Source organism: Xenopus laevis, chromosome 5L (genome assembly GCF_017654675.1).
Source record: "Xenopus laevis strain J_2021 chromosome 5L, Xenopus_laevis_v10.1, whole genome shotgun sequence".
Lineage (NCBI taxonomy): Eukaryota > Metazoa > Chordata > Amphibia > Anura > Pipidae > Xenopus > Xenopus laevis.
Genome location: NC_054379.1, coordinates 66348638 through 66609995, shown reverse-complemented (window position 1 = coordinate 66609995; position 261358 = coordinate 66348638). Strand labels below are relative to the sequence as shown.

The 261358-nt window shown below is 39.8% G+C and overlaps 4 protein-coding genes across 6 annotated transcripts in view; 3 read left to right on the top strand and 1 right to left on the bottom strand.

Annotated features, from left to right (window-relative positions):
- Positions 1-31297, top strand: part of pex3.L (peroxisomal biogenesis factor 3 L homeolog) — a gene marked incomplete at both ends in the record, with an annotated part of 35763 nt that extends 4466 nt beyond the window's left edge. The window contains 12 exon segments of the mRNA NM_001092172.1: positions 338-409; positions 900-1031; positions 1531-1612; positions 1712-1755; positions 4004-4128; positions 5335-5401; positions 5501-5555; positions 13105-13273; positions 16165-16235; positions 19005-19127; positions 20937-21033; positions 30057-31297. Of these exon segments, the coding sequence (NP_001085641.1) occupies positions 340-409; positions 900-1031; positions 1531-1612; positions 1712-1755; positions 4004-4128; positions 5335-5401; positions 5501-5555; positions 13105-13273; positions 16165-16235; positions 19005-19127; positions 20937-21033; positions 30057-30140 (1119 nt within the window).
- A 1985-nt stretch (positions 31298-33282) lies between these two features.
- On the bottom strand, positions 33283-60199 carry fuca2.L (alpha-L-fucosidase 2 L homeolog). Its single transcript, NM_001089737.1, is given in 7 exon segments — positions 33283-34004; positions 36956-37064; positions 38804-38994; positions 45144-45354; positions 48037-48376; positions 57557-57744; positions 59940-60199. Coding segments are annotated over 7 exon segments (1413 nt in total). The 5' UTR covers positions 60149-60199; the 3' UTR covers positions 33283-33839.
- Positions 60200-108551: 48352 nt separating this feature from the next.
- On the top strand, positions 108552-109447 carry LOC108716778 (serine/arginine-rich splicing factor 9-like). Its single transcript, XM_041562845.1, has one exon. It carries the CDS (start codon positions 108589-108591, stop codon positions 109279-109281), a length of 693 nt encoding a protein of 230 aa, XP_041418779.1. The 5' UTR covers positions 108552-108588; the 3' UTR covers positions 109282-109447.
- A 24970-nt stretch (positions 109448-134417) lies between these two features.
- LOC108716779 (phosphatase and actin regulator 2) lies at positions 134418-261078 on the top strand. Of its 3 annotated transcripts, none has more exons than XM_041562844.1 (14): positions 134418-134604; positions 215878-216045; positions 236797-236877; positions 238208-238357; positions 239459-239668; positions 239833-240021; positions 241486-241993; positions 242887-243077; positions 251930-252086; positions 252705-252760; positions 253397-253458; positions 254184-254321; positions 255363-255439; positions 257170-261078. In XM_041562844.1, the coding sequence occupies exons 1-14, from the start codon at positions 134592-134594 to the stop codon at positions 257183-257185; spliced, it is 2016 nt and encodes a 671-aa protein (XP_041418778.1). In that variant the 5' UTR covers positions 134418-134591; the 3' UTR covers positions 257186-261078. The 3 variants fall into 3 exon arrangements, with proteins under 3 accessions (XP_041418778.1, XP_018118715.1, XP_018118714.1); XM_018263225.2 differs by lacking the exon at positions 134418-134604 and adding an exon at positions 181075-181543; XM_018263226.2 differs by lacking the exons at positions 134418-134604; positions 239459-239668 and adding an exon at positions 181073-181543.
- The last annotated feature ends 280 nt before the right edge of the window (positions 261079-261358 follow it).

Here is a 261358-nt window from a genome sequence, read left to right as displayed (position 1 = left end):
AGTTTTACAGAGATGCCTTTATACTGCCAAAGTCAGTAATAACGAAAAACATAATTTTTTCATGATTTAAAAAAGTAGGGAAAAGTATGTTCAGCACTGCTCCTTTTAACAGGGTCAAACATTTGCCTTCTAACACTTTGTAGCCATTAGACAAGATTGAGACTGATAGGCAGTTCTTCTAACACCATTCTAAATGTATACCTTGAGGGGGTATGTCAACACCTGTGATTAAATGAAAGTTTTATTTGTTGCAGAAATAATTTTGATCAGGGGATATCTGTCTATGCTTCCAATATCTTTGTTTTTTTACATAGAAGGGTTATGTATTTATTTGCAGACATGTTATCCATGTGGAATTTTTTAAAGCGACATAAGAAGAAATTCATCTTTGTTGGCGCATTTGCAGGCAGTAAGTGACAATTGTATTTCATTGGGTCTAAAGCATTTCACTGTAACTGGAAATAGAGCATCAGTCCAGCTGATAAACTTCTGTTATTCTGGGCATCCCTTTTAATAACTTTAGGTAATAGTGTGAGAGGAGCCTCTGAACCTGTGAAAAATGTTATCTGCAAACTGCATTTGAAGAGCACCAAGCACCACATGTGATATGCAGTGCTGACTAAATATAACTGCTACACTAATTAGTAACTGCACTCAAAAATCCAAATTATCGTCCCAGCCTGGGTGCTGGTTAAACATATAATACAGAACTTCAAGTTGAATAATAGCCAGAAGCCCTCGGCTCCAATGGCCGTCAGTGAGAGACACCCAGCTGCCCCCAAAAAATGTGTCATGCCATGCAGCAGTTTGAAAAGCCATTCAGTAGCAGAACAGTATAACTGTGCAGAATAGAACATTCTAGTTCATTTTTGTACTAATGCACTGTGTTTCCTTTCTAGGTGTTTATCTACTAGGAAAGTATGCACAAAGAAAAATCAGGGAAATCCAAGAGAGGGAGGCTGCTGAATATATTGCTCAAGCACGTCGGCAGTATCATTTTGAGAGTAATCAAAGGACTTGCAATATGACAGGTTAATATGAGATGTTACATAGTTAAGCTCGGTTAAAAAAAGACCAAATGCCTTCAAGTTCAAACCTTCCAAATGAACCCAAGTACACTCACATGTATGAAATATATATATATATATATATATATATATATATATATATATATATATATTTTGATACTAACCAAATAGCTTTATTTAAAATGGAATCTTTGCGAATATTCAGCACTGCTCGCAGTGTAAAAGCATTTGCTGGAGAATATTACATTGCACATTATTTCTAAGCCTGCAAAAGGAACATTACTATACATTCAACTTTTAATGTATGCATTATCAGATACATTATCAGACACATCAATTAAATACTTGAATAACATGTCAGATTTTTAAAATAAATTGCAAAATGTTCATGTATTTTACAAATGTAGATCTTATTACTAGTAGTTGCTATAAGGCAATGGTGATTGGTCATTGTCAGATCATCTTGTACCAATACACTAACATGTTCTTTTTATGTTCTTAGTGTTGTCAATGCTTCCAGCCCTGAGAGAAGCTTTAATGCAACAGCTCAACTCCGAGAGCTTAACAAGCCTTTTAAAAAACAAGTAAGGCATGGCAGCATGTCATCCTGCATATTTTCTCCTATATGTAGAGTAATCTTTATTTTTGTTACCTTAACATATATTTTTGTATTATAATTGCAGACCCTCAAATAAGTTAGACATATGGGAAGACTTAAAAATTATAAGTAAGTATTAACTTGATTTGTGTTTGTCTGTGGGTTGATTTTGTAGCTTTATTAATGAACGTATATGTTACAATTGAAAAGAAAATATATAATAAATAATACGACACTAAGAATCATTAACACTGAGTTGTTCAGAGTTTTTAAATCATGATTTAGAGTTTCATATTTGTTTTGCACATAATCCAGAATTTTTTCAGAATTCGGTGCATCCCATTATAAGTGGTTCTAAAACTTCAGACTAGTAAAAACTAGTACACCTAAACTGATATTAAATATAGTATAGAGAATGTTGATGTTACTGCTAAGCATTCGAATTATACACAATATTAGTAGAAGAACTGAACATATATGAGAGAATAGTGTCACACAGAAAATTTTCCAGGGGGGAGGGCAAATAATACTTTTTTCCAATATTTTGATGGCAAAGACACAAAGCTGTAATATAATGGATTGCTAAACTTGGCTATATAGGCTGACTTAAAGCTAATATCAGACATAGCAGATTTGCAACTGGGGTAAAAACACCCCTAATTATCGCTCTACTACTACTGACTTCAATGAGAGTGAAGTACTGGAATCATGGTATCTCTGCCACTGCCCTTAGTTGGTAGTGTAGCCATACGCATTTTTAAGTGATAGGGTAGTGCAATGGCAGGGATACAGCAAATATTTGAAGGTACTTTGTAGTGCACAAATAAGGACATAACATATCAATGGATGCTGGTACGCACTACTGACAAGCAATATGTTCTTGTAATGCTTACTATCCTACAGCTAATGTACCATGAAATAAATGGGTAGTGGCACCACATTCATGGACTACAACTGTCCCCCTTGCACACTATGTAAATTGAAAGGCTGTGGGTACTGACCCCTAAGAACATTATAGAAATGTTCTTAGGGGGGTCAGAAAGTGGGTATTGGTACCCCAAGTAATGTACATTCTGTTAAAGGCAGGAATTGTACCCCATGCATACTTATGCCCACATAATAAATATCAGGATGATCAGAGTTGTATTCAGAGTTTACTCTTATCACATCTGTATCTTTAGTGGTGGCACACTTTGCAATTTCTACCAATTACCTCATTAAACCATGTAGTGTTTTCCATCATCTCAACAGGAAGGAATTTTGTGCTCCATAATTTTACTCTGCTGTATCTATTGTACTCTTTTGCATCCTGTAAGGGTAGAATTACATGGGCGAATGCAATACCGTCCGTTTCAACACGCTAAGACTAATTGCAGGCGTTATGTCAGATGCGCCAAATCAAAGGTAAGTAATAGGAATGTCGGATGTTGTCGCTGCATACATTCAATATTCCTATTACTTACCTTTGATTTGGCGCAAACGACATGATGCCTGTGATTAGTGGTGGAGTGGGGAAGAAGGCAGATAAAGCAGCATTTTTAGTAATATGGAGACAAGCAAGGGGTTGGACGGTAATTACCTCTGTATGCATAAAAGTTAAGTCTATGTTACAACTGAAACAAAATCACATTTAGGGAGCAGATTTAGGGGTCGAATTTGAAGTTATGTGAATCTTTTTTTAATAAATTCGAATGTACTCACAACTCGAATAGGAGGTTATTTATGAGTATATTATTTATCAATAATGATTGAATACAAACAATTTGAAAATTTCGAATCAAATTCATATTGAGTTTTCCTCTGAAAAAAAAACTCGAACGTCAGGAAGGCAATTAACATCTTCAAATGATTCAATGGATCTCTGCCATTGACTTGTAAATGAACTTGGCAGGTTTCAGGTGGCAAATATTCGAATTCAAACTGTTTCCAGGGTCAAAGTGTGTGAAATCTCACATTCAAATTTAAATTTGAGTTGGTGATTTAAAATTCGAATTTGTGAGTTTGACCAAAAAAAAAAAATGAAAAATTCAAACCTTAATAAATCTGCCCCTTACAGTTAGCCATGTTCCCCTGTGGTGCATCTGAGCATATGCTTGATAAATAATCTCAGTTGTATAACTGAGAAGATCTCAAAGAAATGAAGTGCTTTTTACAAATACACTATGTACCAATATTTAGAAATAGTCTGTTTACTGAGCATAATCATGAACAATGAAGTTTGTTACAACTGACAGTACACTTGAAAAATAAGGTCAATGAAACTTTTATATATTGTAAATTAAATCGGCAATAGAAATATAGAACACCTCTTGCTCTTTATGTATTATGATTTTCCATTATGTTTTATATTGTTTTGTAATATTCTGTTATTTTTTAGGTTTCAGTAGAAGCATTGTAGCCATATACAGTACATGCATGCTTGTCGTTCTTCTTCGTGTTCAATTAAACATTATTGGAGGATATATCTATCTTGACAATTCATCTGTGACAAAAAATGGCACTGTAAGTGACATTTTTTTAGAATTTTAAAAGTCAGATCTCACCAGTTAACTTATATGGATGATTTTCTGTTTTGTTGGACGGAGCTATTCTCTCCTGAGACAAGAAGGAGGAAAAAGAGATAATGTAAAATCCTGAATCTGATACTGTAAAACATTATTTTGATAACAGTAACTGGTATTCAATCTACTGCTGTTTTTAATGGCTATTACAGTGAGTGCAAGTAATCTGCATGTTATACACTAGATGGTTTTGTGACTGTTACTTGGTTCTTTAACTTCAGGACTGGACAAAGGAATATTGACAATTATAAAAAATCTTTCAGTGTTGCTGGGAGCTGCAGTTTGAGTTGCAGATTGAAAACATCTGGATTATTAATAGTTGTCTAACCTGCACCAGAATCCAGCTAAATATGCATTTTGGTAGGTTTAGATTATTGCACAAGAATTGCAGCACTCCCATTCTGTAGTAAAACCGTCACATATATTTCACATATGGCATAGTGAAGTTTCAGACCCAGGTGGTCCTTTCTCAAGCTAACTTTGTTCATTGGACATTCTGCTATTTATTATATAATTTTGTATTTATGTTTTTCTATATCAGCATCGAGGAAACAATATAACAATAGATACCACCATACTGTGGTATCCTTACCTAAGTGTGTTTGTCATGACCGGACTTTAGTTCTGATTTACAATGTGCTGTCACTCCTTCAGGCACTGTGCTTATTAGATTGTCTCTCTTATAACTTAACCTTTATTTAACCTTCTTAAAGGGGTAGTTTACCTTAAAACAAACCATTAAAACCATGTAGACTATGATATTGTAAAGCTGGTCTTAACTTTTATTTGTGGTTAGAGAGAACAAAATATGGGAGAAGCCATGAATAAACAGCAAAAAAAGATAATGAATAAACAGCAAAAAAAGATAAGAATAAAAATAATATTAATATGTCACTAGACAGAATTTAGCTGGACAGAGTTTTCGAATGGAACAGTTACTCTTCCAGGCTGGAGCATATTATTACACTGTAGTTTTGTCTTTCTATTGTACTGAAGCATCCTGAAGTACTGTATCTTATACATGTGCTTCGACTGCTTCTAGCCACGTACATTTTTGTCAGTTATTGTGAAAGCAAGAGAAGCAGTGCTGAATCTTCATCTTTAGAAGCTTAACTCTCATTTAATAGGTTTTCATTTGTCTTTTAAGGCTCTTCAAGCATCCCCAGAGGTGCAACAACAATATCTATCCAGCATTCAGCACCTTCTAGGAGATGGTATGATTAGGTTTTACTCGAAAAGCTATTAGTCAGCACAAAGATAACTGTGCCTTAGAAAAGAGAGTGATATGACCTTTGTTATTTCTCTCACCTCAGGTCTTACAGAGCTGATAACTGTTGTTAAGCAAGCAGTCCAGGAGGTGCTAGGCAGGTAAAGCCATACTATGTTGTTTGTTATTACTTACTTACTTAATGCTATTATTAAGGGCCTGAGTGCTTTAAAATGATTGGTACTTTATGCCACCTGTATTTATGCACTGGTAAGTTTGGCAGTATGTAAGCAAGCTAGGTGACAGCACAAATGGATTGCTGGAGTTTATACCAATTGTAATAAGTGCTCAGTTAGTAACATATACATTTTTATATGACTGTTGTGCATAATGAATAAAATTAAAAGGGGTTGTTCATCTTCAAATTAACTTTTAGTATGATGTTGACAGTCATATTGCAAGACAATTTGGAATAGGCTTTAATTTTTTATCATTTGTTGTTTTTGATTTAAACTTTTTATTCAGCAGCTCTCCAGTTTGCAATTTTAGCATTCTGGTTGCTAGGATCCAAATTACCCTAGCAACCATGCAATGATTTGAATACAAGCTTGCAATATGAATAGGAGAGAGCCTGAATAGAAAAATTAATAATAAAAAGCAGTAACAGTACCTTTGTAGCCGAACAGAGCATTTGTTTTAGATGGGGTCAGTGAAAGCAGGAAAGATTCAGAAGAAAAAAAAACAATGTAATATTCTGCATTGTTTCTCAAATAACCAAGTTTCGCTATCCCTCTCTCAGCATCTGTTTTTCTTCATTCTGTCTTCATGCAGCAGTTAGGTGTCAGATATTCTTGACAGATCCAATATATCTTATAGGGCGGCTTCTTTTCCTAGCAGATGAATTAGAGTTCACTCAAATAAAAAGTTTAAACAAAATATAACAAAAGAACTTCCTTTTGCAAAAATGTAGAGAGACATGATGTCTGGTGATTTTAATAGAGTGAGCTCTAATACATCTTCTAGGCAGAATGAGCCCCCTATAAGAAATATTGGATCTAACCACACCTTTAAATTCTAAGAATCTTTCCAAGGTACATTCATGAATTTTTTTTTTTATCTTCCTTCTTGTCCCCCCCCTTACACACCAGCCCCCCCCATGATAAAATGTAGCAGTCAGTCCTTTAGGTCTTTTAATCAGCTGGTTGAATTTTAACAGCTAGACAGATACTTCTTATTATGCAAAACCACTGAATATTTTGCATATATTTCCTGTATGCAAAAAAAAAAAAAGTTTTCTGTGGTTTTCCCTTTTAAAATCATCCCATTTTAGTAGAGTTAATTAAATTTTAGAGAGTGCAAGATCAGCACACACAAACCTCTTAAAAAGGCAAAGTAATACTTACCTGCAGCCCCAGAAATAATATTGCTATTATCTATGTGTAATGGAAGATGGTGAACTTACCCCACGAGACGTCCAAGATGGCGACCTCCTGCTCCACCATGCGGTTCTTCCTGGTCGCAATGTGACTGCATCTGAAACGTGTCGCCCCCGGATTGGTCGCCGGCGACGGAATGGACACCGGCGTCAGAATGTGCGTCGGCGTCAGGACGCTAACGTGAGGACGCCGGCGTCGGCGTCATGACGTCATCGCGTCAAGTTTTGGCGCCAACTTTGGACTATTTATTCCTGACTGCCCTTTACCTCCTTGCCCAATTATAGGTCTATCTTGCATAGTTCCTGGGTGTGATTTACTGCTTTCTGATTATCTGTGTACCGACTTCTTGCCTGTTTTACGACTCTGATCCTTGCTGCCTGTATTTGACCATTTGCCTGTTTACGACCATCCTCTTGATAAATCCTTTTGTACCGCGGACTTGGTATTATTGCCTCCTCCTTGGTCCACACTACAACGGAGCCTTCGGGCCCTGACAGTATAATTGGGCCATGGACCCCTCGGAGGAGCCTCAAGTTCCAACTGATGTCGGCAGAGCCGTTCGTGGATTGGTTTCTCGTATGCACTCTTATGAAGCCCAGCAAACCCACTTCGGCCAGGCACTAGAAGCAATCTTGGAGAAATTGTCTGCTTTGTCTCCTGTGACTCCAGTTCCTATACCAGTTCCTGCAACCCCGCTCCAGGTTTCCGAGCCTCGCATTCCTGCACCTCCTCTCTACAGCGGTGATCTGGAATCATGCCGTGGGTCTTCATCCGGGACCTTTGCACTGTATTCGATGCTCCTGGTCGGGCTACTTCTGCCTCTGCCCGTTTATTCCAGCTGCAGCAAGGGACTCGTTCAGTTCCTGAATATGCCATTGAGTTCCGAACTCTCGTGGCGGAAACCTCATGGAATAATGATGGGTACCATGCTGCCTTTTACAACGGTCTGGCGATGCGCATTAAGAACGATCTCGTATCCCGTGAGATTCCTCCTCGTTGGGAGGACCTTGTTGCATTGGCTGTAAAGGTTGACACCCGACAGAGGGAGTTCCAAGTCGAACTTGAAAGGGATCGTGCTAGGAAGTTTTCCAGGTTCCAACCCACCCTGGCTCCACGCTTCCAAAGACCCCTACTCCCCAGTCCGGCTTCTAGTCCTCTTCCTCCTCCTCCTCCTGTGGCACCTGCTACTTCTTCTTTGCCATCTGAAGAACCAATGCAGATCGGTCGGGCACGCCTTTCCGAACAGGAGAAGTTACGAAGAAGGGCTGCTGGGTTATGCCTCTACTGCGGGGGAAAAGCTCACTTCGCCCAAGAATGCCCAGTGAAGCCGGGAAACTCCAAAACCTAGGTAAGCTTGGGGAGACTTACCTGGGTGGAATTTGTTCTTCTCCCCATTCATCTTCTCAACGTTTTCTCCTTCCTGTTCAAATCCAGTTCGGCTCCAAGAAGATTTCTTCTCAGGCATTCCTTGATTCTGGTGCTGCAGGCAACTTCATGGATCGTGCCTTTGCTGATAACCATGTCATTCCGCTTCAACCTTTGGCAACCCCTCTTCGTGTCCTGGCGATTGATGATCGTCCCCTTTCTTCTGCCATCATCTCGCAGTCTACTCAGGAACTTTCCTTCAAGGTGGGCACTATGCATTTGGAAAGACTGTCTTTTCTTCTTATTGATTGCCCTTCAACTCCTGTGGTCTTGGGACTGCCTTGGTTGTGTGTTCATAATCCAGTTATCGACTGGTCCATCTCACAAATATCCCGTTGGAGCCCATTTTGTGTACACAACTGTTTGCCTGCTGCCCCTGTCATCAAAGTTTCTTCAGTGTCTTCGAATTCTTCTCTTCCTCCTGTGTACCTAGCCTTTTCCGATGTCTTTGATAAAAAGTCCGCTGAGACCCTCCCACCTCATCGCCCCTATGATTGTCCTATCGAACTTTTACCCGGCTCAATGCCTCCTCGAGGCCGCACTTATCCGCTTTCTCCCTCCGAAACTTCTGCTATGAAGTCCTACATCCAGGAGAATCTTCAAAGAGGTTTTATTCGTCCTTCTACCTCCCCTGCCGGAGCAGGATTCTTCTTTGTTGAAAAGAAAGACGGAAGTTTGCGGCCCTGCATTGACTACAGGGGGTTAAATAAAATCACCGTAAAGAACAGATATCCCCTTCCTCTCATCTCTGAACTTTTTGATCAGCTCAAGGGGGCTAGTTTCTTTACCAAGTTGGATCTACGTGGGGCCTACAATCTCATTCGGATTCGCGAGGGAGATGAATGGAAGACCGCTTTCAATACTCGTGATGGCCATTACGAGTATCTCGTCATGCCTTTCGGCCTTTGCAATGCTCCTGCGGTCTTCCAAGAATTAGTTAATGATATTTTTCGTGATCTTTTGGGACAGTGTGTGGTCGTGTACCTAGACGACATTCTTATTTTTTCCAAAACCCTCTTCGATCATCGTTGTCAAGTACGTGAAGTTCTTTCCAGATTGAGGAAAAACAATCTCTTCGCCAAGCTGGAAAAATGCACCTTTGAAGTTTCTTCTATTCCTTTTCTTGGCTACATCATTTCTCCTCAAGGTTTTAAGATGGATCCCGCCAAAGTTTCTGCAATTTTGGATTGGCCCCTTCCCACGAGCGTTAAGGCAGTCCAGAGGTTTATCGGCTTCGCCAACTATTATAGACAATTTATCAAAAACTTCTCTTCCAAGATCCATCCAATTCTGGCCTTGATCCGTAAAGGGAGTAAACCGCAACTCTGGCCTCCTCTAGCTCTCGAAGCCTTCAAGTCCCTCAAGGAAGCCTTTTCTTCTGCTCCTATTCTTCGACACCCTGAACCCTTACAACCCTTCTTCATTGAAGTCGATGCCTCCGATGTGGGAGCCGGTGCAGTCCTGTCCCAAAGATCTTCCTCTGACGGGAAACTCCACCCGTGTGCTTTTTTCTCTAAAAAATTTTCCTCCCCTGAGCAGAACTACGATGTGGGCAATCGGGAGTTACTTGCCGTTAAGTTGGCCTTGGAAGAATGGAGACATTTGCTTGAGGGTTCTTCTATTCCGGTGACAATCTTTACCGACCACAAGAACCTTGAATTTATTCAATCCCTCAAGCGCCTCAATCCCCGGCAAGCCAGGTGGGCACTTTTCTTCTCTCGTTTTAATTTTATTATTACTTTTCGTCCTGGCTCCAGAAACAGGAAGGCTGACGCTCTGTCCAGAAGCTTTTCCCCTGAAGATTCCTGTCCTGAAGATCCTGTACCCGTTGTACCCTCTACCAAGATTATCGCCGCCATATTTCCCTCCTGTGCCTCTCAGTTACTTTCTGCTCAGTCTTCGGCTCCTGCAGAGACCCCTCCTGGTGTTGCCTTTGTCCCTCCGGAATTTCGTCTTGACATTTTATCCCAAGCTCACAGTTCCAAACAGGCTGGCCATCCTGGGATTAAGAAGACAACAGAACTCTTGTCCCGTTTGCTCTGGTGGCCGTCCCTAAGGAAAGATGTCAAAGACTTTGTTTCGTCCTGTTCCACCTGTGCTGTTTCCAAGTCCGGACATTCTCCTCCCAAGGGTTTACTCTTGCCACTTCCCATTCCATCTCGACCCTGGACTCACTTGGCGATGGATTTCATTGTTGATCTCCCTGTTTCTTCTGGCCACACTGTCATCTGGGTGGTGATCGACAGATTCAGCAAAATGGCTCACTTCATACCCCTCCGGAAACTGCCTTCTGCTCTTGAACTTTTCATCAAACATATATTCCGTCTTCATGGTTTTCCTACCGAGATTGTGTCCGATCGGGGGTCCCAGTTTATTTCCAAGTTTTGGAGGTCTCTTTGTAAAGCCCTTAACATTTCTCTTCAATTTTCTTCCGCCTACCACCCACAGTCGAATGGAGCCGCTGAAAGGGTCAATCAGGCCTTGGAACAGTTTCTTCGCTGTCATGTGTCCTTGTGCAAGGATGATTGGTCGGATCTTCTTCCCTGGGCTGAATTTGCCCACAACAACGCCCTGCATTCTTCTTCCCAGACTTCTCCTTTTTTCTGTGTTTATGGTCTCAATCCTTTGGCATTTTCTCAGGATCTTCTTCTTACCAATGTACCTGCGGCCAATGATCAAACTGCTCACATGTTGGCTATTTGGCATGCTACCGCGGCTAACTTGGAGAAGAGTTCCCTGGTGCAGAAAAAGTTTGCTGACAAGAGAAGGATTTCTTCCCCTCCATACATTCCTGGTGATAAAGTTTTTCTTTCCACACGCAACATTCGTCTCAAGATTCCTACACCCAAGCTTGGTCCTAAATTCATCGGGCCCTTCCCTATCATCGAAATCATCAACCCTGTGGCTGTTCGTCTTCAACTCCCTCCTGAACTGCGGATACCCAATGTTTTTCATGTTTCCCTGCTTAAACCTGCTATGTCTTGTCCTTCTTCTTCTTCTTCCCCAGCTCCTGTTTTGGTTGACGATCATATGGAATTTGAAGTCAAAAGAATCCTGGACTCTCGTATTTCCCGGGGCATTCTTCAATATCTCATCGAATGGAAGGGGTTCGGTCCTGAGGAGTGTTCTTGGGTGAGAAGTTCCGACGTACATGCACCTGTCCTGGTTCGTAAGTTCCACAGACTCTTTCCTTCCTCCCCTAGCCTCGGTGGTGCTGAGGCCCCCCCTAAGGAGGGGGGTACTGTAATGGAAGATGGTGAACTTACCCCACGAGACGTCCAAGATGGCGACCTCCTGCTCCACCATGCGGTTCTTCCTGGTCGCAATGTGACTGCATCTGAAACGAGTCGCCCCCGGATTGGTCGCCGGCGACGGAATGGACGCCGGCGTCAGAATGTGCGTCGGCGTCAGGACGCTAACGTGAGGACGTCGGCGTCATGACGTCATCGCGTCAAGTTTTGGCGCCAACTTTGGACTATTTATTTCTGACTGCCCTTTACCTCCTTGCCCAATTATAGGTCTATCTTGCATAGTTCCTGGGTGTGATTTACTGCTTTCTGATTATCTGTGTACCGACTTCTTGCCTGTTTTACGACTCTGATCCTTGCTGCCTGTATTTGACCATTTGCCTGTTTACGACCATCCTCTTGATAAATCCTTTTGTACCGCGAACTTGGTATTATTGCCTCCTCCTTGGTCCACACTACAACGGAGCCTTCGGACCCTGACACTATGATACCAGGACCCATTAAGAACGCAAAAAAAGGCTTTATAAGATTTGCACTAAAGGCAGCAAGGGTAGTCATACCCAGGCAATGGAAATAGAGACACCCCTCCCTCCCTCAGTGGTAGAATGGATAAAGGAAATAGAAACAATGATGAGAATGGAGGAAGTGATTTCTTTAGCAAATGGAACGCAGGAGTAGTACATAGCTACATGGACAGCATAGACAATGCATAAAGAAACCACAGAATACAAAAAGGCCATAGCACCAGAAGTGCCGTAGATAATAGACAACAGCACTGAAGGGCTATCCCCCCCCCTGCATAGATCAAAAGACAACATGTAGTACTTGTACCAACAGAAATAAAAGTGAGACGCTCAACCTGAACAAAACTAAAATAAGGTGGTCTACAATTCTTCCTCTCCTCTTCCTACTCTCTCCTTCTTTCACCCAATTTCTCTCTGTTTCTTCTTTACCTACACCAACAAGTTGCTAATGCAGTAATGTTGTTGAAATTCTGTATGTAATTCAATATGGTGTCAGTCAATTCTATTTGTTGTACACTTTTGAAAGTAAAAATGGAAAAATAAAGAATAAATAAAAAAAGGCAAAGTAATGTCTTCAATTACTTTATCATTTTAATGGCTGAACTGAAGCACAATAATAAATAGTGTACCTCACGCATACAATCCTAGAAGTGTAGCAGCCATGTAACAGTAAAAATCAGCCAGAAAATAGCAGACACTTCAGAAATCATTTTAGTTGAGTAGCTGTGATTCATGGTGTCCCCATTTGACAGTAGACAATATTTAATTATTGGATGAAAAAGTTTGGTTGCATTAAGTCTTTACATAGACTTATGATACACATTCTCACTTGCTCTGGAGGACCTTGATCCTCACTTGCTGTAATAATTGCATGCAATAGTTACAGATTTCGCTTATTTAGATCCAACCAAAGATGTTTAGCTGTTATCAGCAGCTGTAAATAAGATGATTGCCAGGCAGAGTTGAAAATGTTGGTTCAATAACAGTAGGATGGGCCGCATGTTAGATATGCCTAGTAGAAGACAGAAAAGTACTTAGTCTATGTTTTTTTACAGTTTTAAAATTATTTTTTACAAGCTTTTCTCTGAAGCATTCCTTCTCACTCATTGAGCTGGAACAAAAGATTAAAGAAATCCGCAGCCTGGTGGAGAAGAAAAGAGGCAGCCTAAATGGGGAGGAATCAGATGGCAAAGTAAGGCTATGTCAGTATTTAATGTCTGATGAAGAAAATCCACTGACCACTCAGGTATATTTTGCCATTCTATATGTGTAGCTAGGCTGCTTGTAAAGTTTATTGTATGAACCTTTTCTGCTTTGGTCAGCCTTTTTTCATAACTGAGCCATTCATATCACAGTAAAACGGCCATACATCGGCCGATTGTGAATGCTTCCCAACCAACCAGCCCATAGTCCAAATGGACAAAAAACATACAAGGGACCACCTATACCTTTTTATTGTCCTGATTGTTTGCACTCTTTGCAGCAGGTGAAGAGGTGTTGTGTATTGTCTTCATTTCCTCATCTTCTGATACACTATACAGCGTGGGTGCTTACCAGAGCTTTGTAAGAAGGAAGAAAACCCTCCACTACCTTGATTCTATACCCATTTTTATACAGAACAACACATTGCTGGCCCTTTCTACTTTTGAGTATCCTCAATAAAGGGGTTGTTCACCTTTGAGTTAAATTTAAGTATAATGTAGAGAATGTTATTCCGAGACAATTTGCAATTGGTTTTCCTTTTTTATTATTTAAGGTTTTGGAGTTATTTCCCTATTTATTCAGCAGCTCTCCAGTTTGCAGTTTCAGCAGTCTGGTTGTTAGGGTCCAAATTACCCTAGCAACCATGCATTGATTTGAATAAGAGACTGGAATATGAATATGATAGGACCTTACTAGAAATACGAGAAATAAAAATTAGCAATAACAATGAAGTTGTAGACTTACAGAGTATTTGCTTTTTTGAAAGCTGGAAAGAGTCATTATAAATGAAAACCAATTGGAAACTTGTTTAGAATTTGCCATTTTATTACATACTTAAAGTTTACTTTACCCCTTTAAATGTATTATTCACATAACCTTAAGTCCTTCTCAATCAATGATTTGCCTGACTTCAATTAGAGGTGTAAGTGACCTGCATAACCTAACATTTATTTAGCACTGAATCATTGGCAAACACACATACATTGGTTATAATGCCCAAGTCCTAAATTAATAATAAAAGTGAACCCAATACAGAATCATGCTCCAAGCAGAGAAAGCATCATTGACAGCTGCACCGTAGGAAGTCTTCTAGCTATATATAAATAAAATCAATAAGACCAACAGACCTAAGTTAGGCCTTAGTTTAGAAAAGCAAAAATGCAGCACTGTATGCAGATTCCAAGTAGATGACATCTACTACAGTTCCACTCTCCCAAGATCCTACATACTTCAGCATAAAATGCAATTGATTTGTTTTGCTTGATTTCTACTTTATAAAGCCATGCTGATTACTATAGCACAATCTTGAATGTGATCCCTTAAAACCCTTAAAGGAGAAGGAAAGGTTAAAATTAAAGGGATACTGTCATGGGAAAAAAATATTTTTTCAAAATGAGTCAGTTAATAGTGCTGCTCCAGCTGAATTCTGCACTGAAATCCATTTCTCAAAAGAGCAAACAGATGTTTTTATATTCAATTTTGAAATCTGACATGGTGCTAGACATTTTGTCAATTTCCCAGCTGCCCCAAGTCATGTGACTTGTGCTCTGATAAACTTCAGTCACTCTTTACTGCTGTACTGCAAGTTGGAGTGATATCACCCCCTCCCTTTTCCCCCCCAACAGCCAAACAAAAGAACAATGGGAAGGTAACCAGATAGCAGCTCCCTAACACAAGATAACAGCTGCCTGGTAGATCTAAGAACAACACTCAATAGTAAAAACCCATGTCCCACTGAGACACATTCAGTTACATTGAGAAGGAAAAACAGCAGCCTGCCAGAAAGCATTTCTCTCCTTAAGTGCAGACATAAGTCACATGACCAGGGGCAGCTGGGAAATTGACAAAATGTCTAGCCCCATGTCAGTAGTAGTTCAAAGAATGTCAGGCTAAATGGTCGACCCCCACTCATTTTCACCTCACCAAATCTGGCCCTCATTGCAAAAAGTTTGGACACCCCTGTCCTTACCACATCTGAGCTCAGCTTAATCAAAATAGTGCCCAATCCAAGCAGAACTTTTTATCAAAGCAAATTCTGCCTGTGTATGGCTGCATTCTTTATTGCATGAACTCTACAGTACACGTGTTCTTTACAGATGTTAATGTCACTGATGATGCGTCAGAGGGAAAATGGCTACCAAGTGAAAACTGCTGTTTGTTTTTGGAAAGTGTAATGGTGCTGGCAAACAGAGGGGTTAAATGCAGTACAAATTATGCCATTTGCATGTGAAAGATGTGCCCAACTTATAGTTTCAAATATGGAGAATTAAAAAGAAAAGGCACAGGTTACATAGCAGATAAAACAACATTGTATTGGACAGGGCTTATCTGCTATGTAACCTGTGCCTTTTCTCTTTTTTTTCCAGCTTGAATGACTGCCCCCCATGGCTATACAGCAGCATTTTTATATAAACTGTAGTTGTCTTTCTAAAGAAAACACACACCAGTTTTACCAGTGCATACTAATAGTATATTATATTAATTACTTTAAAATGCTTTCATTTTTGGTGTTGCTGTTCCTTTAACTTAATGCCGTCAGTTTATATATGAATTCATTGGATTGTAATTCCTTAGGTAATCAGCCTTGGGTCTGATCCAACTGATATGAGAGGCCCCAGGAAGTGGACAGAACAATCTTATATGATCAGTTCAAATCCAAACTCTTAGGGGGTTATTTATCAAAGGTTGAGTTGTTCCCCCCCCCCCCTAAAATTCTAGGTTAAAAAATATGTGCATACAATATTTATGTAGTTTGAGGCTCAACTACATAAATTTGCATTAGTGCAGGAAGCCCATAGCAATCATCTAGGTCTGCTGCAGATTATTTATTGCAATAGGTTTCTTCACCATTGCAAGTGTTAGTATATAAGGCTTTCTGTGATTAAAATTGTGCAAAATTGTTAGAAATAACATTGACCCTTGAATTATCACCAGGCCTACGGACTAACGGAAAAAGATGTTAAAACAATCAGGCTGCTTAATGAAACCAGGGATATGCTTGAAAGGTAAGGAATATCAGATCATTTCATGGATTGCTTTTATTGAATAATATAATATATAGTGGATAATGTACCCCCTACTGTAATATGACAGGGTGTGGGAGGGGCAGAGGGAGGAGGAGCAGAAGAGGAAGCCCGAGGCAGACGAAGCAAGATCAGTAATGGAGGGGGAACAGAAGAGGAAGAGAGACAGAGGGAGCAAGCATCAGAGGGTGGGAGACAAATGGAGAACGGAGAGGTAGGAAAGGCAGCACGACCTTAATAGGAGGCGCGAGAGAGCACGCAGCGTGAAGGCGGAAGTGAGGCAGACAAAGCAGGAGGAAAGCTGTAGGGAGAGTGCAGCACTGATAGCTGCTGACACATTAAGCTATAATCGGCGCGTTCCGACGTCAGAACGCGCCGTTTATAAGGATATAATCTACAGACCAGCCAATTCCCTATGGGCCAGACTGTAAATTATATCCTTATAAACGGCGCGTTCTGGCGTCAGAACGCGCCGTTTATATTCTTAAAGAGACAGCAATTGCAGCTGCTGCTCTGTCCTCTACCGTTGCTTCACATCAGTTTAGCTTTCAATCACCACATAATCATTTTCTTACTTCCCACACACGAAACACGCTCCGCCTGTTCCAGTCCCTCCCACATATTTGCTTATCTTTCGCTCGCGTCTCACATCTCGTGCAGCTGCCTCCCTGTCACAGGATTCCTCTTTGCTCGCTCCCCCTCCCATCCACCATCGCATTTGCAAGTCTCGCTCCCTCCTCCCATCCACCATCTCAAATCTCGCTCATTCCTCTCAGCCACCATCTCAAATCTCGCTCCCCCCTCCCATCCACCAGCTCAAGTTTCACACTCCCCTCCTTCCCTTGCCTCCGCTTGTTCATCTCAGATGAATGACGTTACATAGAGCAGGCTCCTAAAGAACGCAAAAGTAATAAAGGTACTGGTATAAAGGGCTGCAGGGGAAAAAAATCAACAAGGAGTGACAACAGTAAAGAAAAAAGTATTGCATTTTGTAAAAAGCAAAGACAGGAATTAAAAAGTAAACTCATAAACTGTAGATTATAATCAATAATGTACCCCCTACTTAAAATTTATAAAGATATTATTAGCACCTCGGAGTTATGTGACCTGTATAAAAGCACTCGGCCTTCGGCCTCGTGCTTTTATATGGTCACATAACGCCTCGGTGACTGATAATATCTTTATAAATTACAGTAGGGGGTACATTATTCACTATATAATTTACAGTCTGGTCCCATAGGGAAATGACCAGACTGTAGATTATAATTTGATATAACCCCAATTCTATATTTTCATGCATGTGTCCCATATTTTTTGCTTTCAATTCCAGTGCATTTCAATGGGTGCATTTCACACCATTATATTTACGCATAAACAAAGAAAAGAATACCTTCTTAAAATACCATTTAAGGGGGGGGGGGCTGTCATCCTAATTACACTATTTTATAATTATACTTTCTATTGTGTTAGCCAAGATAAATAAACTGACACTATATTATTTAAATCTTATTTCCTTCAGTTTTGGAATTCACAATCAAACCAAGTAGGCAGGTGCCATTTTGTGAACACTGTTATTAAGGCGAGTTTTGCATCATATCAAAAGCTTGTTTATGAACCAGGATAGGGGATCTGATGCAGATGCACCAAGCTACACAGTTATAAATAGTGAGTAAAAAGAGGAAATAAGAGAATTGCAGTGAAATTTAGGAAGTACTAAGTGAAAAGTGAATGTTATTGCTGTATAGTAGCAAGGAGGCCAATATAAGACTGACAGCTAAGCAACAGGATTTGGGCTTCATGTTTAATTTGGAAAGGACTTTTGTCTTTTTGTGTGTGGGTGATGGGTCCCCTTTAAGCAAATGTTATGATTGGCGTTAAGGGGACATTTCATCTTTACATTCATTGGTTTTTTTTTTTCACCACTGCTGCAATCAGCTAGAAAACAGCAGTGGAAGAAATGTCCCTATCTGCCTTTCAACAAAGTACCTTAAAGGAAAACTATACCCCCCAAACAATGTAGCTCTCTATAAAAAGATATTGCATAAAACAGCTCATATGTAAAACCCTGCTTCATGTAAATGAACCATTTTCATAATAATATACTTTTCTAGTAGTATGTGCCATTGGGTAATCATAAATAGAAAACAGCCATTTTAAAAAATAAGGGCCGCCCCCTGGGATCGTAGGATTCACTGTACTGTATGTTAGGTCACATGAGCCAATTAACAGACAGAGTTCTGTCTTTTGCTTCCACACTTCTTCCTGTTACAGTTAGAGTTGAAGTATTTCTGGTCAGGTGATCTCTGAGGCAGCACAGAGACCATCATGAAATGGTGGCTCAAGGCAAGAGATGTAAAAGGTCAATATTTACTTAAATATATATTCCAGTTTGGTAAGATTCTTTAATATGCCACTTAATATGATATGAACTATCTGTTGCTTAAGTGTTCATTTTGGGGGTATAGTTTTCCTTTAAAGGACCAGTAACATCAAAAAAAATTTGTTAGTATACAGCGAAAAAAAAAACACCAAGACAAATTAAACTTTAAAATAGCAAAGCTTTTATTAAGAAATAACTTAAAGAAACTCTGCACCCCCAGGATAAAGTCTATAATGTGCCTCCAGGGGTGGTTGCCCCCTCCTAGGAGTCAGTGTTACAACCAAGAAACCATTCTCCTCTAAATTACAGCAGGATCTGTTTTTTTTACTGTATTGTTTTTCTGAGCTATAGGCTATTTTTGTATTTTACAGTGAAGATTTTAATACAGTTCTGAATTCATGTCTGAGTCGTGGTTTTGGACGTCTTCTAGACAGCACTGCAGAATTTTTCCGACCGGCTGACCAGGAACTAAAACAACATAATACAATGCACAGGTAAAGCAGTTAGAGCAGATTTACTAGGTATCAAACTGGGGATACCAGAGGGATTTCTAGCAGATTAGCAGGCTTTTGGAGTTAAAGGAGAAGGAAACCCCCTGGGCGCAAAACCCCTCCCCCCCCCCCGGCCTACCTGGCCATCTTCTCTCACGCGGTCTTCTTCCTGCTTTGACCGGCGTCTTCTGGCGCATGCGCAGTAGGAGCATTTACAGGTATGGATCTACTGCGCATGCGCCGAATGTGAAATCGGAAAACTTTGTGACATTTGGCGCATGCGCAGTAGATTCGTACCTGTAAATGCTTCTACTGCGCATGCGCCAGAAGACGCCGGTCAAAGCAGGAAGAAGACCGCGTGGGAGAAGATGGAGCCTGTGAACTCCATGGACAGGACCTGCGCAGAGGGGTGAGTAACAAGTTAGGGGCATTTGCCGGGGGGACAAGTAGGCCAGGGGGGAGGAGGGGGGTGCAACACAGGGGAGGGGGGAGGGGTTTTGCACCCAGGGGGTTTCCTTCTTCTTTAACAGTCAGAAAATAATTGTTAGAGCAAGGAAAACAGTGTTGTCAATTTAAATACATATGAATACATGTATTGGATCTGTTATCCAGAATGCTAGGGACCTGGCATTATCCAGATAAGAGATCTTTATGTAATTTGGATCTCCATACATTTAGGGGTTATTTATTAAAGGTCGAATTGTGTTTTTCCCGAAAAAATTTAGTTTTTCGATGGTAGTTTCAGTAAAAACTCAAATTTTTCGGGATAAAAATTTTTTTTTTGAAACATTTTTTTTGAAAAAAAATTTTTTTTGAAACATTTTTTTTGAAAAAATTTTTTTTTGAAACATTTATTATGCCCTGAAGCTGCAAAAAGCTTGGAATCCAAAAATACTCCAGCTAAAACCTGTCGAGGTCATGTAGAAGTCTATACCAGAGGACCCTTGAACCATTTGAAGATGTTTTTAGCCTTCATGATTTTCAGGGTGTTTTTTTCAATCAATTTGAGCTATTCTAGTTTTTTTTTTTGCTGATAACTCAATCAGAGTTTTTTCATAAATAAGCAAACATTCAAGTTTGTTTATTCGAGGTAGAAAAAAACGTATAAACCTCACCTCGACCATTGATTAATAACACCCCTAGTCTACTTAAAATTAATTAAAACATTAAATGATTGTTTTGCCTCTAATAAAGAAAAATAGTGTCTTAGTTTTGTTCAGTTACAAGCAGGCACGTTTCAGCTTGTAATGCCGATGTTCAAAATGCTGCCCCCCCTGCCAGTCGTACTTAACCTAAGATCACCGAAGGTGGTCTGGGCGGCCGCTTCGCTAGCTCATAAAGCGAAATTGTGCTCTCTGCACTAGAAAAGCTGAATTTCCAGTTTACTAAACGGTAATTCGACTCTTAAAGTTACCAGGATTGGCTTTTGCTGTCCCTGGTAACGTCTGGGGAGCTACAGCCTGAGGCAAGGTCCTCACCTTGCCTCATGGCAGAAAAGCCCCTGGTTACATGGTTCAGTTTTATTATTACAGAGAAAAAAATCTGAATTATTTAATTAATATGGAGTCTATGGATGACTGCATTCCCTTTATTCAGAGCTTTTCTGGATAATGGGGTTCCAGGTAACAGATCTCATACCTGTATTAAAAAAAAATACAGAAAAAACATATCAGAGGAGACTAAAAGTAAATCGACGATTAGAGGGTGTCTGCATTTTGAGTGATAAATATCCAGAAAAAATATAGCTAGGGTTAGAAGTGTATTATAATTGATAGAACACTTCTCCCTTAATTCCTTCTTTTCTGCCTCTAGTCTTTCCAGCATCAGCCTTCCACTGGCCAAAATTATTCCCATTATAAATGGACAGATCCACTCCATATGCAGTGAATTGCCCAATCACTTTGTTCAGGTAAAAATGTTTTTTATTTATATATAGATAAATATGTATTTTTTATATTATTATTATTAGTTATTAGGACTTTACTTCAATAAATAATGTGTGTACACTGTAGTGTTTTGACCATGGAAGTTAAAATGTTTGCCTGGCTGTCTTCAGCCTCTTTCCATTTAGTTGAATCAGAAACCAGCTACTTATTGGAAGTAGCTGCAGGTGGGGGCAAAGGCATTTCAACTCTGGACTTTTTCCTGAAAGGAACTGTTCCCAAAAAGCAGCTGTGACAAAAATACATTCTACATATAACCTGTACAATGTAAGCTAATACAAATATTTGAGAAGAAAGCAGATCAGTAGCGTTAAAGCAGTAAGTCAAACCAAACTAAGTAGATTAGCTATGATGAAATGTATGAGAAAAGAAGAAAATATCTCATTTCAGTAGGGTAATAAGGACATATAGATGCATAAACTATTTTATGTCCAGACGGTAATGAAGAATAAATTAACATAGCTGTTGCAAAGAGCTGATCTTCCTACAAGTATTTTTTTACCACTCTAGACCTGGTAAAACCAATTGAAGCTGATGGGTCATATATGTGTCTGGCATGAAAAATGCTGTAAAATGCTGAGAAAAAAGCAGCATCGCCTCTTTTTACACTAGCATTACACTCATGATGCATATCTATATATATCTTTCATCTGTCTACCCAACTGATGACCAGCTACTGAAGGCTTCCTTTTTAGACCCAATACTAATATAACTAATGATGTATGGGTGGTTCATGAAGAAATGTATGGGACGAGAGCATGTGATGGTAAACAAAGGTCCTGGATTGCATGGTATTCATCTGACCTAGCACTGTGACTACCAAACCTCTTTACAAAATTGATTGCATTCTTTTAAGGTCTGGCATGGAAGAGAGACAGGTGAATTGTTAATGTGGTGCACTTTTCAAAAAGGGATCCCTGTCTCAGCCTGAAAACCAGACCTGTTAGTTAGACATCAGTGGTAAGAAAGCTTTCGGATGACCAAACCAGTTAATAAGTCTACTTGAATATATTGCAGATCACAATACTATTAATTTGTGCCAGCATGGTTTCATGTGTAATAAATCTTTCCAGAGTAAATAAGGAATATTGGCCCGGAACATAATAGTTGTACTTGGAGAGTTGGCTGAAGGATAGCTCACAATGATTGGTGGCTTGTTTATTAAAGAACTTGCGGTGGGCATTGAAAGTACTACTAGTGAAAGTAGTGTTTTTGCTGATACTAAAACGTTCAAATCTATTAATTCCATGCATTTGCAGGGCAAATTAACGAAATTTGGAAAACTAGGCAGCAAAGTGGGTTTTAAAGTTGATAAGTGCGAGTTTTGGGCTCCAGTCCTTAAGAAAGATTTAACTAGAATCAGAATCAAGGCTAGGGTTGTTTTCTCTGGAGAGAAGGCACTTGCGAGGAGACCTGATTATTCTTTCCAAGAACATTAGAGGACATTATAGACAAAACGAGAGGCTGCCCTTTAGACTTAAGGACATTTCATTTGCAGTAGCAGATTCTGTTAATGCCTTTAATGGGATGCTTCACCTTTAAGTTAACTTTTCAATTGGTTTTAATTTTTTTTCGATAGTTTTTGAATTATTAACCTTCTTCTTTCCAGCTTTCAAATGGGGGTCACTAACCCCGTCTTAAAAATAAACGCTCTGTAAGGCTCAAAATGTATTGTTATTGCTACTTTTTATTATTAATCTTTTTATTCAGGCCTTCTCATATTCATATCCCAGTCTCTTAATCCAATGCATGGTAATTTGGACCATTGCAACCAGATTGCTGAAACTGCAAACTGGAGACTTGCTAAATAAAATAACTAAATAACTTAAAACTGCAAATAATCAAAAATTAGAACTAACTGCAAATTGCCTCAGAATATCACTCTCTGCTTCATACTAAAAGTTAATTTAAAGGAAAACTATACCCCCAAAATGAATACTTAAGCAACAGTTTATATCAAATTGAATGACATATTAAAGAATCTTACCAAACTGGAATATATATTTACATAAATATTGCCCTTTTACATCTCTTGCCTTGAACCACCATTTTGTGACTCTATCTGTGCTGCCTCAGAGATCACCTGACCAGAAATACTACAACACTAACTGTAACAGGAAGAAGTGAGGAAGCAAAAGACACAACTCTGTCTGTTAATTGGCTCATGTGACCTTACATGCAGGCCTGGATTTGTGGAAAGGCCACCTAGGCCCGGGCCTAGGGTGGTAGGATTTTAGGGGGGCGGCATGCTGCTCAACCACACCCACATTGGTGCAAAAACAATCATTTTTTAAATTTCCCATGCATCAATCCCCATTGCTGTGGTCCAGATTATGAAAATTTGCACGAATTAAGGGGAGGGGACAGGGGCGACAAACGGCAGTGGGCCTAGGGGCGCCCACTTTGTAAATCCAGCACTGCTTACATGTGGTTTGTATGTGTGCACAGTGAATCTTACGATCTCAGGGGGCGGCCCTTATTTTTTAAAATGGCAATTTTCTATTTATGATTACCCAATGGCACATACTACTAAAAAAAGTATATTATTATGATAATGGTTCATTTACATGAAGCAGGGTTTTACACATTAGCTGTTTTACTCAGTATCTTTTAATAGAGACCTACATTGTTTGGGGGGTATAGTTTTCCTTTAAAGGCGAACAACCCCTTTAAGAGTGGCTTGGATGATTTAATGAACAAGCATAATATCATATGTTATAGTGATCTTAAGATCTACAGTTAGTTTAGTATATATGTCAGTATGTGCAGTGTGTGTTTATGTATGTATATGCACTAGTGGTCAATAGGAATTGAACTTGAAATACTTTTGTCTTTTCTTCCAACCTAAATTAACTATTGTCTGTTGTTGGAGTGGTAGAGCTCCAACTCTTGTTTTTATTGTGTGCTGCTGTTTGTTATGACTACAGCCAGAAGCTAGACCCTCACTGCTGCTAAGTGGAGCCCAGGTCGGTACTTTGTCTCTGCCACAGTTGAAATTTAAAACAAGGTGGCACTGCACAGTATTTTCTAAAATGCCAATATATCTACAGGTAACTCTAGAAAGGCTCGACAGACTTGCCTACCTGTTCAGCACTTAGCATGCATATTGTTCAGCAACTAGGGATATATTGATTTTGGCACTTTTTGCAGGATTTTGTCAAATCCATATTGTTCAGCCAAAATTAATCTGAATTATTACTTGACATCATTTCCCGACATCCAAAGCGGACATTTTTGTCTATACAGATAATGCTTTAATGTGCAAATTTAGTATGGTATTTAACAGTATCTTTTGTGGGGCATTTGGTGCATTACTTTCAGCAAGCGGAAAGTCTTTTAAAGGAAAACTATACCCCCAAAATGAATACTTAAGCAACAGATAGTTTATATCAAATTGAATGACGTATTAAAGAATCTTACCAAACTGGAATATATATGTAAGAAATGTACCTGGGTCGCGGCGGCGTGGACGACCGCCGCGCTCCTTCTCCGTCGGCTTCCGGGTCCTAGTGCGCGCATGCGCATTATTTAAAGGCGCAGGCGCGCTGGCGTAATTACGTCAGCGCGCAATGGCGCGAATTTCAAACTGTATTTAAGCCCATTCATTGGTACTGCTGGTTGCCCGTGATAGGATTTATCCTGTGGTTTTGCCTGAAGCCTTGTGCTGTTTGTCCGTGTTTATTCTGCTAGTTATCCGGTTTTTGACCTCAGCCTGTTTCCTGACGACGCTCCCATCTGAATCCTGACCTGTACCTGTTACCCGACTACTCTATTGCTTGTACCCCTTCTGCTTGATACCCGGTTTTGACCCTTGCCTGCCTGACGATCCTTGCTATCTGCCTGCCTCGACCCAGCCTGTCTGACTATCCTCTCTGCCTCATCGTTGCCTATAACCGTGATCCTCGGCCCAAAAGACTCTAGATACTTGCCGTGCCCCATTGCCTGCCAGAACTCTAGCCTTGCCCACTCATAAGTCCAGGTGGCACCCCAGTAGGCGGAGGGCCTTCCTGAAGCCCAAAAGTGGTCACACATACTGGTGAAGAGAGCTCTGACCACAGTGCTTGGCTCTAGTTCTGGTATTGGGTGCCGGCCGTGACATTATCACGGGCCATGGAGGACGACGATCACATTGAAGCTGCTGCTGCTGCTGCTCCTCTCCCAACATCCACTGATCTGTTGCTTACTACTTTGCTGCAACGAATGGAGGTCCAGGAGCGAAAGCAAAATTATCTGCTCCAGGGGTTCCATAATCTAACCCGCCAGCTGGGACCCTCGCAGCAGTTAGCTAGTTCTGTTCCTACATTCTCTGTGGGTTCCCGGCCAGATAGGGGTTCTACATCCAGACCCCAGGAACCCAAGATCGCATTGTTTTTCAAGAAGCCTGTAAGCTGTACCTCAGCTTTTTCCCCCATTCTTTTCCCTCTGATGAGGAAAAGGTCAGATTTGTTATGACCCTATTAGTGGGTGACCCCCAAATCTGGGCACTTAGACTGCCAGCCACCGATCCTGCCCGTTTTTCTTTAGACCATTTCTTCCGTTCTATGGCTATTCTATACGATGACCCGGATCGCGCCTCTTCGGCCGACTCCGCGATTCGTAAATTACGCCAAGGTAAACGGGAGGTGGAAACTTATTGTACTGAGTTTCGTAGGTGGGCGGTGGAAACTGGGTGGAATGATACGGCTCTACGGAGTCAGTTTCGCATTGGTCTGGCCAAATCTGTCAAAGACAGCCTTGTTAACTATCCCCTATCTTCCAGTCTGGATGACCTTATGTCTTTGGCCATCCAGATAGATAGGAGACAAAGGGAGAATAGGAATGAACAGGATACTTCTGTTGGGTATAAACATGTTCATAGTGCTAAGTTGTCAAACCCCTCTGTGTCTCAACCTCAGGAGGAGCCTATGCAGCTAGGCATCTCACACCTTACTCCTGAGGAAAAGGCACGCAGGCGGTCCCTTGGGCTGTGTATTTATTGTATTTATTGTGGGGAGAAGGGTCACTTTCTCAATCAATGCACCAAGAGGCCGGGAAACGCCCAAGCCTAAATGGAGAAGGGGAGCTCCATTTGGGTGCAGGCGTTTCCTCTCCCCAATCTGCCTCCAAGGTTCTATTACCAGTTAAACTGACCTGGCCTACGGGCACTATCAAAGTGTCGGCTTTCATTGATTCTGGGGCAGAGGGTAATTTCTTGGACACGGCTTTTGCTGCAAAATTCAAAATTCCACTGGTTGCCCTTAATCCGCCCATGAGAATCCTTGCTGTAGACAAAAGACCCTTGGGGTCTGGGGTGGTTTCCCAAAAGACCATCAACCTGTCCTTGTGTATAAGTAATCTGCATTCTGAAGAAATAGCTCTGTACCTCATTGAGGAGCTTCCTGTCCTCTCATTCTGGGTTTACCCTGGCTCCAGAGGCATAACCCTCTGATAGATTGGGTTTCTAGGGAGGTTATTCAGTGGGGTTCTGGTTGTAGTGGGGTGTGTACTCCATCTGTAGTGGGTAATACCATCCTTGAGGGGTTACCATCTGCCTACACTGCCTATTCTGATGTATTTTCCAAAAAGGCAGCTGAGACACTACCCCCACATCGGCAGTATGACTGCCCTATTGATCTGCTTCCGGGATCATCTCCCCCTCGAGGCAGAACCTTTCCCCCTTTCATTGCCTGAGGCCCAGGCAATGAGAGAGTATATTCAAGAGAACCTTGCTAGAGGGTTTATTAGGCCTTCCAGTTCCCTGCGGGGGCAGGGTTTTTCTTTGTAGGCAAGAAAGACGGTGGTTTACGCCCCTGTATTGATTATAGGGGCTTGAACAAGATCACTGTGAAAAACCGCTATCCCTTACCCCTTATCTCTGAATTGTTTGACCAGGTCAAGGATGCTAAAATCTTCTCCAAATTAGACCTGAGGGGAGCTTACAATCTCATACGGATCAGGGAGGGGGACGAGTGGAAAACTGCTTTCAATACCAGGGATGGCCATTATGAGTACCTCGTAATGCCCTTTGGTCTATGTAACGCCCCAGCAGTGTTTCAGGAATTTGTCAATGACATCTTCCGGGACCTGTTGGGGGTATATGTCGTGGTTTACCTTGACGACATACTAATTTTTTCTGCAAACCTTTGCGAACATCGCATTCATGTCTGTGAGGTATTACGTAGGTTAAGGGTGAATTGTCTGTATGCTAAGTTAGAGAAATGCACATTCGAGGTAACCTCTGTCCAATTTCTGGGGTTCAACATTTCTTTTAAGGGTCTTGAAATGGATCCGGGCAAGGTGAGAGCTGTCCTGGATTGGACTCAACCCCTTTCACTGCGTGCAACCCAGAGATTCTTGGGGTTCGCAAATTATTACAGGCAATTCATCAAAAACGTTTCTGTCATAGTGGCGCCCATCACTAATTTAACCAAAAAAGGTGCTGATCCCAGCATGTGGCCCCCTGAAGCTATTCAAGCTTTTGAAACCCTCAAGAGGGAATTCAGTTCCGCCCCAATTCTACGCCATCCTGATACTGCTTTACCTTTCATTGTGGAGGTAGATGCTTCTGAGGTAGGAGCAGGGGCGGTTCTTTCCCAAAGGCACCCGACTACCAACAAGTTGCATCCCTGTGCGTTCTTCTCTAGAAAGTTCCTGCCCGCTGAGGTAAACTATGATATAGGGAATCGTGAATTGTTGGCAGTCAAGTGGGCCTTTGAGGAATGGCGGCACCTACTGGAGGGGGGTAAACACCAGATTACGGTCTATACTGACCATAAGAATTTGCTCTATATTGAGTCAGTTAAGAGATTAAACCCTAGACAGGCTAGGTGGGCTCTGTTCTTCACCAGGTTTGATTTTTCTTTAACCTTTAGACCTGGTACAAAGAACATCAAGGCAGATGCTCTCTCTAGGAGCTTCGACTCAATCTGTTCTGACTCAGATGATAATCCTTCTATTATCCCAAGTGAATGTATTGTAGCCACATTGGAATCTGACCTCTCTTCCTTATTGTCCTCTGTTCCATCTGCCAACTCCTCTGTCGAACAGTTTTCTAAAGTCTGGTCACAAGTTCACAACTCTCTTAAGACGGCTACATCCTCTCAGAAGAGGGCTGCCGATAGGAAACACAGGGAGGCACCCCAATATAAGGTGGGAGACTTGGTGTGGCTCTCCACCAAGAACATTAAATTGAAAGTTCCTTCCCTAAAATTGGGTCCCCGTTTCATTGGTCCATATCCCATCACTTCTATTATCAACCCTTCTTCTGTTCGTTTTAAGTTACCTGTTAATTTCAAAATTTCTGATTCCTTTCATGTCTCGCTACTAAAACCTGCTTCTAACACCCGCCTTGTTTCTGTTCCTCCTCCAGTGCAAGTTGACGGTCAGCCTGAATTTGAGATCCAGGAGTTCCTTGATTCCCGTTTGGTACGTAACAAACTCCAGTACCTCACTAGATGGAAGGGATTCGGTCCTGAGGAGAACTCCTGGGTCTCAGTTGATGACATCAAGGCTGACCGCCTCAGGAGGCAATTTCACATTAAGTTTTCTGGGAAGCCTGGGGGTCCAGTGGGCCCCCCCTAGAGAGGGGGGTAATGTAAGAAATGTACCTGGGCACGCCGCCGCGCTCCTTCTCCGTCGGCTTCCGGGTCCTAGTGCGCGCGTGGCGCGCATGCGCATTATTTAAAGGCGCAGGCGCGCTGGCGTAATTACGTCAGCGCGCAATGGCGCGAATTTCAAACTGTATTTAAGCCCATTCATTGGTACTGCTGGTTGCCCGTGATAGGATTTATCCTGTGGTTTTGCCTGAAGCCTTGTGCTGTTTGTCCGTGTTTATTCTGCTAGTTATCCGATTTTTGACCTCAGCCTGTTTCCTGACGACGCTCCCATCTGAATCCTGACCTGTGCCTGTTACCCGACTACTCTATTGCTTGTACCCCTTCTGCTTGATACACGGTTTTGACCCTTGCCTGCCTGACGATCCTTGCTATCTGCCTGCCTCGACCCAGCCTGTCTGACTATCCTCTCTGCCTCATCCTTGCCTGTAACCGTGATCCTCGGCCCAAAAGACTCTAGATACTTGCCGTGCCCCATTGCCTGCCAGAACTCTAGCCTTGCCCACTCATAAGTCCAGGTGGCACCCCAGTAGGCGGAGGGCCTTCCCGAAGCCCAAAAGTGGTCCCACATACTGGTGAAGAGAGCTCTGACCACGGTGCTTGGCTCTAGTTCTGGTATTGGGTGCCGGCCGTGACAATATATTTACATAAATATTGCCCTTTTACATCTCTTGCCTTGAACCACCATTTTGTGACTCTATCTGTGCTGCCTCAGAGATCACCTGACCAGAAATACTACAAAACTAACTGTAACAGGAAGAAGTGAGGAAGCAAAAGGCAGAACTCTGTCTGTTAATTGGCTCATGTGACCTTACATGTGGTTTGTATGTGTGCACTGTGAATCTTACGATCTCAGGGGGCGGTCCTTATTTTTTAAAATGGAGATTTTCTATTTATGATTACCCAATGGCACATACTACTAAAAAAGTATATTATGATAATGGTTCATTTACATGAAGCAGGGTTTTACACATGAGCTGTTTTACTCAGTTTCTTTTAATAGAGACCTACATTGTTTGGGGGGTATAGTTTTCCTTTAAATGCTACAATGGCTTGTTATTGCTGTAAGTTATCTCTTTGAGAAAGCTTATAAGAATCCACCCTGGCATAATGTGACCATATGTGACTGTGGGCATCCAGCACATCACAGTGGCCAATACGTGGTAAAATAAAGAAACCCCCACTAGTATTGGGTTAGCTAGGATACATTTTTTGGAGTGTACATTTGTGCTACTTCCCACTATTGTGGTTAATAAAAGTGAGAAACAAAAACATATCAGGTACTCTACAAAAACATAAATGTACTCTATATTACATTTATTGTTTACTTAGTTTAGTTGATATCAAGGGTTCAAAAGCTCATTTCAATTGTTAATATGCATTTTTTTCATTTGTAGGACCTTCTTCTAATGGAACAGGTTAAAGATTTCGCTGCCAATGTGTATGAAGCTTTCAGCACACCACAACAGCTGGAGAAATAGCAGCTCCATATACAGCTACAGAACTTAACAGAAATCTCTCCAAACTTCAATGGAGCATCAATGTTTACAGACTGTGTGTCACATTCCACTTAATTCTATCAATTAATATAAATTTAGGCTAACTAGATGGAAGATTCATTAACCTTCTATGAAAGCAGCAGTAAGGTTTATTGTAGAAGACTTGTACTTGACTCCAATGCTGATGGCGAAGTAGTACAGCCCATCTCATACAGTTTATTTGATAATACATATATGCATTGATTGCTCTGCAGATTCGTATGAGGCTGCAACATCAGTTTTTTTCTATAAACAGCAAACATGAGTGTATGCATGCATGAAACGGAATCACATAACAGTGCAGTTAGACGGAGATAAGCTGTTCTGGTTCTCCTAACCAATTTTTGTTTTGACCCAAAATGTACAGCTTTTATCATTTTAGGATTATGCTTTTAAAACAATAACCAAAAGAAATGGATACAGTTTATTAAAATGGAAGATACGCCATTTATCTGCATTTTCCGTTATGCACGGTGCAATGTATAAATGCTATCAAAGGAAGGGTCTCTTATCACTACAAACACATGTCCATTCAAATACAGGCATGGGGCCTGAGGTTTTCTGGATAATGGATCTTTCTGTAATTTGAATCTTCATGTCTTAAGTCTACTAGAGAATCTTTTAAACATTAATTAAACCCAATAGGCTGGTTATGCTTCCAGTAAGGATTAATTATATGTTTGGATCAATACAAAGTACTGTTTTACAATTAGAGAAATAGAAAATCGTTTTTTTTTGGGGTTTTTTTAAATTTGGATACAATTATGTCTATGGGAGATGGCCTTTCCATAATTCGAAGCTTGATGGATAATGGATCCTATATATGCTCATTCTGGTTGTGCAGATATTACTTGGGACAATTTTTAATTAAATATGGATTTATATATTAAAATATATACACATTTTCCTTTATCATTTGACTCTGAGCCACTACAAAAGAGCTGCTTTTAAACATAAATGTAAGCCATAAAAGAACAGAATGAACTTTAATAAGGAAAATTGCACTAGAATATTAAAACAATAATAATTGTGTGTGTGCAAAAGTGTAATTTGTATTGAGCCAATTGGTTGTTGTCCTAAATAAATTCATTACTGGCAAACTATTTCCATTGGATAGAATTTGCAAAAAAAAATGTTTGTTTATAGCACATCAAAATAAGATGAACTGATCCAAATCATTATGTGCTGTGTCATATTTTCCTAACTGGTATTTAAGTGCCCACAAGTACTGAAATATGCAACTTGGAAATCCAGCCCTTTGCGCAAATTTTGTATATTGGCATCACTACTCTGACACATGGATACATATTTGAGTCCACCTTGTTACCAACCTTTAAACTATGCTTTACTGTACAGGAGTGGTCTCAAATGATAGTGGTTGTTCACCTTTTAGGTACAGTTATCATGATGTTAATTTTGTCTTCTAAAACAATTTGTGATTTGCCTTAGTTTTTTTTGCGGTTTTTGGATTATTTTGTTTTTCGTTCTCTGGTTTGGCATTAGGGTTCAATTTACTATAGCTCAGGTGGTGATTTAAATGAGACTGGAATATGAATTGGAGAAAGCCTTATTAGAAAGATAAGTAATAAAAAGTTACAATAGCTATACAATTGTAGCCTCAAGGAGGAATATGTTTTTGGTTGCCGGAGCGAGTGAACCTATTTGAAAGCTAGAAAACAGAAAAAGAAGACCAGTTGAAAAGAAGAATAGGGCATTGACTTAAAGGTGAACTACCCCTCCGAGGAATAACCACACTCGGTAGCCATGTACTTTCAATCTTTAAAGGGGCTGTAAAGCAAAATATAATGGTCTCCATAATTAGGAAGTATTGAGCGGGAAAGGAGATGAAGATAAATTGAGCTGCAGAAGATTTTTATAAAAATGGTACTGATTTTGTAATGAGTTATTGCAAAAAGGATCAATTTTAGGTGGAGCAATTGAGCTATTATTTCTTGTCTTTATAACCCCTTTAAGATTGTATTGGGCATTAAGTTACACTTCCACATTTGTAATTTTATTCAAAGCTCAAACAGATCTCATCAATGCACTTATATTTTATATTCTTTAGAAAATAATTTATTTTCTCTTGGCTACTTGCAAATCACTAATGGTTAATACATTACATTTTAATTTCTTCCATTGTTTTCTAGCAAAGTTACTATAAGTTTAATAGTGTCGGTTTTTAAGTTTATTTTCAAGCTTTACTCTGTGCATCTCTCTGTAGATATATTTTATCAATAAGTGGCAAGTTGGCCACCAAAACCTCTGTATTTCAATAAACTGTTTTTCAAGTATTATACTGACTTTGCATTAAACAGACAATCTTCAGTAAGTATTTCCCTTTTGCATTGAGCTACCATTTTATGGTCTGTGCTGCCTCAGATCACATGACCAGAGATAATGAAGCCCTAACTGTAACAGGAAGAAGTGTGAGAGTAAAAGACAGAACTTAGTCCATTTATTGTCTGATGTGACCTAACATATATGTGTGCCCTTGCTTTTTTTGTGTGAACAGTGAATCATGATCCCAGGGGTGGGCCTTAGTACATAAAATGGCAATTTTCTATTTAGGATTACCCAATGGCATGTACAACTAAAAAAGTAAATTTTTATAAAATATGCCTACATTTTTGTGATTGAATCATTCAGCAAATCATTGCAGGACAGGAAATGGATGGCTGAGAAAAAGCTAATAGTACCTGGCATAACTATAGAAGAAACAGACCCCATGGTTGCCTGGGGTTTTGTCTTGGGGGACATGGGCTACCGGACTGTAGGGTCTTCTATATTGAAACCCCCCCAGACACCCTCCCTCAAGTGGGAAAGAGGGCATGCAGGTGGGTAGCAGGTCCTGGGCAGGGGTTGCTGTACATGCCTGCCCCCTTTCCAAATTTCTTTTGCGGTGGGGGCTTCATCTCGTGTTGTGTAGGTAAGCCAATGGTATAGCGCAAAATGCTGTTCTTTAAGAATCTGATTTATGCATCCCTTGTCTCTACCAAGCTATTAAGTGGGAAGGCTACTTTGCACGCTACAGTGGTTTGTACATCAAGTACCCAATTCCCCTACCTTTAGCACAACTCACAAAAAGCATGAAGAATGTTTATTTTAAAATGTTACAGACACCCCAGAATACATAAACAATTTTTAATTCTATTACAGTGCATTGCATACCTGCATCCCACCACCAGGGCATTCCCACATTTTGTTATTTTACAATCTGGAATTCAAGATTTTTTTTTTTATTGGAATTTTACTATTTGATTAACATGACAAGACCCTTTGAGGAAGCAAAATATATTTTAAAAACAGAATTTTGGAAGTGGCTCAAGACTTAGGGGTCTATTTATAAAAAGTATAGTGAAACATTACGGTGATGTTGCTCATAATAACCATTCAGCTCTTTGCTTTTGTTTTCTAACTGTTGAAATCTAATTGCTGATTGGTTTCTCTTGGCAACATCACCATCTCAAACCAACTGACACTTATCAACTGATCAGAATGTGCCAAAATCACTTCTGAACAGTAAAGTGTAAAAGCTGTACATACTTACTATAAAAGACTTGCATCTGTAATAGCAGCCACTTGGAAAAAAAAGCAGAATGACTTTTCAGTAAAAAAAAAATAGACATTTGACAGCCAAAATTATCCTTTATATTGCTTTACTACTTCATTTAAGCCAACTATCTTAAGGGCCCAGCCCCAAGGAGCAGCCATCTGTGAATAGCCGATTACTGGCAAATGCACCACAATTCCCTTTTCTCCTAATGAGGACCAGTTCAATTTTTGTCCGAAACCAAAAAGATGAACCTGTAAAAGAGAGAAAACATATATTTAGGAAGCTGAAATATCTTTAGCATCTTATGAATAAAAAGATGAATAATAAGTAGCAATAAAATTGCATTTGTAGCTTAACAGACCATTTGTTTTTAGTTGCAGTCAGTGACCCCATTTGAAAGAAGAAAAAGGCAAATAATTAAAAAAACTATAAAAAATAAATAATGAAGACTAATTAAAAACTTGGCAATTCTATAACATACTAAAGGATAACTGATAAAGGTAGAAAAACTAAGATAACAATGTGTATGGTGGATCTTAGTTATAAAGAAAGGCATAGTTATGAAGAAAGGCTGGGATTGTTTAAAATGGAGAAGAGGTGCTTAAAGGGGAAGGAAACCTAGTCGGCGCAAACCCCCCACCCCCCCTCGCGTTTGTTGCCCACCCTCCTTCCTCCCCCCTGGCCTACCCGTCCCGCTTGTTACTTACCCTTCTGCGCAGGTCCAGTCCAGGGAGTTCACCGACGACATCTTCTTCCACGCGATCTTCTTCCTGCTGTGAACGGCGTTTTGGCGCATGCGCAGTAGGATCATTTCGCCGGTACGGATCTACTGCGCATGCGCCAAAAGTCACGCGCATGCGCAGTAGATCGTACCGGCGAAATGATCCTACTGTGCATGCGCCGTTCAAAGCAGGAAGAAGATCGCGTGGAAGAAGATGTCGTCGGTGAACTCCCTGGACTGGACCTGCGCAGAAGGGTAAGTAACAAGTTAGGGGCATTTGCCCAGCGGGACGGGTAGGCCAGGGGGGAGGAGGGAGGGTGGGCAACACACGGGAGGGGGGGAGGGTTTTTGCGCCACCTAGGTTTCCTTCCCCTTTAAGGGAAATATGTTCACTCTATAAATATATAATGATAGCATAGAATAAACTCTATAATGTTTTAGTCAACAGTAGATCCCTTGACAGATGAAGTGATGCCAATTTTAAGGTGTAAAATGGTACTTAACAATTAAAGCTTAGTTATGACGAAAGGCTGGAATTGTTTATAATGGAGAAGAGGGGAATAAGGGGAATATGTTTACTCTATAAATATACAATGACAGCATAGAATAATATAATATATAATGTCAGCAGGCATTAGATGAGGGTGGGCCAATATTAAGATGTAAAATGATATTTAACAATTAAAGATGTGTTTAAAGGAGAAGGAAAGGTAAAAACTAAGTAAGCCTTATCAGAAAGGTCCATGTAAATATACCAGTAAACCCCCAAAGTAGTGCTGCTCTGAGTCTCCTGTCAAAAGAAACACTGCATTTCTTTCCTTCTATTGTGTACACATGCGCTTCTGTATCAGACTTCCTGCCTTCAGTTTAAACCTCATTGCCCTGGGCAAGAGCATGCTCAGTTTTCTCCTCTTCCTCCCCCCTCCCTTCTCTACTGTAATCTGAGCCCAATGCAGGGAGAGACTCAGGCAGGAAGTGATGTCACACCACAATAATACTGCAGCTCCTATCCTAAACAAACAGAGAGTTTCTAGAGCTATTTACTCAGGTATGGTAAAACATTCTACAGAATAAATATAGCATTCTAGCTTGCACTATTGCAGCTAATCTATTGGCAATAAAATGCCTCCGTAGCTTTCCTTCTCCTTTAAGTAATTCTCTTGCTGAAGTGATTGTTCTTATAGATACATTAGATACAGTAATTTTGAACCAGGTTCAATATGTATCTGCAGTGCTGCAATACATTGTTGGAATTCACAGAAAAGTAGCTATTTTACTTAGTAGCGCATAGAAGTCAGTTAGAAATGGGCTCTGATTGGTCAATGCAGTATCTTTAAATGCAGACAAAAAAGATAATTTAAATTGCTAGATGCTTAGAAAAGCAATGAGCAATTTTACAGTAATTTGTTTGAGGATTTATTTTGCCTCTAAAGGGCGATCTCCACCCAAAAACTGTTTTACATAATGGAAAAAAACTTTTATTTTAATAATTTTATAGTTACTGTATTTGTACTTGTTTTAGATAGGGATCATCTCTAGCTGTTCATAGTCAATATACCACTAGTTCTGACTCCAGAAGCAACGAAGCAGAAGCCTACTGAATTAACAGACACCTGCTACATAGTTTATATACAGGACTACTTTCATCTGCTACATAATTAACATACTACAGGTATAGGATCTGTTAACTGGAAATCCATTATGCAGAACGCTCAGAATTACGGAAAGGCCGTCTCCCATAGACTCCGCTGTAATCAAATAATCCAAATTTTTTTCTATGTTTTAATAAAACAGTAGCTTGTACTTGATACCAACTAAGATATAATTAATCCTTATTGGAGACAAACCCAACCTATTGGGTATATTTAATGTTTACATGATTTTTCTAGTAGAATTAAGGTATGAAGATCCAAATTACATAAAGATCCGTTATCCAAAAAACTCAAGGTCCCGAGCATTGTGGATAACAGATCCCATACCTGCACTTTCATTTGCAATCACATTTACAAAAATTGTTCCCTTTAATTAGCATACACAAGACAATCCACACTCTCAAATAAATAATGTTAAAAATTAATTTTAATGTAAACTTCCCCTAAATGGGGAACATACAACTGCATTTCGTATGAGTCTCATAAACTGAGCGTGTATCTGATACTATTAGAAGTAAGAGAACACTGCTCCAGTCATGTTTTCATATATCAGTAAATTTTACGTGAGCTAAGGAGGGGTTAGTACACAGATTTACATATTCAGTCAAAACTAACACATTCTCAATTAGTCATACAGTCACAAACATGCACAATGATAAACACACAAATGTTTATTTAATTAACAATAATAAACAATTAAACAATCAATAATTTAAAAAGATTACAAGCTATAAATTAATTAACCTAAAACAAATATTGCCTTGATTATTACAACTCCACACTCCCAATATATTTTCACATTTGGTATATTAGGTCAGGCTGATCTTACCTCTGTTTTTCCAGTTAAAGCTTTAGGCTCTCCAAGGACTAACTCCCACTTAGAGGGCCAAGTCAGGAATATGGCATACAGGGCTTTTTCTTTAGGTCTGCATGTGTACCTGGTGGAAATAGCTTATCTCCATTAATGGATATTAAAACAACATATAAAGGTGTAGCAAGTCAAAAAGTGTATTTTATGAGTAATAATTATACTGCAAGAAGTAATCGTAGATCATGAATCAAGACATAACAAAGACCTATAACCTATCAGAGCAGAAAAAATACTAAGCTAAAATGTTGTTTATTAATCTATTACCTCAAAATTTAAATTACATTTAATGGATGGGCTGCTTTTGGAGCAGTGAAGCAAAAAGTCGTCTTTATGACCATGTTAACTTAGGTGTCATTCTCTGTAAGTTTAGTGTCATGCTCTGAAATGACTGTACGTTGTGCTAAGGTATGGCAAGCAAAAGTGTTCTCATTATGCACAAGATCATGTGAAAAAACATGTCAGTCACTTTAGGCCTTTAGAGTTGCTGCTCAGATCACTATGGGAGTATGTACCAATACATTCCTGTCTGGACCTTTGAAATGGAAAGGGAGTGTTTGAATTCACACCATGTCCTTTGCATACCAGAGGATATACCAAAGGGCAGATTTATTAAGGTTCGAATGGTAAATTGAATTTTCACATTTTTTTTGGGGTCAAAACTCACAAATTCAAATTCTAAATTACCAACTCGAATTTTAATTTGAATGTGTGATTTATCACACCTCGACCCTAGAAAAAGTTCTAATTCGAATATTCAACACCTAAAAGCTGCCGAGTTCAAGTCAATGGCAGAGGTCCGTTGAACCATTTGAAGATGTTATTGCCTTCCTGACATTCAAGTTTTTTTTCTGAGGAAAACTCAATTCGGATTCCATTCCAGTTTGATTTGAATTTTTGGGTTCTTCGTATTCAATCGAATATTAGACATTTAAATTTTTTTCTTAAATAACCTCCCATTCGAGTTGTGAGTACATTCAAATTTATTAGAGTTAAAAAAAATTTACATAACTTTGAAATTTGACTTTTGATAAATCTGCCCTAAGTGTTTAACCACAACCTCAAAGCTTGCCAAGAAGTTTGACTGAGGAATAAGCTTTGGCTAGGCCTATTCCAATAACTTTATTTAGCATCTAACATTTTTGGTGCTTCCTATCACATCACTCCTACAACACTGGCTTATGGCCAACCAAATAGTTTGGGAGACCATTTTTTCTGTAGGGACAGTATAGTCTACAATGCTTTCAAGAAAGTGTTCTTACGCTCTGCCTCTATCGAATCCACACAAGAAAAGAGTATTTTGCTTGATGCAGAGACTAAGGACACACCTGAAATAATTAACCTCCTTTTGGAATCGAGTTGGGGGAAGGGATGGGTGTGTTAAAAATGCTTACACATTCTGTCTTGTATCACACTTGAGAAAGGGCATGCAAGGCCAAAATCATGTTGTGTGATTGTGAATTATATCACAGCATATTTGCTTGGAAGTGCTGTCCTTAAGATTGAATTAGAAATATAGTCTACAATGTTTACTAGCAGGTGTCACAGCAACCATTTGGTTTACTGAACGTAAAATATACTGGACCTAAAATTTTCTGGACCTATAAAATAATGCTAATAATTCTTCTGTGCAAAAAGTGAGAAGTGCCCCTGCAGAATTATTCAAGCTTTGTTCTAAAATGGCAAATCAGTTTTATTGTTATTAAAAATAATGGCATACCACCTAGCCATAAGATTGTGTGGGAAAAAAGCTAATATCCATTAACACATAATTTAAAAGATGTAATCCACCACAAGCAATATTCTTACCAAATTCCAGCAGTGACAGTATCGTTCTGTGCTCTCCAAGGGGTTGTGCTATAAATGGCTTCTCCATTAATTTTAAGCCATTGCCCAATCTGCTTCAGACGCTGTTCAAATATGACAGGGATTCGACCATCAGAAGTTGGGCCAATATTCATCAACAAATTCCCTCCACACGAAACGGTTTCTACTAACACCTGTGTAGTGGAAGTAGCAAGAGGGACACAAATAGCAATTATTATAGCGCTGTAGTCATGCAGTGTCCTCTGATGCATATTACATGATAGATTAGGGTTGTATCTACAGAGGAAGCAGACTCTGCAGTTGCAGCGGTGCCCAGGATATAGAGGACCCAGTAAGGCTCTAATTAAAAATTTCCATATATATATATATTTATATATATATTGGTAGAATGGCTCAATTTACCAAAATAATCGGGCCCTAAACTGAATTTGCTGTGGGGCCCAGTAACATATAGTTAAGCCACTATATTAGCAAATATGTAGATTGTGGAATTGCTGCTTAGAAAACATGTAGAACTTTATTTCTTAAAAGCTTTTTATTTTTTAATCGTTTTTATTTGCTTTGTAAATAATAATAAATAATAAAATAACTTTGTAAATACAATAGCTTTGTCATGTTTACCGTACAAATAACAAACTGGCATACATTGCTCATGACACAGTTCTGCAGTTTACTCCCTGTTATAGATAAGAAATAGTGGCGTATCAAAAAATTTTGGTACTGGCATTTGATAGGGTTTGGTTAGGGATGAACACATTATTCGGGATAATTTTATAAAAATTATTCTGCCACCACCAAGAAAGATTGCCTGTAGGGAATTCTGGGTTATCCAGCAGGACTAATGCTGGTCGATGGAGAGAAATCAAGGGTATTTGTCCCGGTTGATCTGCCCAGGGCCGCCATTAAAAATCACAAAAAATTACATTTTGGGGCCCCCTAGGCCACTCCCCCCCAGCCCTCAAGCCCCACCCCAGATCCCGTTCACACCACAGTTAAAAGACCACAAAGACATCAGCGCTAAAAAAGGTAACCCCCCCACACGCACACAAGTTTTAAAAAGCTATTGATGGTCAGAGCCCCCTTATAAGTGGTGTCAGGGCCCCCCATAAAAGTTTTTTTTAAAAAAATTGGTGGTCTGGGCCCCTCTACAAGTTAAGAAAAATAATTGGTAACCAGGGCCCGCCTACAAGTTTAAAAAAATAATTGGTGAACAGGGCCCCCCTATAAGTTAAAAAAAAAAACATTGGCGCCAGGGCCCCCCATAAAAGTTTTTATTAAAAAAAAAACATTGGCGCCAGGGACCCCCTTGCAGACATGCAGGCACATTGCAGGGTCGGACTGGGGGGCTTGGGGTCTGCCGGTGCTACTGCCCCAGGGCCCCCCTCCGGCCCCCCCTACCGATCTGGCGTGCTGCATTTGTGAGTATGCGTGCAGTGCTGGGTCTATGCACACGCACGCTGTGCTGGGTTTGTGCGCACGCGTGTCATATTGTTTGTGTGCACGCACAAAATTAATTTTTTTACTGCGACCTCCTGACAAAGGGAGGTCGCCCACATTAAGAAGCGGAGCTGGGCTCACAAGAGCACTGGGCCCATCGGGTTATTTACCGGTGTCCCGCCGGCCCAGTCCGACGCTGAACGGAGGAATCCAAGATGGCTGAGGCAAACCCCATTTCTTCTGCGCAGTCAGATAACGGGCCAGCAGACAGTCCTGTAAGCATGCATTCGGACAAAACACATGACTCACCGCATTTAAGCGACACATCTCTATTACAAAAATGTAAGACTTTGCTCCACAAAGAGCTGAGAGAAATGTCAGTCACTATTACATCACAGCTTACCTGCGAAATACGCGATTTGGGGTGCCGCACTGATGAAGTTGAAAACTAACTAGATGGGGCTATTATACGCTTCAAATGATACTTCAATAACACACCTCTTAGCACAACATGAGGAGACCATGGAACGTCAGGAACACTTTGAAAATAGGTCCAGACTAAACAATATCTGTATCAGGGGCCTAACTGAAAAAATCAAGCACTTACATACTGAAATACCTAAACTATTGGCTAACCTGGTCACAGATATACCCACAGCTCGTCTAGAGTTGGACATAGGGCACTGGGGACTAGGGGGGGGATAATGGGACAGCTCGAGATGTTATCCTCAGATTTCACTACTACGCTACAGAGGCAGTATGGGGAGCCACAGACGAACTACAACTCACATACATTTCAAGTTTTCTCAGATTTAGCAGGCATCACAATATAGCGAAGAAGAGCATTACGCCCTATCACGCAGCTACTAAGGCAACAAAACATTTTATATCAGTGGGGCTTTCCGTTTAAACTTTTATTCAGCTACAACAACAAACAACATATGATTAAATCACTGGAAGACGGACAAGCACTACTTCATACTTTGCGGAGTGCTTTGGACAAAGGCTCAACTACAAGCTCAGGCTACTCCGACTCATGCATCTCCAAGAAGCCCACTGACCACACTCTGGGAAACGTCACCATCGAGACACCCATGAGAACACAGCAATAAATGGTTAAACCGTTTTATATGTACATATCTTTAATCACCAGTTGGGAACTTGTTAAACTAATTGAGTAGAACTTAATTCAACATGAAACCATTCCTCGGACGGGAGGACGTCCCTCCCCTTTGTTTAAAAAACAATGTGCTTGCATTGCCCTCAAATGAAAGGATCGCTTAGTTATCTATATAGTCAATGTACCAATACCCAATCTATAACAACCTTGCAATATGTAAAAAAACTGGACCACAGAATTGTCACTGACTTTGGGTGAGCAAAATTGGCAAAGTATTTTTTCATATACAATGCATAATTCTATCAATATACTAGCACAAGAAACATCATATAAAGTTTTGAGCAGATGGTATTTGGTACCCACTCCTATAACCAAATGGAAGCGGGGAGCTAATCCTAACTGTTTTAGAGGATGTGACGCATATATTTAAGCAATGTGATAAGGTACAATGCTTATGGATCAGAGTCTAACAACTAGTATATACTGTATTACTAACAAGTAAACATACCCAAACGCCCAAAAGAAGCTTTACTAATTAAAACAATTGGTGGCATGGCTTTTGCCCCCAGTCGTCTGGGAGATGATCTTTAATAGTTCTTTGCCAAATAACCAGGATCCTTTAAAGGGAAACAAGGTCAGTGACTTTTCAGAGCTGAGGTCTGCAGACCAGTTCTTGAGCCATTGGGTTCTATGTGCCACTACCGATAATGGTAATAACCTGAGTGGCATCTAGTATTGCATCACAGAGATAGGTGGATGGCTTGGTGATAGATTGTGTGGATGAGAGAAGATCGGATCTGAGAACACCTTCCTCAATGTCCTTCAGGAGTGATTCTGACCAGGCCTGGATGGCTCTGGCAACCCATGCCGAGGCCAGAGCCGGTCGGAGGGCCGAGCCGGAAGACGAGTAGACCCCTCTTAGAAAGCCTTATAGTCGATAGTCAGATGGGTCCTTAAAAGCTGCAGCATCTGTGACTGGTAGTGTCATGGACTTAGACAATCTGGATACTGGTGCATCCACTTGGGGGGGTTGCTCCATTTGTCCGCCAATTCCTTGGGAAATGGATATGATTTTGAGAACTTACGGGTAGCTTGGAATTTTCTTTCCGGAGTGTTCCACTCGTCTTGTATTATGCTAAGGCATTGGTCATGGGAAGGGAAGGCGACGGATGATTTGTGTTGTCTGTTAAACAATCCCGCTGACTCTGATAGTTGGTCTGAAGTCTGGAAAATGTTGAGTACATCTGTCACCCATTTGATGATCCCACTGATGTTGTGATGCCTATCGTGGTCTTTGCTCTCCTCCACTTCTCCTTCCTCTCTGCAAGAATCCCTGGACGGTGGGAGTTCTAAATTGGGAAATTTTCGGTTCGGCCGAGGAAGCATCAGATGGAATGTGGGGGCTGGCGTCACCCCTGTTCCTGTCAGGGCGTTTGCGCTTGCCACTAGTGTGGTGGCCAAGCTTGGCTATTGCCTTGCCCAGAGAATCTGCAAGAGCCGGGAGCCCCTGTAGGGAGGCTAAGGACTTGGACAGCTGTAATGCCTACTGTGGAATCAGGGGATCAGGAGGCAAGTCTCAGGAAGAGCCCTCCAGAGAAGGACCCCGGGCTGGAGTAGGGATAGGATTACCCCCTGAGGCAGGTGAAGTCCCTTGGGTGTTAGAGCAGGCTCTGCAGTGAGGCTCACCAAATCCCCCTGGCATCTTTGTTTGGCACCTAGTGCAGGCGAAGTCGGTCAACTGTGCTGCCACTGGCGCCTTACCCCCTGCCCTGGGGAATAGTCCCCCCAACTTACCTTCTGCCATGTGCGGATGGTCGCAATCTGGTTAGAAGGGAAGGTAGAAGAGGTGCCACCTCACTGTGCCCTTTGAAAAAGAAGTGACTCTCCCTACTGAAGGCGTGCAGCAAGATTATAAGCAGGCTGCTTGAGGTAGTAGTGTGGGAGTACAGAGACTGGCTAGTTTAGAAGAGGCTGCTGAGGAGGAAGCTTGCGGCCATGATTTTGACCCCGGTGGGTTTTTCCAGCATAGGGGGCTAACTCAAAAGGAACAAGAAGCCCTGTTCCCAGCATCACCTCTGGTGTCAATGGTAGAGCTGACCGTAGAAGAGTCATTCCTGGGGATGAGCTATCCTCCTTCCTGGATGCAGGACACTTAAAAACTGAATGGAACAGGAGTGAAGCCACACCTGGCATGCCCCTTAACTCCTTTTATTGAAAAATACTAAGTGTCCTGCCTCCTGTAGGGTGGAGCTTATACCCCATAGGGTAACAGAGAATATAATTTAAGGTTCATGTATACAAAAAAAGTTTTAAATTGTTTTAATATACACTATTTTTAAATAGTGCCTTAAGTGCAGTTTTAAAGAAAACCACCTAAAACATTTTAGGTGCGGATATATGAGCTGCTAAATTGTGTATATTGTAAATTATGTGGCAGGGCCGGAACTAGGCAGAAGAGGCACCTGCCTAGGGCGCAACGAAAGGGGGGCGCTGGGCAGGTACCTGACTTTTGCCTACCCCTAGTCCATGTTCGCTGCTCCTCCCACTCCTCCAGCGCTCCTCCCCTCAGGCGCTTTACCCCATCTCCCCAGTCACTTTCCCCGCCTCCCTCCCCTCCCCTCAGTCACTTTCCCCGCCTCTCACCACACCCCTCGGTCGCTTTGCTCTGCCTCCCTGCCTCCAGCGATGTAACACTCTCCCCTCCGGCGTTGTGCACATGTGTGCGCACAATGGTTTCAGGAGCGCACACGTCCACGCGAGCGATCGCGGAGGAGAGCGTGGAGGGGATCGTGGAGGGGAGCGTGGTGGCCATCCGGGCCGCCTAGGGCGCCCGGTTGGCTTGGCCCGCCACTGTTATGTGGCCTAATAAACTGGAAAGTCATAGAAGTAGCAAATGCCACCCAGCAACATAGGAAAAGGCAGCAAGAAGCTCTAGAAAAAGGGCATTTGTAATTACAGGTATGGAATCCTTTATCCATAAACCTGTTATTCAGAAATCTCTGAAGCATTCTGGATAACAGATCCCATACCTGTTACATAACTAACAGATAAATCTTTTTCTCGTAGTCCAAGACAAAAAATAGTTGAAACTACATACAGGTACCATGAGGTTGAAACTTGGAACTTTCACTGCAAAATAATATGAGTACAACATCTAAAATATATAGATTTTATTCTTAAAGGCATCATACAAATTGGTTAAAAACATATTTTGGATGATGCAACCCTTTCATAAGGAATTAAAAGTAGCTGGATGCACTGTTCCCTAAGCTGGGTGCTCGTGCGTGCACACACATAAAATTAGCCCAGGAGTAGTAATCCATAGCAACCTATGAGATGTTTGCTTTTAAACAGGTGACTAGTAAATGCTACCTCCTGATTGGTTGCTATGGGTTACTGCTCCTGGTCAAACTTAGTGCCTTTAATTACATAACTCCCAAAGTATTTTGTGTGGAAAACACAAAATGTTGTGACCTTAACACACAGTTTTTATAAACTGCACACACAAGTTTAAAATGTGTGCACAAAATAATTTTTTGCACACACACCCGGGAAGGAATTAGAGCGAACATTGGGTGGATGCAGTTCCCTTTTGAATCTGATTCTATATGTTAAATATAGTAAATGTTCCAGCTACATTCACATATAAGTTCCTAGGTTTACACTCCCACTCATATGAAAGTAAAAGAAAATGTATTTGTAAATGTATTTTGTATTTTTTCTAACTTCCACCACCTTTTTCTAGAGAAGCACCCAAATACGTACCCGTACAATCTCTTCAATAGTGAGCATTTCTGATATCAAAGCATTCCTCCGATATCCCCAAGAGTACCTATCAATTGTCATGCAGTTCTCCCATTTATGCTTTAGCAGGTGCCCAGGGTTGTAACGATCACTGCATGTGTAGTAGCCTCCATGCTTGCATATGCAGCCATTGCCCCAACGATCATTTGTCACAACTGTATCTCGAACAGGGCTATTCAAAATTGCAGTACAAAATTAACAAAACATTGTACAGACATATCACATTACAACATAATTTTTTTTGTCTGCTTGATTCATATTAGCTGCCTTTACTGTGGATATAATGCAATTTGCACCTGTCTGCTCAAATTTCTTCTTATATTTCTTCTTATATTTCTTCTGCTAAATAAATACATCTTTTTCCCTTGAAAGAAATGGCAATTCTTCAATTGATTATTATTAATAATAATAAGTAATTTCACAAAAAGTGTTTGTTTAGGTTAAGAATTTTGTAATCATACTTCTTATCAGTTTTAGCAAATAAAAATATTTCCCATAAGGCTGCAAAATCTAATTTTATGCAGCAGGCAACACATTGATATTATAAAATAGAAAAATGTATGAATGAGGCATCGTCCTGATATAGCAGAGCCCTCTGGATCTACAGTTAGGCCCATAAAATCTTTGGACAGAGACAACTTTTTTCTAGTTTTGTTTCTGTACATTACCACAATGAATTTTAAATGAAACAACTCAGATACAGCTGAACTGCAGACTTTCAGCTTTAATTCAATGGGTTGAACAAAAAGATTGCATAAAAATGTGAGGAACTAAAGTCTTTTTTTAACACAATCACTTCATTTCAGGGGCTCAAAAGCAATTGGACAATTGACTCAAAGGCTATTTAATGGGCAGGTGTGGGCAATTCATTCATTATGTCATTATCAATTAAGCAGATAAAAGTCCTAGAGTTGATTTGAGGGGGGGGTGCTTCTATGTGGAAGATTTTGCTGTGAACAGAAAACATGGAGTCCAATAAGCTCTCCAAGCCATCCTTAAGCTGCAAAAACAGGGAAAAAAACCATCCGAGAAATTGCTACAGTATTAGGAGTGGCAAAATCTACAGTTTGGTAAATCATGAGAAAGAAAGCACTGGTCAACTCAGCAATGCTAAAAGACCTGGATGTCCATGGAAGACAACAGTGGTGGATGATCGCAGAATCATTTCCATGGTGAAGAGAAACCGCTTCACAACAGCCAAACAAGTGAACAACACTCTCCAGGAGGTAGACATATCGATCGCCAAGTCTACCATAAAGAGAAGACTGCATGACAGTAAATACAGAGGGTGCACTGCAAGGTGCAAGCCACTCATAAGCATTAAGAAAAGAAAGGCTAGATTGGGCTTTGCTAAAAAAAAAAACATCTAAAAGAGCCAGCACAGTTCTGGAAAAACATTCTTTGGACAGATGAAACCAAAATCGACCTCTACCAGAATGATAGGCAAGAAAAAAGTATGGAGGTGGTGTGGAACAGCTCATGATTCAAAGCATACCACATCTCTATAAAACATGGCGGAAACAGTGTGATGGCTTGGGTGTGCATGGCTACTAGTGGCACTGGGACACTAGTGTTTATTGATGATGTGACACAGGACAGAAGCAGCCGAATGAATTCTGAGGTGTTCAGAGACATACTGTCTGCTCAAATCCAGCTAAATGCAGTCAAATTGATTGGGAGGCGTTTCATAATGACCCAAAACATACAGCCAAAGCAAACCATGAGTTTATTGAAGCAAAGAATTGGAATATTCCTGAATGGCCAAGTCTGTCACCTGATCTGTACCCAATTGAGCATGCATTTCACTTGTTGAAGATTAAACTTCGAACAGAAAGGCCCACAAACAAACAGCAACTGAAAGCTTCTGCAGTAAAGGCCTGGCAGAGCATTAAAAATGAGAAACCCCAGAATTTGGTGATGTTCATGAGTTCAAGACTTCAGGCTGTCATTGCCAATAAAGGGTTTTCAACCAAGTATTAGAAATTAACATTTTATTTTCAGTTATTTAATTTGTACAATTGCTTTTGAGCCTCTGAAATGAAGTGATTGTGTTAAAATAAGGCTTTAGTTCCTCACATTTTTATGCAATCTTTTTGTTCAACCCACTGAATTAAAGCTGAAAGTCTGCAGTTCAACTGCAGTTGTGTTTATTTAAAAGTCATTGTGGTAATGTACAGAACCAAATTTAGGAAAAAGTTGTCTAACTGTGGCCCAACTGTATATCAGAGCCTTCTGTGGGACATAAGAGCTCACAAGACAGAAAGAAGAAAATTAAAACCATTCAAATACTTGTATGTAGTGTAATGCAAGTTTAGTGAATATCACACTTTTAAATCATCCCTAAGGGTCCTACAATGCAATTATTATTACAACTATTTTAACACATTGCTCGAAAATATTTCTTTGTTTATATACAAGCAAATCATGTCTTTGTATTTTCTTGAATATGCCTATGGCAATGTGCTGGACATCTGTGTTTTTGATGAAAAAAAAACTGCATTCAAACACAGGCCTGGATATTCAAAATATGAAGGCCAAGGTCAGAACCCCCATCACCACTCATTTACAGTCTTAGAAACCCACCCCCCACACACGTGCACTAGGAAATTGCTGTATGGGAGATTTAAACAAATGTAAAATCTGCATGCCCATTCCCCAGTATTGCAGAAAAGTGAATGCAGCTGGGTGGCACGGTGTGCTATTGTTGTGAATAAAGGACTCTTGATTTACACGTCAAATAAAATTTCACATTATTAAAAGTGTAACAGAAACATAGTAACATAGTAACATGGTTACCCACCTTAAACAGTGTCTGACATAAAGATTAAGAATCTATGGGAACATGAAAGCATACCTTTCATTATAGAGCCAGGCTAGGAAGCCAGTGCTGTTCCAGTAAGTATATGGGGCATCACCATCTCCATCAGACCAAAGGATTTCAGGCTGATATTTTGTCACAAGTTCATACAGCTCAGGCAAAGTCTTGGTGTCTACAAACTGACGAGTTGCAAAAGAGGCACTTTTATCAGAAAGAAATAGGGGATTAAACCACTCAAAAAGAGAGTGGTATAGCCCAAAGCGCAGTTTAGTGGTATTCTTAATGGCCAAAGCCAGTTCACCAACAAGGTCCCTTTTGGGACCCACATCCACAGAATTCCAGTTCCATGAGACTTTGGACCCCCACAATGTGAAACCTAGAAACAGAAAACATGTAATTTATTAAATGTAATTTTAATAAAATAATAACCAAGATCTATGGTTACCTATATACAAATAATGATGTACTTTTATAGTATGCAAGGGTATTTAGCACCAAGAAGATTTGTGTATAGTATGGGTTTGTTGACAGCTCAAAAGGACAAGACAGAAAATGTTGTGTACAGCACAACTGATGCTCAGGATTCTGGCAATTAACATAAACATTGAACATAGGGAGTGACTAAATAATGACTTAATGTGGAGCAATAAGAGGAATTTTAGAAGGTAAGAAGAGGCAAGGTTTTTCGAATTTAGATTTACTGTCATCAAATTTACTTTTGATTTACTGTATCAGCATCAAAGACATAATAAATATGAGGTGAGAAACAAAAGCAGAAAAAAACTGAGAGCAGAAAGTTGCATTAGTCTGATGATTGTGTCAAAACTAGATTAGACTTGTGTCTACTCTAAAGGTGGCCACAGCATCAAATGTGGTGTCTGGGGCCTACTGGGTGTGACCTTAAAGTTATACTGACCCTAAAAAACAACTTTTCATAATATAAAGTAAATGTACATTACCTATAGGTCATGTTGACTGTTTGTTATTTGAAGTTCCTAAACCTGACTGTCCCGTCTCAACCTGTTAGTTAAAGGGGTTGTTCACCTTTGAGATAACTTTTAGTATGATGTAGAGAGTGATATTCTGAGACAATTATCAATTTGTTTTCATTTTTTTACTATTGAAGGTTTTTGAGTTATTTAGCTTTTTATTCAGCAGCTCTTCAATTTGCATATTAACCAATCTGGTAACTAGGGTTCAAATTAACCTAGCAATCGTACATTGATTTGAATAAGAGACTGGAATATGAATATGAATATAAGAGGGTCTGAATAGAAAGATAAATAATAAAAAGTAACAATAACCTTTGTAGCCTTACAGAGCATTTGTTTCTTAGAAGCTAGTCAGCGACACCCATTTGAAAGCTGCAAAGAGTCAGAAGAAAAAAGCAAATAACTATAAAACTATAAAAAAAAAAATAATGAAAACCAATTGAAAAGTTGCTTAGAATTGGCATTTCTATAACATATTTAAGTTACCTTAAAGGTGGACCACCCCTTTAAGAGTTTCTAATGTTAACAGGCTACTGGTGCTTAAATATGGCAGCCCCCTCATAGAGGAAAAAGGGGGATCATAGAAGTAATGTATAAGCATTAGGCAAATACTTTTATGGCAAAAATATAAAAAGAATCTGTTTGCCAGTGTAATGGAGTCCGAAATCGGTTTTCAAAATGGTGGCCAAGATGGCGTCCAAGATGGCGGCTTCCTGGTTCCTCACGGACGCAGCCGGATGATGACGACCTCTTCCCGCACTCTGATTGGTCGCCGGCGACGGAATGGACGTCGGCGTCAATAATTGGCGCCGGCGTCAGTCGCACACGTCAGCGCGTCGGTCGCTGACGCCAGCGCGTCCGCGCACACGTTATGACGCCGATGCGTCCAAATTGGCGCCAAACCTGGCACTATATTAAGGAGCTCTGGGAATTCACCTGTGCCCAATTATAGGTTTTAGCTTGCTACTCCTGGGTGTGATCTTGTGAAATCCTTGTTATCCGTGTACCGACCTTTGCCTGAATTCCTCGACCTTGAACCTCTTCTGCCTGGACTGATCTTGTTGCCTGTTTGACCATTCTTTCGTCTCATCCTTATCTGTACCGCGAACTTGGACATTGTTATCTCCTCCCTTGGTCCTCACTACCTCTGAGGCCTTTGGGCCTTACATTATAATTGGGCCATGGACCCTTCGGAGGAAAACCCAGTGCCACCTGATGTCGGTGGAGCGCTTTGTGGTCTGGCTTCTCGGATGCAGTCCTATGAGGTACAGCAGTCTCATTTTTGTCAGGCCCTGGAAACTGTACTGGCAAAGTTGTCGGCCCTAACACCTGCTGATCCTGTTCCTGTATCTGTACCCGTGGCTCCACTCCAGGTCTCCGAGCCCCGCATTCTGGCTCCCCCACTCTACAGTGGTGACCCCGAAGCTTGCCGCGGGTTTATCAACCAGTGCGAGGTCCACTTTGCACTCGCACCCAGCCAATTCGTCTCCGAACGTGCCAAGGTGGGCTTCATATTCTCCCGCCTGCAAGGGAAGGCATTGGAGTGGGCTTCACCGCTATGGGAGAAGGAAGATCCTATTATTGACAATGCCAGGTCCTTTGTTCGCGAACTTCGTGTTCTGTTTGATGCTCCGGGTCGTGCCACAGCTGCTTCCGCACGCCTGTTCCATCTTCAACAGGTAAATCGCCCTGTCTCGGAGTACGCCATCGAATTTCGCACCTTGGTTGCTGAAACTTCATGGAATAATGACGGGTATCACGCTGCCTTTTACAACGGCCTGGCGATACGTATAAAGAATGATCTGGTGTCCAGGGAAATTCCATCCCGCTGGGAAGATCTAGTCGCCTTGGCCATAAAGGTCGATACTCGGCAGAGGGAGTTTCAAGCTGAGCTCGACAGAGAGCGCTCCCCAACCAAGAGATTCCACAGGTTCCAACCTACTCTGGCTCCTCGTTTTCAAAGACCCTTCCTTCCCAATCCGGCTTCCACTTTGCCTTCTCCAACTCCTGCGGCTTCTGCTTCTTCTTCCCTGCCTACGGAAGAACCTATGCAGATCGGACGGGCCCGTCTTACCGAACAGGAGAAGCTTCGGAGAAGGGCTGCCGGACTTTGCCTCTACTGTGGTGGAAAATCCCACTTCGCCTATGAGTGCCCAGTGAAGCCGGGAAACGCCAACACCTAGGTAAGACTGGGGAGACTTACCTGGGTGGAATTGGTCCTTCTCCCCATTCTTCTGCTCAACGCTTCCTCCTTCCTGTGCAGATTCGTTTTGGAACCCAGACGATTTCTTCCGAAGCCTTCCTTGATTCCGGCGCAGCTGGGAATTTCATGGATAAAGTCACTCCATTCCCCTGCAATCTCTGGCTGTTCCCCTCCGTGCATTGGCAATTGATGATCGACCGTTGTCTTCTGCTATTATTTCTCACTCCACCGATGAACTTTCTGTTATTGTGGGAACCATGCATCTTGAAAGATTGTCTTTTTTTTTGATTGACTGTCCTTCCACTCCCATTGTGCTTGGTTTGCCCTGGTTGAATACCCACAACCCAGTAATAGACTGGGCTTCATCTCAAATCTCCCGTTGGAGTCCTTTCTGCCAACAAAATTGTTTACCCACCAAATCCATCATTAAAGTTTCATCTGTGTCTCCAAATTCTTCTCTGCCCTCTGTTTATCAAGCCTTCTCTGATGTCTTCAATAAAAAGTCGGCCGAAGTTCTGCCTCCCCATCGCCCCTATGATTGCCCCGTCGAACTTCTTCCTGGGACCATGCCTCCCAGGGGCCGCACCTATCCGCTTTCCCCTTCTGAAACCCGTGCCATGAAGGAATACATCCAAGAGAATCTGCAAAGAGGTTTTATTCGTCCTTCTTCTTCCCCGGCTGGAGCCGGCTTCTTCTTTGTAGAAAAAAAAGATGGAGGTTTGCGGCCCTGCATTGACTATAGGGGTTTAAACAAAATTACAATTAAAAACCGTTATCCCCTTCCCCTCATCTCTGAACTGTTTGACCAACTGAAGGGGGCTTGTCTTTTCACCAAGTTAGATCTTCGTGGGGCTTACAATTTAATCCGGGTCAGAGAAGGAGACGAGTGGAAGACCGCATTTAACACTCGAGAGGGGCATTACGAGTATCTTGTGATGCCATTTGGTCTCTGTAACGCCCCCGCGGTCTTTCAAGAATTTGTAAATGACATTTTCAGAGATTTGTTGGGCCAATACGTGGTGGTGTACTTGGACGATATTCTTATTTTTTCCAAGAACCTTGCTGAGCACCGTCTTCAAGTCCAAGAAGTCCTTTCCCGTCTACGGAGAAATAATTTATTCGCCAAGTTGGAGAAGTGTTCCTTTGAGGTTTCGTCCATCTCCTTCCTTGGTTACATCATTTCTCAACAAGGCTTCAGAATGGATCCTGCTAAAATTTCCGCTATCCAGGACTGGACTCTCCCCACCAGTGTTAAAGCTATCCAAAGATTCATTGGCTTCGCCAACTATTATAGACAATTCATTAAGGGGTTTTCATCCAAGGTTGCTCCCATTCTTTCCCTCATCCGAAAAGGGGGTAAGCCTCAGCATTGGCCACCTTTAGCTTTGGAGGCATTCAAGACTCTTAAAACTTCTTTTTCTTCCGCTCCCATTCTCAGACACCCAGAACCTCTCCAACCATTCTTCATTGAAGTGGATGCTTCAGACGTCGGTGCTGGAGCAATTTTGTCTCAAAGAGCGTCTTCTGATGGAAAACTACATCCCTGTGCCTTCTTTTCGAAAAAATTCACCTCTTCTGAACAAAATTATGATGTGGGAAATCGTGAGTTACTGGCCGTCAAGCTTGCTTTAGAAGAATGGAGACATTTGCTGGAAGGTTCTTCTGTTCCTGTGACCATCTATACAGACCATAAAAATCTAGAGTATATTCAGACACTCAAACGCCTCAATCCTCGTCAAGCTAGGTGGGCACTATTCTTCTCTCGCTTTAATTTCATTTTAACCTTTCGGCCTGGTGCTAGGAACAAGAAGGCGGACGCTCTTTCCAGAAGCTTTCTTCTCGAAGATCTCAATTCTGCAGAACCGGAATCCGTTGTGCCTCCTACAAAGATCATCGCTGCTCTATTTCCCTCTTTGGCCTCTCAATTATTGTCTGTTCAATCTTCTGCTCCTGTTGGAACTCCTGTTGGTGTTGCCTTTGTCCCTCCTGAACTTCGTCATTCCATTTTGGTTCAGTCCCACAGCTCCAAGCAGGGCCGGTCATCCGGGAATCAGAAAGACCACTGAACTCCTGTCTCGTCTTGTATGGTGGCCTTCTCTAAGAAAAGATGTCAAAGACTTTGTTTCTTCTTGCTCTGTGTGTGCTGTATCCAAGTCTGGACATTCCCCTCCTAAGGGGTTACTCCTACCACTACCTATTCCTTCCCGCCCATGGACTCATCTATCTATGGACTTCATTGTGGATCTCCCTAATTCCTCTGGTTACACAGTTATTTGGGTGGTAATTGATAGATTCAGCAAAGTGGCACATTTTACTCCTCTTCGGAAACTCCCCTCTGCTCCTGAACTTTCCTCACTGTTTATTAAACACATTTTTCGCCTCCACGGTTTCCCTGCCGAAATTGTCTCTGACCGTGGATCGCAATTCGTTTCCAAGTTTTGGAGGTCCCTGTGTAAAGCCCTTGGTGTTTCCCTTCAGTTTTCCTCTTCTTACCACCCACAGTCTAATGGAGTGGCAGAGAGGGTTAATCAGGCCCTTGAACAATTCCTCCGATGCCATGTATCTTTGTGCCAGGACGATTGGGCTGATCTGCTTCCGTGGGCTGAATTCGCACATAATAATGCCTTACATGTTTCTTCTGGAAAATCTCAGTTTTTCTGTATGTATGGTCTTAATCCTTTGGCTTTTCCTCAGGACTTATTACTCACCAATGTCCCTGCCGCCAATGACCAAGCTGCCCACATGTCGGCCATCTGGCACGCCACTGTCGTTAATCTGGAGAAAAGTTCCTTGGTCCAGAAGAAATTCGCCGATCAGAGAAGAATTCCTTCCCCTCCGTATGCACCCGGTGACAAGGTTTGGCTGTCTACACGGAACATTCGTCTCAAAGTCCCCTCTCCTAAACTTGGTCCCAAGTTTATTGGTCCCTTCTCCATCTCTGAGATCATCAATCCGGTGGCGGTCCGTTTACAACTCCCCCCGGAAATGCGGATTCCGAACGCCTTCCATGTCTCCTTGCTCAAACCTGCAGGTACTTCTTCTTCTTCTTCCTCCTCAGCTCCTGTCATGGTGGACGGTCATCAGGAATTTGAGGTGAAAAGAATCCTGGACTCCCGGGTTTCGAGGGGTACCCTACAATACCTCATTGAGTGGAAGGGGTTCGGCCCTGAGGAGTGCTCCTGGGTAAGAAGTTCGGATGTCCATGCTCCTCTCCTGGTCCGAAAATTTCATCGGCAGTTTCCTTCTAACCCAGGTGGTCCTGAGGCCCCCCTAGGGAGGGGGGTACTGTAATGGAGTCCGAAATCGGTTTTCAAAATGGTGGCCAAGATGGCGTCCAAGATGGCAGCTTCCTGGTTCCTCACGGACGCAGCCGGATGATGACGACCTCTTCCCGCACTCTGATTGGTCGCCGGCAACGGAATGGACGTTGGCGTCAATAATTGGCGCCGGCGTCAGTCGCACACGTCAGCGCGTCGGTCGCTGACGCCAGCGCGTCCGCGCACACGTTATGACGCCGATGCGTCCAAATTGGCACCAAACCTGGGACTATATTAAGGAGCTCTGGGAATTCACCTGTGCCCAATTATAGGTTTTAGCTTGCTACTCCTGGGTGTGATCTTGTGAAATCCTTGTTATCCGTGTACCGACCTTTGCCTGAATTCCTCGACCTTGAACCTCTTCTGCCTGGACTGATCTTGTTGCCTGTTTGACCATTCTTTCGTCTCATCCTTATCTGTACCGCGAACTTGGACATTGTTATCTCCTCCCTTGGTCCTCACTACCTCTGAGGCCTTTGGGCCTTACAGCCAGTAGTCATAAAGTTAGGTGAACATTTCTATGCTGCTTAGCAACAGACGCAGGGTTCACATGTGCACTCTTCATATGTGCGCAATTGCAATTACAATCTTGAAGTGTCCTGTACAATAGACAACTCTCCCTGCCATATGTTATGCGCACATGTGCAGTAAGCGGTACTGGTGGCACACTTAACTTTCCTTGGCATCCGTCCGAGGGGTTTAAATATTCGTTTTTATATTTATTACAATATGCCCCTGAGGAAGTTGGCACTCTGACCAAACGCATTGGGCTACTGTATCTGCTTTTATGATTATATGCTGGAAATTTTTTGCGACTTGATGTAAGTGCATTACTTAGGGGCACATTTACTTAGCTCGAGTGAAGGAATAGAATAAAAAATACTTCGAATTTCGAAGTATTTTTTTGGCTACTTCGACCATCAAATAGGCTACTTCGACCATCGAATAGGCTACTTCGACCTTCGAATCGAACGATTTGAACTAAAAATCGTTCGACTATACGACCAGTCGATAGTCAAAGTACTGTCTCTTTAAAAAAAACTTCGACCACCTACTTCGCCACCTAAAACCTACCGAGCATCAATGTTAGCCTATGGGGAAGGTCTCCATAGGCTTTCCTAGCTTTTTTTGATCGAAGGAAAATCGTTCGATCGGTGGATTAAAATCCTTCAAATCGTTCGATTCGAAGGATTTAATCGTTCGATCGAATCGATCGTACGAACGAAGGAAATGCAGTAAATCCTTTGACTTCGATATCCGAAGTCGAAGGATTTTACTTTGACGTTTGAATATCGAGGGTTAATGAACCTCGACCCTAAGTAAATGTGCCCCTAATTATACTTATAAATAAAACATCTCACTGATTTTATGCTTCAGGAGCACGCCCCTCTTTTTATGTTTAAAATGATAAAAAAACGCAAATAAAATGTTATGACAGATGTGAGAAAGGTTTTATTTTTGGTGCAGTCGGACTGGCCCACAGGGATACCAGGAAAACTCCCGGTGGGCCCAGGTGTCAGTGGGCCCTCTTGCTTCTAACCATTTAGCATATTTCATGGTCCTTACCTATTCCTTTATGGGGAAAAATGATTGAAAGAGGAGAGGTGGAATAATAGTTTGGAAAGTGGGCCCACTGTCTAAGGTTTTCTGGTGGGCCCCTGGCATCCCAGTCCGATACTGTTCTGGTGTCAGTATCTCTTTAGGGGCCCTCCTCCTGATGCCCACCCCCAATGCCCGTCCATGTATTGTGTCCCTTTTACTTCCTTCCTCCATTGGGGGGAGCATTCCTAGTTTTCAGGGGGAGCTGGCTTACGCCGGCGGGGCCTATGAGGTCTGGGGCCCAGCAGGTTTTTTACCTGATGTCCCACCAGCCCATCCACGACCTGGGTGGTCATACATGCTCAATCTTCGTTGTGTTTCTGACCAATATTCTCACAGGTGGAATGATATACAAGGGGCCATACACTTTTTATTGTTCCAGTTACTTGGGAAGCGAGGCCAAATGATCGAAACTTCCTCATCTGACGGTGCACCATACACGGGCAAATATGGTGCCTTGTGGATAAGATTTTCCAGAATGTCAATCCCCATACAAACCAATATCCATAGTTCATGGATATCCATGTACTATGAGCCACCACAAATATACCGCTTAAGTGGTGGATACACAGAAATGAGAATATGTAAGGCCTTTGAGACAAAAGCAGTAAAAGATAGGGGATTTGTTAAAAAGGAATGGAATATGACACCCAAGCAGCATCCTTTTTAAAATGATGCCATGATTGTTATATTTCTGTATTATTATACCTTCGAGACCAGATTGGATAGTAAATATATAAAGTTAGGTTGGTGATTAATAGTGAAAGAATTCCTTACCTCCTTTGCTACATATATTTGGTTTGCATATGTTAACTACTTTGTATGTCATGCACAGATAAATAGTAAGCATTCCTTGGTTTAACCCTTGGGAAACCTCAATTATTACCCATTTCCTGTTGGCCATGCAGGAATAATCACTGGAATCATTACTGAACAGTTCTCTTCATTCCAGGCCAAACAGGAATCTAATTAACTTTGTCCAATGGGTTTTTGCTATATTTTTAATGGCTAATGCACCAAGCTGCCATAAGGGCTGGTTATGCTTGATCTATTCAATTTATACCTTGATCTCTTGTTATTATACAAACACCATAATTATGCTCCACAAATGTTGTCAGATCTGGATCAACTAAGTTTTCTGGCAGAATTATACATTATTTATTCAACCCAGTTGAAGGGACATTCAGCCAAGAAACAGTTTATTCCCCTTAATAATTTTGTTTGCCGAGTTAAAATACATAATCAAACACCAACAAAAATGAAACAGTGAACTTATATTAGAATTGTGGAATGGGAAACAAATTTAATGTAGAGAAATAGTCCCAGTGGAGTAAGAATATTGACTGCTCCTGGTGTTGTATATGTATATGGTTAACAGAGGGTCAAGGGATAACTTCTAATACATAGAGCTGATGTGTTCATGTGCATTACTGCCAATCATTTACCTTCATGATGCTTTGAGGTTAGGACTACATACTTCGCCCCAGATTCTGCCAGTGTGACTGCCCATTCCAATGGATTATAGAACTCTGCTGTAAACTGTGGTCCAAAATCTTCATACTGAAAGTCAGGAGGGTAATTCTTTTTCATAAAATTCACATATGATGCTACCTTGCTTCCCTGCCAATACCACCTGCAATGAAAGATAAGTAATTATGAAGCGATTATACAACAGTCAGTGCATTAGAATGCAGTTACATTGTTCAATGTTTTTTCATGCTTTCATTCTCTACTGTCTACTGAAGGTAATTAAGGGTAGCTTTGGAAAAAAATCTGAGCTGCAGCAATTCAGTGCAAGAAGAAGGCAGTGTAAGAAAAAAAATGCATAACTGTGGCAGTTTATTTTCATTTTGCACACTGCCTTCTGTAAATGACTTACAGAAGGCAGTTGAATAAAATGTAATAAGGGTTCTGTGCTCAGCTGTATCTATAGGCACTGCAACTGCAACGATGATCCTTTTAATACACACTCTATCAGGTTGCATGTATTTAAGTATTAAAAGTCCCTGTGGCACAATGTGAATGTACCAGAGCAGGTTTTCAGCTGTTTTTGATGAATTTTAATGTGACTTTATAGAACTAATACATTTCTATTGTGGAGTATGGATGATTTTATCCTTATATTACATACGCATTTAAACAGTATGAAGGGTGGAATACCTAAAAACATTTTGGCCATTTATAAGGCTGATAATAGTAATTGTAAGGAATTGTGTGTTATTGAATTCTCTCCTCTCAACTTCCACATTACAGATTACAGTTTGCCACTTTCTTTATAATTCCTTTCAAATGTATCCCCTTATTACATTGTTGCAGCCCTGCAGGGAGATTCATTTCCCTGAACAAAATCATATGCTGCTCTGTATAAATATATTTTTTCATTTTACTGAAATTCCTGATGTTTGTCCAGACATTATTTTAGGTGTGACTTCAGTTATGGTTTGGAAAACATTTTGAATACTTTTCCACATGCATGAAGTTACCCCTCTGAAATTGCAGACCCCTCATTTTAATCCATTTGTACAACGTCATCGTTATTATATCATTTTCATCTTTAGTTTTCTATTGGAACACCTATTGCTATATTCAATGGATGTTTTCTTTGTCTGGATTTTTTGTTTACCTGCTCCAACAACTGTTGGATTAGGGTGGTGCTTAGATATTGCATCTACTTCAGTAAACACAGACCTGCCTTAAAAAGTAACATAAGAAAAAACTTTTAACACCAAGACAGTTTTAACTTTTAATTTTCAAAGCTTTTATCAAGAAATTACTTACCTATTCTCTGCTTGCGCTCCTCTTCAGAAACGGCGACAGGGCGACGATCCATCATGCGGCGCTCGATTTCTCCTCCCTGGCTATTTCCTATAGAAGGCAGGGAGGAGAAATATGCACTGCACAATGGATCATCGGCCTGTCGCTGTTTCTGAAGAGGACTAAAGGTTGGGGCAGACGGGCAGATTCAGGGAGATTTAGTCGCCTGGTGACTAATCGCCTCTTCTGCGGTGCGACAATCTCCCCGAACTGCCTTCCGTCAGCTTTCCGCCTGCTTGAATGAAGGATCGCCTGCGCTAATGCACTTGTGGCGCTTCAATTTCCGAAGTTTCTATCTCGTAACCTTCCCATTGTTCTGTTGTTAGGCTGCTGGGGATGGGGAGGCGCTGACATAACTCCAACTTGCAGTACAGCAGTAAAGAGTGATTTAAGTTTATCAGAGCACAAGTCACATGACTGGGGCAGCTGGGAAATTGACAATATGTCTAGCCCCATGTCAGATTTCAAAATTGAATATAACAAAATCTGTTTGTTCTTTTGAAAAATGTATTTCAGTGCAAAATTTTGCTGGAGCAGCACTATTAACTGATGCGTTTTGAAAAAAAACATGTTTTCCCATGACAGTATCCCTTTAACATATGTATTTCTTTTTAGTTAAAAAAGAGATAATACAGGTCACGCTCTGGCTGTATTATATGTTGCAAGGGAATGTTGTAACAGGCCAGACCAGAGGGATTAGGTACCATGCAGAATTGAGGAATCAAGATGGAAGTAATTGGCCAGAGAAAGCAGGACGAAGAGAGGCGGGCCGAGGGTGTTGGCATTTAGGAGCACAACAGATAAAATATACTAGACTGTAGCACGGAACAATCACCGACAAAGGGATTATTCAAATTTTAAATGGGGACGCGTAATAAAGAATTTTCCACTGGAGAGAGCACTGTAATTTTAATACCACAAATATCCTAAAACGGACACTGTATAAGCTACACTCCTGACAGCCTTGGACTGTTACATTTACCATAGGATATCTCGTTGTGGCCAGAACCTTACCAAAACCATTCGCTGCCATAGCTCGGCACCGAGAACACTCCCCAGTGGATAAAGATTCCAAACTTGACGTCATCAAACCAATCAGGAAGAGGCCTGGAATCCAGCGACTCCCAGGTGGGCTCATACGTGGTCCGGGAGACCCCAGGCTGCGTCGCTTGTAGGAGAAGCAGCAAGACCAACAGGGGGAGCGCATCATCTCTCCCCGCCATAAAGACCGTAGCAGTGATTTACCAGGGGCTGTTTCCTGGACTGTGACTGTCTATGCACAGTAGGCGGCACATCTCTCACATGACTTTTCGTGTTCTTTTCACTGCCGGGGGAGGAACAAAGCGAGTTTACACCAATAGTCTTCCTGTTTTGAACACCTTCCTTTTATATTTGTACTGTTTAGGTTTAATGTCTAATGATGCTTGTTTGCGCGGAAACATTTCGGTGCAATAAATAATCCGACTACATATTTTTATATACATTTTTGTGCTTATTAACATACAGTCCACATACAGAGTTAAGTGTCTTTGCGCTGGCAACTTTACCTTCCTTTACTGCATGGTGGTGGTCAGTGTTGGACTGGGATGCCAGGGGCCCACTGGAAAACCTTAGACTGTGGCACCACTTTTCAAACTATTATTCCTCCTCTCCTTTCTCAAACTCTTTATTCTCTTAGTCTTGTATTACTTACTTCTGCTTCTACTTACTATATTCTTCCATTATTAAGCATTTTTCCCCAATAAAGAAATAGGGAATGACCATGAAATAGGCTAAATGGTTAGAAGCAAGAGGGCCCACTAACACCTGGGCCCACCGGGAGTTTTCCTGTTATCCTGGTGGGCCAGTCCGACACTGGTGGTGCCACCCAGGGCAGCCATTGGGGTACTCCTGTACCGGGCATTTTTCGAAAGAGCTAGGCCCCCTTGACACCGACAAAGCCGTGGCACCTCTTCCGAAGTCCCGAAGCGGTGAAAAGACCCAAAGCCACAAAAATAAGCAAAGTTGAAGTCCTGAAGCTGCGAAAAGACCAGAAGCCATGAAAATAGACGAAGTTGAAGTCCTGAAGCTCCTGTACTGAAAAGACCCCAGGTCACAAAAATAGATGAAGGTGAAGTCCTGAAGCGGCGAAAAGACCCGAAGTCACAAAAATGGACGAAGTTGAAGTCCTGAAGCAGCGAAAAGACACAAAGTCGTGAAAATAAACGAAGATGAAGTCCTGAAGTGGCAAAAAGACCCAAAGCCACGAAAATTTACAAAGTTGAAGCCCTGAAGCCAGGGCCGGAACTAGGGGTAGGCAGGGTAGGCACCTGCTAGGGCGCAATCTTTGGGGGGCGCACTTAGGAGAAAAAAAATTGTATCTTTTTTTTTTTTACTGTGTGGTGCTTTTTTTTGGCCATTATTAACGCATGTGTATGTGTTTAATAACCGCCCGCTTCAACCACCTTAGTGCTGTCAGTTTAGTATTTTTGCGCTCCCTCTTCACCCCTCCTGCTGGACTGTACCTTTCTTCCTGACGGCGCATGCGCAGTGGACGACGGTGGCTGCGCGTCACTGTATCGGTTGACGGTATTTGCGCTGGTGTGGCTCTTGCTGGCTTACCTCACAAGAGAAGAAACTTTGGAAACTGGATATTGGAGACAGTTTTGGCAATTTTATTTGGCACACTGGCTGGCACAAGTACACAGGGGGAAGGTTGTGGGGGCTAATTTAATATGGCTGCAGTGATTCAGGGGATCATGGTGTGGCTCTGGTTCTCTCACACTGGAGCAAGGTTGGAGAAGGGTTAGAGAAAAGTTTGGAGACAGTTGTTGGACTAATTTTATGTGGCACTGGCTGGCTGCTGGCACAGATATATGGGGCAAGTATTGGGGGCTAAGTAAAAATTTAATATGTCTGCACTAGTGCACTGATTTACTGTTGGCACTGTTCAAGGGGACCTGGTGTGGCTCTTGCTCACTTGCATTGGAGAAGGATTTTAGACACAGTTGTTGGACCAATTTTATGAGGCGTTGGCTGGCGCTGGCACATGTAAAGATGAGCAGGTAGTGGGGGCTAAATAAAATATAAATATTTTATGTGGCTGCACTCATTTTTATGGGCTGGCTGCTGGCACAGGTACACAGGCTTTATATGGGGGGCTAAATAAATGGTAAGGAATATTTTATGTGGCTGCACTCATTTTTATGGGGGGCCCTGGCCTGGTAAAATATTCTATGTGTCCACACTCATGCTGCATGCTAGCACATGTTTGGGGTGCAATGCAATACGTTGTGGTACTTTACAGTCTTTCCTGGGAACGGTTGGTCTCTGGCCTACTATCTATGATAAATCTACAGTTTTGGAATTTTGAGGTATCATGGATCTTGGAATGCTTAATGATTAGTCCTATTTCGATTCCTTCTTATGCTTTTGAAATATCAAGTATACAATCTCTTGAACTATACCTGAATCAAACATTATAGATTGATTGAGTTCGGCCCTCACCATCCTGGACAACATTATGGATAACACATTGGATGACCAAAGAAACTATTATCTCTGTAATATGACAGTTCTTTTATCTCGCATGGGACACAACAGATGCACTGTAGTTTAGATTAGGATAGATAAAAAAGCTTACAGTTTAAGAAAAAACAATAGTTAAACTTTAGTTTTATTGGAATTAAAACTGATATTTGAAACTGATATTTGAAGGGGTTCTCACTCACAGTAAATTAATAGTTATTATGTAGATTAACTATGAGATTAAAGATGTATATCTGGAAAATATAGTGGTATAGTAGAAATATTAGCTTCACTCTCTAGATTCTAAATCCCCCATTTCCCAAGTTGAGAAATACCCGATACAACTATTGTTTTGGAATGCCACAAGATAATTCTTTAACAATTTGGTAATTTTAGGGTATACAGATTATTTTTACTAACATATTATAAATGAAGTTAAAACTTCTAAGATATAACAGCTCTTTAAGGTTTTGTTATTAAACTTATATTCATATGTCAAAACCTATTTTTTGACCCTCATATTGTTTAATTAGTTATTATAAATACAGTAGGTGGTATTAATCATTGTTTACCTTTTCTCTTTATTACCTACTTGTTTGATGGGCTTACTTGTGTGCTGGCATACGGGTACGCCTACATCATATCTTATTTGCGCATTTACACGATGAAGTGTGTGTGGTTACGCATTTATACTGTTACACATACACATGTTAATAGGGGATATAATGTATAATTACGCATATGCTTACGCGTGTGTTCACACATGCACTTACGCAAACTATACATAGAATATGCGTTTCAATTCGATCACTGACAGAGTATTGTTACTAAAACTGTAACAGAATATAAAACATATTGTGATATAAATTGCTCAATACTTATGTATGTAATTCACTTACAATTAATAACTCACCATTCAAATTTCAATTTTCAACATTTACATAATCTATGGATTGTGGATGTATGGTTATTACACTCTTTATTTTGTTTTGAAGATCTATACTGTTAACGTACATTTTGTATTTGATTTTAATGCCTTTACCACCAAATACATTATTGTATATGTTATATAATCTAAAAATTCCAATAAAAAACTATTGAAATTGTTTGGGGTGCAATCTGGAAGAGGGCGCTGGCTAAATATTTTATTTGGCTCCATTTTCTGGTACGCTGACTGATTTGGGTGGTTATGCTACATTATGCAGAGAATACAACCTATGTGGCATTATCCTAAAAGTTAAATTAAAGGTGAACTACGCTTTTTTTCCTGCCTTCGCATTGTACTGTATAGAAGTGTGTCCTATTTGGCATTCAGTGCTTGCTCTATTTTGTTGTATTGTGTTTTTATTGCCATTATAATCATACATTTTACCTAATCACATATTTTGTGATTGCTTGGTATTTCTGATAAAGCCCTTGTGTGTTAATACCCAATATCTGATTATGCTATGATAAAGGGTCAGGCAGAGCATTAAAACATGATTCAAATTCTTTCCACAAAAAAATTGTGATTTCTGGATTTTCATTGTATTTATCACTCTTCGTTTTCCAATCATAGTTTTCTCTTTATTAGTAGTTGTTCATAAATTACTTTTTTTTCCCGAAGTGAGTTTTTTAAAAACCATGAAAATCACTAAATATGACCATTACTAAATGGGCCTCTATGACACTGTCAAGTCTGATTGGGTACACTGCTGCCCATATTTTTTATAATTTACATAGTAGATTTCTTTATTAAAAATTGAAATGGTAAAAATGGAAAGGTGAAAATGGTAATGTGGGGGGCACCAACTGAAGCACTTGCCTATGGTGCCAAAATACCTTGGACCGGCCCTGCGTGAAGCTCCTGTACCGAAAACATCCAAGGTCACAAAAATAGACGAAGGTGAAGTCCTGAAGCCCGAGAAAACCCAAAGCCATGGAAATAGCTGAAGTTGATGTCCTGAAGCCACGAGTTCAGTTCTACTCAACACCAATGGGGCACATTTACTAAGCTTGAGTGAAGGATTCGAATATAAAAAACTTAGAATTTCGAAGTTCGAAGTTTTTTTTGGGTAGTTCAACCTTCGACTACGACTTTGATTCGAAGTAAAAATCGTTCAACTATTCAACCATTCGATAGTCGAAGTACTGTCTCTTTAAAAAAAACTTCAAATACCTACTACGAAAAATCGTTCGATAGATGGATTAAAATCCTTTGAATCGTTCGATTCGAAGGATTTAATCCTCTTTTACTTCGATCGATCGAAGTATTTACGATATTCGAAGTCGAAGGATTTTACTTCGATGGTCGCATATAAAGGGTTAATTAACCCTCGATATTCGACCCTTAGTAAATGTGCCCCCAATGTGTGTTTTTTTATTTTTTTAAACTCCTGGCCATTAATTTATTATTTTAATACCCTATTAGGCCCCTGCCACCAATGTTTTTTTTAAACTTGTAGGGGGCCCTGACCACCAATGTTATTGTAAAAACTTTTATGGGGGGCCTGGTGCAATTTTTTATTTATAGGGGAGCCCTGACCACCAATAATAACTTGTAGGGGGACCTGACCACCAATGCTTTTATGGGGGCCCTGGCTCCAATAGTTTTTTTTTTAACTTATAGGGGGGGCCTGACCACCAATGTTTTTTTAAATACTTTTATGGAGGCCCTGGCGCCAATAGTTTTTTTTTAACTTATAGGGGGGTCCTGACCACCAATGTTTTTTTTAAATACTTTTATGGAGGCCCTGGCGCCAAAAGTTTTTTTTTTACTTATAGGGGGGCTGATTTTAGTGCTGGTGTGCACTTTTTACTGTGGTGTGGGGTTGGCGATAACTTGGGTGGGGCTTGGGGGTCAGGATCTGGGCTGGGGGGGGCACGGGGCCCAGAAAATTTTGTTGCACTGGGCCCTGTGAATTCTAATGGCGGCCCTGATGCCGCCCCCTAAAATCCTGCCGCACTAGGCCTGGGCCTTGGTGGCCTTTTCCACAAATCCAGACCTGCCTGTTATCTAGGCTGCATGGATCTCTATTCTTTCCAAAGTCAGATTTATCAGCGCTGGTCCATAGTGGGAGGCAGGTGGAGCATGGTAGAGGAAGGAACCCATAGAAATGGGGCATTATACCCCCTTTTTCAAAATTAGTTCATTAAATAGGACTTATGCTGAACAGATATTTTTTTAATCACAAAAAATATGTTTTATATTATCACTTTAGCAAAAAAAAAAAAGATACTAATAAAATGACATAGTTTAAGGGCAATGGCATGTGGAATGTTTTGTTGCCTGCAAAAAATCTTGGATAGAAAAATCTTGAAAGTATATTTCGGGATACTTTAGAAAGTAACTGTGCGCAGAAACGCACAAAACGTCTTGTGTGCTAAAGCAGAACAGGGATTATTTGTTTTTATATTTTGTTATGTATATTTCTTACACTCCTTTTACTACCAGTGCAAACCTATGTAATATTATCCTACCCACACAAAGTTTTGCCAAAAACAAATGAAACAGGACTTTTACCCCCCCCCCCTTATGTATGACTTTCCTTCGTGGAAGGGAAACACAGTTTGGTTACATTTGCAGATGTATTAATTCTGTACAACATTTACAGATGATGTCATTGCTTTGGGGAGGGCAGAGGCAATAACTAAAATGTGGTTCAAATAACAAGGCTTAGTGAAAATTAGAGCATACTCTTTAGGGCAAAGCCAGACCTTGCAGAGGGTCTGTTTTGTAGGTAGATAAAGAGAAGTGGATCCGCTCTCATCAGCAGCTCCGTGTAGCTGCACTGACAGGTACAGCTTCAGCCTGTGTGTAGTTACACAGAGTAGAGGTCGGCCCAAAAATGAGCTGCACGCAGGCCAAAACTGTGCCTGTAAGTGCAGCTACACAGAACTGCTTCTCTCCCCCTACCTTCAAAATGCAGGGGGAGAAAAGCAGACCATATGCCAGGTCTGACTTTGCCCCTAAACTCCATGCACCTTTCAGGCTTAAATTTTGGCTGAAAGGTTGAGAATTATTGGTGAATAGTGAAGTAAATACTTTTATGGCATGTAGCAAATGATGCGTTATGACAAGACATATGGGTGTTGGGATCCTGTGTTGGCATGCACAGATATGGGATCTAATATTAGATATTAGGTAAATACAATGCTCAATTTCCACATCTGTCACCTCCTGACTCCCAATCATGCCCATACCTTGTATTTCAATCCCTTCTCCTTTTATACTGAAAGCTCTTTTTGGCAGTGCCCTTTTTACCTCTTGTATTGGTTGTTGGCTGCTTTGTATGTAAATCTATATGTTCAATGTTAATACCCACTTATTGTAAAGCTGTGCAAAATACGTTGACTCTTTATAGTCAAGTGATAATAATGATAATGATGATTAAGTTTGGTGGAACATTTGTCCATGTCCAAGCTGCATATAAGTAAGACATTTGCTCTTGTGATTGTGAGTACCTGGTAAATACATTAATTTTTCTGTAGTCTTCTGTACTTATTTAACTTTGATGTTTCAGTTACTCAAGAGGCTCAGTGAAGAATGATATTAAAGGGGAACTATCGCAAAAATGAAATTTTATATAAGCTTCAGCATACTGAATAATCAAGATTATCTTCACTATCCCTGTCTCAGCATCCGTTTCTCTTCATTCTCTCTTCATGCAGGAGTTGGGTGTCAGATAGTCATTGACAGTTAGATCCAATATCCAATATAGGAGGGCTCCTTTTGCCTAGAAGATAGTAAAATCACCAGACATCATGTCTCTCTACATGCAGGATTTGTGCAATATGCAGTTATTTTGTTTGTACTGGAATCAGTTATTTGATTGAGCTCTAAATCATCTGCTAGCAAAGGACACCCCCCCTATAAGATATATTGGATCTGTCAACGAATATCTGACACCCAACTACTGCAAGAAGACAGAATGTAGAGAAACAGATGCTGAGAGAGGGATAGTGAAGATAAACTTGATTATTTCAGAAACAATTCAGAATATTTAATTGATTATATTTAGAAAACAGCTTATTCTGTAAAATTTTCAATTTCATTATAGTTCCCCTTTAAGAATTTTGAGGAAGTCATAATGATTTTTATTACCTTCACATGTAAAGGCAGCTGTATCCAATGTATTAACTTTATTGTGAAGTAATGTGACCACGGTGAATAAAGGGCCCTGAAATTATTTCTATTACTGGAGCTGCTGGGCTGGTCCTAACTGCTGGTGCGGGCAGCAATGTTTGGGCAGAGGCATGCACAAAATCAGAAGGTGCCTCACAATCAAGATACACACACATCAACATAACCTGAAATGGCATAAAACATATCCTGAGTACATGCACCCATAAATTATAATTTGAAACCTTAAGGCAGACTCAGGCAAAGCCCTAAGGGGGCTTCTTTGACTATGAAGAGAATTATTTCTCCAAAATGTCCAGTGGGCTGTGAATATATGCTTGTAAATTCAAAAATCCTTAGGTGGGCACAACTCTATGACCACCTTAATAAATGGGCAAAAGGGGCATTTGACCCTAATATCGTGTCTTTCATCCTCAAGAATTAGAAGGAAAACTATACCCCCCAAACAATGTAGGTCTCTATAAAAATATATTGCATAAAACAGCTCATATGTAAAATCCTGCTTCATGTAAATAAACCATTTTCATAATAATATACTTTTCTAGTAGTATGTGCCATTGGGTATTTATAAATAGAAAATTGCCATTTTAAAAAATAAGGGCTGCCCCCTGGGATCGTAGGATTCACTGTACTCACAAACATACCAACAAACCATACATGTTAGGTCACATGAGCCAATTAACAGACAGAGTTGTGTCTTTTGCTTCCACACTTCTTCCTGTTACAGTTAGAGTTGAAGTATTTCTGGTCAGGTGATCTCTGAGGCAGCACACAGACCATCACGAAATGGTGGCTCAAGGCAAGAGATGTAAAAGGGCAAGATTTACTTAAATATATATTCCAGTTTGGTAAGATTCTTTAATATGCCACTTAATATGATATGAACTTTCTGTTGTTTAAGTGTTCATTTTGGGGGTATCGTTTTCCTTTAATCAATGGGAAGCATTCTGCTTGCTTGTTTTCCAGCACAATGTAAGTCAATATGTAGATTCCTTATTCCTTGAAAAAAAGAAATGTATAGTTCTATTTACAGAACTGCAATGTAAAGCAGCCCTACATGGTGCAAGCTATAAAGAGGATACCCTGATTGAGGCACCTTGACTACACTGTGCCTGCATGTCAAGTATAAAAGACAAATTGTTAGTCCTAGAAAGAAAGACACAAGATACATTTTGAATGGATCAAATAAAATCTGTTTTCTTATTGTAGTGATTTCTTATCATGCCTCCTTTTTAGCAGACCATTTAATATACTGAATACAGCATTGCAAATGTGTGTATTAATAGAATTATAAGAGGAGGAGGGCCTGTCATGGGGTCTTTGCCTTATGCCCACCAATGCCTTAAAGCTGCCAAAACCTTCAATGGGGAAATATTAATTTAAGAAATTACTCTAGGAAAACATTACTGTTGGTATAGAAATACACTCCCCATCTTCCGTTGTTGGAATATTGTGGTGATGGTGGTGGGGGGGGGGGGTTGTTCTACTGTTTCATGTATTTGGACAATTTATTTTAGTAGAAGATATTTTGCACCTTACAATTTTTGAAGAGCATGCTTACATTAGGTCTGTGTCCAAATGTTATTCTGCACTTTTTAAAAAAATATTTCTGTCCATCCATGTTCTGGAAGTTTTAAATGCTTGAGACCTCTACATTTAGCTAGTCGTAGAGAAAGATTACAAAATGTTAGATGGCCTACTGTATGGTAAACCATGCATTGCATGCATTAAAGTGATACTGACACTTAAAATTTTCTTTTGAAAATATTAATCTACATTAAAAGTTACCTATAGGTCATGTTGATCGTGATAGTTCTGCTTTTGTAAGTAATTGTTATTTGAAGTTCCTAAACCTGACTGTTTTGCCAATCTGACTGTCTCGTCTTTACCTGCCAGTTAGAGTTTCTAATGCTAAGGGACTACTGCTGCAGAAATATGGCAGCCCCCTCATAGATGAACAGGATAGTAAGAAAGGTAATATAAAAGCAACAGTCAAATCAATTGAGACTCTCCTGGAAATTATTACCGTATATACTCGAGTATAAGCCGACCCGAGTATAAGCCGAGGTACCTAATTTTACCTACGAAAACTGGGATAACTTATTGACTCTAGTATAAGCCTAGACACAACTACAGCCCTGTCTCCCAGCAGTGCACATTCTGCCAAAGCGACCCCCCCCAGCGATCAACCGGACTTCTTTGCAAAGTTGATGGTGACAGAGAATTGCCAAACGGATTACTGTGTGCATTGTCCCACTGTCCCACTACCATGTGAAGAGGGTGCTGTTTGATATTGCCATCACTGTTAATCTTTCATATAACCAACAGAGGGCACTGTGTGATATTGCAGTCACTGTTATTCTTCCATATAACCAACAGATGGCACTGTGTGATATTGCAGTCACTGTTATTCTTTCATATAACCAACAGAGGGTGCTGTGTGTTTTTGCAGTCACTGTTATTCTTTCATATAACCAACAGAGGGCGCACTGTTATTCTTTCATATAACCAACAGAGGGCGCACTGTTATTCTTTCATATAACCAACAGAGGGTGCTGTGTGATATTGCAGTCACTGTTATTCTTTCATATAACCAACAGAGGGCGCACTGTTATTCTTTCATATAACCAACAGAGGGTGCTGTGTGATATTGCAGTCACTGTTATTCTTTCATATAACCAACAGAGGGCGCTGTGTGATATTGCAGTCACTGTTAATCTTTCATATAACCAACAGAGGGCACTGTGTGATATTGCAGTCACTGTTATTCTTCCATATAACCAACAGATGGTGCTGTGTGATATTGCAGTCACTGTTATTCTTTCATATAACCAACAGAGGGTGCTGTGTGATATTGCAGTCACTGTTATTCTTTCATATAACTAACAGAGGGCGCACTGTTATTCTTTCCTATAACCAACAGAGGGCACTGTGTGATATTGCAGTCACTGTTATTCTTTAATATAACCAACAGAGGGTGCTGTGTGATATTGCAGTCACTGTTATTCTTTCATATAACCAACAGAGGGCGCACTGTTATTCTTTCATACAACCAACAGATGGCGCTGTGTGATATTGCAGTCACTGTTATTCTTTCATATAACCAACAGATGGCGCTGTGTGATATTGCAGTCACTGTTATTCTTTCATATAACCAACAGAGGGCGCACTGTTATTCTTTCATATAACCAACAGAGGGCATTGTGGGATATTGCAGTCTCTCCCCAAGTGCACTGTTGGTATAGGAATGATTAAAAGTGACTGCAATCTCAGCTACTCGGGTCGGGGTACCGCTGACCCGAGTATAAGCCGAGGTAGACTTTTTCAGCACATTTTGGATGCTGAAAAACTCGGCTTATACTCGGGTATATACGGTAATTGCTCCAATACTGAAGGGTGGTTTGGGGTTATCGGACCTTTGGGGCTACTACTTAGCAGCACAACTATTACATATCCACACCTGGTTTAACCCTGATCCGGAGGACCCTAATATGCTCCTACATGCCCTCATATTGGGATTGATAGAGTCACTTTCACTGTGTCCCATGCGTAAATTGAGGGACTCTAATTATTTACCACCTGTACTAAAGGCCCCTTACCTAGCTTGGCAGGAGGCTCTCCGTATAAATGGGATCAAGCCATATCTAATTTCATCCCATACTCCACTATGGGGGAACTCTCACCTTCCTCATTTCAGGAACCTCCTAGACTTTATATACTGGCCCAATTTACGGATTAAATGCCTGAGAGATTTGCTTGACCAGGGCACGCTCCTGACTCTGCCCCGGCCCCGGGAAAGATATCCAAATAACCCAATAGACCCCTTCAGATATATGCAATTAAAACATGCCTTTAGAGGACAATTCGGTGGATTACCATAAATTTGAGGTCAATAATGTGCTCCATTCCCCGGAACCTCGGAAGTTGGTCTCCGTTTTATACAAGTCCCTATTGGAGGCAAAACCTTCTCCCTTTCAGTTAGCCTTTACAAAATGGCAATTGATTTTACCCTCGATCACAGAAGATATGTGGGAAGAGGCTACTGATAGAGTGTATTACTATCTGATCTCCACACGAGATAGGTTGATTAGCTTTAAGATCCTACATCTATACTATTACTCCCCTAAAAGACTAAATAGAATTTTTCCAAATAAATCTCCAATGTGTCCCCGCTGCTCATGCCCCTCTGCAGACTTCCTTCATGTAATATGGGTGTGTCCCAAAATTCAGAATTTTTGGAGTAAAGTGGTACAATGTCTCAGTGAATATTTGGATCTGCCTCAAGTTATTTCTCCTGAAGCTTGCATCCTGGGGGTAATAGATGATCTAGTCCCTCAAAAGTATACGAGAATCCTATACAGGACATTACTGTTTTATGCTAGGAAAGCCATAATTTAACACTGGCTACAACCTATACCACCCTCTTTTGACCACTGGATAAATCTAGTGAATTGTATGCTTCCAATGATTAAGATAACGTATGAAGCTCGTGGAATGCCTGATAAATTTGGCAAAATTTGGGAGAAATGGCTTGATGCTTTTCCTTTGCAATATGGCGGGTAACTCACCCAAACATTGTTATTTCCATGTTGTATCACTATGTATCTGTAAAGTTCTTGTGTTGATACTCGGACTCTATGATGTATGTTGATTATACGCTTTTCAATGTATTGTCAAATGTGCAATAAAAACTTTAAAAAAAAAGCAACAGGCAAATACTTTTATGGCAAAATTATAAATAGCATTCAAAGACAATGTTATGATAGATAGTAAAAAAGTTTATTTTCTGATGTCAGTATCTCTTTAAGGATGTGATTATGGTAAAACCATTTTCCTTAATTTCCAAAAATAAAAAGAAACATAGCATAGATAGTTTTTCTGTGTTTGTGTTTCTATATAAGCTGATAATTAAAAGGCGCTGTGGTAGAAATCCCCCTCTTACATCCGATTGGCACCTTCACAGCAGTTTATGTGTGTGTGCTCTGATCAGGTAAGAGAGGGAATCCCTCCACTTCATTAGATCTTTCACAAGTGTCCAGAGACAATTTAAAAAAATTATTTTTTTGTGTCTGAGTTTGTACCACCATATTATGCCATTAAGACAAGAAAAAATCGTTAGTATACATAGAAAAAAAACAGATTACTAGGAATGACACCAGATAAGAGGTAATCAATTTATTAAAGGGCCAGTAACATCAAAACATTCATTTAAAAGATAAGTTAGTATACATCAAAAAAAAAAACACCAAGACAAATTAAACTTTAAAATCGCAAAGCCTTTATTAAGAAATAACTTACTGAAACTCCTGTATACTTAAATTAATTGCGCAAGGTGTCTCTCCAATTTGAAATGGCCTAATTGGAGGTGTCCACATATACTTTCCAATATCTCAACAAACCAGATGGGACTTATCCCCCAATAGTTTGGGCCCACTTATTACAAAATACACGCATAATCGTATTAAGGAGTAAAGATAAAAGGCAATATTTATTAACTACCATGCCACAGATACTTAAAACCATTTAAAATGAATAAATAAACAGCGCTGCGCTGGGTTTAGGGATCCCTTTAACCCCAAATAACCACTTGTAAAGAGGACTCCTCTATGTAAGGTTTGATGGAAATTTGATTATGTCTAGGTGGCTCAACAGCCAGCATTCCAATCAAGCGTTAGTATGTACACATGTAAATCCAATTGTTCATATGAGGGAACGGAAGTGCATCCTTATAATTCACATCCACAAAATGTTGCAGAAAAGAAAGTCCTGGTTATATAACACTGAATAGCGTGCTGCAGCTTTGTAGTAAAGATTACTATCTCCCGCGGATACAATAGTACCCCTGATGGTTTGCGGAGCAGAGCCAGTATATCAGGTTTAATGTCTTTACGGGTAACTGGATTTGCCAGTGTCTACTGTCCCATCCATATATTTACAGCCGCCTATTGCTCTCAGTGGCCTGCTGAGAAGTTGCGGCTTCGTGATACTGCGATCACTGACAGTCACCGTATTGTACCGGCCCAAGTGTAACAGTTGTCCCGGCTATCACCAGACCCGAAAATAAAGGTATACAGACCACATGTCTTTGAGAGTTTTCACCCGATAATTCCGCGTTCCATCAACTGGCAGGAGATCTTCTGTCTGCGCACTTAAGTTCCCAAAGTAGGGGAGCAGGGTATCCCAAATAACTCCGTGTCACAGCTGTTTCGCCACTCAACGTGGCTTTGTCAAGAGACCGAAAGGGTGGATATGACGTCATTTTATCCTTGCCATCACATGTTCAAAGTGGGTGGTCTTTTGTGTAAGCCGCTTCCCACACATAAGAAAGATACAATAATATCGATATGAACAAGTTGCGGCAGTATCACGAAGCCGCAACTTCTCAGCTGGCCACTGAGAGCAATAGGCGGCTGTAAATATATGGATGGGACAGTAGACACTGGCAAATCCAGTTACCCGTAAAGACATTAAACCTGATATACTGGCTCTGCTCCGCAAACCATCACGGGTACTATTGTATCCGCGGGAGATAGTAATCTTTACTACAAAGCTGCAGCACGCTATTCAGTGTTATATAACCAGGACTTTCTTTTCTGCAACATTTTGTGGATGTGAATTATAAGGATGCACTTCCGTTCCCTCATATGAACAATTGGATTTACATGTGTACATACTAACGCTTGATTGGAATGCTGGCTGTTGAGCCACCTAGACATAATCAAATTTCCATCAAACCTTACATAGAGGAGTCCTCTTTACAAGTGGTTATTTGGGGTTAAAGGGATCCCTAAACCCAGCGCAGCGCTGTTTATTTATTCATTTTAAATGGTTTTAAGTATCTGTGGCATGGTAGTTAATAAATATTGCCTTTTATCTTTACTCCTTAATACGATTATGCGTGTATTTTGTAATAAGTGGGCCCAAACTATTGGGGGATAAGTCCCATCTGGTTTGTTGAGTTACTGAAACTCCGCTTCCGCTCCCCTTCAGAAAAGGCGACATGGCGATGATCAATCGTGCGGCACTCAATTTCTCCCCTCTGGCTATCTTCTATAAGGAAGGTAGGGAGGAGAAATCGAGTGCCGCACGATAGATCGCCCAATCGCTTTCTGAAGAGGAGCACAAGCAGAATGTTATTTCTTAATAAAGGTTTTGCGATTTTAAAGTTTAATTTGTCTTGGTGTTTTTTTTCTATGTATACTAACTTATCTTTTAAATAAATGTTTTGATGTTACTGGTCCTTTAATAAACTGATTACATCTTATCTGGTGTCATTCCTAGTAATCTGTGGGAGGGAAGATTTACTACATTCTCCAGTGGGGAGAATTAGTCTTGTAACATTGGGGACTGTTCATCCATTGAAACAGACCAATTTTATTCGACAGCCCTTTTTTAGTATGTTATTCTGTATAAAGCAATATGCTGATTAACTAAGGGTAGCCACTGATGAGATGTAGGTGCTAAATTAGCACCATAGCTATCAGTTTGACCTGTATCAGTAAAAAAGACAATAGCTGTTTTTCAGCAATTGGGGGTGCTGTGTCCCCTAATTGATTGAGCAGTAATATTAATGGATCCATATGAATAAGTGCTATGGTTTGGCTTTTCTCCTCAGTTAGGTGTTTCCAAAAAAGCTGAATTAAACGACATACCATGTGAATAATTTTTGTGGGAGAGTAACTGCATTTTGGGCAAAGGTCAAGTATATTGGGGTTCAATATTTAATTGTATTATCTTGTCCTGGATGCTACTTTGCTTCCTTTATAGTTAAGCTCCTGTACCTGTGCTCTGGCTCACCTATAAACGAGGCACCTGCTCCTGTTAATGAGTTGGTGCCACACTGACCAGGACTGGCTTGAATGGGAGTGGGCTGAGCTTGCAAACCCCTATACTAGACGCAATACCAAAGGGAACATTATATAGTTATACTTATAATATATAGTTATACTTATAATATAATATAATATACTTATATGACTCAAGTGTGCGACTCTGCGTACATTAATATGAAGGGTTTAAGTGGCCCTAATGCCAATATGGCCAGTAAGTGGGGACTTGGCACCACACCCTCGCTAGACATGGTTTAATCACATTCTCAGGGATTCCAAGCAACATGACTCCTGATATAATGCCCTCTCATGATACCACAACAAAAAAGGCTACAAATTAGGGGAGGAGCAAAGGGGATATAAATCGAAAAATAAAAGCCCTAGAGGTGAGTTCATACAGATTCTATGAACTGAGAAAAGCAGTGCAGTAGTCGCCAGACATATTGGCCCTGAGTCTCTTCTCCATGTTTTTAGCACCACTAGGAACTTTTGAACCAGGGCAATTAAAAACTCAAAGGACGGATGGAATGAAGGACTTGGGGTAACTGTCTGGAGAGGTGGAAGGCACTGGGGCACAATAGAGAGACTGCAGATTGCCAGCCAATGCTCGTAATGGCAATGCTGCCCATGCGCACTAACTGGCACATAAAACAAACCCATTCATAACTCTTCCTTGGTATACGTTATATTGAGTGCCCAGCTCACCCAGAGACAGGCAAAAGTAGCAGTCAGTTTTTAGGGTGCACAGAAGGAGGGGGAAGCCACCCAGGCCTTGCACTGAGATGAACGTACAGATACCCTGAAGTGAAGAGCAGCCACAACTTGAAAATTTGGAGGAAGGCAATGTAACTGTGGGATAGTGTGTATAGTAACCAAGACGATGTATTGTAAAGGGTTGGGATTATAACTATGGGATTGTGTATATAGTGGTGTATACAGGGGAAATAACTGTACCTGTAGGATAATGTGTATAGTAAAGCAAGGTGGTCACAGGAAAGAACTGTAACTCTTGTATGGTGTGTTCTCAGGGAAAGGGACTGTGGCTGTGGGATGTGGGCATTAAAAAGGCATTGGGTATCAGCCCACTACCACGCAGAGTACTTTACCTATTCCAGGGGGGTAGCAGTACTAGTACGAAAATCTTTGAATATGTGCCTTGAAAAGCTTATTACAGACATATTTGGTAGATACATTATACTGAAAGCCCAAATTGAAGGCCTTTCATATGTACTGGTGAATGTGTATCTGCCTCCACCAGTGGACTAACAAATACTCAATGATATTTTACATAAAGTAGCACAGTTTGGGCAAGTCCCCCACAATATGGGCTGGTACCAGACCCATCCATAGACAGGCTCAACCCTAACACTAATGATTCACGCCTATTTACCCACTGGATAGAGACTGCTGGGTTGATAGATGCTTGGCAGTGGAAACACCCCCAGACCTCTCAATTCTCGTGCTTTACGATAGCTACCTCAGCTCTATCCAGGATTGACCTGGTGCTGGTCACTGACGAAATCCTGCAATGTATAGAACTATAACACAAGAACCTGCTCAGTCCACCTCCCTGCTGGAGCTGAAGATCACCCAAGACCGAGGAACACTTGGGCCCTCTGGAGGCTTTTCCCTAAGTGGATTGCCCACCCTAAAGTATCAGAGAGATCCACTTTAGCACTGTCACTGTACTCTGAGGACAATGTTGGGTCGGTTCCTGAAACAATTGTGTGGGATGCTGCAAAAGCCTTTGTGAGGGGTAATTATATTTCCCTAATCAAAGCAGCTAGGAAGGACACTGAGGCTGACATTACTGAAGCTCGGTTTAAGCTGGCCATAGACGCAAAGATCTGATCGTACGAATCGAGGATTCATACGATTTTCGGAACGTGTGTGGAGAGTCCCAACATTTTTCGTCCGGCGGAGATCAGTCGTTTGGTCGATCGGACAGGTTAGAAAAATTCTGTCGGCTGCCGATAATATCTCTGCGTGTATTGCCGATCGTACGATTTTCAGTGGGAGACTGTCACTAGCTTTGGTTGGACATAGATATCGTACGATTGCTGTCAGGGGCAGAACATTGCTGATCTCTTCTTTAACTAATCTGACTGGTAAGACTTTGATCTGAATGGTTAGTGGCGGGTCGGGAGATGGGAAAGTCCGATCGTACGATGATTCGTACGATCGGATCTTTGCATCTATGGCCAGCTTTAAACTTAATGCTTGTGAGACCACACTGATAGTGGACTTCTCAGAGAATAACAAACAAAACATGGCTTCTGCCCAAACTCAGCTAAATTTGCTGCTCACTGATAAGCATTCCCAATGAGAGCTGTACAGGTCAGCAGCATGATTTAATAATGGGGATATATATGGTAAACTGCTGGCGATGCTGGCTAAAAGTGACATCCACAGAACAGTGATATCAGGAGTGCAGTCAGAAGGGAACCTGGTAAAAGAAGTGACTTAATTGTAGATCAATTTTGCAAAAACTACCAGAAGATATATGCCTCAGTACCTTCTCACTCCCAGAATCACCCCCAAGAATTTCTGGCCAATATTGACCTCCCCACAATCTCCCCAGAAAAAGCAGATTGATTTGACTGAGATATTAGCCTGGAGGAAATTAAATATGCCATACAGCTCTCTCCGTCGGGACGCATTTCTGGTCCAGACGGCATCCCTATCGAGTGGTATAAGGCACACGTAGAGTTGGTTTCCCCCAAACTGTGCTCCCTGTTTAATAATATTGGAAATCAAGATGATATTTTTCAGCGACTCCTAGGGCCCAACATTTCGGGGATTTCTTTGGGTGGGTGCACATTCACGCCTCAGTGTGGCAGTTCTACAAGGGCCCTGCTCCAAAGGAGGGTTGGCATTACGGACTTCAGATTATATTTTAGAGTAAGTCAATTCGTTTTTGCCCACTGGTGGTTCACACCGGAGGCGGACAACCGAGTGACTAGGCTGGAGGCTGAAGCCGTACATTCCCTAGAAGCCTTGGCCAAGCTTCCCTACCAAGCGTATCGCCCCACTATAGCATTACTACCCCTATGCACACTGTGATTGGAGTGTTACAGAAAGCCCTCCACTTGACAGCGGGGCCCTTGTGGGTGTGGTCCCCGCGAACACCCCTGTGGGCGAACCCCGCATTCTCTCACTTCTCAATGATACCTAACATCAGTAAATGGGCAGACAAAAATATTAAAACATTAAGGGACATAGTAACAGATGGGGATTTAAAACACTTTGCGGCTCTTAGAGAAGAGTTTGGGCTGTCCCCTGCTATGTATTTTTGCTACTTACAACTAAGACATGCTTTCTACACCCAGTTCCCCGCCAGACTCATGCAGGTATCTGAGACTTCCCTGGAAGCCTACTTCCACAGGCTGGACTTAAAAAAAACATTGTCCTGGTTTTATACTCTGCTGTATAAGCAAGTCCCAGATATTACAATGTCAATCAGGGACAGGCTTATCCAAATTAAATTCATTAACCGAACCTACCTAACACCTCACAGGCCGGCCAAACTGTACTCCCAGGTACCAGATACATGTCTCAACTGCAACCTAGCAGTGGGTACATTCCTTCATGTCTTTTGGGAGTGCCCAATCATCAGGCAATTTTGGTCAGAGGTTTTAAGGTACATTAATGAGAGACTGGCCCTCCCCAACATCCAGGAGCAGATTTACTAAGCTCGAGTGAAAAATTCGAATTTCTAAGTATTTTTTTGGGTACTTTGACCATCGAATGGGTCAAATTCGATCGAACTCAATCGTATCGAATGATTAGAATGATTCGAAGTAAAAATCGTTCGACCATTCGATAGTCGTAGTACTGTCTCTTTAAAAAATACTTTGTCTTCATACTTCACCACTTTAAACCTACAGAGCTGCAATGTTAGCCTATGGGGACCTTCCCCAGCACTTTTCTAAACTGTTTTTGATCGAATAAAAATCCTTCGATTGATCGCTTAAAATAGTTCGAATAGTTTGAACGATTTTTATTTGCGCTAAATCGTTCGAATTCGATATTCGAATTCTAAGGATTTTACTTCGAGGGTCGAATTCGAGGGTTTATTAACCCTCGAAATTCGACCCTTGATAAATCTGCCCCCCAGTGTCCGAAGGTATATTTAGTAGGTGTTCTTGAAAGGGGACATATAGCATAAATTTCAAACCATCAAATAATGTAGAATAGAAGAAATAGTTTTTATTTTAATACCTTTTGCATCCAGTGTCTGACTGGAATGCCAGGGGCCCACCAGAAAACTTTAGATGGTGGGCCCACCGGTAAACCGTGACCATGGGCCCACTTTCCAAAATATTCTGGAAAACTCTCTGAAGTCAACCTGTTTATTATCCTAGTCTTTTATATCTACTTACTATACTTTATTATTATTATTATTATTATTATTATTACTATACTATACTTCCATATTTAGCTTCTTTTTTACCATAAAGGAATAGGGAATGACCATGAAATAGGCCAAATGGTTATAAGCAAGAGGGCCCACTGACACCTGGGCCCACCGGGAGTTTTCCTGGTTTCCCAGTGGGCCAGTCCGACACTGTTTTTATCAAAAAATGTCTGTTCTCAGCCCTCCCCCTTTGCAACTTCCTGTCCCAGACTCTTCAGTATCTGAGCTGCAGCCGACTCTCTTTCTCTTGTCCTGCAATAATTGTGGAAAAGAAAGAAAAGCAAATTTCTGAATAAATAATACATAATCTGCTGCTAAAAGTATTTTATTCTTTTCTGGGGACAATGTGTATGAGAAGTTAGTGTAAGTACCATAGTCATTTTCTACCCAGTATTATGTCATATACAAACAGCAATCAACGTCTTTTGAGTTTTCCTTTGTTACTCCCTGCATCTGTTATTGTATGTTATACAATTCCATCAGCTGCATTTCCTCTTGCAACTCCCTGCACCTCATAAATGGTTCCGTAACAGCTGCATTTCCCCTTGCAACTCCCTGCACCACCCTATACATTTTTCCATAACAGTTGCATTTCCCCTTGCAACTCCCTGCACCTCCCTATAAATTGCTCCATAACAGCTGCATTTCCCCTTGCAACTCCCTGCACCTCCCTATAAATTGTTCCATAACAGCTGCATTTCCCCTTGCAACTCCCTGCACCTCCCTATAAATTGTTCCATAACAGCTGCATTTCCCCTTGCAACTCCCTGCACCTGATCATAAATTATCCCAGAACAGCAGCATTTATTCCCTTGCAACTCCCTGCACCTCCTTATAAATTGTTCCATAACAGCTGCATTTCCCCTTGCAACTCCCTGCACCTGATCATACATTATCTCAGAACAGCTGCATTTATTCCCTTGCAACTCCCTGCACCTCCCTATAAGTTGTTCCATAACAACTGCATTCCCCTTGCAACTCCCTGCACCTGATCATAAATTATCCCAGAACAGCTGCATTTCCCCTTGCAACTCCCTGCACCTCCCTATAAATTGTTCCATAACAGCTGCATTTCCCCTTGCAACTCCCTGCATCTGATCATAAATTATCCCAGAACAGCTGCATTTATTCCCTTGCAAATGCCTGCACCTCCCTTTAAATTGTTCCATAACAGCTGTATTTCCCCTTGCAACTCCCTATAAATTGTTCCATAACAGCTGCATTTCCTCTTGCAACTCCCTGTACCTGATCATAAATTGTTACACAACAGCTGCATTTTACCTTGCAACTCCCTGCACTTGATCATAAACTGTTCCATGACAGCTGCATTTCCCCTTATAACTCCCTGTACCTGATCATAAACTGCTCCACAACCACTGCATTTTACCTTGCAACTCCCTACACCTGATTATAAAGTGTTCCAGAATAGCTGCATTTTACTTTGCAACTCCCTGCACCTGATAAATTGTTCCAGAATAGCTGCCTTCTACCCTGCAACTCCCTGCACCTGATGATAAATTGTTCCACAACAGCTGCATTTCCCCTTACAACTCCCTGCACATGATTATAAATTATCTCAGAACAGCTGCATTTTACCTTGCAACTCCCTGCACCTGGTCATAATTTGTTCCAGAACAGCTGCATTTCCCCTTGCAACTCCCTGCACCTGGTCATAAATTGTTCCAGAACAGCTGCATTTTACCTTGCAATTCCCTGCACCTAGTCATACATTTTTCCAGAACAGCTGCATTTATTCCCATGCAACTCCCTGCACCTGATCATATATCAATATGCAGGAAAACAAACTTAGAGCTGCTATTATGGAATATCATAACAGTAAATACTAATATACACTGTTTGTATAAGTTTTATAATGCAATAGAGGCAGGGAGTTGCACAATATATTATGGACTATAGATTATGTCCAGTTGGGCAGGTACATTTGTGACTGATGCCTATTTGCTGTGGAACACAGGACAATACTGTTGTACTTTAAATAAAAGAAAATACTACTATTACATTACTATTACAGTTTGTATTAACCTTCACATCTATTGATTTATTTTGAGCATTTCAGGGATGTTGTTATAAGTGAATGATCAGGCAGCAGCTTAAAGGAACAGTTCAGTGTGAAAATAAAAACTGGGTAAATAGATAGGCTGTGCAAAATAAAAAATGTTTGTAATATAGTTAGTTAGCCAAAAATGTAATATATAAAGGCTGGAGTGAACAGATGTCTAATAAAACAGCCAGAATCCAACTTCCTGCTTTTCAGCTCTATAACTCTGAGCTAGTCAGTGACTTGAAGGGGGGCCACATGGTACATTTCTGTTCACTGAGTTTGTAATTGATCCTCAGCATTCAGCTCAGATTCAAAAGCAACAGATATGACCTATGTGGCCTCCCCTCAAGTCTCTGATTGGTTACTGCCTGGTAACCACGGTAACCAGTCAGTGTAAACCAAGAGAGCTGAAAAGCAGGAAGTAGAGTCCTGACTGACTTGTTATACATCAAATCTCTCCAGCCTTTATACGGGTTTGGCTGCTACAGCTTCTGAGTTCAGCCAGTGCTGTGACCACTTCCTGTGAGAGAATGAACAGACACTCCCACTCTTCATTTCAGCCTAGACACTGAGCAGAGAGGTTCTCTCTGCAGCTCTGATATAATGACAGTTCTAGGAGGTAAAATGCTTTCAAAACGTTTTTCTTTCTGCATCATTACATGTTTTGAGGAAGGATGAGTAATATATCTGAATATGAAGGTTATATGAAATGTCCCCTTGAAGACTTGGGTATCTCGTCACACCAGTGGTTATGTTACCTCCAGCTATTGTTCTATGTAAAGAAAGCCATACTGTTGACATGGAAATCGACATCTGCTCCGACATTCACCCTCTGGAAAAAAAGAATTAATGATTGGTTACCCAAACAAAAATAGGTCTGCTGGTCTAGAGGATCTGTATAAATAGAATAAAGGTAAATGGTTGCCGCACCTTCTAACCTAGTGTCCTTCCCTAGGGATGTCCCTTGACCGGGAGTTAGGAGCAAAAAGGCGTGGATGTGCTGACTACTCCTATATATAACAGCCTAATTCGATGCTCAAAAGGAGAGACAAAAAGCGGAGTACATGACGTCGCACAATCCCAAAAACAACTCTATATTGGCAAGGTGTCTACCAACTTGAAGTGATCAACTATTCAACTTGATTGGAAATACTGTGATTTATGTGAGCGTCTCCTCTGTATTCATTGAATAAAAATTAATTGAAAGTGAATCTTGTCAATTCGTGGTGATTGAAATCATTAAAGTGCATAGTGCTTATTTGTGAACATGGAAATGTGCTTCAACCCACACCTTGGACTCCAATAAAGAAACCAGATAAAATGTAACTTTTATTTGCTTATTAAAATTCATGAACTGAAAGAGGGAAATTGATAAGACCACTAAAAACAGTTAAAAGAAATGGTGGATATCCGATCTGGTATATGGGTAAATAGGGGTAGCAGTGTAATTAATTCATTAGACTGTTCCCATACAGATCTTGCATCACCCGTTTCCCTATACTGGCTGAATAATAGTCAGGGAGTACATTGAGGATTTGGTTAGCAATAATGCAATGATCTCGAGAGAGGATGGGTATGGAGTGAACATGTAATGAAAGTTGATCCGGGGAGACCCCAAACAACTAACTTAAACAATGATTGTAATGGTGAAAAACGGTTCAGTGTGTTGTCCTCAAGCGCACTATGAGCCAGTAAGTTGTGTATATAGTTGAGACGCCTGGCCCTTCTATTAGGAAGGTAGACTGATCAGCCACTGTACAGTATGGTGTGCACGGAAAATTAACTAACACTGTGTCCTCTCAGAGGCACCTATGAAATTTGGCCTATTCCCTAGACACTGTAAAGGCAACACCTTGAACTGACACGTCGGCTGAACAATGCGCATATAGGATCTGAACCTCCACGTACTAAATTATACCCTCCGTTCTCCCCCCTTCCGGTTCTCTATCTCACTGCGGGCTGTTATTAAGTTCCTCTTTTTCCCTGTCTTAGAGCCGCAAGACAAGCGGCAAAGCTACGGTGCCTGACGCACGTTTCGCCGGTTAGGCTTTTTCAAAGGCAAATGGCGGCGTATTCTCGCGATATTTAAATTCTCACGAGCGCGCCGATTGGTTTCCCAGAGTCATGTGGTCTGTAAACTTCACTGCGCCTATGTCAGATGAAAAAGACACCACGTGATCATGACGCTCTTCTTTCAGTATTGGATAGAATACATTGTAGCCAATCTAATCTCAATGGTTATTGTTTCAATGTTCCTCATTAATATCCAAATAGTAACATCTTCACCGATTTGTGTAATATCTGTCAGTGACAATTCATTAGTCACACATTTGAACGGTATTTAACTATTTGTAAACTACATAGTATTTGTTCCTATATAGAAAAGACAAAAGACAGATTTTATTTTATTTTAGTATAAAAAAGGGGACCTAATTATTGTTTCTATGATCCTATGTAAGTATGTAATGATAAACTCTCATTTAGACCATGAGGATTGAGAGTGTTAAGTTCATAGATCCATCTGCTTTCTGTTGAAAGCAGTCTGTGATCTAGATCCCCTCTTCTGATTCCCAAGGATACTTTTTCAAGAACTGACACGGTTAAGCCGTCTGGCAATCCATTGTGGTATAAATAGAAATGTTTTCCCAAAGGACTAACTTTTTTGGGGTTAAGCAGTTTTTTCTCTGCAATGGATGAATCTGAAAGTTGGGTCTCACGTAACACTCTCTGCGTAGCTTTGATACTGTTTATATGCTCGGAAATCCTTTTATTCAGTGATCTCTTTGTTTTCCCTATATAGTGTAAATTGCAGGGACAAGTGATCCTATATATCACTGCAGTGGTTCTACAGTTACTCCATTGTCTAAGGGAATGCCTCTTGCCAAATCTGTCTTCAACCTCTTTAACATTATGTATATAAGGGCAAATGTTACAGGAACCACAAGGGTAAGTACCCCATTCCTGTTTTGATCTATTCCCTTTTTTATTATTAAAATGACTTCGGACCAATAGATTTTGTAAATTGGGAGCCCGTCTTGATGTCATTTGTGGGAATGTTTGAATATGTTTACTCAGGACAGAGTCAGCATGTAAAATATGCCAGTGTTTTTTCAAGATGGATCTGATTCCATTCCACTGTTTACAATATGTCGTAACAAATCTCACACTATCTTGATTTGTCTTTTTTTCTTTCTTTCTTTTTGACACAGGGTTTGTGATCTAGATATAGATCGAGATCTTTTTTGTCCCTCCCTTATTGAACTGTTACTATAGCCTCGTTTCTTTAACCTCTTTGTTAATTCGTCAGCTCTTCTCCTAAAGGTAGAGTCGTCGGAGCAATTCCTCCTAACTCTTAAAAATTCACCAATAGGTATAGCTTTTTTCACATTGCTTGCATGATGGCTGGAGAAATGTAGTGTGGAGTTGGTAGCGGTTTCTTTCCTGAACATATCCGTTTGCAAGAGACCATTATCATCCTTGATGATCGTTATGTCCAAAAAATCTATCTTGGTGGGATCAGCTACATATGTAAGTTTCAAATTGAGGTCATTATCATTTAGCGCCTCAAAAAATTCATATAGGGATTCAACTATGCCTTCCCATATAATTAGCAGATCGTCAATGTAGCGTATCCATTGGTTAACCTTGCAAGTCCATTTATCATTTTCTTCCGAGAAAACATAGAACCAGCCCAGAAATAAGTTGGCATACGTGGGGGCAAACGGAGCCCCCATAGCTGTCCCTTGAATTTGTAAATAATACCTTTCATTGAAGACAAAATAGTTGTGTGACAGGCAAAATTGTAACAAATCCATAAGGAAGGTTCTAAAATCCAGGTCAAAATTAGTCTCACCTTCGAGGATAGTATTAACTGCTCTTATGCCTGCCTTATGACTGATGCAGGTGTACAACGAGGTGACATCACAAGTTACTAGTAGAGTGTCTTTGTTGACCCTAATGTTTTCCAATTTACGTAATACATCTCTGGTATCTTTAACGTACGATGGCAGAGAAATAACAAAAGGACGTAATTTTGTATCGATATATTGGCCTGCAATCTCACATAAGTTCCCATTGCCAGAGACTATGGGTCGGCCAGGAGGTCTCTCTTTGTTTTTATGGACTTTTGGCAACATATAAAATGTTGGTATCCTTGGATTGTCATTGGATAATGCATTGAATTCTTGTATAGAGAGTAGCCCTGATTCTTTGGCATCCCTTATGAGGTTATGATATAGTTTTTTATAATTATCAGTGGGGTCTTGGGCAAGTTTAGTGTAGCATCTGTTATCATTTAATTGCTTTAAGGCCTCTACTATGTACATAGTTTTAGGCCATATCACTATGTTGCCTCCCTTATCTGCAGCTTTGATCAGAATATCGTCCCATTGTTGAATTTCTTTTACTGCCCTCCTCTCAGCTTGTGACATGTTATTCCCAGTGATTGTATCAGGTATTGAATTAAATTCTTTCATCACTAATTCACCAAAAACTTGGACAGCTGGACAGATTTGACTCATAGGAGTGAAAGTGCTCTGTGCCTTAAATTGTCTCTCTGATAATGTTTCCTCATTCAAAAGTGAGCACAAATCATGTAGGGCATTGTTAAAGATCTTCTCTTCTTCACACAAATCGGTGAAGATGTTACTATTTGGATATTAATGAGGAACATTGAAACAATAACCATTGAGATTAGATTGGCTACAATGTATTCTATCCAATACTGAAAGAAGAGCGTGGTGTCTTTTTCATCTGACATAGGCGCAGTGAAGTTTACAGACCACATGACTCTGGGAAACCAATCAGCGGGCTCGTGAGGATTTAAATATCGCGAGAATACGCCGCCATTTGCCTTTGAAAAAGCCTAACCAGCGAAACGTGCGTCAGGCACCGTAGCTTTGCCGCTTGTCTTGCGGCTCTAAGACAGGGAAAAAGAGGAACTTAATAACAGCCCGCAGTGAGATAGAGAACCGGAAGGGGGGAGAACGGAGGGTATAATTTAGTACGCGGAGGTTCAGATCCTATATGCGCATTGTTCAGCCGACGTGTCAGTTCAAGGTGTTGCCTTTACAGTGTCTAGGGAATAGGCCAAATTTCATAGGTGCCTCTGAGAGGACACAGTGTTAGTTAATTTTCCGTGCCCACCATACTGTACAGTGGCTGATCAGTCTACCTTCCTAATAGAAGGGCCAGGTGTCTCAACTATATACACAACTTACTGGCTCATAGTGCGCTTGAGGACAACACACTGAACCGTTTTTCACCATTACAATCATTGTTTAAGTTAGTTGTTTGGGGTCTCCCCGGATCAACTTTCATTACATGTTCACTCCATACCCATCCTCTCTCGAGATCATTGCATTATTGCTAACCAAATCCTCAATGTACTCCCTGACTATTATTCAGCCAGTATAGGGAAACGGGTGATGCAAGATCTGTATGGGAACAGTCTAACACTATATAGGGAAAACAAAGAGATCACTGAATAAAAGGATTTCCGAGCATATAAACAGTATTAAAGCTACGCAGAGAGTGTTACGTGAGACCCAACTTTCAGATTCATCCATTGCAGAGAAAAAACTGCTTAACCCCAAAAAAGTTAGTCCTTTGGGAAAACATTTCTATTTATACCACAATGGATTGCCAGACGGCTTAACCGTGTCAGTTCTTGAAAAAGTATCCTTGGGAATCAGAAGAGGGGATCTAGATCACAGACTGCTTTCAACAGAAAGCAGATGGATCTATGAACTTAACACTCTCAATCCTCATGGTCTAAATGAGAGTTTGTCATTACATACTTACATAGGATCATAGAAACAATAATTAGGTCCCCTTTTTTATACTAAAATAAAATAAAATCTGTCTTTTGTCTTTTCTATATAGGAACAAATACTATGTAGTTTACAAATAGTTAAATACCGTTCAAATGTGTGACTAATGAATTGTCACTGACAGATATTACACAAATCGGTGAAGATGTTACTATTTGGATATTAATGAGGAACATTGAAACAATAACCATTGAGATTAGATTGGCTACAATGTATTCTATCCAATACTGAAAGAAGAGCGTCATGATCACGTGGTGTCTTTTTCATCTGACATAGGCGCAGTGAAGTTTACAGACCACATGACTCTGGGAAACCAATCGGCGCGCTCGTGAGGATTTAAATATCGCGAGAATACGCCGCCATTTGCCTTTGAAAAAGCCTAACCGGCGAAACGTGCGTCAGGCACCGTAGCTTTGCCGCTTGTCTTGCGGCTCTAAGACAGGGAAAAAGAGGAACTTAATAACAGCCCGCAGTGAGATAGAGAACCGGAAGGGGGGAGAACGGAGGGTATAATTTAGTACGTGGAGGTTCAGATCCTATATGCGCATTGTTCAGCCGACGTGTCAGTTCAAGGTGTTGCCTTTACAGTGTCTAGGGAATAGGCCAAATTTCATAGGTGCCTCTGAGAGGACACAGTGTTAGTTAATTTTCCGTGCACACCATACTGTACAGTGGCTGATCAGTCTACCTTCCTAATAGAAGGGCCAGGTGTCTCAACTATATACACAACTTACTGGCTCATACTGCGTTTGAGGACAACACACTGAACCGTTTTTCACCATTACAATCATTGTTTAAGTTAGTTGTTTGGGGTCTCCCCGGATCAACTTTCATTACATGTTCACTCCATACCCATCCTCTCTCGAGATCATTGCATTATTGCTAACCAAATCCTCAATGTACTCCCTGACTATTATTCAGCCAGTATAGGGAAACGGGTGATGCAAGATCTGTATGGGAACAGTCTAATGAATTAATTACACTGCTACCCCTATTTACCCATATACCAGATCGGATATCCACCATTTCTTTTAACTGTTTTTAGTGGTCTTATCAATTTCCCTCTTTCAGTTCATGAATTTTAATAAGCAAATAAAAGTTACATTTTATCTGGTTTCTTTATTGGAGTCCAAGGTGTGGGTTGAAGCACATTTCCATGTTCACAAATAAGCACTATGCACTTTAATGATTTCAATCACCACGAATTGACAAGATTCACTTTCAATTAATTTTTATTCAATGAATACAGAGGAGACGCTCACATAAATCACAGTATTTCCAATCAAGTTGAATAGTTGATCACTTCAAGTTGGTAGACACCTTGCCAATATAGAGTTGTTTTTGGGATTGTGCGACGTCATGTACTCCGCTTTTTGTCTCTCCTTTTGAGCATCGAATTAGTCTGTATAAATAGATATGACTCCCAAATGCTTACTTAGCCTTATTTCTTTCCGTCCTATCCCTTTCTAACCTCTTACCTAATCAGTTTTTTTTTGTTTTTTTATTTTGTTGTAACAGTTAAAGCATAAAAAAATAAAAAAAGCAAGATTTAATCGGATCTGGGACAAACACGAAAAAATAGAGCAAAAATCTGAATAGTATGATCTTTTCAGAGTTTTTTCCCGAATCTCTAGATTTTTTCAGGGTTTTTCCCGAAAAGCCGTCATTTTCCGAATTTTTGGCCGAAATGTCAAAAATAGACGGATTTTCGACCTAATACCAGTGCAGACCATAGAAACTTCCTAATAGGATAGGGACCTCTCCCAATGACATATATACAACCTCGGTAGGCCTGAGATGCTGGATTTTTAAGATTCTGACTTTTTCCATCTTTGGGGTATAATAAATTTGAGTTTTTTTCTCTACTAAAAAAAAACAGACTTTAAAGTAAAAAAAAACTTCTTTGAGTGTTTGGCATTTGAACATAATAACCCCCTTCGTGTCCATTGGCATATCTTTTAACTGCTTTATACAACTTCCACTGGCCCACATTGCTACTTCTCTCTGACCATGGGAGAGGAAGTACCAGCAATAAGAGCTAGTTCTGTTGGTTCTTGCTATGGCTAATGATAATGAAACCATATTTCAGCCTAAATGAACTTGAAATTGATCACCCTGATCATCTCCTATTAGTCTTATAATATGTAAAAATCAATGGCATGAAACAACTGCCCATTTGGTTGCTTTTACTGTCTCCTACAGCGTTCCTGTTGTCTCCATGCCAGAGGCCATATTATTTTTGTGTGTGTGAGAAGAAGTGGAATGTTCCTCCAATGCTCCTCCTTCAAATTAACAGGAATTAATCAAGCATAGGTGTTCCGTTATAACAAGCACATTCCTATTCATAATGTCCAGTACAGTATCAATGGGCTGGTGGGAAATGTTTTTAGAAGTGCTGCTTCATTGTGGCCTAAGGCAGTCTTTTTTTATTTCCTATCAATAATAAGAGTTCAGTATGAATAATAATATATATAGGTAAGTGTGATGCCCTCATATCTGTGGTTCCTTGTTTCATTCAGCCCCATCATGTACATATTAACCAATTAAGTCCCACAGCAGAACCCACTCTGATAACCCTCCGCAGAGATAGTAACCCATCCACTTCTTCAACGAAACTACTCTATCAGCAACGCCACCCAGATTTATCCCTACACTTGCCCATTCTGAACAGCCCTCAAGGGATTCATTTATCTCTGTCACACAACTGTTCAGTCAGTTTTAACAGAATGAGTCACAAGAGCCCCTTACCTCCCCTCAATATTCACCAGAGGGATTCAAGAAAACACAGATACTTGTTTATGGAAAATCTTGTTGGTGGTCACAGAATTAATTTATATAAATAGCCAATGGGGGGGGGGGGGGTTGAGCATTCCTAACAGACTATGATTCAAAGGAAGGTGAAAAACTCTTCAGTGCTTGGCCACTGTCAGGAAAATATTTCTTCCTGATGCCAAACTTATTGTTTTTACTCCCTAGATTATGGCTTTATATATTTTATTTGTGCCCTCTACAGATGCACACACCTCCTCCACACATGCACCTACCCAAACGCTCTACTCATGCAATCACCCCTCTACACAAGCACACAAACCTCTACACAAGCACCTACAGTATCTACTGATCCATCTACACAAGCATGCACCCTCCCCTCTGTACAAGAACTCACATTTCTACACAAGTCACACTCCTTTATACAAGAACCCACCCTCAACTCAAGCACTTACTCCTCTACACAAGCACCCCCACCTATATACGCAAAAATCTACACAAATGCTTGAACCGATAAGGATTTCTGCTTAATGTAGTTTGTCTTTAATCTATGAACACCATGGGTGGGGGCTATAATAGTTGTAAAGAGTTGTTTTTCTACTGACACATCAAGATTTATAGTCCTAAATACAATGTATTTTAGCACTCCTACCTGTGGACCAATCAAATGAATTCCATTAGAAAGCATATTGTTTGTAAATGAAAATTCATACCAGATCAGTATCAGGGCTATTTGTGTAATTTGTGAAGCTTCATATATTTCAAAATACCCCACAACAATGCATTTTTCCAATAGGGAAGGGGTTTTTGACTGTTGTGAGAACAAGGCTGTCCAATACTGCAATCTGCACCTTGCGCCAGATTTTTTATGTATCACAAAGTGCAGAGTGCAGCCAGTCCCTGTCTGGAAGTATTCTTTAAATACATAATTTAAGGTATATAGGTCATATATTTTTTTTTGCTCAGGTAAGGTCTATAGGTTTAATGAAGTTGTAGAAAAATCAGTGTATATTCAAGGCATTTTACAAATGCAAAGAGCAGAGGCTGTAAACACTGGGTTGAATAGAGTTTATATAAGGGGTATACTGGATCCATTATAACAACTTTAAATAGGTCAGCATAGGTATTACCACAGACAGTGTTTTATCTATGGTTACTCTGCAGGGAGGGAATCTCTCTAGCCATGTTAGTAAGTATTTTTAGTGCTTGAATTTGTAGCCTCTTTGGTAAGAGCCAGTTTTTCTGTATTGCATATCTCAGTAACCACCCCTAGGCAGTTGGAGACCAACAGGGAGGAATGGTCTTTCTAGTGTATTGTGAGAAGTCGTATGGCATGTAACTTTGATAGTGTAGGAAGGTAAAAGTTTTGTCAACGTTAGGTCCTTTGGTCCCCTGAGCATAACTTAGTCAGCTAGATTGGGTCCTCAGTTAAAGAAGGGAAGCTTTTTCCAGTATTTTGCTGGCAGTTCAGTAAATGGCCAGTAGATGTCAATGTTCTACTTTATAAAAGAGGAAGGTCCCATGTGCTCACTCTCTTTTGATCTGCATCTTGCTGGAGAATGTACTGTGGTGCTCCATAGGTCAGGGAACAAAGGAAGGTGTCAGTATCTGTGAAGTAACGGCAAGGGCAGTTTTTCTATAGTCATTTTAGGAGTCCGAATCTGGAATTGATGCATGCCGCACATATTTGCGCCCTGTCTGACGTCATCACACTCTGAGTGAAATTCAAATATTTAAAGGGACCGCAGCCAATTGTTCCTTGACCAACATAGGTCTATTTCTGTAGTTCCTGGGTGAGCGTCAAGTTTGTTTTGTCTGTTCTCTGACCTTGACTGTCCCTGATCTTCACTAGTTAACTGCCCATACTGACAATTCTTTTGGATCCTGATTCTGTACTGTGTTACTGTTGATTTTGATACTGGCCTGTGACCTCGACTACACCTCTGATTCCTGATTCTGTACTGCACCGCCTGATTGGTATCGACCTCGGGCTGACCCTTGACTACGCTCACATCCTTCCTGAACGCGTTATGGTTCCCTTGTCTGCCCAGAACTCTACTCTTGGTCCTCTCACATTAAGACCTAGTGGCATCTGAGTAGCGGAGGGCTCCTCCTGAAGTGAAAGGTGGCAGTTACAGGCAGAAGGGGAGCTGAGACAGGGACCTTGGTGTTTGTTCTGGATTTTGGTATACCATACCACAGAAGCAATCCTGTTAAGTCTCCTCCAGCGTCTAGGGGAGCAAGTGTCCAAACAGGACCAAATCATCCAATGTCTCTAGCAGTTATCTGCAAGGTTGACGTCAATCAGCAACAGCTGGTTGCTTCCACTCCAGCTCCGGTCCTGCCAGGCAGGCTGCTATCATCACCCCCTGTTAACACCGCAGTGGAACCCAAGGTCCCATTCCCTGAAAGGTTCTGTGGGGACTGCAGCAATTTCTTTCCTTTTTGGAAGGAAGGCTAATTACATTTTGGGTTCTTACCCCACTACTTCCCCACTGAGGAGTCCAGGGTGAATTTTGTCATCACCCTACTTTAGGGGGACCCTCAACTATGGACCTTTAGCCTATCCCCTGCTGATCCAGCCCAACACTCTTGAGGCCTTCTTCAAGGCCATGGCAGTTATTTATGACGATCCAAACCGTACTGCCGCTGCTGATGCAGCAATCCATAACCTCAGGGTAATCATCAGGTTGAGTATTTTTGTACTGAATTACGCCAATGGGTGGTAGAGAGAGGCTGGAAGAATACTGATTTACGTAGCCAGTTCAGGGTGGGGCAAGTGGATGCTATCAAAGATAGCCTAGTTAACTTTCCTGCTCCGTCCTCCCTTGTTTCCTTAAGGCACCTCGCTATCCAATTTGATAGATAGGAGGCACAGGGAGAGGTGCCAAGAAGGATCCCCTGTGTGCTCTAATCTTCCCTCTGTGGTGGCACCCAAACCTCTAGTTTCTGCCTCAGGCCTTCTGAGGAACCCATGCTACTTGGATCTACTTGTTTGTCCTTTGAGGAGAAGGGTTGTAGGAGGGCTAATGGGTTGTGCCTGTACTGTGAGGATAAAGGGCATTTCCGCGACCCCTGAGGCCTGGGAGGTCTGGGTAGTCCTATTTGGGTCATGCTGTTTCTACTCCCCAACAATTTCACAGTCAGGAATTGTTACCCCCTTCCTTGATTTCGGAACTCTTTGATAGATCTCTAAGCTTGATCTGAGGGGTGCATATAATTTGATTCAAATCAAGGAAGGGGACGAATGGAAGATGGCCTGTAACACTTGTGATGGGTACTATGAATATTTAGTAATGCTCTTTGGTTTATGTATGCCCCAGCCGTCTTCTGATATATTCTTGTAATTTCACTGACCATCGTATGCTGTTCAGGAGGTGTTAAGTAGGTTAAGGCAAAATCAATTTTATGCCAAGATTGAAAAAATGCATTTTTGAGGTGCCGTCTAATAATTTTCTAGGGTACAGTATTTCTCGAAAGGGTTAAGAGATGGAGCCAGCCAAGGTTCAGGCTATTCTAAATTGGGCACAACCCCTGTCTCTGCAAGCTGTTTAAAAGTTCTTAGGGTTCGCTAATTATTACAGCTTATTTATTAAAGGTCTACACTGGTAGCTCCAATCACTACCCTTAGCTAAAAGGAGACAGACCCTAATATTTGGCCGATGAGGCTGTAAGGCCTTAGATTTGTTGAAAGAGGCTTTTATTTCAGCTCCGGTGTTCCAGCATCCTGATTCTACCCTTCCTTTCTTGGTAGAAAAGGATGCTTCTGAGATCAGAGCAGGAGCAGTTTTGTCTCAGCGACATCCTGTTACCAATAAGTTTCATCCCTGTGCTTTTCAAGGAAGTTCTCTCCTGTGGAGATAAATTAAAACATTGGTAACAGAGAATTACTGGCCATTCAATGGGCCTTTGAGGAGAGGAGACATCTTTTGTAGGGTCTCAGTGTTTACCAATCACAAGAATCTCTTGTATATTGAGTCTGCTTAAATCCTAAACAGGCCAGATGGACATTGTTCTTTACCCGCTTCAATTTTATCATAACCTACAGGCCTGGTGTCACGTTCGGCACCCTATATCCAGAACCCAAGCTAAGCTCCCTGGTCTCGGCTCTCACTTCTGCCTTTAACGCGGCATTTCACCTCGGGATGAGCCCTCGGCTAATTGGATGCCGCCAGGTCTTAACAGAGAGAGGAGCAAAGCTAACGGTTCTGAATGAGCAAAGGGGCACGATTGTCTCACCAGGATACTGGAAGGAAGAACACCACCAGGAACTGGCAGGCTGGGCCAGCACAAGCAGATAGAATGGTCAGACAGGCCGGAATCAGGATAGAGAGGGTAGAATAGTCGAAGGACAGGCTAAGGTCAGATTGGAGAGGTCAGAATAGTCACAGCCAGGCAGGATCAGGATTGGAGAGATCAGAGTAGTAAATCAGGCAGGCAAGGTCAAAACACAATAGATCAGTCAGAATACAAGTATGAAGCACCCAGGAACAAGGCAAATTGAACCTAACAACGGGCAAGGTCCTTTAATCTAAATTGGCTTTATATACATTTGAATTTCGCGCCAAATGCGCGCTGGCGTCATCACGTGATGACGCCAACGCGACTGCGCCTTTAAATGAAGAACGTGTGGCGCGCGCCTTTAGAGGAAGCCAGCACAGGAGAAGGAAGCAGCACAGCGGGCGTCCACACCGAGAACGTGGGGATGGACCCTGCTGCCCACTAGGCCACCAGGGTAAGGCTTCCTTACACCTGGGGAAAGAAATGCTAAAGCTGATGCCTTCTCCAGAAGTTTTGTCTTTAGTCCTGAGAGAAGCCTGAATCCAATTCTATTGTCTCTAAGGATGTGATTGTGGCAGCACTGAGTCCAGATCTGTATTCATCCTTGTCTGAGGATCAGGTGATTCTTTCCACTAATGTACCGCCATGCAAACTCTTTGTTCCAGAAAACTTTTGTGAGGTAGTTCTGTTAGAAACTCACGATTCTAAGGTAGCGGGCATCTTGACCGCAGTAAAACCTGTTCTCTCCTGTCCTGCACTCTCTGGTGACCATTATTAAGACAGGGTGTTGGTAATTACAGTATATTGATTTGTGCCCAGTCTGTCAATGTTCAAAACTTTCTAGGTCCTTACCTCAGGGACTACTCCAATACCGAAAGGCCATGGACCCATATCTCTATGGATTTAATTGTGGAATTACCTCCCTCTAAAGGGAATACTGTCATTTGGGTGGTAGTGGACTGCTTTAGTAAAAAGTCATTTTATTACCCTAAGTAATGACCTAAGTCTCTTGATGAACTCTTCCAATATATTTAAGTTTCATGAGGCCCCATTGAACATTGTTTCTAATAGAGGGGTTCAATTTGTGTCAAGATTCTGGCGGGCCTTTTGTTCCCTTATTGCTACTGGTTTGTCTTTTTCCTTCTAATGGCCAGACGAAGAGAACAAATCAATAATTGGAGCAATAGCTTAAATGTTATGTCTCCAGTAATCAATCACTTTCGGTACATTTTCTTCTGTGCACTGAGTTTGCATTCAATAATGCCACTCACTCCACTGGGCAATCTCAGTTTTTAATGTTTTTGGCTATCATCTTAGAACCTTTTCATTTTCTGGTCATTCCTTAGATGTTCCTGATGGCAATTTAAAATTTGGCAAGGGGTCAAAGACTCATTGGGGTATATTTATCAAAGAGTGAAGGTAGAGGTCACCACAGTCCGCTAGAGTGAAATTCAGACACTCTCCATTCATTTCTATGGGATTTTTAAAAGAGTATTTATTAATGGGTGAAAGTGAAAGTTTACCCTTTGATAAATATGCCTTTAAAAATGCCATAGAAATGAATGGAGAGTGGTGGAAGACCTCTTCACTCTTTGATAAATATACCCCATTGTATTCAGCAGCAGCTGCCCATAAGAGAGCCTCTTATAGGCATCATAAAGTGTCAGGTTGGTGACACTTCTAAGAAAATCCCTTCTGCCAAGGTAGTACCTGAATTCATTGGTCCTTTTATCTGTATCTGAAGTCATTAATTCCAGTACTGTCCAATTAGAACTTCCTCCTGAACTTAAAATTTCAGAGCTGTTCGACAGCATTCTCCTCCTCCTCCTCTGATTCCTTTTGAGGGTCAGCCTGAATATTTGGTACAAAGGTTAGTGGATGCTTGCTTTTCAAGAGGTAAATTACAATATCTGGTACACTGGAAAGGTTATGGTCCAGCCTGAGGAAATATCTAAGGCCCCTGCCTCCCAGTGGCCCCCTCTAGAGGTGGGTAATGTACCTGGTCCCTGCTGCCTCCTCTCCTGCGTGCCTTCTGATGTGCGAACCAAATTCGGAATTGACGCTAATCAAACATGCGAGTCTGTTTTATTCTGCGTATCACATCTGGTTATTGCGCTTGGTGCGAAATCCAAAATTTTAAAGGGGCTTCACCCAATTGTTCCTTGCCCAACGTAGGTCTATTTCTATAGCTCCTGGATGAGCTTCAAGTTTGTTTTGTCTGTTTTCTGACCTTGTTCATTCCTTACTTCGCTAGTTCGCTGCCCGTCCTGAACTTTGCCTGTTCCTGACCATTCATTCGGATCCTGACTCTGTACAGCCTAACTGTTGGTTTTGACCCGGGCCTGTGACCTTGACTATGTCCTGACTCTTGATTCTATATGGCATGCTGTCTGGTTAGGAACAGCAACACCAAAAAATGTAAGTGTTTTAACGTAATGAAAATATGTACTTTTGTACTGCATGGTACAACTGGCCTGTTTGCATCAGAAACTCCTATAGTTTATATAAACAAGCTGCTTTGTAGCCACAGGGGCAGCCATTCAAAGTTGAAAAAGAAGAAAAGGCACAGGATACACAGCAGATAACAGATAAGCTTTGTAGTATACAATGGGATTCTTCAAAACCTCTCTGTTATCTACTGTGTATCGTGTGCTTGAATGGCTGCCCCCATGACTACACAACAACTTGTTTATATAAACTATAGTAGTTACATAGTTAAATCAGGTTGAAAAAAGAGAAAGTCCATCAAGTTCAACCCCTCCAAACGAAAACCCAACATCCATACACACACACCCCTCCCTACTTTCACATAAATTATATATACCCTTATTTATACTAACTATAGAGTTTAGTATCACAATAGCCTTTGATATTATGTCTGTCCAAAAAATCATCCAAGCCATTCTTAAAGGCATTAACTGACCCATCACAACATCACCCAGCAGTGCATTTTCCAGAGAAAACAATCCCAACCTTGACAGTCTACCCTCATAATTTAAGTCTTCCATCCCCCTAACCAATTTAGTTACACGTCTCTGCACTCTCTCTGTTATGTTTTCGTAGCCGAGGATTAGTAGAGTATAACAGTGCTTTATTAGCAGACTCAAGCAGCCAGCCCATTTGTATAAACACCACACTCTCTAGCTCATTTATATCTGTGTTTCTGAAGCCAATGCACCAGTTTTACCAATGCAGGGCAACTGGACATTATATTGTCATCCCTTTAAAACACTTTAACCTAGTTTACTGTACTGGCACGTCAGTACGTCTATTGCACCTTCAGCCCTAAAGATGTATGTGAGAGCGGCCCTTACGTGTCTATTACTAACACCTTCAGCACACAGGCAGCTCTATAGTTGATCATTTCATTAATCATGTGCCCAAATATTACTGTTACAGCTACGTGATTCCTGATGTAGGTTTCAAACATTATTTTTTGTATGTCACCTGAAACACATGAACAGCAAAATAACAAGGAGCATTTTCTCCTGATATAGTGTTCTGACTTCTCCCTCAAAGGCACTATCAGACTGCTCTTCCCAGACTTGCTTTAGTTTAGAGTATAGTTGAGATTTGGGTAGTTCAAAGATTTATTAACAGTCATTTCCTTTCTGGAATAAATATTCCACTGCCAGAAAACTATGAGAAAACACCTATAGGCTCCAATCCAGACTACAGGAAGAAAGCACAAAACTGGATACTTTTATGGTGACATTCAACCCCCCCCCCCCCCCGTGTGCACTGGCATGTAGTTCTATTGCACAGAATGATACTAATAATATAATGGGAAAATAATTTATTCCTGATAGTATTTAATTGGCCATAAGTATATTAAATAAAGCATTATAAACTGGTAATAAATACTATTTTATATAAAATCATTCATATATATATTGGCAGCGGTGCCCAAAAAACTGCAAGATTTAAAGCAGATTATGCAGTTAACCTAAATGAGCACCAAAAAACTTGCAATTCACCAGAAATAACACTGAAAGTATCTGCTGCACTTGTGTAATTAACGCCACTTTTCGCTAGATAAATTTGTTTCATCGCACTTTAATAAACATGCATGTGGTGTTCATTTTGTCACTAGAATATTCTCAGCGATAATGGGCGATGGGTTATAGACAATCTTTACAATCTCTAGTAAATTAACCCCTATGACACACAAGCTTGGGAGTCCCAGTGGGTGCAGTGAGCAATGGTCCATGGCTCTCAGAGGAAGTGCCTATTATTTCCTTTGTTTTAAAATGTATGAATGTTACATTGTAAACAAATTTATTTAAGAATATTTTTATTTTCATCATATCTGTTCATCTATTCAATTTTATTATCATGATAGTTCCCCTTTAAGTGCAGGGCTCTTCTGCAAGCACAGTACTGCACTGCGTTTTTAGTCTGATCATCTGATGATGCAAGATGCAGATTACAGCTATGTAATGAATGCAAGTGCTTTGTAAGTATGCACTAAAGGGCATGATTTTGAAAGAGGTGCGAATAAATGAGGTACATGGTCATCTGCTAAAGGAAATGAGAGGTAATGAGCCTTGAAGCAATTCATTTTTCTACGCTGTTAACTTTGAATGCTAGACAAATGTCTAGGATTTGCCCTATATGTTGGATATTACTAATACTGTATATCCATTGATTTATGCTTTAGTTAATTTTTGCTGTTTGGGGACTACATTATAAGTTTGAGGGATGTAAGGGATGCTAATACCTTGGAAATATGAAAATGTGGATGTGATAACTGAAAACAAGGGATATATAAAGTCAAGAATAAACTTCAGGAATCAGACAGAGAAAATAATGGTAACATAATATATCATACCATACTTTAAAGGCAATATATGTGGCTCAAAAATGTTTATATATTCCTAGCAAAACATAGAAAGAAGAAGAAAGTAAAGGCTGGCACCATGGCACATCTTTTGTCAGTTCTGAAGTGCATCATTATACTAAGAAAAGCAGACACAGCAGGAGGTGGTTACTTCCTGTGGGTCTGCAGAGAAGCATGTTTACTCTCTGCAACATTTCTTTTGTCACTATTTTGGTTTTTGTTACAGATGACTTAAGACAACAAAATAGTGTACTTTTCTGAAAAATCAGCAATCTTATTGTTCAAATTCCACTTGGGACCTGAAATGTATTCTCCTGGCCATTCTCAACCTATTTCCTTCCAGGAGCCCCTATTCAGGTTTCGATCTAAAAGTGACACTTCTTCATTCAACCGAGTCCGGTTGCTGAGTATGAATGTTGCAGGATCAGGTAAATATTTATAACACTGCAATATTATTTTCTTTTTAAAGGGGTTTTTCACCTTCAAACAACTAGTTGTTTTCAGATTGATCACCAGAACGAATGACTTTTTCCAATCACTTTCTATTTGTGACCGTTTTTCTAATATTGAAGTGTAAAGTGTCATTTTTCACCTTCTAAAGCAGCACTGGGAATGGGGGGGGGGGTCACTGACCCTGTAAACTATTCTTAATTGATACATTTAGTTTATATATTTCTTATCTTTGTCCCTGCTGAGCAGAATCCCTGAGTTTCATTAAAGGCAGCTGTTAGAATAGTTGATGCTGAGTTCAGAATCTGCACCTGAATTACTGAGCTGCCACACTCCACCAGATACAGGGACATTAAACTTTAAACTTAGATTTTGGAGAAACAGTAAAAAATAAATAATGGAAAGTAATTATAAAAAGTCTTTATTTCTGGGGAACAGTAAAGTGTTTGGAAGGTGAACAACCCCTTTAATATTTATTTTGTCCATTGGTATTTAAATGTTAACTATGTACTGTAAATTACACTTTACGTCTAACTTGTTTAGAATGTTAAGGAAACCTTCACATACAGTGTCGGTCTGGGCCGGCGGGACACCGGGAAAAAACCTGGTGGGCCCTGGCTCTTGTGGGCCCTGCCGGCCCAGGTCCGTACCCATATCTGCCTGTTAATACCGCCACTCCTTTTATTGGAGGTTGCGGCAAAAAAACAATTTGTGCACACAGCCAAGGCGCCAGTCGTATGTGTATAAACGTTGCGCCATGCGCAGACACGCAGCACACACGCTGGCGCGGCAGTGGGGCCAGAGGGGGGCCCTGGGGCAGTAGCCCCAGTGGGCCCCGGGCCCCCCAGTCCGACCCTGATGACATATCACAACCCTTTGGATTGTAATACATTGGGGTTAGTGCCCTCATTACATTAGTGTATCAGTTTGTATGTCAGTTGTTCTGTATCCTTATAAACAGCACTGCAGAATCTGTTTGTACTTGTTGCAAGATTGCAATAATAATAGCCTTTACAGAGTGACCTTTTTACTTCAAAAATTGATTTGTGTAAAGAAATTGTGGTATATTTCACTAATATTGAAAAATTCTACTAATTTGTCTTAGTTCTACTAGATACTGTATACTGTCACACTACAATCGCAAGCAAGACTAAAGGGCTCATTGTTACAACTTTTAAATATAATAATATAATAACTTTAATAACTTTAAAATATTACAAAATTACAGTGTTTTAATTTTTGTATAACTTTTCGGCATACAGATTGAGGAGGATGTAGCTTCATCTTATCAGTTCACAGGTATAACCATTTTAGATATTTTGAGTGTTCCTTCCATAGTTGTGTGGGTTGATTTCACAACTTTAATGTGACCTTTAGATATTTCTACACATCTGCTTCAGTCAGCCTACTTCGTATGTAAAATTTAGAACACTTACGCTTGTGTAGGTGTGAGGCTGTAAGAAATTCATTAAAAAAAAGCATATATCTACAGGGCATAATAAAAATGCCATTTCCCTTAAAATTCCTTGGAGATTTTTTAGTAGACGTGACACTTACTGGGTCACTGAGTGCAATGAAGGGTAATAATCAATTTGCTAAAGTGTCTCTTAATGAATATACACTGGGAAGTCAAACTTTACTGTTATATGGAAAAGTAAATCTACTTAGTACTAAGGCAACTGTACTGTACTGTACTGGCTTTTTCTAAAAGGAACATTAATCACAAAGAAAATAGCCAGAAATAGCCAGAAAATTAAAGACCAAAGTATTAATATAGATATAGTGAAAGGGAAAGAGATAGAGAGACACACTTTGTATTGGGAAAGTATATTTAAATGTGCACACCAAAGGGGATATATTAAGCACTGCCTTTGTGTACTTGCTATATAACTACATGCAAATGCTAGTTTCTCTGTATGAAAAATGCCTTTTGCAAGCTGATGGTGGCAGCATTTTCCAATGAGCAAACTGGTACACTGAATAGAAAGAACCCATGCATCTTTTAAAACGTCATATACATGTACATTTAGGGGCCGATTCATCAAGGGTCGAATATCGAGGGTTAATTAACCCTCGATATTCGACTAGGAATTGAAATCCTTCGACTTCGCATGTCGAAGTCGAAGGATTTAGCGCAAATGCTACGATCGAACGATCGAAGGATAATTCCTTCGATCGAACGATTAAATCCTTCGAATCGAACGATTAAATCCTTCGAATCGAACGATTAGAAGGATTTTAATCCAACGATCGAAGGAATATCCTTCGATCAAAAAAACTTAGGCAAGCCTATGGGGACCTTCCCCATAGACTAACATTGACTTCGGTAGCTTTTATCTGCCGAACTAGGGGGTGAAAGTTTTTTTTAAAGAGACAGTACTTCGACTATCGAATGGTCGAATAGTCGAACGATTTTTAGTTCGAATCCTTCGATTCGAAATCGTAGTCGAAGGTCGAAGTAGCCCATTCGATGGTCGAAGTAGCCCAAAAAACACTTCGAAATTCGAAGTTTTTTTACTTCGAATCCTTCACTCGAGCTTAATGAATCGGCCCCTAAATGTAGTTTAATTGGATTGTATGACAAACTGCAAGCATATTTTAGTGATACTTCATTAAGTTTACTTTCATCAAGTAATGCGGTCCTGTGAAGCCATAGCATGTCATAACATGAAACTGCTGGGACACAATTCTCCCTGCTTTTGAATTCCTCTACGTTGTAGTAATGTACTTGTTTGGGACATTGGCCCATATGTGCCTAGACTAAAACAAATACTGTGCTCCCAGAGGTTTTCTGAATAATTTAGAAGATACAAAGTACAGTGCACACAAACCCATGAAAGCCCTGAAGTAAAGATTCTCCTTAGAATGTGTTCCTTGTAGGTCTTCCTTTTAGTGATGAGCAGGTCAGGCTGAAACACATGGGACCTGTGTATATCCCCACTGGTCACTAGCTTTATAAAAGGCCAAAAGTTGCCTGAAACTTCACTGCTATCCAAGGTCTTGCCATATGTTCAGAATTAAGGCTTTTTAATTGGAATAAGCTGTTGCACGTCTACTTTATGTTTCATAGTAATGTAACACCCTCTTGGTGACCCCCCTGGTGCCAAGGTTGTACAGTCTTACCAAGTCAGGTCCTGAGTCCCCTTTGCAAGGTGAAAGGGTACTGGGAAGTTCCTTTCTTGGCAGTGCCTCCGCCTAATGGGATTCAGGAATACACCTTTAGAAAAACATTTAACACACACTTTGCTGTATAACAATATCAACTTTATAATAAAGAAAGTGCAGATTAATGGCAAAGTAAATAGTCATAGTACAATAACGCATTTACATAGCATGACCCACTATCCTGGGGAACCTGTGGCAGTCCAGTCCTGGCACCTCCCTGCTAAGCAAAGTCCAGCACTACTCCTTTGCAGACAAAGTTTCCCAAAGGAAAAACTTGGTCCCAAATAGCGCTACTGCCCAAATACCTTTCCCTATGGACAAGGTACTCGTGGCTGGCACATAAAAAGACTGTATCACAACAGGAGACAAACTGGATCCTTTTCCTTTTCTCCACCCTCCCCAGGAAGACTCACCCGGGGGCTCACACAGAGCTAGCAGACTCACACAGGCATCCACATGATGGCATCTTTTAAGGCTCCAAGCTCTCCTAGCCAAGCATACACTTGCTTGATCCGCAGCTGAACTATAGCTCCCAGCATACAAAGTCCAGGTTTGGCAATTAGGAGCTTCAGACCCTCATGGTCTAGCTCCCAGGCTCGGGGCTGCCGCACCCCAGCCTCCAGGGCTCCTGCCCCTACATCTTTGCAGCCAGATTCTTATTCCACTCTGTCCTCAGTGAAGTAAAATCAGCAATGGCTGTGAGCACATGGCATCTCCTATATATACAAAAGTGGTGCAGCAGCGACACCTTGTAACACCCTCCGGTATCTGCCAGACATGCTGCACTAGGATAAGGCTCTGGCCCCTCCCAAAGCTCTAGGTAGACCCTGTAGCTCACATTCAGGGGATTTCCCAACATGTGGTTTCAGACCGTAGGGGAATGAACCCTACGGGTCCCTACAGTAACATAGTAAGTTATGTTGAAAAAAGACAAACGTCCATCAAGTTCAACCTTTTAACTCTATTTTAATCTGCCTAACTGCTAGTTGATGCAGAGGAAGACAAAAAAAAACATTTTAAGCCTCTCCAATTTGCCTCAGAGGGGGAAAAAATACCTTCCTGACTCCAAAATGACAATCGGACTAGTACCTGGATCAACTTGTACTGTGAGCTATCTTCCATAACCCTGTATTCCCTCACTTGCTAAAAAGCCATCCAACCCCTTTTAAAGCTATCGAATGTATCAGCCTTTACGACTGATTCAGGAAGAGAATTCCACATCTTCACAGCTCTGAAACCCTTCCGAACCTTCTTTCTTCTAATCAGAATGGGTGACCTTGCAACAGCTGGAAAGACCAACTGGTAAATAAAGCATTAGAGAGATTATTATATGATCCCGTTATATATTTATACATAGTTATCATATCACCCCTTAAGTGCCTTTTCTCCAGCGTGAACAACCCCAACTTGGCTAGTCTTTCCTCATAGATTTTCCATACTTTTTACCAGCTTAGTTGCCCTTCTCTGTACCATTTCTAATTCAATAATGTCCTGTTTGAGCACTGGAGACCAAAATTGTACGGAATATTCTAGATGGGGCCTTACCAGCGCTCTATACATTGGAAGAATGACCCCCTCTCCCGTGAATCAATTGCCCTTTTAATACAGCTCAAGACCTTATTTGCCCCTGATGCTGCTGACTGGCATTGCTTGCTACAAGTTTTTTATCTACAAGGACTCCAAGGCCCTTTTCCATAATGGATTTGCCTAGTGGCTTGGATATTTTTACATCCCAGGAGCATGGCCTTACATTTATCAACATTGAATCTCATTTGCCACTTAACTACCCAGATTGCCAATTTGTCAAGATCCTGTTGCAAGGATGCTGCATCCTGGATGGAATTGATTGGGCTGGATAGTTTTGTGTCATCTGTAAGCACTGATACATTACTTACAATATGTCCCCTAAGTCAATAATGAACAAGTTAAATAAAAGTGGACTCAATACTGAGCCCCGAGGGCAGGCCCGGACTGGTTAGCTGTCTGTTCAGGAAAATGCCTGATGGGCCGCTCTCTGTGAAATCTAAATGGGCTTCTGCCATTCACTGTCCTAAACTGCTACCTTCCAGCACAGTTCTTATCACTAACCTGCTGATAAGAAACTGGGCTGGTAGGTGTGAGAAGGCAGACTTACAGAGCAGCAAACTGTTGCAAGGGAAGACTTTGGAAGGATCATTGCTTCAAGATAGGCAGACAGGGCCATGCTAAAGCAACAGATTCAGCTGAAATTATTTTAGAAGAGCAGCAGGTTCCACTGTATCTATTCTGAGCTGGGGAATCCCCAGCCCCGTAGTTACAATGTATCAAAGTTTCCTGGCCTGGGCTGCTAGGAAGAGAATGGGGTGCATAGAGAACCTTACTACAAGTAGACAATGTACCATTAACCACCACCCTCAGTACCCTATCCTGTAGCCAGTTTCCTATCCATGTGCAAACGACTTACTTAAGCCCAACAGACCTTAGTTTAGAAAGTAATCAATTGTGGGGCAGGAGCACGTTATCAAATGCTTTGGTAAAATCCAAATAGATCACATCTACTGCTCCCCCACTGTCCAGCATCTTACTTACATCATCATAAAAAGCAATCAGATTTGTCTGACATGACCTATCCTTCATAAAGCCATGCTGATTGCCGCTCATAATGACATTCAATAGGACAACATTTTAAATGTGATTTCTCAATTAGCCTTCAAATAATTTGCCCATGACAGATGTCAAATTTACTGGCCTATAATTGCCAGGCTGAGATCGTAATCCCTTTTTGAATATTGGAATGACATCAGCTTTTCTCCAATCCATAAGTACCGTATCAGATAAAAGTGAATCAAAAATAAGGGCCAGTCTAAAACTGAACTAAGCGCTCTTAGAACTCGGGAGTGTATGGCACCTTGTTCACATTAATTTTTATTAAAACTTTATGAATTATATCCTGAGTCAGACACTGACTAGCCACTAACCCAACAGTGCAGCTATAAAAGGAGAGCCTGGGAACTCTGACTCCTCTATTGTATAGTAAGTATAGCCACACCAATCACATCATATTTGCCCTCCAGCATCTCCAGCTCTCCCATTTTACCAGTCAGACTCCTTGCATTTCCACACTGGTCATGCAGTTTTAGGCCAGAGGCAGGTCGCAGGCCATATTGGCTGCCAGGCCGGATACCCCCTGGCCTCTTGCCTCATTCCAATCCCACAATTGATGGGCTGGGCCTGTTAATATATGTGTGCCCCCCTCTGCCCTCCTCCTCCAAAGATTACAGAGGAGGGGCAGGTTGAGCACAGGCACTACTCCCTATTTTATTTTGCTCTTACTTGCATGCAACTGACTTTGCAGCTTTCAAATCGGGGTCACTGACCCCATCTAAAAACAAATGCTCTGTAAGGCTACAAATATGTTGTTATTGCTACTAATTTCTCATCTGTCTATTCAGATCCTCTCCTATTCATATTCCAGTCTCTCATTCAAATCAATGCATTGTTGCTAAGGAAAATTTTAGCATAGCAACCAGATTGCTGAAATTGGAGAGCTGCTGAATAAAAAGCTAAATAACTCAAAAACAAATATTAAAAAATAAAAATCAATTGCAAATAGTCTCAGAATAGCACTCTCTACATCATATTAAAAGTAAAGGTGAACAACCCTTATAACTCTTTTTAGTGTACATTTCTGAATGATTGTTGGTGTTCTCAACATATTATTACTTGATTAACTTTGTCTGCTCTTGGCTTGGTGATGCTTAATTTGTGGTGTTTTCATATAAACTCTGTGTCTTCCAACTTCCCAATTAAAACACTTGGAGGTGGGGGTAACGAAAGGCACAAAGATTGCTCAGGTGCAGTAACCCATGTAAATCTATATATATATATATATATATATATATATATATATATATATATATATATATATATATATATATATATATATATATATATATATATATATATATATATATATATTTAAAAAGTTTGGGAACCCCTCTCACCCTGCATAAAAATCTACTCCACTTTCAACAAAAGTCTTTCATTTCCCAGGAACACCTGAGTACTGGGGTGTTTTCTGAACAAAGATTTTTAGTAAAGCAGTATTCAGTTGTATGAAATTAAATCAAATGTAAAACTGGCTGTGCAAAAATTTGGCCTTGTAATTTTGCTAATTTGAATGCATGTAACTGCTCAATACTGATTACTGGCAACACCAAATTGTTTAGGTGTGTCCAATCATAAGAAAAGGTATAAGAAAATGCCAATTTCATGTTGTGCTTCTGTTTGACTTCCGCTGAAGAGTGACAGCATGGGATCCTCAAAGCAACTCTCAAAAGATCTGAAAACAAAGATTGTTCAGTATCATAGTTTAGGGGAAGGCTACAAAAAGTTATCTCAGAGGTTTAAACTGTCAATTTCAACTGTAAGGAATTTAATCAGGCAATGGAAGGCCACAGGCACAGTTGCTGTAAAACCCAGGTCTGGAAGGCCAAAAAAAATACAGGAGCAGAGGATTGTGAGAATGGTTACAGACAACCCAAAGATCACCTCCAAAGACCTTCAAGAACATCTTGCTGCAGATGGTGTATATGTACATCGTTCTACAACTCAGCACAATTTGCACAGAGAACATCTGTATGGCATGGTGATGAGAAAAAAGCCCTTTCTGCACTCACGCCACAAACAGAGTCCCTTGTTGTATGCAAAAGCTCATTTAGACAAGCCACAGTTATTTTGGAACAAAGTGCTTTGGACTGATGAGACAAAAATATAGTTATTTGGTCATAACAAACAGTGCTTTGCATGGTGGAAGAAGAACACAGCGTTCCAAGAAAAACACCTGCTACCTACTGTCAAATTTTGTGGAGGTTCCATCATGCTGTGGGGCTGTGTGGCTAGTTCAGGGGCTGGGGCCCTTGTTAAAGTCGAGGGTCAGATGAATTCAACCCAATATCAATAAATTGTTCAGGATAATGTTCAAGCATCGGTCACAAAGTTGAAGTTACGCAGGGGTTGGATATTCCAACAAGACAATGACCCTAAACACACTTAAAAATCTATAAAGGCGGGATAAATCCTCCATTTTACCGGTGGACCCTGTCCCTGTTGTCCTTCGACCCCCATCTCTCCAATTACAATGGTCTGACCAAGTTAAATATCTGGGAATTATTGTAACTGCCAAGGATTCCTCCTTCCTTGATGATAATTTACTGCCGTTGCTTGGTACCTTTCTCAAAACGGCAACCTCCTGGAAGGGTCTCCCTTTGACTTTATGGGGGAAAATTAATCTGTTTAAAATGATTTTCCTACCGAAATTTTTGTATTATTTTCGAAATGCTCCCGCGAAGATACCTAAATCATTCTTTAGCAGAGTCAATAGTGCTTTGATCGCGACAGGAAGCGGTAGGATGTCAGGTTGGGATCGTGAGGCCTCGCGGTCTGGATCCGGCGATGGACGGATATATGTCGGGAATCTGCCATCTGATATTCGGGAGAAGGAACTAGAGGATCTCTTTGATCGCTATGGTAGGATCCGGACCGTAGAGTTGAAGAACCGGGGCGGCAGTAGTGCCCCTTTCGCATTCATCAGCTATCAGGACCCCCGTGATGCAGAGGACGCAGTGTTCGGAAGGAATGGCTATGACTTTGGCTCGTGTCGACTACGTGTTGAGTTTCCGCGTTCCTTCCGGGGATCTGGCGGCGGCGGAGGTGGTGGCGGCGGATATGGAGGCTCCCGGGGAAGAAATTGTCCGCCATCTCGCCGCTCTGAATACAGAGTCATTGTCTCAGGTCTTCCACCCTCAGGAAGCTGGCAGGATCTGAAGGATCATATGCGGGAAGCTGGTGATGTCTGTTATGCTGATGTACACAAAGATGGAATGGGGATAGTCGAATTCATTCGCAAAGAAGATATGGAATATGCTTTGCGGAAGCTAGATGATACAAAATTCCGCTCCCATGAGGGTGAAACTTCTTATATCCGTGTGTCCCCAGAGAGGAATACCAGCTACTCTCGCTCCAGATCCCGTTCTAGAGGGCGTGACTCCCCATATCAAAGCCGTCGCTCGCCTCGTTATGCTTCTCCCTTTCGACAGTACTGAGTTTCCACTATAGGGACACTTTCTATGAATTGAATTCTAAACCCCTTCTACTCATAACAACATTCCGCGACTGATGGATTTCATCAACTTTTATACCATTTTTTTTTTTTTAAAGAAATGTTTTCTTGACATAAGGTGTGTGTTTTTTTTTTTTTTTTTCTTTTAAGTTCTGTCATCTTCAAGAAGGCAAAAGGAAAGTATTGTGCCTCCTAGGAAGAATGGATGGCCTGATCTAAAATTGTGTTAAATAGGCTGTGTATAATAGCTATACTGGAAATAAAATATATATGGGCGGATAAACGCCCTAGGATCTCCTGGAAGTCTCTTACAGCTACTGTCCTGAATGGGGGCCTGGGACTCCCAAATCTTTGGTTATACTATATAGCAGCGCAATTGTCACATGTGCATGAGTGGCTGGTACCTAATCCAGAAGACCCCAATATGTTATTTCACTCCCTTATCCTAGGTTCGATCGAATCCCCCTGCCACTGCCCTAAAAGGAAGTTAAAGGAATCTGCTATTCTGCCTCCTGTATTGAGGGCCCCCTATGATGCCTGGCAGACTGCACAGAGGTTACAGCACTTGTCGAATCCCTTGCTTACTCCATACACCCCTCTGTGGGGCAATTCTCATCTTCCCCATCTTCGGCATCTGCCTGATTTTATATATTGGCCCATTCGTAACATTAAAACCCTTGGAGACCTGTTGCATCATGGGTCATTTCCAACATATCAGCAACTACAAGATTTTGTGGCTCCTATGAGTTTGAATGTGTTCCGGTTTCTGCAATTGCAACATGCCTGTAGAGCCCAGTTTGGTCCGGGTCCAATTACTTATCATACTTTTCGGTTTGAAGATATTCCTAGAGTGGAAAGTACGAGACAGCTAGTTACTAACTTGTACAAAGCTTTGCAAGACCTAGGACCTTCTCCATTTGACTCTGCCCGCCGTAAATGGCAATCAATACTACCTGTGATTAATGATGATATTTGGGAGGAAGCCACTGCTTCTAGCTATAGTTTTCTTATTTCTACTAGGGATAGGTTAATTAATTTTAAAGTTCTCCACCTCTATTATTTTACACCCCTCAGATTGCATAATATATTCCCCGACAAATCTCCAGCATGTCCCAGATGCCAAGACCAATCTGCAGATTTTTTACATATTTTGTGGTCCTGCCCCAAGATTGCTCGATTTTGGCGTGCGGTGGTTAAATGTTTGAGTGATGACATGGAGCTTCCTCAAGTCCTCTCTCCTGAAGCCTGTCTTTTGGGAGTAGTGGAGGATGTGGTTCCACAAAATCACGTTAGAATTTTGTATCGTACTTTGCTGTTTTATGCTAAAAAAAGCCATCATACTTCATTGGCTTCAGCCTGCACCTCCCTCAGTCCAGTATTGGATTGCCTTGGTCAACCGCACCTTACCACTTATTAAACTCACTTATGAAGCGCGTGGCTCCTCAACTAAATTTGAGAAAATCTGGGAGAGATGGCTTGAGGTATATCCTAACCCCAATGTTCAGTGATTGCTTTGTTTCAAACCTGTCCTTGATGACTGTACTATTTTATTGGTATACCTGCTGACATATAATATGTGGACTGTATATTTTTGATCACACGTGTCTACTTGATATGTACTGATATGTCAATTTGCCTTTTGCTGAATAAAAGAAAACTTTAAAAAAATCTATAAAGGCATTTATGCAGAGAGAGAAGTACAATATTCTGGAATGGCTGTCACAGCCCCCCGACTTAAATATCATCGCAAATCTATGGGAGGATTTGAAGTAGGTTGTCCATGCTCGGCAGCCATCAAATTTAACTGAACTGGAGAGATTTTTTATTAGCGAATGGTCGAAAATACCGCCATCCAGAATCCAGACACTCATCAAAGGCTATAGGAGGCGTCTAGAGGCCATTACATTTGCAAAAGGAGGCTCAAATAAGTATTGATGTAATATCTCTGTTGGGGTGCCCAAATGTATGCACCTGTTTAATTTTGTTATGATGCATATTGCATATTTTCTGCTAATCCAATAAACTTTATGTCATTGCTGAAACACTGTTTCCATAAGGCATGTTATATATTAAAAGGAAGTTGCTACTTTGAAAGCTCAGCCAATGATACCTGCCAAGGTATTTACTGGTATTACAGATAGTACCCTTTTGATTGTACCCTGGCCCACCTGCCTACCCCTTCTGTTCTCTGATCTATTCAGAATCCACAGGTGAACCACCCATTATGTTATCACTTCACCTCCACTCATTTCATTACCTCACCCATTTTTGTCACTGCCCTGTCCCACCCCCTTGTGTACCCAATGCCCACCAAAGCCTGGTAAGATCATTTACAAAAGGTGGCAACCCTAACTAGGGGCAATTTTATCAGTAGCCTATAAATCTGCACACAAGTACATGGGGGAATAGTCCTTCAGAATTTTCTAATACCTAATAACTACTAGAACTTTAATAATTTCAGTTAACAGACAGGGATCCTTGGCTTGGCTAGTCAGCCCAGTCTCCAGTAACACATCAGAGCTTATTTACATCTGCATTTTCTATTTGCACTCTTCCATTTTGCACATTAGACCCCTTTCATGAAAATTACTCTTGTATATAGTTGCATTAAGAGCCGCTTACCTTCCATACCGAATTGGGACCCACTGCCCCTATTGACACATGGAAAGCCTAGGGCTACTATACTGACCAGGTGGAAGTTCCAGGGTTCCCTTCATACCCATCGGCAATAAGCACAGCACATTTGCACCTAAAGAATTGGGTACAGGCATCACTCACATGCCAACAACAACTGAAATTATGGCAGACAAATTTCAACAAACAAATTTGCAACAAAATGCATGCACAGTTTTGGTAATTTAGGCAAATTGGACGTATTTATGTTGGGTGTATCGCATGTTGTGTCATGGTTTCAGCTGCTCATTTTTACAGTTAGGTCTTTCTAGTTCAGAATTTCTTGTGCATATGTGTGTGCATGTGTGATTATCTTAGAATGCATGTATTACTGCAAAGGGGCTGGTAAGACAGCATGAGGAGGCAGTAAAAAACCAATGGCCATCCATCACTGTTTTTGTGATCCAGAACTGGTGTAAATGTTAATGGCATGCTTTGTCTTAAAAAATCAATACACTTTCAAAGCTAATAGATCTTCAATAAATGGGATGCTTTTAGATTCTGAGATGCTGCTTTTGCACAATTAAAGTCCTATTGCATTTCTCTTTCATGGCCTAATGTTTATAGCCAGGAAACACTAGTCAGGTTGTTTTGTCATATGACAGATGCTGAAGCTAATTGATCCTCTGTCCCTTTTAAGGAAATTGCATATGTCTTATTTTTGTAAGGGAAGTGTTTTTTTTGTAATAACATTGGGTTTCATGGTGTCAAAGCTGCTAGTGGAACAGGAAATTATTTTTTTTAAAAACCTTGTGGCTAATGTTTTAAACTGTTCAAAGTTGGTCCTCCTCAGACTGGATATATATATATATATATATATATATATATATATATATATATATATATATATATATATATATATATATATAGAGATGTAAATGGGTGCACACCAGGAACGTTTAAAGCCAAGTTACTTAAAGGTTAAAACATACTTTATTGAAAAATATAAAAACAGGCCAACGTTTCGGTCTCCTTCTCAGACCATTATCAAGACCCGAATTGTCATAGGGAAACAGCTTAATATAGATAAAATGCATAGGCACTCACCCAATCACTTGTATGGAGACAAGTCATGTGACAGAACCCAATCACCTGAATAGACCAAACATGTGAAAACGAAAAAGGAGAACACCTGGACCAGAGATAGACAGGAAGTAGAAGAAAACATGATTAAAAACATACTTAACACAATGTTTCAAAAAACCACTGATAAGCAAAGAAATTGTAGCAACAAGTCAGGTTACATATACACAACTATAAATAGCTTAAAAAGGGGACAGCCTGTAATTAAACAAATATAGTGTTACCTCAACTAGAATATATTGCACATAGTAATACTTCACCTTTGATTCAAAAAGCACATAAAAGAACAATGTTCATTTAACCCTAAAGGGGCCATCGTGTTTAATTTTTTTATCCAAAAAACTTCTCGCTGAAGTAGGATTTTTGATCTATCCCCACCACGTTTCAGGGGCGGTACATGGTCTATGGCAATATATTTGAAAGTGGGTAACCTATGTCCCTGTTCAAGAAAATGCTTGGCAACTGGTTTAACGGATCCGCCATCCCTGAATGCTACGCTAATTGCTGAGCGATGAGCATCCATTCTCAGTCTAAGGGTAAGGTCTGTCTTGCCAACATAGGGCAGGCCGCAAGGGCATGTGATCAGGTATATGACATGGCTCGTATTGCAGGTAATGTGGTGTCTAATCAAGAATCGCTTACCAGATTGCGGATGTAAAAATGAGTTGCCCGGTGTCATGTACCTACATGAAGTGCAGTTAGGGCAGCGGAAACATCCTAATTTAGTACCAGACAACCAAGTCCGTGTAACTTTAGTATAACATTGTACAGGATCCGTTTTGACCAACAGGTCACGTAAATTTGTACCTCGTCTGTAGCATATCTTGGGAGGATCTGGGATTACTCTGGCCAAATCCTTGTCGGCCTGTACAATGTTCCACTGTTTCCTAACAAGCTTCCCTAAGTTTTTTGTGCACGCATTGAATTTTGTGCTAAAAACTACTCCTGCTTGTCCTCTGTCTGGTGTAGTACTCTCACTGCAGCATTTTTTGGCTATCTCCAAAGATTGTGATAGAAGTCTATCAGGATAACCCCTTTCTTTAAAGCGTGTCCACATGTCCGATATTTGTTGCATACTGGCTGAGGGGTCAGAGTTATTGCGTAACACTCTACAGAATTGTGAGATAGGAAGGGATCTCTTCATAGGACTGGGGTGACAACTGCTGTAGTCCAAAAGGACATTATTGTCGGTAGGCTTCCTATAGAGGGTATAGTCAAGTTTACTGCCGTTAATCATAATTTCCACATCCAAGAAATTAATTTTAAATGGATTAATGGAATAAGTAAATTTTACTGGACTGTCAACGTTGTTAAGTTCTTCCACCATTTCAACAAAATCAGTCTCATTCCCCCGCCAAATCATAATCATGTCGTCGATGTAGCGACGAAAAAATACAAGTCTACTTCCAAATTTTGGTACAATATAGCGCTTCTCATATTGTGCGGCAATTAAGACTCTAACAAGTGACATTGGCATTGTGATTCGTCCTGCGGATAAGGGAGGGGGTGTAGTGGTGTTAAATTATGACTTGTTGCTACAATTTCTTTGCTTATCAGTGGTTTTTTGAAACATTGTGTTAAGTATGTTTTTAATCATGTTTTCTTCTACTTCCTGTCTATCTCTGGTCCAGGTGTTCTCCTTTTTCGTTTTCACATGTTTGGTCTATTCAGGTGATTGGGTTCTGTCACATGACTTGTCTCCATACAAGTGATTGGGTGAGTGCCTATGCATTTTATCTATATTAAGCTGTTTCCCTATGACAATTCGGGTCTTGATAATGGTCTGAGAAGGAGACCGAAACGTTGGCCTGTTTTTATATTTTTCAATAAAGTATGTTTTAACCTTTAAGTAACTTGGCTTTAAACGTTCCTGGTGTGCACCCATTTACATCTATATATTTATCTATTCCATTACGGGTAGCACCTGGGTCACTTATTATTGTTTGGAGTGCGGAGAAAACACAAGGACTATATATATATATATATATATATATATATATATATATATATATATATATATATATATATATATATATATATATATATATATATATACACATCAATAGGCATAACTGCAGTTGATTAAAAAAATGCAGGAAGGAATGAGCAGCACCAAGTGCAAATATAAGAGTGTGAAGAGGATACCTTTTGACGCAAGACAACTGCACGACCACAACTGTGCTAGAAGTTGTAAATTACCTAATTCTGATTGTTTATTTAAACAGCATGTTTCCCTTCATTATATCATAAAACAAGGTCACATTAAACTCAGGCCCGGATTTGTGGCAAAATTTGAGAGGAGCAGTGGCGAAACTATCGGGAGGTGCAAAGGGTGCAGCCGAACCAGGGTTCGTGCCCCTGCACCCACTAAGGGGCCCATGTCCCTGAAGAGAATTTGATTTGAGTATTCAAGTGTGCCTTTCTCAGTGGCGTGTTGCGCATGACGTCACCGACGGTGCGCTTTTGTGCCTAAAAAGTTCAATCCATTTGGCGCTAATTCCTCCTGATTGAGACAGCCAGGGTCGGACTGGCCTGCCGTTTCCACTCTCAAACTCTCTGCTTCTGGACATGCCCCTCCATACTGAAAAGAGCCTATGCGTACCATTTCATGCTCTAAAATGTCGTGATTGTGGAAGTGCTACTGTGTGCAGGAATGTGGACGTCTTCAAATATATGAGGTACATAAATTAACCCTAGCTCTTCTGGCTGCCTGTGAATGGTATTGTGTAACAGATGCAATCATTGACACGGAACTTAATATATTCTTAAATGGACCATATCTCTCTCCCCCACTTTGCTAATCTGATAACCTATTGGCCTCACAGTATATACTAGTAATTTATTAGTCTCTAACTGAGCAGTGGCCCACCATCCCCTACAACTCCGACATTGCCGGGTTACTGTCTGCATTTGGATTTTTACTATTCCAGCTATTGTCCAAATGGTTCCATATATTACCCAAACACATAGAAAGGCTGTGAATTTTAATCTCAAAGCACAGAAAACAGCAGTATATCACCCTAAAGTAATGATGTAATTCTCTTAATAGGAGTAATGTTCCTGTGGACTTATAAACATACATGAACTAGTATTCTGAATAGGTATATATGTATGTGATGAGCAACCATATTGATCATATTAATGTTAGCTTTACTGGAACAGTTGAACTGCTCTTATGATATTAGGTCAGTAATGCTGTGTTCCAGCCCAATGTATAGGGGTCGCGTGGGGGTAGGGGGATCCAGTTGTAAATTTCCGTACCAGGGCCCTTAGGGGTCTAGTTAAGCCACTGACTAAGAGCACTGGTGAGCGTGCGATCACGGGGGGGATGTTCATGGGCTAGGACCCTAGAGGAGTGAGAACATGAAATCCAGCCCTGATTAAACTAAGAATGCACTTAATTCACTATTTTAGGATTCTGAAAAATCCTGAATCCTTTGTAAATATTCGGCCAAATCCAAACCCTAATTTGCATATTGATATTAGGGAAATGAGGAGGGCAGTACACAGTGAAAACATTTATGACTTTCTTGTTTGTGGGACAAAAAGTCATGTGATTTCTTGGATTCGGTTAGGCCAGGCACTTGGATTCGCCTGAATCTGAATCCTGCTAAAAAAGGCAGAATTTTGGTTGAATCCCAAACAGTATCCTGGATTCAATGCAACCCTACATTAAACATCATGTTAAATGAAACAACTCAGATGCAGATCGGACTATTGCAGTCCCATTAAGGGTATAAGTGGCTTTTATATTTTTACATTGCAGGTGCATGACTTTACATTTATCAACATTGAATCTCATTTGGCACTTAGCTGCCCAGATTGCCAGCTTGTCAAGACCCTGTTGCAAGGATGCCACATCCTAGATGGAATGTACTGGGCTGGATAGTTTTGTGTCATCTGCAAACACTGATACATTACTTACAATACCCTCCCGTAAGTCATTAATGAAAAAGTTAAATAAAAGTGGACCCAATACCGAGCCCTGAGGGACCTCACTAAGAACCTTACTCCAAGTAGAGAATGTATCATTAACAACCACTCTCTGTACCCGATCCTGTAGCCAGTTTCCTATTCATGTGCAAACAACTTCATAAAGCCCAACAGACCTTAGTTTAGAAAGTAGTCATTGGTGGGGCACTGTATCAAATGCTTTGGCAAAATCCAAATAGATCACATCTACTGCCCCCCCACTGTCCAGCATCTTACTTACCTCATCATAATAAGCAATCAAATTTGTCTGACATGACCTATCCTTCATAAAGCCATGCTGATTGCTGCTCATAATGACATTCACTAGGACAAAATTTTGAATGTGATCCCTTAACAAGCCTTCAAATAATTTGCCCACCACAGATGTCAAATTTATTGGCCTATAATAACTAGGCTGAGATCGTAATCCCCTTTTAAATATCGGAATAACAGCAGCTTTTCTGCAATCCATAGGCACCATACCAGATGAGAGTGAATCTGAGAAAATCAGAAAAAGGGGCTGGTCTAAAACTGAACTAAGCTCTCTTAGAACCTGGGGGTGTATGCCATCAGGCCCTGGAGCCTTGTTTACATTAATTTTTATTAAAGCTTTATGAATCATATCCTGAGTCAGCCACTGACTAGATTGATCTGAGCCATTACTGCAGCTATAAAGTGAGCCTGGGAACTCAAGACTCCACTATTGTAAACACTGAAGAAAAGAACTGATTTAGCACATTTGTCTTTTCTGTATCTGTTACAACCATACATATTAATATATTTAAAAAAACTTTTTAGGGTTAGTTTTTACCTCCACCGCAATTAACTCTTCACTTCCTTTCTTTGCCTTCCTGGTTGCTGATTTACAACATTTATTACAGTGTTTATATTCATTAAATGCAGCTTCTGTCCCAACAGATTTGTAGTTTTTAAATGCTTTTCTCTTCTTTCCTATTAACTTCTTTACTTCTGTATTAAGCCACATAGGGTCATTCTTATAACTTCTACATTTACTCCTTAAGGGAATAAATTGATAACAGTAAGGATTTAATATCATTTTAAATGACAACCATTTCTGTTCTGTGCTTTTAGCTGAAAACTTAATGCCCCAATGAATGCTCTGAAGGCAGCGCTCTAGGCACTAAAATTAGCTTTTCTGAAAGTCATGGTTTTTGTTGCCCCAGTGTATATTTTTTCAATGGTGAAATGGGATTTTGTCATAAAAGGGCACCCTGGACACTGAAACCCTGCCCAATTATAGGTTTCTTGTGCTATAGAACCTGGGTGTGTTTTTCTATTGCTATCCTGATCCTGATTCCTGCCTGAAACTCTGACTTTAACCTGATCTGCCTGCCTCCTGAAACTTTGCCTGGACTTTGACTATTTTCTTGTTTAACCCCTCGGATACCACGATCTTGGACTCTTGTTCCTGGCTTCCTCCTTGGTCCGGACTACTCCCTTTGGGAGCCGCTAGGCCCCCTGACATTTATGCTCAATCTTCAATATAACTGATAATATAATGCACAGTTGCTATGACTAAGCTGTTTAATATATTGTTGTAAATTGTTGTGTTTGGTAATACCATTAATTATCAGTACTTAGTGATGTTCTTCCATATGTTTCATTGAATCTGTTATACTGTAAGTAATGCTATACCCCTTAATTTAAAATACAAGGATATTAGAAAGCACAAGAAGGACCTATATAAAAAGCAGTTAGTGTGTGGCCTTGTGCATTTATATGGCCAGCTGTACATTATGCTTCTACATTAGTTTATACTGTATACAATATAACTGAGAATAGTAAATGGGCCATTACATAACAGGTAAAAATGTTGGTGACCTACAAATTTTTTTAAAGCAATTGAAGGATCAAATAAAAAATTGATACAATATAAAATAAAGGAATTCAGATATATATCATTAAAAGAGGTCAGGGCCCTGCAACTGCCTGCATACTGAATTATATTAAAAGTCACACGAGAATTGCCAACTGCTATGCTTTGTATATGCAAACCTTAATGTTAATTGTTTTTCTGTGGATCTGAAATGATGTCTTTATATAGATTTGAACAAAGAACACTCACAGCTTCTAAATATAAGTAATTGTTTGCATTTATTTTAACGCTGTGATGACCAGTTATTGTGACACTTCCTGCTGCTAGCATTTACACCCACTGCATGCCAACTTCCTAACATTTAGCTTGCTCTGCTAAGATCTTAAAAACTGTATCACAGCAGGGTCTTAATGGGAACATGTAATTGTGTGCCTTCATCTCTGCTGAATTAAGGTTAGTGACTTGAATTTTCTTTAATCATTGAAGCAAGTGTGTGTGTGTGTGTGTGTTAAATGTTCTGTAATCATTGAAGCATATTGATAAATATAGGATTAATTACTTCAAATGTAGGTTTTGAATAATAGTAATCCCTGAAGCAGCAGGAACATTTGGAGTTATGGAGGTATGGAGAATGGGTTTCTGGAAATAGAGCCCATACCTGTTTCACTGTGGACATTCATTCAAATTTGGCAATATGTATTTCATAGGACAGTGGCAACCTAATTTGATGCATGCAACTCAACCCGTCAAATTCAGTATTCAGTCTATTTGGTGTTTTTCTCATTAGCTCACAAGCTGACTAATCAATTACAAAAACGGTGACCAAAGCCCCTGTTATTAAACACAACTGCTCTTCCTAGGGGTTTTCAAAACTTGCCTGATATCTGGCAGATTTTCAGTTGACTGCAGGCAGACATCTTTCACAAGAATGGTTAGTACTGCCTTAGTAAACTTATATATTGTGCATGTTATGGATGTTTTAGGCTTGTAACCTGTGGGTGTCAGGCCCGGATTTGTGGAAGCCACCAAGGCCCGGGCCTAGGCTAGCAGGATTTTAGGGGGCAGGATGCTGCCCAACCACATCCACATTGGTTCAGAAATACTGGGAATGTGCAGGAGATAGTAATTATAGAAAGTAATTATTTCTGATTTAGTAACAAATGTAGTGGGTAACTATGGTGGCCCTGTCCCCACTATGTTTTTTCCATGGACCCCCCCAAAAATCACAGGACACCCAAGACCACGTGGGGAAAAATGCATGGGTGACTCGCGATTTCACATGCTGTGTGGTGAAAGTTTAGAATGTAAACTACCAATTTAAGTTTAAGTTTGCATGGTGTAAAAATAATACAAATGGCTCTGACCAAATTAATTATATAAATGAACATGTATTAACAGCAGTGCAGACGCAACTGTTGAATTAACATAGCAGCACCATACACTGTGGCTTTTTGGCTAAAGTAATCCCATATTGGTTCCAGCTATAGGAAATGTAATAACCTGCTTGTGTCGACATTTTGCAGCATTCCTGCTGTCTTGCCATTGTCTTATTGATTCATATATATGATTCATATTCCTTTACCTCTACCTGCCTAAGTTGAGAGCAAGTGTGGAGCAGGCCAGTTTTACATAATAAATGTACCGGAAGTTATTGTGCTTGTGTGACTGATTCACCTGTACCAACACAGCAGAAAAATTTGAGCCACTGCTAGCCAAGCAGGTTATCACAGGAAATGTGTGGGGTAGACATCCAATACAGGACATCTCCTTAGCAGACTTCTAGAGAAACACACAAGATTATGTAATTCTTATATAAAAGCAAACTTGATTGCTTTTCAAGATAAGGTTAGTAAGAAGCTAGATTGTGGGGGTGCAGTAGATGTGATATGTTTGGATTTTGGCAAAACGTTTGCCCACAAATGACTGCTTTCTAAACTAAGGGCTGTTGTTTTTAGTAAAGTTGTTTATCTCAGTTATGAAGAAAGACTGTCCAAGTTGGAGTTGTTTATGGTGAATCTTTGTACTTTCAGATACATTTGATAGCTTTAAGAAGGGGTTAAATTACCCTTTAGCAAGTGAATAAATACAGGGTTATTAAAAATAGTTCCAAGAACAATTTGATCCAGGGATTGGTCCGATTGCCATCTTGGAGTCAGGAAGGAATTTTTCCCCCTCTGAGGCAAATTAGGTGTAGAATAGTTTTGATTCTGGATTCCTCTAGCAGTTAGGCAGGTTTTATTTAGACATGTAAGGTTGAACTTGATGGACCTGATAGTTTACTATGCAGCTCAACCGTAATTTTTCATACTCTCTAGGTGTGTGAAATGATAAATCAATATGACTATACCCCCACATGGCATAATATTCCCTGGTCTGGCTACACTAACTTTTCTGCCAATACTCAAACACCAACCAATTTCTACTAAGGAATGTTAATAATATCTATAGATGAAATGCATTAGGGCTGGCTATTCTCTATTATTTGTGACTGTGAAGACCCCTAAAACCCCAGAGCTACATTCAAAATACCCTAAATTTGACCCCTATTTGTTTTCCAAAGTGGATTTACTACATATTTAATTTTTTCCCCATTCAATTACTTTCACAGGTCAAATTTTTGTTCACGTTCATCGAAAATCATCTTCTTTCTAACTTTTCTATCTTTAAAATCCCTGATACATTTTAAATGTATGTATATTGGAGAGTTGCTTAAAATTATCTTTGCTTTCATGCAAGATATGCAAAAGCAATATATATATATATATATATATATATATATATATATATATATATATATATATATATATATATATAATGAAACAAAAAAGACCGCACTCACAGGACTTATCATGAAAAAAAGCCACAAGGGCTGTGATTTTATTCCTCAACGTTTCGGCTATCCAACTCTAGCCGTCCTCAGGAGGTGAAAACATAACACAAAGTGAAGTCATTTTAAACATGTAAATTGTGGGGCCAAAATTGGTGTGTATGACGTCATCAGCGTGCGTCCACACGTGTATAGGTAGTGAAGAAGCATAAAAACCAGGCACTGGGCACCTTTGAGGTAGTGTTTGTGGATTACACAGGGGCACTTGCCCTTGATTAACTCAAGGGGGCACTTGATTAACCCTTTAAAACATGTTTTATGCTTCTTCACTACCTAAACATGTGTGGACGCACGCTGATGATGTCATACACACACCAATTTTGGCGCCACAATTTACATGTTTAAAATGACTTCACTTTGTGTTATGTTTTCACCTCCTGAGGACGGCTAGAGTTGGATAGCCGAAACGTTGAGGAATAAAATCACAGCCCTTGTGGCTTTTTTTCATGATAAGTCCTGTGAGTGCGGTCTTTTTTGTTTCATTGAATACACGTAAGTTTTACCAGCACCAAGGCATTCAACCATTTATTGTGGAGTGCACCAGTTTGGACTCTTTTATATATATATATATATATATATATATATATATATATATATATATATATATATATATATATATATATATATATATATATATATATATATATATATAAAAAGTCTGGCAATTGTCTATGACTGTAGTTGTTGGGTTAGGCAATGGCATATGGTACATTTTGTCGCCTGTGCCTAATCCCCTCCAGCACAGTTGAAAATTACCTTTTTTAAGCAATTTAAATGGTTTGTCAATGACAATTCACACTATCAGCATGCAAATGTATTTTTTGAAGTTTTGTTGCCCACAAAAGAGGAGTGTAAGCATGAGCGACTATATGTATCACTTGCCATTGAGATTAACCTTTAAAAATGATTAAAGTACTAATGTTTGTGCAGTGCTATGAAAATCCTTCCCATTAGAGGGATTCAATTGCTGGTAAGGCAATTGAACACAGTTAAAGTTATCTCAAAGCCACAGTTATATTTGGTTCTAAGGTTATCTTAATCATCAAGGCACATCAGAATGATGTTCCTTTATAATACATTGCATGGTTTTGTAGACTTAGCCTGCTGTGCCCTGTACTTTGCTACACAATCTCATAAAGGAGTTAGTGGGAATGAAAATTACTGTTCATTCTTTTCTCTGTGAGAGGAAACAAATACGATAGAATTAAAGGCAATTTTCTTTTTGTTAGCCTTTATTGTTTGAATGCAGGCAGTAGGGGATGCAAATGAAACTGTGCAGTAAAACACCTGTGTTTTAGCATCCGGTTTCTTGCATTTATCCAAGGGCTGATCATAGAAAGAAGGAACATGACACAAAGATTCTTTAGATTACATTGTAATTCCTTTTTAACTTTATAGTTATAATGTTTTCTTTTGTTTTTATCTATAATTTTACATGTTTTAATATAAAAAATACCCAGCAGATACATGGTTCATTTTAAACCTATTAAATACGCAGAAGATATATGGTTGAGAGTGTACAGTCTTTAATACCGTAGGGTATGGCTAATGACATAGATCAGTGCTGTCCAATTTCTGAGGGCCAGATTTTTTCTGGCCTTTGTGGTGGAGGGCCAATAATGGAAATCAGCATTTATCACTCCCACTTTTAAACCACACACATTGTAAACTACACCCATGTTACCACAAGAACTTATCCACATTAATGGTGGTAGCACACCAAATAACCAAATGGTTGGTGTTCACTGCCGTGATATCACTCATCACTCATATGTGAAAAATGTAAGTCATGTTAAAACATACCCTTAAATCTGTATGCATCCTCCTCCCCTGTGGATAACACAGCAACCCCCAGCACATGATTAAACACCCTAGGGCCCCTAACAACAATTTCCAAATGCTACAAACCCCCAGAAAAAACCCTACCAGACTCACGTCCCATAGGCAGCGTAGGGCAGGCAGAGTATGGCACACAAATGGAGCAAAGGGCAGGCAGAATATGGCACACAAAGGGAACATAGGGCAGGCAGAGTATGGCACATACAGGCAGCTTAACGCAGACAGAGTATTGCACACACAAGGAGCATTGGGAAGGCAGAGTATGGCACACACAGACAGCATAGGGCAGGCAGAGTATGGGACACAGAGGGAGCATAGGGCAGGCAAAGTATGTCAGGGCAGATTTATGGTAAGTACTGTACCCTCAGGAAAACTGAAGCACTGAGTCAGCTGTGTTAGTCAGTAGCTGGAATGGGAAACATTGTATAAGCTATGTAATAGTATGTTTTCCATTAAAGCAAAAAGGAAGCTGCTGGGTGAAGAACTTTTAATTGACATGGCTCCCATGAGAAGGGCTAGGTACAAAAGATTTGATGGTGTAAGGATTGGGGTCCTAGGTTAAATTTCAGCCAAGCCAATACAAGGAGTTTGTATGTCCTCCACATGTGGGTTTCCTCCACGTACTCTGGTTTCCTCGCACTCTCCAAAAACATTAAGTTAAGTGACTCCTGATACAATTAACCACAGGATGTGAATGTGATTAATACCTTAATGTCTGAGAGAGACATGTTGATCAAATAAATATGAGTGCTATATCCCTATTAATAAGCACAGTACATGTTTATCTCAGTACTGGTATGGTTGCAAATCAACATCATATGGGCAGTGTCACAGCTAGAAGGTACAGACCACAAATGTTTAAGGCCTTTTCAGGCTGCCACAAAAGCTTTATGGATGATCTGTTCTGTACACATACAGTATAATGGCACATCAGGCCCTTTATACTGTATTTCCAGGACCTGACAGCTACTGCTATCTTGTTATATTCTTGTATATAAAGTCACAGAAGGTAAGGTGATTATCCAAGAAAGGATTAATTTAAGATTAATTTAAGATCTGTACTTAATGGAAACTGTAACCATATCAAATCCCATGGTTTAGCATTTCTGAGCAATCCCTAGAGAAGTTAGTACAGTGGCTTAACCATAGAGGAAGAAGACCCTGCAGTAGCAGAGGGGCACAGGGAACAGAGGGGGCCGAATCAAAGAATCTGCTTCCTTCCACTCTACTCCCTTAAAAAATTGCAACCTGCTATAAAATATCCGCAGTGGGCAGGTGTGCTTGTGAGCATGCAGAGAGGGGACCGATTAGATTGCTGTGCACACTGGGCCCATCTAAACCTTTTTTGCATGGAGGTAAAACAGTCCAATGATGGAGCACCAGAGAGATCGGAAAATATTGAAAAAATTACATTTTATTCCGTCATAGTTAAAAATAGAAAAATACAAACAGCATGCCCCTATGGCCCCATGGGCTGTACGCGTGATGCGTTTCTTGCATGCGTTTTTGCATGGAGGGCCCACCTGGAATAGGTGGACCATTGCATCTTTATTTGAATGGAAACCGATTGCAGATGGCGAAGGGCACCATGGCAGTCAATAAATCTTGTGTGCAATATACGTAAGCCTTAGAGATGTATTATACATTATTATTATTATCCTTTATTGATATGAAACTGATATACAGTATGTTGTAGGCCTTTACAGAGATTATTCACAACAGTGCCTTTCCCCGTGGAGCTGACAATCTAAGCAGGTATTAATCACATTCACATCCTGTGGTTAATTGTATCAGGAGTCACTTAAAGGAAAACTATACCCCCCAAACAATGTAGGTCTCTATAAAAAGATATTGCATAAAACAACTCATATGTAAAACCCTGCTTCATGTAAATAAACCATTTTCATAATAATATACTTTTCTAGTAGTATGTGCCATTGGGTAATCATAAATAGAAAATTGCCATTTTAAAAAATAAGGGTCGCCCCCTGGGATCGTAGGATTCACAAACATACCAACAAACCATATATGTTAGGTCACATGAGCCAATTAACAGACAGAGTTGTGTCTTTTGCTTCCACACTTCTTCCTGTTACAGTTAGAGTTGAAGTATTTCTGGTCAGGTGATCTCTGAGGCAGCACAGAGACCATCATGAAATGGTGGCTCAAGGCAAGAGATGTAAAAGGGCAAGATTTACTTAAATATATATTCCAGTTTGGTAAGATTCTTTAATATGTCACTTAATATGATATAAACTATCTGTTGCTTAAGTGTTCATTTTGGGGGTATAGTTTTCCTTTAACTTAATGTTTTTGGAGAGTGCGAGGAAACCAGAGTACGTGGAGGAAACCCACATGTGGAGGACATACAAACTCCTTGTATTGGCTTGGCTGAAATTGAACCTAGGACCCCAATCTTGTAAGGATACACCATCAAATATTTTGTACCTAGCCCCTCCAGACTTAATTACTGGTATAAACAGGCTGCTGACTGGAAAAAAGCAACTAAAAGCAAACAAATCAACTGAAAAGGATAAGTATTTGTTATTAACTGCTATTTATATTAAGGTTTATATTTAGCTACTGTGGTTTTATTTTTTTAGGTTTTTTTTCTGTCTTGGGTGCCTCCGTTTGAGGGGGTGGGGTTTGATTAGTTGCACCTGAACAGACTGTATAAATAGAACCCCTGGGACTCCAGTGGAGCATGCTCTAGTGTTTGCTCTGTAAGTGGGGTTACAAACACCGGAGTTACTGGGGGATCTGTAAGTGGAGTTACAAACACCGGAGTTTTTAAACTAAAGGAGGTTCAAACTAGGTCAAAAGTTTGTTCTAAACCCTAATTCTATTTATATATATATATATATTTTGTTATTCCTGTTTTGATCTGTAACTGGGATAATGAGTTCTACCAAGATTGAAGGTCTGACTCAGTCACTCAGTGCACAGTCTGCCATATGTATGCAGATTTGGAACAAGAGATCCAAAATGCTTACCTCTGTGGTGGTTGTGAGCAAATTGCCACTTTGGAGGCTCTAGTTAGAGCACTTAGGGTTGCCAACTTTTTTAAAAAAAATTACCGGCTAGTGGTTGGGGCGAAAAATAAAGGGGCGGGACGAGATGCAAAAAGGGGCGGAGCCGATGAGGGGCGCTGCAAAGGGGACGGAGCCACGGGGGTAGCCGCAAAAAAGGGGCGGAGCCACTGCCCAAAGCCGACGAAAATGTAAGTTTTCATCGGCGGGCAAGGGATTTTGTAAATGGTATTACAAATTACCGGCAGCTACATTGCCGGTAAATTTGTAATACCGGCCCTGGCCCTGGAAGGTGTTTTACCGGCTAGGCCGGTAAAATACCGGCCGGGTGGCAACGCTAAGAGCACTAGAGCAGCAAATTGCAACACTGCGGTCGATTGACAATCTTAAAAGGAGCCTTTTGCTCACTGAGCAGGACCTAGCGGGGTCAGATAGTTTTGGGAACAGAACAGCAGCAGGATGTTGAGGCAGCTAGCTGGGTGACAGTTAGAAAATCTAAGGTGGGCAAAAGGAGTTTATACATCGCAACAAATTTGCCAGATTGTGTGATGATGATGGGAGTATGAACTCTGGATTGGCAATTCTAGATGGGGCTGATCTCTCTAACAGCCGGGAGACCAGTTTCTCTAGTAGTGGTGGGGAGGAGAGTAGTGTCAGGCCTAAGCAGATTGTGGTTGTAGGGGACTCAATTATTAGGAAAGTGGATAGGGTAATTTGTCGTCCGGATCGCTACAACCGAACAGTTTGCTGTCTACCTGGTGCCAGGGTTCGGCATGTGGTTTATCGAATAGACAAATTATTGGGTGGGGCTGGGCCTTACCTAGCTGTCTTAGTATCGGTACTGGCATATCGGTAATGACAAAATAAATGGTAGATGGAAGACCTTAAAGAGTGATTTCAGGGATCTAGGCTCAAAGATCAAGGAAAGGTCTTCCAATGTCATCTTTTCTGAAATTTTGCCCGTGCCACGTGCAAGTTTAGGAAAACAACGGGAGTTTAGGGAGCTAAATTCATGGCTCAAGTCTTGGTGTAGGAAGTAAGGGTTGGGTTCCTAGAGCACTGGGCTGATTTTTCCTTGGCGTACAACATATACAGTCTTGATGGTTTGCACCTCAATGGAAGGGGGTCCACGGTGCTAGGGGAAAGAATGGCTAAGAGGCTGAAGGAGTGTTTAAACTAGGCATGGGGGGGTGGGGTGGGTGAGATAAAGAATTGTGGGAAAGCTAGGGTAGATGGGGCAGTTGGATTAGTAAGGGGTCATGGGGGAGGAGTGAGGGGGCATACAGTTTACCAGCTAAGAAGGTCCCTCTGTTACAAGGAAAACAGAATAATACTAACTTAACATATAATTCTCCAATAAGTAATGCAAATTTCAAAAGTAAAAGTAGTAACCTACGATGTATGCTGGCAAATGCACAGAGTTTGTCAGGTAAAATGGGAGACCTAGATTTAATTGCTCTAAAAATTATGATATAATTAGTATCACTGAGACCTGGTGGGATGAAACATGTGACTGAATTGTGAATTTAAATGGTTACACCCTTTTTAGGAGGGACAGAGGGATTAGAAAGGGTGGAGGAGTGTGTTTGTATGTAAAGCCTGAATTAAAGCCATGTGCTAAAGAAATAACCATAGCTGGCACTGGTGAGGGTGTAGAATCCCTCTGGGTAGAGACTTTGACTGGGCAAAAGGTTACAAAAAGAATTATCATTGGTGTATGCTATAAACCACCTCATATAAGTGTCAAGTAAGAAGCCCAGCTACTCTTGCAGATACAAGTGGCTTCACAGCTGGGTCAAGTTGTTGCTTTGGGTGACTTCAATTATCCAGACATTGACTGGGGTAATGGGGTTGCTAAGACAGAAGAAGCTAGTAGGTTTGTAAATATGCTGAATGACAACTTTTTATTCCAGCTCGTTCAAGAACCTACTAGGAATAACTCTCTTTTGGACCTTCTATTAACTAATAATACTGAACTCATCTCTAACATTTGTATGAGTGAGCATTTAGGGAATAGTGATCATAACATGGTCTCCTTTGAGATTCTGTTGCAAAAGCAATTCTATATGGGAGTAGCTTAAACACTAAATTTCAGACGTGCAAACTTTGACAGTATAAGGGCATCTCTGCAACATATTAAGTGGGAAATGCTTAGCACAGGGTTAAACACAGAACAAAAATGGGAAGTCTTTAAAATGCTGCTTAATAAATATACTTGTCATTATATTCCACTTGTAAGCAAGGAACGTCGTTGCAAAGCAAAACCTTTTTGGTTCAATAGAAGCGTTGGTGTTGAGGTGGGTAAGGAAAGACGTGCTTTTAAGGCTTTCAAGTTAGCTGGGACAGTCAAATCAATTATAAGGTACAAGGAGGCCAATAAATCATGCAAAGAAGCTATAAGGCAAGCTAAAATTGATATAGAAAAGGATATTGCAGCAAGCAGTGAAAATATGTTAATAGTAAAAAAATGAAGCAGGAAGGGGTGGGACCCTTACTATCTGAGGGGGGTCAGCTGGTTGATGAAAACAAAATAAAAGTGCAGATTCTGAACTCATATTTTTCATCTGTCTACACAAATGAGGAACCAGTAAATTTCCTTCTTAATAGTCCCAATTCTAGTAATCCAACTAATGATGCATGTTTCACACATGAGGAAATTCAAAAGAGAATAGAACATGTTAAGATTAACAAAGGTCCGGGGCCAGATGGTATTCATCCAAGGGTACTTAGCGAGCTTAGCTCTGTGATTGCCAAACCTCTTTACTTAATTTTTCAGGATTCATTGAGATCTGGCATAGTCCCGAGAGACTGGCGAATTGCTAATGTGGTGCCTCTATTCAAAAAAGGATCCCGTTCTCAGTCTCAAAACTATAAGCCAGTTAGTCTGACATCAGTGGTAGGAAAGCTTTTCAAAGCAGTGGCGTAACTACCGGGGGAGCAGGGGGTGCATATTGGGCCAGAGGGGGCTCTGAGGGGGGGGCTCTGAGTAACTAGAGGGGGCTGCGTGTCCCGACCCCCTCTAGTTACATTACTGTTTCGAAGGGTTAATAAAGGATAAGATACTGGACTTCATAGCAAATCATAATACTATGAGTTTGTGCCAGAATGGTTTTATGCGTAATAGATCTTGCCAGACTAACTTAATTTCTTTTTATGAGAAGGTAAGTAGAGACCTCGATTCTGGGATGGCAGTGGATGTGATTTACATAGACTTTGCTAAAGCATTTGATACAGTGTCACACAAAAGGTTACTGGTTAAATTAAGGAATGTTGTCCTGGAACATAGTATTTGTACCTGGATAGAGAACTGGCTAAAAGATAGACTACAAAGAGTGGTGGTAAATGGAACATTTTCTAATTGGACCAGTGTTGTTAGTGGAGTACCGCAGGGCTCTGTACTAGGTCGATGCTTTTCAACTTGTTTATTAATGACCTGGAGGTGGGCATTGAAAGTACTGTTTCTATTTTTGCAGATGATACTGAATTGTGCAGAACTATAGGTTCCATGCAGGATGCTGCCACTTTGCAGAGTGGAGAACTGGGCAGCAAACTAGAAAATGAGGTTCAATGTTTATAAATGCAAGGTTATGCACTTTGGCAAAAATAATATAAATGCAAGTTATACACTAAATGACTGTGTGTTGGGAGTTTCCTTAAATGAGAAGGATCTAGGGGTCTTTGTAGATCATTCTGTGGCCACTAAAGCAAATAAAGTTCTGTCTTGCATAAAAAATGGCATTAACTGAAGGGATGAAAACATAATTATGCCTCTTTATAAGTCCCTGGTGAGGCCTCATCTGGAGTATGCAGTGCAGTTTTGGACTCCAGTCCTTAAGAGGGATATAAATGAGCTGGAGAGAGTGCAGAGACGTGCAACTAAATTGGTTAGAGGGATGGAAGACTTAAATAATGAGGGTAGACTGTCAAGGTTTGGGTTATTTTCTCTGGAAAAAAGGCGCTTGCGAGGGGACATGATTACACTTTACAAGTACATGAGAGGACATTATAGACAAATGGCAGGGGACCTTTTTACCCATAAAGTGGATCACCGTACCAGAGGCCACCCCTTCAGACTAGAAGAAATTAACTTTCATTTGAAGCAACATAGGGGGTTCTTCACAGTCAGGACAGTGAGGTTGTGGAATGCATTGCCGGGTGATGTTGTGATGGCTGATTCAGTTAATGCCTTTAAGAATGGCTTGGATGATTTTTTGGACAGACATAATATCAAAGGCTATTGTGATACTAAGCTCTATAGTTAGTATAGGTATGGGTATATAGAATTTAATTAAAAGTAGGGAGGGGTGTGTGTATGGATGCTGGGTTTTCATTTGGAGGGGTTGAACTTGATGGACTTTGTCTTTTTTCAATCCAATTTAACTATGTAAGCCATTTTCTGTTTATTGCAGGTAGTCTACAAATGAGTCAAATTTTCATTCTTTGTGCATTCGTGATCTGTAACAGCAGAGATAAGTAGGGTCCACTGTATATAATTTGAAACATTTGTGACTAAGTGTCCCAGCATGTATATATGTGGGAATCTTTTCAAATAACAATTGGAAATCACATCACTTTTAAGCTATAACGGTGGGGCTCGATTTTGCATAGGAGTATTGCCTTTTCCACATGCAGAATTTGCCAATGTCTATAGAAATTACAGTATTTATAAAACAAATAAAAAGGTTTACGGTCTAATCTGGCAACTTTACAGATTTATTGATTGATTGATTATTATTGATTGATTGATTTATTGATTTATTTATTGCAGAGAAGTAAGGTTGTATGCAGAATGCTGAATCATTTTAAAATAAGAAATTGGAAGAATAGTGAGTGATTGATTTCCAAAACTAACCTTGCTATAGAAGGAACATATAGTAAATGGTCTTCTCGTCGGTGTTATAGCTGAGCAAAGGCATTTCTCTAACCCCTTTAATGCTGAGAAGATAAGCAATACATTTGCAAGAAGTTGGTGAAACAGGAGAGGGAATGCATTGAAAGATAAGTAATAATAAATAACAATAAAATTGTAGCCTCACAGAGCAATATCTTTTGGCTGCAGGGTCAGTGACCCCATTAGAAAGCTAGGAAGAGACCAAAGAGGTAAGCAAATAATTACAAAATTATAAAAAAAAAGAAATGAAAACCAATTGCAAAGTTGCTAGAAATAGAACATTCTATAAAATACTAAAGGTAGCATGAACCAACCCTTAAACAGTATCTAAAATTAAATTTGTCTAAAAACAAAGTAGAGCAGAATGAGGGACTGGAAAACAAACATAGAGCTTAATTATAAATTATATTTAAAAAGCGAATATTTATACAGACATGTTACAGGGGCTGCTGTCACTTGAGGCAGCAGTCCTGATGCCACCCCCTCTGCGCTTCTAACTTTTAGGGGCAGATGTATCAAGGGTCAAATTTCGAGGGGTTAAATCCCTCGAAATTCGACTGGGGAATAGAATTGATATTCGATTGAAGGATTTTCATTCGATCGAATGATCGATCGAATGTCTTTTTATTGGATCAAAAACAATTCGGTAGGTTTAATCTGCCGAAGTAGGCAGTCGAAGTATTTTTAAAAGAGACAGTACTTTGTTTATCGAATGGGCGAATAGTCGCTCAATCTATTCGAATCATTCTACTCAGGCGAATTTACACCAATTCGATAGTCGAGGAGCACAAAAAACTACTCGAAATTCGAGTTTTTTTCCCTCTAGTCATTCACCCGAGCTTGGTGAATGTGCCCCTAAGTGTCGGAGCGCTCTCTGCACAAGCAGAGCCAATTTTCCGTTTAAAAAATGTAAATTCGGCTCTTAAAGTTACCAGAGGCGGCTTTCTGCCTTTGACTTATACAATATTTATTAAAAATATTCAGTGATTTTAAAGTTGTCAATAAAATTATAACTGTAATCATTTTCTCTCTGCCTTCATAGTTTGCCAGATTACAGAAACAATGTATCACAAAACTCTCCTCCAGCCAACTCTCCATCCAACTTGCACAATGCCTTGATTCAATGCCAGATTCTTGTACACTTGTTATTCTCCTTCTTTGTAGTTCTGTTATTCATAAAACATTCATAAAACATACAAAGCACTGTGGAAAATTGTGTCTTGGCTGGAGGAGGGCAAACTACTAATACAATGGTGCAATGGTACAAGAAGGGAAAGAAAGTCATACAGACAATTCTTTTAATTAAGGACATCACATCTCGGTAATACTAGCTGGCCTCTCCGTGTGTCAGTTTTGTCACTTCCTGGAGCCCCAATCTTTTTTTGTGAAGGATCTGAAAGTAAAAATAGAGCTGCTTTACCTCTAGTTGTAAGCAGTATTATAGTGTTCTCCGTTCTTCCACCCAGGAAATGTTTACATAATATCTGCAATAAGCACCCTATGTTACACTTCTCATGCAGTCCCATGGGTTGTTCCCTGAGGTGCAGAATGGAGTGCAAAAAGCAACCTTTCTCCAAATGTGCCACTGCCTGCATTTAGCAGCACTGCATTGCAGGTGGTGGGCGGCATGTGGGCATCCCTTGCAATGCCCTCTAGCTTACTAGTCATTCATACGCACAAGCTAGGTAGTACAGATGTCGCAATGTACAGGAAAGCCCTGTACAAACCACTTACAGCAGGCATAACATAACAGAGTATTCATGTGCCTGTTTGAGAAATTTGCAAACCAGATCATTTGTATAGTATAACTAAATTAGGCCTGTATTTGGGCCTTTTATTAAAGATTCCTAACAAACTGAAGTTAAACTTGAAGTTAAACTTAAACTTGCACACAAATTTAATTGAAAGTGACTTAGACGTATCCTCACACTGGCAGTGCTGTTCTTTGCACCTTGTCCAGATTCTCAATCTAGTGCAAAGTGTAGAATGAAGCCTTCATAGACCTCCTGCATAGACTTCCTTATGTGGGCCCTATAACTTGATTGTGTGTTATATATTAATATAGTTTATATAAACATACTGCTTTATAGCATTAGGGCCGTCACACTAGGAAAGAGTTCACACTCGTCATCCTTAGGAGGGTGAGGAAGGCTCTACTGCCTCGATAGGCTCTACTGCCTTGATAGTTATAAATGAAATACACTAGATAAACATCAATAGTTGTCTACAAAACGTTTTTGTACATTAAATATAAACTTGCTGGGCAAACAGGTATACTATGTAAAAAGATTGTGTGTTACATATTAATATAAGTTTCTAATTTTTAATAAGTCTATAAGTTTCTAATTTCTCGTTTATGGCCCTTTGACCACACAGTGCATCACATTTTATAAATTATGAAAATTTATGCACATCTGCCCTCACACATTAGCTCAGAATTTCAGTAGCACTGTTCATTTAAATAATAATTGTCACTGGTAATGTTAACTGTATGACTTTCTCAATATATATATATATATATATATATATATATATATATATATATATATATATATATATATATATATATATATATATATATAAATGGTTTCAGTATAGGATTGTCACATTTATTTAGCTATATGCCCAGTATTTTTCCTGAGCATCAAAGCTGCAAATTGGTGTTTCATTGTGCAGATTAGAAGGCAGAGACTGGTTGTGCTTATTTTTTTTTTCTCAGACCACTAAGCTCTTTGGTTTGATCCTTTAGATACCTATGTTTAGCATCGACTTCTCTTTGATAGTGAGGATTGGGAAGCGGAATCTTTTTAGCTCCCCCCTCCCTCCCCCCTACTTGCTCAGAATAGATCTGATTCCACAGGGCTTCCCAAGTACCAACTCAATAGCTTCATTCTGCCTTAATCAGCCTGTAATGGATCTAATGGCTGTTTTGTCATCCTTGGAGATCTGATTTTTCTGATGTTGTGTCTGCTGCTGCAGCTGCTGCTGTAAAGGCAAGTACTGTGTGCACTGCCCAGAAGAAGGCCAGTTATCCCTATTAAGGAGACAAGGAACAGCCTCTCTGAACAGTGAAAAATCACAGATGGACAGCACTGGTAAGGCACATAAAAGGTTCCAAATGCTTTCAAATAATGCAGCAATTTTTATTTCAATCTCTTATACCTTTAGCAGTTTTAATTCTCTTCAAAGCAGTTTTTATTGTTAAGATGTTTTTTGGCAGCTCAGCTTGGCTCCTGACTGTTAGAGGGTTATGCTATTTTTAGACTTTTGCATGCCGGGGTGTTGAATGACCAGGCTGGGTTTCCTGGCAATTTAGAAGTATATATATATATATATATATATATATATATATATATATATATATATATATATATATACACATATACACAGTGTATATATATAAATACACACACAAGCATATATGTATACTGAATGCAGTTTCCTGTTGTTTCTTTGGTAGCCATACCATGTTACCATGACCAGAAATTTAAAACAAACTGCAGCAAATAATTAGACAGTTTCCATATTAATTGAAGTACTGTTTGCTGCTTGTGGCCTGACAAGCATTACTTTGCTGAATCACCTGATGGAAAATTACTTGATTTTGCTTTATGCTGGTCTTTTCAATTTTGTATTGTACTGTACTGGTTGTGGGACAATATGATATTTTTTTGCTTTGCTCTGAAAAACATAATAGTCTTGTGTCCATGAATTTGCTATATTGTTAGCTGAAGCTGTCAGCACAAGATCCGAAAGGGGAAATGTGCTCGGCAGGTGTGAAATCAAAGCCTCATGGAGACTGCTGCCCGTTATTCTCACAGCATCTGGATATGTGACTTTGAAGCTCTTCTTATTTTCAATCATTTGTCATTATTTGGGGAAGAAATCATTGTGAATGTATGTCAGATCTTTGGCAAAAAAGGTTGCTGAGTGTGGGAACCAGCCATTTGCAAGTTGAAAATGTTGGAAATGTTTGTGTAATTTCAAGAAAATGTTGGTCCTATTTAAATTGTTGGATATGGCTAAATATTTTCTCACTCTCATACAGCTTTGGGTAAAAGAGCTGAACTCTATTCCTGTGCTTATTTGTACCGCCACTTGCAAACTATCTGAAAACTGTGTGATATACTAAGCCTAGATATTAGTCCAGTTAGTCCAGTTATCCTTCAGTGCTGGCTGCATTCAGAGAGTAGTTCTTTTTTTTTTTCTAACGTATTATTATTTAATGCATGGTGGACATTAAATAACCTCATTATTTGCCAGTTTGGAAGGGACCCATGGTATATTGCTGGTGTTTTGCAGATGTGATAAAATAAATCCCCATGTGCCATAATAATAGTACGTAATAAATTAATAATAAATAAGAATGTAATATTACACAAGAGCCATTTTTATTGCTAGAACATTTTTAATAAGTTACTTTATATACATAAAAGATATGCTTAAAAGAGAAGGAAAGGCATCCTGCACTTGCCAAATGATAGGCACCCCCAAGTGATTGTATTGACTTACCTGAAACCTTGGGCCGGTGCTCCTATCAGCAGAAAACTGCACTGGCCCAGGATTATACCAGTGAGCACCACGGATCGATCCTCTTCCAGCTTCTTCTTGCTTAAAAATTTCCGGGGTTCAAATGCATGCGCTGTTGAACAAAATAGCAGACTTTTTAGTTAAAGTTCAATTTCCATCCTACTGCGCATGCGCAGCCACACGAAAAAAGCAGAAGACCGTTCCGTGGTGCTCACTGGTATAGCCCCGGGTCAGTGCAGTTTTCTGCTGATAGGAGCTCCGGCCCGGGGTTTCAGGTAAGTCAATACAATCATTTGGTGGTGCCTAATATTTGGCATCCCTAACTGCAGGATGCCTTTCTTTATCCTTCAACCTGTAAAATAAATACTTAAAAAAGTATAAAAAGTAATTCTGTCAATTATAATGATGCTTAATGATGTCACATGTGTCAACTGAAATTTGTGTTAAAAAAATTGTCTTGATAAAATATTAGGATATTATAAAGTCACCACAGACTTCCATGACCTGCATAAAAGCACCATGGCTTTGAGTGCTAAGGATACTGCAGGAAGATAATGTGCAAAATTACTATGGTAATTTCAATTGGCTTTTTCGTAGCCTGTAGGTCTGACATCTATGGCACGTTATAACAAGAACTGCAAGCAGCCTTTCACCTTCCTTAAAGGGTTTATGTTATGTTTTTATGGTGTAGTTTATTACACCGCTTACATTGCTAATAATTAATTTTACCATTTAAAATTTTATTCCTGAACCAATAAATGTATTTTTAAGTTGTAATATTGATGTGTAGGCAGCCAGCACAGGTCACCGTACCTTATCCTGACATAATACATCTCGAATTTTCACTGAAACTACCCTAAAAAAACTAATATTTTCGGGCAAAACACAACACGACCTTTAGGGCTGAACTCCACGGCGCAACAAGGAGTCATCCATCGCCAAGCGATGACACGCATGCGATGTGTCTGATGTCCAGAAGATAAGGAATGAATAAGAAATTGCAGGTAAAAACTACATATATCCGACTTTCGGATGAAGACGCGTTCATCTCAGCCATCCTCCCCCGTTTTTATTGGGCATGGGGTGCCGCTAGGATGAGATTTTAACTGACACGTTGATATGTTTTGACTGCACATACTCCTGCTTGTCGATCAGAGCTAGGGAGCCAGACACTGGAAATGATGTGGTCAGTAGTAGCACCACCTTTTCTTTTGATGGTTTGTGACAGGCTAAAGACTGTATAGGGAAGGAGAGTGATTTCTGTGAGCTTTGGGAGGGGCAGGGGGAACTGTACAGGGGCCCAAATAACAAATATTTTTATTTTATTGTGCAATAATCTTTATTTTACAGGTATTACAGGTTGCCCTGTGTGTGTTTAGTTTATTGTTACTATGGTCTAAATGTCATATTGCCTATACTCATACAGTATGTGAAAGGGAAATAGTTAAAATATAATCAGTTCTAATTCAGTCAGGAGCCCAGGAAGCACCAGATGGAAGCTCTGACTAGTGAAAGCTGGTGATATTTCTCATTGCATGAGACATAATAAGCACTGCCAGGAAGCATTGTGCTGCATCAGTGTCTTGAAGGGCAAATGCACTGTGATGGTGACATAATACTAGCTTCTCATTTATCTGAGGGGAGTCCAACCTAGAACTCACCAGTTGTTGTTGACTACAATTCCCCACACCCCAAAGTGGTCTTTGTGCAGTTCTAAAAGTTGTAATAAAACCACAGGTTGGACACTCTTGAGATATATACAGGAACTAAGCAAGGCAGTAGAGGGCCCTTGTTTAATGGAAAAATCAGTATATCAATATTTATCATGAAATGTGCCCTTCAAAGTGGTTCGTTCTCTATGTACTTAAAATATTTATAAGTTACCCCTCCACCATGAGACCCCTCTTATATTGGGTGGCCCAGGGCAAACAGTGAGAGTTCATCAAGTGTATATGGGCTTGCCAAAAACAGAGCCCTTCTCTGTACACAGGGCCGGATTTGTGGCGAGGCCACAATGGCCCGGGCCTTCGGCGGGAAAATTTTAGGGGCGGCATGCCAGCCAGCAGCATCCTAATGTATTGGGAATGCACAGTTCCCCTGCATTATTGCACATGCACGGGTAGAGGGTGGTGTGCTCAGTTGCGGGCAATAGGACCCTGAGACCTCGGGTGCCTCTGAGGGGAAATCCGGCCCTGTCTGTACAGAAGATGATTTGCTTAGATTTCAGTAGATGTACTGCATTACAAGAGCTTTCAATCTAGAAAAGTCAAGATTGGAGAAAAACAGCAAATGTGTTTTTCTCCTAAGCATTAAGAGCAAAGTAGTATCTGTGACATGAAGAACTTTATAGTTAATGTTTTTCAGAACCACTTTTCTACCTGCATTGATACATCAGTGAGATGTAGTAAAGGTATACCTAATACATATAAAAATGTAAAACGCAAAATATTAAATGGGACCTGTCACCCAGATATAAAAAGCTGTATCATTAAAGTCCCTTTCAAATTAAACAGGAAATGCTAATTATTTTTTATATTTAAACATCCCTACCTGTTATAAACATATTAAAAAATCTCAGGCATAGGGGTGGGCTGCCATTACTTTCACTTTCTATAATGCATTTCCTAGGTGTTAATGCACTCCTCTCAGTTCCCCTCCCTCCTCACTATATTATCCAGCATTAGCATCAGGTCCCCCATTCTGGAGCATAAACCAAGCACCACAAAATGGCTGCTGCATGCTTGCTGTGATTGTCAATTCTAAGATTGAAGGCAACAAAGATTTAAATAATTTACATAGTGTACATAAAATGTATTTATAATTTATTTATCATTTTAAATTATTTCTCAGAATGTTTAATTGTGAAATTTAAAAAGAGGAGTAGTCTTTTCAGATACAAGAATTAAAGAATATTGCTAACAAATTCTCTTTAACTCACTAGGAAAATGTTAAGTAGATGGACCATTAGGTATTTTGAATTCCTAATTTGATATTTTATATATATATATATATAAACTTGTTGTTCACATAGGTCGTCCATGTATTTTATAGTAATGTCTATTGGAAGGAGGATATCCATAGAAAAATTAGCTATTTTTGGCAATCTGAAAATTCTAAAAATCTAGTCTAAAATTTTAATCTGAGAATAGAAGACTTAATTTTAGAACAATAGTTTTCACTATTTTATTGAATTAATTAATAAACCCTTTCATTCTTCATAGTTTTATTTGCTTAATGACTGCAGTCATTTAGAATGCAAAGTTAAACCCAAGTTGACTTTATATATACCACTTTCCTGGAAGAAGTACACACTACTAAAAAACAGAGAAAACTAGGTAAAGCACTCATCAGGTCTTTAAAAAGTCCCAAACTTTGTGGATAATACCTGTATATGTATAAAAAGAGAATTGCTTAACTCTGCATATTACTGACTCTGAAAGTGTGCATTTACATTTGTCGGAACATTTGCTTGAATGCGCTGGTCACTTATTGGAACATGCTGGAAACTAGCCTAAAATCAATATATTTCTGTTTCCAGAAAGGCTAATGCAGCTAAATTTATATGCAGATTCATTTATAAATCAGCTAAATACACAAGGCTTCAACTAGAAATATAATTTACCTCTGATTTTGAAAATGTAAAGACTGGACTCCACTGGAAACGTGTGTTCCCTTTTCTAATTTGTTTTTCTGCCTGTTTTCAAATGGCAGTAACTATGTTACTATGTTACATAATTTCCTGACTGTGAAGGGCATCACTTGTTAAATGAGCATTTTTCTTACAGCATTACACTTTATTGATCCTATAGTTCAAGCGTACTTTTTCGATAAGCATGCATAACGCAAAGGAATTTTCCGTGTCCCCAGCTCTACAGCAGCATTAAACTTAAAGCAGCAGTACTTATTTATGATCAGAACAACCAAGCTAAATTGTGCTTATATTGAAACATGTTCTGCTATCGTTTTAATTAAAAATATATAGTTAACTTAATTGTATGTATGATATGTCAATACTGCATCCATGTTTTGGATTTACGCCTAATGACCCCAGAAAATAAATAATAAATTAGCCCCTATCTTCCCCAGCTGATGCTTATGTCACAGGTTTACATATTGTCACGGTTGGCACCCTAAATTCAGAACCGATGCTAAGCACCCTGTTCTCGGCTCTTGTTTCCGCCTTTAACAACCGCCTTTCACCTTGGGAGGAGCCCTCAGCTAATCGGATGCTGCCAGGTCTTATTAAGAGAGGTGCAAAGCGAAGACTTCTGAATGAACAAAGGGGCACAACGGTAAACGTCAGAAGTCTTTTGGGCAGAAGGTCGCAGTACAAGGCGTAGACAGAAAGCGAAGTCAGATCAGGCTGGGTCAAACAGGCAAGGGTCAAACCAGGAGATCAATCAGATGGAATACGGAATAGAGGAGTCGGTTACCAGGCAGGGTCAGGATTTCTGAAGTCAGGATCGTCAGAAACAGGCAGGGGCCACAACAGGTAGTCAAATCACAGAAGATCAGAAGCCAGGAACTCGCTAGGAGATAACCTATAATGGGCAATGTAAAAATACAAGCTGTGCCTTTAAATACATTTGAAATTCGCGCCAATGTGCGCTGGCCAGTCACAACGGCAGCGCGAATGCGCCCATAAACCTGGCACTCCCTAAGAAGACTTAGAAGAGGGACAACAGCGTGGCGGCCGTCCCCGCCGAGGGGGCTGCAGGCGTCCCTACAGACCCCCTTCCACTAGACCACCACGGTGATTATTACACATATATGCAGGATAAAGGAGATTTATCTGTGAGAGTAACTTTATTTTATCCTCCTCCTACAATTCTTCTGAGGATTTAAAGCAACTGTTGTCTGTTATCACTCACTATTTAGTTGTTTTACATAGTCATGTTTGCATTATATATTAATGTAGTAATATAGTAATAGACTAGTATGAATTCATAATATTTATTGGAACAATTAATAACAGGCCAACATTTTAGTCTCCATCTTAGACCTATAAAGGTCTAAGATGGAGACTGAAATGTTGGCCTGTTTTTAATTAAATATTGTGAATTTTTTTTAAAAAAAGTTTCAAAATCTACTGGTGTGCACCTACTCATTTTTGGAATTTCTATCAATATCGATTGTGGCAAGCACCCAGGTCAGTTGATGTTAATTGGAGTGCTATATATATTATTTAATGCTTCAATAACATGATAGACCAGGAGGACTTGATTATGCAATAGATAAAAGATGCATGAACATACCAAGGGGGGGGGGATTCAAATGAATCAATGTAACTTTTGGTGTTACTGGTCCTCTAGTTATAGGTAAGGTCACTGGACATCTTAGTTGTTTTTAGCAGCCTAATGTGGTGAATATCTCTTCAGACGTGTACATTTTTACATGTTCTATCTTCTATCTTATTGGGTTTGTGGTTTTATGGGTTATATAGCTCTCTCTCGAGTACTAGGGAAGGTAATTATTAAGACCGCAGCCCTTGGTGTCCTGCCATTCTCCCTCTTTTTGATACCCCTAGATAAAAATCAAGAGCTAGCAATCTATTGGGATATCTTTACTTTAATGATGCCTGACTAGGTTCCGTTAATTTAAATAATGATATATAGTTTAGAGGTATTAGAGGTATGGGATCCATTATCCGAAAACCTATTATGCAGACAGCTCCAAATAATAAAAAGGCCATCTCCAATAGGCTCCATTTTATCCAAATAATACAAGTTGTAAAAAATGATTTCCTTTTTCTTTGTGATAATAAAACAGTAACATATACTTGATGCAAACTACGATATAATCAATTCTTATTGGATGCAAAACCAGCCTATTGGGTTTATTTGATATTTAAATTATTTTCTAGTAGACAAGGTATGAAGATCCAAATTACGGAGCTGTCTGTTATCCGGAAAAACCCAAGTCCCGAGCATTCTGTATATGAAGTCCCATACCTGTACTTGAAATCTCACAGACAATATGTGAATACCCAATGGTGCTTCTGGGGCTGCTGCCACCTTAGAAAGTAGCCCCGATGCTGCTCACCTTCCCGCTCCGTTCTTTCAACTTTTAGCGTCAGAGCGGGTCCATGGGGGCCACATCGCTAGTGCAGTGAGTGCTATTGTGCTCGCTGCACTAGCATAGCGGAATTTTCTTGTTAAAAAATGGAAATTCACTCTTAACGTTACCAGAGTTGGCTTTTTGCCACCCCCTGGTAACTGGCCACTCCATGCAGCCTGAGGCAAGGTTCTTTAAATATTAATTTAATGCACAAGTCAGTTTAGTAGAGGTTGTTGTATTATATATATATATATATAATGTGGTGAAGCCTGTGGTTATCCAGAATCCCGTTAGCAGCCATCACATCATCCGGTCATGCATTCCAAAATCCTTCTGTCTTCACTGTGAAGAAGTACCTATGCTGATTAAAATAAAGTCATGTTCCTTTAGTCTAAAAGGGTGGCCTCTGGTGCTGTGATCCTTTTTATGGAAGAAAATGTCCCCTATCTGTCTATAATGCCCTCTAATGTACTTGCAAAGTGTAATCCTCCCCTTCAATCCTTCCCTCACAAGCCTCTTTTCCCCAGAGAAAACAATCTCATCCTTGACAGTCTACCTACATAATTTAAATCTTTATCTATTATTTCTACTAAAGTGCATAACCTTGCATTTATCAACATTGAAACTCATTTTCCATTTTGCGGCCCAGTTTTCCAATTTAGTGAAATCACTCTGCAAAGTGGCAGCATCCTGCAATGGAACTTATAGTTCTGCATAATTTAGTATCATCAGCAAAAATAGAAACAGTTCTCTAAATGCCCACCTAAAAAGCATGTGTAAGTATATATATTTATTTGGATGTAGAACACATTATGTTAACATACCTTACGATGGAAGTGTTATGCTGCATCTGGCTTACTTTATATATAATAGATAGCTATGTAGATTAACATTGGGGGCCACAGTAGCCAGAGTAGTACAGTAAGAGTAATGGATTGACCAGCCTGCTCAGCGCATTTGTTTTTATCATATATTTATTAAATTTTATTAAATCATTAGAAGACTGTATTGATACAATGATATGTCACAGATAACACTTATAATAAGGTCATTTGTATGCACTATATACGTGTATATGCACTATATATGTGTATATATATATATATATATATATATATATATATATATATATATATATATAGTAGGTTTGATAAAGTATTGTGTATGTATTATGCTAAGTTGATCTATTGGCTTTATCTCTGATCTTATCTTATATAATTGGTCCACATCTATGTTTTGGTCACTAAACATAGATGTGTTCACTAATGTGTAACTGAACAGGAATATCCATATGCTCTTTACTCAGGAGATCTAGAGAGACAAGCAGGAAAGTATTTAACCTTCAGCTAAGCTGAGGTACACATATGAAAGAATATTTATCTGAAGGCTGCGTCGCAGCTATAAATGTTAGGCTACAATTTAAATACAAAAGAAACATATTAACTTACATTTTAGATGCTAAAAGTACCTATATGTCAACAGACTAATTTAGAAGACTCATTTACATTCTGAATGAGTAACTTCTGAATTTACATTCAGAATTTAACCAGTTGCTAGAAATGATGTACAACTATTGCTTGCACATAAACTTAGAAATGAGAATTTCTAGACTACAAATTCAGTCGGAATAAAAATCTAAAACATGTATGCTGAGCCTTTGCTTACATTGCCTAAATTTCATAGTTCCATAAGTTGTATAAAAGAACTTGGCTTTTGGCCTTGTGTATGTATATAGTCATGGAGCTCCTCAGTGACTTACTATATATTATACTTTTAGCTAAGTATACTTCCCAAAAGTAATATTTCTACATATTAATACTGTAAGATAATAACTGACCAGATTTATTGCACAGTTGCAGAATTTGTTTACTAACATACCAGCCAGGGGTTATTGTAATTAGCCACTAATTTTCCTGTTTCATTGAGAACATGTTCGTGAATACATTCCAATTTTACTGGTTTAGATTATAAAATCCTGGATCCTGCCATATTACAAAACATGCTGCCCATTTATTTACCTCTCATTCTGTGAGTGTTTGCTTCTATTTAGTAAAAGTAAGTGATATCCAACTTCCTTATATTGGTACCTTCAAACTGTATTCAAATGGTAATTTTTCTTACAATCAGTTCTGTATCTGACTGTATGATTTAACACCTGAAACTGCATCTGTGGCAGCTTTTAGGCTGTTGTTAACAAGTGGAAGTAGCTTAGAATTCCAACATTTAGATCACATCATTGCGATCTTCGTAAGGGAAAAACAAACACCTGGGTGCAAAAAAGTCACATACATTATTCAATCCTGCTGATTGTCAAAACATTGGTTCTTATGCACTAATTATAAATATAGTATGTCTTTTTTTTTTTGTGCAAATCCTGCTTTTTTTTTTTTACTTTTTTTATGCACATATGTACACACACACACACACATATATAATCTATATATATATATATATATATACAGTATATATATATACTGTATATATATATATATATATATATATATATATATATATATATATATATATATATATATATATATATATATATAATGTAACCTAATTAATGTGACATATTTTGTACATTTTGTATAGTGTTAGGTCCATGTTCTCTAGAGGTTGGAACTAAATTGGCTGTCAAGAACTGTGTATCAGTACATTGGAAACCTATGCCAAATAAGCTTTTAGGCATTGGTATTTGTCCAGCATTTGTTCAGCCAATGTGGCTAATAAACAATGGTGCATCTCTGCAAAAACTCAGTCTATAGCTGTAAAAAAAAAAAGTATTGTGCAAGCAAACAAATGTATCTGCATGCTGAGGTAGTCCCTGGACAAGCTTAAATCAATTGAAAAATAGCTGGATGTCCACAGACCTTTTAATTCCTTCTGTGTGTCACATAAAGCTGTAGATAAACCAAGGAGGGAGTGATAGCTGTTTTATATGTTTTTTTTTTTTTTTAAGCTTTTCCGGGATGAATCATAAAATATTCATTATAGGTTATGTGCCATGTCAAAGCCGTCTTAGATACATTCATAGATTTGTTTTTCTACAGTGTTTTTTTTTTTTTGGCTTATTTCACAATAGCCTCAGTTTTCCTAAGTGTTTGAATATATCTATGTGATTATTTCATCATCAGTTGTTCTATGTAAACTATCCAACCGTACGAAGAAATGTATCTGCAGCTGCATCTAACAAATGTTACATTGCTGTAATGTAGATAGGAAATATTACAAGCTTAGCCAGCCAGTGTATATCATTTGTCACAAGATATCCCATGACATTTGCATTAGGATCGATAGAAAGTCATGATTGCAGTACTTAATGGGGTTGTACGCCAATGAGTTAACTTTTAGTATGAAGTAGAGAGTGATATTCTGAGGCTATTTTTTAAATGTTTTTCTTTTTTTATTATTTATACTTTTTGAGTTATTCGGCTTTTTATTCAGAAGCTCTGCAGTTTGCAGTTTCAGGCATCCGGTTACTAGGGTCCAAATTACCCTAGCAACCATTGATTTAAATAAGACACTAGAATATGAATTGGAGAGGCCTGAGTATAAACATGAGTATTAAAAAGTAGCAATAACAATACATTTGTAGCCTTACAGAGCAATTGGTTTTTTAGTGTCTTTGTAATTAGAGATAAACTAATATACCTATATGCTCCATTTCTAGGTACCACTGGACAGACTAACGGGATGCCATGTCACCTAATGTACTTAGACTAAGCATTTAACTTTAGTGTTCCAAAAGAATTATGATAAACGATTTGCTAACCTTTGAAGAGGCTCTCCATGTGTTATTTTTTTTAAATATAATTGCTATTATTGCAATATAGGTCTAATAGTTAACATTCTTTGCACTCCTGGCTCTGACTTCTGAAACAATGTTGCAAGTCTGCTCATTAAAAGACCAAGAGGAGAACTAATCATAGTAGCAACTACCATCAAATAAAATTAAAATATTTAAAATACATATTTAATGAATGCATATTTGAGTAAACTTGTATATGATATGGTTAAAAAAATTATTGGAATCGGAATAGTGGGATGATCAACTTAAAATTGTGCATTTCTGTGATATGTGGGGGCAAAAATATTACCTTTATCCTTCCTACTGGCCTACCTGTGGTCCAACTATGGCACAATTATTAACAGCCATACATTAGGCTACAGCCACACTTAGCTGAGAATAAGCCCCTTTGCTTGAATCAGTGTTTTTCTGTGTCTGCACCTGGAGCCACTGTGTCGGCCCCGGTGCAGGTGCCACAGTGTCTCCAAATGCAGACACAGAAGAGCACAATGCTTTTACATTACCTGTCTGATGTCCTTTTTCCAGTATGAGGGGGCTGCCATATTGTGCAACAGGAGTCTGTTAGCATTAGAAACTTGACCTATAGGTAACATTTAATATACTTTCATAATTGAAAAACTAGCTTTTTAAAAAGAACCATCAGTTAATATTCACAAGAGTTTATAGAGTCTAATAGAGACACTTATCCCCAAAGACCCCTGGAGTAGCCTTGCTCTAAATGCTCAAACCCTCAAAGAATTTCCCAGGATTGATACAATCACAGAGAATATATCTAACTTGGAAAACATCTTTAATAAAATAATGTAATAATATATGTAATACATTATATCCAGAACAGGCACTTTGAGATAGAATGAGAGAGCCCAGAAATCAACGGAAAAGCAATGTTCACTTGGAGCGCATTTTACCTGTGTCAAACACAGTATACGTGCCTTAAAGGAATAGGAAAGCGCTAAGGTAGTTTATTGCCAATACATTAGCCACAATAGTGCAAGCTATACCACTGTATTTATTCTGCAGAATGTTTTAACTGAGTAAACAGCTCTAGAAGCTCTCTCTGTTTATTTAGGATAGCAGCTGCCATATTTGCTTGGTGTGACATCACTTGCCTGAGTCTCTCCCTGCTCACTCATAGCTCTGGGCTCAGATTACAGCAGGGAGGGGAGAAGTGAGGGGGAAAAGGGAGGGAGAGAGGAGCAAACTGAGCATGCTCAAGCCCTGCCCTGGAGGCTTATGCTTATGCCTGGAAGTCCATGTGTAGAAGCAAAAGAAATTGTGTTTCTGTTGACAGAGGACTCAGAGCAGCATTACTTTGAGGGTTTAATGGTGTATTTATATGGACCTTTCTCATAAAGCTTCCTTAACTTTACCCTTTCCTTCTCCTTTAAGGGTTATTGTACTAATTGCATACTTTAAATCACAGAGGGACATAAATTCACTCATGCAGTTGCTAAAATAAGGATAAAGGCTTCATGTGCAATTATGGACATTTTCCCCCCCAAAAAAACTCTTCTGTAGGACATAGACATTTCAACTGTAAACTGTATCTACTACTTTGTACAGAAAATGTAACATTCTTAATATACAATTTTACATTTTTCAGGGGACCAGAAAAAAACATGTATAATCTGGGAAAACGTAAATTCAGTGAAATCTATTGGAGGAGCCAAAACAATACAGTGTGAAATTAGGGAAAACTTGAAATCAGGGTCTGTAAATAAAATTGAGTTTTCACTATATTATGCCTGATGGAGATATGTTTTGAATCTTAACAGTTTTATTTAAAAAAATATATATTTAGCTGTTTCTATTCAAGGTTGGCATTTGTGCTATTGTGAATTAATGTCAGAAGTTTCCTGTAGAGTGGAAGAGCAAGAAATAAGCAGGAGACACATGCCTCTATTCCCAAGTCGTTTCCCATAAACCAAAATTGACTGCATAGACTCATAATTAGATCCAACCATAGACTGTAGTACCAAAAGATCAAAACAGTCACTCTAGTCCACAAATGGGGTGGACTAATGAGGCATAGATTAACTCTTTGAATAACATTGCCAAATGAAAGGAATTTCAAGGTGCAAATACACAGGCAGATAAAAGCTACTTGCCAGCTTATTGGCCCATGTATGGTGCCTCCCACCAGCCTGCCCAACTAATAGCTGTCTGATAATCATCCAGATATCTATCGTATCTGGAAATCCCATCATGAATGGACCACATAGGCCCACAATATCGTGCATATATTCGCTGATTTGATGTACTTTCCTCTTTGTCTTGGGAAAGGGCTTGCCCAGTATAAAAGTTGGTATGTCTTTTGGTACAGGTTGGCGTAATACTGTGCCAAGGAGCTTCGCCACCTCCTCCCAAAATGATTGTATTACCGGGCATGTCCAGAAAATGTGGAGAAGCGAGCCTATTTCCCCGCACCCTCTCCAACAAGTATCCGGATGATACTCTGTTTAGTTGTTGGGGGGTATTATACCAGAACATCATTATCTTGTATATGTTCTCCTTCTGTTTAACACATGTCACCATACTTTTAGTATTTTGCCATATAGCACTCCATTCATCCTCTGGTAATGGTTGTGGTAATATATTATTCCACTTCACATGTAGGAGTGGTGTGTTGGGGTCTCCTGTAGTATTTTGTGTATCTTGGATATCAGGCCTTTTTGTGGCCATCCCTAGCCACTTTTTCAAATTCTGTCGGAATAGTGCTATATGGGGCAACAAAATGTCTAATCTGAAGATATTCAAATAAATGTAAGCATATTTGAGGAGCACTCCTGGCAATGTCTGCAAAGGGCAAGATCCTTCGAGTATTTGAGTCCAATAGATTATTAATAGTATGTAATTTAGTTTCAGACCATCTGGGGCAAAAAGTCTAGCGATTAACTGGGTGGGAAAAGGGCATTATTGAGATATATTGTATCCAACGGTTTGTCAGATGAGAGTTTCAGCTTCCATTTGAGTCTTTCCCATATTTGTAACATTAACTTAGTAGAGGAAAATAAGTCCTTTACAGGCAGGGTGGTTCTTGCCGGATTCCATAAAAATGAGTTTAAGTGTCCCTTTCCATACCATGAGTTTTCAATTTGTCCTGATGTAGTCCAGGGCTACCAGTGTGACCATGCTAGTATTTGTCTCAATTGGGATGCCTCATAATATTTAGCAAAAGTTGGGACCCCCAAGCCCCCTTTGTCTGTCTGCGAAGTCATTATTAATCTAGATATCCTATGCCTACGATTGTTCCAAATGTATTGGTGGCATATGTTCTGGATTTCCTTAAGTTTTCTATAAGGGACTGCCACTGGAAGGGTCTCAAATAGATACAAAAATTTGGGTAAGATGCTCATTTTTATAGAAGCAATTTTGCCAAAACAGGATAGAGAGTGTCCAGCCCACTTTGCCAATAATTTCTTCAACTTCTGTATCAGTGGGATGTAGCTATACTTATATAGGTCTGCAAAACAGGAAGTTATCTGTGTCCCTAAATATGTTTTAGATGAGGTCTTCCAGTTATAATTAAAATCTGCCTTCAGGTATTCTAGACTAACTGACAGGATATTTAAAGGGATACTGTCATGGGAAAAAAAAATTTTTTCAAAATTAATCAGTTAATATTGCTGCTCCAGCAGAATTCTGCACTGGAATCCATTTCTCAAAAGAGCAAACAGATTTTTTTATATTCAATTTTTAAATCTGACATGGGGCTAAACATATTGTCAATTTCCCAGCTGCCCCAAGTCATGTGGCTTGTGCTCTGATAAACTTCAATCACTCTTTACTGCTGTACTGCAAGTTGGAGTGATATCAACCCCCTCCCTTTTCCCCCCAGCAGCCAAACAAAATAACAATGGGAAGGTAACCAGATAGCAGTTTCCTAACACAATATAACAGCTGCCTGGTAGATCTAAGAACAGCACTCAATAGTAAAAACCCAAGTCCCACTGAGACACTTCAGTTACATTGAGAAGGAAAAACAGCAGCCTGCCAGAAAGCATTTCTCTCCTAAAGTGCAGGCACAAGTCACATGACTGGGGGCAGCTGGGAAATTAACAAAATGTCTACCCATGTCAGATTTTAAAATTGAATATAAAAAAAATCAGTTTGCTCTTTTGAGAAATGGATTTCAGCAGGGCTGGAACTAGGGGTAGGCAGAGTAGGCACATGCCTAGGGCACAATGCTGGAGGGGCGCCAGGCACGCACCTTCTCTGCTATCCCCTAGTCCGGTCCCTGCTGTGGCCGAACTGCGTGTTTGCGCTAGTGCGCATGTGCGAAAAATACTAGTGCGCATGCGCGAAAAACGCAAGTGCGCATGCGCACTCGTATTTTTTTGCGCATGCGTACTTGTGTCTTTTCGAGCATGCGCACTAGCGTATTGGGCGCTTTGCCGGGCTAGGCTGCCTAGGGCGCCTGCCCGCGTTGGCCCGGCACTGGATTTCAGTGCAGAATTCTGCTGGAGCAGCACTATTAACTGATTCATTTTGAAAAAATTTTTTTTTCCCATGACAGTATGTCTTTAAGGGTAGAGCTTGTATGTAGGTTTGGGAGAGAGACAGTGGTCTGAGTTATAGTCAATAGCACGTCATCTGTGAATAACGCAATTTTAAACTCTTTATCTCTAATAGTAACCCCTGAGATATTCAGGCTATTTCTAATATAGCTCGCCAGCGGTTCAATGCTTATGGCATATAGCAGTGGCGACAGTGGGCAACCCGGCCTGGTTTAATTTCTGATTGATATCGGTTTATTCGTTTGGCCTGGAAGTTTCAGATAAGTAGTTGGAGAGCTATACAAACTTCTAAGGGCAGTCAGAAAGGGGCCGGATAGTTTAAGGTGTTGTAGCAGAAAAGATAAGGCCAACTCAAGCGGTCAAATGCCTTTTTTCGGCTTCCAAACTTAAAACAAGCATTTGGTTGTCCCTTTTATTAGCCAGTTCAATAAGGTCTACTGTCCGTCTAATGTTATCTCCAGCTTGCCGACCCTGTATAAAATCCACCTGATCGTTATGTATGATTCTAGGAAGAATTGGGGCCAGCCTATTTGCCAGTATTTTAGAAAAAAAGCTTCAAGTCAGAATTGAGCAAAGCAATGGGTCTGTAGTTGGAGCAGAACCTAGAGTCCTTGCCCTCTTTGGGAATAAGAGTAAGATATGACGTCAGATCAGTAGCAGGTATTGGCACCCCCTGTAAATATTCGTTAAATAAGGGAGTTAAATGTGGTACCAGGATGTGTTTAAGCAATTTATAATAACTATAGGGTAGTACATCCGGACCCGGTACTTTCCCATTAGGTAGATGTTTCAGAGTTGTAAGGACCTCTTCTGCTGATATTTCTCGGTGAAGATGTTCTAGATCTTCAGCACTAAACTGGGGAATATCCGTATTAAGCAAAAAGTCTGATAAGGCCGTCTGAAAGTGGGTCTGGTCTTGAGATGGTCGATTAAAATGTAAGTTATATAATTTAGAATAGAAATTCTGAAATTGTTCTCCTATATGATTTGGGTTGTATGTTAGTTGGCCAGAATCAGTATGTATAGAAGTAATTCGGGTTTGCACTGTCTGATTTTTTTAGCTAATAGTGTGTGCTGCTTTTTCCCTTTTTCATAATATGTTTGCCTAGTCCAGATAAGCGCTTTTTCTACCGCTTTATGTTTAATGCCTGCTAATTCTTTCACTGGGTGGTTAATTGATTCGGTAAGGTCTCTGTCTGATGATCATTATACTGTTTCTCCAGTTCCTTTCATTTTTGTTGTGATGTTAATTGTGCTTGTGAGTGTTGTTTTTTCTTATGTGAGGTTAATGCAATGATATGACCTCTTATAGTCGCTTTATGGGCTTCCCATAGAGTTGTTACCGATGGGGCCGATCCTTTATTTAGATGGAAGTATTCCTTTAAATGTGTCTCTATTGAGCGAAATTACTCTGAGTCATGCAATAGTGTCTTGTTCAGCTGCCAGTGAGACTCTTTTAAAGGTAGCTTGGCCATGTGTATAGTTAAACTGATTGTGGCATGGTCTGACCATGTGATTGGCGCAATATCTGTATGAAATTGCAAATGCAAACATGGATGCGAAATAAAGAAGTAATCAATCCGGGTATGTACTTTATGTGCAGATGAGTAGTAAGTAGAAGTGGGGCAAGTCCGCTGTATTTATGCTTTCAGGGATTCCCCTAAACCTCAGGTTTTGTCTCTGAGATCGATTTTCTAAATCTTTACAATGGTCTCGCAACTGTAAAATCTCATCTCTCAGAGTGATGTTTTCCTCCTCCATATTTGCCACCCTCTGCGCTATGTCATCGGTGAATGTTTCTAGCTTATCCGTGCGTTCTCCCAGCTCAGATATATCTCGCTGAAAGTCTGCAGAAACTGCAGTTGGTACTGCCTGTGCTATAGTGTCTGTAAGCTGTACTTGTAAGTGCACTATTTGCGTGCGCAATACCTGAGCAGTCACCCTTTCCGGTGAGGGTGGAGGAGACGGCCTGTGTGTCGACGGGTCTATAGCTGTCGGTTCCTTCTGCTTTTTCTTAACCATTGCTGGTGTGAAAAGGTTCCCCAAGGCAGTAGAGTCCCGATCTATCTTGAGAAGTTGTTTATATAAAGCTAATATTCGGGATTTTTAGGTCCAAGGCACGGAACTCTTAGGAATTGCATGCAGTCAGTTTCATGGCTAGCCACGCCCCCTACATTTTATCCTTTGATCTGCTATTAAAACAGGTAAAATTGGTGTATTTGCAGTCTTTGAGAAGGGTGTGGCTGGTATGAAAAATGTTGTGTATGTGTTTTAGAATATTTCCCATCTCATTTATTGTTGGCTAATGCCACACACAGAGCGGATCTGGGACTGCGGATAAACACATCGGCCCATGTGACACACATGGTGGGTTTCTGTGCTGAAATAGTAGTAATGTAATAGTAGTAATGTGATTAAGATTAAATGATCTCTATAAAGCACACTTTAATATGTCAGGACTATTTAAAGGAAATATATTTATAATGAAAGAAATATTATTTATACAACTGGTGAGATGACTAATTTAATACTCTGTTACTAAAATGAAGCCACAAAGCTAAGTATAAGCCGAGTTTTTCAGCCCCCAAAATATGCTGAAAAACTCTACCTCGGCTTATACTCGGGTCAAGCGCAAAAATGGTCGCCGGCATCCAAGAATAGTCGCCGGCGTCCAAGAATAGTCGCCGGCATCCAAGAAAAGTCGCCGGCGTCCAAGAATAGTCACCAGCGTCCAAGAATAGTCTCCAAGAATATACGCCGGCGTCCAAGAATGGTCGCCGGCATCCAAAAACGAGACGCCGGTACCTCCAATGGGAGCAGAAACCCTCAATTTTTTGATTGAAACTTACCAGAAGCTGCTGCATTTCTCACCCTAGGCTTATACTCGAGTCAATAAGCTTTCCCAGTTTTTGGAGGTAAAATTAGGTACATCGGCTTATACTCAGGACGGCTTATACTCAAGTATATACGGTACATTGATATAAGCAGTCAGTTTGTTCAATATTTAAAACTGAATTGCTGAAATCATTGTTCAGGTCAAAAAAATGATTTGATCAATCTAAGCATGTGTAAAATGAATTAAAAGGGATGTTTGTACACATGCCCCAATAACCCTTCAATCTAATCCTGAAACAAAACTCTCTTGTGGACTGTATTGTAAGGCAGCCAAACGAACAAGGCTGTCAAAAGAGCCTATCGGTGCTGTATTAAACTTTCTCAGTAGCTCAGTAATTTCCTTATTATCTTTAATGTCCAGAGTACCTGTGTTTCTATGGCAAGGAAATGCTTAGTTTGCTATAGCTTGAAATGCTTTTGAAGGCAGGAATTTTAAAGGTCATCATTGACCTTGACATTGGAATACTCACTTTAGCCACTGTATTATGTGAATGGTCCAACCAATGCCAAAACAAAGCATCATGGGAAACTGTGATGGGGCTTGTCAACGCTATTTTTGCAAGGATGCTAGTACTGCATGAAGACAGATGTGATTTCAGATGAATCAAGAGCACTTCAGAAGGTAATGCAGATAGGCCTTTCATGTAAGACCACATGTTTAGTCGGCTTTACTTGCCCTTACACTTATATACGGCAAAAGTCCTCTCCTCTGTAAACATTTTTGAACGCTTACACGATTTGAGTGTTTTAGAAGAGGCAATTTTCAGTAATGTCTATAGCAGGGCATAATCAAATTTAAAATTATGATAGTTGAGCAAAATAAACTTTACTTACACTATATTTATTCTTTAAATTGTGTTTCCTTCAATCTTGGAATACACAATCATAGCAAGCAGGCAGGCCCCAGAATATTGTGTATGCTCCAGAATGGGGGCCTAATGCCCATGCGCAGTACCCTACATAATTATAGAGCATGGCATAGAGGTAGGGCAAGCAATATATGATTGACAGCTCAGCAATATAAACACCTTTATGACAAGTATGGATGTTTTCATAAAAAAAACCAATGTTATAATGTTTAATTTGCAAAGGACTTTATTACACAGACTTTTAGAAATGATGAACAAAAAACAACCTTTTGGTAACACTGCAAGTGTAAAACAGGCTATGTGTTATTTTATTTTTATGCTCAAATCCTTTTACACAAACTGCTGAATAAACCTAAAAACATAAGACCATCCTTTTTTAGGAAAAAAAATAGAGGAATTTTTCACTTATCGTATCAAGAAACACATATTCTGGGAAGCTGGGAAATGCCAAATAGCCATGCATTGCTGAAAATAGAAGTAAGGAGCTTTACCACTGTGCTTAGATTCTTTTTTTTTTTTACATAAGTTTGCTCCTGTATAATTCTGATATTTAAGTTCTTGTTCCTCACAGAAACAGCAAGAGTGAACATAAAAAGCAACAACAATTTAACATCAGTAGAGAGAATTCAATAGGATCTGCCCTTTTTTTCAAACAGCAGCCAGTTTCAATATGCTGGCAAACAAACCTGATTCATTATCTCATTTCCCCATTGTTTAAAATTGTGTTTTAATTAGATAAAATAATTACAGAAAAATCTTTTTTAGTTGTTTTGTTTAGCCTGAAAAAATGTAAGGGCTCATTTCCGAGTGCAAGTTCGATGTGCAAAGTGTATTTTGAGGTCCAAGTCCTCATGTTTTTTTAACCCATAAGGCAACATTTTGCCCACAATTCCAGCATTATTGTGGCCGAGCACAGTTTGCATTTGCCACAGTTCTGATCAAAATGAACGCTACTGTGTAAACCTTCTCTGGTGAATTGGGTACAATATGCTGCTAACATTTAGTGGAGATGGCGTCACTTATGATGTGGGGCATTATAACAATGTTAGTATGTAATTCTTTGGGTGCAAGTGTAGAGCACCTTTAGAAGTGCTGACCTCCAAGTTTTTACATACTGACACTGTTACACTGATGTCAAAACCCAGAGATAAGAAAGAGATAAACAAGCACACCAGTAGCAACTACATTTACAAATAACTTGAAATCATTAAAAATCTTTAATGAATGTGTATTGTAAATTTGATTAGAATTATAATTTCTTCAATCCTGAAAAAAAGAACTGTTTTTGAGTGCAGGACCCCTTTAAGTAAAGTTATAAAATTTGGTTAAAAATAATTTTAGTAAGAAAAATTGTAATTGTGGGCTGATCAACATGTCACATGTGGTGCAGTCTGTGCACTTTCATGTAAGCCTTAAACATGCACCCCAATAGATCACTGATCAACTAAGTTTTTTCTTTGGTTGATCAACTATGTAACTAGACACATTGTCCAAGATTCAGTTTTCTCCAAAGTGGCACTTGTTGTGTGAAAAGTACGCTATCATGTACCCAATGCAATTCATTAAGTTACTTAAGATTTTTCCGACCATTGAAATTGCTAGCAACACTTCCTTATCACAATTCAATTCATGATTAACGAGTGAAGATCTTTGTGTTATCTTCTGGTTTCCCATAGGACAACATGACCTGCCAGAAATGTTATTTCTTGTAATGTGAAAGCACTTTCATTTTGCTTCTGTCATTTTGTCATGTGAAATGACTTAAGTACAATCCAATAAAAAAAAAACCAACAGTCGTTTAGACAGATTTAAATATTTTGTTGTGAAACAAAGAAATTGGGCATAGTTAAACAAACGTCACTGTGCATGGCTGTTGTGGAATTAAACAAAAGCAAAGATAGCCATCATTTCATCTGTGTATGATCTTGCAGCCAAAACGACAAAGATACAACAAAAGTCTCCTCACATATCTTAGGGTGGTGGCACATGGGGAGATTTAGTCACCTGATATAAATCTTCGTTACTGCCAGGTGACTAATCTTCCCAAAATGCCTTCCCACCAGCAAGAATGTGAATTGCTGGTGGGATGGCATAAGCGTTGCTTTGGTTTTCTGAAGTCACCCGCAATAACGAAGATTTATCTTAGGCAGTCGCCTGATATCTCCCTGTGTGCCACCACCCTTAACCACTGATGAATGAATTGTACTGTACTGTCTAGTGGGGTGGTGGGGACATCTGCTGCTATCCTCGCAGGAAAGCCCACAGCCTTCCCTAACATTTGGTGCATGCGTGCTGTTGGTGTGAATTATTTTGTTTGGCGCCCCGCTTCTGACATCAACGTTATTTGCATGAAATTCAAATATTTAAAGATGCCTCATCCAATTTCCATTGCCCAATGTGCGTCTATTCTAGTTCCTGGGTGCACTTAGAATCTGATTCTTTGTTTCTTGACCTCTGCCTGTCCTTGACTACCACTGTATGGCAGCCTGAATCAACCTTTGCCTGTTACTGACTACTTTTCTGGAATCTAATTCTGTACTGACTTTTGTCTTTATGGCCTGTTCCATGACTATGCCTACTCTTACCCCGTTCCTACTGTCACACGTTGCGGTTCCCTTGCCTGCCCAGAATCCTTGCTTTGGTTCTCTCACTTTAAAGGAGAACTAAACCCTAAAGTTAAAAAAACCCTTCCCCCTACCCTTCATAGACCCCCTCCCTCCCAGCCTAGCTGCTACCCTGGGCAATGCCCCTAAGTCTTTACTTACCCCTCTGTGCAGATTCTGTCCAGCGAAGTTCACGGCAGCCATCTTTAGCAGCTTCTGGAATCTTCGGAATGAGACGGCCGCTTCTGCAATTTTCGTGCAATACAGAAAATTGCTCCAACTGTGCATGCGCCCATATGTTGGTCTCACTCTGAAGATTACCGAAGAGAAGAAGATGGCTGCCGTGAACTCCGCTGGACAGAATCTGCATGAAGGGGTAAGTAAAGACTTAGGGGCATTTGCCCGGGGTAGCAGCTAGGCTAGGGGGGAGGAGGGAGGGGGTCTATGTCGTGTACAGGGGTAGGGTTTTTTTAACTTTAGAGTTTAGTTCTCCTTTAAGACCGGCAGCATCCAGGTAGGGAAGGGCTCCTCCCCACATAAAAGGCAGTTATTATAGGCAGATGCATGTGCCATGACTGGGACCCTGACGTTTGTTCTGGGTTTTGGGATACCAAACGTGACACATTTGTTTAAATGATCAATTAAGCAATACGATTGTTTGCGGAGTGGTAATAAAATATACCCATACCAACTTCATTTTGAAAAACACTGACTGATATGAACAGTTTCCGCAAAAAAGATGCTACATGAAAACAATAATGTAGCAACAATAAGTTCTATATTTCTCAAACTTTGCATAACTTTTCAGTTTATCACAAGTTTACCACATTAAATTGAATCTGGCCCCATGAATCTGGCATGACTTTGCATAACAGTTATTTAATGGAGAAAGATATATATTTTTTTACATACAGGGGTGGTTCCCCTTCAAATTAACTTTTAGTATGTTATGGAATGGCCAATTCTAATCAACTTTTTAATTGGTCTTCATTATTTATGTTTCATAGTATTTTTTTATAACTTGCCTTCTTCTTATCTTTTCTGGCTTTCAAATGGGGATCACTGACCCCATCACAAAATGCTCTGTAAGGTTAAAAATGTATTGGTATTGCTACTTTTTATTACTCATCTTTCTATTCAGGCCCTCTCCTATCTATTCATATTCCAGTCTCTTACTCAAATCAATGCATGTTTGCTAGGGTAATCTGGAACCTAGCAGTTTACAATTTCTGAAACTGCAAACTGGAGAGCTGCTGATGCTGAATATAAAACTAAATAACTCAAAAACCACAAATAATAAAAAATCAAAACCAATTGCTTGCTGCGCCACAGGCAACACCGCAATTTCTATGGAATCTTATTTTAGAAAACTATTCTAAAATGTTTCACTGCTTTACTTTGTACTAGTAAACAGAACAAAGCTAGCATAAATCCTTATTGGTGGCAAATGTGTTCATTTTTTAATGTTTAAAAATGTTTTTATATGAACATATGGAAAGACCCAGGTCCCAAGGATTCCAGATAATAAAACCCATACCTGTAAAACCACAATTTTTACCTAAGTTTATATGTTAAAAACCAATGAAAAATTTTGCAGGTGTACTGTTAGTAAATGAGGCCTATGGTGAACCGCTAGTGTAACGTTTGGGCTGTACCTTGCATCTAATTTAGGCGCAGACAAATTTTCGCCAGTGTCAAAATTGGCTATTCGCTAATTTTTCATCCGTTTTGTAAATTTCGCAGGAAATTTGTGAAATTCGCCCATCAATGATGGCATCACATTCAGGCATCAGTTTTTTTTACATGCCCATTTTTTGTGGTCCCCCAGTACATAACATTATGCATTTTTTTCCTCCTCTGAAAATTTTAAAATGAGTGTTCTACTGTATATAATTTCTATTGGACATCTGTAACTGCAGCTTTTGTTAACATAACAGGATATAATCAAGCATTCAGTAACATGGTCAAGAGCTAATGGGCCTTCCTGTTCCTGCACACAGCTGTGTTTACTATTTAGCACATTTCACTTCACTTACCATGTCAGATGTACTGCCTGAGGTCTGTAATTTGAGCTGCTAGCGCTTCTTCCTACACATTGCTAGTACTGCAAAAAATAGAAAATGTTAGCCATGCCTTATGCTTATGACTTATTTATTTAGTCTTTACATTTACACAAAATATAGAAACTGCATTTAGAAAAATAAAAAACTATTTTAGGAAAGGGGAAAAGAATGGGAAAATTCTGACATATCGCTCTAAATCTCAAACCCCATCCAACACTATCCCCAAAATTGCCTCCCCCTCAGGTACCATAGTAACAAACCTCTCTCCTCTGACACCTTTGCAACCTACTTCCAAACTCTGTATGCCACCAAAGTCAACTATTCAACTGAACAATTAACGAATTACCTAGATGCTATACAATTCCGTTAACTGTCACCACACGCAAAGGCCCTTCTTAATGCCCCTATTACCCTAGTAGAAGTGGAAGTAGAAGCCTCCCTTCAATCCAACAAAACACCCGGTCCCGATGGCCTCCCGCCAGACTGGTACAAAATCTTCAGTGAAATTCTTTCCCCCTGGTTACACAAGACTATAATACATGCTACTGAGGAAGACCACCTTCCTCCTTCTTTCAATGAGGCACTAATTGTGGTCATTCCGAAATAAGGAAAAGACCCTCTTAACATGCGGATCTTACCAACCTATCTCCCTGCTTAACACAGATGCCAAGGTGTTTGCAAATGTCCTGGCCACCAGACTGAAGCAAACCATAGAGGAAATAGTTGAACCAGTTCACAATGGATTTATGCCCAATAGATCCACTAATGTGAATATCGAAGGCTATTTACAAACTTGCATGCAACTCATGGCAACCAGGGCTCACGAGTAGTAGTGTCACTGGATGCGGCAAAAGCATTCGACTTTATAGAATGGTCATACCTTTGGGAAATCCTCAGGACATGTGGCTTGGGGGACCAATTCATTTGATGGATGAAGCTACTATATAAACAACCAGTAGCGAGAGTCAGCTCTAATGGCCACTTATCAGCTGCACTCAACCTTTATAGGGGCACTCAACAGGGATGCCCATTATAGCCATTCCTCTTTGCCCTGGCAGTAGAGCATCTAGCAATCCTTATTCGCCAGGCAAACAACATCACAGGACTCCACCTGGGGAGAGTAGAAGAACGCATCTCTCTTTATGCAGACGACATACTGTTGTATCTGGATAACCCAGGCAACTCCCTCCAGGCTGTCCTGGAAGGTCCCCATAGGCTTTCTAACCAATTTCTGATCGAAGGAAAATCGTTCGATCAATGGATTAAAATCCTTTGAATCGTTTGATTCGAAGGATTTAATCACTGCGCTAAATCCTTCGAATTCGATATTCGAAGTCAAAGGATTTAGCTTCGAGGGTTAATTAACCCTCGATATTTGACCAATAGTAAATGTGCCCCTTAATGTCAGGGATGACAAGCTAGTAGCTATATAGCTATACATATACACACTGCTCAAGCTGTCTAGGGATAACAGATACAGAACCATAACTGAACCAAAATGTATACAAATGTACAGGATGTATATGCTGTACTGTGATGACTACAATAATAACAGAACCATGCACAGTTTATTATTTGTTTGTTTATTGTTATAAAATGCAAAATAAAAACCTTTAAAAAAAAAACAAATGTTAGGAGTACATTCTACACTGGAAGTATAATCAAATATTTGATGCCCTTTTGGACTGCCTGAGGCATAGAGGTGGGGCAGTCCATTAATTTCACTTTCAATTCAGCATTTCCTACATATCACTGCACTTCTCACATTGCCCCTTCCCTCCTCAGGCTCTATAATTATGTAAGGCACTGAGCATGGGCATTACGTTCCCCATTCTGGTGCATACACAAGATTTTGGGGTGATACAAAATTTATCTTAATAACAGTGTCTACAAAATGGCTCCTGCCTGCTTGCTGTGATAGTGTAATTCTAAGACAGAATGAAACAAAATGTAAATAATAAATATAGTGGAAGTAAAGTTTATTTTGCTAAGCTAACACGATAATAAAGAATTTGGAATTATTTCTTAGGGTGACAGGTCCCCTTTAAATGGAGTGAGGTTGGATAAGCGGAAGGTGTGCTGCGTACTCTTAGCACACCCTACATCCATTTTGTCTGTTGAAAAGAATTGTCTGCATGCCTGTAGAACTTTACTCGGCTTCTGCTTTTACTCTCAGAAACAGGGGAATACCCAAAATCAAACGGCACTTTGATACAGAAGCAGATACTGGAGTGGACTAAACATCAGCAAAGACAGAAATCTCATGATAGCAATAGCAATACACCAACTGCTGTTTAGGCCAGATTACCATAACATATGGAGAAAGATTTTGGACAGTCATTCGAACAACTAGGGATATTTTCTTCCCCCACTCTTTTCTTTCCAAAAACAACATGCCATCCATTCTAGGCCACAGCCTCTGGGAGCTTTCAGCCAGCACACATCTGTAGTAACATAGTAAGTTAGGTTGAAAAAAAAATGTCCATCAAGGTCAACATTTTAACCTGCCTAACTGCTAGTTAATCCAGAGGAAGGCAAACAACCCTATTTGAAGCCTCTCCAATTTGCCTCAGAGGGGAAAAAATCCTTCCTGACTCCAAGATGGCAATCGGACTAGTCCCTGGGTCGACTTGCACTATAAGCTATCTTTCATAACCCTGTATTCCCTCCATTGCTAAAAAGCCACTCAACCCCTTCTTAAACTGTCTAATGAATCCACATGTACGACTGATCCAGGGATAAAATTCCACATCTTCACAACTCTCACTGTAAAAAAAACCCTTGCGAATATTTAAGCGGAACCTCCTTTCCTTACTCTGTACCCGATCCTGTAGCCAGTTTCCTATCCATGTGCAAATTACTTCATTAAGCCCAACGAACCTTAGTTTAGAAAGCAGTCTGGGGAACAATATCAAACGCTTTGGTGAAATCCAAATAGATCACATCTACTGCTCCCCCACTGCCCAGCATCTTACTTACCTCATCATAAAAAGCATCCAATGTATGGGGCAGGCCTGCTGGTTCATCCCCCACAATTCTAAACCTCTAGCGGGTTGTAAAGGTTTGTGTGCGAGATGTTGCACATAGTAACTATAATGGATTACCGTGACCCAGTATCAAAAAGGGTTTGTACTGGATGCCCATCTAACAGAATGTCCACCATGCTTCGGTGCCTTTTCGCAAAGGATTTTATAACCTGGTTATGACAGTTACTTGGCTTGAGGGAATCTTTTTCAGGACAGTCTTTAACAAAATAGTCATCCTTACCACACCCAAACAACTGATAGGGTTAGTGGCAGGTACCCCCTGGTGCCACTCTGACTGGGACCTCTTTTGGGCCGGGGTTATATGTTGTACCCCCCTCTAGTAACCTTGCTATCCTTCTTAATAGGTAAAGCTGGACTCTGCTTTGGTACAGGTGTGGTCCCGGCAAAGCATAAGGTTGCCTCCTCTTGCTTAATCACTTTCATACGGTCAATAAAGCCTGTGTCTGTTTTAACACTCAGGAGTATTTGCAAAGTGTAATACATGGGGGAGAAGGGTGACATCCCCTCTAACAATTGATTTAGGAGCAGTTTGTCTACTTCCTCTGCTGCAATGACTTTCTTAGAAAATAGCTTCCACAGCATATTCTCTAGCCAGAGTGTGAATGCAGACACATCCTCTGTAAACTTCTGCTTCATCTGTTTAAAGTCAGCCAATCACTGGTCAGGGTCCTCGTGCTTCCCATATGCAGAAGCGGTCTCTTGGTTTGTTCTGAGCAAGCCCACTCATCTAACATAAAGCAGACTACTTCCAGGTCTCAAATCCCTCTTCCCTGGTAGGGACAGGTTCTATACCTGAAAAGGTCTTTAGCTTTTATTGTTGCTCAGCTGCAGACCCTGAGCCAATGCAATGCCTCTGTCATTTGGGTTATTGCATCATTGAAGGAATGCTCTGTAATGCCGACATCCTTAGCTTCACTGGTCTTCATTATAGGTGGTCCTTGCTTTAATGTGCGCAGTACAGTACATTGCATGGCGGTGATGACAGCAACCTCCTTTTTTTACGAGTATAGCCTGCTGGTAAACTTGGTGCTTCAATTTACAAGGGGCAACAATCAGTCTTTGGATACACCAGGTGGCATCCCATCAATAGATTACCCTGGGGAACACAACATATGCCCCCCACTCTGCATTGAGTGTATCACTTACTTTGAAAAGCAGGACTGCATAAGCATCCATGGTTGATCCATCATCTGCTATCAGATGTGCAGACTGTAAAGGTCTATATTTAGACAGGACACTCTTCAGCATCTCTAGTGTAAGTTCAGGTAATACACGATCAATTACAAATGCATGTTTCGGGTTCACATTTTCCTTTAGCGCCCATGCATAGGCCTGGTCTGGTATTATAAGTGGATTATCTGCAGTGATTCCTACTTCGATTTCCTTTAATGTGGTGCTACAGGAGTATTGTGTCTCCACTTCTGGGCAGAGCAGGTACACTATGAATTGGCGTGCCTGTCAAGGATTAGGTAGGGGGCGCTGTGGAGGCTGATGAGGATAGGATGAGTCCTTGAGGCAGGAAACACGGCAAGGAAAGGCAGGAATGGAAAAGTGCAGAGTGGAGCAGGACGGAGAGGACGAAGATCAGGAATGGACTTGACAGGATGAAGAGGGTGATGAGTCAGGCTGGAACAGGTGTAGGGGGAACAGGATGAAGGTCAGGACAGGAACAGACTGGATAGGACGGGATGGTGAGGGCATAGATCAGGCGCAGACTGAAAGGATGAGATAGGACGGTGAGGGCGTGGATCTGGAGGACAGGATAGCGGGAGGACAGGATCAGAAGGAGACTGGAGCAGAAGGAGTGAGGACTGGAGAGCAGGATAGCAAGAGGACTGGAGAGCAGGATGGGTTAGGTACAAGGCAGAACAGGAAGCAGAAATCAGGCAAGGCAATGTTGGTTCAAGGTGAAGTCAGGGAAAGGTACAAGGTAGAACAGGAAGCAAGAACAGGCAAGGCAGGAGTCAGGTCATGGCTAGGAAAGTACAATGAAAATAAAGCAAGGCAGGGAAGGACAATGCAGAATCAAGGGAAAAAGGGCTAGAGGAGGAACAACCTAGCTAGGGGCGCTGCCACAGTACTAGGATGGCCATATAATGCTCCAGCAAGGAGTGTTCAGAGGGCTGGCCTTAAATAGGGCAGAGTCACTCCTGATTGGCTGACTGCAACCAATCAGGCTGCAGCTGGGCTGGGGCTGCAAAGGCCAGGTAACATATAGTGTGCAACCCTACAGGCTGCTCACCTGGCCAAACTGTTAAGGCATCGAGCCAGAAACCCAAAGGTCCCTGGCTCGAATCCCAGCAGAGCCTGGCAGCTGCTGGGAAGCTGGCACAGGGGGCAGCCGCTGCTGAGGAATTGCTGTGGGTAGCGGAAGCTACTGGGAAACCACCCCTCTGGAGCTGTGGACAGTGGAGGCTGCCGGGAAGGCCCCACTGGAGCTGTAGGCAGCAGAGGCGCCGGAAAGGCCCCTCTAGAGCTGTAGGCAGCGGAGGCTGCCGGGAAGGCCTCTCTGGAGCTGTAGGCAGCGGGGAAGGCCCCTCTGGAGCTGTAGGCAGAGGGGAAGGCCCCTCTGGAGCTGTAGGCAGCGGGGAAGGCCCCTCTGGAGCTGTAGGCAGCAGGGATGGCCCCTCTGGAACTGTAGGAAAAGGGAAGGCCCCTCTGTAGCCAGTGGCTGCTGCTGGGAAGGCCCCTCTGGAGCTGTAGGCAGTGGCTGCTGCTGGGAAGCCCCTCTGGAGCTGTAGATATCCCTGGAACTGGAGCAGACTGCTGAGGGATAGCCCTGGAACTGGATCAAATTCATCTATAAATGCCGGCAGAAACTGAGCAGTGTTGTAGATTAAAGGAGATTTACTGCACAGTAAGTTCTTTGCCCAGGATAGATCTTTACCTTCTAGCAGAAAGAAAATGATCTCAGATACTTGATCAACCGGGGAAGCCCTCAAAAAGCATTCTTTCTCTGAAAGGAGAAGAACTTCCTTCTAGTTGGGGAGCCATCACAGTACCTGGGGGTCAAAATAGAGTATTTAGTCTTTTTGGGAATCGGGTTGGAAAGCACAGGAACAGCCCTTGCAGACTCTTGTGGCCGGAGCATTCTGTCAATGATAGGTAGGGGGCACTGTGGAGGCTGATGAGGGAAGGACGAGTCCTTGAGGCAGGGGCTGTCTGTGCCAAAGGGAACACGTCAACGAAAGGCAGGAATGGGGTGACGAGGGCGATGAGTCAGATTTGGAACAGGTGCAGATTGGAGCAGGACAGAGATCAGGAATGGACTTGACAGGATGAAGAGGGCGATGAGTCAGGCTGGAATGGGTGAAGGAGGAATAGGATGAAGGTGAGGACAGGAACAGACTGCATACGATGGGGTGGTGAGGGCGTAGATTGGGAGCAGACTAAAAGGATGAGACAGGACGGTGAAGGCTTAGAAATGGAGGACAGGATAGTGGGAGGACTCGAGAGCAGGATAGCAAGAGGACTGGAGAGCAGGATTGCAAGAGGACTGGAGAGCAGGATGGGTTAGGTACAAGGCAGAACAGGAAGCAGAAATCAGGCAAGGCAAGGTCTGTTCAAGGTGAAGTCAGGGAAAGTTACAAGGTAGAACAGGAAGCAAGAACAGTCAAGGCAGGGAAAGTTCAATGAAGATAAAACAAGGCAAGGAAGGACAAGGTAGAATCAAGGGAAAAAGAGCGGGAACAACCTAGCTAGGGGCGCTGTCACAGTACTAGGATGGCCATATAATGCTCCGGAAAGGAGTGTTTGGAGGGCTGGCCTTAAATAGGGCAGAGTCAGCCCTGATTGGCTAACTGCAACCAATCAGGCTGCAGCTGGGCTGGGGCTGCAGAGGTCAGGTAACATATAGTGAGCAACCAATCAGGCTGCTCACCTGGCCAAATCTAGCCAGAAACCCAAAGTTCCCTGACTTTAATCCCAGCAGAGCCTGACAGTGCCTCCACCCAGGGTCAGGACAGACTGGGCTGTGATACCCCTCACTGGGGGAGCTAATAACTAAGTTAATTAGCTCCTGATGAAAGTGAAATCAGTATCTATCTGTGTGATAGGGGCTTTTGACTCCACTGTTATAGGGACTGGTTTGAACGATATATAACAGTGCTGTCCAATTTATATGGTACAGAGGGCCGGAATTTTTCTAATCTACATGGTGGTGGGTTGATAACGGAAGCCAGTGTTAGCCACTCCCTGTTTTAGACCACACCCACTTTAAACCACACCCATGTTACCACAAGACCATTTCCACATTAATAGCACACAAATATACCCTAACTAAGCTCAAGACGTTTGAAAACCCCAAAGTATATAAAGGGTACACCTGCACCCAGGGCAGCCATCAGGGGGGGACAGGGGGGAGAGATGTAGGGGGCCCGAGGGTAAGGGGGGCCCGACCCCGTCGTACTTTCTTGATTAGCCGGGCCCCCCTACTTTCTGAGAGCTGCTGACTTCGGGGAGGTATCTTCTGTCCATTACTTCTCCTTATTGGTCACTGAGTTTAAGTCCCGGTTGAGCTGCTCAGGGATTGGATAGCTGAGGTTTGAACATCTCCTCCAGCTCATCCAATCACCATGCAGCTTTACCAGGACTTGAAATTCTGTGACCAATAAGGGAAGAAAATGTTGTCACTGGAAGAAGATGCAGCCACCTGTGCTCCCCTCCTCCCTTCTGTAGTTGGCAGCTCACTGACAGCAGGTGGGCCAAGCTAATGAAGTAAGTACAGCATGGTAGGGCCCCCCTAAAGGTAACCCTTTGTGGTCCCTGTTGTGTGGTGGGGCCCTGGGCACCAATTTTGTTAAACTTCTGGGGGGGCAAGTTTTTTTACATGGACGTTTAATGGGGTCCCTGACCACAAATGTTTTTTTTCAATGGGGGGGCCCTGACCACCAATATTTTTTTGGGGGAACAATAGCCACCAATGTTTTTTTTTTTTTAGTGTGTGGGGGGGTGGACCTGTGGGGTGGGGAGTGCGGACCAGTAGGTGGGGCTTGTGGTGGGCACAGCCCAGGGGGCCCAGGAAATTTTTAAGTATGGGGCCCTGAGATTTCTGATGGCGGCCCTGCCTGTATCCAATAATAAAGTCCAGCATGATTTGCCGCAAGCCATCTCTGTCCTTACTGCCTGCCCTATGATGGCCTGACTTCTTTGTATGATGCACAAGCTAGGGGGCAGATAGGGAGCAGATAGGGAGCAGATAGGGAGCAGGGATGTCAATGTGCCTTCCCCTGTTCTGCCCTTCACAAATACAAGGGCCACAGATCTAAAATTCTAACATTATTCACTGGCAGTATGACAATTTGTATTTCAAAATGACTGTGTTTTTTGCTACTCAGAATTTGCATTTTAAAAATCTCAAAACTTTGGCTAATTCATCAGATGAAATGATTGTGGTGGTTAGCTCTCCTGTCTTACAGACATTGCACCTTTTGTTACATTATCATTTAAGGATCTGAGTACAACATCTCTTTACAATCCCAGTCTGAAACTACCGAACAGTGAAACATATATGCAGTATATTTACTAACATCGATGCAATTTTTTTTACCACACCCCCTAAATTCCATGTTCATTTTGCAAAATGTGGCAGGTTATGGAAAGTCTGAACGCGTTTCTGGTGGTTTTAAGGTCATATTTTGTCATTACATTTTGCTAATGAAGGGTGAATTGCCCTTTAAGTTGTGTCTCAGTTCTCCCAAGAGACCTGCATATCTTAAATAGTTACAATAGTATATTTGCTTATATGAAATAGTTACAAATGTATCTAAGTGCAGGAGCTGAGTATTCTGGGTTCTCTGATAAAAAGCCTTTTATTTAATTAAGTTTTAGAAACGTTGTATCTTTTTATGGCGTCAGGAGATCAATGAGAAACTTGGGACGTTTCAGTAAGAAACTGGGACTGCGGGGTCTGGTTTCAGTAAGATACATTTTGTGTTTGTTAAACAAAAAAGATTTTGCACTCAGACTTGCGTCTAAATTTTTACTGTTGTTACCACTTTTGGCCACTAGAGAGAACACTAGTACCTCTGAGATAATTCTTATTTTACAAGTAAATAATAAGAACATACAGTATTGATAAAGAGATATTGAAGTTGAAGAATTTACGGTATTTACAATACAAGTATTTCTGGTATTTGAATACATTTCTAGTGAGATGTGTATATATACACAAGGAATTCAGGGTGGTACAAGATTTGGTGTTGTCAGGCCGGTTGTTCCAGGATTGCAGGACAGAGTATGTTTGTACTCCCTCTGCAACTTTACAGAGGAAAAAACACGCACTAACAAGACTTGCTGCTTTCTCCTACAGCTTTTGCACAATAACACACACACACACACACACACATATATATATATATATATATATATATATATAGTACCTTTAATTGCATTTGACATTTTTTAAATAATGTCTTTATTTGCACCGAACAGATGCATACAGAATAGAACAGGACATGCCAATACAACCATAAATAGGGTTACATATGAAAATTGGAGTAGGCCTACACACATTCTTCGACCCACCACAATTATCAAAGGCATACACTAATCCTCAAATTACCCTAAACATTTTTAAAGAATGGCTAATTCTAATCAACTTTCAATTGGTCTTAATTTTTTATTTTGTATAGATTTTGAATTATTTGCCTACTACTTTCCAGCTTTCAAATGAGGGTCTCTGAAAACAAATGTACTGTGAGGCTACAAATTCATTGTTATTGCTACTTTTTATTATTCAGCTTTAATTCCAGACCCTCTCCTATTCATATTCCAACCTCTCATTCAAATCAGTGCCAGGTTGCTAGGGTAATTTTGACCCTAGCAACCATATCATTGTTACCCTAATTCTTAAAGTGGGGAAATACCCTCCTAACCCATATGAGTCATATTGACTCATATCCTTACTAACTCTGAAAATATTTGCCAAGGTCTTAGCCAACAAACTTAAGTTGCCCTTACTGGAGCCAAAGTATTCGGATCAGCGCTTTATGCCCTTTAAGGCAACTGATATTAATATATGGTGCCTTTTTACTAACTTGGCTAACCAGCACAATAATTCAGGGACTAGAATCGTAGTGTCAGTGGACACAACAAAGGCCTTTGACACAGTTCAGTGGCAGTATCTGTGGGAAGTATTAGCCCGCTTCAAGGCCTTAGACTCAGAACATGGTTAGCAGCCCCCTGCATTTGCCATTCCTCGCTTGACAGGCCTGTTCTATGCTCATTCATGGGCCAGGATGCTGGTTAATCGAAGTCTATCCAAGGGCATATGCCCTCCTCAACGGTGCCCCCTCTGCCCAATGCTCTTTGACTTGGCCATATAACCAGTGCCGGGCCAACGCGGGCAGGCGCCCTAGGCAGCCTGGCCCGGCAAAGCGCCCAATACGCTAGTGCGTATGTGCGAAAAGACACAAGTACGCATGCGCGAAAAAATACAAGTGCGCATGCGCACTTTCTCGCATGCGCACTAGTATTTTTCGCGCATTCACACTAGCGCAAACACGCATGTCGGCCACAGCAGGGACCGGACTAGGGGATAGCAGAGAAAGTGCGTGCCTGGCGCCCCTCCAGCATTGCGCCCTAGGCATGTGCCTACTCTGCCTACCCCTAGTTCTGGCCCTGCATATAACCCTTGGCTATTAGGGAGAATAAGGAAATAGAGGGTTTACATACAGGGAATGTGATTGAAAAAAATTTACTTGCTGATGTTGTGATATCTGCCAACACAGATATACAGTAGTAATATCCAGAAAAGGTGACAACTCTTTTTTTTTCAAAGGTGAATTAAAGAATGTTTTTTCTGACAGGGGCTGTTAAATTAGGACTATTGTCAGAAAGGTGAGCATCCCCTTTAAAAGCTCATATATTATATTTAATGTATTTTTAATATACTTTATTATATATTTTATAGTTCCAATGCTTTGAGTGATATTTTTCAGAAATTGTTTATTATTCCTATATGTCCCTGTCTATGTAGCGTATAGTTTAATGACGTACCACATTCATATAACACACTTAACACACCCATGACACTAGGGTCAATATAATTTAAGTGTAAAGTATCATAAAATTATGTATTATCAAGACTCAAATATATTGTACCACCTCTATATGTTACAAGCAACTCAGTATGGACTCAGCACCATCACCATACTGTGGGAAAGACAAGGCAAAAATGCATCAACTTCTAGTCAAGTCATTGAACCCCCCTCTAGTATTGGCTGGGACCCACTGTTTACTGATGCTCTGCTTCTATTAGAAGTAGGTAATTGCATTTTCCTTAGCTATAGCACAATATGATTTTATTTTTATCCTTTAGATGTGTGGTGCGTTATGAAGCAACTGATGATCTGACAACTGTATTGATCCATCTTTGCAACCAGAGGTGCATATAGCCCTGTTGCCAATTGTGCTCAGTCTGGGGAGAGGGAGCCAATACCACTACTTCATAGAGTGCAGTTTTACTGTTTGGACAATTTCTTATTTCTATCACATACTAGATTATTTTTTAATTCTTGTAAAATGGAAAAACAATTACAGACAAATAAATAAATAGTTGTTTTATAAAATATGACATAAATCATTTACATTAAAGAGGTAGCAAAACACTTTTTCCCTTTTTCAATTTGGTAGTGCTCAATATAGGGAAATGCAACCAGTGCAGTACACAGTTATTTGGAAGATTCCTACAAGGTGGGATAAGGAGGCCTGTTCATGTTCAAAGGCCACCGTCATAAATGCAGGCCTGATGTCATTAGGGCTATAACATAGCTATAAAAAAAAAAAGACTGAAATATTGCATACACTGCCCATTGCCCTCAAGCACTCAAACCTTTTGAAATCTCTTAAGGCCTGTAGTTTGCAAATGAAAAGACAACTGGCCACTAGTGCTCCAGAATATTTTAGTATCTGATACTTATGTTACATAAATAGTTCATATGTACTACTAAAAAAAACCCAACTACGCAAGCACTGACATCAGTGCCAGGAGACTTTGCGTGTATGTATGTATATATATATATATATATATATATATATATATATAGCAAAATACAAGATTCCTGTGCACTCAGCCCATTATCAATATATTTAAGACAGAGACATTTTGTGCATACTGCTACTGAAAAATGCCTTACCCTTTAAACAAAACAGGGATTGTTTGTCCATATATTGCAATATATTTAAGATGGCCAACTACGTCAAAGTCATCCCATATCTGGCCAGTCCTACGCTCAGGGCCGGAACTAGGGGTAGGCAGAGTAGACACGTGCCTAGGGCGTAAAGCTGAGGGGGCGCCAGGCACGTACCTGCTCTGTCGCCTACCCTGTGTCCTGTCCTGTGTCTCCCTGACTGGCATTGGTAATTTCTGTTTTAAATGCGCTTGCACGCATGCGCGTATTTCCAGCGCACACTAAGCCGGCACCGTGCCCGGCCAGGTTGCCTAGGGCGCCTGGTCGGGTTGGCCCGGCTCTGCCTGCGCTTAAGTGGTAAAACTCCCATACTTGGCTGCCCTTTTATTAGACACCAGTGGGATCACCTGACTATAGCTGGGAAGGGTGGGAGCTACAACATTGAGCTGGACACTGCTCCTGTATAAACTATAACAAACAAGGGAAAGTTGTGCTCACCACTATTTTTTAAAACCATTAGGCGGGGGTGCAATGAGGCTGTGACCACAAAATACATATAGACAAATACACAGTTATAGTCAGGTGATCCCACTGGTGTCTAATAAAATGGCAGCCAAGTATGGGAGTTTTACTTTGAAAGCAGCTAGTAAGCTGCAGGTAAAACTTAGTCCCTTTGTAAAATGTATAATGAAGCAATAGAATTCTTAATGAATCAGATAAAATTGAGTATAGGACTGGCCACATATGGGATGACTTTGACGTAGTTGGCCAGCTTAAATAAATAAATTGCAATATATGGACAAATAATCCCTGTTTTGTTGAAAGGGTAAGGCATTTTTCAGTAGCAGTATGCACAAAATGTCTCTGTCTTAAATATATTGATAATGGGTTGAGTGCAGAGGACTCTTGTATTTGTCTATATGTATTTTGTGGTCACAGCCTCATTGCACCCCGCCTAATGGTTTTAAAAAATAGTGGTGAGCACAACTTTATACTATATATATATATATATATATATATTCTCTAGCATGAACAACCCCAACTTGGCCAGTCTTTCCTCATAGCTAAGATTTTCCATACCTTTTACCAGCTTAGTTGCCCTTCTCTGGTTCTCTGGGCTCTCTCTAATACAATAATATCCTGTTTTAGCACTGGAGACCACAACTGTACAGCTTATTCTAGATGGGGCCTTACCAGTGCTCTAAACAGTGGAAGAATGACCCCCTCCTCCCGTGAATCAATTCCCCTTATAATACAGCTCAATACCTTATTTTCCCTTGAAGCTGCTGACTGGCATTGCTTGCTACAACCAAGTTTATTATCTACAAGGACTCCAAGGTCCTTTTCCATTAAAGATTTGCCTAGTGCAGTCCCATTAAGGGTATAAGTGGCTTGGATATTTTTACATCCCAGGTGCATAACTTTACATTTATCAACATTGCTGCTTAGCTGCGAGATTGCCAGTTTGTCAAGATCCTGTTGCAAGGATGCTGCATCCTGAATGAAAGTAATTGGGCTGGTTAGTTTTGTGTCATCTGCAAACACTGATACATTACTTACAATACCCTCCCCTATGTCATTAATGAACAAGTTAAATAAAAGTGGACCCAATACGGAGCCCTGAGGGACCTCACTATGAACCTTAGTCCAAGTAGAGAATGTACCAGTAACAACCACCCTCTGTACCTGATCCTGTAGCCAGTTTCCTATCTATGTGTAAACCCATTCAGCCATGTTTTGGCCATACTAATCACATCATATTTTCCCACCAGCAGCTCTAGTTCTCCCATTTTACTAGTCAGAATTCTTGCATTTGCAACATACATTTAATACTGGTACCATATTGAACATATGACATGTGGTCCTCCCTGTCCTTAACAGTACACCCACCCAAATATCCTCCCCCATTTTCCCTTCCTTTGCCCAATACCGCATCTTCCACGGAATCCTTTACTGAACCCCCCCCCACACCTTCTTTAAAATCTACTTCAACCCTCTAGCCATCACATTGAACCTGCCCAACCGACTTTTGGCGAGATATCGATCGGGGAAGCCCGTCAGATGGCCCCACACACGGCAAATAAGCTGCCGACTTGGTCTGTCGGCAGCTTTTATTGTCCCGTGTTTGGGGGCCTTAAGAACAATTTAAATCAAGAAATTAAAAAATAAAATCATTGAATTACTTGTAGATCAAATCCATCTTTTAAGGTCCCCATAAACCGTAAATCAGACAGTATTTTATAATCAGGAGTCCAATGGCCTAAGGCAGAGTCAAAGGGACATGCCCCGGTTCAAAGGCCATCAACCCACAACATTTTTATATCAAAAGATATATGTCCCAAGACTCATCTTCAGTAAAAAAAAGATATTTATTATTCACATTCTTTAAAAAGTATCATGATACATACTGACCCCACATGGCCCACCTTACACGTTTCGCACCCACTGGCGCTTAGTCATAGGTGTCTCAATCAACAGCATGTGTTACACAATATTTAAACCCAAATAATCCCTCCCCTTTTTCCTTTATACCCAATCAGATATTTTGTGGGATTATTTCTCCAGACCAGATCTAAAATCAAAGGGATTAACCCTACTTGTTCCATATATAAACAGATCTACCTCTGTGGGGCATTAGTATTGTATCTTCTAGAGCGTATATCACAATTTAAGTCTCATTAGCATTTCAATAAATCTGATAAATTGTAATTTAATGTAGAAATTTATTTTTATATATATAGAGAGAGAGAGAGAGAGAGAGAGAGAGAGAGAGAGAGAGAGAGAGAGAGAGAGAGAGAGAAATCTTTGTATAAATACCTGCAGGACCGCCATCAGAAATCGCAGGGCCCCATACGAGATATTGGTGGTCAGGGCCCCCCATAAAAAACATTTGTGGTTAGGGCCTCCCCATTAAAAAATATTGGTGGCTAGGAACCCACATGAGAAAAAAAAATTGGTGGGCAAAATTGGTGTCCAGGGCCCTCCCCCACACAAATTATAAGAAAATTGGTGGCCATGGCCTCTTAAACGTCCATGCATTCCCGAAGTCAGCAGCTCTCAGAAAGATGGGGGGCCCAGCTAATCAAGTAAGTGTGGCGTGGTCGGGCCCCCCCTTACCCTCGGGCCCCCTACAACTCTCCCCCCTGTCCCCCCTTGATGGCTGCCCTGAATAGCCGTATATCATAAATACTTTAAAATATCATATCATTTGTGTGGCTTATAATATAAATATTTGTGTGGAAAGATATACTAGTGCAAAGTATTTATGATATACGGAGAAATAATCCCACAAAATACCCGATTGGGTATTAAGGAAAAATAGGAGGGATTATTTGGGTTTAAATATTGTGTAACACATGCTGTTGATTGAGACACCTATGACTAAGCGCCGGCGAAACGCGTAAGGTGGGCCATGTGGGGTCAGTATGTATCATAATACTTTTTAAAGAATGTGAATAATAAATATCTTTTTTTACTGAAGATGAGTCTTGGGACATATATCTTTTGATATAAAAATTTTGTGGGCCTTAAGAACAAAGAAATGTTTGCATGCTTGAAAATCATGGGCATCATTTAACAATGTCCTAGGTATAAAAACATAATAGTTTGCCATGTTTTCCCACAATGTAGCCTTTTTTTGCAATTTGCACACACTGTACAAATTTCCATTTTTTGATATGTGCAAACTGTCCAGCTGCAAGTTTCATTTGTCATTCTTGAAGTCAGTAGGTCAAGCTATTTTCAAGTTGCTCAAATGCAACTTTGAATATGGGTGCAAAAAATAGTGCACATGACCACATTGCCTCAATAATAGGGACAGACGATGGTATAGCATTTAAAGGAAAACTATACACCCAACACAATGTAGGTCTCTATTAAAAGATACTAAGTACAACAGCTCATGTGTAAAACCCTGCTTCATGTAAATGAACAATTATCATAATAATATACTTTTTTAGTAGTATGTGCCATTGGGTAATCATAAATAGAAAATTGCCATTTTAAAAAATAAGGGCCACCCCCTGAGATCGTAAGATTCACTGTGTACACATACAAACCACATGTAAGGTCACATGAGCCAATTAACAGACAGAGTTCTGTCTTTTGCTTCCTCACTTCTTCCTGTTACAGTTAGTATTGTAGTATTTCTGGTCAGGTGATCTCTGAAGCAGCACAGATAGAGTCACGAAATGGTGGTTCAAGGCAAGAGATGTAAAAGGGCAATATTTATGTCAATATATATTCCAGTTTGGTAAGATTCTTTAATATGTCATTCAATTTGATATAAACTATCTGTTGCTTAAGTATTCATTTTGGGGGTATAGTTTTCCTTTAAGAAGAAACCACTTTTTTTAAAATGTTCTAATTGTTTGTTTTTTTTGCGATGGGTTCTTTCATTACAGATATCTCTGCAGTCACTCATCAAAGTAAGGATTGATGGCATCTCCTGTCTATGATAGAAGGACTCATAATGAAAAATAATTGCTAGGGAAAAGTTCTTAAAAACTTAAAAAGTTCAAAGTCTTAAGTGATAATTAATTACCACTTGGTAATTAAATTACCAAGTAATTAAAGATCCCCACATATGTTATAAAATGCATGTTTGTCAAGGTACAGTAACCCATAGTAACACCTAAGGCTTTTAAACAGGAAAAGTAAATACTACCTGCTGATTGGGCGCCCCACAAGACATTAATTTATATACAATTTGAATAAATACTGGTAAAACAGGTCAACCTGTAGACATTTTGGGAATCTATAAAAAATTTGAAAGGGGGCCCAGTAATATCTAATTATGCCACTGGTGGTGGGCCCTAATTAAGTTAAGGAAAATATACATTCTTGGATACAGGGAATTGATTGAATAGTTACAGTGAAGGTAAATTAGATGCATTTTTTCTGTTGATTTTCTTTCTTTAATTCATATATTGCATTTCTCTTAATTTTTTTTCTTGAATTATTAGATTAGCTTCATCTAAATCATGGGACAAATAACCAATATAATAGCTTGAATTCAATATAGAAAATATATGAAAGGATAGTTTTCCTTTAAATGCTTACAATTCACCGTCCCAGGTTATTCTTTTGTTTTTTTCCAGAGCTGGAATTTAAAGTGGACAGCAGTATGAAATGTGCTTATCCCTGTCTTTGTGGTATTGCACTATGGAAAGTGGGGGCATTAATATTTTATGAGACAGTCTATCTTTGCACTCTTGAAACGATATGTGTTTTGCTTTGTTTTCTTTATCCCTATTAGACACACAGGTCATATATACCCTGTAACCTCTCCTGTGGAGAATCTGCACAATAATTATACAATTCTCAGGGGCTCTGTCTCCTGACAAAAATAAATTATAATTCTCAAGGAGCTGTATTAATGGGTATAAGAGCCCAGAGAATATAACCTGTATTGGGCTCTATCTTTTATAAAAGGCAAGGTTTTTTAACCTGAAGCCCAAATATTGTTGGGCTGCATCTCCCAATCCTGCTTAGAAATTTAGTGCAACAACAGCTGAAGGTTTCAAGTAAGTTCCCTTATATAAAGCATTATTCTCAGCATCCAATATATGTACATTTCCAGGGGCGTATTTATATTAAGGCACTCTAGGGCCTGTGCCTAGGGCAGCAGGTTTTGGGGGTGGCCCTCAGGTACCTATAAATTTATTTTCTAAATTAAAAAAAAAATAGCCCAGCCTCTTCCACAGATTTCCATAGGACGTCATAGTGACGTCACTTCCGCAACGTCTGTGTGTGTGCGACGTCACGCGCATGATGCTCTGACGACAAATGCATCACGTAGGGGGCGTGTTTAGGTCAGATGCCTAGGGCAGCATCGGACCTTAATACAGTCCTGTACATTACTATACAATCTACTACAACTGCAGCCTTCAGTTTAGTTTAACTCTATTCTCTATAGCCTTACATACAAATGCAAACTGGTATTGAATTATGTGCACACAGAAACTTTTTACTATTTATGTACATGTATGTACAAGTCTTGTAGTCTGGTTAAAATATGGTTTTAATTGCTTGACCACCACATTTTATAAAGGTTCAGACTACCACAGATTTTTAATTTAAATATATGTTGCAGGCTCCAAGCAGCAATAGTCTCCACATTCCACATACTTGATAACCCAATTCATGTAAGTATCATATTTGAAGGACTCCTGGCAAATGTTTGATGCTTTATCTTTGTACCTAAGGACATATGTATTTAAAAACTGCACCCTAAGCGGTCATTCTTCCACTTTATAGAGCACTGGTAAGGCCCCATCTAGAATACTGTATGCTGTACAAATTTGGTCTCCATCTCTCAAACAGGACATTATTGTGTTAGAGAAGGTCCAGAGAAGGGCAACTAAGCTGGTAAAAGGTATGGAAAATCTTAGCTATGAGAAAAGACTGGCAAAATTGGGGATGTTCACGCTGGAGAAGAGGCGTTTAAGGGTGATATGATAACTATATTTAAATATATAAGGGGATCATATAATAATCTCTCTAATGCTTTATTTACCAGTAGGTCTTTCCAGCTGACACAATGTCACCCATTCCTATAAGAAGAAAAGAGTTTCCGCCTAAATAGGGTTTTTTTTTACAGTAAGAGCTTCGAAGATGTGGAATTTTCTCCCTGAATCAGTGGTACAGGCTGATACATTAGATAGCTTTAAGAAAGGGTTGGATGCAGGCACGCTCCAGGCTTTTTTGCCCCTGCCCATTGTGCTTACCTTAAAATCTCCGAAGGGAGTCCAGGGGGGTCTTATCGCTAGTGCAGGGAGCGAAATTGCGCTCTCTGCGCTAGAAAAGCTGAATTTCTGGTTTGAAAACTGGAAATTCGGCTCTTATAGTTACAAGGAGCGGCTTTTTGCCACCCCTTGTAACTTCTGGGGAGATGCCATCTGAGGCAAGGTACTAAGCCTTGTCTCAAGGCAGAAACGCCCCTGGTTGGATGGCTTTTTAGCAAGTTTAGCAAGGGAATACAGGGAATATAGCTCATAGTACAAGTTGATCAAGGGACTAGTCTGTCATTTTGGAGTCAGGAAGGATTTTTTTCCCCCTCTGAGGCAAATTGGAGAGGCTTCAGATGGGGTATTTTGCCTTCCTCTGGATCATCTGGCAGTTAGGCAGGTTAAAAACAATGAAAAAAAAAGTTAAAAGGTTGAACTTGATGGACGTGTGTAGTTTTTCAACCTAACTTACTATGTTACTATGTTACTTTTTGCTAGCCCAATGGGGATTGAAATGTTGGTTGTACATAAGAAAGACTTGCTAATCTGAGATACAAGATGCTTGGTGGCCACTTTGGTTTATTTTTTGCCCATTACACTTCTGCGCAGCTACTTGGTAGCTTTATTGGAACGAGGTGCTGTTGCTGTTGCATTATATTATATTAACATTTGGCACATTTTTTAACATGTAGCTTTTAGCAGAAAAAAATACTTACTAGCCACCCTGCATTCCTCTTTGATCTGTTTTACTAGAGTAAGGTTAGTCCTACCCACACCTTTGTCTGCACTGCTTTTTATTGTGCCCTTGTAACAAAAATATACTTCTGGGAATTGGGATCAAAGAAGCTCACCGATCAATTCCCCAGTATAGACCGCAAATGTAATTAATAACTTGATCCCAATGTTCATAGAAGATTTAAGTGATAATATACACCAAAGAAACAGAACACATTTTGAGGATTTTATGGGTATGAGGATTTACCACACCCTTCTCAATAGCTAGTAAGTGAAAAGTGACCTCTTTGATTATTTGTGCACAACCATCTAGTGTGGATAGCCTATAAAGGTACATTAGTTCCAGTTCAGTGTTTTAGTGTAACATATTCTAGCACATTCAAAAAAACAATAAATATCCATGATTAAAATAATGAATATTAAAAAAATGAGTATTGAACTATTAAACCTGACAGCACAAATCATTTTAAAATAATATCAAAGGACACTTTTTCAAGTAAAAGGTTTGCCAACTGTTGTTTCAGTCTGCTGCTTAATGCTGGCTGCAGTGCTTATTCAACCTAAGATATATGAATCTTGTAGTCTCTATACATAGCACAATCTACATGGGCCTTTTAGTACAACCACGTTTTCCAAAAATTTGGGACTGTGTTGTATCACCTCAACACTGTAAACTTTTGGGAACTGAGGAGACTAATTTCTGTAGTTTTGAAAGTGAAATGTTACCCTATTCTTGATATCGGATCACAGCTACTCAACAGTTTGGAGTGTCCTTAGTGATATTTTTAGTTTCATAATGGGTCTGGACTGCAGTTTAGCACCCAGACTCTTTTTCTACAGAATTGTGTTTGTTTTTAATATAGTGCTACCTGAGGGCCCAGAGCACGGCATCCAATATTGGCTTTTGGCCTTGTGTACAGTGATTTCTCTGGATTCTCTGAATGTTTTAATGATATTAATATACTCTAGATTATGAAATCTACACATTTTTAGCATTTTATTCAAAGTTAATCTTAAATTGTTGCATTATTTGCTTGTACAGTGTTTCATAGTCTGGTGCATACTTCCCAACATTTCAAAAATGGAAAGAGGGACAACATTTTTTGATCAAGCTCATTTTATGGCCACACCCCCTAAACACCACATCCATTTTACTAAATCTGTCAGGTTATGGAACGTTTGTACAAATTTCTGGGGGTTTTAGGGTCATTTTTTATGTTATTACGGTTTTGCTAATGAAGGTGAATTGCCCTTTAAGCTATGAGTGTCAGTTCTCCCAAGAGACTTACTACAATTGTATCTTGCTTATCTTAAATAGTTACAAATGTATCTAAGTGTATGTGCTCTCTGTCAAGATCCTCTTACTTAATTACATTTCAGAAACGTTGTATCTTTTCCTGGCTGTTCAGTGCAGGATATCAAAGAGAAACTTGGGACATTTCACTAACAATTCTGCATTGCAGGCTGAGCTGTCAAAATCGGGACTTTCCCGTGAAAAATCTGACAGTTAGGAGGTATGGTATACCCCTCCATACTGTGTATCTTTACTTCTGAGCAGTGGTGTAACGAGGTGTTACTGGGCCCCACAGCAAATTTATTTTAGGGCCCCCAAAATATCCAGAGGTTGTCCCGTTTTACCCACATATATTGAAATTGCTCATTAAGTAGGGCCTCATGGGGCCCCCTATACCTCATGGGCCCCGTGCAGTTACAGCCCTGCTTCTGAGAGACCCTGCTTCTCTAGTATCGGTTCTTTTTAGAATTATACAACTTTTCCAGTCGTTTGTTGCCCCTGTGCAAATTTTTTTGATACAAGTTGCTGGCATCAGATTCGAATATATATTTTTGAGAAATCAACAATGGTTTTCAGTTTCAACATTTGATATGTTGTCTTGCATACTTCCCAACATTTTGGAAATAAAAAGAGGGACAAAAAAGTTGCCGCACGTAGCGCAGTGAATTTTTTGACCATGCCCATTGTGTGGCCACACCCCTAATTACCATATTAATTTTACAAAATTTGACAGGTTATGAAAGTTTGAACATATTTCTGTGGGGTTTTTTTTCCAGTTGTTACAGTTTTGCTAATGAAGGTGACTTGCCCTTTAAGCTGTGAGTGTAACTTTTCCCAAGGGACCTGTTATCTTATATTGTTACAATTATTTATTTGCTTATCTCGGAATTGTTCTCTGCCAAAAGCCAATTAAGTTAGAAACTTTGTTTCTTTTTCTGGCTGTTCAGTGCAGAGAATAACTGGACTTTCCAGTACAAACGAGGGACTGTGGGTTGAGCTGTCAAAAGAGGGACTGTCCCTCTAAAAACGGGACCGTTCGGAGGTATCTTGTACTATTTGCAATCGGATTGGGAATGTAAATGATTTGCACATCAGCCCAGGCTTTTTACTTAGCACTAGCACTTAAAAAAAGGTGTCAAACTCCTCTGCCAAAAAGTTTGTTTTACTGTCAAATGTCCCACCTATTTGACACCTTGGACAAGGGAGAGGGGGTAGATAATTTACACTGCGGGAGCCTACACCCTCACTCAGACAATAGGCCTAATGGGCTTCCATCTAAACTGTAGCCCGCTCGAGAAGCGGAAGGAAAGAAGTCAGTACATGCTAGAGAGGGAGGGGGAGGTTACTCTACAGCAAGGCACCAAAAAGCCACAGAGGCAGAAAAGAACAACAAAAAGAGCCAAGTTGCTGGCGTTGGGCTTGGTGAACGAAGCCCTGCAAAAGGGCAGTGCAAAGAAGGAGGCCTGGGGTGGGAGTGTGTATGTGTGTGACCTGTGACCCACACTAATCTGCTCCAGGAATGACAGGCATTCAACTGGCTATAAGCATAGGAGCCCTAGCTGCATCTGGTTGCAGCTCTCTGGGAACAGGACAGCCCTAACCAGCAGAGAAATGAGTTACGAGGAATTATTTGTGATGGAAAAGCAAGGTAGGGGTTGCCCGGGAGCCGCATGATTTTGCCGGACATAAGGCCCCTGTGGGAACCTGAGAAATGGGCCAGACCTCCGTCTCAACTCTATCCGAGCGAGGGAGCAGTGGTGAGTAGGAGGAGTGCGGGCAGCCGCAGGCTGTGTATTCACACTGAGTGTTTGTGTGACTGCTGGTACTAAAGGAACTATTGGGGCTCCCGTGCCTCAATGGATTAAGGACTTTGTGTGGGCAACGATTAGGAATAGAAATTCTTAGCTCTTCTGTGTGTATGAAGTTTATAGGTGTTCGTGCTTCACAGGGGATAGTTTGCCTGAGGTGGTCCAAATACCATAGAGACATCTGTCCGGGAGTTGTTTTTTGGGGTAGAAATACATTTTTAAAGATGAAAAAATGATTGCACATTGTGTACATTAAAGCATATAGAGGATGAATCACTGTGTGTGTATGAAGTATACATTTTATGTGTACGATTCACATTGTGAGAACTACACATATTGCTTAACTTTGCTTTACACAGTGTCAGTCACTGGGGATCCCAGTGGAAAGAGATACACTTGAATTTCATTTAAGGTTTTAGCGTTCTTAGCCATACATATCTTGCTTCTTTGAAAATCTGGCTTTATTCACAGAGAGTCTGTAGTGAGTGAGAAAGTTACATAAATGCATAGTATAAAATTATATATGTTTGCTCTGTATATGGTGTGTTCACTGTAAAGTAATATGTACAATGTCCACCATATTTAACAATAGGATATTAGGATATATGTGTTTACATTAGGGATGCACCGAAACCACTATTTGGGAGTCAGCTGAATCCCCGAATCCTTTGTGAAAGATTCGGCTGAATACCGAATCAAATCCGAATCCTAATTTGCATAGGCAAACTAAGGGTGAGAGGAAAAAGTGTGAACATTTTTTTTTCACTTTCTTGTTTTGTGCTTTCCTTTCCTGCCCCTAATTTACACATGCAAATTAGGATTCGGTTCCGCCAGACACAAGGATTCGGTCAAATCCGAATCCTGCTGAAAAAGGCCGAAGCCCGAACCGAATCCTGGATTCAGTGCATCCATAGTTTACATTGTTTGTAGTATTTATGTGTAAAGATGGCCATAGACGCAAAGATCTGATTGTATGAATCGAGGATTCGTCCAATTTTTGAACCGTGGGTGGAGAGTCCTGACATTTTTCGTCCGCCAGAGATCGGTCGTTTGGTCGATCGGACAGGTTAGAAAATTTCTGTCGGCTGCCGATAATATCTCTGCGTGTATTGCAGATCGTACGATTTTCAGTGGGAGACTGTCACTAGCTTTGGTTGGACATAGATATCGTACGATTGCTGTCAGGGGCAGAACATTGCTGATCTGTTCTTTAACTAATCTGACTGGTAAGACTTTGATCTGAATGGTTAGTGGCGGGTTGGGAGATGGGAAAGTCCGATCGTACGATGATTCGTGCGATCGGATCTTTGCATCTATGGCCAGCTTAAATCTTCAGATATACAGGAATGGGATCTACTGTATTATTCATAATGCTCGGGAGCTGGGGTTTTCAAGAAAGGGGTCTTTCTGTAATTTGGATCTTCATACCTTAAGTCTACAAAAAAATCCAATAGGCTTGTTTTGCCTGCAACACGGATGACATATCTAAAGCTGGCCATGCACGGGCAGGCAAAAGCTGCCGACAGACTATGTGGCTTATCGCCCATGTGTGGGGTCCTCCAACGGGCTTCCCTATCGGTATCTGACCGCAATCCTACCGCAATTGCCTTAATTATGATTATGAATTTTAAACATAGAATTATTTGATTAAAATGTCTATGGGAGATGACCTTCCTGTAATTCAGTGCTTTCTGGATGAAAGGTTTCCGCACAACAGATCCCATACCTGTAATATAGTCTGCAAAGTATGTGCGCGCATATTTTAAAGTACATGTCTGGAGGATAAGTATATTCATATTGTATACCTGAAGCTTTGTCCTCAGCTGGTAAAAAACGAGGCGTACATCTATTGCTTTTTAGGCAGGTCTCTACAGCACCTAGTATATTGATTAGTGTATAAAACGTCTGAGAGAGGCATATTTTAATGTACATATTTAAATGTTAAGTGTTAAGGAAGGCTGATCATTTTAAATCCCTTCCCCACATCACTACATCAATTCAGTATCAGTCCTAATGCAGAGTTACGGCATAGTTAGTGATACATTTGTAATTGACACATTTTCTCCCTTATGGCAAACATTGATACTTTTTTTGCCTTTTTTTAAAAAAAGATCTGCTCTCTAGGTTAATTTGAGTATATGACCTAATAGCATCATCATTCTTTGACATGTATGTAATTTATATTAAATGTGGTGTCCTGGGCTGAAATGAGGGTGGAGTGTTAGAAAGTAACCTGTGTTCATTTATAGGGGTTATTCACCTTCCACACACTTATTTTCAGTTAAGTAGGTTTCGTAAAGTACACCAGAAATAAAGACTTCTTTCAATTGCTTTCTGTTATTTCTATTTTGCCATTTTTCTAATATTGAAAAATGTATTATATTTTAGCGTATCAGAATTCACCTTGGAGTTCCAAAAACTTTTTAAAAGCACTTAGGCTGAGGGGCACACAAAGTGTTTGCTCTGCTGCTCAAGGTCTCAGCCCACATTCTTTTTTTCAGGCAGAGCGAAGCAGATCTGCTCCCTTTCCGAGCTCCATTGATTTCCACTGGAGTGGAAAGGAGATCAGGTCAAAAACGGGAAAGCTGACCTCCGCTCCATTTACCTGCGCTAAAGCAGAAGCTGTACTTTTCAGTGCAGAGCAGTGTGCCTTGACACGTAGGGGCAGATTTATCAAAGGTCGAAGTGAAAATTAGAATTGAAAAAATGTGAATTTCAAGCTAATTTTTGTGTACTTTCTCTAGGGAATAGTCCAAATTCGAAAAAAATTCGAAAATTCGAATATCGAAATTTATCATGTACTGTCTCTTTAAAAATTCAACGTCGACCATTTGATGTAAAAAAACATGCAAAATTGCTGTTATAACCTATGTGGGACCTCCTAGAACCTATTTGGAGTCAATTGGTGGACTTTGAAAAATCAAAGTTTTTTTGGGGGAAAAACTTCGATTCGTACGTTTCAAATTCAGACAAATTCAAACAAATATAGACTATTCATCTGCAAAAAAACAATTTTTTAAATAAATTTCGGTTGGTCTTTTTGAATTTGAAATTCGACCCTTGATTAATCTGCCCCTTAGCCTGCATCCTGGTCATGGAACTTGATGACTTCTGCTATATGAAACAACAATGTGTAAGAGCTCTAAAGGAGGCAGCAGAGATTTGGGGCACTTTTCACTTGCTCAAATATAATGGGGGGAAACCTTGTGCACCATCAACCTAGATCTTAGCAAGAAGTGCACAATGATTTACTCCCTCCAAGCAAAATATTAATGTAAAGTAAGTACTGGTGCCTGCTACCTCATTGTACATTTGCTAGGCCAGTTCTGCCTCTGTAAAGTAAGGACAGTTTCTGTCTGAATTTTGCTCCATTGCAGAAACACTTGACAAATAGTGTTTTTTTTTGTTTGTTTTTGGAAGCTGCATCAAAACATAAAACACTGATCACATAAGTATCCTTCAGCATATACATAATAGAGGAGAGCATCTACCTCTGGGCTTGCATTATTTACAAAAGCATACCATTTGTGTGGTATAAACTTCCTTTCTGTCCCGTGTTACTAAATGCAACCTTTTAAACTTTCCACTAGTCTCTATTGTACTAGGTTTTAGTAAATTTCCTGTCCCAACAGAGATTGTGACATTGACGTATAGCAGATATTTTTCTGTGAACACTTCTTGCAAACATTCCAACAAATAGAGGACAACACATGAACTTTTGATGATATTTTTCTTTTTTTGTGTAATATTGAAAGGAAGGAAGCAGTTTTCTGGCATTGAACAACATTAGGTAAAACGTCTAGTCTTGTAACATGGTGTGTTGGTTAAATGCAAAGCACTTTTCTATGTAATCATTACTAATGAGGGATGTACCATATTCAAATTTAAGTTCTAGGAATCAGCCAGCTGAATTCAGACACTAATTTTGCCTATTTGTCACTTTAGTGAAGATGTTCTGCAGTCTCTGAAAGACTCATACATATCCGTTTGATATTTGCCTAGATTTTGAGGATTGTTGGTGCTATATAAATAAAGCATAATAATAATAATAACATAAGTTAGAGACCTGCACTGGTTCAGGTACCCAGAGATTGGCTGTTAAAGCTCTGGTTTCCCCGAGTGGTCTGCAAACAGACTGCTTGGGTAACTGGAACTTAATATGTTGTCAAGAATTTCTTTTTGTTTTTTTTTTACTTTGTGTCTAATTTTGACAGGTTTTTATGATCTGTAATCCTACAGATTTATTTGAACTACAATTTAGGTTAGTTATCTCTGTGTTAGGGTTGTCAAAGTATTGTGTGTGCAGCAACTCTGTAAATTAAATGCAAAATTCTGTTATATGTAAACTAGATGCAAAATTCTGTTAATGCTGGCTGTTTTCTTTGCATATGCATAGCAGTAAATGAGCACATGTGAATCCAAGTGGTGTTGTTTTTTTTAACAGATGCATCCTGTTGCATGCAATAGAAAACAACAGAGCATTTTTTTTTACTCTGAATTCACCTGTCTTCAGGTCATTCAGTTCATTCTGCTTTTCATATCTCGCTCAGAAAATCTGGTCTTGGCATATACTGTATGTCTTGCAGAACTTTTTATGACTGTATGCTACCATAGGGTAGTTTGGACTTGGAGAAGGAGACAGCTCAGTTTTGAATTATTTGCCTCTTTTCAGTCCTTTCAGTGAAATAATAATTTTGTCAAATTTGTATAGTATTTTGTTTGTGATTTTGAACTACTCCCACAAAAACTTACTTTAAAAGAAAATATTTTCCAGAAGATGAGTACATTACTTACAGTGTCAAAAAATGCAAGTTTCTCCCAAACTTGACCCTTGATAGGTGATAAATATGCCCCTAAATACCTTAAAAATTGTATAATTTAAAATCATTTTAAAATGAAACAATTAACCGCACAGTAAATATGTCTATACGTTTAAAACGAGTATATGTTTAAAATATGTTTGTAGTTCCTAAAACAAAACCCACAAATCAGTATGTAACACAATAAGAAGTTAATATGTAGTTTCTGAAGACCATGTAAAGGTTTATTTGCATCATACAATGCAGAAACCATAAAAAGAAAGAGTCAAACACAGATAATTGTCTGAAGTTACAACCCACATTGCTTGGACAGAATTCTAACTTGACTATGTCATTGTTCCTTCACATCACATACAAAAAGGTGAAAATAATGATTATGTAGGACATGCATTGGCTTTTCATGTTTGGTGTTTGTTTGAAATACGTTCTGTCTTTTTGGCCATCTGAAATGTTAATACTATTTATTTTTATAGCATAAGTATGTTAAATGGCACTAACAGAAATTATTCCTTGACATACTGGAGCTTACAATCTAAGGCCTCAATCATACACACTAGTCTGGTCTGTCATCAAGAGGCAGTTAAACTTTATATAGTTCACATAATAATATACTGCAAATCCTGACTTTTTCCCATGCCTTTATATTGTTTTTTAAATGTTTTTACTATGATTTCAAAATGTTTGTTTTTTCTCTCTCTCATTTTCTCAGTACCAACTCAGTAAGCCTGGTTTCCGATTATCTAAAATGTGATACTTTAGTTGCTGGCATTTCTCTGCAGAGAGAATTAGCCCCATTTGAGGTTGCTCAAAATAAACATGATCGAGTGTTGTACCAAAATATACTTCACCCACCAAAAACTGGATTCTGCCAAAACAATTTATTAATTATGTGCAAAAGAAAAAGTGAATTCAGTGACTTAACACAGTCCTCTTATGTGTATAATTTTTCATAATGAGGGTCTAAAGCTTCCTTTTCTTTTACCCTCTGTCCTGGACACTGTCACAATGACTGTGGTAGTAGACAAGCTACAAGGAAGCACACAAAAATGTAATAGTGTTGTAGTACATTTGTGTGTAAGTGAAATCACACACACCAAGGGTGTATTTAATAAAACTCAAAGTTTCCCCATTTTATTTATTTCCTTGTAGCTTGTCTACTATTTCAAGAATTAATTAAATATGTTTGACTTGCAACCTATTTGAATACTACAAAGTAACTTTTGAGAAGCACAGAGAAATAATTTTTGTGGCTTAGATAGAGAGTACAGAGTTTTGAGCATATTAGTCCTGGCATTTGTAAAGACTTGCATATGGTGCGTTTATTATTTTTCTGTCAATTTATATTAAATATGTATGTAAAATGAGTTTGTTAAATGTGCATCCTTGCTATAGTGCATCTACAGGCTCTTTCCTGGTCACATCTACATATTTAGGATATAATTAGAAACATTGCTGTACCTATACTAAAACATCTGCAGTCTTTGATGCTTAACCCAGGAATTTATTATTTTCTTATCCACAAAAAACTGCTAAAGTAATATAGCACTAGTACAGAATATGGGACTTGGCTACTTTTAATATGTAGGGAAGTTAAAGGTGCTTTCAGCATAAGGAGCCGTTATAAGGGTTACACAATATTTTGAAGGCTAAAGAGGCTAAATAGCAGTTTAAAACTTTTTTTGTGGAGGGTGGGAATGTCAGCACAAGAAAAAAAATAAGAAAAAAATATTACACTGTATTTTTAGGCCACATGAATTGAACAAGGTAGACTGCCTTGGGTTTTATTAACCTTAGTTGCAGAGAGGGTTGATTTATATTTGGCATGCCATACTTGTTATGAATGGGATGTTTGATCATTTAACAGAATTAGAAAATAAGTGCCACTCTGGCATGGAGGCTTCAGTGCATGGGCTGTAGTTAGAAAAAAGGACTGTGTTCAATAATAATTTATTTTGAATCCTCCCTGCAAATAAACCAAGAGGGACACAGCCACCCATTTTGTATGAACACCATTCTTGTCTCAGTATCTCAAATGCAAGTGATGTTGAAACTTCCTTTGAATTTAGAATAAACTCTGACCACAATGTTGTAGTAGTTAGGTTTTTTGTAAATATTTTTCAGGGCCTATATGAGATAAGATTGTTTGACATACCTCAGATTTCTTGAGCAATGTCACCTAATTGTTTTATTATGTGTTTGCAATTTTTTTATTGACTCCATTCAAATTATAAATATTTGGAGCTTTTTTCTTTCACAGTGAAATAGTTAATGTTCATTGGTCACCAATTAACACAGTAATAAAACATTTGTTGAAGTTAATCTCGAATGTTTAGCTATTTTTCTTATTTCTTTATTGACATGTTTAGAAATTAGGGGCCCATTTACTAAGGGTCGAAGTCAATTCGAATTCAAAAACTTTGAATTTTTAAGTAATTTTTGGGTACTTTGACCATCGAAAAATTCGATTCAAATTGAAAATACTTTCAAATACTTTGAAAATACTTACAAATTCGACCATTCGAAAATCTAAGTACTGTGTCTTTAAAAAACTTCAAATTCGACACTTCGCCACCTTAAACCTGCTGAATTGCTGTTTAGCCTATGGGGGAACTCCTTCCTGAGTGTTTGGCTAAGTTTTGAGTATTCAAAGTATTTTTTTGTAAAATCGTTCGAAACGTTCAAATCGAATGATTTAATCAATCCATCGAACGATTTTTACTTTGATCAAAAATGGCCTTTTTCGATCGAAAAAATACTTTGACTATCGAAGTATCAAATTTGATGGTCAAATTTCGAAGTCTTTTAACTTCAAAATTCAACCCTTAGTTAATGTGCCCCTTAGTGTCACTACAGATTTCATTCAAAGCTACGGTGCTTTTTGGCTCAGGGCTAAGGCCAGTTGAGTCGGATCTTAATGTGTCCAGGCAGAAGGGCAGCAGTGGAGGATGATTCAAATCGTCTGGAACTAGTAAGGGCAACAGCACACATAAATACCTCTGAATTGTCTATAAATTATTTATAGACTTTTGTATAGTTGCCATTGGTAAACTTGTCCTATTACGTAATCACTCAATATTCTACCTTCTTTATCAGTCTCGATTAACAGGGGAGACTGACCAAGGCAGAAATTCAAAGGTATTTTTGGACATTTTGTTACCAGTTGGGAGTGCATGTCCTGTAGGCAACAAAATACTGCATGTGCCATTGTTCTAAAGCTGGCCATACACACGCTCAGTCCCTCCAGGCAGCGCCGGATTTAAATGAGGCGCACCCCTAGGCCGCGCGGTCCTAGCGCCCACCTCACCTCCCATTCCCAGCGCACCGGCGAAAAAAACGCCGGCGCAGCTGCTGTAAATGAATGGGGACGCACGCGTGCCGCCCCTATTTTTTTGCCGCCCTAGGCCCGGGCCTATGCGGCCTTGCCGCAAATCCATGCCTGCCTCCAGACCAAGTTGGTAGTTAATTGGCTAATCTATGGTCTTGGTGATTGGCCTGTGTAGCCAATATAGGATCCAGTTAGGAATGGACCACATCTGATTTCCAGACATATAGTGATAGGCCCCTCTTATGGTCAAAACAGGCAAAGAACTGCTCTAATAGCAACCTCACTGAATTTGTGGCTATATTCGTGCATTGCTGTCCAACTTCTTTGGTACCGAGGGTTGGAATTTTTCTGGCCTACATGGTGGAGGGCTGATAATGGAAGCCAGTGTTGGCCACTCCATGTTTTTAAACTACATCCACTTTAAACCACAATCATGTTACCACAATACCATGTCCACATTTAATGGTGGTATCACACCAAAAAACCAAATGGTTGGTGCTCTCTTTAGGGATATCCCTCAATGCTCAAATGTGAAAAAGTTGTCATACTAAATTCTACCCTTAAATCCATATGCCTCCACTTCCCTCTGAATAACACAGTAACCCCCCTTCCCCCGCACATAGTTAAACACCTTACAGCAGTGGCATAACTAGTTGTTATTGGGTCTCACAGCAAATTTAATTTAGGGTAGCAAAAGTTTGAGCTAAGTTGTACCAATGCTACCAAGATTTATTGAAATTGCTCACTAATTAGGACCTTACTGGACCCTTTACACTTCTGGGCCCCCTGCAACTGCATAGTCTGCTTTCTCTGTAGTTACGCCCCTCACTTAGGGGCCCCTAACAACATTTTCCAAATACTAACAAACTCCTACCAGGCTCACGTTCCACAGGCATAGTAGGGCAAGCAGAGTATGGCACAGTGGCAGTGTAGGGCAGGCAGAGCACGACACACACAGGTAGCATAGGACAGGCAAAGTATGGCACCCACAGGCAGGGTATGAGGCAACCAGGGCCAGAACTAGGGGTAGGCAGAAGAGGCAAATTCCTAGGGCGCAAAGGTGAAGGAGGCACCAAGCACATACCTCTTCTCCCTGGCTGCCCCTAGTTCCTAGCTTTTGAGGTGAAGAGGACGCCCACTGCAAGTATCTACAGGAGCAGCCAAGTACTTTACAATACTCTTTGCGCTCCTGCCTCGGACGACCATTCCTGCTTCTGAGACATGGTAGCGAGAGAGCGTGTGCAGACATACATCCACAAATGTACGCACACACGGGGGGGGGGGGCGGCGGGATGATGCATGCGCCCTGCCTTGGGCGCACTAGCAGCTTGGCCCGGCACTGGGGGCACCCACAGGCAGGGCATGGGGCACCCACAGGCAGAGTAGTAATTGCTCACGCACACCTGTCTGTGTAGATAATTCCAATTTCCTTGGTGCACAGTGATAGAGGTAACCGGCAACCTCAAATCTGATACTAAGAAAAGGCACACTGGCACACAAGCTGTGAATGCAGGTGAACACCTTGCAAAGTTTTATTACCGGAAGTGCAACGTTTCGGGGCAAGCCCCTTTGTCAAGCAAGCTTGACAAAGGGGCTTACCCCGAAACGTTGCACTTCCGGTAATAAAACTTTGCAAGGTGTTCATCTGCATTCACAACTTGTGTGCCAGTGTGCCTTTTCTTAGCACCCACAGGCAGGGCATGGGGCACCCACTGGCAGGGTATGGGGCATGCACTAGCAGGGCATGGGGCACCCACTGGCAGGGTATGCCACACAAAGGGAACATAGGGCAGGCAGAATAGAACAGGAGACAGAGAAACCTAACAGGATCACACTAAGATGAACAGTTCATACTGTTACATACAGTGACACATTGCTGATGCCCCTCTAGCAGTTTGTCTGTATGCATTTTTAGAAAGTGAAAATGAAAACTTACAGAAAATAACTTCGTACAAAGTTGATCCAGGAACTGCTCAGATTGCCCTCATCTATTCAGGAAGGAGTTTTTTCCCCTCTGAGGCAAATTGAAAAGCCTTCAGATGTTTTTTTTTATTTGCTTAACAAGCTGTTAGGCAGGTTTCATTTGTGTTCTTTCAACCTTACCTGCTATGTTATAATGTATGTAGTCCACACATAGAAATTTCATCCATTTCAATGGAAATGGCTACTGCATCCATCTTACGTGGGATAAATTACATACATCAAGGATGTCTAACCTATGGACCGCCAACTATTGTTGAGCTACAGGTATTAGCATTGCAGCTTTCAGCAATGGCTGGTGCATTACACGCTACATGCCTGCGAGATATATACACACATACTGAAAATATCTTACTGCAAGGGACCAAGGGGTTCATCTAGGGAGCCAAGGCAAATGTCTTGTATGCCGTACTCAACAGAGCACATCAAATAATCAATAGTGTGGCATAAGAATAGCAAACTATAACTGTTTAATACACCATATTAATACAGATAAAAGTGATAGAGAGCTCAGTTCAGAAACCCATTATCCAGCAAACTCAGAATTATGGAAAGGCCTTATCCTATTTTATCCAAGTTTTAAAAAATGATTTCCTTTTTCTCTTTAATTATAAACAGTACCTTGTACTTGATACAAACTAAGATATAATTAATCCTTATTGGAACCAAAACCAGCCTATTGGGGTTATTTAATATTTTAATCATTTTCTAGTAGACTTAGGGTATAAAGAACCAAGTTACACAAAGATCCATTATCCAGGAAACCCCAGGTGCCAAGCATTCTGGATAACAGGTCTCATACCTGTATAAATAGCATTGATGTAGGTCTGCCAAAGAGTGAGCCATCAAGTGCCTGTAAGTGCAGCGTGCAAAAGGAACCCTGGAATTACCATCTGCTTGAAGCAGGTGCAAAGTACATAGCTTTCTTGAGCCAAAGCACAGTGTGTTTCTCATATAATTCTCCTAAGGAGATGTAACTTCCATTTTAGGAATGTATTGTACAGACTTCTCTTTTAGGCACAAGGACGTCGGTAAATGGTGCTTCACCTGCCATAGTTTTTCACCTATTTTTTTCCTAGTGCTGGGCATTGCAGTTGTTAATGACACCTTTAGAATTGTTACAGTCTACATATAATTATAATCTGTAGAAATTACCATGTCTATACCTGGGTGATATTGCGACTGAAAATGCACTCACTTTGTTGTGATCTCCATTGATTTATTTTCTATTAATATTACATACTCGTGCATACCTCAAACAGGTTCACTATTATCTTGGTACTCTTTAGATTGTACGTTTTTGCAAGCAGGGCCATCTAATACCTTAGGGGCAGATTTATCAAGGGTCGAAGTGAATTAGAGGGAATTTTCGAAGTAAAAAAAAATCGAAATTCAAAGTAATTTTTTGGATAATTCGACCATCGAATAGGATACTATGACTTAGAATCCGTTTAGAAGTAAAACAGTTCGAATATTCGACCATTCGATAATCGAAGTACCGTCTCTTTGAAAAAACTTCGACTTCAATACTTCGCCAAATTAAACCTGCCGAAGTGCTATGTTAGCCTTTTTTTAAGTCAAAGAAAAATCGTTCGATCGATCGATGAAATACTTCAAATCGTTCGATTCGAAGGATTTCATCGTTCGATCGAACAATTTTACTTCGACCGCAAATGGCCAAATTCAATGTAAAAAACCATTGACTTCGATATTCGAAGTCGTAGTATTCCAATTCGATGGTCGAATTTCGAAGCTTTTTTTACTTCTAAGGGGCAGATTTATCAAGGGTCGAATTTCGAAGTAAAAACGACTTCGAAATTGGACCATTGAATTAAAATACTTTGAATATCGAATTCGAACTTTTTTTATTGAATTTGGGTATTCTGCGATCAAAGTAAAATTGTTCGATCAAATGATTAAATCCTTCGAATCGAACGTATCATCAAACAATTTTACTTTGACTTCAAAAAACTTAGAAAAATGCTGTAGAAGGTCCCAATAGGCTAACATAGCACTTCGGCAGGTTTAATTTGGCAAAGTATTGAAGTCAAAGTTTTTTTTTAAAGAGACAGTACTTCGATTATCGAATGGTCGAATATTCAAACTATTTTCTTCGAATCGAAGTTGTAGTATCCTATTCGATGGTCGAAGTATCCAAAAAATTACTTCGAATTTCGAATTTTTTTACTTCGAAAATTCCCTTGAATTCACTTCGACCCTTGAAAAATCTGCCCCTATGTGTCATCCTGTTATAATTTGTTGTCCCCTGTTTATTAATATTTTATTGCTAAAAGTAATGAAAGTAATAAATTGTGAACCTGAATGAATAAAGGCTTACAGGAAATAGGGTGGGATTGTGGCCATGACCTGGGTAGTTGAGGTTGTTTCTTTAAATCATGCAATTTGTTTTAGTCTGAAATGTTGAGGGGAATGTATACAGTTTGCTGGAGCTTTGCTGGATGGCATTGCTGTATTCTGCAACTTTATCAGATTAAATCCGACTAGGGTTGCCACATGGCCGGTATTTTACCGGCCTGGCCGGTAAAAATGATGGTTGATCCCAATGTTATTAATAGGGAAAAAAGATAAACAGACTAAGAAAGATAAGGCCGGTATTTTTTACCAGAAAAGGTGGCAACCCTAAATCCTACCCATACCTGTATATTGGACAATTGTCTTGCTGCAGTTCCCCAGCTGATGTTGTGACTAACAGTGAACACTTCCTGTCTCACATAGCTTACTGTTCCCAGTGGTCCGTGAGGGAGGGGTGAAGGAAGCATTCCTTGGAATCACACTGATAAGGGCAAAAGCCTTTGTTTTCATGGAAAATTTCTGCCAGAATCCATAAATATTTGATTAAGGAAAGGGATATTTTTCCTCTTTTTGTGTTTAAAGTCAATATGTTTCTAAAACATGTGTTTAAGAAATCAGGGTTGAATGCTTTTTTGATAATATTTGTTTTGTTTTACTAGAAATTAAGGCTTTACTAAAGGCAGGTCAAAGAATGGACTCATATGAAACTAAAATATAATTCCTGTTGCTGTATGAAAGATTCACATAGTACACACTATAAGCATACCTCTCAACTGTCCCGTTTTCTGCAGGACAGTCTTAATTTTGACAGCTCAGCCCACAGTCCCAGGTTTTTTACTGAAACGTCCCGAGTTTCTCTTTGATCTACTACATTGAAACCAGAAAAAGATACAAAGTTTCAGAGACTTAATTAAAAAAAAAAAGAGGCTTTTTGGCAGAGCCCAAAATACTCAGCAGCTGCACTTAGATACTTTTGTAACAATTTAAGATAAGCAAAGATATAATTGTAACTATTTAAGATAAGCAGGTTTCTTGGGAGAATTGAGGCTAGCAGCTAAAAGGGTAATTTCTCCTTAATTAGCAAAACTGTTATAACACATAAGACATTGCAATAAAATGACCAGAAATTCTTTCATAATCTGACAAATTTTGGAAACTGGACATGGTCATTAGTGGGTGTGGCCAAAAAAAGGTTGTGCTGCACGTGACACAACTTTTAGTCCCTCTTTCCATATTTCAAATGCTACATACCTCCCAACATTTTGGAAATAAAAAGAGGGACAAAAAATTTGGTGCGCGTAGCATGGCAAATTTTTTTTGACCACGCACATTTTTGTGGCCACACCCCTAATGTTCATTTTACAAATTTTCCCAAGTTATAAAAGTTTGAACATATTTTTGTTTTTTTTTCAGTTATTACAGTTTTGCTAATAAAGGTGAATTGCCATTTAAGCTGTGAGTCTAACTTTTCCCAAGGGACCAGTTATCTTATATTGTTACAATTACTTATTTGGTTATCTAGATTGCTTATCTAGATACATTTGAATTGTTACAAATGTATATTACCTTCTGTTGTGGCTGTTCTGGGCCAAAAGCCAACTAAGTTAGAAACCTGTTTCTTTTTCTGGCTGTTCAGTGCAGATAAAAAAGGTACTTTCCAGTACAAATGAGGGACTGCAGGTTGAGCTGTCAAAAGAGGGACTGTCCCTCTAAAAACGGGACAGTTAGGAAGTATCGGTTATCAGTTTTGTTGGGCTTCCTGTAGCTCATCACACACTTTAAAGGGCTCTTGCAACCCCAAAAAATGTGTTTGCATATTAAATTGTAATTGTAAGCAATTTTCCATTGTATATCTATTACAAATTTTCAGTGGTTTTAAAAAGTATTTGTTAAGCCAGGGGTAGGGGTACAAGGAGCGCATTATCTATGTATAAAATGCAGGTGGAGAAATTGAGATACACTGAAACTGCCAAACATAATGCTTTCATCTACAATTACATTTGGGCCAGGGGCACACTGAGCAGTCTGTCATGCACACCTTTTTGTAGTTCCATTAACGGGCAAAGCATTGGCCTGTTTGGACATATACTGAGCAGATAACTGAGCCAAAATACATACTTTTGCATTTTTGTGCAAATATTCATTCAGCGTAGCTTCGCACAGACCAGTTCTGTGCCTGTCAATGGAGCAAAAAAAAGAACACATAACAGCGGATAATCCAGTCCGCATGCTCCTAGACCAAATGTAACTGCAGTTGAAAGCAGTATGTCTGACTGTTTACATTTTCTGCCCCTCTGGTCCTGACTCCTGATACAATGCTGCAATTCATCTGATAAAAGCTGAATAAAAAGAGGAGAGCTGACTCCTGCTAGATTGTTTTAAGAAGTAGACAGAGTACAGAAAGAGAGAAACAAACATTGCTCTGTTGGAAAAAAAGTGCAATAGAAGCCTTAATTCGTTCATTAACACACACCACATAGAAAAATCAAGCCAATTTCCCATTATCTGACTCTGTCATTGAAGAACAGTGAAGAAAGCCTACAGCTTCAGTTTTCCTCATAGACTATAATAGTTTTGAATTAATGAAATACAAGCTTTATTTACAGAAATGAATCCAGCCCAGTATCTGCACATTTAGGGTGAAGTGCAGTGTCAGACTGTGATGCCAGGGGCCCACAGCCCTTAGGCTGAGAGACCACTTTTCCAAACTTTCTCTACATTTTACTCTGTTAGTTTTCTTGTCTTTTGTTTAAACAAATTTGCTTCTCTTTGTTTTGTTTTTTTACGTATTTGAAGTTGTTTCACCGGAAGGAGCCATGGCCCAACACATGACTTTTTTTGCGAAACATCTGTTTCCGCTGGAATTATTCACCCGTCTGTACCAGCAAGCTGGGAGTAACCAAAGGAAATCAAACCCTCCCAAATCTGAGCTAGCCAAGTTAACTAATTGCAAGAATTGCAAAATAAAAAAGTTAAGCCATATGGAAAACTAATATGACAAAGGTGCAAAATTCTAAGAATTAAGAATCATATGGGTTAGTGGGGTAATCTACATATGAAATGCACAATTCCTGTTTGATTTTGTTAAGCAACTGTTGATGCCCCAGTACATGCAGTTTTGTCACACTTAGGTTGGTTGCTCACACGGAAATCTTAAGCATCTCAAAGATCCTTAGCAAACTCTCATTAACTAGAATATAAGTCTGAGAAAGCCAGGATGGAAGGCATTGGGGGCATGATTTTAAGCACTTTTCCATCCAGCTAAGAAATGCCCATTATTATGCATCTAATTTCTTGGATTTTATACCCTGTTTATAAATGAATTCACATTGCAGCTCCTCCTCAAAGCTGAATTTATATGGCATTGTAACAATATTCGAGGCACCCAAATAAAAAAAATCAGGAAAATTTTCTTTTCCTGTGATTTATGGTTTTCTACAAATAAAAATCAAAAAAATTTTTTGGGATAAATGGCAGACTTTGGCACTGCTAATTTTGTGATTTTTAGCTCCAGTCTGACTGGGATTAAGTTGGAGGAAGCATGCATGAGTTGTACATCAGTATCACAGTGTAATATTTTCATTCTGATATTTTTAGAAATTTGGATTAAACAATACAGGAAGGAGCCCTTTTCAGCTGCCATGCATTGATAGATGGAACAGTTGCTGTACTAAAGTTGCTGTATATGTGTATGCCATACAGCCACAATTTAATGTGGGGAGAACCAGAAGTGTTTACATTTAGCCAAATGTATCCTTTTGATTGCAGTGCTGCTTAGTATAACTAGTAGGAAAATGGATAATCATTATATTAGCTCCAGAAATGCCAGTAAGACAGGGTCAGACTGGAGCATTGGGGGCCCACCGGGGCTGCAAGGACTGTACAATGCCTAGTCCCAAAACATGGTTTTCAGTCAAATTATATAAAAACCTAAACTCAGAAGAAGATTTACATGTAACATATTTTACAGACAGCAGTGTTTTTTGCATTAAAATTAAACATATTTGTAAGGAGTGGAATTCTTAGAATTAACTGACCTTGACATCCAAGAATTTAATACTGTAAAGATTCCCATATGCAAGTAGGAACCCAAGATGAGAGAGAATCTTCTCAATTCCAGATTTTCCCATAGATTTAAATGGAATTTTTAGGTAGTTCTCTGGTTTTCCTGGTTGTTGGGCTGTGATGGGCTTTAAATGTGCATTGTAGTTGAAGAATAGGACTTCCTTGCTCAGAATGTGCCAACAGACTGCACTATTGGAAATATACATTGCCAAGAGGCAACTGAGGGTCATTAATTATTACTGAACTGTTATTTTATGTGATATACTGAAGTTTGTCCAGGGTGATCAACCATCTGTATTGGATGGGGCTGCTGTTTAAAGTCCCTTGTTGCTCCTGCTCTTTCCAGCCAGCTCTATGCTCCTAGGCAGAGAGAGATAAACCGTGTGGGAGAACTAGGAAAGCAGAAAACTTGGTATTCTGCTTGTGCCAATGTAGGAGAGGAAATGTTTTAAATCTATCTTTTTCTGCATTGGTCTTCCTGGCATGTCTGAAGTTGAAGGAGTGCTCAATTGCCATGTTTGCAATGATCTTACTGCAGGGTTGGACTGGGTCAGCAGGACACTGGGGGAAAAAAACGCTGGGCCCAGGCCCTCATGGGCTCCACCGGGCAAGACCCACACCACAGATCAGCCACCCCCTAAAGAAAAATATGATGTGCCGCAGTGCGTGGTAGGCCGGTGTTCACACATACAGGTGGTGGGCCTGCATTCTTGCATGCACGAGGCTGGGGTGCAGAGAGTTGGAAGGGGCCCTAGGTACTGTTAGGAGGACCCTTGGTATTGCAGCCCCGGTGGGCCCCCAATGTTTCAGTCTGACCCTGTCTTACTGGCATTTCTGGGGCTAATATAATGATTATCCATTTTCTGTACTAGTTATACTGGTATGTTGGCGGTTAATATGTTTATCTGTTTTATTTAGTGATTATACTGGCTTGTCTAAGGTTAACATGCTCATTATTCATTTTCTGTAGTAATTATACTAACATGTCCCTTTTTCTATTTTTCTAATGTTGGGAGGTATGTACAGTATATATGGATGGACAGTTTCAGCAAACTAGGGGTGGAAAGGGGGGAAAAAGATTACTACCTTGTTTTGTGGCGAAAAGTCACGTAATTTCCCTCCCCACCCCTAATTTGCATATGCAAATTAGGATTCAGATTCGGTTATGCCGGGGAGAAGAATTCGGCCGAATCCTGCTGAAAAAGGCAGAATCCTGGATTCGGCACATCCCTACAGCAACAAGTCATGTTCAAGATAAACCCACCTTTATTGGTTCTAAATATAATTGTATGTTGGGGATAGTGCCCATTCATTCCTCTTTCCCTTTGACACTGTTTTATTAACTAAAGTTATATTGCTACAGAGAAGATGCGATCAAGCGAGAGTCATTTAACAACCATTGCATTCTGTTTTTAGCTTGACTTAACCTTCTTTAAGCTTCTATACTGAAATAATACAGGCACATGACATGGCACATTTACCTTATTTCTACATTCTGCACTGCAACGGTGTTCTTGAAATGTTCTTTCTGAAGCAATTAAAGTATGAATTTAGTTTCATGTGAAAAAGTATTTGAAGGTGTTTTATGGAATTTTATGGATCCTAGTCTTTAGGTCAGTGACAGATGTGAGGCTTTGTTGCCTGTGGAAAATAGCCTCTCCTGCATGCAACAAAGTGCATGAAATTATTAACACACTATAATGGGAGCAAATAATATGGCTATATCACACCAAAATATGAGGGGGTTTAAAACCCCTTTTACCTCTCTACCACTCAGGAGAATCAAACAAAACTGTTCTACCACCAAAGGATTAAGCCGAACAATCACAAAAAGTCCATAATTCAAAATTCCTTTTAAAGTACACACTCTGTCTAGAAAATATAAATGATAAACGGGTACAGGTCCATAGTGTGAACCATTTAAAATGTATTTATAAATAGTTAAAATTGAGTCAAGGGTAAAATAGCTCATTAGACAATTCCTGGGTCCAGTCCTTTGTAATCACTAATGTAAAGCTCACTGGAAGTCTCAAGTAGTATATTAACCACTAATGACCTACGTTTGTTGGATCACAGTCCAAATTCCTCAGGGTTAGATGAATTATAAAGGAATGGTCACTATTAACCTCTGTTTAAACTGGTTTCCCGAGTATAGTTCAGAATTTCCTCTTTGCATTTGCCATGCCTCCTTTTGGTGTTTTCACTATCTATAGGCGGTGTTTAGAGGATCTGCAGATGCACACTTTGTCATTACATTCTATTAAGGTGCAAAAGCAGCGTATTTCATGTATGCGTTCAAGCATCAGCAATCAGACCATAAAGGATTTGGCACAGAGCTTGTCAAAAAGGAGGCTAGAAACCAATTAGTAAATCCAAATAAGTCATGGAAAGTCTGGAACACGATATTAAAGAGATACGGACACCAGAAATTAAACTCTTTTGTATATGTATGTATAATAATATTGCCTTTCAAAGCACTTATAACTTTGCCATAAAGTTTTTGCACAATATTTTTACATTACCTGTCTGATGCCCCATGTTCCTGTATGAGGGGGCTGCCATATTTGTGCAGCAGGAGTCAGTTAGCATTAGAATCTCTGACAGGCTGAGATGGGACAGTCAGGTTGACAAAACAGGTTTAGGAACTTCATGTAACAATTTCTCACATAAACAAATCTCTCCGTAAAAAACGATCAGCATGACCTATAGGTAACATTTAATGTAAATTCATATTTTAAAAAGTAGTTTTTTAGTGTCAGTATCACTTTAAAGGTGAAGGCATTACAAAATAGAGAGTGGAACTGCAACCTTATTATAAACTAGGATGCAGCCATACATGAACCAATTAGGTGAATTCTTCCGCATCACATAAATAAATAATTCATAAAATCTTAGTAATTTAGTAATTACTTAGTAATAATTTATATTGGACCAAAAAAATCTGGACAAACTAAAAAGGATGAAGTTATTCACTATTGTCTAGTTCAATCTAGAGAAAATAAAATCATAATATATTTAGATTTACTATAAAATCACTAGTTCATTTCAGGGAAAGTGTCTGCAGTTATGAATCCCATAGTAGTCTTTGCTCTTTAATTTTCTTATTAGAGCATTTTAATTGCAACCATTACGTATAAAACTACAGGTTAGACATCTCTGGTTATTACATTTATAATTGCCCCTAAGACTTTGTATGATCTTATTTTGATCGTTCGATTTCAAACGACTGAGGCAATATGACTTTTAAGATATCTAGATTTACGAAAAGGTGCTCTCAGCCTATCATCCAGTATCAGATCTAGAAAGGTAATTGTTTTAAGGATATCCCAATGTTTATTAATGTTTATTTATTGGTGATATGTCTATAGCAAGAATTGAATTGTGTAAAAAAAATTGGATAGTTGTTACTACAGTCCCATATACCACTATCTCTGGATTATAAATGTTAGTGGTGTAGTGATCCCTGTTATCTATATATATTGTTAATATAGTCTAAAAATTGCTGTAGTTCACCCCATAGTGCCCCTCTACATTATGATTATATCATGTATAAAGCACCTGTATACAACTAGGTTAGTCCATGCATGAAAAAACCTTTTTGGTAATATCCTTAATTGTGGAAAAGGTGTAAGATTTTCTCATGATCACACAAGATTGCCTTCTGGACCAAGTGGGCAGTTTATTGTCCCCTGAATGGCGCCAGCAGACAGGCCTACCCAACCAATATCCAAACATCTGCTAGGTATGGGTCAGGCAGGTTTGATGTTGCTGTTGAATCAAGGACCACATCAACATGGACCTTATCTTGACTGCCTGCCTAGCTGCAATTCTGATGAGATTGTTAGCCCGAGGGCCAAATGATCACATCAACCCGATATTATCCACCTCAAGGTGGGCATATAGCTAAAAGATCTGATCATTTGGCAACCTCACCAAACCTTACCAAACGAGCAAGTTTCCTCGTGAGGCAACTTCGGATTGCCAGAGTGGATGGTATGTTTTGTGTTGCCTAGAATGTGTATGCTTAATTGATCTTGGTTTACTTCGGCTGCATCCCCAAAGGTTTTTAAGGGTGCTAGCAGTTTATCATCTTTGACCAACTCGCATATTAGATGTACAGGTTAGAAGCACACTGCCGGCATTGTAAACATGAAATGGCTATACAGAAAATGTTATGTACTTTTGCATCTGATGTCCGTAATCCCTATATACCAAACTTGCGTCACACTTCTAATATGCTTAGAGGTAATGTTGTTTAGGTTGCAAAGATAGTGCCAAGTCAATCAGCCTGTAACAACTTAAAAACAAGTAGCATTTATCAGTTGTGTGTTCATGATCTAGATTCCTAGACCTGTGACAGATTTGTATTCATTTTCCTCTTCCTCAAGGTTTTCATCACACTACACGCAAGGTATGATTTTCAATAACTGATATGGCTCTGCTTGTTTAACACTTGGTAAGAACTACAAATTTAAAATCTACATTGCCAACCTGGCCTAATCTTCTGAACCTCTCTGTTCCAGGAATGCTAAAATCATGTATCAGATTCTTTAACAGGTTGATATGCTGCTGGAAAACTAAAAATTCTTTTTAATGAACAACCACATTCTTTAAATTCTCATATGTAGCATTCAGACTAAAACAATTTCCTCCCCCCTTTGGTTGGGAAGGATTAAGGAGTTCAGCAACAGGCTTACTTGTAACTATTAATCCTTTCTAGAAAAATATGTATACTGTTTAAAATACAGTATCTGTATGTTATTCACAGAACATTGCCTTTTTATTACTTTATGATACTCCTGTTTATTTATTAAGCTGTGCTTACTTGCCACACTAACTCAGTTGGGAGGCAAATTAAATGGCTATTTTTGTTTATTGGTAACATTTCTCTGCTGTGCAAGACTAAATTGGAAAAACTGCTCAAAGTTTTATAAATAAAGCTGTTCTGATGGTTTCATAAAGGTACAGATGCATAGGATTTGTCATGTAGGTCTTTTGTAGAGCTGGTCTTAACAAATGTATATTTTCTGAAAATGTAAGATTGGTGGCCTTGAAGTTCTGATGTAAAACTAGGAGCAGGTTTGCCACCTGTTGATCTGGACAGGCCTGGTTACCCTGCAGGCTTAAAAATCTGGACAAATCTCCACGTTAAAGCTGGCAATAATTTTTCCGTATGCGCTGCATCCCCACCCCATTTACATCATAATTATGCCCCTGGCATCACCAGAACACCCAGATGTCAACACCCCACCTCCCTTTTTTTGCGTCACAGCCCAGATTTCAAAAAGTAAAAAGGCAACCCTAGCTAGGATCCTTTGGTTTATAGATTTGTGGGAGAAAGGGTAATTCTCCTTTACAAAATACTGGTAAAATATCTATTTAAATAAGCAGTGAAAATTTGTTCTTTGATGCTCAAACAGGATATTGAACCAAACTAGAGATGCTCTGATGAGATCTTCTCTGGATCAACTAGCAATTAGGCAGGCTTCATTTAGACAAACCAGTTGAACTTGATGTGCCTTTTTAAACCTTAATATGCTATAACTACTGTATATAACAAATAGAAATTCTAGAATTTTGGAGAAATCTCTTAGCCCCTTGTCCATGCTGTACTTCTACGTGCCTTATGAAACAAAATATAATTGGAAAGAAACTTTCCAATATGCATTACTTAAACTTTTTAGTGTTTTTCAGTACTTCGCAAATGGTCTTTGCTTGTAAATGTAATAGCCTACTTTGTTTTTTTTCTTTCTCTCATTTGGATTAACTAGCAGTTAGGAAGCGCTTAAATCTTGTAATTTCTGCTGAATTGCAATTCATATGCTTTAGAGCTTTCCATTGACACAGATGGAAAGGTATTTTTGAGAGATTTGTTGCCCGTTGGTAGCACAGATTTCCCATGTGCCATTACCCTAAGGCTAGTGCCACATGCTGGCCTTTGCCTACTGATTGTCAGTCTGACTGCAGACACACAGAGTGCTCTTTGGATGCCAGTGGATCGGTTTATTCTCAGCCCATGTTTATACACAGGCCAAGAATCAGTTCTATGTGGCACTACCCTTAAAGTTTATATAGTGAATAAAGTACCCCCTAAAATATAAGGATATTATAAGTCATCGAGGAGTTCCATGACCGTTTATAAGTATATAATTTACAGGATACATGGCTTTTGTGTATTATAAAGGTATATTTGACATATATGATTTATATAGGGATGAGCATCTTTTTTCGCCAGGTTTTATTACGGATATGATGCCCATAGACTACAACGGGAGAAACAAAATTCTGCACATCAAAAGAAATTCACCGCACATCAAAAATAATTTGTCATCGATAGACTTTAATGCATTTTCAGCCAGAGGCAAATTTTTCAGTGAAGCAAAATGGGTTACATTTGCCCATCCCAAGATTGAAGTAGAGCTAATTGCCTTGATTTCACAGGGCATAAAGTGATAGTTGAAGGAGAACTAAAGCTTAACAAAGATGTTTATGTTTTGGGTATATGTACCAGCCCAAGGTGGCCACAGTGGTTTAGCTGTGAAGATCTGATTCTGGTCAATGGTTGTGGCTGTACCGAGGATTTTTCATCCTTTCAAACTGATTCACCTCTGTAAGTGCTGTGAGCAGTAAAGGCAGCATGCAGTTCAGCTATACATTTAAGGACTACAGAAGACCCCATAAAGTCAGCATGCTCTTTACTGCTCGTAGCTCTTACACAGCCACAGCTATTGACTTCTCTCTTCTCTACTTGCTTGGGCTAGGAGAAGAAGTTGAGCAATGTATGGATCCTGCACAGTGAATGTTGACCTTTAGCCTTTCTGAATAGACCAGAAGCAGAGTTTTAGCAAGGTATTTTTAATAAAGCATTTAAATTATGAAACCTTATTCAGGATAGAGCTAGTATTAGTACAGGATAGAACTGATTTTTTACTTAAAACATATTTGTTAATTTTTCTTTAAGAATGATGGATAAGTCCTAACAGTCACTGACAGAAGCTCAAAGCTCAGTAGGAGGATCACAGTCTTGTTTTGCATTATATCAACATCACCTGATGGGTTACAGGTTAAACATAACTGATCTGTGCAGACACTTAACTCTTTGTTTTTGCCCTTTCTGTATATACAGCTATTCTGTTAGGCAGGCTTAAAGCTGAAGTGTTTTGTCAATAAAACGGCACGTAGAGAAAAGGAAAGAGCTTGTCGTTCTTTAATAATAATATAATTTTATCACTAGAGACCAGATGCAGGTAACTAAACATTCTACATCATATTGCAGTAAGTTATTGATGGAAAAAGAGAGTAACATTCTGTACGACATTCTCCTCTAGGAGAAAAAGAATACTGGCAGGCTTAATGGAAAATATTGGAATTTCTTGATTGAAACTACAGGAGAAACAGTTTATATTTAGAATTGTGGTTAAGTGAAAACTGTACAGTTTGATTGTAGCAATAAATGCATGAAATGCATTATCTTCATTTGTTGATATCCATATGGGAAGGCTACTCTTTTCATGATAAAATGGCAGCATATGGATTGCAAAGATGCCCATGTATTGAGGGAACTCCAAATCCACAGGTCTTATCTCAGTCAAAATGATTAATGTAATGCAAATCTAATGTTTTGGCTATTACACCAGCCTTTTTCAAAGTTTACAGCAAATGGCAGCGGCACACTAAGCCTTGCTCCATCTGCCTTTTGTAAGCAGGTTATGGAAATCAGATCGACTGTCATCTGCTCCCTTTCCACTCAGTTTTGGCCTGTGTGGAGCTACATTGAGTGAATCTACAGGTGAAATCTCCAAAATTTCATGTCTCCACACTGATTGCATGATCTCAGTGTATCTCCACGCTGCCACTGAGCTATCAATGGGACTTTGTGAATGAGCTTATGACAGCAGATGTGCTTTTCTCCTCCTGCATACAAAACACCACCTTATCGAAATGTATTCATTTAGTAATAATGTTTTACATAGTAGATGAGACCCATGCCCCTTAAAGCGATACTGACATCAGAAAGTAACCTTTTTTTATTACCTATCATGACATTGTCTTTGAAAGCTATTTATAATTTTGCCATAAAAGCATTTGACTGATGCTTTTACATTACCTTTCTTACTAACCTGTTCCTCTATGAGGGGGCTGCCATTTTTGTGCAGCTGTAGTCCGTTGGCATTAGAAAGGGACAGTCAGTTTGGCAAAACTGTCAGGTTTAGGAACTTCAAATAACAATAACTTACAAAAGCAGAACTATCAGGGAAAAATGATCAACATGACCTATAGGTTACTTTTAATGTAGATTAATATTTTCAAAAGAAATTGTTCAGTGTCAGTATCACTTTAAGTTCAACCTATTTGCCTAAGTGAAATCTGACTTCTAGTTGATTCAGAGGAAGACAGCCTCTCCAATTTGCCTCAGAGAGGGGGTGAAATCTTTGTGACTCAGAAGAGAGTAGTCCCTGGATTAACTTCGTACTAGAGTACACCTACTGCAACCCCCACTGTCCAAGTTCATGCTTATCTCATCATTAAAAGCTATTTTATTTGTCTTGTCTTAAATGATCTATCCTTCATAAAGCCATGCTGCTAATTACAAATAATGCCATGTTTTGATTCTTGCATTAATACTAATAATTCCTTAAACAAAAGCAAATGGCTTCTAGCTTGATTACTTCTGCTCTTATTAAAGGAAAAGTAAACCTTAAAATAAATATATTAATTATTGATTACTCCAAGATGGCAAATGGACCAGTCCCTGGATCAAATTTGTACTTAAAGCTATTTTCAGTAGCCTTGTATTCCTTCACTTGCTAAAAATGCATCTAACCCCTTCTAATGTATCTACCAACACAGAGAGAAAATTCCAGAACTGCACAGCTCTTACTATAACAAAAACACTTTACAAATATAAGGATTGAACCTTTCTTCTACTAGTAAATAAAGCATCAAATCATTTATTATAATGTCACCTTATAGTTTTACATTATATCCCCCTACTACCCCTAATACCTGGGTAAATAGATAGGCTGTGCAAAATAATTTTTTTTATAATATAGTTAGAAATGTAATTTATAAAGGCTGGAGTGATTGGATATTTAACATAATAGCCAGAACACCACTTCCTGCTTTTCAGCTCTCTTGGTTTCCACTGATTGGTTACCAGACAGTAACCAATCAGTGACTTGAGGGGGACACATGGGTCAAAACTGTTTGCTTTTGAATCTGAGCTGCATGCTAAGGATGAATTGCAAACTCACTGAACAGTGTCCCATGTGGCCCCCTTCCAATCGCTGACTAACTCAGAGTTAGAGATCTGAAAAGCAGGAAATTGTTTTTGGTTAGCTTACTATATTAGAAAATTTTTTATTTTGCACCGCCTATATATTTTTACCCAGTTTTTATTTTTACACTGAACTGTTCCTTTAAGCATCTCCTCTCCAGCTTAAACAACCCCAATTTGGCCAGTCTTTCACCATAACTGAGACTTCTCTTCATAACTCTTTGGACCCCCTCAAACTGAATAATATGCTGTTTGAGAACAAAACTGTGTTGCATATTCTAGATGAGGCCTTGCCAGTACTTGCCAGTGACCCTATTTGAATCTGGAAAGAAGATTAAGGTATACTTTTTTGTTTAACATCCTAGGTTCATAAACTTATATTTATCTCTATTAAATCTCATCTACTACTTGGTCATCCAGATTGTCCGTTTGTTAAGATCTTGCTGCAAGGACACCACATTCTGGATGAAATATTATTGGGCTACATAGTCTTGTATTATCTGCAAACACTTATACAGTACTTAGAATGCCATATATAAATACATTAAAACTATTCTAAATATTAAATATAGCAAAGTTTCCTAAAATAATTTTTTTTATTATTAAAAAAACTGTTTTTGGGTTGACTTCCCTTTTTAAATAGCAGCAGGATAATCAAAGGGTTTATGATGGTGCCTTCATTTCACAGTTTATAAATTGCCAAAAGCTGTCTGATCAGGTATAGTTTTTAGTCTCTAACAAAAAACAGAGACAGTTTCTGTATTACTGCAGTGTTGGAGCTCTGCTGATGCACAAAAGCACACTCAAAAAGCCACAGTTATTTTTCTGTACATTTCAGTATCCCTTTGTATAACCAGTCGATAAAAACATTAACTGACAAACCATTTTTATAACACGTATTAGAAAATACCAATACCTATATCATGTTATAGCTGTCAAAGTTTGTTTGGCTCTTATTTGCATACCTCACAACTGTCCCATTTGAGCAGGACAGTCCCAATTTTGACAGCTAAAACAGAATTTCCGGATTGTTTCTGAAATGTCCCAACTTTCTCTTTGTTCTCCTGCACGGAACAGCCAGTAAATGATACAAAGTTTACAACATAATTGGCTTTTGGCAGATAGACCAGAACAGCCATCAGGTGCACTTGGATACTTTTGTAACAATGTAAGAACAGCAGGTCTCTTGGGAAACTTGACTTGCATCTTAAAGAGCAATTCACCTTCATTAGCAAAATTGTAATAACACATAAAAACCACACCACTTCTTTCTATTTCCAAAATGTTGGGAGCTATGTATTTGCAGTATAACTTTTTATTATTGCATAGCTTTTATTTTACTGTGTAAAAGAAAAGCAAACTAACCCTAACAGATGCTTTGCTTAAAATGATCTTATTTATAATTTAGTCAACTGGAGTCCCTGTTTCCTAAAATGTAATTTTACCTCAGCATAGTTCCAACATATTGTATCAGATTCATTACATATGTGCACACCTAAAAAATTAAAAGGAATTTCAATCCAAAAAAATATTTTTGCCTAATAAAAGAAAACCTAGTTGTAAACAACTTTGCCATATACATTCATTACAATTTTTATATGGTTTGTAAGTTATTTGTATATGTATTGCTATTAATGTCAATGTTTCTTTGTCCCTTGCTATTCTCTGCCCTGGTGGCTCAAACTGTTTATACAATGTAAGAAAAGCAGCAGATTAACAGACCTGTCGTTGCTGGGGAACTAAGACTTTTGCAACATTGTTAAAAAATAACAACTAGATGTTAGACAAATGCTGCTTTCAGTAGCAAATGTTTTTTTTTGTTTTTTTACAAAAATAACTTTAAAAGCACTGAAAAGTTTTAATAAATGTATATTGGAAAGTTGCTTAAAATTTTAATATACTATTTTTTTTTATTTGGGGTTGATTTGCCCTGTGAAAGTTTTTAAATAGGGAATAATTACACTTTATTATTTATTATTATTAGGATTTGAGACAGTAGAGTTGGTTGTTATTGCTGCCTTAAATGTGTGGGTAGTTTGCGCCTTCTCTATCAGTTTCACATACATTTTTAAGCTAGTTACTGTTTGTATGGGAGGATACTGACAACAGTTAATGGTTCCAGCTTCTGCTTTGACAGTTTGGAAACTAGCCTGAGCTGTTTTTATATTCAGGGTTAGCATCCTAGGATTCCATCTTCTTTCATTATGAAAAAAACTGCTATAGAAAGGACACTGAAATAAAGCACTTTAATGGAACAGTAACACCAAAAAAATTAAATGTTTTTAAGTAATTAAAATATAATGTACTGTTTCTCTGCACTGGTACAACTAATGTGTTTGCTTCAGAAACACTACTATAGTTTATATAAACAAGCTGCTGTGTTGTCATGGGGGCAGCCATTCAAGGAATAGGTTACATAGCAGATAACAGATGCAGAATCTCATTGCATTATATTACAGAGCTTATCTGTTATCTGCTAAGTAGCCCGTGCAGTTTCTCATCTTTCAGCTTGAATGGCTGCCCCCAGGGCTTCACAACAGCTTCTTTATATAAACAATAGTAATTTTTCTAAAGCAAACACATAACTTTTACCAATGCAGGCCAGAAGTATATTATATTTTAACTACTTTAAACCACTTTTATTTTTTTATGTTACTGTTTCTTTAAATAAAAAAAACTATAGGCAGAAAATGTATCTTTTAGGGAATTTACATTTCTCCAGAAACCAGTGCAGCAGCAGTTCTTGTGGTCATACTGATGGCACAATTGTTAAAAATAAATAAAAGCAACGAATACGGCTTCACAGTGTAATAGTAGTATAGTAGTGTAACTGGAGCATAGACATCAGTTCTACAGTGCAGGGCAACAGTATTTTTGCAACATATTTTTATTAAAATAACAAAGTTTTGTAGAGAATCAACCATTTGTAAATATAGCCCACAATGTCACACATGTAATAGAAATATTATAATATTATATAATATTATAATATTAATCTTACTTTCTCTATTTTCTTCGTGTTATAAATATAGTAGTGTTAAAGGAAAGCTATACCCCCCAAACAATGTAGGTCTCTATAAAAAGATATTGCATAAAACAGCTTATATGTAAAACCCTGCTTCATGTAAATAAACCATTTTCATAATAATATACTTTTCTAGTAGTATGTGCCATTAGGTAATCATATATAGAAAATTGCCATTTTAAAAAATAAGGCACCCCCCCCCGGGATCGTACTATTCACTGTGCACACAAACATACCAACAAATCATACTTGTTAGGTCACATGAGCCAATTAACAGACATAGGTCTGTTTTTTGCTTCAACACTTCTTCCTGTTAGAGTTGTAGTATTTCTGGTCAGGTGATCAGCACATAGACCATCACGAAATGGTGGCTCAAGGCAAGAGATGTAAAAGGGCAAGATAACATAAATATATAGACCAGTTTGGTAAGATTCTTTAATATACCACTTAATAGTTATATCATATTAAGTGGTATATTAAAGAATCTTTCTATTTCTATTTTATGAAGCATGTTGTTAGTTCAACTTTCAGTATTACTGAAGGTTATTCCCAGCTGTTTATTTCTTGGTCTTTTTTTGCCCTTGCTTCTGTATTTTTGGCAATACTTCTGCTTTCGATTATCTTACATTTTTAACACCAGAGTTATCCCAAGGAAATTGTTACTAAGAAAAATCTTACTGACTTGTGCCTGCATGGTTGTTTTTCAATTTTAGAATGTACCTGTATTTAAAATTCTATTGTTCAAGTTAGGGGTTCTACAACTAACACAGAGCGTATGTTTTTTTGTTTTTAAAGGTATTGCTTTATTCGTTTAATAACAATAAACATTAACAACACAATAAACATTTATATTACAGTTGTGCGTCACTGGTTTTATTTTCATTGCAACAGATTGGTTATCCCCTTCTTACAGGTTGACCTCATATAGGTGTTTTGTTCATGCAAAAGTGAACAAAACACCATATCATTACTTGGTGGTACCCGGGCCCGACTCCCACCATGGGCTCCATATCTTGTCAAATTTGCAGGCCGTGCCCCTGGCTTCATGCGCGAGCTTGATCAAGGGTATTAGAGTATTGACTAGGTTTATCCATGAGTAACTTTTTGGGGGGAGGGGCAATGCATAATTATATTTTTCTTGGCATAATATAGTAATTCTATAGTGATTCTTGCATGGACAGTAGGTACTAGACACACCGAGATAGCACCGAGATAGCACCTGTGGGAAGTCAAGGGTATGTATGTACTGTTTATTGGACAGGCCCAGATCATGTGTATAAAATTGCCCACTGGGTATGAGACAAAGGTGTTGTTTAATAGGAGGTCATGCAGGTATTTAATGCCCATTTTGTGGCTATTTTAGAAAATCTTCCAAATTACGGAAGTGTGGGAGGTTGGTATTTCCCCACAGTGGCAGAGAGAACGTATGACAAACTGGTTCTTATTTCATATATCTTAACCCTTGAAAGCTCTATGGCATGCACAAACCTTGGATACAGCGCTATATATATTGAATGTCAATTTATGGCATGCTAAAGACCTCTAGTGACCAAACAAAGGTATATCAAAACTTCTCGAAAACTTATATAAGCATGCTCCTTTGTTAAATAAATGTTTTTATTCCATCATATTAAAACATCAAAAAGCTCTATGGGTTGTAATAATGGTAGATGGGACTTTACCTACTTCAAAGAGTTTACGATAGTTACGTTTTTTTAAGCCTTCTAGCTACCCTGCTATGTTGGCTTGTAGTGCCATATTGGGATTATATGGGTCATGATGCCACCAATGTAAATAGTATATTTGGGACTCCAGGTAGTATAGTTGGAAGTTAGGTAGCACTAGACCTCCATCCTCTTTGTCAGCTGTTAGCTTCTCCCAGGCAATTCTCAGCATTTTACGATTCCATATAAAGGGGATAATTAGACTGTTAATTTTTTAAAATACAGATTTCGGGATGTGGACTGGGGCATTTTGCAGGTGATATAGAAATTAACCTCATCTTAATGAGGTTAATTCTCCCCCACAGTGTAAGTGGGAGGTTCACTCAAATTTCAGTGTCAGACTCATTTTATCATGCTGTATTTCTATATTAGTGTATAGTCTTCTCAGATTGATATAAGTAGATCTACCTGGCATAAAGCCAGATTGGTCTGGGTGAATTGGGTCAGTAATGTATCACTGTAGTCTTGTGGCTAATATTTATGCGAGTATTTTGGCATCTGTGTTTATAAGAGAAATTGAAAAATATGAGCTGCACTTATTGGGGTCTTTGCCCGGTTTAGGAACCACAGCAATGAGAGCTTCATGGAATGAAGGGGGAAGAGAACCCACCTCAAAGGAGGTTTGCAAAGTATTCAGTAGACAGGGGGCCATTTTATCCACCAGAGCCTTATACCAGTTTGCAGGGAGGCCGTCAGTTCCTGGTGTTTTATAGGGGGGGAGAGAAGCTATAGCATCTTTGACTTCCGCTGCAGTTATGGGTTGATTGAGAGCCGCCTTGTGTGCTGGGTGTAGAGTTTGGATAGTCATGCTGTCCAGAAATGGGCAGTGTGTGTTATTGTAGGGGGGAACAGTAGTTGAATATAGATTGCGGAAGTATGTTGCAAATTCCTCCACTAAGCTTTGGGTCAATAAATGCTATCTGCTCTCGTTATTGCTGGTACTGCAGTTGTGGGGCTCTGTGTTTTTGCAAAATATGCTAGCATTCTCCCATTCTTATCACCCATTTCAAAGTATCTCTGTGATTGGTATAGGAGAGCTTTCTTTGTTAGGAGAGTATAACAAAGTAGGGAATACATTCCCAGAGTTAAGCTGGCCATAGACGCAAAGATCCGATCGTACGAATCAACGTATGATCAGACTTTCCCATCTCCCGACCCGCCACTAACCATTCAGATCAAAGTCTTACCATTTTGATCAAATAAAGTAGTAAAGAACAGATCAGCCAATGTTCTACCTCTGACCGCAATCGTACGATAGTTATGTCTGACAAAGCTAGTGAAAGTCTCCCACTGAAAATCGTACGATCGGCAATACATGCAGAGAGATATTATCGGTAGGCAACAGAAATTTTCTAACCTGTCCGATCGACCAAACGATTTATCTCCGCCGGACGAAAAATGACGGGACTCTCCATACACGGTCTGAAAATCGTACGAATCCTCGATTCGTACAATCGGATCGTTATGTCTATGGCCAGCTTTAGGGTGGAGGTGTTGTCATTAATTATAGAGGTTCAATGGGTTATTAGTCATGATCTGTAGGTTACTGGCCGGCCCATTCTGGGATGTGGCGGATATACTAGATCCCAGGTCCTCAGATGTAATTGGTGAGCAGTGTGGACTATTGATTTAAAGCAACTTGTGGCTGGAGAATTCAGTTGCTCCTAGGACTGATATTGGGGGCTGGTCTCCGTGGGCCTTTTCCATCTAGCCAGGCAGCCGCTTCAGCAGGTGTTGTAAAGAAATGCGTCTGACCGCCATCAATAATCCACAGTCTACCTGGGAAAACCAAGCTGTTTTGGAGTTGTGCGTCCCTCCAGTTAGTGTTGGTTATGGAGGAGGAGCCTGTTTGACTTGCGGAGATAGAGGCAGAGACTCTTGGCTGCTCCAAGTGGGCCACAGCCTCACTCTTTTGTTTAGGGCTGTACTTGCCCATTGACATACCTCCCAACTGTCCTGTTTTTAGAAGGACAGTCCCTCTTTTGACAGTTCAACCCGCAGTCCCTCGTTTGTACTGGAAAGTCCTGTTTTTCTCTGCACTGAACAGCCAGAAAAAGAAACAAAGTTTCTAACTTAATTGGCTTTTGGCAGAGAGCCCAGAACAGCCACATCAGCAGATGAAATTTTGTAAAGTGAATATGGTAATTGGGGGTGTGGCCATGAAAAAATAGGTGTTGTAAAAAAAATTGCCGCGCTACCCGCGGCACCTTTTTTGTGCCTCTTTTTATTTCCAAAATGTTGTGAGGTATGCATTGGTGAAGTTTGTAGTCCACACCCTTCGGATTTTGTGTGATAGCAAATGTCTCAAGTTTAAACAGTCACGGGGTCTATGATGGTACTTTGGATGCAGAAATGTGGGGAGAAGCAGTTTTCACCTTATCAAGACTTGTTTTTTAATATGTGTCTCTGTTTTTAATGTCTTGCCATTTTGCACCAGCACATACTTCACAGGTAGCAGTTGTTTCCCCTTTAAGTTAGGCTCAGACTATAGCTTTTGAGCACTTAGTTAGTCTGCTTTTAGTTGTCAGGCCACAGTACTCTGGTATTGCTGTGTTTTATTATCTGAAGGAGCACTAGGCAGTTCAGCACAGTTTAAAATTTGTGTTTTTGGGTGCCACACCATGCTGCTGGGGACTGCAGTCCTGCTTTCTGACACTGGCTCGTTCGGTTGGGGGGGGGTGTATTCACTGACAGCTGGATGTGCTTCTTAACTGTTGCCTGCTGAGACCTTGTGCATGTGCTGTGGCCCCTTATGTGGTGCCCCCAGGGTCCTGGTGCCACTCACCCCTTATGCTGTAATCAGGGGTAGCTTCTGTGCCACTGACTTATGTGGCTAACGGGTCCCAGTGTGACTCCCAAATTTCCATTTTCTCTGTAATAGTAAAACGCTGCACCTTGTACTTGTTCCTAACTAACTATTATAGTGGACTTGTCACTCAGACACACACATCTTTATAATAAAAGTCCTTTTCAAATTAAACATGAAATCCAATTTTTATTTTTTATTAAAGCATTCATAGCTGTTATAATCTCATTTAAAAATATCAGCTGCCAATCAAATATTGTCTGGCCCTCCTCTATGCTTTAGGCCTTAGGCATAGAGGTGGGGCAGACAATTACTTTCACTTTCCATTCAGCACTTACTAGATGTCCCTGCTCTCCACACATTACCCCACTCTATTCACCGTTTAATTGTGTAACCAGTGTGTGGGGATGGCCATCAGGTTCCCCATTCTGGTGCACAAACAAGATTTTGAGATGATGCAAGGCGTGCCTTAATAACATTGGCCACAAAATGGCTCCTGCCTGCTTGCAATAATTAGGACATCTCAGACTGAAGGAAACAAGATTCCAATAATTTATATTGTGTAATTAAAGATCATTTTGCTTGACTAATGTTCTAAAATAGGATTTTGAATAAGTTTATTAGGTGATGGGTCCCCTTTAACTAACTATTAATGAATCCTTATTGGTAGCAAAACACTACTATTTGGTTTATTTGTCTTTGAATTATTTTTTAGTATACTTAAGGTATGGTGATCCAAATTACAGAAAGGTTCCTTATCCAAAAAACCCCAGGTTCCGAGCATTCTGTATAGCAGGTCACATATCTGTATTTATTCCTTTAAAGACTTAGCTGAACTTTTCAAATGCATTCTTTATTTCTTTTTTTTCTTTTTTTTTACTTTCTTTATGGCAGCTGTAGAATAGTAGAAAACTCTTATTTACAATTATCTTTTTCTCTCTTCAACAGTTGATGGGTTGGATAAAGCTACTTTTACAAATTGTGATACACAAAACTCAGGCAACCAGACACCCCCTCTAAAAAGGAAAGGAAGACTTTCTTCTATAGGTAAAATCTTCAAGCCATGGAAATGGAGAAAGAAGAAGGCTAGTGAGAAGTTCATTGAGACTTCAGCAGGTGAGTAGGCTGGCATTGCTCTTTTTATTTTCAGTGGCAAAGTGTGCTCAGGAAGGACTCCCAAGACATAAATACAATGTATGTTTGTTGAGATGAGTAACCAGGAAGCAAAATTAAGACACAGGGCTTGGCACATCCTTGTGGCAACATTTGACAGGAGTTATATATATGAAAGAATATTAAATAATAATGTTTAAAACCTACATGTTGCATAAAGAAAAATGTTTTAGGCCGTTGTCCTGGTTATTAGTCCTGCCATTATAATTTCACTAGCAATAAAGTTGTTCATAGCCAATCTAGACTATGATGCCTGTAGCACCTAAAATAGTAAATTCCTTGAGTTTATAACACAAACAAGTGTAGTGTACTTTTTTGCTTTATCACATTTTGTTTGGGTTTCTTGCCAAAATCTGCCCTGTGCATAAGCAGATACCATTTATGTAAGTTATAACCCTTGGTTTATGTGATGCAGAAATAATTGTAGTCAAAATAATAGGGGCACAAAATATGGATTTTGTGGATTTGACTGAATCATTTTCCACAAAAGATTGTCAAATACTGAACCATATCCAAAAAATACTGTGCATATTGAAATTTAGGCAAAATAAAAAAAATGATGTATCTGTTAAGAACAAAGAAAAGAGAATTTTTCTTCAAGAGCAAATTATGAAAGTCCATAGAAAATGTTTGAAAAAAGTTTGAAAAGGTATCTGATAATTTGATTAACTATCGAGAAATAGACCTGGAAGTTAGAAACATTGAGTGTCTTTGAGGCGAGCAATCTCCCCAAATGACTTTTCATTTAAGCTGGCGCAAGACAGAGGTAAGGCATTTGGGGAGATTGGTCGCCGCAAAGACGAGGCGATTAGTCGGCAGGCAACTAAATCTCCCCAAATTGCCCAGTGTGACCTTACCCGTACCTCCATAAATAAGTGATTTTTCTTAATTAAAGGGGCTCTATGTTCAATAGGGCTTGTGTTGAACATATATTTTTTTTTAAAGGTGGAAAAAATCCTCTTGATCAACATGAGTGCATACTATATAATAGGGCTTGTGCCAAACATACTATTTGCTTTGTTTTACTGTTAATTCTTGAGTTAACGACGGATATTATTATTACATATTTTTAAAGCACCAACATTGAACATATAGATTTACATACAAAGCAACCAATATATGAGTAAAGAATGTCCAAAACTGATAAATGATAAACTGATACACAAATAGCACCCGCACTCCAGTTGGGGGAAAAATTGATTCAGCAGATTTGCTCATTATGAGCATGCATGTGACAGAACTAGGAATACACCAAATTACAAATTCGGTTGGGATTTATGGGGTGCTGTTTCTCCCAAATACATTCTGTATACAACACTATCCCTAGTACACAGAATGAATGTCTCTCATGATATATAAGTATTTGTGACCATATACACAGATAAATATATATACAATTTTTTTTTTATTAAAGAATGAGAACAAAATCTGGTTAGTACACAAAAGAATGTCATTATATTACAAACTCCATTCTGAACATTTTAACAAGCAATCTGTCTGTATAACATCCATGTAACAGAAGCACTTATGTGTAAAGTTACTTACAGAATTAATTACGTAAAAAAACTCTTCTGCCAGAATCTGTGTCTTCCTCTTCCTGCCAGTCACTCACTAGCTGCTGTGTCACTTCCTGCTGCACCGAGATCACAGAACAGCTGGCTGCTAGGTAACAGCTTACAGGACATAGGGGCAGATTCACTAAAGGGCGAAGTGACTAACGCTGGCGAAAATTCGCCAGCGTGGCGTCATTTCGGCACTTCGCCAATTTACTAACGGTAGCTGGCATAAATTCGCTGGCGTCATTTCGCCAAGGAGATAGATTGTGGCGCAACTTCGCACTCTAACGCCAGGCGAATTTACGGTCTGGCGAAAGAGCCTTACTACGCAAATTCACTAAGTTTTTGATTTTACTGACCCTTACCTCTATCGCCAGACTTGCCTTCGCCACCTCAGACCAGGCAAAGTGCAATAGAGTAGATAGGAGTTCCTCAAAAAACATTTAAAAAAAAAATAAATAAATTTCTAAGTCCCAAAAAACGCTGGCGTTTTTTTCCTATTTAAAAGGTGATAGACTGAAAAAGATCATACATTTTTTTTCCGGGTTTCTTCCTTCCCCCCTACATTTGCTAACATATGGCACCTAAACTATACTGTGGGCACATGTGTAGGGCATTATAACAACTTGTGTAGTGTAATGTATTTGCTGCAGCATATATGGCAATTGTACTTTAACTGCACGCCGTATGCTAATTAGCCAACGCTAGCGTAACTTCGAACTGCTGAGCGTAATTTCGCTGGTGTAATTTCGCCAGTGTTCGGTATCCTGTGCGCAACTTCGGATCTTCGTGAATTAGCGTTGTCCGGGCGAATTTACGCCTGGCGAATAGGGATGTAGCGAACGTCGGAAAAAAAGTTCGCGAACATATTCGCGAACTTGCGTCAAAAATGCGAACGGTTCGCGAACGTCGCGAACCCCATAGACTTCAATGGGAAGGCGAATTTTAAAAGCTAGAAAAGACATTTCTGGCCAGAAAAATTATTTTAAAGTTGTTTAAAGGGTGCAACGACCTGGACAGTGGCATGCCAGAGGGGGGTCAAGGGCAAATATGTTTCTAAAAAATCCATTGTTGACACAGCGCTGCGTTTTGTGCTGTAAAGGGCAGAAATCACACTACATTTCTAAACCTGTGTAATAAAATGCTTTAAAACGTCCGGCGTCTACATGCCAATCAAGTCGTGTAAAGGTTACAGCCTGTTCACACGCAAAGACGAAACGCGGCGCTTACTGCAACGCAAAAAAACGCAAAGAGCTTTAATGAATGATACCGTCAAGTGAGCAAATGATAGTTGTTAATTACTAGTTGAGCTTGTCACCTCCAGGATGTTCGTCCTGTTGGTGGCAATATTTCTGTAGTGGTGTGTTTAGCAGTCACCGTGCTTGTGCGCACGTGCACGGTCAGGCAGAAGTAATTCAATGTACAGTGAAGTGAACCAAAAAACACTGATTCTGCAGTGTGGGCCCAGTTTTGGTCTACTTTATTGATCACCTGCGGTGACCATAAAAGATGCGATTTTGCCACTGTTGCAGAACCCTGAAAAATTAGGCATGTGTACTTTCCTGAAAAATTATGTTTTTTTTGTCGCAGCCACTGAACCAGAAGGCCAGAAACAATATGCCATATAAATGCTGAAAATATTAATTTTTTTTTGTCGCAGCCACTGCAGCACAGAGGCCAGGAAAAATATGCCATATAAATGCTGAAAATATTCATTTTTTTGTTGCACCCACTGCAGCACAGAGGCCAGAAAAAATATGCCATATAAATGCTGAAAATATTAATTTTTTTTTGTCACAGCCACTGAAGCACAGAGGCCAGAAAAAATATGCCATATAAATGCTGAAAATAGTCATTTATTTTTGTCGCAGCCACTGAAGCACAGAAGCCAGAAACAATATGCCATATAAATGCTGAAAATAGTCATTTATTTTTGTCGCAGCCACTGAAGCACAGAGGCCAGAAACAATATGCCATATAAATGCTGAAAATATTCATTTTTTTTGTCACAGCCACTGAAGCACAGAGGCCAGAAAAAATATGCCATATAAATGCAAACAATATTAATTTTTTTTTTGTCGCAGCACAGAGGCCAGGAAAAATATGCCATATAAATGCTGAAAATATTCATTTTTTTTTGTCGCACCCACTGCAGCACAGAGGCCAGAAAAAATATGCCATATAAATGCTGAAAATATTCATTTTTTTTGTCACAGCCACTGAAGCACAGAGGCCAGAAAAAATATGCCATATAAATGCTGAAAATATTCATTTTTTTTGTCACAGCCACTGAAGCACAGAGGCCAGAAAAAATATGCCATATAAATGCTGAAAATATTCATTTTTTTGTCACAGCCACTGAAGCACAGAGGCCAGAAAAAATATGCCATATAAATGCTGAAAATATTCATTTATTTTTGTCGCAGCCACTGAAGCACAGAGGCCAGAAAAACTCAGGATTTACCTGGATTCAAATTAAACCAGTAGGGTTTGCACCCTAGTTTGTAACGGTGGTGGAGGGAGGAGGACGCTAAAGGACAGCTGTGTGTGGAGTCATGAGGCGTGCAGAGAAGGACAGCTGCATGGGGAGTCAGAAACTCAGAACAAGTCTTCCGGCGTGCAGTAACCCTCCGAGATCCACCCCTCATTCATTTTAATAAAGGTCAGGTAATCCACACTTTTGTGACCTAGGCGAGTTCTCTTCTCAGTTACAATCCCTCCTGCTGCACTGAAGGTCCTTTCTGAGAGGACACTTGAGGCGGGGCAAGACAAGAGGTTCATGGCAAATTGTGACAGCTCTGGCCACAGATCAAGCCTGCGCACCCAGTAGTCCAGGGGTTCATCGCTCCTCAGAGTGTCGATATCTGCAGTTAATGCCAGGTAGTCCGCTACCTGCCAGTCGAGGCGTTCTTTGAGGGTGGATCCAGAAGGATTCTGGCGCTGCCTTGGACAAAAAAACATTTGCATGTCTGACGTTAGAGTGGCCAAAGTGCTTTGTCCTTGCAGGTGCGCTCGTGGCAGGATTACTGACACCTCTGCCCCTGGAATGTTGATGAGTTCCTGAAGTGACATCACCCTTAAAAGCATTGTACAACATGTTTTGCAGGCTGGTTTGTAAATGCAGCATCCTTTCAGACTTGTGGTATGTTGGTAACATTTCTGCCACTTTATGCTTGTACCGAGGGTCTAGTAGAGTCGCGACCCAGTACAGGTCCTTCTCCTTAAGCCTCTTGATACGGGGGTCCTTCAACAGGCATGACAGCATGAAAGACCCCATTCTCACAAGGTTGGATGCAGAGGTATCCATCTCCGCTTCCTCGTTATCAAGGACTGCATCATCCACGGTCTCCTCCCCCCAGCCACGTACAAGACCAGGGGTCCCCAAAAGGTCACCACTAGCCCCCTGTGAAGCCTGCTCCTGTTGGTCCTCCTCCTCCACAAAGCCACCTTCCTCCTCTGACTCCACTTCTGACACCTCTCCCTGCGTTGCAGCAGGTGCCTGGGTTCGTTCTGGTGATTCCGACCAGAAATCGTGCGCTTCCTGCTCCTCGTCACGCTGGTCTACAGCTTCATCTGTCACTCGTCGCACGGCACGCTCCAGGAAGAAAGCAAAGGGTATTAGGTCGCTGATGGTGCCTTCGGTGCGACTGACCATATTTGTAACCTCTTCAAAAGGGCGCATGAGCCTGCAGGCATCGCGCATAAGCACCCAGTAACGGGGGGAAAAAATCCCCAGCTCTGCAGATCCAGTCCTACCACCCAGTTCAAACAGGTATTCGTTGACGGCTCTTTGTTGTTGCAGCAGACGTTCCAACATGAGGAGCGTTGAATTCCAGCGAGTCTGGCTGTCGCAAATCAAACGCCTGAATGGCATGTTGTACCGCTGCTGAATGTCAGCAAGGCGTGCCATGGCTGTATAGGAACATCTGAAATGGGCCGACACCTTCCTGGACTGCCTGAGAACGTCCTGGAATCCTGGGTACTTTGAGACAAAACGTTGGACTATTAAATTCAGAACATGTGCCATGCAGGGCACATGTGTTAAATTGCCCAGTCTCAGTGCTGCCAACAGATTGCTTCCATTGTCACACACCACTTTTCCGATCTTCAGTTGGTGTGGGGTCAGCCACCGATCGGCCTGTGACTGCAGAGATGACAGGAGTACAGATCCGGTATGGTTTCTGCTTTCCAGGCACGTCATCCCCAAGACAGCATGACAACGGCGTACCTGGCACGTCGAATAGCCTAGGGGGAGCTGGGGGTGCACAGGTGTGGAGGAGGAGGACCCAGCAGCAGAGGAGGAAGAAGAGGAAGAAGACGAGGTAGAGAGCGAAGGAGGAGTAGAGGTGGTGGCAGAACCGCGTGCAATCCGTGGCGGTGACACCAACTCCACTGTCGTTGTTGAGCCACACATTCCCTGCTTCCCAGCCATTACCAAGTTCACCCAGTGGGCAGTGTAGGTGACATACCTGCCCTGACCATGCTTGGAGGACCATGCGTCAGTAGTCATATGGACCTTTGGCCCAACACTAAGTGACAGAGATGCGGTGACTTGGCTCTGCACATGGTGGTACAGGTGTGGTATTCCCTTTTTTGAAAAAAAATTGCGGCTGGGTACCTTCCACTGCGGTGTCCCAATTGCTACAAATTTGCGGAAGGCCTCAGAGTCCACCAGCTGGTATGGTAAAAGCTGGCGGGCTAAGAGTGCAGACAAGCCAGCTGTCAGACGCCGGGCAAGGGGGTGACTCGCAGACATTGTCTTCTTACGCTCAAACATGGCCCTCACAGAAACTTGGCTGGGGGCAGATGACTGGGAATGGGAACTGGTGGTCAAGGTGGAAGGCGGAGTGGAGGGTGGTTCAGACGGGTCAAGGACAGCAGAGGTAGAGCAGTAAGATGCTGGACCAGAAGGAGGGTGGCTTTTAGTTTGCCTGTTGCCTTTGAGGTGTTGCTCCCAAAGTGCTTTGTGCTTGCCGTTCATGTGCCTTCGCATAGAAGTTGTACCTATGTGGCTGTTGGGCTTCCCAAGACTCAGTTTCTGACTGCACTCATTGCAAATTACAACGCTTTTGTCAGAGGCACACACATTAAAAAAATCCCACACTGCTGACCTTTTTGAAGCTGGCAATCTGGCGGTAACAGTAGAAGTTGGCGGCGTTGGCGGCAATGGAGGGTGCGTTGGCCGGCTGACCACAGGTGCCGATACATGTTGTTGCCCTACTGTTCCCTGCGAGCTGTCCTCCCTGCTTCTTCCAAGTCTTATTCTCCTCCTGCCTCTCTGACTCTCCATCTGAACTATCCTCCTCTTGCTCTCTTCTACTGGGCACCCACAAAACATCAATCTCCTCATCATCATTCTCCTCAGATGCATCAATTTCTTCTGACAGCTCACAGAAGGAAGCAGCAGCGGGGACCTCCTCATCACTCATTATGTCCATCTCTGTTGTGTTCTCTGCCAGAATTAAATCTGGTGTAACGTCCTCATCTCCTTCATCTTCTTCTGCCAATAATGGTTGCGCATCACTCAGTTCAAGAAACTCATGTGAAAATAACTCCTCTGACTCCAGTGAAGAAGGGGCGCCGGTGGTGGAGGAAGTGTTACGTGGGGTGGCCATAGCAGTGGAGGATGAGGATGTTGTGGTAAAGTTAGAAACGGTAGAGGATGGGGTGTGCTGTGTAAGCCAGTCAACTACCTCTTCAGCATTTTGGGAGTTCAGGGTCATTGCCTTTTTAAAACTGGGCAATTTCCTAGGGCCACAGGATAGCATAGCAGCACGGCCCCTAGTGCCTCTGCGTGGCGGCCTGCCTTTGCCTGGCATTATTTTTAAAACAACAACAACAACTCAGGTGGTGTTTCTGGAGACGGTATTATTATTGATATTTAGACAGAATGTGAAAAAGCTCACACAGCTAGATGGCCGTTGTTTGAAAATGAAGAACACACTGGGCAAACAAATTGAAACAATGCCTGCAAGGTCAACGTATACACTACTACAGCAGTGGATACGGAATATATTATTGCTGCTTGAAAAACGTCACTCAGGTGGTGTTTCTGGAGACGGTATTATTATTGATATTTAGACAGAATGTGAAAAAGCTCACACAGCTAGATGGCCGTTGTTTGAAAATGAAGAACACACTGGGCAAACAATGCCTACAAGGTCAACGTATACACTACTACAGCAGTGGATACGGAATATATTATTGCTGCTTGAAAAACGTCACTCAGGTGGTGTTTCTGGAGACGGTATTATTATTGATATTTAGACAGAATGTGAACAAGCTCACACAGCTAGATGGCCGTTGTTTGAAAATGAAGAACACACTGGGCAAACAAATTGAAACAATGCCTGCAAGGTCAACGTATACACTACTACAGCAGTGGATACGGAATATATTATTGCTGCTTGAAAAACGTCACTCAGGTGGTGTTTCTGGAGACGGTATTATTATTGATATTTAGACAGAATGTGAACAAGCTCACACAGCTAGATGGCCGTTGTTTGAAAATGAAGAACACACTGGGCAAACAAATTGAAACAATGCCTGCAAGATCAACGTATACACTACTATAGCAGTGGATACGGAATATATTATTGCTGCTTGAAAAACGTCACTCAGGTGGTGTTTCTGGAGACGGTATTATTATTGATATTTAGACAGAATGTGAAAAAGCTCACACAGCTAGATGGCCGTTGTTTGAAGAACACACTGGGCAAATAATGCCTGCAAGTGCACTACTATTGGTGCACTACTATGAAGAACACCAAACAGCAGTGTACACGTTAAAGAACAGTAAGATAAGTAAAATAAAAAAAAATTATATGTATATTAAAAAAAAAAAAATTCTAGGGTTGGTGCTGCTGAACTACTAGGAGCAGCACAGTAGCACACCAGTCCCACTCCCCAACACTGCTAGACTAATAGCACTGGGCTCTTATAGTAGCAACTAGCAAAGTAAAAAAACAAAAAAGAAAATAAAAGCAGTCCTTACAAGGACTATTGGGTTATTACAGCAGTCAGCAGATGAGATCAGAAGAGATCAGTGCCCACAGCAGGCAGCTACATACAGAGCACTGCAGTAGAAGGTAGATTACTAGCCAGCAAAGCTACCTAACCTAAAATGTCCCTCAAATCCCTGCAGACTTCTGTCCCTCCAATACAGAGCAGTATCAAGTAGATTACTAGCCAGCAAACTTACTATCAACTGTCCCTCAAATCAGTGAAATCACTAACAGCTCTCTCCCTACACTAGCTCTTCCAAGCACACACAGGCAGAATGAAAAAACGCTGCAGGGCTTCAGTTTATATATGGAAGGGGAGTGGTCCAGGGGGTGTGGGGGTGGTCCAGGAGGGAGAGCTTCCTGATTGGCTGCCATGTATCTGCTGGTCTGGGGTGAGAGGGCAAAAAAAAGCGCCAGGTAAGGCGAACCCAAAATGGCGAACGTCGCGCGACGTTCGGGAACATTCGGCGAGCGCGAACACCCGATGTTCGCGCGAACAAGTTCGCCGGCGAACAGTCCGCGACATCCCTACTGGCGAAGTGTTGCGATGTGCGCGAAGCCATCCATGGCGAATTTTCGAATTTGCCCCATAGACACAGGATCTATGCCTGTGCCCTTACAGGGATGAGAGCAAGGGTTTTGCATTACTTCCCTACATTTGTACTCCAGAGTGACTGAATTTTATTGTTACACTAATTACATAGTAGTTGAGCTACAGCTAACTCCTCAGATTCCAGGTTCAGTTCAAGTGTTACAGGAGTATGTGGACCAACACACATACTCACAAAGCTCACAGAAAATATCTTCGTTTTGCCTTCAAAGATCAACATGTCCAGTTCACGTGCCTTCCCGTTGGCCTCAGTCTTTTGTTGGCTTCATTCATGGAAGAGGCTCTGAAGTTCAGAGACAGAGCAATTTTAGCACTCCAACAATTCGATTGGGTCATAAATTTGGAAAAGAGCAGTCTACTTCCTTCACAAAGGATGGTCTTTTTAGGGGCAAATCTGGACAATTCAAAGAACACTGGAGAGTTTCAGTAAGATTGTTCATGTCGATCCTGGGTCTCATGGCATCCACAATTCAGATGGTAAAGTGGGCCAGGTGGCACATGAGACCTCTCCAGCAATTATTTATGAAGAAAAATTCTTCAAGGCAGTTGAAGTTGAATACTTGTCTACAAGTTTCAGAAGACGCCAAAAACAGTCTGGACTGGTGGCTAGATTCAGGAAATCTGACTCGGGGTATGGTTCTTGTAAGTCCTCCATATGTGATAATTACAACCAACGCTTCAGAGAGATGCTGGGGTGTGGTGTTAGAAGGCCGCTTTGTTCAAGGTCATTGGAGTCTTCAAGGCTTCTCGTCAAACATTTTGGAGTTAAGGGCCATAAAGGAAGCCTTGCTGGCCTTTTCAAGAGAAGTGCTTCAATTGAAGTAGACTCTCGCACACCCGTTGTACAGATATTTGGCTTTGCTCTGTGCACAGTGAATGGAGGATACGGCAACCTCCCAGTAAACTATATAGAAAAGACCACACTAGCACACGAGACTTTGTGTCTGCAGGGCAAGCCCTTGCAAAAGTTTTACTACGGTGGTGCAATGTTTCAGGGCTCCGCCACCACCGCAGTAAAACTTTTGCAAGGGCTTGCCCTGCAGACACAAGTCTTGTGTGCTAGTGTGGTCTTTTCTGTATACTTTTTAAGAGAAGTATCACAGGGCTGGGTAAAAATTCAGTCCGACAATGTCACAGCAGTGACTTATGTACAGAAGTAAGGGGGGACCAGGAGTGCTCGGCTTCTGAGGGAACTGGCTCCAATAATGTCTTGGGCAGAAGAGAACCTGGAGGGTCTGACGGCTTTACATATTCCAGGCAGTCAGAACAGAGAGGCAGACTTTCTCAGTCGAAATACCTTGCAGCCAGGGGAGTGATGCCTTCCAGTTTTTCAGGGTGGTAAAAAGATTTGGAAAACCAGAAGTCGATCTTATGGCCACAGACTAGAATCACAAATGCAGCAGGTTTTTCTCCAGGATTCCATGTCCTTTAGCGGAAGCAGTGGACGCACTCCTCCAGGATTGGAGGGGGACATTCAGCTCTGGTTATAGCCATAGTCCCTTATTGGCCAAGACGGCCTTGGTTTCTGCTCCTTCATCATCTGGCAATATAGCCACCTCTAAGGTTGCCTCTCCATCTGGATCTGCTGTCCCAGGGTCCATTATTTTATAAGGAAGTAAATCTCCTGTCCCTGACAGTGTGGAAATTGAGAGGCAGGTTGTCAGAAGATGGTTTCCAAGGCGACCTTTTGAATTTCCTACTTAAGTCTCAAAAGGCCTCCACCTCTGCTCAATATTATAGGATCTGACATTTTACAGGGCAACCCTTTCTAAATAAAAAAAAAAGTGGTATAAAGGTGATACCTTTATTGGCTAACTAATATAATCATAGCTTTCAGAACATTTTAGTTCCTTTTCAAGCTGATTACAATGAAGCTGTGGTGTTCTGTGGTACATATACAACATCAGCTCATAGTTCAAATGACCAATAAAAAGGAATATCAATCTATGTGTATATCATGTCCATATCCAGACATGTTGGTATTTCTGACCTGGTGTAGTCCTTTCTTAGTCCACATATTTAGCCATAAATCCAAGGTTTAGTCCCTTCTTCAGAGAATTGAAAGTTTCCATTCATTTGTATTCCCACACTTTTCTTTCATTATCAGTTTTGTCTGGAAGTGTTTTGTGGAATTTGCAGAAAAACACCAGTTTGATCCGAAAGTTCCCAAAGTCCAACATGTAGTCCAATTCCTGTTTGCGGGTTTCCAGAAGAAACTCCGCATTGCCTGCGTTGTCTGGCCATTCCTGGGTAGAAGAGCCTCTTGTTGGCCTCTTGTCATCTGCAAGGCTGCTAGATGGGCATCTCCCTGTAACTTCGTTCGTCATTATAAATTAAATGTTATGTTGTCTCAGGATGCGAAATTTGGGAGAAAGATCTTGCAATCTGTATTAATTCTAAATAAAAGTTTTGTTCAGCAATGGTCCCTCCCTTCTTGAGCTTTGGGAAAGCCCATATTGGTGAATTGTCTGCCATGGGGGACTTCCATGGCAGCATTCACCAACTTCCCTACCTTCTCCTGGAGCTTGTTACTAGACAGGGAATGCTGGGAGGAGGGGATGATTTAAACCTATCATTAACATTTCCGGTCCAGTGACCTGATAGGCGGGATTAACCCATGTTAGTGAATGCTGCCATGGAAGTGACTTGGAAATAGAAATTACGGTGAGTATGAAAAAAAAAATTCTCTATTTTGTCATTAAAATCTATCTTGGCATGCACTAGTTAGTTACACTATTATATATTCTGTCCAAGTTTTTTTTTTTAAGTACTTAATTCTGTAAGTAGCTTTACACATACAGTCATGTGAAAAGGTTTGGGAACCCCTCTCAGCCTGCATAATAATTTACTCCACTTTCAACAAAAAAGATAACAATGGTATGCCTTTAATTTCCCAGGAACATCCGAGTACTGGGGTGTTTTCTGAACAAAGATTTTTAGTGAAGCAGTATTCAGTTGTATGATATTAAACAAAATGTGAAAAACTGGCTGTGCAAAAATGTGGGTACCCTTGTCATTTTGCTAATTTGAATGCATGTAACTGCTCAATACTGATTACTGGCAACACCAAATTGGTTGGATTAGTTTTAAGCCTTGAACTTCATAGGCAGGTGTGTCCAATCATGTTGTGCTTCTGTTTGACTCTCCTCTAAAGAGTGACAGCATGGGATCCTCAAAGCAACTCGCAAAAGATCTGAAAACAAAGATTGTTCAGTATCATGGTTTAGTGGAAGGCTACAAAAAGCTATTTTAGAGGTTTAAACTGTCAGTTTCAACTGTAAGTAATGTAATCAGGAAATGGAAAGCCACAGGCACAGTTGCTGTTAAACCCAGGTCTGGCAAGCCAAGAAAAATACAGGAGTGGCATGTATGGAGGGTTGTGAGTGGTTACAGACAACCCAAAGATCACCTCCAAAGACCTTGCTGCAACTGGTGTATTTGTACATCGTTCTACAATTCAGCGCAATTTGCACAGAAAACATTTGTATGGCAGGGTGATGAGAAAGAAGCCCTTTCTGCACTCATGCCACAAACAGAGTCACTTGTTTTATGCAAAAGCTCATTTAGACAAGCCACAGTCATTTTGGAACAAAGTGCTTTGGACTGATGAGACAAAAATGTAGTTATTTGGTCATAACAAACAGTGCTTTGCATGGTGGAAGAAGAACACCACATTCCAAGAAAAATACCTGCTACCTACTGTCAAATTTGGTGGAGATTTCATCATGCTATGGTGTTGTGTGGCTAGTTTAGGGACTGGGGCCCTTGTTAAAGTCGAGGGTCAGATGAATTATTCAACCCAACCCTATCAACAAATTCTTCAGAATAATGTTCACGCATCAGTCTCAAAATTGAAATTACACAGGGGTTGGATATTCCAACAAGAAAATGACCTAAACACACTTCGAAACCTACAAAGGCATTTGTGCAGAGGGAGAAGTACAATATTCTGGAATGGCCGTCACAGTCCTCCGACTTGAATATCATCGGAAATCTATGGAATGATTTGAAGCAGGCTGTCCATGCTCGGCAGCCATCAAATTTAACTGAACTGGAGAGATTTTGTATGGACGAATAAGCAAAATTACCGCCATCCAGAATCCAGACAAAGGCTAGAGGAGGCGTCTAGAGGCTTACATTTGCAAAAGGAGGGTCAACTGATGTAATATCTCTGTTGGGGTGCTCAAATTTATGCACCTGTCTAATTTTGTTATGATGCATATTGCATATTTTATGTTAATCCAATAAACTTTGTCACTGCTGAAATACTACTGTTTCCATAAGGCATGTTATATATTAAAAGGAAGTTGCTACTTTGAAAGCACAGCCAATGATAAACAAAACTCCAAAGAATTAAGAGGGATTCCCAAACTTTTTCATATGAATGTAAGTGTGTCTGTTACATGGATGTCATACATTTGTTAGACAGATTGCTTGTTAAAATGTACAGAATGGAGTTTTTAATATAGTGACATCCTTTTGTGCACTAACCAGATTTTGTTCTCATTCTTTAATAGAAATAAGTAATTTGTATATTTTTTATCTGTGTATATGGTCACAAATACTTATATACAATGAGAGACATTCATTCTGTGTACTAGGGATAGTTTTGTATACAGAATTTATTTGGGACAAATGGCACCCCATAGAGATTTGGCCTAATCAGAGCAATTTTTAGCAGGATTCGGTTTCGTCCTTAACTGAATCCAAGAGCCTGGCTACCCGAATACAAACCCCATATACAACAAAAAGTTTGCCATACACACATTGGCTAGTTCCGATCACATGACGGCAATTTCTAATGGTGCAATGGGTTTTGGATTTATTTTGTTATTCATCCTAATCCAGTAAGGAGGATTCAGAGATTTGGGTGAATATAAAAGAGTTGGGTTTGGTACATCACTAGACAGAACACACCTGTCCGCATTGGGAGTTTTATTAGCCTGCATCTGGGATGCAATTTTTTGATGACTTATGCCATTCAAAATGGCAAGTTGTTTTTAAACTTAAGTTAAACAGATTTCTTGGAACTTTTTACCCATAGATGAAAAAATATACCTCTAGTAAGATAGTGGGAATTGTAATTTAGTAACCAGAAAGATTTAGTTTAAAGGTCCCTGATCTGAAGAAGCTTACATGTGTGTGTGAAAAAAATTCCTATGTTTCTATCATTTGATGGTAGGTAAGCAATTAATCTTTAGCTTGTTTTATCTATTTCATGTTAGCACAAAATGGTTTGTGTGTGCTTTATTCCTTTTTCCACCACCCACTCACCAGCTTTAGTTTCCATCCCTGAGTTCTACATCTGTTCAAATGCATGTGAGCCCATAGCCTGTTCATCATATAATATCATTTCAAGAATTTTTTCCGCTAACCCTCTTAAGACTGTCAAAATATAGTGTTATTTTCACTCTTAAAATAGGTTAGCTGCTACCTTAACATATACATTATATCATGAATACTCTTTCCATTGTCTTGTTCAAGAATAAAGAGACCTATACATTTTGATGAGGCTGAGCTAATCATTATAGTAAATCATTGGCTAGTATACTAATCCAAACCAATGTGTGTGTGCGTGTATACACACACATACAATGTATTTGTTAAAAAAAAAAAAAAGCCCCTCACACATGCTTTTTTTTATTTGTATAAATGTTATTACCACAAGAGGAAGAAGCTGCAAACCTATTATTCACTTTTGCAGTCTCCAACAGTTGATTCACTGAATATTTCAAAAATATTTAAGTCTTTTTAAGTCTTTAAGTCTTTGATTTGAAAGCTGATCTATAATCCCTAGCATAATTCAATTTTGAGACTTTAGCTATCCTTTATATATTTGGTGTTATATACTATTGTTAAAAGTATCTGGGCACCTGCTGGTGCAACATCTCATTCTGAAAGCAAGAATTTTGGTTGCTTTTCTCCACCTACAATTCCTAAAGTATGTGTTAAAATCTATCAGGTTTGGTTATAAGGCAATGCAATATGTGTAGCTCTGCCTTCGGTCTCATGCCTTTATATGGTCATGGAACTCATTGGTAACATATAAGATCCTTATATTTTAAGACTTAGGTCTGTGGTTGAACTGATTTGAGAGAACTTTCTTACTCCTCCTATAACTTGCCCTCTTCTCCACACATTTGACATTATTTGTAAAGTAGAAATTACATCTTTACTATTCAACTAGTTTGTGGGATTAGATAGTGGCCTGAGTTAATGAAAGTATTCATTTGATTAGTGCATTCAAAATCTTTAGGTAAAGTTTTATATTCCATTTAAATGTATAGCTTCCACATGGTAAGTGTTTTTTGTGGCTCTAAACCACTGCTGCTTGGACCATGACATGTCAACAGTAACGTAAGTAGGGGGCGCGGGGCCCGGGTGCAGGTCGTGCAGCTGCCCACTCCCCTCCGGAAGAGATTTTTCAGTGGATTCGCATTCGGCCCTGAGGGGGTATGGGCCCTGGTGTGATCGCACCCAGAGGACCCCCAGTAGTTCCGCCAATGCATGTCAGGGAATTTGTAGGAATCTGAGCAGACATTATGCAACCTGGGCATAATTTAAGGGACAGTTCTACAAGCAGGAGCAATAGAAGGGTGAGTTGCATAAATGGACAATTTGTGTCCATAAAGCTGATCTATAATCCCTAGCATAATTCAATTTTGAGACTTTAGCTATCCTTTATATATTTGGTGTTATATACTATTGTTAAAAGTATCTGGGCACCTGCTGGTGCAACATCTCATTCTGAAAGCAAGAATTTTGGTTGCTTTTCTCCACCTACAATTCCTAAAGTATGTGTTAAAATCTATCAGGTTTGGTTATAAGGCAATGCAATATGTGTAGCTCTGCCTTCGGTCTCATGCCTTTATATGGTCATGGAACTCATTGGTAACATATAAGATCCTTATATTTTACAACAGGGGGTATGTTATTCACTTTATATCTATTGTTGTCTGCTCACAGGGCAGGCAACAGAATGTTTGGAATCACTCCCTATGCCATTGCATAGGATTTCACGGACACATGCAATGGATGCATTTAGTAACCCCCCCCCATTCGAAAGCTTGTAATGAGTCAGAAGAAAAAGCAAAATACCTACCTAAAGGTAAACTACTCCTGTAATTAGCACATTCTAAAGCTGGACATATACGGGCCCATAAAAGCTGCTGACATGCAGTGTCGGCAGCTTATCGGCCCTGTGGGTGTGGCCCTCTGACGGGCTTTCCCTAGGGCCACAATCAGATCAGCCCAATATCATCCACCTCAATGTGGGCATATCGGGGAAGAGATGCACTCATTTGGCAAAATTGCCAAACGAGCAGATCTCGACGGGTATGGCCACCTTAAGAAAATGATAAAAAAACCTTGCATGTTAAATAAATTGCCTGTGCCTTATTTTTCTTCTCTGTTTTTTCTTTCTTCTGTTACATTGTGTTAAAGCTTATTCTCACATTAATCTGCTATAAGTAACACATAACTGTACTTTCACATTTCTGCAAACTGTGAAATCCAATAAATGCAGATTTGCTTCATTGTATTTTTCAAAATGCAAAATAAATAAAAAAAACAAACAAACAGTGAAGGGGATGAACCAGGTGCCAGTGCTGTTTTCTTTTCTTTGACCAGTATTTCTTCTTGTAGGTTTTCTCTCTGACCATTGAATCTATAATATAATACATTGATTCCTGTTGAAATGACAAGTGAATTCTGTGTTTTTATAGTTCTTTATTAGTTATAGATATTGTTCATATCATTGATTTTCTAGATGTCGGCCTGCTTATCCCAACCTACGGTATATCCATTTCAGGCTTGTTTGAATATCTTAGCTGTGTCTTGATAGACCAATATTGTGGGATTGAAACTATGTCCTGCAGGACTTGTATATGTAATTGAAAAGATGGTTATTTATTAAAGAATAACCTATAATTACATGGATGAGATCCATTATTCAGAAAATGATAGGCATGCAATTTCCCCTGTATCCTATTTCAACAAACCGTTCTTCAATTCTGACTGATTTAATTTTTATGTGTAGTAGTGCTTAGTATTTGATGGTAACCAAACTAGCATAAATCCATTTTGATGGCAATGCATTCTTGTTGTTTGTTTATTTTTTTAGCAGCCTTAGTTATAGTGTTCCATGTTATGGATCCCTTAACCAGAAAACCCAAACATTCAGGATAATGGATGCAATATCTGTGTTAAGTGTTATATGAAAATGGAAATTACAACTTTGGAAACCTTTGAGAATATTTTATATTGCACCAACATTTTAAACAGTGTCCTATAGAAATGTTATGCGGTTAGGCACGTTTCATTTAGATGTAAAAGGTTGAACTCTATGGATACTTGTCTCTTTTTCAATCTGTGTTACTATGTTATAAGGAAAGAAGGTAGGCATAAATAGCTGTTGTTTTCCCTCAGTTTCTACAGTACTGTAAATATTACTTGGTCTGGGCTTGAGGGCTAATCTGTTTATAGCTCTGCTCAAATAAAACAGAACTAAACAAGCAAAGGCAATTGCTCAAATAGCTAACATATTTGCACTAATGCCAGCACATTTCTGTCTTAACACTCCATCCATATTTCATCACCCCCTTGCTATAGTCAGTTCTCAGTAAATTGACTTAAAGGGGTTGTTCACCTTCCAAACACTTTTTTTCAATTCAGTTGTTTTTAGATTGCTCCCCAGAAATAAAGACTTTTTTCAATTACTTTCCATTTATTTTTTTACTGTTTTTCCAAAATATTGTTGAATGTTCGTGTCTCTGGTGTTTTCAGTCTGGCAGCTCAGTAATTCAGGTGCAGATACTAAACTGTTATAATTTTGCAACATTTTGTTGATACATTTCTCAGCAGCATCTCTGGAGTATTAGCAATTATTGTATCAATTCTAACAGCTGCCTGTAATGAAACCCAGAGATTCCGCTCAGCAAGGTCAAATATAAGAAATGTATAAACTAAATGTATCCATTTAGAACAGGTTTACAGGGTCGGTGAGCCCCCTTCCAGAGCTGCTTCAGAAGGTGAAAAACACACTTGACACTTCAATATTAGTCACACATAGAAAATAGGAAGTCGTTGAAAAAAGTCATTATTTCAACAACTAGCTGTTTGAAGGTGAACCACCCCTTTAACCAGACAACAAGAAGTAAGATTATCCTGAGCTGGACTAAATAGGGGGGAATAAAGCACTTCGAGATGCTACTCCTGTGAGCACTCCTTCAATTTTCCTCCAACAGGGGCAGCGGGCTCTTATGATGTTATTAGAGAAAGTCTATTGCAACATGAGATGCCCGCAGTTGTGGCTAAAGACAAGAGCAGAACTGTTTTGCAGTAGCATCATGACCCTGCCTGTCAAAATGTAACGCTTTTTTTGCATCAGAATTATTGTGCACTAGCCCTTTTATGCTGATGCGTTCCTTATAATTAAGAACAGATAGGATGGTTGATATAACATTTACATATATTGTGATAATGACTTAAAAGACAATGGATTTTGAGAGTAATCAAACAGAGTAGCCACTAATGGTGAGAAGGGTCAAAAGCCAATATCCTTTTACTTATATAACAGATATAAGCCATTTACTATTTTGTTTTTTTAGTTGTCCACAGTGCAACATTTTTTCGGACCTATATTAAAAGGCTTTGTGGATAATTTACAGCCATGTTTGCAAAGTGCAATTTCACATCCAAACACCACATTTTTACTGCATTGCAACTTGCAACAAAATGTGAACATTGTGCACAACTGTACAGAATTCCATTTGACGGAAATCAGATGCAACTGTGTTTAAAATTTCCCCAAGTCTGGATGTTAGAATTTCCTGTGCTTGATTCTTTATGTGCTATTTTCTTTTGGCACTGTTCTCAGTGGGTACCGACTGTGCCCCCCTAATGACGGCCCTGAGTAACATTGTCCTGTGTATTCCAAAGCCTCTGGTAACATTAGCTTTAAACCATGATACGGAAAATACGCTTTCTTGCAATGTATTATGTAGCCCTAAGGACAAGGATGTCAATAAAAGCAACAGATCATGTAGCTACTAGAGTCACAATAGCACATTTCTAGCTACAGGACATTGACAGTGTAATACAAAATATTAGTTACCCTGAATTTGTTTGGCAGGCAAAAAAAAACAAATCACTGTGGTGCGCTCTAATTATTATAACCTCTAGCTGTTAGGCCAATTTCAAACTGGTTGTTTCTCTACTGGTGGAAAGCTGATCTGCTGACTTCCACACTTCAGGAATGCTGAAGTGTGCATTTTCAAACCAATATGTGCTCTGTGAGAAAACTACTCTTCTGACATTGGCATAAACTGTATTTTCTGATCTTTAAGAAGTCTATTAAAGGAGAAAGAAAGCTACTGATGTAGTTTATTCCCAATAGATTAGCCACAATAGTGCAAGATAGATCACTATTTGGTGTGTCGTAACTTCCCTCTCCTCCTGCTTCCTGTCTCTTGCTCACTCGTAGTTCTCGGTTCAAATTACAGAAAAGAGAGTGGAGGTGGAAGAGGTAGGAGGATACTGCGCCGGGTCATGCCAGGCAGGTACAGTAACATCTAAAATTGAAAGTGTTTTAAAGTAATGATAATATAATGTGTTGTTGCACTGGTCCAAGGGTTTGCTTCAGAAAGTCTACTGTAGTTTTTTTATAAACAAGCTGCTGTGTAGCCATTCATAACAGATAATACACCGTATAATACTGAGCTTAGCTATTCAAATGAGAAAAGGCTCAAGTTGCACAGCAGATAGAAGATAAGCTCTATAGAACATAATGTTATCTGTTATCCACTATTTAACCTGTGTCATATAGCCTTTTTTCAATTACAGCCATTGCTACTCAGCAGCTTATTGTTATAAACTAATGTTTCTGAACAGATGAGTTTTATCAGTGCAAGGGAACTCTACATGATATTTTCATTACTTTTTTGGTGTTACTGTACCTTTAATGTATGTAACAAGCCAAATTAAATATAAAAGTGTAAAACTTGCCCCGTAGGGGACAATAAGCCAATTTTATACACATTAAAAAGTAATCTTTAATTCCTTAGGATAATAGATTAGCAGGCAGTATAGTACAGCTATAACACCTGTCTGTTATCTAGAATGCTAGGGACCTGGGGTTTTCTGGATATGGGTATTTCCCTAGTTTAGATCACCATACCTTTAAGTGTAATTTAAAAAAAAAAAAGAATTGTTTTGCCTTCAATAAGGAATAAATATATCTTATTTGGGATCATATACAAGTCTTATTACAAAGAAAAGAGATCATTTTGAAAAATATGAAGTATTTAATTAAAATGAAGAGATGATCTTCCCGTATTTTGGAGCTTTCTGGATAATGGTTCCCAAATCAGCATCTGTTATCAGGAATACTTGGGACTTGGGTTTTAAATATATTTGGATCTTTTGGTAATGTGGAGCTCTGATCACTATCTACTAAAACTCATTCACAGTGTTATTCCATAAAATATGTATTTCTCTCTCTGAATTGCCTTTTTTTCTTACTTAGTATTAGAAAGGAAGATATCTATGAGACAGAGTCGAGAAGAGTTAATACGAAGAGGAGTCCTAAGGGAGATACCAGATCAAGGTGATGTTACCAGTACACCCTGATGACGATTAATAAATTGCTGAAACTGTGGTACAGATCTCTTGTCTCTTGACCAGTCATTTTTGCAGCACAATTTTTTGCAATATGCAATATAGAAGAAAGTTTAAGCAACTGCTACCGGACTCATCCCATCACTAGTTGTCCTATTTTCAGACTCCCAGACTGTCCAGGTCCTAACCACGTCCCATTTGAGTTGTTGTAGCAGAGTGTCCACAGTAGGTGGATTCATGATATGCAGACAGATCAGTATTAAATGGTGTTCAGCAGGTAGTGTCCTTTATTTTAAGGGAATATGTGGACAACCTTTCACTGCTTATTCGCTTTCTTAGGTAGGATCATCTTTGTCTGAGAAATTAAGGTTAGTAAGGTATATGCACCTTTCCACAAAATAGAGTATATATGAAGGTAGGCAAGTATAGTGGTATACATTAGGGATGTCCAATGCATTGTAGCCCTAGTTTGTCCTCACTTGTCTGGACTCCATTTGTCTACATATTATATATATATGCAATGCTTTTCAGACTATTGACACAAGAATGTTTTTTTATATTAATTTAGAGAATATTACCTTAATAATATTGTTTATTTTATTGTTAACTTAATTACTGGAGTTATGTTGGGAAGTGTGTGTGTGTGTATATAGATATATATATAATATCTTTTATTTTCTTAGTCTTTTTGAATATAAGGCTATTTATATGCAAACCACCCTGTTTTGCTGGGAGGTGCAACATTTTTACTGTCTTTCAGTGCTGTCTTGCCTAAAGATTTTAAAATTCTATGATTCTTCCTAGTTTATGTTGCTCAGCATATGCAATTATAGCTAAAACCAGTAAAGTACTATGTTGTGACAGTGCATGACTATAATTTATGTAGTTTTTTTATATTTAATATTAAATTTGAGACATGGGGAAAGTCATACCTTTGTCTTTCCAGTTCCCCAAAGTCCTTTGATAAGATACAACCTCTCTTTATTTGGAGTAATGTCAACACCCTTTCACCAGCTGATGTAACCTTGACAGATCTAAAACCATTTCTGGAGATCTAGTAAAAATTTATCACAGTGGTCCTAAAAATGCATCAAATTTCCTTATTAAATAAAGCTTTGTTTGTCCTTTTGCAACTTGCAAAAATAGAAACACTACCCAGTTACTCATACAGTTACACATTTTCTCTTGTAAGTTGCTATAGATAAAAGGTACACCACCCCCACAAGTCCACACTGACAAGTGTATGTGTAGCAGGTGAAGATATTTATGATTTATTTAGATTTATGTATGCAGAATGACATGTTCCATTTCTTTTTTAGATAGCGATGTTCCTGATAATGTGGGAGAGTCCAATGGTCACACTGTGCCAATCAGTGAGGAACCCCCTAGAGAAAAAAGTCCAGCAGCTGAAAATGGGACAGTAGCATTGAAATCGCATTCTTTAGAAGAAAAAGTGGAAGATCCTACAGGTAAAATATACGTATTTCATATATATATGTATATGTCATCATATCATGGCATGCTATGGGTGATTAGTCCTGTTACAACTTTGCACCCTTTATTACATAACCATGTTGGCCAGAAAGTATAATTTTTGTCTCATTTGAACAGATAACTTTATCTTACATTTGCTGTGTCTCCCACAAGCCATATGGCAAGTTCTAATTGTTTGCTGTGTTTCTCTTATGCCATTTGGCAAGCTCTAAATGTGGGAATCCAGGTTATACTTGTCCCATGGACCATTTCACCCATTTCAACTGTGGATTTGGAGAATAACCTCCTCTAACTAGAGTTGTAGTCATGCCATATTTTTTTAATTTTTAATGATGGATTTAATGGTGTAGGGTGCTCAAATTTTAGTATATATTATCCTAGTTGTTTCTCCAGATCTTTATTATATATTTATTTTGATTGTGACTCTATTTCTGATATGTTTGCTAACAAAATTTGGGCCTTTCCAGGAATATGTGTAAAGTATTTTGAGGTCATATTTTACTTTAATGGCACACAGGCGGGTGCCATCCCATTACCTATGTTACTTCTGAAACAAAGTTTCACAACAAAATGGAAGAATACTTGTGTAATTATATATATATTATTTTCAGTTTTTTGTAAATAGCTGTCACCAGGGATCCTAAAACTATGTATATGTCACAAAGATGTGAGCTCCCAACTCCGATGCCCAACTCGTGCAGAAGGGTTCATGGAGTTAAATTAGAGTGGGAAGGTTTAGCTAAGCTCTAGATAAGATGGGAAAGGTTAGCTTATTTTGAAAGGTTACATTCCCAAGCCTAACAAATTGATAAACAAGCACATATTGAACCAATATTGTGTTTCTCATATTGCAATACATTTGGACATTGATTAAGTATCCATAACTGCTATTCAATGGAATTATCCATTATTTTCTTGTTAATTATGAATATCACTTACCTTATACTGCATAACCACATCCATTTTTCTGTCTGTTTAAATGTTGAAAAAATGTATTAACTCTTGGATTGCATTGTCCAGTTGTTTGTGCGATGTGTTTGTTATTTGGGCTCTCTGTCAACTTCTCTCCCTTATAGAGAGACCTAACAACTGCCCAGAGATGCTGCCAACCACTGCTCCATCTCAGCTTAAACAAAAAAAACCTAACATTCCTCCTAAAACTGTAGCAGCTACTGGCAGTCATAAGAAAGTTGATTCAGCTGCAAAACATACTGTAGCAGTACCTAATAAACAGCCACCGGCAGTTCTTCCTAAGCCAACCAATCGAACAACTTACCGTAGCACTGGTAAGTAGCTTCATATTGATGTTGCCTGCAGTGTTGCATGCTTGTGCTTTGCACCCTTAGGAATATGTATTGTGCTCCCATCACCAGCAAAGTACACTCTTTAAAACCTGACATGGCATTTTCCTGTGCTAATTTGACCTCCCTTTTAACTCACTCCTTCACAGAGCAAAATAAAACAACTGGAGCAGCACAGCTCAAAGCTAAAAAAACAGCTACATCTTCCAAAAGTACAACTCACAGTCCAAGCCAGAAAAAAGATGATCCACCCCAGAGAAAAACAACCAAGGGCATCACGAAACAACTTTCTGCCCCACCACCCAAGACATTGAGTCGACCTGGCACCCAAGAAATTGGTGAGTGATTTACATAAAAATTAAGCAGCTTAAAGTTAAATTCATATTGGGATTTATTTTGATATACAACTTGATATAGATCTGTTTAAAGCTGGCCATAGACATACAGATTATAGCCTATGTCGGAAGAACAAATGTCCATGCCAATCTTCCGACCTGCAACTAACCTTTCAGATTAATATAAAGTAGTAAAGAGAACAAATCACAGAATGCTCAGGCTATTAATTGACAGACCGCAATCTTAAGAAAGTTATGTCTGATAAATAGTAGGGACAATCTCCCATTGATATTGTCAGATAAGCAATACATACACACAGAGGTCTTATGGGTGGATGATATAAATCTTTTAACCTGTCCGATCGACTATATGACAAATTGCCCTGGTATGAAAAAAAAATAATTAAATATTCAATAGTAGGTTTTTCATGCATTTTCTGTGCATGTTTTTTCTGGGCATTTATATATTTTCTCCATTTAACCACACTCCATTTTAAAAGCATCTATTTTTTGCACAAGGTTCAAGGTAAAGCTGCATAGTAGTGTATTAGTTAGTTTTGCTCCCTTTTAGCCTTGGGCTGTTTGGTTCAATTCCAGCCACCATTTGCAAGAAAAGGGTTTTGAACTCTTTGATATTACCTGGCATTCTGCAATTATTACTTATAAAAATATTTTCAAAGGACAATAATAACCACAATCACAGTCTAGGCTGGAAAGAGTTTGTGGACCCTTTTATTTACGAGTGGTTGAACCTCCACCAAATATGTTGCTGCTGCTTAGGCTTTTACCATGGTTAGGAAGGGGTTCCTCTTTGGGGCAATGGTACACAGGGCATTTTGTCACCCATGACAAAGCACACTCCCTGCAGGTGGCAAAATTACCAAAAATACCCCTCCACCACAGATGACTGGAATTGACATTTTATAAACAATTAATTGTGGCACAATGCATGTTTGCACAAATAAGGAACTCAACTTTTTTCAAAAAGGTTATTTATCTGCAATGCAAAGGTGTTGTTGGCCGTTTTGTAGACTGCTGGAAGCACTATTTGCTATGGGTTATAAAGCACCCCATCTGCCATTGTTCATACATAACTGCTGAAAAACTCCTGAAAAAATATTTCATGACAAAAATTTGAACTCCTTGTACCTCTCTCTGCTGCAACCTGTCCAGGATCTTAGATTTTGGTGTTGTTTTTTACTTTATTTACATTATTTCAGAAATTCAGACATGCATCAATGTTTTTTTCCATCATGGTGTCCTTCAGTGCATTTAACTAATGCAGACAATAAGACCATTGTGGTTTCAGGGCTCTGCATGGCCAGTAAGCACAAAAAAAATTCATAATAGCCTCAGGTCTTTAAAGAGATAAATGCCTAGGGCCTTAATATGGTAACACAGAGTTGTCTTTTTTGTAAAGAATTTCATTTTCAATAAGCATATTGTCATGTTCTCTGCTTGCTTTAGTTGTTTCTACAAACAACAAAAAAACAGTTGCCATCAAGTCTTCTTCATTGACTCCAGCATCTTCCTTGTCCCACCTTAAATCTAAGCAGCAAGTTCCCAGTAAAACTGTATCATCTGGGACACATAGAGCCAAAAAAGTAGGCAGTACAACTAATTCTATGTCAACAGAAGAAGAGTCTCAACCCACATCCTCACACACACATTCCATAGGCCAAAAGAAAACAGAAAGGACAGACCAGTCATTTCAGAATTTGGACTCTGAAATGCCGGATGTAAACCAGAAGAAACCTGTATCTTCTGAAGAAAACACAAGCCCACATTCCATATCTGCTTTGAAACATGAGGTGAAGGCATCATGCAGCATAAAGATTCCAGAACAAGAAGTCGGCAAGTTCAGTCAGCCAGTCATTATCTGTGATATAAGTGAGCTTCCCCAAACTGGGACAGAGGGCAAAACTAATCAAAAGGGTGTGGACATCCCCAGTGACAGTGAAGAAAATGAATTCAGGTAATCACATCATACTTCAGTGTGTTAAGACAGGCAGATAATTCTGTTTTACACTGTAGGTGTGCTCTTTCTGCTTTAAAATAGTGTGTCCTATTAAATAATAAAGTAGCCTAGTAAATATGTGTGTACATTCTGTATATGTAAAAACAGTCTCTCTAAAAAAAAAGTGCATGGTCTCTCATTTGTAAGAGTTTTGTTAATATATCTAACCTTTCTAATATATCTAATTTATATGCTATGATTCCATGGGTGACGCAAACTGTCAGCAATGTCTTTACACTTCTGTAGCAGGAAAGTAATATTTGGTTCAATTTGAACATACAGTTTACTTGGTAGTTACAGTCTACATAAATAAATAAATAAATAAATAAAAGTCCCCTTCTCCCCCCCCCCACAAGATCAACACCTTTCTTTACAGAAACCTTGTTACCTAATATATTTTGCATGTAGAAAAGAAATCTAAAACTTTTTTAGGGGGTTGACTTAACCTTTCATTACAGCCACACCAGATTCCATATGTTAACATTTTTCATTTGTATCATGTATATTACATAACAGCCAATTTAAATTTATTTCCATTTTCTAAATTTTTTTGCTATTTACAAGTAGTATAAGTGCAATGTGGCATGAATACATTATCACTCCAAAGAAACATTTAGCTGTCCTGTTGGTTGAATTTATCTAATTGGAAATCTCAATGGGTTTCCTATTTTTACAACGTGATATAAAGCCTCTAAAATTCTGTATATGTAGGTCATGTACCTTATACCTCATAGGCTTTATATAGGTTATCATCTTCAAAATCTTAATGTAGGCCACTTACATGACATTCTTAATATAGGGCATAAATTTGACACACTTAATATACTTAATGTATTTACTTTTCCCTGTAGGTCTCAGCCTTTGGAAAGCCAGGAGGATAGCTCCAGCTTGCTAAGCCAGGATGCAATAGATGATACTTCTAACACAGCTATCAATCCTGATTGTGATAGTGAAGGCAAAGAGAGCCAGACTAGTGACTCTGATTCTGATGGGCCCATCCTGTACACAGATGATGACGATGACGATGATGACAGCTCTGAGAGTAAGCAAACCCTTATCCCTCCAATGAAAAGGCAATATGATTCAAATGATTAATCGTTATGTGCTAGTAATGATTAAGCAAGCACTTGGGCATTGCATTATAGTACATGTCACACACTCTAGCCAAAACAGTTACACAAACATGCATACACACTGTAGCCAACACATAACTGTAGGCATGCAAATTACAATTAAAACACCAAGTAACTTATTCTTGCATTTATTCCTTTTAAGTTTCACATTTTAGTGTCCAGTTGCTATATCCATAAAGATACTTCTAAAGGCAAAAACTTTGCAAATGATTAAGTAAATATGTTTGAATAGTATGTAGTAATCATAGTAGAAGTTGTTTCAGTACAACTTCACATAGCATATGCAAACCCAAATGTAAGTTAATCTCCCGCATATATAACACATGCGGCTATCTCGTGTAATCAGGCAAAAATGCAGGTGGAGGCATTTTGAGTAATTACCCAGGATCTGCACTTGTAAAGTGTTTTAGATGCAATGATTACTATGAATGTGAAGGGGTAGGTACCCGAAGGTATTGTCGGGTGCTTCATCGCCAGGAGATCTCTTGCCTAGTTATGAAGAGCTCCGTGTGTGTCCACACCCTTATTAATATGTGGTTTAGGAATGGCAGATCACACTGGGTTTGTAGATATATTATAAGTATACAGCATAACATAAGGGGACTGCTGATGCAGGTAAATTATTACCACCAATGGAATGGAGTGGGCCAGGGAATGTTTCGCTGCTACAGGGATAGTCTGGTGTTAAGCCTGGTTGCTGGCGGACATCGCAGCCACTTGCGCAGAGCATATGTATTGTTCAAGGTAATAACATCCAGTTTGTAGTCCTAACAATGCTAGACTGTAGTGCAGAAGTAACCAAAATGGAGCTTTAACTTTCTGCACCTTCTGGTGCTGCCATATGGACAAGGTGGACTGTAGTCTGGACCAATGTGCTGTTATCCATCTAAAGCAATGATGAGAAATGTACTATGTTTAGCTATAGAATGCGCTAAATTGACACCGGCAGACAGAAACTGCAATCAAATATATGCATGTGCATATGGACATAGGAACACCACAAATATAAATTCACACATCGGATGGTATAGTAATAAAGATGGCGTAGTTAAACTACAACAATTAACACTCAGTGTGGCTTTAGCAACACATCACTCAATATTGCAAACCAGTGCACAATAACAGACAAATAGCATATATAGATGTGCCATGTGATTTTAGATCACTCTCATTTACTAGTCTAATCTAGTAAAAAAGGCTAATGCTAACTATACGTGGCACAAATAGCCTGCCAACACATAATCCTATTGATTCATTCTAAACACAGCAACACTTGCCAGTCATATGGTGAGAATGTTTGTTTGTGGACAAATTAATGGCCTTTCTGAAGGATATCTTGGTCAGGAGATCGGTCAGGTACTTGAGCAGATTAGCTGCAATAGCACATATAGCTACTTCAGATATTTTGTTGACCAAGCGTTTAGTAGCTCCACTGGTTGGTGACAAAACATTTAATGTAAATAACATTTAACCACACAGTTAACATGTGGGTCAATGTATTGTTGCTTGATAGTAAATTAGATCGGAACAATTGATTACACATGTACATAAATTGAGAATCCAGCAATGACATATGCAACTAGAAAAAATATCTGTTAATAATAATGCAGTTTTACAATTTTATCAAGTTAACCTCATAAGCCAACAATTGCACAGTGCTTAGGTGTTTATAAAATAAAAATGTTCATTTTAACATAACTGTGTGTGTAAAGTACATCTGCAGTAACATTGGACACATTTTTTTTCTCTGTGCAAAATTTTCCTTGCATTTTTTACAGTGCAGTACTGTAAAATAAAGAATTTATCAAAATAATCAAATTTGACAATTACAGGGCTAACAATTTTCTATCTATCATTATGCATATTTTTTTTACTTATACAGTAGATATAATCTGTATGTTTGGCCAAGCTTTTTTGGTTTGTTAAGATCTAACATTGGACTCTTATTAATGCTGCTTAATATTTAAGCACTTCATCATTTCCTTTTAAACAACAAATACCAATAATGAATGAAATATGGTGCTGGTTTTACTTTGGGTTAAAAAATAATTATCTTTAAAATTTACCTTTTTTGGGGGCTCCCTATAGATATGCTGTTGCTCTTGTCTCAAATGAGGGGTGGGAGTCTTCTAACAGTCCCTGCCATCACACAAGCAAGACAGGCTTCAGTTTTCCTATCGGGGCTGTCAAGCTGCTGATTGGTAACTATCCTACAGTACAAGGTGCTGTCAGCACCTCTGTGCACATTGTGAAAAAAGGCAGCAGGAAGTGGAATAAATGGGCGGGATTTTTAGGGCTTTTGCAGAATTGTTCAATAAATCAACCCAAAACACTACCTTTTCTCCATTGTCTGCTTGGGGACACAGGAGATGCTGGGGTATAGCTGGTGCAACTTGGAGGAGGCCAGACGACAGAGGGAGAAACAGCGGCACACCACTGTGGTGAGTACTCCCTCCCTCTAGTTCCCCGCCTGCCATCCCGTGATTTCAGTCAGAACTTTATTGTATTGCGGGCCATACACCAGTGTTTCGCGCCTGAGTCACAGGGGTTCTTATCAGCAGCGTCGGAACAGTCCCTCTGCTTCACATATTTAGACTTTAGATTTCTAATTTTGGCGCCAATAAAATTTCACTCTCAATTCCGTTCCGCCTGCAGCAAACGGAATCGCGTCAGGGATACTGCCTGTATTTCCTGCTCCCTCACAGAGCGAACTGCGCCATTTTAGATGAGCGCACTGCTTATTCAGCAAGGTTTTTTTTAGCTGCGGGCTATCTGGCAAACACCACAGTAAGCCTGCTCCTACTGGGGTTTACCCAAACTTCCCCTCTGCTGCCGTACTACCTTGGGGGAGGGGCTCACAGCAGTTTGTTCCCTCAGGTTTAGATTTTTTCCTGTGTACTGTCACACAAGGTTATTAAGTGCTTAACATATTACTGAGCCATGTCTGAGATGGCCAGTGAGGCCCTTTTTTCCAAGGGAATTTCTGCAACATCAGTTAAATATTTGGTATGTGCCAAATGCAGCAAACGTCTACCGAATGGGCACAAGGATCCATTATGCACTGGTTCTGGAGCCCCCAGGACCTGTTCCTCCTCAGGTACAACAAGCCACTCAGGCGGGTGAAGGGACCACATCCACTGATCATCTGGGGCACAGGATGTTCTTGAATGGGCATCACAGTTAGCATCAGGAATTCCTAAGCTGGCACAGTCACTTCACAAGCTTCTATCCAGAATTGACAACCCTAAGGGCAAATCTCATAAAAGAAGGGCCCCAATGCCCTCAGATGAAGAGATGATGGGAACAAAATTCAAGTTTCTCTTCCACCAGACGCCAGTCTCTCTGAAGGAGAATTGTCGGTCAGTGATGATGCAGAAGAGGAATCCACCCCACATTCCTCTGAGGTGGTTGATTCTCTTATACTGTCAGTATTGGACACCTCTTCACCTTCAAGAACCGGAGACTTCCACCGCCACTTTGGGTTCGTTATTTAAGAGACACAGCAAGGTCTCCCCAGTATTTCCCTCTCACTTACAGCTTGACAACATCATTCAGCAGGAGTGGGACAAGCCTGAGAGACGTTTTCAAGCAAACTAGAGGTTTTTAAAACGCTACCCTTTCACAAATGAGGTTACGGAAATGTGGTCCACTCCCCCTCAGTAGACGCACCAGTTTCTCGCATGTCCAGAAACACTGCTCTTCCAGTCCCTGATGCATCTTCTTTTAAGGACACCATGGACAAAAAGCTAGAGGGTCTATTACGGTTCATCTTCTCAGCCTCAGACACCTCCCTTCAATTCAATCCTGGTCAGAGTCACTACTTGATGCAATTTAGCCGGGAGCACCCAGTCATGAAATTTCACAGTGGGTAGCACAGATTAAAGAGGCTAACAATTACATTTGCGAAGCATCCCTAGATAACAAACAAGTCATAAATCGAATATCTGCACTTGCAGTGGTAGCTGCTCGTCTGTAACTATGGCTCAAACTTTGGTCTGTGGGTTTCTCATCCAAAAAATCCCTAACATCCATACCAGACAAGCCCACGTCAGCATGACGGTCTAACCAAGCCATCAGAACAGGGGACCAAAGGGGGGAGATTACGACATTTCACAGACACTTGGATCTCACTGACACACAATATAGAGGATACCAAGTCCATACTACCTTGACGCTTCTTCAAGACCCGGCTTCCACAGGAACTTGCAAAATGCAAGGCTTTTCAAGATGTAATCTCCAAACTGATCTGTGCCAAAGTGGTTGCTCCGGTACCTTACAGGAACGCTTCAAGGGCTGCTATTCAAACCTATTTGTAGTTCCCAAAAAGGACGGTTCCCTGTGGCCAGTTTTAGACCTCAAACATCTAAACAAGTTTATTCGGCCACACAAGTTCAAAATGGAGTCACTTTGATCAGCAATGTCTCCGGGCGAGTTCCTGTTGTCCCTCGACATAAGGGATGCGTATCTACATGTACCCATTTTCCCTCCCCATTAGAAATTCTTAGGATTTGCCTTGCAAAACCACCACTATCAGTTCACCTCTCCCGTTTGGACTAACTTCAGCACCACGGGTGTTCATGAAGATTATGGGAGTAGCCACAGAAGTGATTCACAGCTCAGGAATTTTGATCTCCCCTTACCTGGATGACCTTCTGATCAAGGCATCCTCTGCATCAGAGGCCCAAAGAGCTCTACAGGTCACAATGTCCACCTTACAGCAACTCGGTTGGTGCCTCAACTGGAACAAATCCTCTCTGATTCCCAAACAAGAGGCAATTTTTCTAGGGATGCATTTCAACACGCTGACCCTGAGGGTATCCCTCCCTCACAAGAAAATAATCCACTTGCAATCCTTAGTGAGGGCTCTATTGGAGAAACCAAAACACACAACCAGATTTTGCATGAAAGTTCTAGGAGTCATGGTATCTTCAATGGAAGCTGTTCGTTTCGCTCAGTTCCATCTCAGGGAACTACAATGGAACATCCTTTGCATCTGGAAACGGAAATCCCTTTTTCAGCTAATACGTCTTTCCAGCAAGACACGGGCATCACTCCTCTGGTGGCTGAGATTCAACAATCTTTCCTTAGGAAGACCACTCGGGAATCCACGGTCTTCTAGCAATGGATGCAAGTCTGTTCAGATGGGGAGCAGTACTGGAAGGTCGCACAGCACAAGGCCTATGGACTCTAGCAGAGAGCAAGTTGTCAATCAATCTACTAGAAATCCGAGCCTTCCGTCTCGGGTCTAAACCATTGGCAACGGGAACTCACAGGACAAGCAGTAAAGGTGCAGTCAGACAATTCCTTCTGCCGTATCTTACATAAAATACCAAGGCGGAACAAGGAGCAGAGTGGCACTCAACAAGGTGAAACTAATCTTTCAGTGGGCAGAGGCCAATCAAACTTTACTGTCCGCCATCTACATTCCAGGGTTGCTAAATTGGGAAGCAGACTTCCTGAGTAGACAGTCATTAGACCCAGGTGAATGGTCTCTCAAAGAGGAAGTCTTCAGCGAAATAACTCAATTGGAATTTTCAGCTTGCCTACGCATTTCCGCCTCTACCACTCATTCCAAGAAACTCCAGGGAGAAAGGACAACACTCATCCTCATAGCTCCCAGGTGGCCTCGACGAACATGGTTTTTGGATCTCGTAAAGCTGTCCATAGAAGAGCCCTGGATGCTTCCTCCACTGCCGGACCTTCTCACTCAAGGTCCCATTCAACATCCCAAACCATTAACCCTCAAATTGACAGAGTGGCTCTTGAGACCCAGATTTTGAAGGGGATTCTCAGATGCTGACGCAAAGGTAATGCGGGCAGCCCACAAATCCGTATCTGCAAAAACATATCATAGGCTATGGAATACATACCAACAGTGGTGTCAACAGAAAAATATGAACTTCAAAAGACTGTCCATTCCCAACTTACTGGACTTTCACAGAATGGGCTGTCCATGGGCCTCTCATTAGGATCGATAAAATCACAGCTGTCTGCTTGTCTATACTTTTCCAAAAACGCCTGGCACTTCCAGATGTAAAGACGTTTCTACAAGGGGTGGCACATTTAGCACCGACACCCACATGGGACCTCACCTTGTTTCTCCGGGCTCTAGAAACTACTTTTGAACCCATGGCTTCCATCTCTCTACAAATTCTCACATTGAAGACAGTCTTCTTGGTAGCCATAGCTTCAGCAAGAAGCGTATCCAAACTCAGTGCCTTGTCGTGCAAAAGCCCATTCCTTGTCTTTCATCCAGACAGAGCAGTGCTATGGACAGTCCTGTCCTTTCTGCCCAAAATGGTCACGGCTTTCCACATAAACCAAGAGATCATCATTCCAACCTTCTGTGACTCACCTTCCAATGCGAAAGTGGAGCTACATGAACTAGATCCAGTCAGGGCCCTCAAGTTTTACCTTCATAGGACTCATAGGATGTTAGTAAATCTGATGCTCTGTTTGTTTTACCGGTGGGGCCCCACCAGGGATCACCGGCTTCTAAGTCTACAATATCACATTGGATAAAACAGACTATTCATCAGGCCTATATCGCCGCAGGTAAAAACCCACCACTCAAGATCAAGGCACATTCCACCAGGAGGATGTGCTCCTCCTGGGCTTTCCGGAATCAAGCCTCAGCAGAACAACGGTGTAAAACAGCAACGTGGTCTTCTATCCACTCATTCACAAAATTTTACAAATTTGTCACATTTGCAGCTTCTGACACACTTCGTTAGGAAGGTACTTCAAGCCGCGGTGGTTATATCCACGTAGGCCTATCCTTCCCACCCTAAATTAGGGGACAGCTTTGCTAAGACCCCAGCGTCTCCTGTATCCACAAGCAGACAATGGAGAAAAGGAGATCTAGTGTACTCACTGTTAAATCTCTTTCTCTTCAGTCGCTTGGGGACACAGGACTTCCCCCACCCCTGGATAGGGGGTCTCATGACTGTCCAAATATGGCTAGTTTAAGTTACTGTTATGGTTAAGCCTTATTACCTAAATTCTTTGATACAAATTGGTTTAGGCTCCGCCTGCTGGAGGGTATAGCCAGTCAGGTAGGATCTAGTATTCTTGTTATTGTTGTGTCCTCCTCCTAGTTGCACCAACTATACCGCAGCATCTCCTGTGTCCCCAAGCGACTGAAGAGAAAGAGATTTAATGGTGAGTACACTAAATCTCCTTTTTAAGCACATTCCTTCTATATCTAGAGGAGTATAATGCACTGGCACACTCTTGTTTTTCACACAGTATGTCTCCTTTAACTATTATTTATCAAGCTAACTTTGCAAGACTTCCATTAAAAGATAAACTTTTTAAAGAAATGAATGTAAGGTAGATCAGCAATTCTGTGAAATGGTGAATGGAAAATATTTACTGTCTATCAGAATTCATACCCAGGCTCACAAGAGGGCTCCTAATTCTAGCTCAAGAAGACAAAAAGGCGGCACTCCAGTTAAAAGAAGGTGGTTTATTCCAATAGGTCACTGACCAACAACACCTGACATGTTTCGGGAGTAACTCCCCTAATCATAGACAAGCCTATGATTAAAGGAGTTACTCCCGAAAAGTGTTGGGTGTTGTTGGTCAGTGACCTGTTGGAATAAACCACCTTCTTTTAACTGGAGTGCTGCCTTTTTGTCTTCTTGAGCTAATATACTTCAGTGGGATGCTGATGGCTGAGCACCCAGAGCACTAAAGTGGAGCTACACCTAGAAGAACACACAGGGGGTTTTGGAGTGGCCTAATCCTCCCTTTTTCTCCTCATTCTAGGTTCAACATGGTAACTTGCAAACTTAAAGGAACGGTAGCACCAAAAACTTTATATAAACAGGCTGCTGTATAGCCAGGGGGCTGCTGTTCAAGCACAGGATACACAGAAGATAACAGATACATTCTGAAGAATCCCATTGTATAAATAGTAACATAGTAAGTTAGGTTGAAAAAAGACACACGTCCATCAAGTTCAACCTTTTAACTTTTTTTAACCTGCCTAACTGCTAGTTGATCTAGAGTAAGGCAAAAAAAAACCCCATCTGAAGCCTCTCCAGTTTGCCTCAGAGGGGGAAAAAATTCCTTACTGACTCCAAAATGGCAATCGGACTAGTCCCTGGATCCACTTGTACTATGAGCTATCTTCCATAACCCTGTATTCCCTCCCTTGATAAAAAGTCATCCAACCCCTTCTTAAAGCTATCTAATGTATCAGCCTGTACAACTGATTCAGGGAGAGAATTCCACATCTTCACAGCTCTCACTGTAAAAACCCCTTCCAAATATTTAGACAGAACCTCTTTTCTTCTAAACAGAATGGGTATACTGCAGAGCGTATCTGTTATCTACTGTGTACCCTGTGCCTTTTCTCTTTTTTCAGCTTTGAATGCCTGCCCCCATGGCTGCACGGCAGCATGCTCATATAAACCATTGTAGAGTTTCTAAAGCAAACACACCAGTTGTATCAGTGCAGCATGTTACTACATGACTTTAAATTCTTGGTGTTACTGTTTCTTTAAAAAAAATTGTAAATATATGCCATATTAAACCCTAAATAGAAAGAAAGAGAATATATGTGCACCTTTATATTTTCAATCTATAACACAGAGTCCAGAGAGCCTCTTCTTGTAAGCAGGAGGCCGCAGGTGACTTTTGTAATAACACTAGGGGAACCGATGAAATACATCATGCTCCGTAGCCCTAATTCTGCAAAAAAAAAGTGGTATACATAAGTTTTATCCAAGTAATCCAATAGCTCTATCCTATGCAGGTACTTTGGCAAGTAAAATTCGACGTAGAGATACACTTGCTATCAAACTTGGAAACAGGCCCTCCAAAAAGGATCTGGAAGAAAAGAACATTCTACCACGAAACTCTGAAGAGGAGAGACAGGAGCTGTGGCAACAGATTGGAACAAAACTAGTGAGGTACCCTTTTCAGTGCATATTATTATATATACTGTATGCCCAGAACTCTCTTTCATTTTACTTCATAAACAGTAAAATTCATAAACCAGTATTTAACAAGTGACAATTCATATACTTCACTGCAGGGTTGGTGGTCAACTTGAATCATCTACCCTGCCTAGCCATGCACCACTTTGTATGACAACATTATTCATTTATAATCTGTCACCCAGATGCATAGGGGCAAATTTTTAATTTTCAGGAAAAAACTCAACAAAATGTTTTTTATATTTATTAAAATTCTGATATGGGTTCATCTCTCTTGCTAAGGGTTAATTACCATAGCAAATTGGCAACTGGCTTGATTGCAGATTAATATTAGAGGGCCTGAAAAAAAATCGATAAAAACAAGAATTGCAAGGAAAATTAAACCTTGAAGTTAATTTATTTTTTTATTGGTTGCTGGGATCAAGAAAATATTTTTAAATGAAAAACTAGGAATCCTTTAGGAATACCAATTCAATCCTTAATACATCTGCCCCTTTAAAGTTAATGTAAAGGTGAATTTACACTTTAACAAGAAAGACTCCATACATAAAGGTATATTTAAGCAAATGTAATTCTTTATTTTTTTTAAAGGAGACTCAGCCAGAGACCCACAACAGAAGAGCTGGAACAAAGAAACATCTTGAAGCGTGAGTATACTTGTACACATTATAAACTGTACACATTATTAACTTTGAAATAGAAGCCTTTAGAGTTCAGAAGAAAGATTCTCTCTTTACTTACAATTGGTAGCAAATTTTATGTTTATGAATAAAATATGCTGTAGTCTGAAATTTGACCCAGATGTAAATAGATGATTTGACAAAAGGGAATGAATTTTCCTTACTGGTTGCTGAGCCTCCAAAAATGTTGGCAGTAATGTTCAGCATTACTACAAAATCTCCACTCAGATGTCCCTACAGTGCATAGTAAACACTGTGCCTACAGAACCCAGCATCTAGCATAGCTAGATGGTAGGCAGGTGGATGCCTCCCACACCCCCCATGAGATGGTCATCACAATGAGCTTACCTATTATGTGCTTCTGCTGCAGCAAGTAAGGGCCAGAGATTAAGATTTTTTTTTTCTTTTTTTTAAATTTAAATGTTAAAACTAAAAAATCGTCACGGTTAGTCAGAATTTAAGAGTTTTGGATTTAGTTTGACACTAGATGCAACACATGACAATGACTAAATATCAACTAGCTGTTTTGTTTAATATACAAATAAAAGTAGGCAAATTAAAAACATGGAACATGTATGATTAATATTTTTGTTTATATTTTAGAAAAAAACGAAGAAGAAGAGCAGGAGGCAAGAAAAGAACTAAAACGAAGACTTACAAGAAAGGTATAAGTTGTTTTAATTTTCTCTCTTTCTATTGCATTTTATTCTTCATTCATTTTGCATTGATTCAAAATCATACCAGTGCAGTTACTAGTAGTGTTTTAACTGTCTACAATCTACTGTAAGTTGTGAAATATCAACTAAATGACAAGTTTGTGGGCAGGTGCTGGCATGTTCATCTGACCACTGAAGCTGCTGTCAATTTGAAAACAGGGTCCTGAGTATGAAGGCAAGAAATTGTCTTTTCTGTAACTGTGCATTTGTATATGAACAGGAGCTGCAGTATTGCTGACTTTGGTAATCCTCAACAGAGCACCATAGAACTGCATCATTGGATTTGTTATATTATGTGCATTAAGCTGTGCCCTCAGCCATCTATTCAGAGAAAAATACCTTTAAAAGCGGATATTTCCTGTTATTCATAATAATAGAAGCTGCACAACAACAGAATAAGAATCCTCAGTATTCTACTGTGTATTATGTTACAAAAAATAGTTGGTAACTATTTCAAAAATTAAGTTCTTGGAGAAATATGTGGCATCAGATTTTTATTAATAAATGTACTTTTATTATAATAAATGGGAATTACTGAATATGCAGTGCATAAGTACCATTATCACAAATAAATGTACCCAGAAAATGACAACAATTTAAAATTATTATTTATTATGCTCTAACTTTGTTTGAAACAGATTCCCATGTTTGTTCATATTTGTTTCGCTCTGCAGCTCAGCCTAAGACCCTCAGTTGCTGAACTGCAGGCCAGACGTATCTTGTGCTTCAATGAATATGTAGAGGTGACTGACTCTCTGGACTATGATCGTCGGGCTGATAAACCCTGGGCCCGATTAACCCCCGCTGATAAGGCAAGGATGTACCTAACTGTTAAAACCTTGTAATTAAAATCAGTTTAATAGTCTAAAATTACAGTTTTTCTTTTTGTGCCACCTATTGTATTTTTTGCTGAACCACTGCATGAAATGTTACTAATTTTTATAGAGATTAACTATCCTTTTTTCTCAAGAATGTTTAGGACAAAAACTATTGCTAGGGTACTACTTTTTCTGCATTAAACCTTGCACTTTTTTAAACTGAAACACAATTGTACAACTTGTGCATGAGCCTCACAAAAAGTTGCATTGCACTCCCTCAACTATGCTAACAGATTCTTCTTCACATCTTCTTTATTGACTTATTATTTCTATTATTATGTATATTTCTACTTTTTCTGAATGTATGTACATTCTGCATTGCTGTACATTTTAAAGTGATAACCCTGTTTGGCATTCTCATCTATATACCAGTCATTTCTGCAGATATAACTTTAGTTATATCCCTATATTCCTAATCTTCCATAAATAGTATGATCCTTCCAGATGATGTTCTGTATAAAGATATGTTTTTGCATACACGGCCTATTGAACACAATGTAGCTTATATATACAGGTATAGGATCCCTTATCCGGAAACCCGATATCCAGAAAGCTCCGAATTACGAATTATGGCTGTCTCCCATAGACTCCATTTTATCCAAATAATCCAAATTTTTAAAAATGATTTCCTTTTTCTCTGTAATAATAAAACAGTAGCTTGTACTTGATCCAAACTAAGATATAATTAATGCTTTTTGGAAGCAAAACCAGCCTATTGGGTTTATTTAATGTTTAAATTAATTTCTAGTAGAGGCGTGAAGACCCAAATTACGGAAAGATCTGTTATCCGGAAAACTCCAGGTCCCAAGCATTCTGGATAACAGGTCCCATACCTGTATAAGCTAATGCCAGAGATGGGCAGTTGATTGTTACAGCACTATTTATCGTAACTAAACTCCAGACCAGATATTGCGGCCTTGTTGGCAGCCCTAATGTATGCATGCATATGAGACTTTATACCTTCTTTCTATCTAGGCTGCAATACGCAAAGAACTTAATGAGTTTAAAAGCACAGAGATGGAAGTGCATGAAGAAAGTCGACAGTTTACAAGGTCAGTTTATTTACTCTCAATACAACAGGGAAATCAATACAAAGGGGCCCATTTATCTAAAACCTTCAAATGATGCTACGTATAAAAAAATATGCCAGTTCAATCAATACAATCTTCTGTTTGTGTAAATGGGTGCATTCTACCTACCATGAAATTCTACTGACAAACTCAATTAACCACTCATTCATACTGATAAATAATACCTATTATTGTACCATAGTCACTTAAAGGGAATTTATCATAGAATTTTCCCTTATACCTAATCATACTTTGGTATAAAAAATGCATATTTACTGTTTTTTATTATTTACTCTGTATTATAGTATTGTTAAATTTGTGTAAGCAGCTTTTTTTTCCAAACGCATTTTTTCCTCCCAATTATTAAAACCTGTATCTGGGGGGGAAAGGTTATTGCACAAACAGCATAAAAAACACAATTCATAAATCAATCAGTCTTATATTTATTAAAATACTGGTATAGGATCTATTTTTCGGAACCCATTATCCAGAAAGCTCCATCTCCCATAGAGTCCATTTTAAGCGAATAATTGAAGTTTTTAAGAACAATTTTCCGTTTATCTGCAATAATAAAATTGTAGCTTCAACTTGGTAGTAACTTAGCTGCCTGAATCCATGTTAGCAGCAAAACAACAGATTTGCTTCAAGATTCACCAGCATCAGAGCCTCTTTCAGCAGGATTTAGATTCAAAATTCCTGTTCGAACCAAATTCAAACCCTTGATTTGTGGTCAAACTAACAAGGAAATCACAAAATTGCTCTGCTCTCTATGCACAGTTCTTTTTCACCCTTCCAGAATGTAACTTACATATGCAAATTAATGTTTTGATTTGTTTAAAAACATGTTTTTAGCATACATACGATATGGTGATCCAAATTACAGAAACAGACCCCTCATCCCGAAATCCCAGGTCTCAAGCATTCCATATAATAGATCCTATACCTAAATATGTAATTAGATTTACATTGGTAAAAACTCAAGAAACACATTGTAATTTAAAGGGGATATGTCACCCAGACATAAAGATCTGTATAATAAAAGTCCATTTCAAATTAAATATGAAACCAAATTTCTTATTTTTTTAAATTAAAACATCCATACCTGTTCTAAAAGGTAATATTACTATATTATATATAAAAAGGTAACACTCAGCTGTCATTCGTATATTGCTTGCCCCACCTCTATGCCTCGGGCATAGAGAAGGGACAGACAATTACTTTTCCATTCTGCACATCCTAGATGTCACTGCGCTCTTCACTTTCCCCCTCCCTCCTCACTGTCTAATTGTGTTGCCAGTGCCAGTTCATCTATTCTAGACCACTATTGTGGCACATAAACAAGAGTTTGGGATGATGCAAAGCTTGCCTAAATATCAGTGACTACAAAATGGTGTCTGTCTGCTCGCTTTGATTATGTAATTTCAAGACTGTAGGAAACAAGATTTTAATACTTTATATAGTCTAAGAAAAGTTTATTTTGCTTAACGAACACAATAGAAATTATTTTGGAATAATTTCTTAAGGTGAGGGTCCCCTTTAAGTATTTTCCCGGAAATTATGCAAATAAACATGTTTTTTATTTACAGCGAAGACCCACGGCTGCAGTTCATTTTAATCTTGCTTGATATTTAATGTATTGCAGATATTTGAACAACCATTTTTCAATCAGATTGACATAATAAATAAGATTTGCTTCCTGTTCTTCACTTTAGATTTCACCGCCCATAGTGGTTCCATCTCCACTGAAAATGATGTATGATCCTGAAGTTCTACTTCAAAATACAACTTTGCACTGGATGTAATGGAACGGAATGTGTGCATGAACTATTGGACCATGGACAGTAAACACTGGGCCTTTCCTTATCACTATAGGATAGGATACATGAAGACCTCCATATCACAGAATTGTTCAGTATGGTTATTTCCATGAAAGTGTAAATGAAGGAAAACCTAAAAACTGACAATCCTGTATCATAAGGACAAATCTATTTTTACGAAAGCTTTATAAATTATTCAGTTTTACAAAAGATTGCTAACTTCAATATGGAATGTCATTGCTTATCCTTTCTGACCCTATGGCTGCCATAAGATCACATAGTTCTGGTATAGTCCAGCCTTCTTATAAAATGACTTGTGATTGTATGCCTATACTTCCTTATATTCCTGCTAACATTTCATCTTACAAACTTACAAACAACTGATTTAAGAAAGCAGAAGTGAGTAGCATTTTGGCCAACTTATAACCAGTTTGGTGTCAAAAGAAGAATGTACATTATAATACATTGGTTTCCATGGAACAAATATTACAATATTTAAAATGCAATAGTATCTTCTATATATAATAATTGCCGAAAAAACCTTCAATTCAAAGACTGCAGAATCCTTTGTGACTATTCTATGGCAGCCCTTTATAGGTGCCCAAGCAAGGACTTATGGCCTTAATTAATAGCTAGTTGGTGATGTATTGACGTTTATTGCTGATGAGGTACAAAGTGTGTTTCCTTTTTAGCAAAGAGCCTTCCAACTGATAAGATGCTAAAAATATTGTCTGTCACTTGTATCAAGTAACTTTAAAATGGCGAATGTGCTAAAACTTCATCATCATTCAATTCTTGTGAAAATTCTTGTGAAATGAATTTCAACAAGTGCTTGACAATCTGATAATTTTTTTAATTTAACACTAACATTGCAAGTTGCCTTTAAGGAAGGTATACGGTCATTAACCTGGCACAGAGTTATTTAATTGATACTTCAACACTTCAGTCTATAAGTTATTTTAAGAATAGTGCTTGGATGCAGGTTCTTGACTGGGTGCTTTATGGTCACATATTGAAATGTAAGTTGTGTATAATTATATTTTGTTTTGTTATTTCAGGCTGTGATATGAGACCAAATAGTGTCCAACAAGAAAATAACTAGCATTTAAAGTTCATTTTAATTTTGTTATGGCCAACCACTCAAAGGCAAGCAAACGTTTATTTGCTTGAAACCATTAGTGAGATTAGTGACTTTTAGGTATTTTTTTAAAAAAATGGTTTACACACCTTTAACTTCCCTGTACGTTATTTACAATATATAATAAAATGTTGCCCATCAGTGATGTGCAGGTTGAATCAGTGATGTGCAGGTTGAAAAAAACTCAACCTACACCTGACCCCTGAGAACCCGCACCCAACCCCGGGAACCCACACCAGACCCTAACCAACCATGTGCTCCAATTTATATACCCGTGCCTGCCGCCCCCCTTCCCTACCATGGTGTCACGTAAGGCGGCACGCCGGAGAGCGAGTATATAAAAGGATCACGTTCGGTGGAAGTGGGGCACTGGTGGGGGGGGCAGGTCGGCCCTCACATCATTATTGTCCATAATAGAGAAGCATTCTGTTTTCCAGTGATCGCAAGCCCACAAACAGTATTTTCCAGCATTCTACTCCAGCCAGTTAGCTGGGAAGGGAAGCTTGTCCTAATATCTGTAATTATTCTTGAAATATTAAAGTGTTTATTAGGTTAGGTGCTTACACAGCTTGATGTTTTGTCTTGTTTTGCTTTAAAAGTCATGCTATCGCAGTTTGAAATTTCACATCATTTATGTTGAAATCATTTATGTTGAAATCACTTATAAACTTGGGTTATTAGTGAATTGAACATGGATAACAAGATAAAAGAAACACCCATCCTCCTTTTAAGACTGTGGAAGCTAGAAGTAGCTCAGCTACTGCTAAAAATATTTTGTTGCCTTTCAACATAATTACTAAGAATTCTGGAATCACTGAGGATTATGGAAGACTGAGCACACTGGGCCCCTCTGAAGATACTTTATGGGGGAAACAGACCTTTAAAGGAACACTGGGTAAAACTCAAGGTCCTGGTTAGATTATGTACTTTACATAGCCAGGAGTATCTGACCTAATTAATTCATTACTACAGCAAAGCAAACTGTTATTTTCTTTGCCAAACATGCAGGCAGTACTTTATAATACAGTGGTTAAGAGGTTCTTAATGACACACACACACACACACACATGTATACACAAATGAGCAAGAACGTGACTACAATCTACGTAACCTAAACTTGTTTAAAATAATAGTTTTTTTTCAGTGTGTTACCATTAGCTGTGTGCTTTGTTCAGTAATTTCATCCCAACATTTCGAAATTTACGACACACCCTGCACCTCGCCGATCAGGCCCTAATAAACACAAAACCCCTTCAATTGTGAGGTATGTTATCAGAAATGTGTTTACTGATGGTTATCTCAGTTTTTAAGTGTTAGGGTGGTGGCTTGGTGGCTACTGGGGGAGATTAGTCCCACCGACTATTTACATTCTAGCTGGCAGGAAGGCATTTAGGGGAGATTAGTCGCCCGAAGAAGAGGCGATTTGTCACTGGGCGACTAATCTCCCCCAGTAGCCACCGCCCTAAAGTGTCCCATTACCTGAAGTTTTTGCTTTGTTTATATTCAGGATATATGCAAGGTTTCGCCCTCATTGAAAGGTTTCAAGAACAGGTTATATGGGAAAAATAGATGTGGTGTAATTATTGTAATTTAATTTTGTCCAGTTTTAGATGTTCCAACAGTAAAAGGCAATTTTTTTATAAATAAATTATATTAAAAAAACATTCAAATATTAAAAAAGTACAGGTATGGGATCCGTTATCCGGAAACCTGGGATCCAGAGAGCTCCGAATTATGGAAAGGCCGTCTCCCATAGGCTTCTTTATAAGCAAATAATTAAAATTTCTAAATATGATTTTCTTTTTCTCTGTAATAATAAAATAGTACCTTGCATTTGATCCAAACCAAGATATAATCAATCCTTATTGAAAGCAAAACCAGCCTATTGTTTTTTTTTTAATGTTTAAATGATTTACTAGTAGATACGGAAAATATCCCTTATTCAGAAAACCCCAGGTCCCGAACATTCTGGATAACAGGTCTAATACCTGTACAAGAAAATAACCACAGACTAGGGGGCTAGGCTGCAACAAATATAAACCTTAGTGATTCTTGCTAGGTGCAATCTACCTTATAGAGAGAGTCAGGGAATGTTGCAGCAGGTATATTTATGAAGTTGATCATGTTGGATACATTAGTTCTCATGCATCTTGTGACAATTTGATATTTTTTCTATTCAAAAAAACATTTTGACTTTGCAGCACTGCTAATGTCCTCTATGTGGTTTAGCAAGCAATACAAATACAAAGAGGAAAGGGTTGAACTTGATGGGCATGTGTCTTATTTTTATTTTTTTTAAACCTTATATATTGTTACCATGTTAAAGTTATATTACTTTTTTTGTCTCTGGTAATTTACATTCCACTTGAACAAAATAATCCATTCTGGGCTCAGGACTTTATCTTTACTGATAACTGGGGCAGAATTTTTAAAGCCATAGCTAAATAACTACAGATCCAGTAGTCCTGGCATATATACTGTATATGTTTTCAGTGAGAACTCCTCAACTTGTTATATGACCTTAGTGTTGACATTAAATGTACATATTTCCTTTCTGCTATATGTTATTTTATTATATATAAGAAATATGCTTCCTAGTATATGCTCATAATTATTATTATTATTTTTTTTTTAAATAAGAGTATATTAAAGACAGCATTACAGACTGTTTGTCCTGTGGAGCAGTTTTCTTAGAGAGCCTGATCACAGGCCCAAAATGACGCTCTGCCTGATTGGTATTTAACCGAGGATCATCCAGACTTTGAACTCGCGGAAATATTCCACTAATTGAGCACTGCATTGAGCTGTGGGTTATAATCAAGCCATCAGCAAACATTTATTTCTGGAGGTTCAGACAGCGTTTATGCACCTTTTCTACTCAACCCCAACTGATTGAACTCGTAATGGAGGATGTATTTTTCCCTTTAAGGGCTATGGCACATGGAG

What these genes read in the sequence shown, in the direction of transcription:
- LOC108716779 (XM_018263225.2), top strand. Translation starts at nt 181,498, where the DNA reads ATGGGCCAGACCTCCGTCTCAACTCTATCCGAGCGAGGGAGCAGTG. An exon ending in AAGGGAGATACCAGATCAAG is followed by an intron (nt 236,878 to 238,207) that starts GTGATGTTACCA and finishes TTTCTTTTTTAG; the next exon opens with ATAGCGATGTTCCTGATAAT. An exon ending in AACGAAGACTTACAAGAAAG is followed by an intron (nt 253,459 to 254,183) that starts GTATAAGTTGTT and finishes TTCGCTCTGCAG; the next exon opens with CTCAGCCTAAGACCCTCAGT.
- LOC108716778 (XM_041562845.1), top strand. Translation starts at nt 108,589, where the DNA reads ATGTCAGGTTGGGATCGTGAGGCCTCGCGGTCTGGATCCGGCGATGGA.